At 36.5% G+C, this 251,764-nt stretch overlaps 1 protein-coding gene and 1 pseudogene across 19 annotated transcripts; both read left to right on the plus strand.

Moving 5' to 3' along the window:
* The first annotated feature begins 62,137 nt into the window (after positions 1–62,137).
* PAM (peptidylglycine alpha-amidating monooxygenase) lies at positions 62,138–220,072 on the plus strand. Of its 19 annotated transcripts, none has more exons than XM_047089786.1 (25): positions 62,141–62,560; positions 63,514–63,634; positions 94,268–94,325; positions 105,468–105,555; positions 116,417–116,502; positions 117,898–117,981; positions 142,886–142,934; positions 144,318–144,385; positions 145,736–145,816; positions 146,105–146,181; positions 146,499–146,602; positions 154,011–154,195; positions 155,262–155,327; positions 166,656–166,979; positions 176,374–176,503; positions 186,479–186,595; positions 188,612–188,684; positions 189,632–189,842; positions 190,343–190,543; positions 192,753–192,868; positions 197,880–197,979; positions 200,221–200,274; positions 205,514–205,717; positions 208,622–208,678; positions 209,335–210,164. In XM_047089786.1, the coding sequence occupies exons 1-25, from the start codon at positions 62,472–62,474 to the stop codon at positions 209,514–209,516; spliced, it is 2,925 nt and encodes a 974-aa protein (XP_046945742.1). In that variant the 5' UTR covers positions 62,141–62,471; the 3' UTR covers positions 209,517–210,164. The 19 variants fall into 19 exon arrangements, with proteins under 19 accessions (XP_046945868.1, XP_046945876.1, XP_046945853.1 ...); XM_047089793.1 differs by having other exon boundaries at positions 208,625–208,678; XM_047089800.1 differs by lacking the exon at positions 208,622–208,678.
* On the plus strand, positions 215,688–216,796 carry LOC124509941 (tubulin alpha-3 chain-like; annotated as a pseudogene).
* Positions 220,073–251,764: the final 31,692 nt, after the last annotated feature.

A 251,764-nucleotide genomic window follows, 5' to 3' on the forward strand; every position in this document is an offset into this window, starting at 1 on the left:
GTCATGATCTCGTGGTCCGTGAGTTCAAGCCTCGCATCGGGCTCTGGGCTGACAGCTCAGAGCATGGAACCTGTTTCGGATTCTGTGTTTCCCTCTCTCTCTGACCCTCCCCTGCTCATGCTCTGTCTCTCTCTGTCTCAAAAATAAATAAATGTTAAAAAAATAAAAATAAAATAATTTAAAATAAAAAAATAAAATAAATCAAGCAAGTCATATACATTTTCTTGTATGGAGGAGAAAAAAAAAACCTTTGATGTGGCAGTATAACAAAGAGTATAATGTATTTTGTGCTACTCCACATTTAGTAAGTTGGCCTAATAAATACTTTGTTATATGGAGAACATATTTCCTTACAAAATAATTATGATTTTTTGGAGCAGGGAAAAGGAGTTGGGTGATGTGGTTTCTAGTCTTCTAAGAATTTAAAGTTAAAAAAAAAGGAAATAAAACATCTAGTTATTAAAACATATCATTGTTTGGTGTTGGATTGGTAACCTAGTTACCTTTTATATGTAGATGAGGTAGCATTTGATTGAGGATCAAGGTTCTGATAATTATAAAATGGTGGTGATTTTAGGGTGATAATGGTGATCTTTGATATATTTCTAAAAGTTTTGTGTTTTTAGAACATTTTGAAAGTGTTTCTCTTAGTATACTCAGTTCTGAATTATCTGTGTCAAGGGGCTCTGATAGTGAATTGATATCTGAATTCCATAGCAAATATGAAAATTGGCTCAAGGCAAGACCATTTCTTTACCAATGCTGTGAAAAGATAGCATATATTAACTGTCTTGTCATTACTTGTTCTGGGGATAAAACTGGGAAAAAATATGAGAAGGTAGGTATCATTAAGGGTGGGTGATAATTTGGATAAGAAAAAATAAACTGGATTAGCAAAAGTTACATATGATTGTATAAACATTTTTGGTTACTTAATGTAAAAGGAAATAGTTCTTTACTTGATCAAGAATAATTCAATGAATAATTTTGAAGAAACATAATTCTTCAATTAGTTATAAAAATAAACCAAACTATACAGTCCCACTAAGAGCAGCCATTTCTGTCTGATTTCAGCCTGCTTAGTTCTGAAATCTTCTTTCCACCCTGTCTCCTCTTAAATACTCACCCCTCTTCCTCCCTCTCTCCACCTTTCCCCTACTCCTCTTCCTGCTAAACTGCTACCCACTTCATTTTTCATGTATTTTGAAACCTGCTTCAAACCTAAGACTATTTTGTAAAAAGTCACCAATAATTTTCAAATGGCTAATTGTAATGGGTCCCTTTTAGATCCTATGCCAAATAATCTCTTGGTTGCATTTGACCTGTAGATCACCATTCCCAAGAGATAAGTAGGCAGGAGGGAACATTATGAACTGTCAGGTGTCCCTGCCTTTCTGCATGCTGTCCCCCCATCTGATATGTCTTCCCCCACTTCTGCCTTATTTGTCTCAGTGAAAGCATTTATCCTTCTGAAAGTCCCCCTGAATCCCAACAAGATTACTCTTTCCCTCCTCTCTGCCACCATGCGTGTACTTTATTTATACGTCTCATTACATGTTTTTGTTTTGTCTTCAGGTACTTACGGTTTTGGCCACTTAGCTAGACTCTGAGATCCTTTAGGGCAGGGGCCATCTTTATTCATCTTTACTCCAACCCAGCATATAATAAGCACTTGATAAATGCTTATCGGATGAATGAAATTATTTTGTCATAATGCACATTAGAGTTCAGAAATCCTTTTACTGTCATTACTTGTGTATGTTCCTATAGTTTCTCAAACTTCAAAACGTAACTAAAGCTTTGAGGTCGCTGTGAATCCCTGAAGTTACTCTATAATCCTTGATGCTAAATATTTGGTGCTAGTGAGAGGTGGCAGGGAAGACTGAGTTGGGAGAATACAAAATGTTAAGGCAAAAGAGACCTCTTTCCCTTTAATCCCTCCCTATACTCGTCTTGCTTGCTTGCCCATCCCAGTCATGGGGAGCCCCTGAACACATCCAGGGTGGAAGTGCAAAGTCCACGTACTGTCTGTACTTCGACACTTCCTGTCCACATGGTGATGAAATAAGGTGAGTCCCAGAATGAACTCATTTACGAGAATAATAGCACGATAACCAAACAGCCTAATATCATTTGGGAGAAAATGAACAGGGTGTCTGTCACTTACCAGAAATGTTTTGAAAGCTCTGGTATTTCTCTTACTGACATGAATTTTTATAATAATCTAAAGATATATTAACAAGTATAATATATACTATGTAATTACAAAAACACAATAATATAAATTTGAATATTACAATAAATGAGATTTTCTCATTTTATTGAATTTTAGTAGGATTACTCTTTGGTGTCCAGAATATTTGGATCATATTTTACTTTTCAATGATTACCTCTTTTGTGTATATAATTCTCTCATGCACATTAGAATTGCCTTAGAAAAAGAGTATAACATAAAGCTGAGGTAAAATAGAAATATTTTTGAGAAGATATTCACACCATCACTAGATTTTGTTCTTAATTGACAGTGCTCTTTTTTTTTTTCTAGTACATGGCAATTTCTACTTTAGTTTTTGAAAGAAATTACGTGTTATGTCTCTTGTACTCTATGAAAATGTGCAGCTCTGGCAGTTACACTGGATGGTTTTGCTGTAGTAATTAAAACACAGATGGAGCTCATTTCTTTCCCAAGTGTTTGATTGGCAGATAGTCTGTGATCAACGCTTCCCTCAGCTGAACATGTCAGCACCATCTGCCTTCAGTCAGCTTGGAGAGGGGGGTCGCAGCAGAATTTCCTGATCATCACATGAGCCAGTTTAAATAGAGTATATTCCTCTTGCTGAAGCCACCAAATGACTTATGTAAAGTTACGTATAATATATAAGGGTTTTCAAGACAGTTGGTTTGCAACTTGATGAAATATTCATTAATTAATATATATGTTTTTTAATTCACCACTTCCTTCCTCTGCTTAAAATATTTAGAGCATAACATAAAGTCACCATACCTTACAAAGTTAAAATTTCTAAACAAATTGAGCTGATGGGGCATTTTGTTTTTAGCGAGGCTATTAGAGATGATTTTAAATCAGGGTCCTGTGTTTTGAACTATTAGTGCAAGCACTAGTTACAAATAAAAATTCTTCAGTATGCTGTCTCCTAAACCCAACACAAAAATCATTTAGAAGAATATGCTAATTTTAAAAAATTGTGTATTTATAACTGTTAGAAATAAATTATGATGAATGGTGCTTATTTAGATATCAGGGTAAGAAATGGGTAGAAATTTATGCTCATCCAATTTTGATGCAGCGGAATGAATGTGGGTTGATTGTTATGTAGAAAACATACATTTAAGGCATTGGAAGCACCGAAATAAGGACATTTTTTAAAAAGAAGAAAAATATAGTTATTTCATATTCCTGGAAATGTATTTTGGAATCTATGATACTTGTGCAAACAGATAGTCTAGATTTGTAAAGACTGCACATGCATTCATAATAACATGAATGCTATATATAATTAAATAATGGAAAACTGATTTGAGTTCCCCCTTCCCTGTCCAAATGGGTACATAGTTCTGACTGCCAAATGAAAAACATGGTCTACCGCACTTGTGGGGGCAAGTGAATGAAGGAGACTATTGCTCACAGAATGTTAGCACAAAGAATAAAGGAGTAGGATTGAAAATCATTCTGAAGAACGTGGAATACACTCATTGCTCATGGTTCCTGTGGAAACCCACTTACAGTAAAGGGCAAGTGACTTTGGGGACTTTGACAAGCATTTGAAGATTAAATTGGTAAAGGTAATCACTTCCCAGTTGGACGGAAAAATATGATGAGTTGTGGAAGGGAGAATACAGAAAAGAAAGAAAATAATTATGTATGTGTAGAAATCTATCATCTTCTATTACCAGAAACTTTTAAAGATAAAACTTTGGATTAGTTTCTCATTTTGTTTGAATATATAATATATAAGCTCTCTTCACGCTTGAAGTGTTTCCAGGCAAAGAGTAGGGGTAGGAAAGAAGAAAAGAGTTTTAATTTTAGTTACGTAAAATGCATTTTAGTTTATGTAGAAAACATTTATCCCAATGATCCTACATTCTCCAAAGGGGAAGGATGGGAATAATTTTGATTTAACAAAACAGATTAGGATAAGAACCATAAACAAAGTGCTGCAGAAATTCAGAGAAAGGAGTTTCCAAATTGAGAGGCACCCCAGAGCACCTGAACATACAGTCATTCACTTAAATTCTCCTTCTCTAACTTACCTTGTCTCCTTTCCCAACCTGTTTCTTCTTTCTGTGACAGTTTTATTCTGTGTCAATATTTTCTATATAGTTTACATTTGCCAATATCCATCTCATTATGATTATCTATGTAGTGTGGATCTCCAGAGAACTTTGGCAGATGTCACTTGGCTAATAACAACCAACATTTATTGAAGACTTCGTGTGTGCCTGACAGTTTTCTAAGTACGTTCTTAGTTCATTCCTACAGAAACCCTATTATTACTTATTTTGCAAATGAGGAATCCCATAATCCAGCTAATCCAGTAGGGGGATTGAGATTACTGTGGGAAGATGGGCTCCAGATTACTGTTCCCTAGTGCCATTTAGACCCACCTGGCTCCTTGAAGTGTCCTGCGTGTGAAGAGTACATGTCCCCTCCAACCTCATCCTCTCCAGATTAAACCCAAGAAAGGGCAGCAGAGGAGACTGAGAAGATGGTGTCACAATGAAGGGTTAAACTGAAAAGAGGGAAAAAAAGCTGAGAAGGGCATTTACATTTGGGAGAGACTGAGCAGAGGGCAGACTGCTCTAGACATGTACCCATGGCTGGTATGGACTCCCTGCCATGCTTGCCCACCTGGCTTCCTCCTCATCCCAGTGTCCAAGGTGTGCCCCCCACTCATGTCCAGTCCAAGTGCTGATGGACAACCGACAGACAAGGGGAGGAAAAGTGCTTCTTAGGGGAAAAGACGTTTCATCTCATTAATTATTTTTTTCCAGTTAAAAGAGATTTCTGAGCACCTGGACAAGGAGTTGAATGGGATGTGGAAAAGTGAATCTTTTACTTCAAACATGATAGAAAGTGTACTGGCCTGAGAGAACGTGAGTTCCTTTGTCTTAGTCCCAGGATTTATGCTAACTTTCTGTTCTTCGTTTTCTTGTGGGTAATGTGAGGGAGTTGGGTCACCAGTTCTAGAGTCCCTACTAGCTCTGAGAAAAGTTGGTGATGATAAGGAGCTTACAGTTTAGCTGAGCAGATATGAGGCCTGTCCACACAAAGTTAACTACATGGAAAACTTAAAAATGGGGAAAGAGATACAAAGAGAGGTTCCCCCTGGTGGTGTGGGGATTAGTTGGACTAGAAGTTCCCTACTGATGTGGTGATGGCACAGGTGTATAATTTATTAAAATTCATTGAATTGTATATTTAAGATGTGCATTTAATTCAAACACAGCAAAGAAAAAAAGACGTGATATATTTTTTTAAAGTATCTCAAATCAGTGTAGAAATTCCATATAACAAACTCTAGGTATGGTCTAAGGGTTTAAGAAAGGTGCTATATCAGGAAGGTGGAGGGTCAAATGTGATAAATATATAAAAGATAGCCCAGTAATAGACCCTGCTTTTTTGTGTGTGATAAAATACTATTTTGCTTCCCTTAACTATTTTCATTTCTTTTTCTAAAGATTTTTTTATTATTTTTAAGTAATCTGCATACCCAGCATGGAGCTTGAACTCACAACCCCGAGATCAAGACTTTCATGCTCCACTAACTGAGCCAGCCAGGCACCCCGACTGTTTTTATTTCTTAAGATAGTTTTTAGACTATTACATTTTTTTTCTTTATCATTGTCTTTTTTAAGTTGCGTCACATTTTTCTTTATCCTTTCTTTAAAAAATTAGCTCTGCTATTTCTTCAAATTTCCCTCCTTAGTTTTTTTTTTTTTTTAATATGGCAGTTATTGTGTGAGTCTGGCATGTCTAGACAGTTCCTGGCACATAGTTAACACCCCATAAATATTGGTTACACAAACCAAGTTTATATCACTATAATTGTTTCGCCAATTAAACAATCACCTACATTATCACCCCTTTCCTAAAGAGATGATGCATTCGGTATACTTTGGGCTGTTCCTTTAAAAAACTTTTTGTTCTTATTTAAAATTTTTATCCAAAAAGGTGTTTTCTTTTTCTTTTTTTTTAATCTTTGGTTAAAATCTTAAACCATTATTTCATTGTCACCTTTCACCTAACTTATCCATGCATGCCAACAGCAAATTGAGTGACGTTGATCGAAATTTTTGTTGTTTTTGTTATATCTAAGTGTATAAGTTAAATAAGTGGTTGGCAATACATGATCTGCTATTACATGACACCAGGATTCAAAGATAATATAATTAAAAATGCATTTTACTAAAATGTCTTGCATTTAAACAAGATGAGGAAGATTGGAAGAGAAGGAGTAGGTGAAAGAAGTCGGAATAATGCATAGCTTAAGAGATGAAGTATTAAGCATGGAAAGAAACAAAAGAGAAGGGAGGGCAGCAGTTCCTGCCCTGCTCCTGACACTCCTTATATTCTGCACTATCCTGATGCCATTATCCAAGTTATCCAACCTTGGTTTTTTGCTGGTTTGAATTCATTCTGGGCCATGCTGATTTACTGTTGGTTATTTTTGGTCTTTTTTTTCCTCCTCGGTCCCCTAAGTTCTTAAAGTCTGTGCCAATGTTACTTGTTTCCAAAATCCAAAAGGCAAAACTGGCCCTAGAAAGGGTCCTACCTCCCAGGTGAGTCTAATTCCAAAGTGCCCAAGAGGTTTGATTTGACTTTCAATATCTAAAGGTGTCCAATCTAAGAGTTTTGATAGAACAAAAATAGGTTATGGGCAGTGGCGATGTCTGAGATCATGAGGACGAAAGGGGTGGGATTTAAAACTTTAGGAAGAAAATAAATATGTTTGTAAGGTACTCTGTACAAATTTAAAATGCTCCATTCTTTGTAGTGTAGTTCAGTGGGAGGCCAGATTATATTCTAAACTCTAAGATGAATGCATCTCCAAATGGGCAGTGAAGAGAAGCCCATAATCCCAAGTTTTTAGGCTCCTCAGTTAAATCTGAATGTTGACACCAGGTCACAGAAACTGTGGTGTATTTTGAATGTTTTCATTTAATTTGTTAACTCCTCTTACCACAGTCCCAAAATACAATGACTGGGTGTATAATATAGTTTGAGGATAACAGTGTTAAGTTTGAATGAAGTTCAGCTAGCCAAGTTGCTGTTTTCCCACTGCCATCCTTGTGTAACGTCTGACTAATGCATATTTAAACTTTTCCAAATGGACATGATAAAGAATATTTCTACAGAATTCTACAATATTGAAAAAAAATTCTCAGAAGTTATCTTCTGAAATATAATTTTGATGGAGAAGAGGAGAATGAATGAAGAGTATGGAATTATAGAGAAGATAGAAAAACTATGAGGAAAAAGCATTAGCTCCTTTAGAACTAGATCTCTCACATTTGTGTTATCAAAGCTGAGAGTCTTAGGAATATGGGATGTTGGGATGGGATCAGAATAAAATCGCAATGTTTGTTTAGCCACATTGAGTTAAAACAGTCATAAACTGCTACAAGATCTTAACTCACTTTAAGGGAAGAGAGTTACATGAAAATTTAAAAAGATTTTTAAAAATATAAGTAGGAATTAATGGTATATAATTCCCCTAATTTTAAAATCAAAGGCTAAAATAAATTTTTTTTATTCTTAGAATGTTTCATTTTAAGTATGTGACCATCATGTAGAACTTTCATGTGGGAATTAATTAGACAGGAAAGACTGAACAACTGGATGATCTAATCTTTCTTCCATCTGTGACTTGATTCCTGGAAGGAGCCCTGGAACAGATGTCAAACTACAATCAGGGTGAACAGTTAAAACTAAGGAGTCGTAGAGCATACTTGACTAGGAATTAGAGTTATGGATCCTCTCTTTTTCTATGGGCATTTTTCTCCCCAAGAGTGGCCATGAAGAAAGAAACTGCAGTGATTGGTACCAGTGGTCTTGAGTTTAAATTTACCATAAATCTTTACATTCCTGTTCTCATTTCTACTTTGTAAGGCAGAGTCTGAACTTAGGATAATCAAGTCACAAAAGGAAACTATATATCAAATAGACTCTGACCCTGGAAAATATAGTTTTGCTCCCTTCTCTGTTTAGGAGAAAAATACTTCAACTTTCATTACTTAATCTTTTCTTTGTGTGTTCCTAGTTTATTAAGCACTAATTTAACCTAACACTTTTATTGTGGTTAGGAGCATTGGAAATGGAAACATTTAAGATGACATTTGGTTTATTAAAACCTCCCAAAACTAGCAGATGGTTTAGGAAAGCAGCATTAAAGATGTTACTTGATCCTTAATTCCAGACCATACTTGATGCTGCATCTGGAAGAAGAACTATGCCAAGAAAAACGCTATTGAGTTAAAGACTGTGTTATTCATAAATATTTAGGAAAATAAGAGACAATGTTCATGAGCATAGCTTGTGAAACCACATAGATATTCCATGGGAGAAGGGTTCTGCAAACATTTCCAAATATGTGGTATTTATTCTTAGAACATTTTAATAAACCTATTGAGAATAGAATTTTATAATGAATCCAGCCAAAACTTGATAGCTATGGTGCTTTATCTTATCCATTCTCTGTACAAATGGAAGTTGTCATTTGTTATAGTCACTAGGATGAATAGTCACTGTGTATTTAAACTCCTTCACACCAAATATAGAATCCTCCAAGTTTTGACTTTAAATATTTTCCCAGCACTTAAAATATTAAAAAGCTGAGTGTAATTAATTGGTACCATATATAACTGTGATAGGTGGCATCTGGTTACTTTTCTCTTATTAAGTTTACTCTTTTGCTGTAACCATTCTATTTGTGAAGTTGTGCTTCCTGCTTAATACATGCTAAATGTTTTGTTTCCTTTGGGTGAGGCAAAGGAAGCTTCAAAACTGTTAAATACAAGTGACAGTGTTTCCTAATTAGTTTTATGGGAGTAGAAATAAATTACTTAAAAATTATGAGAAATAAATTACTTAAAAATTTAATTCTTTTATTAAGAAATGTAAACTGTATACAATACGGGCTTTTGTAAACAAACACTTTTATGTTCTAATCCTTGTAGTTACCATATTGTTGCTGACCTATGTCTAGATGGCAAGTTAGACTTCAGAGACCCTGTCAGATGCTGAAATGGTCAGGAATAGGAAATTACCCATTAGTTAATGAAAGATCTCTTTGGACTTCCTAAGGTCCAAGAAACTCAACAGTGGAGGAGACACTGCCTTTTCTACTTGAGCAATGATGGTATTTGGGAGCCCTCAGGCTCTGAGTTGTAACATAGTCAGCCTCTTGTGTAAGTTAACAGAAAATAGAAAAATCTAAGTCATACTCAAACATACGAATTAAATGGCTAATAATTATATTTTAAACATCAAATATTTCCTTATCAGACTCCTGAGAAGAAACCTTGGATAATGGATCTCTTAGAGAGAAATGATTTTAGATTCTATAATACTATTATCTTTTGTTCAACATTGCAAAATTTAGATCTAAGTCTTGGGTAGGAAATTATATATTATGTAAATCGAATATATTCTTAATAGTTGAAGAGAACAGAATCAGAAGAGAATCAATGACATGTTTAATAGTAACCTGGCCATTTACTGTTTGCCTGTGTATGAGATCAAATATCTAATGTCAGATTTTAACAGCAGCATGATATGCTGGAAAGACCATCTTATGTGGCGCCAGGAGACCATTTAATGTAGCCTAAAATTCAAGCTCCAAGAGTACAGACTGTGTGGACTTGGCCAAGTCATGGAACCTCTTTGAGTCTCAATTTCACCACAGTTAATGAGTAAATAGGAGACTAATCCTACTTTCTAGAGTTAAAGTACTATGATATGTAAATAAGTACTATGATATGCATTGTAAAAGCTGGGCTTGAATTCTGACTTTACCACTTTCTGGCATTGTAATTTTGGATAAATTATTTAACCCAATGAAGTCATGTTTTTTCACAATTTAAAATAAAGATAAGAATCCAGTATTTGCAAACTGTTACAAAGTAAGAGCTTCAAAAATGTTAGTTGCTGTTATAACTTACTATTTTTACTAAATGTCTACACATCTCTTGTCATCTGGAGATCTAAAATAATGTAATAAAATTTTATTTTGTTTGAAGTTATTGAAAGCCTATTCTAATAGATTTTTTTTTTTTTTTTACTTGAAGACTTGTTACTCCCCACGCTTTCTTGTAAATTAGAATAACTTAAGCTAAGGCAGTATGTAGAATGAGGAGCTTTCTTCCTAAACCGATAATGCCCTCTGTATGTAATGTTTCAGCTTTCTGATACAAGGGACTTGAGGAGGAATGGATGTCCAGAATTCTTTCATTGTTTATACTGTGCCATAATTAATTACAATTTAAATCTTTTTGTTGATGTGTTTGGCATAAAATAAGAGAAGCTTGTATGACTCTATAGAGAGAGGGTAAAGTTAAAAAAAAAAAATTGATGGGGCGCCTGGGTGGCTCAGTCGGTTAAGCGGCTGACTTCAGCTCAGGTCACGATCTCGCGGTCCGCGAGTTCGAGCCCCGCGTCGGGCTCTGGGCTGATGGCTCAGAGCCTGGGGCCTGCTTCCGATTCTGTGTCTCCCTCTCTCTCTGCCCCTCCCCCGTTCATGCTGTGTCTCTCTCTGTGTCAAAAATAAATAAATGTTAAAAAAAAAATTGCAATGAGAAGACATTTGAAGCCACTCTAAGCTGCTGGTGCCCTCCTGTAGAGAACATATTTGAGACACACAAGCAACTGCCTACCTTTTACAATCCATTTAGAGAGTCAACCTCAAACCTTTCCTTAGGTAATGGGATTAACACTCTGCTGGGACTGCAATCTTTAAAGATACAAATTTGTTTCTAAATGTTCTAGCTAGTAATCCTATGCTCTTTAACAGGTTTTACAATGTAATTGACACTCTTGGAATGGAAAACGCAGACCTCAGACCTCTTTCTGTCTACTGGATTAGGAAATACGAAGGCTTTAACAGAAAGCACTCTGTCTTGAGAAAGTTATAATTCGTTGCGCCTCATCTTTGTTCTTCAGTGGTAGTATCATTGAAGGGATGTGAAGAGTAAGGTGAATTTAGAATACAGTGATACACAGTTGCTTTTATAAGCCACTCAACCATACATGAAAAAATTTCCTTTTAATGTCCTTAATTTGTACTACTTCAGAAGAAAAGTGTGTTAAGAAACATTTTCAGTTTAAGCATATTGCTTGATAATTAAAAACCTTCAGATCCAGTTAGTTTAAATATAAAAGGAATAAAAGTCAAGAACTGTTCAGTTCTTCTCTTTACTGTCTTCTTTGAACAAGCCATACCTTGTATATGTATACAATATAAGTATTTTGAGACATTATGATCCTTGGAAAATAAAACAAGATAAAATCTTGGTAAACTTCTTTTATAACACATTCCTGATCATATTCTAATATTTTTATTCCCTTTTATTTTTAATTATATCCTAACATGAATAATGACTGAACATTGTAAACAAATATTATTACTTTTAGAAAAATGCCTATAAATTGATCTATTCCAAGTCCGTTTTCATGAAGCATACTTTTTTTAGAGCTAGGATTCCAATGGTCTATAAAATATAAATTATAATATCTTTTGAGTGTTACTGTGAGTTTAATATAAACACCACTCTTGTTGCCACATTGAGTAATTTAGATAAAAAAGCAAATATTCTAGTAAAATTTTACCCGACATTTGTTGTAATTTTTCTTTTGAAACTACACTCAATTTCTTCTAAGATGTTCTATTTCCCTTTCTCTTTGATGTACTATATTGTCTATATCTTTACCTTGTCTTGATGGCTTCTGATCATAACTCTGAATATCAGTTGTGTCTGTGCTGTAGAAATGCTGGGGTACACCCTAGGGAATAATGACTTTGGCATCAGAGGCCTGATTTACCACTCTTTGACTACCTACTGTAAGTTATTCAGTTTTTTCATCTGTAAGATGGAGCTAGTCATATACATCTAGGACAGTGGTGAAGGTTACATGAGATTGAATTGTATATAACAGTGTGTGGCATATAGAAGGTGTCTCCTAGTTCAGTAAGTTAGTTTCCTAGTTCATGGTAGATAGAATGGAAATGCAGATGGTTGGGTGTGGTTTGGGGTTTGGGTTTGGACAGTTCCATGCTTATATGCTGAGTGCATCTGTGGCCTTGATATTTATCATATTATTATTTCTTTGCTTCCTTTTTATTAATTGAAAAGAGAAGGAGAGGAAGAATGAACCTATGTAATCTCCAAGGTAGTATCCTTTAGCTCTCAGCATAGGCTGAAAGTATATGTGACTTAATCAACTGCATTTGCAGATAAGAAGTTCCTACCTCATAGGGTTATTTTGAAGATTTAAAGATATAATAATTCAAAGAGCTTATTAGCACCTGCTAAGTGCTCAGGAATGTAAGCTATTACTAATATAAAGATGTGACTCTTGTGATAGAGTTTGCATACTGTGAATTTTGGCTGAAAGTTATATGTATAAACTTTGGGTACTCCAATTTAGGCTAATCTATATGTACTCCATTTTTTTTTTAAATACTAAGCTTTTAATGGTTATAATTATCAATAAAAGTTGCTAAATTGTAAGAATATTTGATATATATTCATGTAAACAAACAATTCCTTTTGGATTTTTAATATGTAGTCTTTAAATAAAAAAGCCAAAAATTAGCAAGTAAGAGGTTTTTGTCTTTAGAAAAGAGTACCTGTTAGGAATAATTCTGAATATATCTTATATTTTATCCAAATGTATACAGATTATCTGTGTGTATATTACCTTTGGAAATCTCAGAATCTAGAGAGAATTTACTTAGTCTCTTTTTTCTGGGCCTTGGTCGTGCATCATGTCAGTAGTCCACTGGTCAAACAACATATATAGAGCTCTTTCAATATACTAGGTAAATATTTGCCTGTAACCATGGCTGATGTCTAGCTGGGATACGCTCATCTCCTATTAATTAAAAATCCTATACACAGCAAATTAGGCATTTTTGCTTTGAAAAAAATGGAGGACCTAAAGGAGGCTCACAGATTTTATAGGAATAATGCTCATCGGTTGTTAAACTTCTGCTCATTGTGGTTATGAGTGTCAGGGTCGCAGGGTAAGTCAGAAGTCAAGTATGTCAATTTATAGATCAGAATATGAACTTCAGTGTGGTTAAGGTACTAGCCTAGGGACCATAAGTTTCAACTTCTGTGTCAGCTCTGCTCAGTTGGGATTTTGGCTGCTTGAAGGTCATAGACTTGCCGGTCAAGGTCACACAGCTAGTTTGTGGCAGACCTTGGACTAGAACCTAGTTCTTTCGGTTTCTAATCTCATTTTCATTTCTCCTGGCCATTTTATTATAAAACTCTTGGAAATCTTTATATTGAATACATTTTTATAACCTTGTAATCCATTATGTAGGCATAAAAAGTTAAGGTTCTGACATTTTTATTATATGCAAAGGAAGTGAAAATTATCTTGTTAAAAATATCATGCTTATTCAATTTTGAAAATGCAGACAAGATGTGTGAAAGAGGAATGTAGCTTCATATGCATATCTTTTAAGTGTGACCCTTTGTTACTGTGCTCTGTTGTACAAAGTATGCTATCAGCTTTTTTAAGGACCCATTTCAACATGGATTAAGTCTTTAGGGAATTAGCTTGAACTATTTTTTGGCAATTGCCAAAACATGCATATGTGTGGAGTAGAAATATATTATCAATAGCTGAAAGTAATTGTGATGCTATGTATAATATGAGTATATTTCATACGGTTTTTAAGCCCGGTGGGTGAAGTTTGTGTATTTCCTGGGTAGCATTGTTAGCACACAGTAAATATCTAACAATATGATAACTCTTTCCTCATATAGTATTTGCTTTAACTGGAAAAAATTTACTGCTATGCTAATATGGTACAATTCTTAAATCATGTTAAGATGCTAAGTGAAATTCATGGCATTTCGTTACAATATTGTCATTTTTTATAGGAACTAATTTGTCTTTCTTCCTCTCGCTCTTCTTCTGCACACACTACACCTTCCTCCAGTCATTGAACTTTCCTATGACATGCTCTATGTTTTCCTCTAACTGCCTTTGTAACCAGTAGTACTAAAGTTCTACATTCCCTTAAAACCCAGGCTTTAAAGATGGTCTCAGAGCTGTTCCCTTTACGTCTTTTGTCTAGTAGTTCTTTATAACCTGAAAAATTTATAAATGTCTGAATCTAACCATGATTGCAAATTTCCAAACTTTTCTCTGTTTTGATAATTGAGTCCTACTTTACCTAGTAGTGTATTGATTATTTGGGGACACACAGTAATTCCTCTTAACAAGAATACTAAAATATTATTGGAGCTAACACCGTTTTAAGTCAGGCCTGACATTGACCCATGAACATAGCTAGGGCAAGGCCAAGCTAGTCTGGTATAGCTTCAGGAGCTTCCATGTGTGTCCCCTTTCTCCCAAATATTGTCCTCCTTTTCTTTTATTCTTAAATATTGCTGTTTATTCTGTAATTAGATATACTAATTTTTCAATAAGTGGTTAGAAGGATAAGTCACGGAGAACTCATTCACATGAAAGTGTAATACCAGACAATTGGGTACATAACCACCTCTAGAGCAACAGGAGGCGAAACAGCTAAGTAACAAGGGGCACAAGCTTTGAGTCAGACACTCCTAGGGTTAAGTCTTTTTTATTTTTTTTTTTAGATATTTTGTCATTTTGAACAAGTTAAAGTTTGTAAGTTCATTCAGACCACTGTTTCCTCACTTGTAAAATGAAGATGATAATGTTTCATCAACTATATTATTAGAAAGTGAATAAATGAGAAGCTGAGGCCCCTCCAGGCATGTTTTGTGGGGATCATATCTTTGCCAGGACTCTTTCCTGTTTACTTCTATTGGTTGAGGAAATGTAGAGGCCATGTTAATGCTTACAGCTGTGCTTCCCGTTATTTATAAACATCTTTGCTTTTCTTTGATGATGTTATAAGTGGATTCATCCTCATCAAACTGAGTCTTTATTAATTGAGGATTTCTGCCCTCAAGCATCCGTCATGCAGAAACAGTACGGACATGCAAGAAAGAGTTAAAATACAAAGCTTTTTATATAAAGGTCATCAGTGCTACAGGATGTTGGGGAAGGGAAAGAACACATTGTGCAGATCAAACACCATATGAATGACAACTCCACTTTTCTCTTTGGTGTGGCCATTGAGATAAGTGGCATAAAAGGATGTTTGATACTGGGACTCAATAAGGGTAGTCCCGTAAAAATCTGTAAAAATCATAATTTTGTCAGATCTTGTTTGCAAGGTTTGGTTTCATAGAAGAAATTAGCATATCTTTTAAAAATATTTAATTGATTTACCATCTATACTTGAAAGGCAACTTGGTTTTTTCACATTCCAATGAGTGGAGCTTAGTATTATTCACAGGGTGAAGGATGCTGCGTCCCCCACACCTATCCCTAAGGGCTCACATTTTCTGAGAACACATCCTACATTGAATTTGTGATTGTCCATGAAGCTGTTATAGAGTAATGGCTGAAATACAAATTTTATCTTTATGTGTTTGTGGCAGCAAAATGCAGAGTTCTCCTACTTGTTTGAGTAGCAGTGTTTATTTCATATACAGAGGAGAAGCAAAGGCATATATAATTAATTATTGAATGTGTCTAACTCTAAATGGTTCCCTTTTTAAAAAATTTTAGTCAAAGATGGATTTGAAATGTGTTCTTTAATTCTATGTTGACTAATTAAGTAAAGGTTTTATGAATATGTTGGAGCTCTCCTGAGTTTAATGCCAATTAGTTTATTTTGTTTTGGATGATTTTTTTAAATTTCACTTTTGTTCCTCATCTTTGTATAATCTTTTCCCCTTCTTTTGCAGTGGCTCTTTCCCCCTCATGCAATGGCCATGGTAATTTCTATATCGTTTCAGTTTTCGTATATGTGCTGCCAAAGAGAGCACCCATTCTTTTTGGAACATTTACCTTGAACTGAGTACAAAAGAGTTTGTTATAATATTGTACTAGTTGAAAGTTGCATATCTGTTAACAAATATTTGCTGATGTCTTGCTATGTGTGAGGCACTATGCTAGGTATTGGGGGTATAATAGTGAAGAAAGCTTTCAAAAATCCCAACTCTCATGGGGCTTACAGTCAGAAATTAAACAAAGTAATAAGTAAAATAGGTAATATTGTAATTAAACTAAACACTTTGGAGCAGTACAGGGTGGTGGGTGATCCTAGGAGCATGGGAAATGTTGCAATTCTAAATGTCAAGGTCAATGAAGACCTCACTGTAAAGGTGATAATTTATCAAAGACCTGAAGTGAGCAAGAGAGGAAACCAAATGGATACCTACCTACGTGGGGTGAGAATATTCTTGGCAGATGAAACAGCAAGTGCAAAGACTCTGAAGTGGGAACATGCCTGTGTGAAGTACAGCAAGAAGGCCAGTGTGCCTGTAGGATAAGGAGCAGGGGAGAGGAAGGAGGGAGGAAAGACCCATGAAGAGGGGTGGGCGGTGGGAGAGGTTGGTTTTGTAGGGCCTCGCATGCCAGGATGATGACTCTTGCTTTTACTCTGACTCAAATGAGAGGGGTGTTAAGCAGCGAGATATGAGCTGCCTTACCAAAGGCTTACTCTGATTGCTGTGCATTGAGAACAGATTATAAGGTGGCAAGGGCAAAAGCGGGGAGATGAGTTAGGAGGCAATTACAATAACCTGGGTATGAGAAGATGGTATCTAACTACTTACTGTGCATTCATTGCTGCGTGTATTGTATACAGAGACCAGTGCAAAGGGACCATTTCTATTTAGTTTTTAGTCTCTGCATTGTTTCCCCTTGTGGCACAAATCTTACATGAAAGGGAAACAAATCAATGAAAGTGACATCCTTCACATTGTTTTAGTCATTACTGTGATAATATGAATCTTGTGTGTGTATGGCATTATATAGTTTTTCAGAGCATTCTTATATATATTGCCACATCTAGCCCACACTATAGCCTATTTAAAGGATGATAGTCCTGAGGTTTATAGGACATGGCTAGAGTCATGCAGCTGGTTCCTTCTTTTTTCAGGAGCGTGCACGTTGGCTTCTGTGAATATGTATAAGCTAAGCAATAACCAATAACCATCTATTCATGGAAGATGGGATTTGGGTACACTTAAAGAAATTTACTCAGCTGCTGACTCATTAAAGAGTATATTTATCATTGGTGGTGGCTGGGTTGTCAAGCTGAAAAAACAGCTTTGTTATTGGAATTGAGTCTGTAAATTCTTCAGAGGAGATTCTTTATAAACAAGAATATGCATTAATTTTCTCCTTTTAAGTTCATCATTTCTGTTTGCAGGATTCACATGTCTAAAGATGAAGTAGATAAAAGTGTTCTAAAACTGGAAGAAACTTCCCCCCAAATGGGGGGGGGGTTATAATACCAAAAGATATTTAATTTTTGCTGAACAGTATTACTAGGTACAGTGTCGCCTTGTGTATGTCAAAATATTTCAGACAGATGATTTTCATATATGGAATTTAAATAACAAGGCTCATGACATTTTACTTTTAACCTACAAGATACATTGAATACAATTAAAATAGTCAAGTTAATGTCAAAGGAAATAACAAAAATAACTTCTCTGATTTAATTTAAATTTAAAATATATTTTCAGTGTTTCAGAGAAAGAGTGAGGGTATTGCAGAAATTGCTCTATGTTATAGTAGTTGAGAAAGCAGAGTGTGTATTTTGTATGATGTAACACCTATTGCAACATTTGAATGAACAAAATCTGAATGGGAAAATACACCTTTGTAGTCAAAGGGAATAATATATCACTTGAATTGTGTTCCTGAATTGCCATTTGTCTGGGAGATTGAATTTTTGAACATAACAGCAGTAAAATGCAAAAAAGGCAGATTAATATAGTGATGACTGTGAAAAAATTTAAGTGCTCAGGATCAGAATTTGAGCTTATGGTCCACACAATAGTACTCCATTTCTTTCTTACAAATATGATTATTGAAAAGATTAATATTTTATGTTGAAAAGCCACTTATTTGAATAACCTCTCAATTATATTCCCCATTAAAGATGTTTTTCCCCCCACTTTTTAGTTGAAATAGCAATATGTATAAAATGCAGTTGATGTTCTGGCTTTCAATCTGACAAGCTTTTGCAATATGTAGAATACATGATAGGCAGAGCCCTTTCAAAATGTTCTTTTTGAGCTTTTTTCTGGGTAATGGTTTCTGGATTAGCCTAGGGATTGGTGCCGCGGGTAGCATCTGAAATAGTGGTTTCTTTTTCTCTAATCCTGTTCTTTCCTATGTGGCCCACTCTTTAAGTCCTTCTTCTTCCCTCCTTTTGCTTCTTTTCTTGTTGATTTAATTCTTCTGTTCAACAATATTATCGAGTGCCTCCTATATGCCAGGCATTATTCAATACAGCTCCTTGCTCTCTTGAAGCTTCCCATCTTGTGAGGCAGGTGAACCATCACGCAAACAAATGAAAGTATTCACTATGATTAGGCCCAGAGAGTAGTGAGAGAGAGCAGGGCACCTTTGTGCTGGGGAGGTGGGGGGAGGCAAAGTCTGCTCACTTCGTGTGGAAAGATGAAGCTGTTTCTTCCTTCTTGAGCCTTTTTCTGTTTATTCTCAGCCTGATTCCTAATAGCCTGACTGCACTCACAACTTTCATGTACCCGGAGTTGAAGCCAGTGCCACGGTGTGTCTCTTCCCCCACTTAGAGATCTGCCAGTGACAGAAAAACGTCATTCCCTAATGTGCTTTTGCTTTTCTTACTTCCTATTAAGCATAATGATCGAGTATTTTACAAGACATTCCTGATCCTTCCACCACCACCTAGCTTCATTCTCTTAGTACCACACATGTTGTATTTGCTTCTGTTATAGACCCTCTCACGTTGCCTTATAACGTTTCTCTTCCATCCCGTTATTAGGCCACCCCAGCTGCCCCTGTAAAAGCCAGGTAAGCATGGTTTGTGTTTATCTTTATTTTTTCCCCCAGAGGTTAAACAGTGACTGAAGCAAATAAGTTTCAATAACTTATGTTGTATTTTGTAACCATATTAATAAATGGGTTATTTTTATAGTACTTACTCTTACAATAATTCCAAGCCACAAATATACTTTTTTCCAAGATGTAAATTGTTAAGTGAAAGCACAAAATGTAATATATTATGGGATTAATTTCAGAAACTAAATGCACTCTTGTCAATTAAATAAAATGTAAAAGGTACATTAATAACTAGCTTCCTCTGTTTCAGTATTTATATTTTTCATAGCCAAAGACAGCAGGATTCTGAACCACATTTAGAATTAATCAGAAGAAACCTAAGAGGCATGTAGAAAAACAACATAATTATATATGTGGTTTTATATATGCACTGCAAAGTGAAATTAGATAAGTCATTTGAAGAGTTGTATGATTCATTATAATGCAATCCATTATGTGGCTCACCTTAAATTATAATGTAACACTGAAAAAAATGCCACGGCCCTAAAGAAATATTTTATGTGAGGGATGTCATCATGCATTTACTGGAATCAGTATCGATATTTTGTAAGTTTTCATAGAAAAACTTCTAAACATTTTAAAGCAACATTTAAAAAGAACGTTACATTGTGGATATTTAGTTACGTGTTTTTATTTGTTCACTACTAAGATAGAGAAAATTGATTATATTGAGATCATTCTTAAGGTTTTAAAACTGCCATTATTTCCATTAGCTAAAAAAAAAGTAAGTATTGATTTATAGGTCAGCAGTCATTGACTTTAAACATCAAGGCATTTTGGTATTTTGTACAGCCTTTTTTTTTTTTTTTTAATTTTTTTTTTTCAACGTTTATTTATTTGTGGGACAGAGAGAGACAGAGCATGAACGGGGGAGGGGCAGAGAGAGAGGGAGACACAGAATCGGAAACAGGCTCCAGGCTCTGAGCCGTCAGCCCAGAGCCTGACACGGGGCTCGAACCCACGGACCGCGAGATCGTGACTTGGCTGAAGTCGGACGCTTAACCGACTGCGCCACCCAGGCGCCCTGTACAGCCTTTTAAAAGTCTACATACGTTTTTACTATCTTTAGTCATACCAATTTTAAAGAGTGGTCATTAAGTTCTTTGGACACGAATTACTTGCCCCCAAAAGAAGAAGAATATTAATAATATAAATACTTATGTTTATTTTTTGTAAAAATATCTACATTTAAAGTTTTATATTGTTCCTTCCAAGATGTCAGGTAGTAGATAGTAAAATGACAAATTCAGCTAAATATAGTGGAGAGAAGGGAAGAAAAAATGTGAATACAATTTAATAATTTCTTAACTTTTGTTTTCTTCTACGTGTCAGAGAAACTTATTTAAACTCAAGTTTTAGTTGAATGGTAATTTTTATTATTTAAAAGAGAAATGTGGCCTCATTGTAATTATACTCTCAAGGTGTATGTTTGCTTTGTTTTGTTTTTAATTTATTGTGAGTTCAAAGGGAATAGCTGTCTCATAATGAGTTTCTGTCCGTGATCAGGAAATAAAAATAAGAAGAAAATAGTGAGGAGAGGGTCTCTGCTTCATATTCTAATCCATCAGGATAACACATATGTCATGCATGTTCTTAATTCTTGATTAAAAATCTCGATTAAGATGGAAGAGATTCTGGTTTTTCACCTTTAAATATTCTTTAATATAGAGAGTTGACAGTGATGGATTGACTAATAAGTAATAAATATAGAATCAGAGGTCTGGAATAATCTTTGAAATATCACCTCCAACTCCCTGAATCTCAGAAGTAGTACATTGAAGTATTTGAATTCCTAAAGATCTTTAAAGAAAATTTCATCACTTTTTTATTGTGATATATATCATACATACAGATGAATGCATAAAGCTTAGACAGTTTAAAGAATAGCCATATATTCCTATGAGATCAACACCCAGTTCAAGAAATAGAACATTACTCTTGCCCTAGAACATTACTCTTTCTCTCTACATGAAATTGCTTTTACTTTCTATCAAAACCAGTTCCAGTTGTCAAAGTTTATGTTCAAGGATTACATGTAGAATCACTGTGTTCCCCTTACCTCCCAAAGTTTCAGGGCTTTATTACTGGAAAGAGTTAAACTCAACAGAGACCCTGCCTAGACCAGAAGTATTTCTATTCCTGGTGATTCTGAAATGCATTTAGTGGCTGAAAATAAAAGTGTGTCATTTAGGTAATTGTGCCAGGTGATGTGTTTGTTGAAAGAGCTGTGGGGAGCATCCTTCTATCTGTCTTTAAAATGCAGAGGCTTAAGATGAAATGTTGTAGAGATTTGGGCAGATGGGACTGAGAAGAGATTCTTGGGTTGACATCGATTAAATCCATCTTTCAGGATGATAGAAAAGATGCAGTAGTACTACAATCAACTGAAATAGTAGGGTAGAAGGTGACTACTGGGAGGCAATTTTCAATTAAGACATCAGACAAATGTGGGCAGCCGGTGGCTTAGTCAGTTAAGCCTCCAACTTCAGCTCAGGTCATGATCTCACCGTTTGTGAGTTGGAGCCCTGCATCAGGCTCTCTGCTGACAGCTCAGAGCCTGGAGCCTCCTGCTTTGGATTCTGTGTTTCCCTCCCTCTCTGCCTCTCCCGTGCTTGCATTCTGTCTCTTTCTTTCTCAAAAATAAACAAACAATTTAAAAAAGACATCAGACAAATGACTTCAGTGAGTGTAATCAAGTTTTTCAGAAGGAAAAAAACGTGTACTGTCATTTTTTACTAGACACTAGATCTTTAAATATACACCTCAGTGTTCGGCCCACAAAACATGTTGCTTTCCTTCATTTTGATAGGTACAGCATTATGTCCAAACTTATTTCTTATGCCACTTCTTTTTTTTTTTCAAGTTTATTTATTTTGAGAGAGAAACAGAGGAAGAGCTTGAGCAGGGTAGAGAGAGAGGGGGAGAGAGAATCCCAAGCAGGCTGCATGCGGTCACTGCAGAGCCCCACACGGGGCTCACTGTGGGGCTCACTTTCAGGAACCGTGAGATCATGATCTGAGCGGAAATTCAAGAGTCAGACGCTTAACCGACTGAGCCACCCAGCCTCTCTTCTTATGCTGCTTTCTTACATTAGGGCCATTTGTTTGGTTTTGTTTTATTGTATTTTGGATTATTAATCACTGAGCAGATACTTTATTATTATAAAAGGAATTATAAATATCATTGAAATGGTGCTGGTGTTGAAGGAGCAGATGGGTGCTGATTTCTGCAGTTTTTTGTCTTTGTTTTTTAATATTTTCCCAAAGATAGCTGTTGGCAAAGTATAACAATCTGTGATCAGATTACTGGAACAGAGAAAAAAAAAAAGGAAAAGAAAATTAACCATACATAGGTCTACATATATTTTTTCTAAAAAGAGAAAAAACCCAACACCTCTAAACATGGATATTTGTTATAATTAAAGAACATAGAAACACTTCTATCAGACTTAATATTGCACCTCTCCCATTTCATGATTTTCATTTTCCCTTGCCCTCCTGTTTACCTCTATGCTCTGTAGTGGATCTGTGTAATAATCATTGCTGCCGGGGCAAAGCTCCCACCAGCCAGAGATGTGACAGTTCACAAAGAGAGATGTTTTGGCATTCCCAGACACAGAGAACATTAAATTTGGTGTGAGACAGAACAGGTCTTCTTTATTTTGACCTATAAAACATAGATGCTATTGTAAAAAATATCACTACACAAAATATCTTCAGCCAGTAGCTTTGGATGATATCAGTCTTCAAGGTTTGCACTGTATTTTATTACTGTATGTTTTGCCTCCTCCTCTTTATATTTTGAAAAGAAAACCAAGGGGATTCACTATACTATATATCAATTTTGAAGCAACTTGTCTGGATTCAGAGGCATCTCTGAAAGGAGTGTCCCTTTTCCTTGTTAGAGTATATTCTTTAACATGTTAAAGGATCATAGGTTTTAATATCACTAGCTGGGGTAAAGGGCAAGAACTAATCAATATTCTTTCCTGGATCTGTCCCAGGGTGTCTTGCAACCCTATCTGTTTCCTGTTTTTCCTTTACTTCTTCTGCTTGAGAGCTTTTCTAGTTAAAGTCTCCCACATCTCATACACAGTCCATTAGGATATCCCATTTTCTCTACCTATAAAGTATACTTGGAATCCAACCACTTGTTACCTCAACTGCTACCACTTTGGATTGAACTACCAGGATAAGACAGAAAAAGATAATAAGATATAAAAATACTACCTAATAATAATATAATTTATAATAATATAAATGTATAATGATTTCATAAATTAATGAAATAAATTTATAATTTAATTTATAGGGGCACCTGGGTAGCTCAGTCGGTTGAACATCCGACTTCTGCTCAGGTCATGATCTCAAGGTTGCTCAATTTGAGCCCCACATTAGGTTTGCTGCTGTCAGCGCAGAGCCTGCTTCAGATCCTCAGTCCCCCTCTCTCTCTGCCCCTCTCCCGCTCATGCTCTCTCTCTCAAAAATAAATAAAGCATTAAAAAATACTGTAAATTTATAATACTATAATATAAAAAGAATATACTTTCCTTGCTTTATCCCCTTGCTCCTCCATTCTTCCCCTCAGTCCACAATCTCCATAAAGAAGCCAAAATGATTAATTTGAAATATAAATCCAATCATGTCCTTCTTCTCGGCCTCTGTAGTGACTTTCCATTTGACGACAGGCCATAGTCCTTACAGTGACCCATAAAGCTCTACTGATCCAATCTCCATTACCTGCCTGAGCTGCTCCCCTGACTTGATTCCAGCACATTTGCCTTTTTGTGGCTGCTTTGCTCCAGCCCTTTCATCTCCCTGGAGACCTCTGTAGACAGCCAGTGTTCTCACTCCTGATCTCCTGGGAGTCTTGGTCACCTGTCACCTTTATAGTCTCATAGTTTACTTCTTATCTTATCCTAACATTCTCATTCTCTTTTCCTCTGCTCTCCTTTCCCCATGATGATCATCACCTTCTAACATACAATGTTATTAAACTATTATGTGTTTATGGTCCATTTTCTTGCTATGATGTAAGATGCATGAGGGCTGAAATCTTCCATTTGTCCATGGTGTATTTTAAGCACTTAGAAATTATTTATTCAGTAAATGAATCCGTATAAAATAAATGATTGGTATACACCTTACTGGCTCTTCACTTTTCTTCCTTCCAGATCTCACAGCCGTCCTTATTTGTAACTAGACAAATGGGTGGCATCAGCACTAAATCTCTTAGATGTAGCATCCTAAACCAAATATTAGAACTAAAATTTTAAAAGGAAAGTGAATCTCAAATATAAATATCTTTAAGTCGTTTTTTAAGCATGACCATAACACCCTTATTTCTGTCTCTCTCAAAAACATCTACAAACTTTCATTATTGCTTTTGGTTCCGAAAAGGAGTTACCAAAAAGAGATGTTTTCAATCTAGATTTAATATCCCTATTGATATCCATGTTACTCTAAGGGTAATTCAGTTCTCCACTAATTTATAGATGGGAGGAATGAGCATCTTGGAATAAATGCTGAATATGATCAGATAAGAAAATAGATCAAAATCTTCTTGTCATAGTCCTTTTAGGCTGCTATAACAAAATACCATAGACTGGATGGCTTATAAGCAAAAGAAAGCTATATCTCAAAGTTCTGGAGGCCAGGAAGTCCAACATCAAGATGTCAGCAGATTAATATCTGATGAGAACCTGCTCCCTGTTTCATAGGTGGCCATCTTTACATTGCATACTCATGTGGAAGGGACAAAGAAGCTCCTCAATGTCTCTTATAAGAACACCATGCCCTCATCATGTAGCACTGCTACCTAATCATCTGTCGAAGGCCCCACTTGCTAATATCATCACATTGGGTGTTAGGATTTCAACATGAATTTTGAGGAGGGACACAAACTTTCAGTCTATAGCACCTCTCTATTCACAGAGATAGAAACAAAATTACATCAAGATTAAAGGTGGAAAGTTTTTAGGAGAAAGTTTGGCATTAAATACCACAATATGGGATGCCTGGGTGGCGCTCAGTTGGTTAAATCTCCAACTCTTGGTTTTGGCTCAGGTCATGGTCTCATGATTGGTGACATAGAGCCCCACGTTGGGCTTTGCACTGGCAGCATGGAGCCTGCTTGGGATTGTTTCTCTCCCTTTCTCTCTGCCCTCCCTCCCCTCAAAATAAATAAATAAGCATTTCTTTAAAAAAAATGAAAATCCACAAAAATATGAAAAAATTCATTTCTGGCAATAGTGTTTAAAAAGCAGCCACTCTACATATCATGACCTTGTTGAAAAGGGTAATTATTTAGGTCAGTATATGAGTATTTTGTGTGAACTTACATGATAACATTTGAAGACAGTACAGGTTCTGAATGAAAGAGTAAAGATCTCATATAAATTAGTGGAAAAATATAGATCCACAGAAAGTGTAGTGGAAATATGGGTTGGGTGCTAGAACAGGAAGATAGATTAAAATTTTTACCAAAAAATTTTAACCAACTTTGGCTGAAAAATTTTACCAAATGCTAATGAATGAAGGGGGGAAACTTTTGTTTCAGTTTTACCCCTAAAGTAGGTCACAGTGTCATACGCTAAAAAGCTAGAAGGGACAGCAAGTGCATTTGATTAGAAAATCAAGGTCCCAAATATCATTTGAAATGGGTTTGAGCAAAACAAATATAATTTAATGCAGTAGTAAGGACTTCTATAGTTAGTCCAAAAAAAAAAAAACCTGCATAATGAAAAGATGGTAAAGCTGTATAGCATAGAAAGATCATTAGAATTCTAGTAGCTACCAGAAAAAAGAGTCTGATGTGAAGATGGACTATTGTAATGAGCACTCAGGGTACAAGGATACTTCCTAGGATTTTTTGCTTTCAGAAACCACAATTTAAGAGGGACTTGAAAAATGGAAACTCTTTCCAAGAATGTTCGTCAGAGTGGGAAATGAAGGAAGAGGAATGAACTGTCTGGAAAATACACTGCTTAGGCACTGACCATGAAGCTCATTTAATCCCCTTAACTCTGCAAGTGGATTAGTGTCTCCACAATATAGAAAATTTAGTATTGCTCTTTTTACTAAATCGAAATTATCAATGAAACTTTCAAATGGACACCATCTTGGGAAAATATCTCAACAGAACTAACTCAAGAAAAAATAAAAATTGGAAAAGGTCTGTAACCATTAAAGGGATTCAGTCACTAGTTAAAAACTCATTTACAAAAAAATCTCAAAAGGCCTAAAGATTTTTGCAGGAAACTTCTATAAACAATTTTGAGAATATACAAACTGAACAAAATACAGTCTAGAAGAATGTTTTATTTGCAAGTCATTTTATAAGGCTTGGATAATCTTGATGTCAAAACCAGAGAAGAGAATATGATAAGAGAAAATTAAAGGTAAATCTTATTTGTAAAATTAGATGAAAAAATCCTCAGTGAAATAATAAAAACTGAACCCAGCCACATATTTAAAACATGTATCATGACCGAAGGTGTTTTATCGGAAATGTTAAAGAGTGGTTTGACCTCAGAAAATTTATTAAGGTAATTTCCCACATGAGTAGATTAAAGGTTAAAAAAAGCACATTAGTAATGATTTCACAAAAATATTTGATAAAATTCAGTGTCCCATTGTAATAAAAACTCTTAGCAAACTGGAAATAGAAAGTAACTATTCCTAACTAGATAAAGGGAGTCTACTAAGACCCACAGCAGATGTCATGCTTGATGCTGAAACATGTGAAGTGTTCGCTTTATATTAGAAATGAGGCATGTCTACTCTCACTGCTCCTGTTTACTGTTGTAGTAGATGTCCTAACCAGAGCAGTAAAACAAGAAGAATGAAAATTCAAATATTATATATAAATGTAAATTAAAATTAATATATTTACATATGGTTAGATTAAGATACATTAAAAATAGTAAACAGTCTTTTCTTTGAAACAACATTGATCTAAACTGTTTAAATGATGCATAAAAGGGAGGAAAATTAGGTTGTCTTTGTTTGTTACTTACGGGTTTTATAAATATGTTCTTTGTTTCTATTCAGAAGTGCTGATATTAATGGGAAAAAAGCCATGGGCAAAACAAAGTCTAGAGGAAACGATTATTTTGTTTTGGAAACTCTTTGACATAAAAATTCTTTAATTAAACCGTATTGTCTTAGACATAGTAGATTCAATTTAGCTAACATACAGTATAGTATTGGTTTTAGAAGTAGAATTTAGTAATTCATCCCTTACATATAATACCCAGTGCTCATCTAAACAAGTGCCCTTCTTAATGCCCATCACCCATTTAGCCTATCTCCCCACCTACCTCCCCTCCATCAACCCTCAATTTGTTCTCTGTGTTTAGGAATCTCTTAGGGCTTGCCTCCCTCTCTGGACATAGTGTATGTTTATAACAATGATAAAAAAAATTTCTGTAGAAAACTGGTTTACTATATTGGGTCCCACAGACTTTAATCCTACTGGGCAGTAGTGGTATATAATTTGGGAGTGGATTTGACTACATACAGCAAAACAAATGGAAATATTTCAATAAGATAGCAGTTAATTTCTTTCACAAAGGAAAGAGATACATTGTGTTTTGGAGATAAGGTGGTCTGGCTTTTCCATATATTCATCAGGGACCCAGGCTCATTCTAGCCTACCACTCTAGCATCTTTAGGTATAGTCCTTGTCCTCATGGTTCAGCCCAGCTGTGAAACCTCCAGTCATAGCATGCCCTTTTTAGCCAGCAGGATAGATGAAGTGGCAAAGCAGGACGTACAAATAATACTTTGGCTTTACCTATCTGCTGTTGAGGGTGAGGCATGTCATCCTATAATTGAGCAGCAATGTGACTAGCTAAAAATTAGGGTTTTTGTGCTGAAGGTGGAAAGGGAAAGGGATATTGTAAGGCTAGTGGTCCTTGTTACAGGTCAGGTGGCTGTTTAAATTCATAATAATGCTGGTTTAATTGTTGGAAGATTAGAGGAGACATACTATTTTTTTAAGTTTATTTATTTATTCTGAGAGAGAGAGAAAGAGAGAAAGAATCTCAAGCAGGCTCCATGCTGTCAGTGCAAAGCCAGGTGTAGGGCTCAATCCCATGAACCATGAGATCATGAACTAAGCTAAAGCCAAGAGTCAGATGCTCAACTGACTGAGCCACCCAGGCACCCCACAGAGGAGACATACTCTTCAGTTGATTTTTTTTAATGTTATTTATTTTTGAGGGAAACAGAGTGTGAGCAGGGGAGGGGCAGAGAGAGAGGAAGACACAGAATCTGAAGCAGGCTGCAGGCTGTGAGTTGGCAGCACAGAGCTCGACATGGGGCTAGAACTTACGAACCCCAAGATCGTGACCGGAACCAAAGTTGGATGCTCAATGAACTGAGCCACTCAGGTGCCCCTTTACTTGTTTTTACCTTGTCCCTTTCAGTATAGGAATAAGTCTGTCATTGAGCACTTATTTTTTTTAAGATGACTTTGTCATTATGAATAGTAAACACACTAGCATAGAAACAAGAAATAACACATATAATAAGCTTCATTAAAATTCAGTTATTTAGAGTGAAATTGCCTAATTCTTCCAGGCAACTCATACTAACAAATTGTACTTAGCATAATTGCTGGGTTAATATTATCTCTTTTTCCAAATTACATATTTTTGATTCACATTTATTATGGCAGTTGTCCTCTGCACTAGGAGTGATAACACACTGTTTATTTATACATTCTAGGACCCAGAATCAAGCTTTGATTTTTCTACCATCTCTACCTGCTCACTCCTGAACTGTTACAAACACACAGACTTACACACACAGACACACACACACACACCCCACATCTTCATTATCATTTCACCTATTGATTGACCCTTATGTTACCTCCATATCTTGGCTATTGTAAATAGTGCTGCAATAAACATAGGGGTACATATATCCTTTCAAAACAGAGTTTTTGTTTTCTTTGGATAAATGCCTAGTAGTGAAATTATTGGATCATATGGTATTTCTATTTTTAAATTTTTGAGAAGCCCCCATACTTTTTCCACAGTGACTATACCAATTTACATTTCCACCAACACTGTACATGGGTTCCTTTTTTCCACATCTTCACCAACACTTGTAATTTCTTGTGTTTTTGAGTTTAGCCATTCTGACAGGTATAAGGTGATATCCCATTGTGGTTTTGATTTTCATTTTCCCGATGATGAGTGATGTTGAGCATCTTTCCATGTGTCTGTTGACCATCTGTATGTCTTCTTTTGAAAAATGTCTGTTCAGGGCCTCTGCCCATTTTTTAATTGGGTTGTTTGTTTTTTTGGTGTTGAGTTTTGTAAGATCTTTACATATTTTTGATATTAACCCCTTATCATTTGCAAATATTGTCTCCCATTCAGTAGGTTGCCTTTTTGTTTTATTGATGGTTTCCTTTGATGTGCAAAAGTTTTTATTTTGATGTAGACCCAATAGTTTATTTTTGCTTTTCTTTCCTTTGTTCTTAGGAGACATATCTAGAAAAATGCTGTTATGTTTGATGTCTGAGAAATTACAGTTTGTGTTATCTTCTAGAATTTTTATGGTTTCAGGCCTGACACTTCGATCTTAAATCCATCTTGAGTTTGTTTTTGTACGTGGTGTACATGTAGCTGTCGAGTTTTCCCGGCACCATTTATTGAAGAGATTATCTTCTCCTTAGTGTATATTCTTGCCTCTTTTGTCATAGATTAATTAACCATATAATTGTCGGCTTATTTCTGGGCTTTCTATCCATTGATCTATGTGTCTGTTTCTGTGCTAGTACCATACTGGTTTGATTACTACAGCTTTGTAGTATACCTTGAGACCTGGAACTGTGATACCTCCAGCTCTGTTTTTCTTTCTCAAGATTGGAGAAAAAGAGAGCAATTAACGGATAGGCTGTTTTGAATAACTTTATGAGCCAGACTTTGAGTAAGACATAATTTCTCCACTGGATATGCACAATGATACTAGGATTTGAGTAGTTCTGGAATCTAGAAACATTCTTATTCCACTATCAGGGGCTGTTCTAAGAGAGGAGGAAGAGGGGGGCATTAACATTGTTCTAAGAAGCAAGTCAGCACAATGCCAAATGATAAGTCTTAACAGCTTGGTCAGTGATATGTTGTACAGTGTTCTATCCTCAGTCCTGATGCTTTAAAGAAATCAGTACAGCCTAAGGGCTTGCTGATCCATGAGCAGAGGCACCGCCACATGTGATCCAGCACATGATAAAACATTTTAATATTTCTAGAACTGTGCTTTCTTACCTTGGATATGTACATTTAATGTAATCACTCTTGGTTTTTTTTTCCTCCTTGCAAAGTTTCTATTAAGTTGAGGGTATACTTCAAAAGTGATGGTTGGTCCAAACAAATAGAAATTCAAAGGAAAAAAAAAATAAAAATAACTTCAACCTAAACCTCACAGCTTATATAAAAACTAACTTAAATTTTTTTTTTCTTTTTCAACGTTTTTATTTATTTTTGGGACAGAGAGAGACAAAGCATGAACGGGGGAGGGGCAGAGAGAGAGGGAGACACAGAATCGGAAACAGGCTCCAGGCTGCGAGCCATCAGCCCAGAGCCTGACGCGGGGCTCGAACTCACGGACCGCAAGATCGTGACCTGGCTGAAGTCGGACGCTTAACCGACTGCGCCACCCAGGCGCCCCTAAAAACTAACTTAAAATGTATCACAGTTAAATATGAAACATAAAACTACAAAACTTTTACGAAAAAAAAAACAGAAAATCATCAGGACCTAGGGCTAGGCGAAAAGTTCTTAGACCTGACACTAAATGCACAATCCATAAAAGGGAAAATTGACAAATTGAAGTCATCAAAACTAAAAACTTTTGCTTCAAAAAAGATGCTGTGAAGAAGATGTGAAGACAAGGTACAGAGGCAGAGATGTATTTGCAAACCACATATCTGACAAAGGCCTTTTATCTAGAATATAATATAAGCTTTCAAAATTCAACAGTAAAAGAAAAAAAAAAGCAATCCAGTTAGAAAATGGACAAAAGACATGAGTAGACATTTCATTGAAGAAGATATATAGTTGGCAGATAGGCATATGAAAAGATGGCCAACATCATTACTTACTAGGGAAATGCAGATTAAAAGCAAAGTAAAATATTACTACACACCCACCTATCACACTGGCTAAAATGTAAAAATAGCGATAACACCAAATAAAGCCCAGGGTGTGGAGAACTGGATCACTCATACATTACTAGTAGAAATCATTTTGCACATAGCCACTCTAGAAAAGAGAATGACAGTTTCTCACAAAATGGCCATATGACCCAGCAATTGCATTTTTGAGCATTTATTCTCAGAGAAACAAATTTATGTTCACAGAAAAACCTGCACATGCCTGTTCATTGCAGCATAATTTAGAGAAGCCTCAAGCTGGAAACAATCCAAATGTCCTGCAAAAGATGATTAGTTAAACTATGGTACATCTGTACCATGAAATAAGACTCAGCAGTAAATAGGAATGAATTATTGATATGTATAACAGCTTGGATGTGTCTCAATGGAATTGTGCTGAGAAGCCAATCTCAGACGATGACCCAGTGTATGATTCTGTTTATAAAACATTCTTGAAATGACAAACTTATAAAAGATAGAGACCAGATTTCCTCATGTGCCGTGGACGATAGTTGAACAGGATGTTACCATAGGGAGAAATTGGATGAAGGTTATCTGGGATCTCTCTGTATTATTTCTTCCGACTTCATGTGAATCTACCATGATCTTAAAAGCAAACAAACAAAAAACTAAATGGTCCCTTCAACTCAAGGGAAAAGGGACAAAAGACTCAACCTTGTAGTTAAATAACTTGCCCATGATCCCACAGCGTGTGAATATAGCAGTGCTTAGACTTGAACTCAGAGAGCTGACTTTAAATCTAGTCTCTGTTTCCACAGCACATGCTATCCTCCTGGTCCCACTCAAGGTAAGTAGCAGTAATTTTTACATGCAGGCCTTTGCAGCCATTTCTCCAAAGGAAAAAAAAAATGAGAAAGAAAGAAACATTAAAATTAAAGAAATTCAAAGAAAATTGGGATCGGATGTTAGGTTGTAGTCAAACTCTCCTCAACTGTGCCTCTCAAACATCTCAAGGTCACCTGGGGTTCTTGATAAAATGTAGATTCGAACTGAGTCAGTCTTGGGTGGGGCCTGAGACTAGTTCTGATAAGCTCCCAGGTGATGCTAAAATTGTAATCCATGGACCAGTCACTGAGCAGCAGGGATAAAAGGATAAAAGAAACAGGGATAGCTGTTTGTAACTAAGGTAACGAAGAATGCCTTACAACAAACAGCGTTTCAGATGCGGTTAGGATACTGCACTCGAGTGGCACATGGAATGAGAGAGGAAGAAAAACATTGTCGGGCTGTAGTTTAAGCCTGGGGAATCCATCCATAAGTGAAGACAGCTGAGTGGAAAGAGACACACAAGAGTCAAAGCGTTGTGTTAAGATGATGCTTTGCAGTCAGTTGCAGCAAACAGCTGTTGTAAATGTGAGGTTGTCTACTTTTTACATTTGTGTGTAAAAGAAATTATTGATAATGTAGGAAGTTTATTGTGTCCACAGCCTAGACTGTCATCAGACCTGACAACTCCAGTTCCATTCAGTTAAGTGTTTTGGGATTTGATTTGTCCTGTTATCTAAACTAATTAAGGTCAGAATATCCAAAGTTCCATTTATTCAGGGGTACGTATGTTTAATTTTTGTATTACTGAATAGCACAAATAAATTGTGCCAAAGAGTTTTAGATGCCCTTCTTTCAAAGTCACTCTTTAATTATTAATGCTTTTATCAGGCTTTCTGAAAGGTGCCATGTTTCCGAGAGTAACTAAAGCTTGATGGGGCTTTATGTTATGATAGGAAATTAATAAATGAGTATGAGAACTGAGGAAATGAAGTGTGAAATTGTGTGGTATTTCAAAGTGTGAGCTTCTTTTGTGATCTATATTTTATCACACACTAGGTCATATTTGGTGGAGTATTTGCTCATGGGTCAGCAAGCCCGTAGGCTGTCGTAGTTTCTTTAAAACAACAAGCTTGAAGGGTGGAAGGAACACTGATCAACCGCACCCCTGGCCGAGCTGTAAGACCTTTTAATTTCATGGGGTGTTGTACTGACTTGCTTCTTAGGAACAGGCTAATGCCTTTTTCTTTTCCTTCCTCCCTTAGAACAGTCCCTGATGGTGGAAATAATGACACACAAAACTACCCTTGAGAAGCTTACTTTCTCATTAGTCTCTCATCTCCACTCTTGCTCCTGATTCCTCCACTTCAGCCTCCACTCCACAGCCAGAGTTTACAACACACCTGTGATTCCATCACCTACAGGATGAAGTCTCAATGTATCTCGGCATGGATCACAGGGGCTCTTGTGTGTTGGCTCCTGCCTTTCTCACCAGCCTCGTTTTCTAGCCCTCCCCACTTCCAGTGTTCCTTGAGCTCTGGCCATACTAAACTACTTGTAGTTCTTAGGACTCACCTTGCTCACCTGTCTCTAGGTTGACCTATAAGCTGTTTTCTCTATTTGGCATGTTTTGTTTGTTTGTTTTTGTTTTGTTTTTTTTTCCGCTTGGCCACCTGCTGGACACTTGATCCCTAGCTTAGTCACCTCCTCCATGAGGCTGCCTTAGTCAAGGCTGTTTGGTTTCAAGGTATAGAAATCCACTGAAATTATCACCAAAAAAGTGTTTATGTAAATGAAAATCAGGCCACTTCATGCTTTTCTGAACAGGACAGGAAATATGCTAGGGCTTTGGAGAGAACCCAGTTAGGAACCAAGTTTGCTCCCTTGGTGTTGTGTAGTTTCTATCACTCCTCTCTGTGACTGATCCATTCTTCTCTTTTGATTTGTGAAGGGATGTTCTGGCTTCTCTACCCTTTTGTCACTTGAGCTTGCTAATGGCTTTGCTTTGGATTCCCCTGATATCATTTGGCCCTGATATTACATAAATTTCTGACTCAGCTAACATCTCATTTTCACAATATCAGATTTTTAGGCAGAGATGTTTACACTGTCCCAGTTAGGTCAAGTGGCTGATTAGCTGTATACAGAGCTATATACAGGATTGTATACAGAGTGAGGTCCTACTGTAACTTCCATGGAGCCCACCATTCAAGGCTGGGAGGTGTGTTTGGTGCTGCTTCTCTGATTCTACCGCTCAGAGGGAGATGGTCCTTCCCCTTTCTCCGAAGTCTCACTTTACAGAGTTCCTACACACAGTTCTACTTACCCTTCACTCAAAGGGTATACTGATCTCAGATTTTAGGGCATGACATCTCAGTTCATATGAATAAGCCCTTCTCCAAATTCTGGGGTGGTTTTCTCATGGTTTTCTTGCCAAGTAAGAAGAGGAAGTTCACTTTTTGGAATGGCCGTGTTCTCACTGGGATTATTACAAAAACTTTGTTGTTGGTGGTGGTGGTGCAGGGGACTCAATTCTGTTTATTTGGGGAAAATTATAATTAAATTTAAGAGAAAATTATGTTTTTTAAATCTCTTGTGCTGTGAAAATGTATGTACTTGAGTGAGCTAAAGATAGTAAAATTACATCTAGGTTAATATCATTCAGCTCTCTAAACTCCTTCCTGACTATTCCAGTGAGAGTGCTTTAGATGATAAGGGGCAACATTTTTCTAAGAAAACTTATTTAAGTGGAAATATCCTAAAGAAACTCAATTAAAGCTGAAATCAGAGAATTATGGAGTTTTCTCTTTAAATACATACCACATCCTACAAATTGTTCCATGATGCTCTATTTTGAGAATTTATCTCACAGAATACCAGTTCTATAATAGAATAGGAACATGGTGAAGATTTTATTGATTAGGGCAAAGAAAAGTACTGTTTTTGAGAGGCCTATTCCATATAGCCTGTGTGATCCTCTTGACACACCTCTTACTTCATGCTGAGATTTGCTGAATATATAGAATGATTTCCCACTGTGACTGTCAGGAGAAGGGTATACCTGAGGAGAAGAAAAATTGGGTAAAAATTTTTGAATTATAAAATGTGATCTCTTTCTTTCTCTCCATTACCTTCCTCCCCCCCCCTTTTTTTTCTTCTTTATCCAGGAAGCATAGAACTTGATTGTGCTTTATTTTTCCCACCCGTAAGAAGATAATGAACCTATTGCCCTTATGTACTATGATTATTTTGGGGAATCTTGTGTGTGTACCTTATAAACCATAATGTTTTAGAAAGGTGAGACACTGTTAAGGGTCTAGTATGTGCAGTGAAGGGAACAAAGATGCCTCACATGTGACCCCTACCCTAAAGGGTTAGCACTTATTTGGGGAGTCAGGATAATCTAGTCTCGTTGTCTGAACAAGAGAAAAATCATTTGGAGTAGAATCTGCTCCTATTTTAAAAGCCCTTTCCCTCCTATCCCAGATTATTCTTATTATTGGATCAGTTTGGGAAATACTGACAAAAGATTTCATTTTCATTTTCTTCATTCATTAAATGGAGGATAAAATGCCTACCCAGGAGATTGTGACAAAGTATGAATAAGGTAACATTCCTGAAAGTACCCGCATGGTGCTTGGAACATGATAGGTGCTTAGGAAATGGTAGCTCTCCTTCCTTTTAATAGAACGAAGAAAGAATTGACAGAACCTGAATGGAAGTACGAATTAAAGTGTCCTGGTAATTCAGAGCAGAGGAAGAAGAGTTTGTTTCCATTTGGGAAGGAGAGATGAATTCCCTGTACTGGCCCATCACTATGAAAGGTGGTGTGTGCAGCAGGTTTAGCGGGCAGACACTGGCATATCTTAGTTCTACAAGACTGGGTTTCAAATCCTGGGTTTTCACTGAACAGCTGAGGAACCTGAAACATGTCACTTAACCTCATGTTATCAGTTTTCTTTTTTTTATTTTTTTTTTAATTTTTTTTTCAACGTTTATTTATTTTTGGGACAGAGAGAGACAGAGCATGAACGGGGGAGGGGCAGAGAGAGAGGGAAACACAGAATCGGAAACAGGCTCCAGGCTCTGAGCCATCAGCCCAGAGCCCGACGCGGGGCTCGAACTCCCGGACCGCGAGATCGTGACCTGGCTGAAGTCGGACGCTTAACCGACTGCGCCACCCAGGCGCCCCAGCAGTTTTCTTATTTATATAATAAGAGTAATTAAAAAAAAAACTAACTCATAGGATTGTTGTCAGACAATAAAGCCCTCATTCATTCATTCATTCATTCGGCGAGTAGTTTTGAGCACTTGCTTTCTGTCAGGCATGGTTCTGCATGCTAGGGCTATAGCAGTGACCAAAGAAAAAACAGAACCCCACCATATAGTCAGTGCTCAACAAATGAGAGCCATTATTATGCCGTAATAAAAAGTATTCCAGCCCTGTTAGTCTGATTTATATTTTGTTGCCATGACAGATATATAAATTACTGGAGCTTTAACCATTTGGCTGGAACCACAGAATCAAAATAATAAGCCTTAGCTGGAAAGAGCGCCAGAGCTCCTATGGGATATTGCTGATGTTGCCCATTGTATACACATCTGTTAGCTGTTGATGCACAGTGAGTGTGCCCCATTATTTATTTTTTTAGAAGTAGTGATTGATTGATTGATAACTGTGTGATCTAGGTACATACTCCTATTAAATCCTTCTTGTGAGTCAGGGCTCATATTTTGAAGCACTTGATGGTGGTTATACTTGTAATCATTGACCAAAAGCATAATAAATTTAACAAGTCCACATCATGTGCACATATGCATATTTTGAAGGCAGGGCATTGACAAGGAAGATGAAAGAGAGGACCAGAGTAAGGATATACCACCTTAACTTCGTTATCATTAGCTACAGTTGGTCAACAACCAGTTCATTATGGTCAGGATTACCATATTAATAGTTTGTGCTGAATTGTTCCTAGTCTAGTTTGGTGCTTATTTGTTTTGCTGAGGATCCTCTTTGTATACATGCATTGGTAGTGCATCAAAACCTTGAATTAGAATTTTGCAATGTATTGAAAAGCCAGATACTCCTTGTTAAAGTGTTATAACAGAAATAGTCAAGAAAACCAGGCGGGAACTTAAAAGATGGTAGGAAGAGAAATGTCATTATTACATTTTAGAGGCATTGTTCTTGAGTGCAAATGCATGGATGTCTTCATGAATTACGCAAGCTGAGAATTAGCACTATGAGCTTTTGTGAAAATTAGTGTTTGTGCAGTTTATTGATGGTGTAGATGCTACACGAAAGACATTTACCACCTTCATGAATAAGAATTCTCTTTGTTAGTTCTATTTTTAGTCATTTAGTTAAGGAAACAGTTGTCTTCACCTTAAGATAATTTCAGTTTTGGATAGAAATTTGAACACAATTTTGTTAAATAAAACTCATTCATGTACATACTATTTTCCAGAAAAAAAGTGTTGCCTTCAGAGTAGACGTATGTACATTATCTTTTAATGAACAAGTCCTTTGTCAATTGTCCATCCCTCTATTTATCAGCTGTCATAAGATGTATGTGGATTTATACTGACCTGTTTTTAACATTTTAGATGGTTAGACAAATATCCAAGTTCACCTTATTCTCATTCAACTAACAGAATAATTTCCTGCTTTCTGGGAATAAAAACATTGGATGGAAAATGAATAAAGGTGTGCAAAACAAATGCTGGATTTTTCGTAATTCTGCAAGGTGGTATACTCCCTGACATCTCATGTTTCTTTTGGTTCACGTGAAGCTTCTGCTTTTGCCAAGGGCCAGGAGATAGCTACAGAGGCTCCAGTCATCCTTGAAGATACGGTGGTCTGAGGCAAGTAGGGGTCAGGGAGAACTAAAATGCACATGAAGCCTTCTCTTGTCATCTTGCTCTGTTTCAGTCATAGCCATTGACATCAAGAGATTTCAGTGTATCATTACTGGAAGGGAAAGGAGTGGGGATAGTCTACCATGACTAGAAGACTATTTAGCTGTGTATGGTTTCCCTCGTACATCAAAACCCACCTATTCCCTCATGGTAGCCTCTGAGCTTTTTATTCTTATCCAGATACCATATTTAGAAACAAGGTATATTATCCTAGATTAGTGCAAGTGGAATGGTTTTCCAGTACATCCTGTGTTGTAGGTCAGTCAGTTGTGGTTGACCCAAGAAAGTGAAGACCCAAGGAAGAAAAGTCAAGGGGGATAAGTTTTGTGGAAATAATAGACTTTGATCCTAAGGGGCCCTGATGGGATCCTGTTTGTTTAGGGCACTTACCAGTAGGGTGGATCATTATGCATCAGATTTACAGAAGTCTGACCATCATCTTAGGACCCTGGAACACCATGCCTGTTGCAAAGTGATCAAAACTCCTAGGCCATGGTTTCAAAATTGATCCTCACCCCACCTGCATCAGAATATGCATTCCAGGTCCTTACCAAAAGCTACTAGATGTGGGTTGGTAGGTGTGTGCTCTGGAATCTGCATTTTTAAAATAATCTTATTAAGAATAAAGAATTTAATTACAAAGAAATAATTAGTGGCAGCTTATTTTGTTTTTGAAATTTTTAAAAATTTCAATTTAAAATTTGATACCAAATTCTCAAAACTAATTTACCCTCGGTTTACTTAATTTAAAAAGTATTTGTATACATTACTTGAAGTCAAACAGACAATATTGTGATGCATTTTTAAAATTTAATTTTTTTCATAAAAATTTCCAAAAAAAATATTTTCATTGAAGAGTGGTAAGTGCACTCTTTAACCCTCATTCCCTATTTCCCTTATCCCCCCATCCACCTCCCTTCTGGTAGCCATTAGCTCTCTATAGTTAAGAGTCTGTATCTTGATATTTCTTTCTCTTTTTTTTTTTTTTCTCCTTTTGCTCATTCGTTTACGATAAAAAGTTTCTGCACAGGGAGGGAAACAATCAACAAAACTAAAAGGCAAACCTACTTACTGGGAGAAGATATTTGTAAATGACATATATGATAAAGGGTTATTATCCAAAATATATAAAGAACTGATACAACTCAATACCCAAAAAAGAAATAATCTGATTAAAAATGGGCAGAAGACATGAACAGACATCTCTCCAAAGAAGACATCCAGGTGGCCAACAGACACATGAAAAGCTACTCAACATCACACATCATCAGGGAATTGCAAGTCAAAACCACAATGAGATACTACCTCACACCTGTCAGAATGGCTAAAATCAAAAACATAAGGAACAGCCAGTGTTGGAGAGGATATGGAGAGAAAGAAACCCTCTTGCTTTTTGGTGGAAATACAAACCGGTATAGCCACTGTGGAACACAGTGTGGAGGTTCCTCAAAAAATTAAAAAGAGAAATAGTCTACAATCCAGTCATCACACTACTGTGTATTTACCCCCCAAATACAAAAACCCTAATTCAAAGGGATACATGCATCCCTAGGTTTATTGCAGCATTATTTACGACAGCCAAACTATGGAAGCCGCCCAAGTTTCCATCAATAGATGAATGGATAAAGGAGATGTGGTATATATTTACAATGGAACATTGGTCAGCCATAAAAAAAGAATGAAATCTCGTCATTTGCAATAATATGGGTGAAGCTAGAGAGTATAATGCTAAGCAAAATAAGTCAAAGAGAGACAAATACTGTATGATCTCACTTATGTAGAATTTAAGAAACAAAAGGAGCAGTGGAATCTGTATTTTAAGCTCCCTGGGAAATAATAAAGTTTGAACAACATTGTGTTATGGGATTGTAGGAATCAAACTCAGATTTAGGAAGACCCAATAGTGACCTGAATCCAGAAGATTTTGCTGGAAACATTGATCTGGTTTTGCCTCTCACCTGACCCATTTGGACATGAGTAGATTGGCTTTGGTGAGAATGGCATTGATTTGCAGAACAGAGATTCACAACCTGGAGAACTTTTAAAAATCACACATTGCTTACCCTACCCCTCAAAAGGTCAAACTGAGTAGGTCTGAACTTAAGCATTTATATATGTATGTAAGATTCAAAGATCCTAGAATCGGAGGACTCTTGTACCAAGCAAGTGTATGACTTTATTTATCTAGTCTAATTTTTTTCAAAAATAGGCTCCCATCTCCCACTTTGCTTTTTGACATTTCGTAAATACTTTGGAATAGTTCAGCAACTGGACATAGATCAGTTTTGATACTGTAAGACTGATGCTAGAGTATATTGGACTTTTTGGAGCAGTTTCTGTCTTCATGATTGATTCTCATGGAAGAAAGTCTTTTAAAGTAAAATATGCAGAGCCTCTCATGGCTATTGTGTTTCTTTGTCTTCCAAGAATCCCTATGAGGTAAAGGGGACAAGAATAGGTTTTATTGTTCTCTTTTAAATGCTTGTAATTAGAGCAAGTCCTGGAAGATTCCTTGTGAGAGCAAGCTTGGATATGGTACATAGACATGCATTCATGAGCAAATGAAGACATTTGCTTCAAGAGCAAATTCAGGAATGTGTCTTGACCTAATGGTCAAGAATCCCCAGTTACAGAATACTTGGGTCTATTTCTATTACTAAATTTAAAGGGATTTGAATATTCTAAGTCTAAACCTCTCCTCAATTAAGTTATAGTTTATTCAAAATATGATTTAATTGTATTCTAGGTAGTGGGGACTCCCACTGCATTCCTGAATAAATAGCTAAAGCACACATATTTTAAGTCTCTAGTCCTAGAATTTCAACAGAATTAGATAAGGCAAAAAAAAAAAATAGGAGGAAGTGTATGGAAATGTTTTTGCCACTGATTACATGGTTTTTGTTTGTTTATGCCTCATTAATTAAAAGCATTTGTTTTATTTTGAAATATCCAGTTGCATCTTTATAACTAGGTTGACAAAATTAAATAGAAACTATCTTTTTTCCATTGAAAGAGGTAGTGTATATGTTAAGGTCATAGGCGAGTAGATATTTGGTGATATTTTAGCTACGAAAGCTGCCTTGAAGTATGAACGATAACAAATATAATTGCTGTTGTGTTTTACCTATCTTATTTAGAATTAAGCATTTTATTGTTTTTCTAAGAAAGGTAAGTATTGAATACTTTATTTTAAGCTTTTTTTTATTATCAAGAGTTATTTATTAATGCTTTCTGATTTCTTTTGATATATGACATAGAAAAAAAGTGCCCAAATTTTAGATGTTTTTGGTGGCATTCAGTTGAATTTTTAAAATTCTACCTCATCCAGCCATATTTTGTCCTATAACCACTGTTTTAGTCCTTAAACACCGTTTAAGGACTTAAAGATCTATAAGTAAGATCTATCTTACTTATAGATATTGAAGCTGCTTCATAAAATCCGGGGTGTATCGCTTTTTAAAAAATGGCTATCAGATAATGAAACTGTAATAAAAAATGAAGAACGACCCAGTGATTCCACAATATAGAATACAGAGAGTAAGAGTCAACATAATATAATTGGCTTGTGCAGACGGACAGAGTCCAGAGAATCAAGCAGTAATGTTGGTGGTTTATGCGTTCTGGGCACGTGTCAAAATGCAGGACATTGCAGGAGTGGATTTGATGTTTCATGAAAACAGCCTTGGTGAAAATCTGTGAAGCATGGATCCCTCATCGCTCCTGACATAGAACCTCTGCCAACACACTGCCTTTTTTCTCCCCTTAACTGGAGCTCCCGTGGCAATATCTAATGCAAATCTCAGCTGCTTCGTGGAGCTTTTTGGAATTGCCCTGTCCCTCAGGGATCTCTCCTTCTCTCAGCTCCTTGCTGCTCATTATTTTTGACACACAGAATTCAGTGTATGCTCCCCTGAGTTATTAGTTTCCTCTTTAATTATGTAATTAGTGGATGGTTCAGTGGTATATTTCTTGTCCCTTATCCAGAAGGCCAGAAAAATGCTTTTCTTAGAAAGACGTTCTACTGGGAGTCACAGAAACCCTGGACTAATAGACAGGAGACATTTTACCCTGGTTCTCCTCTGATTGTGGGAAAGGAACTTCGAGCAGAGCACTTAACCTACCTTTGTTTCTTTCCTCTGCTATTAAATGAGGGAATTGAACTAGATAATCTCCAGATAATCTACTTTAAAATTGTGTTTCTGAGACTTCAGGTTCAATGTGGCAGATTAAGTACATGATTTTTTATCTTTTTTATCTCCCCAAATCTCTCTAAAAAGGGTAGAAAAGGAGTTTTAAAAAATTATAAACCTGAAAAGATAAAGAGACTAAGAGAGATTCTACAGCAAGTAACAGATTAATACATATTTGGAAAGTGGAAAGTAGAGAACTGGTAATAAGCTTCGTATAACAGGAGGTGTTACAACTAAGTGTCCTTGAGAGGTAAGCCCCACGAGAAGCAAGCTGATTGGTCTAAAAGACCACATGAAGTTTCAAGCCTTGGTGATGGGCTATGTGGAAATCAGGAGTGCTATCTGGGGCTGCAACCAGGGAATTAATATGCAGTCTGTTCCAGCCTCCTCTCTCTTCCTGCAGAACGTTGGCAACATATTTGACCCTTTCAGGAGATGGGCAAGTTCTTCTCTAGAGAATTGAAAACCCCCCTGATGAAGAGGAACTTAGGTGTCTGAACTGAAAACGAGAATTTAAAAAAAAAAAAAAAAAGAGAGAGAAAGGAAAAGAAACTCATTTGGAACAAGCAATGTAGAGAGGAGTAGAAATTAGAAATAGCTGAACACAGAAAATAGAAAAAGTTGAGGAAATCGCTAAGAAAGGATGTAAACAAAACACACAGTAGAAAGGAAATGGTTTTACAATTTGAGGAGCATTCCAGCAGATCCCACATGGAAATATGGAATTCTGAAAAAGAGAACAGAGATAGAGAAAAGAAATTATCAAAGACATATATAAGAATATTTATCAATAGAATGATTTAAATCTTCAGATTAAAATGACTTCATAAGATGAATAAGAAATGCCTGAGAAAATTATTGAGAAAAGACTTCTATTAGGGCACATCAGTAAAAGTTCAGAACAGGAGGCTAAAGAGAAGATTTTTAAAGCTTCTGGGGATGAGAGAGGGGAGATTGAGAGAGATCATAGATAAATTGTGAAAAATCAGAATTAGGTTGGTGTCTGACGTTTCAACAACAGGATTATAAGAGAGAATATAGAGAAGTAATATCCTTAAATCTCTTAGAGGAAATGATTGTCATCTTGTAAATCTATATCCAAACACAATGAAGGATGAAGCTAAAATAAAGATATTTTATTTTTAGATAGATATTTTAAAGATAGGTGAAGGTGATTAAGAGGTACAAATTTCCAGATATAAAATAAATAAGTCATGGGGATAGTATAGCATAGGGAATATAGTCAATAAAAAAAATCCAAACGTGGTTCAGAAACCATGCCATAGTTCTTGAACTCTAGTAAAAATAAAAAGGTGTTCAAGAAAGTTAACAATCATAGGACAATTACTTGGCTCAGTGAAGAACAACATTTATATATCTTTAAATTATGGTTTTACTAAACCAGTGCTAGTATTTAATACAATTTAAATACTGATTTTACTAAAAATTGTGATATGTCCAGTACTGAATATAATAAAGGCCTTATATGAAAAACCCACAGCAAACATCATACTCAGTGGTGAAAAACTGAGACCTTTTTCCCTTAAGGTCAGGAACAAGACAAAGATGTCTGCTTTCACCGCTCTTATTCAACATAGTATTGGAAGTCGTAGCCACAGTAGACAACATAAAGAAATAAAAGGCGTCCAAATTGATAGGGAAGAAGTAAAACTCTGTTTGCAGCTGGCAGGATACTATATATAGAAAACTCTAACGACTCTACCAAAATACTACCAGAACTGATAAATGAATTCAGTAAACTCATAGGATATAGATTCAATGCACAGAAATCTGTTAACATTCTTATACACAAATACTGAAGGAGCAGAAATTAAGGAAACAATCTCATTTACAATTGTACCAGAAACAATAAAATATCTGGGAATAAACTTAAACTAAAGAGGTGAAAGACCTGGACTCTGAAAACTATAAAACACTGATGAAAGAAATTCAAGAGGATGCAAAGAAATGGAAGGACATTCCATGCTCACACATTGGAAGAACAAATGTTATTAAAATGTTTACCACGTAAAGTAATCTACCATTTAATGGAATCCCTATCAAAATACCGACATCATTTTCCACACAACCAGAAGAAACAATCCTCACATTTGTATGGAACCACAAAAGACCTCGAATAGCCAAAGCAATGTTGAATATGGAGAAAAACAAAACTGAAGGCATCACAATTCCAGATATCAAGTTACATTACAAAGTGGTAGTAATTAAAGCAGTATGGTACTAGTTAGTATAAAAATAGACACATAGATCAATAGAATAGAACAGAAAACCCAGCAATACACCCAGTTATATGGTCAATTAATCTTTGACAAAGGAAGAATGAATATCCATGGGTAAAGACAGTCTCTGCAACACATTGTCTTGTTGGACAATGGACAGCAACACTGGACAGCAACATGCAAAAGAATGAATCTGGACCATTTTCTTTCACCATACATGAAAATAAACTCAAAGTGGATTAAAGACCTAAATGTGAGACTTGAAACCATAACAGTCCTTGAAGAGAGTACAGGCAGTAATCTCTCTGACAGCAGCCATAGCAACATTTTTCTAGGTAGGTCTCTTAAGGGAAATAAAAGTAAAAATAACTATTGGGACTGTATCAAAATAAAAGTTTCTGCGCTGAGACAGGAAACAACAAAATTAAAAGGCAACCTACTGAAAGGGAGAAGATACTTGCAAATAACATATCTGATAAAGGGTTAGTATCCAAATATATAAATAAGTGGTACAACTCAACACCCAAAAATCAAATAATCCAATTAAAAATAGGCAGAAGACATGAACAGACACTTCTCCAAAGAAGACATCCAGGTGGCCAACAGACACATGAAAAGCTACTCAACATCACACATCATCAGGGAATTGCAAGTCAAAACCACAGTGAGATACTACCTCACGCCTGTCAGAATGGCTAAAATCAAAAACATAAGGAATAGCCAGTGTTGGAGAGGATGTGGAGAGAAAGAAACCCTCTTGCTTTCTTGATGGAAATACAAACCGGTGTAGCCACTGTGGAACACAGTGTGGAGGTTCCTCAAAAAATTAAAAAGAGAAATAGTCTACAATCCAGTCATCACACTACTGTGTATTTACCCCCCAAATACAAAAACCCTAATTCAAAGGGATACATGCATCCCTAGGTTTATTGCAGCATTATTTACGACAGCCAAACTATGGAAGCCACCCAAGTTTCCATCAATAGATGAATGGATAAAGGAGATGTGGTATATATTTACAATGGAACATTGGAACAATGGAACATCAGCCATAAAAAAGAATGAAATCTTGCCATTTGCAACAACATGGATGGACCTAGAAGAGTATAATGCTAAGCAAAATAATTCAGTCAGGGAAAGACAGATGCCATATGATCTTACTCATGTGGAATTGAAGAAAGAAAACAGGTGCGCAAAGGAAAAAAGAGAGGGAGAGAGGCAAACCAACAAACAGACTCTTAACTATAGAGAAAAAACCAGAGGGAAGGTGGGCAGGAAGATGAGTGAAATAGGGAATGGGGATTACACTGTACACTCACCTTGAGGAAATAAAATAAAATGATAAAAATTTGTGATATGTTTATTAGAAAGCAGGTGGTATGAGAAGGGTGGTATAAGAGACTTCAATCCTCATCTTCCAAAGTAATAAGTCAAAAGATAATGAATGGAACTGTGAATCAGTAAACCAGAACATTAGCACATTTGGAAAAATGAAGTAAAATACCTGAATAGTCTGCTAACAGTTTGCAAAAAGTTGCATCTGAGGAGTGGGACTCGAGGTAGTTGGGCAGAGGATGGCTGTTTTCACTGTAGGATTTTAGCATTATTTGACTTTTAACTATGTGTATATACTACTTTGATTAAAAAATATTTTAAAGTTTACGTCCAGTTTTATACAATGTAATATATATGCAAATTTTGGTGTATATAATTTTCTCAAACTTTACTGTGAGACCCTCGAGAACTGTGTGATGTATTTCTTTGTATCCCTTGTTGGCATTCATTTGCTTAACATTTATTGAGTATGTCAACGTTGGAACAGGTAGGATGAAGTCCCAGTCTCCCTGGATTTAAAAACAACAACAACGAACAAACTTTTTCTACATGGAGATGAGTATGAGGCCTTAGCAAACATAGTGCATTGGGTAGGAGTAGGCATCCAAGTGTATATTGAAAATCACACCCTTTATTCTGTGTAACTCATATAAACTTCTTCATAATGCGTACCCTACTAGGTAGTTGGGAAGTAATGAAATTTGCCCATTGGAATTACCTGGTTCTTCTGCTTTAACATTCTTTTTTCATGTAAATATTTGCATAATTTCTAAATCCAAGTCCCTGTAAGGATGGCTGTTCCTTTTATTTGCCCTCTCCCTTCCCCAGGGAGGGTCTTGGTTCAGGCTCCTGGAGCAGCCTCCCTCTCACATCACCCATCACTGAGCAGGAAGAGTGGGGGTATTTCTGTAGGTAACACAGAAGGAAAAGAGGGAAAGAGAGTGGTGAATTACATAAGGGCTTTTAAAACTTGAGTTTGGATTAACACAGTTCACTGCTATTCCCCTTTCATTGGTTAAAGGAAGTCATATACCCATTTGATGCCAGTCCTGGTGATTCCCCTTCTCAGCTGGGCCATAAGCTACCCAGCTGTGGGGAAGTGAGGTGTGTTTCTATAGCAGATAAGGTGCCTACAAAACTCAGACTCCGAAAATTGGGACATGAATAATAGAGAAAAAAGACAGAAGAGCAGCAGTAGCCATTGACTACTGCTAGCCATTAGGCCTCAGATTGAAATACCTGAATTTGTGGGCGAAATATGAGGGCACAGGAACTTAAATTAGCAGATTCCATTTCGAGGAAGCTAAAGACAGGATAATGTGCTGACTGGATCAGTGCTGAGCAGTAGGGATGTAGGATCAAGAGAACCTGAACATGAGCACGTGTGGAGAATTCTGCTCCAGAGTCAGATGCATTCTCCAACTTAGAAAATAGTTTTACATGCATAAAGAGTAGGATTGCTTCTCCAGATTTTTCTATAATTCTATTAATTTTGACTTTCTCCTTAGAAGACAACTTCAGAAGGTTTCAGTAGTGAATGAAATACTTGTGTGCATATGTATGTATTTTGATTATGTATTGGAACATACTGCATAATTAAACTTAAATATTTTAATGATATCTCATTTGCTATATCCTTGGAGGATAATTGTAACTCCATAATTTCCCCTCCAGTGTGTTTTGTTTTTACATAACAAAGGCTGCCTTAATGAACCTTTATCTCATTACAATGTAATACCAATAGTGATTTAAATATCAAAATGAAAGGGGAATTTTAGCACAGCTTTATTCTATTTTAGGCAAATTAATACTGCTTAATCCATTTATTTTTCTGGTTTTGATATTAGCATTTGGTTAAGATAAAACCTACTGGTAAAAAAAATGCTGACCTCTTTGATAACAAGCAAATTTTTGGTATTTTATGAGAAGATAACAAGGCAATTACCCAGTTTTAGGAACAAAAATAAAGTAGGCCATCTTAAAATTTTACTTTGGCTAAATCAGAACGAAACAGTTAGCAGTATTTTTTTAATATCTTAAAACAGCTCTGTGGCTTTGAGTTCAAGACCAAGAGAGCTGTATTATTATTTATAGAGGGAGAAGTTCCACCTTTTTTCCCCTTAATCTTGACCTAATCAAATACTTTAAAGTATATTTTCCCATTGTTTGAATTAACTCTACTCATATTTAATAATATTTTTTTTGTTTCTGTCATTCAGCTTTTGTTTAGTCATGAATGAAGATATCATGCAGTAAAATACAAATTCCGCCATGCCCAAAGAGCAGGATCTGGTATGGTACTTTCCTAGCTGTATACCAGCATCACCAGCCTGGCACTGCCTTCCCATTTGGTATCCATCCCTGAATCATTGAAGCACTTATCTGCCAGCCATTATGATAGTGGGAATGACCAGCTGATCAAGCATGGGCCATTAATTTTGAATCCGTTGATAGAGACATAAATTTCCCAGAAATGATATTGAAAGATAAAATGGCCAGCTTCTTTTAAGTACATGCTAATATACCTCAGGGATGATTGGAACCACTGATTATTTTATAGTTTTATTTTGTCATTGGAATTTTAAAAGGTTTGACGACATTAGTGTGTTTTAAAGTAACAATAAATATGATCACTCTAAATCTGTAATTACTATACCTTTATGAATAGTATGTTTAAAGGCCTAAGGTCCTATTTGTTTTTACTTCTGTTTTTACTAAATATTTAGGGATGTGCTGTTTCAAAAGAGAGAAGTCTTCTGGTGGAATTACTGGACTGGCAGTACATTGTTTGCTTTATCAGTAGAGTTTTACATATTGTCGTGAGTTATATTATGACCACATTTTTTTATCTGCAATGATTTCTTTGCTATTTGAAAGAGTCTTAACTTTATGATAATGGAAATTCATTTTAACGGGAAGCAAATTTTTAAGAAAATAAAATTTGTGCATACACGCCAACTATTAAAATTTCATTTCAAAGGCTCGAAAAAAATTCTATTTCAAAAGAACCAACTTCCAGCAAAGTAATTCACATAATCCCTCTATTTAGGAGTAAATATTAAATTCAGTAGGATCAAGTAAATAGTAGTAAACTTGATACCTCATATAGCATTTAGTATTTGTGTAGCAGTAGTTACACAGCACATTTCATCTTCAAAATGCTTCAGCAACAATAAGTTATGTTTCTTGTCAGTATTCCTATAAAGGAATAGGCAAGTGTTACTAATAAGAATCTATTTGTCTCACTTAAATCCCAAGCACCTAGTTGGGTCTACCATTTTATATTTATTTGTTCCCAGAAAATAACTGCTTGTAGAATATAAATTCATGTTATTTACCTCTACAACAGATGTCTTTGGGCAGCTCGTTCTGCAAGCCTGAGTCTGTATAGTTTCCTTAAGTCATGTGACACAAACTCAAAGGCCATGACATACTGTACCTGTCAGTGCCCGTACCCAGTAAATGTTTCCTAATAATCTTGACATACCATTGGTAATTCCCTTGAAATATAAATGTTATTCCTGATTACTGGAGCACATTTCAAATGATTTAGGTTGACTTTAGTTCTCTTTTTGCTGAATGACAGAGTTCCTGCTTTTGCTCTTATTTTTCTTGTTAGGAAGAGTTTAAATTTGGATCTTTTAGCCCTATTTTTTTCCTGACTTTTCAAGGATAGTTTTTTGTTTGTTTGTTTGTTTGTTTGTTTTTGTATTCTCAAGTTAGTTAACAAACAACATAGTCTTGGCTTCAGGAGTAGAACTCAGTGATTCATCTCTTACATATGACACCCAGTGCTCATCCCAAAGAGGGCCCTCCTTAATGCCTGTCACCCATTTACCCACCCTCCCACCATCAACCTGCAGTTTGTTGTCTGTATTTAAGAGTCTCTTATGGTTTGCCTCCCTCTCTGTTTTTATCTTATTTTTCCTTCCCTTTCCCTATGTTCATCTGTTAAGTTTCTCAAATTCCACATATGAGTAAAATCAGATGATATCTGTCTTTTTGTGACCAGTTTACTTCACTTAGTATAATACCCTCTAGTTCTATCCATGTTGTTGCAAATGGCAAGACTTGCTTCTTTGTCATCTCTGAGTAATATTCTGTTGTATAGCTGTATATCACATCTTCTTAATCCATTCATCAGTTGATGGACATTGTGTTCTTTCTATAATATGGCTATTGTTGATAGTGCTGCTGTAAACATTGGGGTGCATGTGCCCCTTCGAATCAGCATTTCTGTATCCTTTGGATAAATTCCTAGTAGTGCAATTGCTGGGTCGAAGGGTAATTCTGTTTTTAATTTTTTGAGGAACCTCCACACTATTTTCCAGAGCAGCTGCACCTGTTCCCATCAGCAGTGTAAAAGTGTTTCTCCACATCCTCGCCGACATCTGCTGTTCCCTGAGTTGTTCATTTTAGCCATTCTGACCAGTGTGAGGTGGTATCTCATCATGGTTTTGATTTGTATTTCCCTGATGATGAGTGATGTTAAGCATCTTTTCATGTGTCAGTTGGCCATCTGGATGTGTTCTTTGGAAAAGTATCTATTCATGTCTTCTGCCCATTTCTTCACTGGATTATTTGTTTGCAGGTGCTAAGTTTAGTAAGTTCTTTATAGATTTTGGATACTAATCCTTTATCCTGTATGTCATTTGCAAATATCTTCTCCATCCCGCCAGTTGCCTTTTAGTTTTGTCAATTGTTTCCTTTGCAGAAGATTTGTATCTTGATGAAATCCCAATAGTTCGTTCTCGCTTTTACAAAAATGGATAATTTTACAGTATCTGTCATCTGAAGATGTTCTAGTACTCTGAAACTTTACTCAAAGATGAGGTATAAGTAGATTCAGAATGTACAGTGCAAAATTAGAAAGAGAAAAGATTTAAAAATTTATCCATTGATAAAGCTGAACCTATAACACCAGTAAGAACTTCTGTCTCTGTGACTCTTTACTCTTTTCAGAATTTGCTCATGGTAGCCCTTTGGTAGTACGTTTATCAATTATCCCTCTTTGGTACAGGAAGAAACCAAAGTGCAGAAATGTGAAATGAATCCCTAAAATGGGACTTGAAACCACAACTTCTGATTTCAAGTGCAAGTCTTCACGCTCCATTTTACACCAGTAGTTTGCATCTTTGGGTTCAGAGTCTGCTGGAGGAGAGAGATTTTGAGATTTAGCCTGGAGTCACCGATAGAAAGCAGGCGTTGTGAGATGGGAAATATCATGTCTCATGCTTATGTGTATTACTGGTTTTAGTTATATTGGGAATAAAATAGAAATTCGTTGAAAATCATTAGTCAGTAATAGTTTTTTTAGCCTTGACATATTTTCTTAATAAGCAAATACCAGCCTTACAGCCTTTATCAAGTGTAGCCTGGCATTTAATAGCTCCTACCTCTGGAATCAGCCATTGTCAATGTCAAGCAAGTTCCTTAACTTCTTTGTGCCTCTATTTCCTCATCTGTAAAATGAAGATAATACTCTAGTTCATAGGATGTTGTGATAATTCAATGAAATAATACATGAGAAGTACTTAGAACACTGTCTAGCATTTGGCAAGTACTAACTGTTAAATAATTTAATTATTAAAAGTATCATTTATTATTATGGATAGGTCCATGAAATGTTGTGATTTTAGAAAGAGGTTTTCTTACTTCAAATATGGGAACCAATTTTCCGTATGGTACTGTTGTGGGCCTCTTTATTTTGGTTAAAATTGGCAAACACAATTGGTCTATTTCACATTTTTCTGTGACTTAAAAGCTCAACTTTTAGTTACAATATAAGTCAAGGTTAGGGCCTATAACTTCCATAATGGAAAGAGGAGGCAAATAAAATCAACAGGGTGTGCTCAGGCCACCCCTCCTGGGGGGAGTACCACCAGGACTGTACCCGGTGTGTGCTCGCAAGCCCAGAGGGTCACGGGCCTCATCGTTTTTCAGCGTTCATTTTCAGTGTCCGGGTGTAGTGCACATCACTATGGGAAACCTTGTAAAGAAGACTAAAAATGGGGGAAGAGTGAGCTGGTCTGTAAGCATCTTGTTAAAATAAACCACTTCTTCCTAAGCTCAAGGCAGCAAGAAACGGTTTAGTAGCAATGAAATAAATTCACCACCTGTTTGTGCAGCGGTATCAAAGAGTTCTAGCAAACATAAGAATGCTTTGATCCTTTCAGCCAGAAGAAAATTATGAAGCTCCTCATTGGTAGTTCATGGGGGAGTTTGGGGACACTGATCAAAGAAAACTATTGCTGTAGATGAGAAATTAAAATGTCTGAAAATCAGCTACTTTAATACATTATATTTGTTTCAATGGTGGATTGCATATTTAAAGTTTCAAATGCTGTTCTTATTAAGTTAAATTTTATTGTAGCTTCTATGCCATAAAATAAACTTTAAAGTGGTTTTAAGCAACCATGTTCCTATTGTTAGTGGCTTTCAAATTATGTAGCTGAGACGGATTGAGGGGGCACTGTGTGCCGTAGATTTTATAGAATCCCTCTAGGTTGCTATAAACTCACTTGAGCAAAATTATATAAATGAGAGAATGTTTTGACATTCTTTTATGATCCTTAAGAAAAATTCCCATGTTTTTCAATTATATAATAACATTATCTAATTATAGATACCACTGTTAAGTGCTGTAATTATCGAACTGAGAGGCTTGAAGAAAAGGATAGCCAGACAAACTTATGTCATAAAAATGGGTATGTTTATAGGCATTTTATTGTAAGGATTGAAACATTTGAAATGAAAAACATGAGAATCATTTGAAAATTTAATTCTGCTATGGGAGAAAATGCTTCTATGTGAGTATCACAAGAAGCAAAAGATAAAGTTAAGTCTTATTTTTGAATGGGAATCTAGACATTTTCCTGTAGATTTTTTACTTATCAAGAAAAAGAATTCTTATTTTTAAACTTATTTTTAGCATGTTCTGGATCTGAGGTTTTATGTGTAGTTAATAGCTCCTGCCTCTGAAGTCATCAGGAGGCATTTAACAAAATATGGAGTAAAATGCTTTGGAAATAACCATGCCTAAGGATGTAGAATCAAACAGGAAAAAGAACCCTCAAAAGAGGACATCTCATTTAAAAAAAATGTGTTGATAATTGCAAGACAGAAGGAGAGGCAGATCCCAACTATAGACCACATCCGTCTAAGCCCAGTGGCTGGCATTAAATATTTGAGCTTAAATATGGTACCTCCCACCCCATTCTGTACCAACTTCCTCTTCAAAATGGGAGAAAATAATAATGCAAAGACCCACAAAGGAAGCATTACAAAGGTAATGCAAAAGACCTTTCAATAGCAAAATCAGTGGGCCTTTCAGTGATCCACACTTTATTGAAAACCACAAGACATTTGAAATTTATTCAGGTCTTGGGCATTAGTTTCAAACTAGTTTCTTAAAAACTTCACTGAAGAGGAAGAAGAGAGTTTATTAATTTTCGAAGAGAGTTTATTAATACAGGCTAAAGTGGAGATAGCCTGTAAGTTTAGGTCCTCACATCTAACTCTGTGAGTTAGCACAGAAATCACTGAGGGCTCTCCACTTTGCTAAGCAACTCTGCAGGAGAAGGCTGACACCCTGTGATCCAGCACTTGATGGGAATATTTAAAGGAAAAGAATGGTGAAAACTGTAGATGTGCTTTGTGTTCTTTTTCTGAAACTAAATTCTATGTGATACTCTGAGCTTGTAAATAAATAAGATACCTGCTAGGCAAATGAGTAGCATACAGAGGAGCTGGTCCACTTCTCTGACATCATCAGTAACAGTTAGTGCTTTCCTGGGCAAGAAACTAGTTTCCTGAGGACTGCCCAATGTAGTCCTTAGAACTAAAAGATGTGTGCTGGTTGGAACTCAGGGATCTGTTTTATCTTACAGTAAGATATGCCAGCAGTGACTTTAGATACATGTGTTATGAAGTAACATTTATATTAGTCAAAGCTGAAAAATTTAATTAAGAATAATGTCTCTTTTTTTTCCCCCATGGAAGTATTTACAGGACTGAGCAATTTGATGACTAATGAACATATTTAAAGGGCATCTGGTACTGATCATGGAAACCAAAAAATAAAAGAAAATTTGTTACTGTTGGCAAGTTGTTATTCCAGTAGAATCATATGCTGAATGGTACCCCTGAGATTTTTTTTAACATAAATATTCTATAGTTACCCAGCCAGTTTTGACTTTCAAGTGAAAAATACTTCAAATTGGCTACATATTGAAATAACGAATTCCAAACAAATCCACGTGCAGAAAATGCCACTCAATTTGGTGTGCCTTAGTAATGAAGAGCGAGAGAAAGGAAGGAAGGAAGGAAGGAAGGAAGGAAGGAAGGAAGGAAGGAAGGGAAAGAAAGAAAAAGAAAGAAAGAAAAGAAAGAAAGAAGGAAAGGAGAAAGGAAGGAAAGGAAAGGATGGAAGAGAAAAGAAAAGAACAAAGAAAAGAAGAAAAAAAGAAAAGAAAAGAAAAAAGAGCAGCAACTTAGTATATCAGAGTGGGCAAACTCTACCCTACGTACAGGGTCAAGTTTACCTTTTCACATAGAGAAATGCTGTGTCTCTGGGGTTACAACACAAATGATTTTAGGGTCCAGCTAGTAATGTTAACAAACAAAACAAAACAAAGACCTCCAATGAATAGACAGACAACAACTATACCTTCATGCTGAGTGGCAGTTGCAACAACTACTCTTGTCTTCAGGATCTGGGAGTAATAGGGGGGGAGTGGGGACCGCGGCAATCTGCAGAGCACTGGCCTCGTCTAAAAAGAAGACACAACTTGGCTCAGTTAATTGTTGCCATATGGAAATGTGGGTCCAAGGATGCCAGATTTTACAATTCTTCAAAAGACACTTTTTATGTGAAATCTTTTCATTTTGAAATGTTTTCTCAGAATTCAGATTCAGTTGGGAAAAATTCATGCAAGCCAAAAGAAACCTAATTTTGGACCAGACTTGGACTTTAGTTATAAATCTTCAATTTGTTCTTTCTGAATTAGCTAAATGAGTAATGTTAGTAGATTCACAGAGGAAATGTGAATGCTTCCTAATATGTGAATGAAAAAAAATAAGACTAGGTAACATTGATAGCTGAGTAGTTAAGGTCTTCAACTATGGTATCCGATTGCCTGGGTTAAATCTCAGCTATGTACCCTGGGTAAATTGCCAGTTCTCTTTGTGTCCAGTTTCCACTCTGTAAAATGTGAATGATAATGGTATGAATTTTGTAGAGTTGCTGTGAGGATTCAGTTGAACTTATTGTCCACACAGTGCCTAGCACACAGTAGTTGCTCAATAAACATTGGCTATTAGTTTATAAAATAACGATCTTCAGAGGACTTGGCCTTTTTGTTCTTGAAGAAAACATTCCCTGTGAATGTAGAGTCTTTTTTATGTTGAAAAATAGGAACTAAGAGAATATATTCTGGAGTCTAAAGCCAGGATTTGAATCCTTACCCTACTGCCATATAACCAGGGCAAGTTAATTATTTTTCTAAGGCTCAGATCTGTCATCTATAAAATGAAAATAATAGCCTGTACTTTAAAGTCATAAGAATTCAGTGAGATAATATGTATAAAATCAATACTTGGCATATAAGTCAATAAATGTTACCTGCTTTTTTGATTGTTATTTTCCCATTATTTAGAAGTTCCATATTTGCAAGCACTTTTGTTTTTGGCAATTTATGTCTCATTATATGTATTTGAAGGAAACTGCATCACATTCGATTTACAGATTAAATTTCATGTTAATGAACCATATTACAACATTGCTTCTCAACCAAGGTGATTTACCTTCCAGAAGACATTTGGCAATGTTTGAGACATTTTGTTGTCACAACTGAAGAAAGTACAACTGAAATCTAGTAGGCAGAGTCCAGAGATGCTGCTGAACATGCTGTAATGCACAGGCCAGTCCCCTACAACAAAGAAGTATTTTCCTAAAGTGTTTCTAGTACTGAGCTGGAGAAATCCTGCATTGTGGACATATAACCACCATAAATATTAGCTTATAAAGTTCTTTTTTTTTTTTTTAATTTTTTTTTCCAACGTTTTTTATTTATTTTTGGGACAGAGAGAGACAGAGCATGAACGGGGGAGGGGCAGAGAGAGAGGGAAACACAGAATCGGAAACAGGCTCCAGGCTCTGAGCCATCAGCCCAGAGCCTGACGCGGGGCTCGAACTCACGGACCGCGAGATCGTGACCTGGCTGAAGTCGGACGCGTAACCGACTGCGCCACCCAGGCGCCCCTTAGCTTATAAAGTTCTTGCCAAGAAAGGAGAGTTATTCATTTTTCAAAATATAACCTAACTCAGATAGAAATTAACATGTAAATTGAAATATATAGATTCATATCCAATAAAATATTTTAAAATGCATATCTATATCTGTATATATTTTTTCTGGTTACAAAAGTAACATAAACTTATAAAAGTTGAAAGCCTACAAAAACATATAAATGGAAAGTGAAGGTGTGCCTTTTTCCCCACCTGTCCCCATTGAAAACCGCTGGAAATACAACTGAATTATGTTACTTCAGGTTTATAAATGCATGTGTATATTGTTGTATAATTTGATTTCTCTTTCTGAACAATTCAGTCCTACAGTTATTATGTGGGGCAGAGCAAGTTAGGCATTTAGAAAGGGCAGCCTGGCATAGGGTATGGAACCAACGTCAGGGAAGGAGAGTGTCCATGTGGTGGGTTGGTGGCCTTCCATGGGATGCCATAGCCCAAACAAGGTAAAGAGGGCATCCATGTGTGTGAGCAGCCCGCTATAGGATGTCAGCGAAGGCCAAGTGGGGTGAAGAACACAAACAGAAAGCCCTGGTGCTAAGAGGGTTTTGAGCCCAAATGAGAGAAGAGGCAAAAAAGCAAGAAAGTGCTCTAAGGATAATGGGACAAGTCAGAAGGACACAAAAGCAAGCTTATGGGGGCCACAACTGAGACTGTTTGAGCATCTGAGTAAATAATGTATTAAGTAAAGTTAGTAGCAGATTAAAACCCACTGAATAAAATGAGTCCGTTATGATGTAATAAATAGTAAATAAAATGAAAGTTTACTTAGAATTATAATGTTTACAAAGTTAAAAAATTTTCCACCAAAAAAATTAATAACAAAGGGAAAAACACCTTTACAGTGGAAAAGCCTGGAAGACACGCCTTAATCAAATGATTTAACATCATCAGTAATGAGACAAATTAAAATTGCATGACATCTCATGAGAGGCTGTTGTAGCCAGCTTCCAAGAAGATGATCCTTGCCTTCTGGTATTCATGCCCTTGGGTAGTTTTTGTACACCCTGAGTGGGACTGGCCTGTGTAACCATAGGATATTATAGAAATGACGGCATGTGACTTCTGATGCTAGATGCTAAAAGACCTTGCTCACTCTGGCGGAGGGCAGCTGCCATGTTGTAAAGGCCCTTAGGCAGCCCTGGAGAGAGGGCCACATAGTGAGGACAGGTTGTTTCTGCTAACAGCCAGCACTAATTTACTCATCCAAGGTGAGTAAGCCACCTTGCAAGCAGATCCTTCAAGCCTTCAGTTGACTGTAGCCCTTGCCAACATCTTGATTGTAACTTCGTGAGAAAATCACCCCACTAACCTTCTTCTTTTCCTTATGCACAGAAACTATTTGAGATAATATTTGTTGTTTTCAACTACTAAGTTTGGGGATAATTTGATATGCTTCAATGGACAACTAATACAGATACATTGAAAAAATACGGATACATAACCTTCTGTGATATTCCTACCAGAGATGCACAACCAGAATCTAGTCCTTATGGAAAAGATAACAAATACTAATTGAGAGGCATTCTGCGAAATAACTGGCTTGAAATCTTCAGTAGAGTAAAGGTCACAAAAAGTAAAGACAGACTGAGAAACTATCTTGGCATGAAGGAGACTAGATACATGATAACTGTACACATAAGGCTTGATTCTAAACTGGACTTTTGCTCTTAGAGATATTATTGAGATAGTTGGCAACATCTGGAGACTGAGGATTAGATGGTAGTAATGTGTAAGTGTGAATATGTTTATTTTGATGACTGCATTGTGATAATGTAGTGGAACGTACTTTAGGAAATACATACAGAAGTTTTCAGGGATGATGAGGCACCATGTCAGCAATTTACTCTCAAATGGTTAAAGGAAAAAAATTCTTTGTAACTGTACTTGCAACATTTCTAAGGTGCTCCAGTGGCGCAGCAGTCAGTGGTTAGCTCCACAGCAACATTTTGTAAGTTTGATATTGTTTAAACATTTTTTTAATTATGCAAGAAGAAAAACAATATGTCATAGAATATGACCTTGCCTATAAAAATAGACCCACCTTGTCCTATTTGTTTGTTTGTTTGTTTATTTATTTATTTATTTATCATTCATTTATTTAGAGAGAGAGAGAGAAAGAGTGTGTGAGCTGGGAAGGGGCAGAGAGAGAGAGAGAGAGAGAGAGAGAGAGAAATCCCAAGCAGGCTCCACACTGACACATTGCGGGGTTTGAACTCAGGAATCTTGTCATCATGACTTGAGCTGAAACTAAGACTCCAACACTCAACTGACTGAGCCACTTAGGCTCCCCTCTTGTCCTTTTTAAAAGGGATTCATAGTATTCAAGTTTTAATATTAAAAAAAAAAAAAGCTTTTTGCCATTCTCTCATTGATGAGCATTTGAACTGATTCCAATTCTTTGCTTATTATAAATATCCAGTTCTTTGTTATTATAAATCATGTCAGTAAATATCACTTTAAACATGTTTGTGCTCTTGTTCAATTTTTGCTTAAGAATAAATGCGGAGAGTTGAATTGCTATGTGAGTAGATATGCATCCTTTAATCAGTTTAATCATAAGTCATTGTAGGAAACCACATAAAATCTTCGTAAAAGAAAATGAAATTTATAATTTGGTAGTTATTTTCATTTGTTTTTTCCCCCCACTGGAAATTAATCTCTATAAAAGTGAGAACTTTATCTGTCTTGATTATCACCATCCCCAGCATTAAGCAGTCTTAGGCACTCAATAAATATTTGTTGCAAGAACAGTAATAGTGAACATTTATTATATGTCTAGCACTGTTCTAAGGATATAAATTCATGTACTTCTTGTAACAGCCCAAGAATAGGTAGTAGGATTATCCATTTTACTTTTGAGGAAACTGAGGCAAAGAGAGGCTAGGTACTTGCCCAGTTTCACAAGGCTATGAAAGGATGGAGCCAGGGATCCAGGCAGTTTTCCTTTGGTTTACTTGTTCTTTGCCACTGTGCTATCTTGGTTCTCTTGCTGAATAAAGGAATTAATGGCCAATGTATTTATTTGATTCTTTGGTCAATTACAGATTTCAACTACTTTTTTTTTTTCAAATGAAAATTGAAAGGAATGGAATTCTGACTTTGTAAAAGCCAAATTCATTTTATGGTCCTTTCTACTAGGCTGTACTTAACTTCATAATGTTACTGTTCTTGAAATTAATATTCTGTACTGTATAAAGTTTACATCATTCTTGCTACAAATTTATGGACATGGAAACAGAATATTAGCTTTGTATTACAAATAAAATAGTAACTCTGGGTCTGCAGCTTTAGTCTAGGAGGCAGAATCTTTGTCACTTATTTTTCAAACATATCGTCCACTCCCCACTTGGGCGCCTCTGCCCCTTCCCGTCCCTCAACTTGGACTGTGTGTGTCCATCTCCCCACAGTGGAAACCTGACCCTCCAAACTCCCACTTCCATTGGCAACTCCTATACCTTTCTCTTTTTCTTATTCTCCTCTTGAAGGTTAAAATTATCTTTTCTTCCTCAAAATTCCCTGAGTCCTTTTTGTAGTACTATGGTATAGTATAGGAATACTACATTCTAAACATATATTAACTGTGTTAAGTTCTCATCCCCCTTAATAGACTATATTGTCTTTTCATTTTATTCATGTTACAAAACCCAAATATATATTCCAACATTTTGAACAGGATATGAAATTCAGTATTGTGGTTTTTTTGGATGAGGGAATGGATTATCTCAAGGAAATATATTTTCAATTTTTCAACTATTGAGTAAAGACTACTAAGATTTGGATATTATATATTCCACAACTTTCGGGAATTAGAAAATAACAAATGAAATGGTTACACTTTTTTTTTTTCATATGGTGATTTGTATTTTGTCTTTAGTTTACAAGGCATCAAGAACCAAAGAGTAATTAGCTTTCATTTCGATGGGACCTTCTGTTCAGTTCATGGCTGTAAATACCAGCTTTGCTTCTACCTACAACTTTAGTTCCCTTTTCTTTTAATGGGTGTTTTAGGGACATCAAAGGTAATAAAATCAATCAAAGAGATAAGTGGAATATTTTTTCAAAGGCTAGTACTTAAGGATGTGTTCCTGTTAAAGAATTTGAATACTGAATTTGTTTCAAGTGTTTGTGTAATACCATATCTCCCTGCCAACTGGAAGAAGGACTGTCCTTGAATCCTGTTCTGCATGAAATAATAAAATATAATCCCTTCTTCACATACGTTTACAAAAAAAAGAAAAAAAGAACACCAGGGAATGGGAAGTATTGTCATTAGACAGGATTATATTTTCTTGCTGGCAGAGGCAATATTATAGCCTTCGGGCCTGTTTTTTCTCTTCCCCCATAAGGACTTCTTTCCTTTACCCACAGGATTCAGACAAAGTTGAAGGTTTTTGTTGCTGAAATCTCAAACAGCAAACCAAAGAGAAAGTTCAAGCAAATATCATCAGACTTTTAAAAATGTCATTGCTTGTGTAAGTTAATTGTGGTCTTTTGGGTGCTGGTGAGCCCCAAGCACCCCTTGGATTGGTCAGATATTCAATCATTTTATTTGTATTTGGTGTAAGGTATTCTTCTGGAAAGCACTGATCATGAGGTTTTCTGATTTAATTTAACGTTAGTGCATGCTTTTTTGTTTTAACTTTGTTTTTTGTTTGATTGTTAGGTGTGGTTTTTTTTTTTCAATTAGCTCAATATCTTGTGCATTCCAAAAGATAATTTAGAGGCTAATGTATTATTGTGATGTACTTCTATATGATCTTACTGATTTTTTGTTTTTACTTTTATTCATCTAGCTAATAGATTTATTTGAGTTTCCCCAAACCATGTTTATAATTGGTGATTAAAATAAAACTTTAAGGAACACTGCATGTTAGCTACTTGACCTCAAATTATATGTAAAAAGTTAAAAATAATAATAATAAATATTTTTCTTTGGAACTATTTTTATATTGCGAATGATACATATGAAAATAATGTCTTCTATCTAAAGTTAAAAACGATGCATAGTCTGAGTTAAGTTCAGAAAAACAGTAAAGTCAACATACCTCTTTTTCAGAATTTAGCTTATTTGACTTTTCCTCCTAAAATCCTGAGTTCTGCAGGGCTTCTCATTTCTATTAAGTTCTTGGTTATACCCTGTGTAGGTGAAATTCATTTGGGGGCCAGCTGAGATTTTCCCTACTGTTTCTAATTGCATTGCATTGTAAATCTCCAAACTTTATTCAGGAAAGTATATCTTTTGTGAGGCATGCCTTATAAGTAAGAAATTATTACTTTGTGTATCCAATGCAGAATTTTAAAATCGGCATTTACATTTCATATATCATGTTAGCTGTAGATCTTTTATTTGTTTTAACATTATCCTGAGAACTTCAGAGATTGCTTCTTTGGTGATCATTCTTGAGGGGGGAACCGTTCTCCTGGAATCTGTAACTCTGGTGCATGTATATAAACATGCCTTTGTTCTCAAAGTCTTTCTATTTGATTACTGTTGTATCCGAGTGCTTTGTCTCTGCCTCTCTTAGTTGTTTTTTTTTTTCCTTCCCTTTTCTTGTACCTTAGTTTGTCGTTTGTGTGAATAACTTTGTTTACATTCAGCAGAGGTACTAAGTGCATTTTTGATAATAGAAGGGAGTGATACAGGCAGTAAGGAGAAGACATCTGGAGAATGGGGTGGAAGAAAGGGAAAAGGGGGAACAGTTAGGAAATGAAAAGGAGAGAGTGGGTGTGATGGAGGAAGAAAGAGCAAAAGCCAGAATGGGGGGGGGGTATGCAGGTTTGTGAGATCTTGGGGGCTGGTCGTGGGGGGAGGGAGATCAACAGACCAGCATTTTCCCCAGGCTTGGGCTCAAGCTTGTGAAAACTCCTAATGTGTTAAAGAACCTCAGCTGGGATTTGCTGAGGACAAATGCTGTAATGTGTTAGTCATCCATTATCTGCTTCTATTTTTGCAGGTTCTGAATGATGACTGACGCGCGTTCGTGCGATAGCCCTCACAGTCCCTGTCATTCCCGAGTGATAAGGCGCCCGCACCACTAGCCCCAGCACCGGGGCAGAAGGGAGCTCTGGAGGCTGGAAAGCTTCCGCTCGCGGACCGGACAAAAGTACCGCCTACCCAGGGGCTTGTGCGTGCGGCTGGTGATCCAGGCACCTCACCTCGCCCGGCTCGCCGCTCCCGCGGGCAGATGGTGTGCGGCCGCCGCAGGACGCCCGCCGCGCCCGGGCCATGAAGTAGCGGCTGCTGGCGGCGCCGCTGCCCGACCGCCGGCCCCAGGCGAGCGCTGCGCTGCCGCCGGGTCCTCTCCCGGCGGGGCCGGAGCGGCGAGGACATGGCTGGCGTGCTGAGCCTGCTTGCTCTCCTTCTTGTTTTCCCAAGCAGCTGTTTGGGTTTCAGAAGCCCGCTTTCAGTCTTTAAGAGGTGGGTGTGTGTTTTTTCAGACGGGCGGGATGTTGTTTGGATGGTTCCTGTGCATGCTGTTGAAAATGTAATCACTTTTATGAACCAGAGTGTTGTGGAAATATGCGAGGTTGATTTACTTGGCTGAAACGACTTGGGATTTTAGCACAGTAACTTGTTGTAAAGTCCCTCGTACAGAAAAAAGCCCACTGTATTGTCGCCAGGCTGCACTGGCTTTCAAAACTCCAATTAGAAGTTGTGATTTCCAATACTAATCACTCCCTCTCCGGGAGATATTTCAGAAACTACAGTAGAGTCGTTTAGACTTGAATGCTTTCTTGTTTAAAACAGCCTGAAGAATAAAATATCAAGATAGATAAGTGGTGGGGAGAAGCAGATCATGGACTGTAATAGCTCAGGAGAAAACATTGAGCTGTATATACACTCCTCATAATTACCATATTAAATATTCATGCACTTGTACATTTGTAATTCACATCGCAGTCTTTTTCCCTCCCTCATACAGCTATGCCTACTAGCAATATTATTGTTGGTGTTTTGTTTCTGGCTAGTGATCCTGGATACTCACAAAATAGTTACAAAATTTTTACTTGGTTATAGTTAATGTTTATGCCATTAGAAAATTGATATGCCTGTGTTGATTTCTAATTTATGAATACTGTATTGAGTAGAAACAAATATATGTTTTGACAGGCTTTTATTGAATGGAGTTTTAAATGTAGCCAGCCTGCTCGCTCGCTTTGATGATATTTTGTTTCCAAGTTGGGCATATGTTGCTCCTAGACTATAAAATGCAATTCTGATGTTTTAGAACATTATATAGTCATTACATCTTTTAGACTTATCTTTGGAACTAAATGAATAATCTTTTAAGATCTTAGAATTCTTTTTTTCCCCACTTCTCATGTTAAAATTCCATTATGTTCAAGGATATTGAAATGTTCTTTTTCAAGGTTTAAAGAAAGTACCAGATCCTTTTCCAATGAATGTCTTGGTACCACCAGACCAGTAATTCCTATTGATTCATCAGATTTCGCGTTGGATGTTCACATGCCTGGAGTCACGCCTAAACAGGTGAGAGGCATTCTGCATTTCATGATTCCTTGTTCTGTATACTATCTGTAACTGAAGCAGGGAAAGTGCATTTACAGCAGTAGTAACTTCTTTGAAAGTAGGCATTTGATTTCAGGACTCCTCAGGTAGGCCCAGAATAATTGAATATTATAAAGAGGAGTAAATCTTTCAGGGTAAATCTTTCGGTTAAATTTCTTTTTTAAAAATTTTACTCATATTGTTATTTGTGTTTTGAAATGGAACCTTGGAAATTTATGTTTTGAAATTCTCAGTGGACTAATAGCCTCTGTAATGCAGCATGTAAGGATGTATTAAAATATGAAAAATTATTCTAATAAAGGGAAATGATATTGAGCAGCTGCATCTAAGAAATTATTTAAATACCCTTCTATCACAGCCACAAATTGAGAAATAAAAGCATGTGTTTTCCTGCCAAGAATTTGAAAAACAAAACATCACACACTTTTAAGAAAACTGTTCAAACAGGTGGTTGATTGTGAGTTTTCTTTGGTGTGATTTGCTTGTTATAAAAAAAATATATTTTGAAGAAATAATGGCAGAGCTCATACAAGTACGCCCTATAGATTATTTTGAGTAAAACTAGGTTGTTGCCAAGGTTTTCCCTGTTTTAGAAGAAGCTCAAACTCAGTGCTGTGGTGTGTGCAAGGTGTCTCATTAGGCATAAAAAGGCCAGAATTAATTATGCTTTGTAGTCAGGCACTGCGGGGATTTATGTGTGTCATTAAAAGATAGTCTTCTTCTTTTGAAGGGCTGTGGAGACGGGGAGAGACCTGGGTGTTGTAGAGCTGCAGTGACTGATGACTCATTGTTGCAGATAACATTCTAGTTTCCTTTCCTCTTTTTTTTTTTTTTTTTTAAGTATTGAAAAAACAAAAGTCGGAGAGAATGTCTTTGAAATTGACATCCAGATGCTCTAAGAAAATACACATGGTCCTTTTTTGGGCGCCTAAGGATTGACATTCATTTGTTTGAAAACCTGTGTATAATCTAGCTATCTATAAATAACTACTTTACTATTGTAAAAGGACCCTCACCCCCACCCCTGCCCATTCTCACATGACCAGGCAGATGACTTTTCTGTACATTCAGTTGTTAGTGTCCTGGCCTTTAATTCCATAAGCTGTTTATTTAGTACATAGTCAGAAGAGGTGTAATGAGATTGGGAATAGGAGAGAGCAGTGACAGTTGCTCACTTGTGGAGAGTGCTCCTTCTTATCTCTTTTCACTTTTTTTTAAATTTTTTTAATGTTTATTTGTTTTTGAGAGAGAGACAGACAGACAGAATGTGACCAGGGGAGGGGCAGAGAGAGGGAGACACAGAATCCAAAGCAGGCTCCAGGCTCTGAGCTGTCAGCACAGAGCCTGATAAGGGGCTCAAACCCACAAACCGCGAGATCATGACCTGAGCCGAAGTTGGACGCTTAACTGACTGAGCCACCCAAGCATCCCACTCTCTTTTGACTTTTAAAAGTTTTTTTTTCACCTATATTTGCTTTATGTTAAAACTGATTTTTTTTTAAATCCACTAATTGGCCTTTAAGCCCTCTTTTCCCCCAGGAAAAAGTTATTTTCTCAAGTAGTCATTTGTCATGGTTCGTTATTATTCTGTTTTTTCTTCCTGTTATTTTACAGAAATAACATTTAAGTTATTTAACAATAGTAATAATAGGTAACTATGTTGGAGTCAATATTGTCAGAAAGATTCCTAGAGGAATTGATTATTTTAAAAAAATGTAGAGAAGATCAATTTTCATAAAATAAAATGTGTTTACTCATTTTTATAATTTTATAATTATAAAAATAAGTCCTTGGCAAAAGAACTTACATGAAGTTATAGCTTGCTATTCTCCACCATCTGCATCCAGTTTTTGCCTTATTCAGTGAGCATTTTCTGGTCACCTTCCCAGCAGACGTCTCCTCGTTGCTCCTTCTCTTTAAACCATGTGGTTTCCAGGAGCTTTCTACCCAAGATCTAGAGGGTGAGGATTAGCCAATCACTGCATCCCATCTCCCCTCCCACACTAATTGGTTCAGAAGAAGGTGTGTGACCTAGAACAGTACTATTAAATCTCAAGACTTTTGCTGAGAATGCATTTGTCTGTTGCATGTGAGCAGGAGGCATGCACTGTTAGGGTCTGCTGCATCCGTGAGGGCAACCGTGCCTAGAGTAAAACTAATACCATAGAAGGTAATGCAGAGACAGGGAAAGAACAGATGTTCTAGGTGACCTTGCTACTTAGGAAGTTTTCAGTTACATTAGGCTTTTTGTTTCAACCAGGTTGAGTTGGGTTTACAAGTTCTGACTTGTAACTGAAACTACCTAACAGAGTAAGTGATTCAGTTGTGCTGCCTCATCAGCTCGGAACTGGTTGTTGAAGGTTTCTTCCACTTCCCCCATCATGTAAATACCAAGAGTATTTACTCACGTGATCCAGCCAACCTAGCTATACCTTGGAAACCTTCCTGAGAAATGAATTATACTCCCTACTGAGTGTAGCCGGGAGGAGATGGACACAGAAACCCATTTCCTTCCTGAACTTGGTGTTGTTGGTGAGGAAGACCAGGAGTTGTGATAGTATGAGTACTTTTGGTAGAGAAAGTATTCTTTTCCCAAAAAGCAGATGAAACCAAATTTCACACAGATACTTAGAGGAATGGAGATTACAAGGCAAGAAAAGGAAAGTGAAACATAATAGAGGAAAGAAATAAAAGAAAGGAATAAAAAGAGTTGGTCCCCCCCCCCAAAAAAAATTAAAGAGAATAGAATGATCAAGAACAAAAATAAAGGACAAAAAAAATAACTATAATCTGAAGAACAGAACATTTTAAAAATCTTATGAGAAAATGAGGAGTAAGGAAACATAAAAGCAGGGAGAGGCATGGAGGAGTTAAAATCTTTTTTTTTTTTTTTTTTAAAGAGCAGATCATGAAGAGCAACACAATTTAAAGAAAGAAGTAACTGAGGGCCCCAAACTTAAGAGTTAGTAATTGAAGCAGACCAAGTTGGTTAAAGAGATATATTCACTCAACAGATTTTTTTTTTATAACACATATCTTAAGTTTTGGCAATAACAAAATAACAATGTACATCAGTGAATCTGCTCTAAGACTTTTCCTTGGGAAACTTGAGATTGTTAGGTAGGCTTGAATAGAGAAACAAACAGATGCGGAACAGAGGTGGAGAGAATTTAGCTATAATACTGACACAGTATAAGTAACTAATTTTGCTGGTGGAATACAGGACAAATTAGTGCGTTACCAAAAAATCTCCAGTCATGTCAGGTCTCTGAGTTGCAATCCATTCAGCCATATCATAGACTCCAGAGCAACCTTTATTTTTTTTATTTTTTTTTTTTTTAAATTTTTTTTTCAACGTTTTTATTTATTTTTGGGACAGAGAGAGACAGAGCATGAACAGGGGAGGGGCAGAGAGAGAGGGAGACACAGAATCAGAAACAGGCTCCAGGCTCCGAGCCATCGGCCCAGAGCCCGACGCGGGGCTCGAACTCACGGACCGCGAGATCGTGACCTGGCTGAAGTCGGACGCTTAACCGACTGCGCCACCCAGGCGCCCCCAGAGCAACCTTTAAAGAGTACTCTCATTGAACCAGCTCTGGAGAGTCTGGGGAAGGTAGTTTAATTACCTATTGCAATGTCAATTTTATATTCAAGATAAGCTCACTGTCTTCTGTGACTGGAAATTTTAAAAAATAATTTCTGTCTTCGTTAATAAATTTCTTACTAATCTGTATGTTCTCAGACTTTGGGAAGAGAAGGAGAAGAGAAAGCAGCTAAGTAGCCTAGAGTAGAGGCAAAGTAAGCACATCTGGTTTCTGATGGCACAGGCTTCAGACGCAACAAAGGTGCAGAGTGTAGTGTCTTGAGGCTCTTCTCTTAGCACTTTTTCTTCCTCATTTGCTTCCTTTTCTCACCAAAGACCTTGCGGGCTTTTGCTGTCGCCAATTCATATCAACAAACAAAGCAATTTGATAAACTGCCAGTTGATGGTCACAGTAAGGTGCTATCATCAATTTGATGTGCATGGACAAATGTCCATTTTAAAAACAAAATAAATGAGGCATAATCATGACGATTTTATATAAAGTCTGTTGTCTAAGTCTAAGCCAAATCTGGTGTGTTATGTAGACTTCAGGGCCAGGTTGAGAGCATGCTTATCCCAGCTCTTGTGGTGTCACTATGGTGTGGTTTTTAACCAGCGGGTCTTGCTCCTTCATCTATAGATGGAATAATAATTGTCCTTACCCAGGACTATTTTGTGGACTGAGCAAGATAATCCCAGCGGCATGTTCAGGTGCCATGCATGTGATAAGTTCTCATGAACTCTGAACTTGTATCATTATTGTTATTCTGTATGTTGAGGGAAATGTGAATGAGTTTTTTTTTTGTATTTTTTTTAAAGTTTTTATTTATTTATTCTTGAGAGAGAGAGAGAGAGCAGGGGAGGGGCAAAGAGAGAGGGACAGAGAGAGAATCCCAAGCAGGCTCCACGCGGTCATTGCAGAGCCCGATGAGGGTCTTGAACCCACAAACCATGAGATCATGACCTGAGCTGAAACCAAGAGTCAGACGCTTAAATGACTGAGCCACCCAGGCACCAGAGTCTTAAGATAAGAAAGAAATTTCCAGCCTTTATGCTTTCGGAAATAACTTCGTGGGGAAGGTAAAACATTGTAATAATTTTGAAAGAGAGGAAAGTTAGCCAAATGAAGAAAAATAGAAAGCATGAACCTGGACAAGAGAAACCTGGGCAGGAAGAAGTAAGTGCGGAAGTCACTCTTGCAGTGTGCCCATTCCCCAGAAGTTATTTCTATTAAAAATGGCTCTCATGATCAGAGAATGAAGGAACACTGAGGATGAATATGTTTTTCTCAAAGTTCTTATATATTTTTCATACTGCTTAGAAAAGCAATTACCAAAAGCCATTTCATCAGTATAAAGTCTTATTTTTTTTAACATCAATTCGAAATTATCCTGGATTTCTTCATTTTGCTGGAGACTTTATACATTGACCTTGTTTAAAAAAATCACTCTTACCTAACATAAGTCTTTTCAAATCCTAGGTTTAAATAACATTTTATTTATTTGTTATCTCTGCTCTTAGGCCCTCTGTAGTCTTGGTAAGGACTTACAAATGTAAATTAATTTGTAAAAATATAATTTTATAGAATTAAATATTTTCTTTGAACCTAATAACTTGAAATCATGTAACAATTGAATTTCTTTACATTAGGATATGTTAGGCTGTCACTAATGTGGTCATTTTCCTCCCTTATTTTGGGAGCAGTTTGAGAATTAAAAAGGAGTACGCTTTTCCTTTCTGAACCTCTTGCAGATTCTTGTCGCATTCTGTATTTGTCTTTTGAAGAGTCACAGATTATGCTTTGAAATCAGAAGGCAGCCTTCCCCTGTGTTCGTGAGCACAAATGTCTATCACCAAGAAGAGCAGGAAATGGAAAAATTCTGAGTTTAAAGATTATATCTGATATCCCTGAACATCAAGCTGAAAAACCTTAGAGTCTAAAGTTATCACTTATTTTAAAATAACACTGAAAGAATGTAGTCATTGAAATAAAACCATGATGAACAAATTACTCCTGTGAGATTTTCTCAAAAGCTTCCCACAGTGTTTCTCTTTGCTTTTTTCTCAAAATTGGACAACTATTAGAAAATGTTTACTAATATATTTTAACTTTTCATTCTCTGACATAAAAAGAGATTACCTTTGCTTTCCCTATGCATAGAAACGTGTAATAAGAACCTAGCTTTTGTAGACTTTTCTTACTGCACCTGTTTAAAAAATCAGTTTCAGAGGCACCTGGGTCGCTCAGTCAGTTAAACATCGGACTCTTATTTTGGCTCAGGTCATGATCTCAAGGTCTGTGAGATCGAGCCCTGCCTTGGGCTCTGTGCTGGGCTTGGATCCTGCTTAAGATCCTCTCTCCCCCAACCGCTCTGGAAAACAGTATAGAGGTTTCTCAAAAAATCAAAAATAGACCTACCTACAACCCAGCAATTGGCCAACTAGCCATTTATTCAGAGGATAACAAAAATGCTGTTTCAAAGGGGCACATGCACCCCAATGTCTATAGCACTATCAATAATAGCCAAATTATGGAAAGAGCCTAAATGTCCATCGACTCATAAACAGATAAAGAAGATGTGGTGTGTGTGTGTATACATATACGTAAATATACATACACACACACACACACACACACACACACACACACTAGAATATTACTTGGCAATCAAAAGGTATGAAATCTTATCATTTGCAGCAACGTGGATGGAACTAGAGTGTATTAGGCTAAGTAGAATAAGTGAAAGAAAGAAAAATACCGTATGATTTCACTCATATGTGGAATTTAAGAAACAAAACAGATGAACATAGGGGAAGAGAAGGAAAAATAAGAGGGAGGCAAACTATAAGAGACTCTTAAATGCAGAGAACAAACTGAGGGTTGCTTGTGAGGTATTGGGTGGTGGGGTGGGCTAAATGGGCAATGGGCATTAAGGAGGGCACTTGTTGGGATGAGCACTGCGTGTAATACCTAAGTGATGATTCACTAAATTCTATTTCTGAAATCATTATTACACTCTTTGTTAACTAACTTGGATTTATATTTTAAAAAAAGAAAATAGGTTAAAAAATTCTTTCTCTCTCTGTCCCTCCCCCACTCACGTGTGCATACTTTCCCTCAAAACAAACAAACAAACAAACAAAAATCAGTTTTAAAAGATCAAGCCAGTATCATAACTTCCCTTATAAACAGCATTTGCTTAGGATATATGTTTATCAAAAGTAGTATACAAAAGTAAATGAAGAAATCGCTATAATGTCTTAATTTTCTTAAGTTCAAAATTGCTGATAAAATTAGATGTTTTCTTGTAGTCACTTAGTTGTACAAAGTTTGGCTTATGACTGACTTGGGAAATATTCTAATGTATTAAATCTATATGTTTTTATATTCATCATTATGGGGGATAAAAAGGAATCCCAATCAGTGCTTAAAATTCAGGACAGAATTATCAAGGACACCTGCCCTGCAAATGAGGCTTTACTGGAATAGTTTTTAGTTCTTTGGGGGTTGTGATTCACTTGTCTCCTTCTCTCTAGTTATTAATATGTAATAATATTTGCATTTTTTTAAACAAAAATTCTGAGGTATTTTTTGAGCATAAGAATAAAAAAGAGGGATGTACTCCATATCCCATTTCAAGGCTAGTTTGACTTTCAGATTAAGCCTCTTGTACAAGTGGAGAAAATTAATCTGTGGGCACCAACAGCCTTCTGGGCACCAGCAGTAGGTTATCTGTTGCACTCATTGGAGAAAGTGGATTCAAGGTCTTCCCAAAATAGCACGATGATTGCTGGGAAATGCCCAGAGAAGATCCCTATCTGACTCTAGAGCTTATGTATCTGGAACCCCCATAGATTCACTGTCCACCCATATGTGGCCAGTGGCCGTGTCCCATCCTGCCTTCCCTAGTCCTGTGACCTGTTCTTCCACTGCACCCTCATCCTCTTCTCATTCAATCTATGCATTAGGACAAACATGGCAAATAGGTTTGCTTTTTGAGGCAAGTCCATTTGAATGAGAGGAGCTGCCTAGAAAATGTTAAGAACTGTGAGACCATGAGTGTGAAAGACAGAGGTAGTGGCTCCAGTATCCATTTCTATGCCAGTGCATTTCTGTTGCCAGAAAAAATATATCATGGGTAAAGGTTGATTGCATTAAGTCATTGTCTTAAAATGAACATGAATCACAGCTTTTAGTGTTTCTTAGTTCTTAGTGTTTTAGTTTTTTTCCCTTTACAAAAACATTAAAGGAGCATGGTTGTCTTGCTACTGAAGGAGGAAAATCAAGGAATATTCTAATTCTGGACAAGTATTTGCTTTTTATTCACAAAGACTTAGGCAATGTGTATAAATTTCCAAGAGTTAGAAAACTAATAACAACAGAGATTAACATGCTATACCCTCCACCTTTCCTAAACCAAGGAAGTAATATTATCCATTTTACCAATGGAGAAGCTAATAGCAAAGACAATTCAGTGATTATTAGAAAGGAAAGTCACCAGACCTTTGTTTTGTTTACTTAGCTGCCTCACATTGTTTTTTCCAGTTTATTTTTTGAAAGTTCAGGATTGGTGTCATGTAAGATGCTGCACGTCACGTTCTCTGGTTGGATTTGTATAATTCACCTCCTGCTTCATCAGCAAGGCTCAGTTATGTGAATTAGGTAGAATACAAAGACAATGAATGGATCTTGTAAACTGCAAATTAAAGTCATACATTGTTCACTGCTAATTGTTTAAGTTTAAATCATGATGCTTCCTCTTTATTTTTACTAAAACCTATATAATGTCCACTTGGGAAAGATATGATTGAACTATTAACAGTGTTTTCTTCTGTGAGAATAATCTAAACATCTCCCAAATCTGGGTTCAGAGCTGCAAATACACATCAAGCTTTTTTTTTTCTTTCTTTATTAAAAATGAGAAACAGGACTTTTTGTTTTCAGTTATTTTTTTGTTATCTTTATATCAATATGATATTTAAAGAAAATATTTTACAATATTTTCTAAGAGACTCCCTTATGATCATCTATTTTCTCAATAAGATTTTGAGTTCTTGTTGTTTTTTATTCTAGTAAATTTTTTAAAGAAGAAAATATATTTATTGAGTGCTCATTATGTAATACCATTCTACTAGGCACTATATAAGCATTGTCTTATTAATTTTCATAAAAACATTGCATTTACGGTACTAGTAGTCCTGTTTTTATATGAGGTATTGAAACTCGGGGAGATTAAATAACCTAGCAATCACCAAATAGCCAGTAAATAGGAGAACAAGGATTTAAATACAGATTTATTTGAATCTGAGACCATGTTTGTTTCATAAACCTGTTAATGGTTTATATGTATTTTCCAGGGAATGTTTCTATATATATATTTTATGTGTGCATATGTGTGTACACAGACACATATACTTTTTCTTACACATATATTATACAATAAAAGCTTTCTTTTGTCACGTGAACTAAATAGAGATCACTGGTTCCATCCTAAATCCTTGAGTAACTTTTTTCTTCTATTTTCGCATGTCCATCCAGAAAGAAGTGTTACTAATCTGAATTCTGATAAGGTATTTCTGATCACCTCGCTGTTAAAAGAGCCTAGTTCTGTTTTGTACAATTTTGATGTATCCCTCTCTGAATCTAAGTCAGAGATTAGCAAATTATTTCTTAAAGTGTCACATAGTAAATATTTTCAGCTTGCCAGCCGTATGGTCCCAGTTGTAACTGCTGTAGTGAGAAAGCAGCCCTAGACAATATGTAAATGAATGGCTTGGCTGTGTTCCAGTAAAAAAATTTATTTACTAAAACAAGCAGCCACCCATGCCCTGTAGTTTCCTGATCCCTGATTGAAAACCATTGCATATGCCATTTAGGCTAATAAATGGATTTAACCTTTAACATCTTATGAACTGTGTCTTCTGACTTCTAGAACATAAAGAATAAAAATACCAATGCAAGGTTAACAGCTCTTTGATCTTTGTTCCTTAGTTACCTATTTGGTTTTCATGAGTTAAATGGTCAAAAACAAGACTTTTCTTATTTGGGATATTGTGTTTCAGTCTCCTCCATCTCAGTGAACAGCAGTGCCTGTGTTACATAGTTCCTGTAGGAACTAGAAAGACACTGGAGTCTTTCTTGGTTCCTCTTTCTCACACCCCATGGACAATATGCCAGCAACTCCTGCTGGTTCTACTTTCCAGATATATCCAGAATCCAGTCCTTTCTTACCACACTTATCTCTCCCACTCTGGCCCGTGTAACATTCTCTCTTCCTGTATTATTATAGTAGCTCTCCTCACTGGTCTCCTTGCACCCTTTATTCCTATAGTCTGTGCTCCATCTAGCAACAAATTGCGCGATATCATTCTATAGAATATTATGCAGTAAGTGGAAGACTGAGAGAGATCTACATGTGTTGCCCTAGAAGTATTTTCACTGTGTGTTGAGTGAGAGAAGCAAACTGTAGTCATATGCAGAGTGTGATCCCATCTTAATAAAAATAAATAATAACAAAACTCCTGAATGTGTGTGTGTGGTTAGATATTTTTGTACAGGCATGGAGGAAGCTGGAAGGAAATACATTAAACTGTAAACACAGGTTCCCTTGGAGAAGTTAGCAGGTGAAGGAGGATAACAGCAGATTTTTTAGTATATATCAAAGTTGTTTCATCATTAAAAAGATCATCTTTTATTTTGTAATTGTTAAAAATTAATAAATAAATAAGCACTATCACCAATGAAAAGAATACACAACAACAACAAAAGATCTTCGTTTCTGATATAAACCCTAATGTTCTAGAAATCTCTAGAGGGGTTTTCCACACAATGCTTCTAATTGATAAATTTTTAATTCCTATTCCTCTGCTTTGCAACAATGCTATTAAGAGAGCCTGATTAATTAAAGAATTTAGGAAATTGGTACACGTTTAGAAACAAATAGAGCCTTTTTTGTAGGGGGTCATTCTTCTATTTTAGTTGGTCTGAAGATATTTGTCGAAGGCAACCATGCATATCTTTCCACATTAGCAAGAGAAGTGATTCTCTTTGCACTTATTAGCCACCAGAAAAATCCTCTTTGTTTCACTTGTTTTCAGATTTATGTAGTCTGAATTAATATTTCAATAACCCTATTCAAGAGGAGCATTCGGAACCATTCCACATGAATGTTGCCTTCTTTAAGCAAAAGTGCAGAACACACTCTTTCAAGGCACAGATTGCTTTTCACAGATAATGTATTCTACTTAATCATATATAAAGGGACAAATCTGAGGTACACATTAAAGGAATAGCTTTGTCTCAGCATGCAAAAGTTACCTCATCCAACAAACCTCAGTGCAGTTTTAAGGAGGAAGATATATAAAAATAGCCAGTACATTTCTGCTGTACATTGTCATACTCCCACCCTCCGTGAATCCAGTGTTAAATGAAAACATTTGCCATGGCAACATCGATTTACAAAGGGCAAATGATGTTTCTGAGATATTGGAGTACTTCCTTTCATAGATCTCAGATGTACACACAGTTAACACTTTAGCACTCTTATTTAATAATTTTATGTATAACTGAACTTGATTATTCTTAAATGTTTTAATTTGGAAGTAGAATACAAAACAAAACACTACACTCTCAACAAAAACTGACACCAAGTTAAATATACGCTGGAAAATATCACTAAAATATTTCAGCTTTCACTGTTTGTGGAAATCAAAATTATTTCATGTGGTAAGCTACACTGAACTATGGTTAAATCTTTTGCTTTCAACTGAATGAACATTTTGCTTTGAAAATGCAAAGTATCTGTTTACCTCACTATTTCTATAATTGATGTTACTAGTTATAATATTTAGCTTCCCCATTTTGGACACATTAAAATATTAATTTTATCTCCTTAATGTATTTTTCATAAATGCTACAGCAGTATTCACAGATATTTTACTGTTGTGGTTTTCATCCACTTGCCTCAGACTTCGAAAGCAGACGTAGGAGCTGTAAGAAGGAAGATAGATTGGTAGCCTGGGTAAATGTGAGTATTAAAGAGGTGACTGTAGTGGGGTCAAACAAGTTTAGAAGTTAACAAATAGTCTCTGTATTGTTTTTGTGCTCTCATAACCACTCAGTAATACAAAATGGAAAAAACCATGCTCAGGGGTAAGGAAATTAAGTTCCCGCCCTAAATAGCTCAGAGCTAAGGGTAAAAAATTTATCTTACTCAACATGAATTCTTTGACTCTGCCAGAGGTATATACTGTTCTATCTTACACCTATCATTTATTTAATCAGCACCGTAAGCTTGGGTCTAAGAAGCCCGTGGCTGTTAGGTGTAAGGGGACTTTTAGTCCCTCAATCAATTATGGCAGGAGTCAGTTGAGATAAACAAGGTATTTCATACAGTTACAACCCACAATATTCCCTTTTCACTTTGGTTTGTGATGACCTGAAAACCTTCTACAATAGCCAAAGAGATTTGAAGCACCACTGAAGCAAATAAAAGCCAAATCTAGCGCTCTTTTAATGCTTTCAAGTCTGCTGCTGGTGAGGGACTCCAAATTTATTGGAAGACTGTGTGTCATTTATTTATTTCCGCTTCCCTTCCTTTCTCAACATGTATTCCCCAAGATTCAAAAATGTCAGTTGTCCAAAAAAGGTTTACAAATATATGAATCCAAGGCAGTTTCTTTGCTTTTAAAAGAGATAAATCTTCCAGAACCTATTTATTGTAGTTATGAACTTTAGAGAGAACAGGAATATGCAAACCCATGAAACACTCTGTTATGAAGGAGAACATTAATTAAAGAATGATCTTGTCACTTTATTGTGGTAGTCAGTTCAAGACATCATGGGCTGACAATGCTTTCTTTTCTTTGAGGTGTGTTCAAATCTGGTAATTCAGGCATATATGAAGATGTTCTAAGTAACTTCGAAATGTAAACAAGATTGAAATGGTTTTTCCAATTCTTTCCTTTCTAAATATCAGTCTTCCAGACCGTTTCTCCCCCAGGTTTTTAAAAATAATCTTATGTAACCATCGTGACATCATTATATAGCAGTCATTATACTACACCTAGCCTATCACGTATTACAGTGAATAGAATAGTCTCGATAGCTAGCCCTTCCTTATAAAATTACTTGTATGAGTCAGGGGAAGAAGTCTGAATTCAGTCTGAGTAGTCATCACTCAAGGAACAAATCCCTGTTTCGTGTCCACTCGTTGAAGTATTATCCCCACTTCTGTCTTTTTCGAGGTACACGGTCAAGAATGTAAGTTCCTTAAGAGAAAAGGCTTGTACAAGTTTCGTTCACTCTTGTATCCCCTGGGCCTAAAACAATGCCAAGTGTCCAATAAAAATTAGTTGAAAAATTTTTTTTCAAAAGGGAAGGAAGTTACCTTCATACTGAGGATATTCCCTGCCCCTCCCCGATACCTCCAAACACACACACATACATGCACTTCCCAGTGACTGTGGTATTTTTTATGCCTCCACACTGATGACAAATCTCCTGCTTGTGAATCCCCTGCTGCCATGCTCCTAATATGTAAGAAATCTTCATCAGATCAATTATTTTTATTTCAACTGTAATCTTTTTACTTTTGCGTGATTTTTTTCACTTATATCAGCTTGAGATGAAATTTACTTAAAAATAAAAAATCACCGATTTCAAGAGTAGAATTCGATGAATGTTGATAAATATATATGCAGTTGTATAATTGCCCCTTAGTCATGGTAAATAACATTTTCATCACCCCTGAATGTTACTTGTGTTCCTCTGTGCTCTTTCCCATTCCTTCCCCAAACCCAGCCTCTGGCAAGGACTGATCTCTGTCACTACAGTTTGGCCTTCTCTAGATTCACATGTAAATGTAATCACAACAGTATGTCTTTGGTGTCTGGCTTCTTTAACTTAGCATGAGACATTTGAGATTCATCTGTGACATTGTGTTTATCACTAGTTTGTTCCTTTTTATTGCAAGTCATAGCCGTGAGGGAGTCTGGACTTTTTGCCTTAGGCAGACTGGCTCCAAATCTTGTGATTTTGACCATTATGTTAGGATGTTTTTCAGTTCATATAATTTTCTTATCATCCCCATTAATGCTGTTCTCTTACTGGGCATCTTCAGTGACTCCTCGATCTGACCTCGTATGTTTCCTAGTCCACATTCTTGAATTCTGTGTCCAATGGTCCCCATCTGTGCCACTTTAACTTTTGTTCCCTACATTGCTACCTCCTGACTTTCCCATTTTCTACCATGCTTAGCCTGTTTGTTATTCCTACAAGTAGATGCCCTGGAACTGATGTCATTCTTTTGTGCCTGTTATAATGTCTTTGCCCTGCATCTTCACTTATTGAAATCATACACCATTAAGTTAAAGAATCCATGTACCTTTCGTCATGAAGCTACCCGATTCCCTCAAACTGATCTCTTCTCAGTGCCGTGATACTTTATACCACCATTCTAGACCTGTTGTATTGTCACTTACACTGATTCATTCTCGTGTTTTAAATCTCTCCCACTAAAAAGTCTCTCAAACCAATGACTGCATCTTATTCATCATTGTGCATATTTTTGTCAGTTTACACTTAGGCTGAGCAAACAGACATCACAATCTTTATTTAAAAGAAGTCAGCTCATACCTGTCCTGCAGATTAGATATTTTTTGCACAGTGTTTTGTATCATGCCTTGCACATAGAAGGTACTCAGTGAACATTTGTTGATTAATAGATCTATCTGCCTTAAATCTGTGCCCAGCTATTTCTTCTGCTTTTGGGTACGTGTAGGAAAGCAGGTTGGCTGATGACTCATATGATGTAATAAAGATTGTCTGTCTAGTTAAGGCTATATGTTTACAGATGGATGAGGCTGTTGCGACATCTCATCTCCTTGGTTAAAATGATTGGAATAGCATTAGACTGTGTTCCCTTTCTAGTGTCTAAAATCGAGGTGTCTACAGTTTTCATTTCTTCCTTTGAAATGCCTTTCTGGTCTGTCCCTTTTCGTCTCCATCCCAGTGACGCTGGTTTCTTCATTCCCGGGTCTTCCTGCACTCCCTGTCCAGTTTGGCTCTTGCTGTGTTCCTGCTGTGCTTGCTCTTCCCTCCCTGCTTGCCTTGGGTGATGCCTTCCCAGCTTTCCAGCTTCCATGTCTCAGTCTGATCACCATTCTTTCAGAGGAGCTTGTCCCGACCACCTCCTCTTCCCTCCTTCGCTGTGATGCCCCTACTCCACCTTTAGGGAACTGTCATAGCCCCCCCAGCTCCTAGGATGTGCTTCACAACTGCAGTTTTTACACTTGTTCGTGTCATTACTCTCCTCATGCCTCTATTTCGTCATCAGACTGGGGACCGTGTGAGGGCAGGAAACATACCTGTTTTGCTCACCATTGTCTGGCAACGCTAGACTTAGTATATATTTGTGGGATCAATAGATATATGGACCGTATGGCCAGATATATGGACATATTTCACTGCTATTCTCCTGTTACAGACTTAACCCAGACTGAAAGCAACATCTCCTGGTTAGTTTCCAGACTCCACTGCCTTCTCCCTCCCATTGTGTCCTTATTGCTAATTCTCAGTTCCATCAATGTGTTCTTCCTAAAGGACTGCACTCATGACTTAATGCCCCACACCTCACTCACTTGCTATAACCAGCCTCACATCTAAATAGATCAAATCGAAATTCACTTTATCTCCCAGGCCCTTTCTATTACCTAGCTTCATTCAATTTTTTCAACTTCCTTTCTCAGAACTCCCTAAAATGTCACCTCCACGCCTGTTCATCACACTTGCTCCCATCTGGGTTTTGGTTTTGGTTTTGGTTTTGGTTTTGGTTTTTTCAGACTAATTTTGTAGCTTAGAGGGTCTTTCTCTTACCTCTGTTTATCTGAATTCTTCCCCTCCTACACAGTGACTCAGCTTCTCTGCTCAAGGTCTGTCAGATGCTAAGAGAACTCTAGGCCACTTCCTCTGTTTTTGTGGCTTCCATTTGATCATGGAACATTAAGAAATGCCAAACCAAGAGTGTAAAAGGAGGGATGTATTCCACTTGCTGGGAATTCTTCATTGGCCTCTCCAGATGTACTTTCCACTCATCTCTAGCCTTCTCTGCTCTGCAGGAGAGTTACCTTTATGGATCCCATCCATAGGCTCCCTTACTCTCTGGCTTCCTGTTGGCTCTAGTCATTGGGAGGCACAGACAGAAAACTGAAAAGCAGGAAGATGTGCTGACGGAATTTATTTCCTTGGCTCTTTCTCTGTTGGGCAGCTGGTTGACACTGACAATTTCTCTTGCTTTGCCATAGCTCCTATTCTCTCTTATGGCTAAAGCAGCTTCTGGTTTTGACAATTCTTCCTCTTCTTGCCTCATATGTCTTTAAGTAGTAACAGCTTGCTACTTTGTGAATCCCTGGGGTGTTTCAACATCACCCACATGCTTCTTTTAACCTAGCCCCTTCCTTTATTCTTGGTTCCTTGGTTACATTTTCCTTAATTGTCCCCTTTATTTTGCCTTCTGTTTCCTAAAGAAACTTGACTGATAAATTTTAATATTAAGAATAGCAAATTAATACTTTTATTACAAAGACGGTACAGTGCCATTCACAAAATTGCAAGATTTGTAAAATATGTTAAGTCTGTGAATTACAAGTGGTGAACAAGTTGGAACTTGTAAGATAAATGTCATCTTTTTTCAGTCTTGTCTGTGTGGCTCCCTCTGCGTAATCTTGTTAGGAGAAAAGGCCCTCTGAATGTTAGGCCCTGCGAGATGGCCCTCCTCCCTGTCCCCTGACTGGTCCTATCTAGGACCAAGTCATGACTCTCCCTTCTCTGAACTCCTCTATCACTCTTCTAGCCCTTAACACTAAGCTTTACACCTCACTCTTCCCTAAGCCCAATAGGCTTTGTCTCCATTAGATTTTAAAGTTTCTGAAGGGAGAGAATTATTTGTATGTATTTTTGTGTACCAGGATTAAAATATATACGGACTCAAGATATGATGGTTGTTCAGTTTGTTTGTTATTGTATTAGTTGGTTGATAAGTTGGTAGCAATGATTCTTTGGGACAAACTGTACCTTTTTTATATTTTAAACACTTTTAATGGAAACTTGTAATGTACACAAAATTAAAAGTCTTATATAATGAACTCCCACATACCCATTCATGATGATAAACCCATGCTCAGGCTTATTATCATTCCTTCCCCAACACACACACTGAATTATTTTGAGGCATCTACTAGACATCATTTCATTTCATAGTATTTCAGTATGTATTTTTAAAAATAAGTACTTTATTTTGAAACATAACCACAATTACCATTATATCATCATATATCTAGTCAGTATCAAATTTCTCTGATATGTATTTTTTTTTTAATGTTGGTTTGTTTGCATCATGATCCAAACATAGTCCCCATGGTAAATCTTGTTGATAGGTCTCGTTTATAGGGATTCTTGAAATTCCTTTTGTCTCTTTTTTCTCCTGTAATTTATTTGTGAAGAAAATGGTATTTGTCCTAAAAAGTTTTCTGTGTTCTAGGTTTTGCTGATTGCATCACTAGAGTATCATTTAACATGTATCTCTGTCCTTTGTATTTCCTGTACTGCTACATCTAAAGGCTTGATCAAATTTAGAGTTTTTAGCAAGAATTTTTCATAGGTGATGTTATATTAAACCAATAGGAAGCATATAATGTCTGGTTGTCTCTCTTCTTATAATGTAAATCCTAATAAACAAATTGGGAATTGTGAAATTGATTGACCCATTATAAAGTTTCCTATAAGTTTTTCACCTATTGGTTTTAGCAGCCATGAATATTTATCATTGCCTCGATTTGTTAGAAGTTGCATATGATGAGTATTCTAATTATGTCATTTCTCCCAGATTTGTCAATGAAAATACTTTTATAAAAAGAAACTTTCCTCCAGGGGAACTCTTGTGCATTGTTGGTGGAAATATAAATTGATATAACTACTGTGAAAAACAGTATGGAGATTCCTCGAAATTTAAAAATAGAAATACTGTAGGATTCAGTAATTCCACTACTGGGTATTTACCCAAAGAAAATGCAACCACTAATTTGAAAAGATACATGCACCCATAAGTTTATTGTAACATTATTTTACAATAGCTACATTATGCAAACAACCCAAGTGTTGATTGATAGATAAATGGATTATATATATTTGTACACACACACACACACACACACACACACACACACACACAGTGGAATATTACTCAGCCATAAAAAACAATGAGAGCTTGATAGATGGACCTGGAGGAATTATGCTAATTGAAAGAAGTCAGACAGATAGAGATGAATACCATATTATTTGCCTTGTATGTGTAATCTAAAATACAAAGCAAACAGACTCTTAAATATAGAAAACAAACTGGTGGTTGTCAGAGGGGAGGTTGGTGAGGAGGATGAAATAGATAAAGGAAACTGAAAGGTACAAACTTCTAGTTTAAAATAAATAAGTCATGGATGTGAAAAGTACAGCATGGAGAATAAAGTCAATAATATTATGATAGGGTGCCTGGGTGGCTTAGTCAGTTAAGCGTCCAACTTTTGATTTCAGCTCAGGTCGTGATCTCACGGTTTGTGAGATGGAGCCCCACATTGGGCTCTGTACCGATAGCACAAAATCTACTTGGTATTCTCTCTCTCCCTCTCTGCCCCTCCCCTGCTCAGTCTCTCTCTTTCACTCTCTTTCTCAAAATAAATAAATACACATTAAAAAAAGAATACTGTGATAATATTCTATGGTGACAGATGGTGACTATACTTATAGTGGTGAGCACGGAGTAATTCATAGAATTGTTGAACCAATGTGTTGTACGCTTGAAACTAATATATTGTATGTTAATTATACTTAGACAATAATAATTACAAAAACCATTTGATCACTCTTAAATTCAGTTTATTATGTTTACACAGTTTATATCTTGTAACTGCTGGATATAAAAGGTCATATTTTCTTATAGCACCTACTAAGGGCTACTGATTGTTTAGTTTATTGTTCTTATTATGCTGTGTATGTATAAGTCTATGAAAAGTTCAAGAAATGAAGCTGATTTTAAAATGTTGAATCTACTTTTTCTTTTAGTGTCAGGGATTTCCCAAGCTGGTTTAACAAAGGACACTAATACTAAAGTGCAGTATTTATGTTTATAATGTAAAATTAACTGATGACAAGTAAAAACATATCTGGGAAATGGACATTTTCAGTTTCTAAGCTCTTTGGTTCATTGTAATAATAACTCCATTAACTATATGACAAGTTTCCACCCCTGGGAGTTGAGATACAAAGAGAAGACAACCTTTGTAGAGTCATTCATTTTCTTGAATTATTAATTTGTCTTTCAATGGAAGTTGGAAAGTTGCAGTGGGATAAATTTAGTTTGATAGTCTTTTTTTTTAAAGCATAAATAAAATCCTTAAAGGAAAAAATGACTCACTGCTCTGGAGCTATTTTTGTAGGAATAGGCCCTTTGTGAAATGTTACTAGTCATGCAGTTTAAAAAAAATTCAACAAACAAATTCAACCAACATTCACTACATACCCAATTCTTATGCCAAGTGGTCTTTGGCAATACAAACAAGAATAAATCAAGGCTTCAGCCTTTAAAACACAATGTAATAACAAGGGGACACACTAGCAAACAAGGAGCTTTGTTCTAACCTGCCTGATGTTGAAACAGAGATGTTTATGATGTGCGAAGGAAAAGCAAAGAGCATTCCAAAGAATATTTTTATATTTTATTTTATAGTTCCTCTTAGAAATTCGAGGCAAAGGATGCAAATCTGTAGTAATGTTTTTTTATGAGTTGGAAATCTAAGGAAAATGAACAGTTTGCAAAATCACTGTGAGGGAGGTTCAGAGAGACAGAAGTGTAAGCATATCATGCCTGTGGTACCTCTTGTTTGGAAGAAAAAAACATTTTTCAGAAGGTACAATTGTCTTTTTTTCACTTACGGTTAAACTGGTTTTCCATCTCTTATTTCCCTCAAGATCATCAGGTTTGCCAAACTGGGAATTTGGCATTTTATCCGCTCCTGGCCTCTGAATCTTAGTGTATTTTGGCACCTACTCAAGAGATGCAACAGAAAATGTCTAATGTAGTATATATTTGGTTGACATAATTATTTTACTAGGCAAGAAGAAAAGATTTCAAAAATTCTGAATATTGCAGATCAATACATTGAAATGGACCCAGCTACCCAAGGATAATCTACCACTGGTTAAATTCAGAATTTTGAGGATTTTTGTTTTTGTTCTCAGTAATATTCTGTCAGGACATTTTGGTTGTCTACTCTACCAGCATTTTTTTTCTCCCTTTCTTTCTTTGACCTTCCCTAGCCCAGAAAGTGAATCTTGATTAGACTAAGCCAATCATAGTAATCGTTTTACCTTGTAATGATTAGTTTAGAAAATGGCGTGTGATACAGTTCTGGCCATTTAGATGTAAAGGGAATTCTGCTGGAAGCAAATGCTTCTGGGAAAGCTTCACTCTTGAAAGGGAACTGAAGGAAGGACTTTCCCTCTGTTGGCCTTTGGGAATTAACCTGAGAATATGAGATTGAAAGCTGCTGCAACTGTCTCGTAATCACGAAGAAAGAATCCTACAGATGAAAGGCGATATACTGAATATGATAAAGTTGATAGATGGAAAGAACCTAGGTCTTTGATGACATTGTTGAGTTGCTGGATGAAATAACCATTCCTGCCCCTGTCTTATTTCTGGAATTCACACACATACATTATGTGAGAGACTGCATCTCTGTTTAAGCCATTTTGAATTCTTCTGCAATTTGCAACAAAATGTACTCTTAGTGATCGCAAACATTTTCTTAGGCGTTTTACATATGACTGAGATGGTATGTATTTGATTTAGTACAGTCTTTGTGATATGTCCTGGTGAGTGTATGCTCAATCCATTTTAGGAGAAAAGGGCTGTTTCTGATAAACACTTTCCTTGATAATAATGCCTCCTTCCCTTCCATTCAAATCCACTCCTAAGTCATGTCTGTTTTACCATTTAAATGTCTCTAAAATCTGTTCTCTTTTCTCCTTCTTTAGTGCAAACACCCAGTTTCAAGCTAATATCATCTTTTTTTCTGAATAACTATGTGGCCTTTTTGCTTAACTCATCTAATCAATTCTAGCCTCCATGTCACTTTCCTACAAAAAGTTTCATTGGCTCTCTGTTGCTCTCAAGAAAAACAAAACGGGGGTACCTGGCTGGCTCAGTCGCAAAAACATGCGACTCTTGATCTTGAGGTTGTGAGTTTGAGCCTCACATTGGGTGTAGAGATTACTAAAAAAATAAACTTAAAAAAAAAGATAATAAAAGACAAACAATATAAAACAAAACAACTGGAGTCCTCAACATGGACCACAAGGTCTAGCTGTATGTACTGCATCTCCTTTTCCAGTCCAGCTTAACACATGTGCCCTTATCTCTATGCACTGACTTTTGTTTCCTCGATCACATCAAATTCTCTCCAATTACAGGACCTTTGAAAATGCTGTTTCCTATGCCTAAAACTTTGCTAACCCCCCTTCACCTGGTCATTTCCCCTGAATTACTGGCTCTTATAGCAACTTGTACTGTTCCCATGTATTATTTACAATGGGAAAAATTTAACATTCATTTGTGTGATTATTTGTCTGCTCTGTTAGTAGACTGCAAGCTCAATGAGAAGAGAAACGATATATACCTTTGCTCACAGTTTCATGAGTGTAGCCTAGTGCCTGGTTCCTAGGAGTCTCCCAACAAATATGTTTGTTGAAGGAACAAATGAATGGGTAGATGAATGGATTTCTACACAGACATTAAAACAGATCTAAAGGTAGGCAAGTATAACAATAGCAGAGTGGCGCAGCAGAATCGTGCTGGGCCCATAAAGGTAGGCAAGTATTAATGAGATGCCTATGACAAGACATGTGGGAACAGGCCCAGAAATTGTATTGACCACTTTGTTTGCTGATGGTTCCTTTTAAATTTCAAGAGAATAGGAGGCAACTCAAGTGGGAAGGTAATTGACAGACCTGTTGAATTCTGGAGCTTCTCTTCCACGATACTGTACTGCCCCAGAATCAAATGGAAGCCACTTATCACAGAAGCCTGGTGTTTGGGGGTAGTGACTATGGGGCTTTTTTGTTCTGAAGTGTCTCCAAACAGATCTGAGGTAGTTATTTTCCAATTTGCTGTGCTAAAAGATAGAAACATAGGCATGGCTAGTTAATGTTGGTCAAAGTTTCCGAAAGTTGACTCTTTTCATTCTGGGGAAACGATGAAAAGCATAAACCACTGGCTTAAGCTTGGAGAAGGTAAGTAGTAGAGGCCATCAGCAACCTCTGTTCAGAACCCTAGTTTCCTCTCACATAAATTCCCCATAATCATGAATCCAAAGAGAAACCCACCACTGTCACCACCTGTTGTTTCATAGGTGATTAATTATAGACTGTTATTAGTAAGCTCCTTTCTGTTTTCTCTTAAATGAAAGCGTGTGAAAGCTCTGAGACAGATGTTCACTCACCAAAATATTTTTTCCGTCATCATTTGCTCACACAGATTTGTAATTCCCAAAGAAGAGCCCTTGCCAGGAAGTAGCTTCCACTTGAGCTAGTTGGCATTAAGAATCTTGTCATCATCAGCCACAGTGTGATTATAGTTTAAAAATGCAAATGGGATTCTGGGATGAATCAACTGAAGGATGAAATTCATATGAAAAAGTGATGCTGTATAAAACCCTAATTAGGCAGCATCTATAATACAGGTTTCAGTTCAGCCTTTCTTAAATTGTCAGTTTATTGCCACCAAAGGAGGAAGGTACATGCAAAATTCAGCAAATATTTATAGAGCTCCCAGTATGTGCCAGATATTATTCTAAATAGGATGCAAAACAGACACTGTTACAAGAAGATTACATTCTAGATTGGGCTAAACATCCAAAAAGAACGTGGGGCTGGGGCTTATAGCTTGATATTAGGGCAAATGTGGAACAATTTGGAGAATACTTTCTTTTAGTCAATTTGGGAATGTTTTAACATAAAATCTTCACGATGACTATTTCTTCCAGAGCCTAATGAATACAAATATAAATAGACACATATTTTTTATTTATATGGTAAGGGAAAGACAACAGCAAGGGAAAAATGAAGATAGGCTATATACAAAGTGACAGTTTAAGGGATTTTATCTGTCAGTATCTTAAGTTCTGGTTTTAGAGAAGTACACTTTTTTTTTAATTAAAGAGTTTTTTATTCTTCATCTTCCTCCAACTTCGCAACATAAGTATATATTGGTGAAGAAGTTTAATAGCTTATTATTCTTTTAATATAGAATACAGCATCTAAAATAGAAAGTCTTGTTTGTCTTCTTTCTTGACATTTTTTTCTCCAAATTTGCATTTAAGTTCCAGTTACTTTGCAATGTAATACTGGTTTCTGGTGTAGAATTTAGCGATTCATCACTTACATACAACACCCAGTGCTCGTTACAAGTGCCTTGCTTAATGCCCATCACCCATTTAACCCATCCCCCACCCACCTCCCCTCCAGCAACTCTCAGTTTGTCCCCTAGAGTTAAGGGTCTGTTTCTTGGTTTGCCTAGAGAGGTGGACTTCGTAAACCTGAGTTTTTCACTTCAGAAAATCCTCTGTGCTTTGCTATAATTTTCCTTTGCTTTAGCTTTCTTTTATACTAGGATGATGTTGAAAATACAGACTACTTTGTTTTATACTAGGATAATATTAAAAGATACAGTATAAGCTTAATAAGCATGCATTAAAGTCACTTTGGGAAATAGCAGTTTGATTCCATTTTCCATCTGGATCAATTAAAAGAAAACTTTGAAAGATAATTTTCCAGTTGCTTCCTTCCTCTCCTAACTGAAATCCTTGTCAAAGAGGCCTGATCACTTCCTGGGCCTTTCCCTTGTTGGACTGGCATCACCACCATCAGTCCCTGAGATTTCCACTAGTTCTTTGCAAAATGAAACTTATTTAAACCCAAAGTGAGTACTGTATGAAAATGAAGGGCTTTGTGGATCCTTCACACTTTGTCTAGATCAGATTTAAACTGTGCATGATCGGGGTTGGTAAAGAGGTTACTACTTGCTTTAGTAAGCAATACTCTAAGGCACAAAGTCACAGTTGCCACCATGAAATGGTTTCACCACTCTGGTTATTTAGCAAGGGATGGCTGAGAAAGGTTGCCAGAGACCGTACCATACACAATATATTTCTACAGGTTGTGGCCTATTAACAGAAAACAACCAATTTGCAAAGGGCCACAGAAATAAACATGTCCAGGTAAAACTGGGTCATGTTGTCTATTTGTAAACCTGTTTGTGTTATTACACTGAGTAGTCTCCTTAAGAGAGGTTGTCTGCAGGGATTTTTCAAGCTCAAACAATATAAAGACAGAGAGGGGGGTGCCTGGGTGGTTCAATTGGTTAAGTGTCCAACTTTGGCTCAGGTCATGAATCGCGGTTCATAAGTTTGAGGCCCACGTTGGGCTCTGTGCTGACAGCTCAGAGCCTGGAACCTGCTTCAGAGTCTGTCTCTGTCTCTCTCTTCTCTCCGCCCTTCCCCTTCTCTCTCTCTCTCTCTCTCTCTCTCTCTCTCTCTCACACACACACACACACACACACTGTCTCTCTCTCTCAAATATAAATTATATATATATATATATATATATATATATATATATATGAGGCTATATCAGTGAGGATATTATCTAATCAAGATCAAATGATAGTGTTCAACACTAGAATCTGAATAGTACCTCTGGTTTCCCAAAACAAAAATTACTGGTTTTATGTGAACAGATGGTTTTGTTTGTCCCATATTAATTTAAATAAGCAGTTGATTTTGTTAACTACTCATTCCTTAGAAACCACTGCATCTCTATCTCACAAATGACTAAATTAAAATAAAGAACACTTTTTAAATAATGGAAGGAAGGTGTTACTAAACCCTATTGTCTATGGGAGAACTCTCGTTTTAAAATGGCTTGATTTAATAGAATATAATAGGAGTTCTTTAATAATAAGTACTTTTTTTTAATTTCTAGTGCATTTCTTTTGTTGGAAAAATGTGCTTTTCTTGGATAGTTCCCAGTAGCAGCAGTAAAGAAGCATCAGCAATATCATATCCCTCTTGGTTCAGATTTGGCTGATGTGCCATAACAGAGAGCACTGGGAAACACAGCTATGTAGATTCACATTATTTCTCCCTTTTTGTACATCTGAGCCTTATGTTAGCAGTTTGAATCCACAGTATTTTACAGACAGTCCCCTGGCACCAAGCTCAGATCCAATGTTTTTCCCACAGAGAGAAAAAGAGGATTCATGATGATGATATATGGAAAATGGTGAAAGGTTGTATTGGTAGTTTGGGTTGAATTATGGAAGCATCCTTTCTGGGACAGTGTGTTCAAATGAAGAAGCTATTATAATGGGCAGTAAGGTGCTATTTGTGTGTCTACAGAACGTGTTGGAGAGAAGCATTGATCTGAGTTATGTATATGCTTTCAAATAGCTTTACTTTACAGAAACAAAATAATGGCAAAATTAAATTGCTGTGGCTGTAGACTAGTTCCTTACGGTTTGTCAACAGGCTTTCATGAAATACTCTCAGGTGCTATTGAAAATTTAGGAGACTTGGACTAAAACTTCCTGTTAAATGTCATGTGTCTTTGATTTCTTTATTTCTCCCCTTAATCAAAGAAACAACTAAAGTTGTGTCTAAGAATTGAAATTTTCTTTTCAAATATTAGAGAGGTTTGAAAAACAACCTTTTAATAGCTGTCTTCCTATATTGGAAAGAGAAGTGCTTTAATGAGCTGGGTTCAAATTCCATTTCATCAGTTTCAAGAATTTTGTTTTATCACAAACATGTTACTTATCTGTTTGAGCTTCAGTTTTCCACCTTTAAAACAGTGTCTGCTTAAACACCACCTGGCAGTGTTATTGGCAGTGTTATCATGGCAAATAACTGATGGAAAGCTCCTAGAATAAAGTAGAAGGCTCAGTAAATGTTTTCCCTTTTACAAGGTATCATACACCAAGTGCTGATTGAATGTTTAAGTCATTTGAATTTTTTTTTTGTATTGTTGGTTGACAGAGAGTATGAGATTACATTGATCTGATGAACATATTATTAAATCGTGTTCTTGATGGTCATCCTGCAAAAAAGAAAAACATAACTGGTTACTTGTTCATATCAGTGATATAATGATTTTATTACTTTGAGAAATGTGTTGTCCCAGTTTTCTTAATACTGTTGTCTTCAGAGGCTTTGATTTTTTAAAAAAGTTTCTCTATCACAAGGTTGGTAGCAATTAACTATGTAATTACATGTTATTATAGCCTTAAATTTTTATATTGACTGTTGCTTACAGCATGGAATTTAAATTTAAGTAACTATCCCTTCTTGGTGACCTGCTATAGATATTAACCTGTATTGAGGAAACAGTATTTTGTAATCACCAAAATAATTTTTCTTTCCCTGTGCTATAATGAGTTCATAATAGTTTGGCAAAGGCCGCTGTCCAATCCATTATTCAGCAAATTACCTGTCTTGCCAAAAAAAAAAAAAAAAAAAAAAAAGCTACTCATTTACTTATGAAGAGTCTTACATTTAATTTTAAATACAGGATTTAGTCTCATAGTTCGAGAAAAAGAGGTATGAAGATTCAAAGACTCTCCAGAATCACAATTTAACTAGATTAAAATGGCAAGAAACTAGATTAATGACAAGAAAGTAGCAGGAAAGATAGATAGTTATCTCTAATCGTCTTAAAGGCATAAACTTGAGGACTTTTAATCCTTATTCTGACACTAACTACCTGAGTAGCCTTAGGTAGATCAATAACCTTTCTGTGAATCAGTTTCCATTTCTGTAAAAATGATGCAGTGCCTGTTAGACCTACTCACAGCATAATTGTGAGAAGAAAACAAAGTAGCACAAAAAGAGTGCTTACTCAGACTCAGCCAGCCTAAGGGGGACAGAACTTGGCCCTGAGTCATCTTTAAGATATGGCTTCTCCAATTAGACCCTGTAAATGATCGTTAGATCATATGATCCCATATGATCATACCCTTACATAGATCTTGAGCTCTCAAACTAAATTCTAGGAACCAAACTATGTTACCAGAATGTTACAGAACAAATCACTGACACCTTTTACACTTGCAGAGAAAAGAATAAGTTACTTTTTGTTATTCTCTGTTCCATCGAACTGTGGTCTTCAGAGCTTTTAGCTGAAGGCTAATTATTGATTTGATACATACTATTTTTTCATGTGCTCATTTTTAGAAAAAAAAAAGTTTTACCTTCTTTTCTTCTAACAGAATTATTTTTATCTTGAAAAATGGGATATAAGTAAAAGACTAAATCAGAGTATGATGGGGCATGGTACACCATTGATCAAAGTATAAAACAGACTTTGCTCTCCCAAAACAATTTTGCCAAATTGTGCAGAGGCTCTCCCTCATCTCGTCCTCATTTTTTTTTTAAACTGGTTTCCACAGAAAAGGAAAGAAACCATTGAAATTTGAATACATTCTCACTATCGGAGAAGGTATAAGCCAAGAAATAAAAATTGGTAAGAGGAAGACATTCCCAAGTTATTCTGTCCTTTTAAATTGTGCAGCTGCTGATGAGAATAAGAATTACAACATGGATCCAATCAATTCTGAGTATGATAGTAATTTCCTTTGTTCCGTCTATGGAACCATTATTGTGCTTCGTTTATTTTTAATCAAAAGAACCAACTTTTTACACTTGATATATGTATTTATTCCTATAACTTACTATTCCAAAAACAACTTGCGATGGTTTATAATAAAATGAAAGGTAAAATAAAACCGAAAACTGTTAAATCCAAATATAAAAGAAGTTTTGTTTGGTTTACATTTAATTGCAACCTTTGATCCTTTATTATTACAAATATATGCTTAGCTACTCTAAATTGACTTTTGTTTTTATGTTTGCTTGTAAGTCATTAATTGTTCATATTGCTTTGAATGATCTGTAATGCATTAGTCGGACTGCCTGTGTTCAGATGCCAGCTCCTGCACTTGTTAGGGTCAAAGGTATATCAGGTGGACACTAGTTGAAGTGGTAAGGACAGATTTTCTTCAAAATTAACCATTGTAATAGTGAAGGAGGTCCAGTGTGGACTGAACTCAATTTTGCCAAAACAAAGAACAGAAGACCTTTGAAGCCTTGAAGGGTACTAAGGGAAAAGCCCTGAGGGGTGTTAGAGAGGTTGGTCCATGTGACTAGTGCTTCTGGGTTTGTTCATTGGCACCTATCCAGAAGAAAAACAAGCTTCTTCTATCTTCATGACAGGAAGCAGTGATATAACTTAGAGCAAGGCATCCACTGGCTGACAACCAGAGCAGAATTGTCTCATTGAATGTCAGAAGACAGGTCTGGGTTATAGAAGATTTATATCTCAAAGAGGCAGAGCAAAGATTTATAATTGCCAACTTTCTAAAGCAAAGGGGGGGTACTACTCAAGAGCCTATCAGCCTACTGTCAGGTTTTGGCTAGAGCAAACAGTAAAGTTACTTAACCTCAGTTTGCCTCAGTTTCCTCATCTGTAAAATGGAGAATAATAGTATCATATCATAGAGATGTGTTTTGAGGATTAAAGAAGTTAATACATGTAAAGTGCTTAGAGCAGTGCTGTGAATAAATGTTAGTGATTATTCTCACTGTCTTTAAATGGAGTTCATAATAGTATCTATCTACCATATTTGATTGTTAGTTATTAAATTATATAATACAAGTAAAACATGAAGAGCTGCTATGCCTGACACATAAAAAGCATTCTATAACTGTTGGCTTAGAAATAGTAATAGTTGCCGCAGCTCTGTAGTAGCCACTAAATATCTTCTAGTCCTGAATTATTTCTAGATCAGGACGACCAAATCCTGAATTGCTTCTAGATCAGGACGACCAAATAGCAAAGAATCTTAAACTTCCTGTGTTTTATGTTAGAATGGAGTAGGTACGTTTTGTAATGGTAATAATTCAGAGATTGGAAAAATATTTATGAGCAGTATTGTGTGTGATTCTAAGATCTTTAAGCATCATTTTGCCATTGTATTTCTCGAGTTTTAGATATGCAGGCCACATGTCCATCATTTATGTCACTTAACCTCCTTACTGTTCAACCTTCAATATTTCCCAGCATATTTTCTTCTTAGGAAAGTAAAGGTGAATCTAAATAATTGTAAATCCATTAAAGAAACAAAAGAGTTCGGGGTGCCTGGGTGGGTCAGTTGGTTAAGCGGCTGACTTCGGCTCAGGTCTTGATCTCACAGTTCGTGGGTTCGAGCCCCGTGTCAGGCTCTGTGCTGACAGCTTGGAGCCTAGAGCCTGCTTTGGATTCTGTGTTTCCCTCTGTCTCTGCTCCTCCTCTGCTCTCACTCTATCTCTCTCTCTCTCAAAAAATGAATAAATATTAAAAAGAATTTTTTTAAACAGAAGAGTTTGCTTAATTGAGAAAAAAAATGGCATTTATAGGAGTAGTAATGGGGGTGCCTGGGTGGCTCAGTCGGTTGGACATCTGACAACTTCGGCTGAGGTCATGATCTCACAGCTGGTGAGTTCGAGCCCTGTGTCGGGCTTTGTGCTGACAGCTCAGATCCTGGAGCCTGCTTTGGATTCTGTGTCTCCCTCTCTCTCTCTGCCCCTCCCTGACTTGTGCTCTTTCTCTCTCTCAAAAATAGACATTAAAAGTTTTTTAAAATAGTAATAAAGACTGAACCATATTTATCAAATTTTTCAAAAGTTGAGATGTTGATTTGCTGTATATTTGAACTTCTTTGTTTCCCATCCAATACAGAATTTTAAGAAGAGGTACAGATTTCACAGTTTTTCAACGCTAACTAGTAGGTTCAGAGATACCCAAATGATCTCTATCCATGTTTATGGAATCTCTTGATCCCAGCACTCTATAGTAATAATCCATGAAGTATGAATTACTAAATGCAGTATTTGTGTTGGGTATATTACCAACTATGGTGCATAGGTCTTCCACTAATGAAGTGGAATGCATAGATGAAAAGAGAATCCCATTCTCCTTAAATTACAGTTTTCATCACTAAAAATTCTTGGTGTTAATACATTTGATAGTGGAAAAATGGCCATTTAGGTAAGAGACTGGTTGCTGGAAAAGAAAGAATAACTTGAGTTAATGTTGATTTCTTCAATGTACTACATAAAAATATTAAAGTAAGGGAGAACCAAATATAATATTACCTTTTAAGACCAACTTTTTTTCATTGTACTTCTCTAATTAATATTTGGGGCAGTTGTAAAGTGATTCAAGAAATTGAATAATTATGCATATAGTGAAGATGGTCAACACCAACTAACCTACCATTTTATTTTTTTTTTTTTTTTTTTTTTTTTTATTTTTTTTTAAAATTTTTTTTTCAACGTTTATTTATTTTTGGGACAGAGAGAGACAGAGCATGAACGGGTGAGGGGCAGAGAGAGAGGGAGACACAGAACCGGAAACAGGCTCCAGGCTCCGAGCCATCAGCCCAGAGCCTGACGCGGGGCTCGAACTCACGGACCGTGAGATCGTGACCTGGCTGAAGTCGGACGCTTAACCGACTGCGCCACCCAGGCGCCCCTAACCTACCATTTTAAAGTCAAGTGCATAAAGTATTTCACTCTTTTTATAGAAGTATCTAAAATGTTGCCTTTTAACTGTGACAGAACTAGAAATATCAGTCATAATAATTGGTGTTATAAATAGGATTTGAGGTCAATTAGGAAAGAGTCTTAGAAAAATGTTTGGAGTACCTAAGTTCTAGACTTGGCCCTTCTATTAACTTGGTCACACCCATTCAGCAGGCAGCTTCACCTCACTAGTTCTTTTTCAGTCATAGAGCCCATGCTTTTACTTGTTATTTTTCCTTCTTTACTAGCTGCAGATTAATTCAGATTTTGTATCTTTCTTTCTCTACCAGTCTGATACGTACTTCTGCATGTCAATGCGCTTGCCGGTGGATGAGGAAGCCTTCGTGAGTAAGTATTAATTGGATGGTGTGCCAGGGTGGGCGGTCGAAGGGAGGGCAGCTATTTGAAATCAGTGAAAGGTTCTCTTTGATGGTTATGAGCATATTAATCTTTTACTGTCAGTTTCTAAAATGCACTTATCATGCCTAATGCAGAAACAAACTAGAGAGAGCCACTCAGAGACAAGGTTGCAAACTGTATCTGGAGAGATTCATGAGTAATAGTAGTTAAGGAGTTGCATGCAGATGTCAATGGTCGCCAATACCGTGTGGTCCCATTTGTATAGTATTGGCTTTCTGTCTGTGGCTGGATGCTTAATTCCGCTCCACTCAACAGACTGTTTATTTACCTGCTGGTTCATGCTATAAATCGACTGTACTTAGAATCAACATTGGGGAATTTAAGATTTTACCTGTCAAATAGTAGATGGATAGAAAGGAAGGAAGGAGAAATTGAGAGAAGGAAAGAAGCGAAGGAGGTAGAGATAGGGAAAGGCAGGAACATTGGTCCTGTTATTTCTATTGTAGAATAAGAGGACTCATAAATGGCAGGTCCTTCCCCAGCTGAGCTTTTAAGTCAGATAAGAAAAGTGACAAAATACGATCTGTTTCCATCTAGGTTGTTTTCATTGAAATATCCTCATGACAGACTTTTAACTGTTTGGGAGGAGGTGTGATTGACAAATTATTCATGGATTTGTTTCTGTCTCCCACTGCTTCACTTTTCTGGTTTGAGATGTTAATTTTGGAGAGAAAGTAATGGTAATGAGAGTTGTGCTTTGGTCCCATGAAACTAATCTTCAAGTAGGCTGTCTGAAACGGCCATTATGTGAATTATAAAATGTGTACTGTTGCCTCGGGGCCATCTGAGGATAAATTTTCATGAGATGTTCCCACAGGAATATACATTACAGACCTGAAAAGCCAGAGCAATGTGCATTTTTTTCCACACACTTTGGTGGCAATTCCAACAGAAAATACAACTTAGAATAGCACTCTACAAATTTGTTCCCAGAGTTAATTCTTAAGAATGAAAGGCCTTAAGGGGCGCCTGGGTGGCGCAGTCGGTTAAGCGTCCGACTTCAGCCAGGTCACGATCTCGCGGTCCGTGAGTTCGAGCCCCGCGTCGGGCTCTGGGCTGATGGCTCAGAGCCTGGAGCCTGTTTCCGATTCTGTGTCTCCCTCTCTCTCTGCCCCTCCCCCGTTCATGCTCTGTCTCTCTCTGTCCCAAAAATAAATAAACGTTGAAAAAAAATTTTTTTAAATAATAAAAAAAAAAAAAGAATGAAAGGCCTTAGGAAGTTGAGCATTGCCTGTGTGTCCTCACTTTGTATAATAATCGAATATTACCAAGAAAAAAGGTAGAAACGACAATGCTCCCAGATCCTCAACTTTAACTTTCAAGACAGAGAAAATAATTGTAGTGCCTTGTGTAATAGTAAATGTGATTTAGGTTACAAATTCATCATTGAAATATCAACAGTAAAGGTTTTTTCAATATCATATCCACATTTTTGGCAGCCTAGGAGAAAATAATATTTACTCACTAAAAGGCATTTTTACATGATCTTTTCTTCTTTATGATTTTATATTTTCTTTCCAAGCTCCAAGAAAGCTTGATTCCTCTTGTTTCACATTTGCATAGAAGAGAAGGCCATCTCCATGCCTGTATGCATATGAAAGTCATGTTTCACAGCAACATTACAGAATGTCTCACATTAAGAGGTTATTGACTTGTTTCTGGAGGTTGGTGGTAGTATATGATTTCAGAGCTGGTGACTCTAAGGACTATAAATATATATCCTGGAATGCGTTATTGCTCTCCTAATAGAAATGTGTTTACTTTCACATAAATTAAAATCGAGAAGTACAAGTGAATATATTCAGTCAAGGAAAATATTCATGGGAAACTCATAAAGGACTATATTAGAACTAGGGTACCAAATGGTTTTGCATTTTCTTAGGCACCTCCCTTCTAAGATTAAACTGTTCCCAGTTTGAAGGTCCTTAAAGGATCTTGTAAGATTAATAATTATTTTCAATATATTTTTTTCTTTGTGGCTGGGAGGATTGCATGAATACTAAAGATTTTGTCACTTGTTCAAAACAGGGTTGTTTCATCTTCAGTGTGAGTCCTTTAATGTACTAGCTCCAGGCGATTTGTGGTTACTACTATTTGCATAATCCAGCAACCACAGATGTTTAGGTGTAAGCAAATTAGAACTGGAAAGTTGAAAACCAAACAGTCATTCATATAAGGGAATAAGTAAGGGGAAGGTTGCATGTATTGTCTCATTAATTCTTAGGGCAAACCTGAAGGTAGCCCCACTTTATAATTAGAGAAACAAAGGAACATCTCTGTCTTTGATTTAATCAAACAGGAGGGCAATAGTTTGTATAGGATCCTTGTTCATAGAATCAGCTCATTACCACCCATCATTTACCAGGGGCCTACGAGACACTAATATACTTACAGCTAAGCATATTTAAGCCATTTTATAGAGAGGAAATGGAGGGTCAGAGAGGTCAAGGAACGTGAGCAAGATTTTTACTAGCTGTGTGTTCCCCTGTCATAAGAGATTTGGATGTGAGGATAGTGAATCGGGGAAGAAATGAAAGAAGTTATCAAATGGATAGATAGAGCTGAAATACAGCAATCGCACATCTCTGTCTTACATCAAATACAATTCTTTCATTTCCTTACCTTTCAGTCTCTACTAGGAACACTCTGGTCGGTTTTGTCAAAAACAAAAATAAACCTCAAACCATCCCACAAAGCGAAACCCAGGATACACAAAGGTGAAAGATTTGCAGTAGGAAAAGTGGATATATAGGTTGTATGTTGGGAGGGTGATCATGCATAGCTTTTCCCTATTCCCAGAGTGAAAGTTCTGCTAGTGGTAAACAAGGTTTTGCCATGATTGAAATATGTGGGTTCTCCCAAATTCTAGGTCTCAGGATGCCTTATCATAAGATTAGATATGGTTGAAAATGAAGACTTGTAAAGCATTTACTACTTTATTTTTTTCTTAAGACATTTATCAATTTTATATTTTCTGCTTTCATTATCTGTGCCTTTTCAATTTTTGAAGGCCAGCAGGATATGTGCTACTGGATATGGTGGGGACTCAATATTGCTTGCTCAATACATGGTTGAATACTAAAAAAAGTGTTGTGCTTGGCTATTTTTGAGACAATGTATCATCTAGTAGACACTTTATCTTTTTGCCTTAAATTTTACTCTTATTTGAATATAAGGGAATAATTCTTTTTTTAAGAAAAGCCACTTGTTCATACATTCAGCAGACTTTAAAAATTCTGTTGTGTGCTAGTTATTGGGCAAGGCAATGGGGATGTGAGGTATGACACCAATTCAAAGAAATTATAGCCTGGCAGAATTCTAAAGACAAGAATATAAATATTATAACATCTGAAAAGAACTTTCTCCTTTGGCTTTTCAAATTTCTAAAGAAGATCACAAAAGGCAGAGTACAATTGAGATTGCTTATTAGGACTAAAACAAACTGTCTTCATGGTGTTAAAAGCCAGAATTGCATTTGAATAATTCATAATTTTGGCTTTCTGCTTGTGTGACTAGTTATGTAACTCATTTTAGACAAACATATTTCTTAATTCTGAGAAGATACCATCACAATTGTCATAGAATTTATATGTGCATATGCCCAGCATTTTTATGTATAAGCATGCACAACATCTTTGATGTATTTATATGTCTCCATTGAATTAGTAAATGTGAATTAAAGTAGTTGTTTGGGGAAATACTCTAATGAAGATAAATATAATTTTTATACTTTGAACAGAATCATAGCTTTCCCTAGAGCACTGCTTTTGTTTATTGTTTTAATAAGAAATCACAGATTGGAATGGGTGAAGGTATGATAAAATCTGCATTTGACCACTGAACTGTGATGCTGTCTAAAAGGTGTTTTACAGACACTCTGAGGAATTGACTCTGACAGCAGCCCACTCAGCCAAGAAATTTGACTGTCATCTTCATCCACTTGCTTTCCCTCACATGGATGGCCAGTAAATAAATGTGTCTTTTCCTTAGTGAATGATGGCGGGTCCCTATCTATCAAATTGCACTATACAAATGAGGTAGAAGCCATTGAATTTAGAAATAGATGAAATTAATCTAATGATTCATTGCTTTTCCTTTCCTTGGGCTTCTCTCTTGAATGTAGAACAATGTCTTCTGCAGAATAGCACCATGAGACTTAAATATTTCTGAATGTGACCTTTCTTAAACAAAGCACATGTTCAAGTGATGTTGAGTTACCTCAAAAAATAGAGGAGCAGTCTAATTTTGATCATGTTTATGGGTCATTACATAAGGTCATTACAAGACTATAAAGACCAAGGTCGGGTAGGATACAGTGCTCAGATAATCACATTTTATGGCATGGCAGCAGTAAATAGAAGGTGTGTGTGTGTACATACATGTGAGTCTCCATCCCCATGAAGTCACTCTGTCACCTTTCTGCTTCTGATTAGTTGCCTGGATAACTTTTCTTTTCCCTCTTCTAGGATTTTCTCCAACATGAAAACTGTAGTCTGTGTCTTCACGTGACCATTGGGTATCTTCCCGCAATCACCCTCAGAAGCTTTTCTAGCATCATAGTGAAAGTTACTTGGAGAGCTAGCGCAAATAAGATATGCTACACCTATAGGTCTCTGATGCGCAGATAAAACCTGATTTGCTTGGTCATAAACAAAAAAGAAAAGATGTTGCTGCCTGCCTCGTCTCAGAGTATTTCTAGGATGTCTTCTATTGTTTGGTCACCCAAATACCACATTTCCAACATGACAACCCCTGATAATGCCCAGGGTTCTTTCAAATAATAAAACAAAGGGAGATGGAGGAGTAGGAACCATCTCATCATATTTTGTAAAGCTGAGAGTTAGGATGTCTTCTGTTACATACATCTAGAGATCACCAGAAACTAACTGACACGTTGACTGTGCTGCTTTATTGCATTAATGTCAAAATGCCACCCCCTCCCCCCCGCCGCCTCTGCCGACACTCCCAGGAAAATGGCCAATCCAGAAAGCCCAGGTCTGAATCGTATTCGATGTGTGAATGCCCTTCATTACTGAAGGGTACATGACATTTTGACAGTCATTCTGAAGTAGCCATTTCTGCTATTTCAGTAGGGACAACTGTAGGCGCCAACTCTAAAAAGATGAACGTGAACTATTCTAGTCAGAGAAAACATCATGTGAGAGACAGACAGGATTTTATCTGCATCTGGGAAGATGGTCTATTTGGATCTGTAGAGGGGAGGAGAATATTCCAGTGGCCAACAGTATGATCAGTGAAGGAGCACACTGGGCACAATGTGAGCCTCACCACCTGCTGGCTGCAGGGTTGTACACAAGCTACTCAGCCTGTCTCTCCTCAAGGCTCATCTGTTTGAGGGGGAAAGACCAGACATAGGGTCATTGTGAGCAATAAGCGAGCCTGGCAGGGGGTGGCCCTCAGTAAATGCTAGTGGTTGTGGGTGGTTATTAGGTGCAGAGGGCTGTCCGAGGGGAGTGCAGGGTGAGTGTAGGGAGCTGTCATGTTGGAAACGTCGCGGACCAGGAGACTGGTCAGAAGGGGCTATGGAGTTTGTTCCATAGGAAGTTAATAGGGGACTACTAGAGGGATGGCGTTACAAATATAGGAATTAATGAAGTTTATACTATTTTAGCTTGCACAGCCTGGCTGATAAAGTCTATTTACTGATTATTCAGTTGGTTCTGACATATACCAAAAAAGTTCCATTTTAAAAGGTATATCATCCAGAAATCTAAATCTTTTTTGTGCTTAAATTATTTTATTCAGAGGCAAGGATTATTTCATTTTAAATTCATGTTCAATTTAAAGGCTTGCTCAGGTGTCTTATTTCTTGCTTAATTTGGCAGCAGCAGCTTAACGTCCTCATAAACCACATTAGGGATTCTTTCTGAAGTGCACATCATTGTCCATGCTAGTGAGGGTTAACAACAATTTATCTATTAAACATTCTGATTAAAAACGTTGAAGCAAAAGGTCTTTATTTTGGTATAGAATTGCTTTACAGTTTTGGAGGAAGCTGGTGGAAGATAATATGTGATTGCTGTGGGTTTTTAACATGCTGCTAAATGGTTTGTACTGTTATGAGCTCTACATTTATCTGAACCTTTCTGACCTAGCTGCAAGATTATGAACATTAAGGGTGATCATATCCTACACTTTCATGATAGTTTACAGCCTTATCTTCAGTTGCAATGGATTTTGATATATAATCTTTATTTTTTGGGAAACAAAGAAATGTTTATGGAAGGGATATTAAGATTTGGGGCCTGTCATTTTTTAAAAATTTTAACAGCTCTTTGACATTATTATGTCTTAAACCTTACATGTCTCTAGTCTCCATACTGAATATGACTGGAAACACTAACAGTAGTAGAAGACTGACACTACACAGACATGACTGTAATCACCAGAGGCTCCATTTGTGTGCCTGCTTCAGACCTCAGCCTTAAAATGACTTCAGGTGATATAGCTGAAGCTGTACGATGTACTGCAGAGTTCCAGTGATCTCTTTTAACACACTGATTTTGAGAGATCAGCTAATTATTTCCAGAAAAATTTTCTTTATAAATTTATTTTAAAAGAAACTTTGTTCTTACTGTTTGCTCTGTGCCTTTAAGAGAGTAACACAGGCCACGTTAACTAAGATGAGTTAACCAAACTCTAAGCATGCTTATATAATACATATATTCAGGCACTAAAAATGTCAACTGGGGTCAGAATCACCTGTGAATCACCTGTGAAACTTTTCAAATGTACACATGCCTGGAATGACCTCTGAGATTAAAATGAGATATTGATGGGGGAAGGGGTAGGACTGACCCAGGATTAACTCTGAGCATCTCTACTTTTAATGAACTGCATAGCATAATTCTAATGCACACTATTAGATAAAAAGTATCATTGACAAAAATTGTTTAATAACACGTAAAAATATCCACAGCATAGGAAAGAAACCATTTACTATGTATAATATGATTCCACTGGGAGGAAAAAGGAAACAAAGAGAACAATAATGATCTCTAATGATATATATGGGCAATAATTCCAGAATGCCTGAATTCTGAAGATCCAAACTTGCATTTAAAAGTCAGTTCTTTTTTATTTGATAGGTTAATTATTGGTGGTCTATAGTATTCCTCTATGGCATATCTTTAGCTGAGAGGGGTGTACCTCTTATATTCAGTGGTAATTTAGGGTTGATTGTGCATGGATATCTCCTAAGTCTCTAGTTCCTATACTTGGCTATGTGGGTTCTTCAAAATCTTTCCATGTCCCACGTCTGGCAGATACATCAACATTTGATATGCAGACCTGGATATCCACTTGGAAAGGAAAAACGGAGAGAAAGCCAAGTGCTAAATGAAATTCCATCCTAGGTCACATTCTTAGAGAATTTTATGGTCCTGATTTGTGTCTGATGTGCGCTAAAAGAAGCCATAAATTTCAAACAACCTCATGCAGTTAGAACAAATTTTGCTTAGAACGCCAGAAAATAGACCTCACTGTCTCTGCTAAGTATGTCGCCCACACGCATCCTTTCAAGTCTTTCATTGCAGATGACATTAACCTTTGAGAAGTCCTCCACCCTGTGCACTTTCAGAGCCATTGCATTTCCTTTAATTAATGTGCGTGAGTTACTATTTCTGGAGTCTTAGTCCTTCAGAAATATTTGATTCCCAGGACTTGCTCACACTTGCTTGCCTGTAAACTGCTCTCTGATCTTATACATCAGGCAGTCTGAACTAACACCCATTGAGACTGAAGTCCCATTTCCACTTAAGTAACTGTCATCTTATTATTGAGTTAGAAGAGTCGGTGGCACTTTTTAATCTTATGGAATATTCCCTTGCATTCTCACAAGGCTGTGCTTCTGCCTGTTTGTGGCCATCCCAAGGCTGCTTTTGTTTATTCTGCCTGTTAGTTGTCGTAATTATCCTCTGGCTCCCTTCCCCTTGGATCCTGGACTTCTTTGGCGTATGATGGGAGAGAGAGAAAGAAGGGAGAACTTCTTTTAAGATGTGATTTGAAAATATTTTCCCATATTCTTTTTGTGTAGTGTTGAAATCTCCAGCATGGTCATATGTGTATCTTGTGCCCAACAGACCTCATTCTTATTCACTAGGGGTGGGATCTTGTTTTGCAAAGCTAGGAATAATAAGTAGGAATGGAGCAAACCCACGTAATGAACCTGTCAGCATAATCTTTTCCCAGTTGACCCCCCACCATTGGCAGCAGGCCCTTCAAAGAAATTGTCCAAGGCCTGCTTTATTTTATGGCACCTACTGTTTGTTTTAGATTTACATTTTGATATGACATTCCTTTTGCTGGCAGTACTTTTCATTTCAACTTGCAATGAATTGTACTTTGAACTATAATCATATAAATACTTTGATATTATACTCTTTCTTTAGGATGTGAAAAAGATGGTTATATACAACTCTATACCAGTAATTTACTTAGCATTCAAATGAGATCTTGAGTTTCTGGAAGAATGCATGAGTCACGAGAGTAAGTTTCTATGAGAGGGAACTCTGAGGAATGTTCTGTTAACTACCTCTTAAAGATATTGATTTGTTTCTAATTATAGAAACTAAAATTAAACACTAATCTGGTAAGCTTTCAATGTGGAGCAAATAAGTGGTTCTTAAAGCAGTATGTCAGAAGGAGAAGAAAATCAGAAAAGGGACAGAGAAGTTATACTTTGAATAATTTTTGCCCTTTACAAAGGACAATTAGTCCTCTGCATAAGCAGAGGCTCAGGCGAAACATTTGACTTTCCTTCCTAATGAAAAGCCAAAGAGATGGTATATCTTCATGATCTGTTTTTGTCTCAACAGGTCTCCTCTCCATCCTTCCCTAAATGTTTTTGCTTAATAATTCATTTTATAAATTTAATGATGGCCCACTTTTTTTTTCAAACATAATATTTGCCTCGTTTCCCAGCAGTACACACAGTGATTTAATATTTAAAACAAAAAACAAAAACTGTTGGGGTCTCCTACACAGATCCTGACAGCTCAGAGCTTTCCCGAAAATTCTGTCCTGAGCCTTTTGTTCACCCTCATGGCTTGAGGGTTCAATTTTTGAGTGGTTCCCAAGTATGTAATTCTCTGACTTCTTTCTTGAGCAAGAGTCCAATCTTCTACTGGGTATTTCCACCTGGATTTTTAGATGACACTTCAAATTCGTGTTGCTTTGCACCCAACAGCTTAATTCTTCATAAAATGCATTTGGCCATGTTGGTTTATTATCAAAATTCCTAGAATGATTCAAACTTTGGAAATCTAATATAATCCACCCATAGTAAAAGAAGTTAAGGGGGATGAGAACCATATGATCATCTACATAGGTTCTGAAAAAACAGAGGAGTTATCTTCTTGTTTGTCAAACCCCTTGTGTATTGACAGAGGGATATTGAAAAAGAGAGAGAGAGTAGAAGGTGGATACAGTCAGATCAAAAAGTTAGATGTCCATAGAGTGAGATAAGCCATTTCATAAAAATGAATATAAGATAACAATTACATCACATACCAAAATAAATTTTAAGTGAATAAAAAACAAAGGCCAGGTACTCCCACCTCAGAGCTTTTTTCAAATTCTCTTCTGCCAGGGATAATACCCTGGGAGGATTCTGAAAGAAAGGAAGGATATCCTGTACTTGAGAGTGAGTCTATGGAGATAGAATCCCTCTTATTCCTTCTCTTTCTCTTGGTAACAAATGTAGACTTGTTAACAGTAGGATTTTCTATGATTTATGAACTGTTGTAACTTCCAATTGATTCTTTCCTTCTAAAGTATCTTCTTCAACCTCCTAGGCTTATTGTATTCTTTGGTGGTAGAAAACAAAGCCTTAAGTTCTGGCAAGTCCATTTTCCAGCCATTTGTTAGGTTCTTAAATGGTGGTATTAATATCTCATGATGGGATTTTTGGACTTCAAATTCTTCTTTTCAATGCAGTAAGTGAAAGACTTTTTATTTCCCCTGAAAGTTGTGAGTCAAATGGCTCATAGTAGGTGTTAACTTTTCTGACCAACCACGCTTTCCAAGTCATGACACTATACTTTGATGTAGAACATATTTTATTTTGTAAATACATCTGTACTCACATATTTTAACAATAAATGATGTTTTATTTTATCAGACAAGAAAAGACAAAATATGCAGTTTTGCATACACCCGCGATTCAAGATCATTTTAGATTGTTTAGCATGTTTCTATGTAAAGGTGACTGGTAAACTGTGTTGGTAGAGCAGCAGTTTGAATGCAGACAAAAGTAGCTGAGCCAAACCCAAACCAGAAAAGGCAGCTCATGCTGAATATTGACCATGCACAATAGTATAATTTATCTTCAATTTTTTCTTTGTTTTATCTCCAAACTCATTTTTGTTTACTTTAATGTCTTTCAACCACTATTATTCGGAGAAAAATAAAGAAGTGACATTTAATAAGTTTCAGTATCCTTTTAACAAGCACACAGTGCTCCTCTAGGACAGTGATTTTTCTCTCTTCTGTACTTTCATAAAGACACATTTTCCAATTTTATTTTATTTTCTAGTAAACTGTTTCTTCATATCACATCCCAGTGACTACTGTTGGTTTAAGATGGTGATAAATTTGCTTTAAGAATCCTTCCGCTCATGTTGTGACCACTCATTGTGGTTTCTGTTTCACTGCGGTGTTGTGCAGTATTTTATAGTACTCAGCACTCTACTGAAATCTGGAAGGGAATCTGTTGTGAACACGTAGCCTGGAGCTTTCATTTTGTACCCGCATACTGTTCTCAGCACTTTAAAAAGGGTCTTCCTTTAAAAAGTATGTGGGTGTATGTATAGCTGCAGCCTATACATTATTGCTTTTCTCTTTTCGTTCTATAATAGTTGACCACTGTCCTGCAAAATTAAATTGTCAAATCATGCTCATCTTAAGGAATAAGATAGTTTATACAATCAGGAGCAACATAATATCATTGTTATACAGCTATTGGAATGGTTGAGTGATGGGGTCTCTTGGAACATTTGTGCACAGACGTGTAACTTGTATTCACATTCATGTGTCATTTTCTTTTAACAGTTGACTTTAAACCTCGTGCCAGCATGGATACTGTCCATCATATGTTACTTTTTGGATGCAATATGCCTTCTTCCACCGGAAGTTACTGGTAAGGGATAATGGGCTCATAGTCAAAAGGGGTGTAGAAAATGTGTATGTTTTATAAATACAAATTGCATCTATATATGTATTTTACAACTGATTAATAAATAGGTAGAATGCTTACTTTTCAGAAAAGAACATTGTTCTTTTGCATCACGTGGTTATCATGGTCTGATTATCAGTTATTTAGTCTGCTGTGGAGCACATCCATCAGTCTTAGACACTGACTTAATAAATGTATGTCTGTTGTCGTAGATAGTGTATCAAGGTACAGACAGCTTATTTAAAAAAGACAGACAATTTAGATAATGGATGTTCTGATGTTTACTTTTTTTAAGATCTTGCTTTAATCCAAGGAGCACCATGGCTCTGTTCTTTGAGCACTCTTTTATCCTAGACACTGTGCTAGGTAATCTGTATACACCATTTCATTTTCTCCTAAAGTTTTTGTAGAGCAGTTACTATTGTCCCCACTTTACAAACAAGGAGCCTGAAGAGAATCAGTATCATGTTTAAGGTAACACAGCTGGTTGGTGTCAGACCAGGATAGAACCCTAGGTTGTCTGGTTCCAAATCCAGCATTTCACCACGTTGCCTCCCATTTATTCGAGCAACTGTTGCAGTTTTAGAATTTATTTTAATCACTATATAGAGTCTTAATATCATGTTATGAATGATCAGTAAACATCTATTAAATGCCTCTTGTATCCTAGAACTATAGCAGATGCTGTGGAATAGAATACATAGATATATTTTTAACCCCCAGAAGCTTACAGCTTAATTTATGGCTTGAGATCTGTCCTTCCCTTTTGTTCTTTGGAGTTCATGAAGATTGGTGAGCTTTGAAAATAGCCATGCATTTAAGCCTCATATTTTGCACCGATAGCCAGAATCACTGTTATGTATTTCACAGTCCAGAATGACTAGTGTGTCTTTCTTTGCATTGAAAAAGTATCTGTTTTGTGTTCCTGTCCGTGCATAATCATGTAGACTGATAGACCCTTCTCTGTGCATCCTAATATTCATCAGGCTGATGCAAGGCACACAGCAACTGTATTCTAGTCGTTCTTATAACAAACGACTGTAATATGTATTTGGAACTGTTAAAAGCACAGGGCAATTAGTGGAAATCTCCAGGGACCAAGTACCATCAAAGCATTTGATAATAGGCTTAAGTTATTTGATGAAAGGAGCATATCACATAGGAATCCTGCTCACATGACTGGGTTTACATAAAAATGGAGCCAGCAAATCACAGTTAACACTCTTTGATAGCAGCAATCCAGTTTTTGCTCTTCGATAAATTTTTGTAAATAAAATTCTGGGATTAAAAGATTATTCTGGGGGCGACTGGGTGGCTCAGTCGGTTAAGGATCCGACTTCGGCTCAGGTCATGATCTCGCGGTCCTGTGAGTTGGAGTCCCGCATCGGGCTCTGTGCTGACAGCTCAGAGCCTGGAGCCTGCTTCCGATTCTGTGTCTCCCTCTCTCTCTGACCCTCCCCCATTCATGCTCTGTCCCTCTCTGTCTCAAAAATAAGTAAACGTTAAAAAAAAAAATTTTTAAGATTATTCTGTGACAGCTTTTTCTGAATCTTATACAATAAATCACATCCTTTGATTTTACGTTTTAAAAATATTTCTTGTGAAATTGGAAAAATTTAGTTTGAATTGGAATTAGTGAAAATGGCAGGAAGGAATATAAGCTTTTAAAACCTGCTGTAACTTTACCTTGGTAGAAGAGAATGAGGGAAAAAACAAAACGTCACTAAATGTTGTTATGCTTTTAATTGAGAAAGATTATATACAATGAACTAAGCCTGGTTTACTGTTCTCGTATCAAGGGAATATCAGAACAAACATTATTTAGGCCCTGTAGAAGTATTTATTAATATTCTTAAATATACTGATTTGAAATTAAGTCTAGTAAAATATGTATTTTTTTTTTCCAAAAGACTTCCAAGTTGGGGAAAGACCGAATTCGAAGAAAAATGTAAATGAGGGGCGCCTGGGTGGCTCAGTCGGTTGGGCGTCCGACTTCGGCTCAGGTCATGATCTCACGGCCTGTGAGTTCGAGCCCCGCGTCGGGCTCTGGGCTGACGGCTCAGAGCCTGGAGCCTGCTTCCGATTCTGTGTCTCCCTCTCTCTGCCCCTCCCCCGTTCATGCTCTGTCTATGTCTCAAAAATAAATAAAAACATTTAAAAAAAAAAAATGTAAATGAAAGTGAAAATGGCAATTTTGAGTAAAGTAATCGCTAGATGTATTATTTTGCTAAAATTACTACTTAAAAGGCAACATAGTACAGCGAAAGAGTAGTGAACTAACTAGCTGGATTCCCTGGGTAAATTACTTATTTCATGTGGACTGGTCTAAGTTTCTTCATTTCAGCAAGGGACTACCACTGGATCATTTCTAGAACTCCTCTATGCTCTGTAATTCCATAATTCTATGAATATAAATTGCATGCAGATGCTGAGTCAGATTGGAAAGTCATCATTATAAGGCGTTGGAGATATGTGCACTGGTTGACTCACCTCAAGCAGGCCTCCCACTGCATTACTGCTGAGTAATTAGAACTCTGAATGGCATTATACCTATATCATTTTAAGGGGATTTTAGTAATCTACCCTGCAGCCCACATTCCCGCTTAGTCTATAGGTTTGTTACGATTGACTTTATAACCATACAAGAAGGACAGTAATTGATGGTGGTATTTATCTTCTTTGAGCCAAGCGCAAGTGTTCATCTAACATTTAAAGTAGGATCTTTTTAATCTATATATCTAGGATCTGTTCGATAATGTAAACCAAGAGGTATGCATTAAGGAAAACTCTTCCAGTGACTCTGGCTTCCACAATCCAGTCTTATTCTCCATATAAAGATGGTATAGACTTTTTATCCCCCAATATTTGGCAAGATCCTTGCTTCTTTAAACCATTGGCACTCACAGAATATTTCACAGACTAAACTCTTCAGTTGCTTCACAGAAACATCTCATACCCTGTCTCCTCACAGCCACACAAGCACAGCCATGGAAACGGCGGATGTTTTCCAACTGCTTGGCCCCTTATCCTCCCACCTGAATTACAATACTAATAACAAAAATCTATCAGTGTCAAAGCCTCGCATTATTTTTCTTGAATGTTTGAGTCATAGAATTTATCACACTCATTTTACAGTTGCAAATCTATTCTTCAACAGCTCCAAGATACAGACAGTAGTTAAATTAAGATTCCCCAACGTTCACATATATTTTTGGTTATGCTACCTGTAATGTTTTTTGAGGCTTAAGAAAATCAAGAACTCCTTCACACTCTGGGAAAACCTTTATGGAAATACAAAGCTGTTTTAGTAAAAGAAGAAAAAGCTAATGGGATATTTTAGCACCAAAATGTCAAGCTTTCCTCTTTTTTTCTTTTTTTTTCTGTTTGTTAGCTAGGATTAGCCCCCTGTTTTCACTTCACTGTTCTATTTTCATTGCCAGCAGGTTGGCAAATAGGTATGTGTCTCTAATAAAGTAAACATTTTCCCCCTGAAATTATGAAGTTATAATTCATCCCCTGTCTTCAGGCAGCACTTTTAATATGAAAGCAAAGAGCTATTCTGATGATATTTCACTGTTGTGCTGCCCTCCTTTGCTCTTTGTAATTGCCTCTTTCTTCTGTTCATTAAAATATATTTACAGTTATATTAAGTTTACATGAAAATACTAGACACAGCATGAAGCAGTTTTCATTATGTAGTCATTTTAATTTTAAAGTTTTTTTTCCCCACACATATTCCAGTCTTTTGTGTCTCATTCCAAATTAGCAGCCCACACCGCTAATGTGTCTAGTTAATTATATGCATGTGCATTTAAATTGCATACATTGATGTGAACCTTTTAATATACTGTGGGGTGGTCCCTTTATAGTTAGAGTGGGCCTGGTGCTCAATTCCAAATTAACATACCTCTCGAGGATGCAAACAAGGACCAGCTGATGGAAAAGCTGCTGGCCCTTGTGAAGAAGGCAGCAGTACCTGTCAGATGTAACCCTCAAACCTTCTTTCCCAGGCCCTTAGAGGAGGAGACAATTAACTGTATCTAGGGCCCAACAGAAAGTAATAGCACCAAGACTGGAGCAAAGCGTAGCAATAGCATGATTTGTTGGACTCCACTGGTGTTTGCAGACTTCACTCAAAGCGTAGCAGTTCTAAGTTCTCCAGATTTGTTGGCTACACGTGAGGCATAGGTGAGTAGATGTGCCTTTTATGGTCAGTAAGGAAATGAGGTGCAGTAAACTGGGTAATTTGGACATAAAACATCTATTACAGCTCCTTGCTAAAAAATGGTAAATTTCTAAAGATCTTAGAAATATTGCATTTGTCTACTGTATGAATACCTTTCTTTATTCTGTTTTTATTCTCAGTTTTTTAAAATAATGCATGGCTGGCTATGGAGAGTATTTCAGGCTTTGAAAATCATGATGTTTTGTTCATACAAGTTGTTTGACATTTGGGGTAATTCAGGAGCACCACTTTTTGTAATGCAAGTTTGTACAGGCTTGTGCACTTTTATCTGCTGAGCACAGGACTTAGGGTTTAAAGCAATTTATGGTTGCAAACTGCAAGATTACGTGCTCACAATATTGGGTGATTAAAGCGAATGGGCTTCTCATGTATCCTGCCTTGTACTTAGGCGTCATCTTCTATACATAACTAAAGTCATTATGTTTAGTCTTAGCAATTAATATTTGATTTAAAAACTATTTCTAATGATGCTTATCACCAAGTACTTTTTACAAATCAAAGATGGCTTCTACAGGGTTGTTTGATCTTTTTTGAAAAGAAGAATCCCAGCTGGTTAAATGAGGCTGTTTCCAGCTGTTCTAACTTGGAATCCTTCTCAAGCTAAAGCAGTAGTGCTTTACCATCCTATGAGGCTTCAGCTTCAGTCCCTTTCAACTGCTTCTATTTATTAACCACCTGCTGTGTCTTTTTAAATGCCACTGTCTCCACAGGGTTACAGATGCTGATGTGGTGAAAGAGAAAAGTAGCTAAAACATACAAATATATATATCTAGAGAAAGAGAGAGAGAGAGAGAGAGAGAGAGAGGAGCCAGTATGTGAGACACCCTGCTTGGTTACTCATTTAAATGACTGGTTTTTTTTAGGGTGCTAGTACTTTCCAGATACGTCTACAGTTTTGTTGCCTCCCTCATGATGCTAATGATTCTTTGGTTGGGAGTGGCATTCGCATACACTGCCTTTATGCACCCTCTCCATATCCTAGCTATCTGTCATCCGTGCACAGTGTATGTTCTGCAGTCTCTTCTTTGTTTCTTCTGCTGTAAAGAAATTTGTAAAGCTAAACGTACATAACATCCTCGTCAGTATAAATAAAAATAACACAATCTCCAAAAACTGCGCTGTTCCTCATTCTAAGCCATGAGGACACAAAGTGTGTCTTTGAGTGTAGTAGCAAATTTTAGACATAAATTTCTACTAGGCTAAAATTAATTGTATCCATTTTCTTTTTCTATTGTAATGTAATAGATTCATATGATAGCGCATATCAGGGTAGCATAAGGGATCTTTGCTTATGTAAAATACACTTGGTACTTATTCTTACTTCTAGTTACCAGTGAACCTATTCCTTGGCTAATTTGTAGGTGCCTGGATTAGAGGTGTTGATAGGAGTTCCTTAGCAACTGACCAGTTCTTAGTAGACTAGTGTAAACTTTCATAATATACAATGGCATGATTATAACCATTTGGACAGTTTCAACAGAAACAAAAATTACATAACTCTGAATATGGTTCTTTCTTGGCAAGATGAAGCATAGTGCTGTAACACCTAGTTTAGTGCCAGTAGTAATAAACATTGGTCAAATTATTTAACCTGTGTTCGTCTGTTTCCTTATCTGTAAAACGAGACTACTAATCCCACCTGATTGGGTCATCATGAAGTATAAGTAAAGGAATGTAAATAATGTGTTTGGCGCGGTGCCTGGCTCATAGAGGTCCTTAATAAATGGTAGTTGTTATCCTCATTCGTTTATTAATATTTATTAACCGTTCACTATGTGCCAAGTACTTTGTTAGGCACTGAAAGTTTGGTGTGAACAAAACAAACCCACCCTCTTTTTTTATGGAATTTATGGCTTCTTTAATCTTGCTGGGAAGGTGGGAGTGTGGGTATTGTGGGGCTATTTATCAGGCCACTTTAAATCACCACTTTTATTTAGCTTTCTCATTAAGTATCTTTCTAATTACTGTGTTATTAGCAATACCTATTGCCTACCCATTGCACTGATATTCACATAGGATTTGTCTGAATTGGGAAATAATTGTCTATGGGTTTATAGAGCAGTTAATGAAATTTGAATATCTGATTATTCAGGATGCAGTTTTGAATGATAAAGACATTCCACATGTGCTGTTGATTATATATTGTGTTTCTTAAAGAAACATTCTAACTTTGGATTAGTTTTTCAGTGGCCCTGATATTTAATTTATTAAAATTGGAATTTAAGGCTATGTAGACTTAACTTGAAGGCATGACAATTTTATTTAAAAAAAATTTTTTTTAGACAAAGAAGAAATGACTTGTCAGATCTGATCTTCCCTGAGTAACCTTGGATTTTAAATAGCCTTTAACTGATACAACCAGAGAGTACTTTAACAGTCAATCATGCTTTATTTGGATAATTCGAAATGACAGGTTAGCATTTTTCAGTGCTTGGCATAGTCTGAAAATATTCATGCCATCTGAATGGTTTCCCCATGGATTAGAGGTGAAAAGGTTCTAAAGCAACGGTCCAGGAATCCAGAATAGTTTTCTTTTCAAAAGTTAATTCTCATCATTTTTACTATGACTACTAAGAAACCACAAGGGAACTGTGTGAATCTTTTCACAATTAACAAGCTTAATCTGGAGGAGACTTTAGGAGAAGCTGCTAGATTTATAAGAATAAGAAACCCAATTGATGAAGCCTGAAATTACAACAGCCATTGATCAAGGGTTACATTGCCTCCTAGCCTGAAGACTTTTCTTATTAATAAGAATAGTAAAAATCCTCTCTATTTTTACAGTACTCTTTGAAAAGCCTAAATACACAACACCGTCTTTATCCTGGTGGTCACCTTATGTGGAGAAAATATGATGTTATTTTTCACTTAAAAGGGAAAATGGAAATCTGAAAATGAAAAGATTGCAGGGATTTTAATTAAATGTTTTTTGCCACCCGTTTGCCATTGTATCATCTGTGCTAGAACCCATTTCTCTTGGCTTTCTTATTTTTCCTCTTTACCTAGTGCTCTCACATATTAAGTTTTAGGATTAGTTTGAATATCCCAGTGCCTTCCAGTGAGTCATTCTTTACTCAGTCTTGAGTTTAATAAATTTCTTAAAAATTATAAAACAGGACTTAAAAAAATCAAGGTTTGCTTTTGGAGCTCTACTTTTACCAGAGCTCAGAAGAAAATGAAACGTCTGGAGCACTTGGGTGGCTCAGTCATTTGAGGGTCCGACTTCAGCTCAGGTGGTTTGTGAGTTCTAGCCCTGCATCTGGCTGTCTGCTGTCAGCAGGGAGCCTGTTTTGCATCCTCTGATCCTGTCTCTGCCCCTCCCCCACTCATGCTCTGTCTCTCAAAAGTAAATATTAAAAAAAGAAAGAAAGAAAATGTAAAATCATTGTCTTCTTGTGAATAAGTGAGGACAACTTATTTTATCTAGAATTTTGTTTTAGAATTGTGTACATACATTGCAGCTTAGTTCAGATATGAGAGTAGTGTAGTCATCGAAGCTTATCTTCATAGAATATAATTTTCTGCCCATACATCAGTCTCATGAATTGAGACAGAAGGGAGTGTGACAGGCAGAGCTTTGAATCAGGGCTTGAATACGTGACCTTTGGAAGTTAAACTCTCTGAGCTTAATCAGCTGTAAAGCTGTTGTATTCTTCTTGTGAAAGCTGATTTCTATAAAACACCAGGCAAGTAATAATTCAGATTTATCATTATTTAATGTTTTAATTAAAACTTTTTAAGTAAATTAAAAAAAATTTTATATTTGAAAGTACAATAAAATTAAGGTCAGTTCAGATTTTTTAAGTGTTCATATACGAAAAGTTAAAAACATACTTGGAAGGCAACTTCACCAAACACTTCTTGGATATTGACTCAGTGACAGGCAGGTATGCAGATGCTGGGAGTTTATGACCTTAAATCACAAAGTATGCACAGGATTAGTAAGCTGATACTTAAGATGAACACTATGGTTAACAAGTACAAGTTGGCCTGGATAGGGACCAGAGAAACTTCCCCGAGGAGAAAGCCTAGAGGGAATCTTGAAGGAGAAAGTCAGTACAGGTTTGTCAGACAGAGATTTGGGGAAGGGGTTTTCCAAGCAAAGGGAATAGTACAGAAGAGAGACTTTACAAACTGGCAGGAACTTGGAGTGCCTGGGTGGCTCACTTGGTTAAGCAGCTGACTTCAGCTCAGGTCATGATCTCACAGCTTGTGGGTTCAAGCCCCGTGTCTGGCTCTGTGTTGACAGCTCGGAGCCTGGAGTCTGTTTCAGATTCTGTCTCTCCCTCTCTCTCTTCCCCTCCCCACTTGTGTCCTGTCTCACTCTCTCTCTCAAAAATAAATACATTAAAAAAAAAAAGAAACTGGCAGAAACTTGGCATGAGTATAAGGGGAATTTTTTTCTGAGATATAAAAGATCCCAGATAATGAAAAGTCTTAATATGTTGTGCTACAATGTTTGGATTTTATTTTCATGTTATTTGGGAGGAAGCATTTGAAAGACTTGGTGCCAGTGAATGACATAATCAAATATGTATGTTAGAAAAATGTACTAAAGCTGTTTTCTCTGTTATATTTCATTCCGGTTCTCTCTACTCATACACTGAATTGACTTCCATATCAGAAGAAACAATTATCTTGTTTAACCTAAGACTGTCATCACGTTGATGTTAGGCACTTTTGTATATTTATGATCTTCGTTGAAAGCTCTGTAAACTGCCACCCGAGTCTGTAAATTTTAGTAGCTCACAATAGTGAGATATAAAGTTCATCCCATCTGACAGTCTCATTTCTTAAAACTATAATAGCATGAGTCCAAGGAGGAAAATTTTGCTTTTGGGCACTGTCCCATTCCCTATGCCTTTGGTACGGTTGGCACAAGGATGTCACAGACATGTTCCAGTGCACAAGTCTCACAGGATAATAATCCTTCATCATAAATATATTGTTCTTGACAGTGAACACTAAGAAACCACAGGTTGATGTGTTTTACACTGCACACTAACCAGTTTCTTTCTACAGCCTGATTGAGAGAAGCAAAACATTTGTTAAATATAATCTTATGGGGACCTCCTGGTTCCCAGTCCCTCAATCATTTATCCAGATGGATAACAACTGTCTGCACTTACTGCCTTTTCTCCCACCCATTTCTGTCTATAAGCAGGGACATGTCCGTGCCTCTGAGTGTGAAGGTACATTTTACCAGTGATTTTCTTATCTGTGACCTGGGTGTTGTCCCAGTGTCTAGCCTCAGTTCCTAACCTGTTGAGAAAGCTACCACGGTCTGCCTTCATTTCTCTCCCAGCCCATGGGCACTGCCCATTTTCTACCATGTGAGCCAGTGTCCTGCCCAAGAAGCTGTCTCTGTCCTTCTCATTGCTAGTCCTGAAACCTTTCAAGTCTGCCCAAACTCCTGACCCTGACCTTGCTTGGTGCCAGTTTCCCAAAACACAAATATGGAAAGGCACTTAAAAATATCACCAAATGGTGTTTTGAACAAATCCAATTCTTAGAACGGAACAAACTAAGAGATACAGTGTAATGGGAAAAAAATGTGTGGCTTGTAATCAGACAGCTTTTCGCTTATGAAATTGAATCTACCGATGTAGATTCCAATGTGCCAGTTACCATAGTGAGTGTCTTACCCACATCGCCGCCACAGCCTGATCAGAGAAGTTTCCATACAGGAACCAGGCCTGGGAGGGTTTACAGACATGCCCAGTCTGTATGAGGGGGGAGGTTCAACTCCAGATACGTCTTTCTGCCTGGACTCCTGTCACCACACAACACTGCCTCTCAATAATGAGTCTGTAGATAAAGTGAATGTTTTATTAAATAATGCATTGCCCTTGTATAGTGCTTTGAGGTTTATAAAGTGCTTTTATTTATATCTCATTTGATTTATGGAATAACTGTGAGGTAAGTATAACTAACCCTGTTTTTCCAGAGAGAAAACTGAGGCTCACTAGATCAAGTGACTTGCTCAACATGAAACAACTTATAAATGGCACAACCAGTATTCATAAACTTAAGAAAAAAGTCACATATGTATAACACCAGGAACATCTTAATGGGATATACTTGTACTGCTCCCTCTGCTGAGAGTAGGCAGTGGGTACTACTGTTTCTTGCCGTGGCCAAAGACATATTGACGATGCTGATCCCCAAAGGGGACATGTGTATGACATTTGGTTTAGTCAACTTCCAAAGTAACAGTGTTAGCTTTGGTTTATATGCATTCCCTGTGTGATGCTTACGTTCCTACCCAGTTTACACAGAGTACATTCCACACAGGAACATATCACATTATAAATTGTATATCATCTTCACAGGATCGTTTCATATCGGGCAACACACAGACAAATCTCCCTTTGTGTTTACTTTTTTTACATGTAAAATTATTGTTTAGTCTTTGTTAAGATCTTAGAGCTGGTATGACTACAATCATGATACAATGACGTATTTTACTGTGTTTTCAAATGCCTTCCCCTTAACCTCTCTGCCCTCCTTGGTGGAGATTTTTTATGCATTTTGCTGCTTGAATCTTCATTTATGGCTACTTTTTTTTTTTTTCTTCAGGTTTTGTGATGAAGGAACCTGTACAGATAAAGCCAATATTCTATATGCCTGGGCAAGAAATGCTCCCCCTACCAGACTCCCCAAAGGTATATCTGAGGCCTCTTGCATAGTCTTCTATAAAGCTGCTTCATTTCTGACTCCAAAGTACTTTTTATTATATGTTCTTTCCACAGTTGTTGACAGTGTTCCATTTTGCAATTTCACACTAAAAAAATATCTGTATTACCTGCTTTGTATTGAAAAGGTTTCATTTAAGTAGTTGCTCTTTCTCTGCCTCTCTTTGGTATAACTTGCCCAGCACAACAGCTTGGATAGAATTAGAAAATACCCTAGAATACCTCAAGCCACCTTTGGCCTACAGCACATTGGTTCCTGACAGCAGGAGCATTTCAGAAGCCAAGAGAGCTAGGAATTAAATAAATTGCTGTTTCAGCAAACAGATTAAAAAAAAAAATAGTCTTGGAACCTGGGTATTTAATGTAATACCAAACCTCAGCTGGCTTTCTATCTTCACTCTAAATTGCTCATCACTACCAATGTGTGAATGAATTATCAGGCTCTCTTCTATTACCTTGATGTTTCTTAATGTCAAAGGGAATGTGCAGTTCTGTAACAGAATATGTCTGCCATGGTTCAGGGATGGTGTCTTATACACCTGTTTCTCTCTTGCCTCCCTAACTTTGCCAGCTCTAACTGATACCTCTTTTGCTTTGCTTCAAATGAGCTTCTGAATCCTCTCCATAGTTTACCAGGCAGCTGCTACCAAACACGTTTGCAAACTAATGGGGGCTGGGGGAAGGCTGTTATAGATTTGTTGACATTTTAAAGATCCATTGGTTGAGCAGATAAAAAAATTTTTTTTCTCCACCTGTAAATATTTTCTCTGTAGATTTTTAAAAAGCTTCCAAGGAAACTCTATTAATAGTAAGACCATTAGGAACCCTTCAGATTCCAAGCACTTATTGACACACTGGACTTTGTAATCTAATTGATAACTGATTTCCTCAATGACCTTTCCACAGATACCTGTTTTCATATGGGAATAAAAGCATTTCCCCTGAGATATTTTTAAGAAGTCTGTTTTCTATATTCAGTCAGAAAATAAAAATGAATGTGAATATATTCAAAACAAAATGAAAGTGGGTTTATGTATGTCTGTTATGTACTCAATAATGGCAGAATTTTGTTTCATTCTATTTCTTTCAAAATGAGTAAATTCTTCTCTTAAAGTGTATGTGTTTACTCTGGTTCTGAAATGGGAAGTATGGATAGAAACCCATCAGAGCCCGTAGAAGGAATGATAGATTATATTAGAAATTTTCAGTGAATGCCTGGTTCATTTCCTTTTTCATATAACATAATTTCATATGTTATATGCTATTTTATTTCCTTTTGGATTTCATAGATAAGCAACCTGAGATTAGTTCCATTTTAGACTTTCATTTCTAAAATATTAATTTATCATCTTTATAAATCTTTAGGAGTTGGATTCAGAGTCGGAGGAGAGACTGGAAGTAAATACTTTGTACTACAAGTACACTATGGGGATATTAGTGCTTTTAGAGGTAAGTTTTTAAATTTTGGAACTAAGCACAACTTTCAATACTATAAATATATAAAATACATACAAAAACTTAAAATGTGTGTACAAACTATTGACCACACTCTCTGCTCGCTGGGAAAAAACTGCTTTTGTTTCCTTTAATTTGAGACGATTGAAGCAATGACTTTTATTTTGGAAATGATGCCATCTTATACATTCTACTATTCTGCTATGCTTCTTTCTCTTATGCTGACTTCATGGTTCCTTTGCTTTCCAATGTATTGTCTTATCTGTCCTCTCCTTGCAAGCAGTATCGTCAGAAGAATAGGGACTAGCAATTTATTTCCATTGCTAGAGGCAAGCCATTGAGTGAGTCACCATACTTTGCAGTGTCAGGGAGGTTCTCAGACTCTAGGGCTCATGTCAGTGCTTTCTCTGCAATCTACACTTGCCACTTCGTGAACTCATCCATCATCCACTGCAGTAATGCACAGACCCCACCCACTCTTCTGACACTGCTGAACACCCCCCTAGACACTCATTGGTCTGCCCATGATTACAATGCACTTCATTTTTTTAATTGAAGTATAATTGACCTACAATATCCGATTAGTTTCAGGTGTTCATCACAGTGTTTCAATATTTTTATACATTATGAAACGATCCCCATGATAAGTCTAGTTACCATCTGTCACCATACAAAGCCATTACAATATTATTGACTATATTCCCTGTGCTGTACATTAATCCCCATGACTTTATAACTGGAAGTTTGTACTATGTACTTCATTTAAACCCTCCTTTTCTTATTATAGAATCATTAACATGAGGAAGGGGCCCTGTTCCCAAGGCAACAGAGACTGGTACTTGTTATTCCTTCTGCTACATTTAGTCAAACTCCAACTGCCTTCCAGGTTCACACTTCAGTGTTCACGGGAGTGTAAATATTAAGCAATCTTCTCCTTGGCTTATCAGCTTTTCCACTATGTCTTGCTGACTTACACATATTGCCCCAAGTTTTCTAATTTAACATTATATTTCTGCTAACTAACCTGATACATTTTCCTCTCCAGACACATTACCTTTCTATCCAGTAACTAAGTCTTGAAGTACATGTCCATCTCTGCCTATGAATTATCCTCTGGGGCCTTTGCTGAGAGTGCCTCGTGTGGTGATAGTTTCCATAGATTCCCAGTATTCAGGATGGGGACAGTAAATGCAGTCTTTCTCTGGGAACAAATGTTAGAAAAATTGTATATAATTTTTCAATTAGAACTAACATTGCAGTCAGACATATTATCAATTAAACAACCTCCTGTGGACCAGCCCATGAACCTGCCTTCCAAATGAAACTTGTTTTTCTATTAAAAATATACTTTGAGGTGTAGTATGCAAATAGCTTTCCGTTTTTGGAGCAGAACCTAAAACCTTAAGTTGTTAACTGTAGTGTTGATAGAGGATTCTGTTGAAAACAATGAAATAAATGTGTTTGAGCAACAACGACAGAACTTATCTCTTCTAAAAATTGACTGTGTGGGTGTCAGTGGAACAGGCAGATGCCACCACTGCTGACTTCCAAAGCACTGACCTGACAATAATTTTCCCAAGAAGGCAAGGAAGGCTTTCCCTGTTTCCACAACTAAGGTATCTGGTCATACCTACACACGCTCCCCCACTCCGACTCTCGGTCCCTCTATAGAGCCCTGGACTTCACTTTTCAATCTAATTCCTCTTAGCTTTCTAGTGTATGCTAACAGATACCACAATGATACCCTAGGCAAGATGGATGATATAGACTAGTTTTTAAGCTATATTACTGTCATAATATATATTAAGTTCTTACTGGTGAGGAGTTAATTTTGTTTTATAATTTATGTTTAATCTAGGGATAATTTAAGTTTTGATATTTAGGGGTGCCTGGGCGTCCTAGTTGGTTAAGCATCTGACTTTGGCTCAGGTCTTGATCTCACGGTTCGGTTTGCGGGTTTGAGCCCCACATCACTCTCTGTGCTGACAGCTCAGAGCCTGGAGCCTGCTTTAGATTCCGTGTCTCCCCCTCTCTCCACCTCTCCCCTGCTTTAACTTTGCCTCTCTCTCAAAAATAAATAAACATTAAACAAATAATAAAAGTTCCAATATTTAATATGTAAATATATAGTTATTCTTTACTATAAGAGACTGATCAGAAATTTTTATACTAATTTTTCATTTTCCACCTTTTTGAGAATAATTTTCCTAAAAGAAGGTACAGATGAGGTATGAGTTAGAAGCATTACTGGTGCTATAATTCATAGGCCTTATTGTAATATAATAAAAATATAAACAAAAAATTTCACCATGTAATTTTTTCAGTAGCCTTAAATACAGTTTTGTGCTTTAAGCTATACACAGGTACATGGCTCAGAATAGTAAATAAACACATGGGAAAATATCAAATCTCACTAAAACTAGAGAGCATTTTATATTTATTAAATTGGGGGTGTGTGGAGATTGAATTATAAAACCCAGGACTGCCAGGGTTTGGACTAATCTGGTGGTACAGTTTGGGGAGCTTTTTGAATTAGTGCACTGTTTTGGAAAGCAACATTATCATATTATATACATTTTATATAGAACAGTAAAATCTTGCTCAAGGCTCTTATCCTAAAAAGAGTTGTTGTTTTTAAATGAGCTACCTACCCATGGTTGTTTCTGCTCTATTAACTATTAATATGAAAAACTGGAAAGTTAACAAATGTCCCTAATAATAGGGGACTAGTTAAATAAATGGTATAATAACAAAAATAATAAATCATAAAAATGTATAGAGACCACATAAAACCATAAGTAGGCTTGCATGTTTCCAAGTATTATAAGGAACAAGGAAAAAAAAAAAAGAAAATAGTCAATAAGCATGAAAGACAGGATTGTGTGATTATTTTTTTTCCTTGAAAGTGTTATAACATTATCTTGGAAGTTTTTAAAATTCCACACGTAGAAGTAATATGTTAAGTCTGTCAATACCTACCAGTTAGCGTGCTGTATTCTCCATCATACCCTTCTGACAAAAAGCATCAGTATAAATCTCCTTTATATGCCTGATTTCCTATAAGGAGTGATTTATACTATATAAAAATTCTATGTTCTGATGACACACTTATATCTAGATACACCTAGAAGTAGAAAATAATTATATCATCTTATCTTCTAGTGATGAAAAATCACATATGTGCACATACACATACACACATATATCGTCATATTGGTGTTGGTCAGGACTTGAACCTAATGATGTTGAAACTGTTGATGATATTTTTGAGTATAGAAATTATACATCAAAAGCAGACTAACACCACAAGGAAGTTACTGCACCCCTGAAAAATAGGAAAATGTGCAGCTTAAGGGTGTGAGTATTTATCCTTACAGGGAATGTTTTAGACGTCTGAGAAGCCTAGGACTTTTTTTTTCTTTTTTCTTTTTTTTTTTTTGTTTTTTTAAATTTAAATTCAAGTTAGTTAACGTACTGTGTAGCCTTGGCTTCAGGAGTAGAAAGAACCCAGTGATGCATCTCTTACATACGACACCCAGTGCTCATTCCAAAAAGTGCCCTCCTTAATGTCCGCCCATTTAACCCATACCCCCGCCCAGCGTTCCTCCAATAGCCCTCAGTTTGTTCTCTGTATTTAAGGGTCTCTAGAACTTTTCTTTAATAGAAACACCAATAGTGAAGGTAAAATATTTTAAAATTTATTGGAATGTTTTAAAGTATCAGAAGCCAGATGGGTGTGTCTTACACTGTGGTCTCTATTAGTGGGAAAAATTGAGTGTGATTTTAGAGTGAGTTCTGTGGAATTACATGAAATATTTGTTTGGGTTTGGGTCTTTGTTTGTTTTGGAAATTGCACAGAATGTGAAGCTGTTAAAAGCATCATTTAAAAACAGCTATCTTTATTAAATGCCATGTCAATCACAGTGTCAGACCCATGCTGGTGCTGGTATCCTAACCTTCCTGCCCAGAGGAGTTTAGTATATGCCAGCAGGAGGGACAAGCACAAAACTGCATTTATAGACAAATCTAGAAATGTATATCAAGTACTGAGGCTGTGGAGGGGCAGAGCACGCAGGTTTGCTGGGAAAGCAGGGGACAGCGAGAGGAAAAGGCTTCTTAGAAGGTGGAAACAGAGCAAGGATTTGCGTGGTGGTCAGGAGCCCCCAGGTAGGCAGGGGCAGGGTGAAGACATGTTCCAAACAAAGGTGAAAGCATGTGTATAGACACAGGGAAATGAAAAGCCCATCCATGAGGAAATTTCTGTAATTTGGTGCTCCTGGAGTGTGAAATGTAAAGACAGAAGTGGCAAGAAATGAGAACATTGGTGAAAGGTGAGGGCCAGACCATATAGAGCCTTGTCAGGACTTTATTCTCACAAACAGAGTGCTTGTCAGCCAGACAGTAACCTAGGCTTCAGTCCTAGGCTTGACTGTGTGGAAAAGCCACTAGCCTTATGAAGAAAGCATTGAGGCTTTAGGAGGCCCAGGTAACCCAGAACTGAGGCTCCGGAAAGCCAGAATGAGTTCTTTTTAAAATATAGACTCACTAATTTTTGTAAATTAATATTCCATGGCAAATATAATGTAATATAATTAGAGATGAATGTCCCAGGGAGCCTGGCTGATTCAGTCGGGAGAGCATGAAATTCTCGATGTTGGGGTTGTGAGTTCGAGCCCCATGATGAATGTGGAGATTGCTTAAAAATTAAAAAACAACAACAACAAAAAGAAACGAATATCCTGCATAAGCAATAGCATTCAGGGGATAGGTGTTTAGACTCTAAGACCAGATGGCCTGGCAATGGCACTTGCTTGTTTTGTTACCCTCACAAACTTTCTAAGCCTCTCTGCCCCCTCATCTATAAAATGGGATCATAATGGTTTATAGAAAGGTACCTGGTAAGTGCTCAATAAATATTAGCTAGTATCATTATAGTCCCTATAAAAGGCTTCAAAGTGACAATAAATTGCCCTAAATGCAACCTTTTGTCGTAGTTGCCTATAATATAAAGGGTGTGTTGGTTACTTTTCAGGGGTGTTATAATGTCTTGTTGTATTTAGACACAGAACTAAGCTACTAGAAGTTTCCTGGTTATGTTGTTTCCTGTTCTCCACAGCATTTGTTGTTATTCATAGTTCATTTATAAGAAGATAAACTACAAGACAGTCCCTGCCCTCAAGGGAATTAGAATAATAGGAAATAGAGATTCCTCCTCTTTTTTCTTTCTTGACAAGTTTTTTTCAGTAATGTCTTGTTCCAAGAAGAAAATTATCCTGAGGTTGCTGTAGAAATTTGGCACATCTTCTGGATGCTTTGGCCTAGGGGAATCTTAAGAAACTGGCCTCTCCTTTCCAGAGTTATCGGCATTAGCTTGCTAGTTTCCAGCAGTAACTCATTTCTCAAATTGGAAAACTTGCTCACTCACTAACTGAAGTTGGAACGGATATCCTTAAAATGGAGATAAGAACCTCTGCCCAAGTGCAGAAGTTCTATCTTTGTGTGGCAGAATTTCCAAACTGTCTTACTTTCCAACTACTTACTGTCCCTTCAGCTCTTGTTGCTGATAGGAAAACTATCAAGGATACAGAGCCCTTCCCACACCCTCGCCCCAAACACACATACATATCTAGGGTTTGCTTTTACCCCTTCATCACAGCTCTCAAAATCCACATACATTTTAGCATGTTCCTTGGAATATAGCTAAAAGATTCATTTTCCTTTAGAGGGGTGTTTAATACTTGTACTCTAAATGAGATGATCGAAACCTGAGGTACCTGTTTTCAACTCTCTTTTCTGTGAGCTCTCAGAAATTTAGTCTCCAAATTTCTGGGGTTATAAGTAAAATCAGATCATAAAATTCAGTTAGAACCCTTAAAGAAGAAATCATTTTTAATAGCCAAGTTTTTTAGAAAGCCAAGGTTTTAGCTCTGTAAGTATTATAATTATAAAATATTTTGGACAGAAATCGTTCCCAAATATATTACATGTCTTTTCAAATTAAAATAGGTGGTAGATGTTAAATGTCTATAGTTGTGTCCAACACAGCTGTTAGTTTCCCTCCCTATCCCCATCCCTCTTTTCTTTGTAATTTTGAGATATCATTCTAAACGTCAACGACTGCACAATGATTTCCCTCAAAATTGAATATATGGAGTTTTTCTGTGTTATTGGGCTTGTTGCCTCCTTCTACCTGCTTTTCTATATTTTCTGTGTGTTCCTCTTTGTCAAGCTACCACTTCAACTCACTTTAATTCCCACAGAGCACTGCGTGGAAGTAAAGATGAGTAAGCTCAAAAATCTGCCTTCATGTAGGTCACCATCCAATGGTGAAAAATAAAAATAAAACAATAGCTATAATCACATGAGTCAGTACACAGTCCTCGCAGGTGGTGAGAGAGGGGATTGATAAGCAGGTAAGACCATACCCAGTTTAGAAAGAGATTGATATTTTTAAAGAGTTTTTTAAATGTTCATTTATTTTGAGGGGAGGGGGGAGGGGCAGAGAGAGAGGGAGACACAGAATCCAAAGCAGGCTCCAGGCTCTGAGCTGTCAGCACAGAGCCCGACGCGGGGCTCGAACTCACAAACCGTGAGATCATGACCTGAGCCAAAGTCAGATGCTTAACCGACTGAGCCACCCAGGTGCCCCAGAGATTGATTTCTTATAGATATTGTGCTCCCTTGTTCTAAATTGATGCATTAGATATGAAATCCAGGTGACTAAGTTTCATATAATTGTTTCCAAATTTAGAATAAACGGACTCAGATTTAAAGCCTTTAAAAGGAACTTTCTGAACAAAATCATGAGAACACTAGTGCCTGAACTTGGTGACCTTCAGATTTGATTTCTACTTGGCTTCTTTGTCTAATTCCATCCTATGATCCGTTAGGTGTGGCTTCTGAGCAGCTTAGTTCAGGGGAGGTGGGTATTCTTGGACATAGGATGTGAGTTCACGCATTCACACATCACACTCATCCACATGCACACCCTGGGGGTCCCCGTCTCACCACCACTGCAGGAACAGTAGAACGAGCATGAAGGAATCAATGGCAGGCAGAAGGGAAAAGAGAGGGCTCTCGAGGAATTCTAATTCCACTGTGACTTCTGCTGCATCTCTGCCTCTTACAAGACTACTGCCAGGAAGCTATCAGAAAAAGCTTTGAAATTGTGAGCAGAGGAAAAATCCCTTGCTAATGCATTTTTGAACAAGATGGAGTATAGATCAGTGGCAGGGCAGCGACACTTAAAATTATTTCATTCCAGTATAAAGCAGACTACTCTGACTTCAGTGGAAGCGTGAGAGTGCTCTTGACTCCCTGGTACCTGGGTCCTGGATAACAGCGGGGAAGGTCACAACCCACTGCTTCCTCTGTTGTCTTCTCTAAATCTCTCTCAGAGGCTTCCTCCTGCGCTCTCTCCAGGAAGATACACCCATGCTTGACTTTACTTCTCTACAAAGTGAGGGATACTATAGGTGGGGTGTTTAAAGCCAAGTATTTTCCATTGGTTTGGATTACTTTCTATAGTTAATTAACCTCCTTTGAAATTGCAAATGTGGAGACTGTTGTTCATGCTTCTCCTCACCCCCAGCCCCTCCCCACCCCCCAGATGCCTGAAAGCCATGGGCCTTTACACTGACAGAGAGACCTAGATGGCACCTTTCTAGTCCTCAGCCTGGCCTTCCCTGAATAGGACCGTTAGTGCACGTAGTCCAGAAAGCCTCATCCCCTTTCAGAATATAGAGGTTCGTTCTCACCATGGTCTTTTATTCCAGAGTACACATAATGTGCCCAAGTTCTCAATACCAGCAACAGCACCCCTGCTTAAGCAAGTGTACCTTCAGCAGATACAGAAATGTGGCTCCGGAAGGCTGCACTTTGCCCTTTTCTCTTTCAAGGCTGTGATACCCATGCCATTCAGCAAGTCTCCTTTCTTCCCTCCCCAGCTCCTACTTTTTTTAAAGTTTATTTATTTGTTTATGGAGAGTAAGAGAGCCCATGCACACGCACATATGTGCACCCTCGCAAGGAGAGGGCAGAAAGCAAGGGAGAGACAGAATCCAAGCAGGTTCCGTGCTGTCAGTGCAGAGCCTGATTCCGGGCTCGATTTTACAAACTGTGAGATCATGAACTAAGCTGAGATCAAGAGTGAGATGCTTAACTGACTGAGCTACCCAGGCACCCCCCAACTTCCACTTTTTATTTCTCTTTTATTACTTGATAAAAGTACAAACTTTTACTCAGGTGCTTTGGGCCACATGTGGTTTGGAAGTAAGGACTGTAAACCTGATAGAAAGGTGCTTAAGCTCATAATCCATGTATTACATTATGTCACCTTTGGGAGGCTGAGGCACCATCTCTCATCAAATATGCTGACATTCCTATAGCAAAATATTCAAATAGTCACATTACAAGGGATAAATAAAGATATAAATAGCATCGCATCCATTCAGCCCAGATTTTGCTGCCAAACATTATTAAAAAACTCTTTAGGCTTCCAGAGCTTTTCAGATTTCAGAATTGCAAAAAGTTCTCTTAGAACAAAGAAACCTATTCCCTAATATTTGAGTTATCAGTTGAAATACTAACAAGATTGGAGGACTCTGGATATATTTGAATATTTTCCCATTAAAATAATCTCTCCCAAACTTTATTTTTAATCTTTTGGAAAATACAGAAAAATATTAAAAAGAAAAGTAAAAACTCCCTCACAATGCCTTACTATTCAAAAAACCTGTGATATGAGGTGAGCGTTGTACATCTCTATGAATATACTAAAAACTGTTGAATTATACACTTTAAAGGGGTGAATTGTGTGGCATATGAATTATATCTCAATAAAGCTATCAAAGAAAAGGTATATAGATGGCAAAGAAAAAAATCTATAATACCCTCTTCACTTGTACCTCCCTTTCTCGCTGGACACCCAGCTTCAGGTAAGTATCATTTAGATCTGCCTACTTTTCATATGCTTATCCTAACTAACATTTGTATACACACAAAAACCACAGATATGTATATATGCACTTTTTCTCTTTTGGACAAAAATCAGACCACTTTTCACAGTTCTGCATCTGCTGTTGTTTTTAATTTAACAATGTACCCTGGGCATATTTCTGAAGCAGCCCATGTAAAACTCTTCCATTATTTATAATGGCTGCCTAGTATTCTGTTGTGCAGATATACTATAATTTATACATCCTTCTCTCTATTAAAGACATTTAAGTTCTGAGTTTTTTGCTATCACAAGCAATGCTGCAGTGAACTTTAATGTAAGCAGTGTTTTAGGTAATGATGTATTGTTTCTGCAGGGTAGATTTCTAGAAATGGGATTTTTGGGTCGTGGAGTGTTTAAACCTTAACAGATTCCACCAAATTGCCTGACAAAACAGTTTTTCCAATTTACAATCCAAGTGAATGAGTGAGCCCCATATCCCTCCCTCCCCTAGATGTTTTCACACTTGAAAAATTTTGCCCATTGTTTACTTAAACAAAGGAACTCCTCTTACTGTTTCATTAAAAGGATTGGAATTAGCTGGAAGGTCTTAATAGCATTACCTCTAAAGTACATAGTCTAGTTCAGGATTTCTCAAAATCTGATCTGAGGACCACCTGCACCAGAATCTCCTTGGGGTGCTTTTTAAAATGAAAATTCTTGTTCCATCCGGACCTACTGAATCAGATGCATAAAAGGTAGAGGTGAGGCACAGGTGTATTGGAGCTGCCTCATAATGACTCCAAGACCCAATTGTTAATTTTCACATGTTTTTTGAGCTGTTTGCTAATTATAACCATCATTAAAAATGAAGGCAATAGATACTCAAAAATCATCATCTCCTAATTATTTCACTGCATTTTACTATTACTGCTCTTGGGGATATTTAAGTTATTATTTCTATTGTATCTGTATGGTGGAAATAAAATAAAGTGGCGTGTTAACTGCTCATCTCTTCCCAACCTAGTGTTCACTGACGTCACATTGATAACTTGAAATTAACCATTACATTATGGTAATTGACAAATGCTGTAGATCTGTGCTTGAGAAATTATTTTGTTGGATCATATTTTTTTTAAATTTTTTTTAACGTTTATTTATTTTTGAGACAGAGAGAGACAGAGCGTGAACGGGGGAGGGTCAGAGAGAGAGGGAGACACAGAATCTGAAACAGGCTCCAGGCTCTGAGCTGTCAGCACAGAGCCCGATGCGGGGCTCGAACTCACATACTGCAAGATCGTGACCTGAGCCGAAGTCGGACGCTTAACTGACTGAGCCACCCAGGCGCCCCAAGTTGGATCATATTTTTAAAAAATGATGGAAAAGATGTCAGTAATGCAGATTATTGTGAATAGTCAAAAAATTTGAGGAAATATTCCTCCAGTATTCAAAAACTATTAGCCAGTACAGGAAAGATTTTGCTCACATCATTGACAAACAAATGCAGTTCTTACATATATCTTTGTTGTTTCAATAACCAAGAATATCAACAAACATTCTTTTCTGAATAACTCCTCAGTTGCAACTATATATCGGCTATGGAAAAGTTCAGCAAAAATTAAGGAAATAATTCTGTGAAATTCAACTGGTGATATGGAATTTACAATAAAGAATATTATATATTTTATTATTATTTATGAATTATGTGCTGCATATCTTTTATATTAACAAAAACTATAATATATTTATATGTACACACAAGCATATTTTTCCTGAGAGACAACAATATGTTACCGGCACACCAGGGAGCCCAGAATTTTGAAATTTTAATGAGCTGCCCAGTTGATTTTGAGGCAAAGTAAAATTTAAAAACTGAGGCTCAGATTTTTCTAGTAAGAATCGAGTTCCTTCTACATTTTTCCCCCCATGCTACAGGTGTGTCAGGGCATTCTCTGGGGACTTGGGACATGAGCAGAATAATTTGCATTTACCAAAATAAGTATAATTAAATCTCAATTCTCTTAAGAAAGGGGAAGCTTTGAAAGAGGAAAATGCATTTAATTACTGCCTGGTTATTCTAGCACTTTCTTGATTTCACTTAGAAATTTAAAAGAGAGTTTGTTTTTATTCTTAACATTTTCACAAAATTTGGTGTAAGTCAAAAAAAGTGGTGTAAGTAGAAGCCACTTAGAGTGAATAGATGACTGCCTTGGACATGTCCCTCCCTATATATAGGTGTGCAAATATTCCTTCTTTACATTTAATCTAGATGAACCTTTTTGAAGGGCAGCAAAAATAAGTTATATCCTCCCCCCAGTTTTTACACTTTTACTTTTTTTAATGTTTATTTTTATTTATTTTGAGAGAGAGAACAGGCAGGGGAGGAGCAGAGAGAGAGAGAGACAGAGAGAGGGAGAGAGAGAGTCTCAAGCAGGCTCCATGCTGTCAGTGCAGAGCCCAATGCAGGGCTCAATCCCACGAATCATGGGACCATGACCTGAGCTGAATCAAGAGTCAGACGCTTAACTGACTGAGCCACCTGGGATCCCTTACATTTTTATTTTTAAGTGGAGCTTATGGAGTGACAAGGACTAGAAAGTAAGAGAAAAGCAGAGACCATGATACCAATTCTGAAAGAGAAATGACTGGCAAGCACTTGGTAACATTCCACCTGCACAAAATTTCCATAGCTTCTTAGGCCTTTTCAGATAAGAGATGGAAATGTGGTTAAGAATTGTTAAAAAGAAAACCATAACTTTTCTTTTCTTCTGTCATAAAAAAGGAGTGAAAACCATAGACCTTTATGAGTTGTGTACTAACTTGTTTTTAAAGCACTGGTTTTTAACACCAGAGACTGAGTGTTCAGGGTGACACAGCATGAACAATGTCCCTCAAGGGATCATCTAGCCCAACCCCTCCATTTGACAGAAAGGGGATCGATGCTGAAAAAGGTTAAGTGATTTGCCTAAGGTGATATAGCTACTAGTCCAATGCTATTAAAAACCAAAACAATTTAATTTGTGTTGGATTTCTAGTTTGTATATGAGCCAAAGTTCATGTCTTGACTGTATAAAACAAATAATGGAGTCAGTGTTTCTAAGAGTCCTTTGAACTGCTAGGAACCAGGAGGAATGAACTCTTTGAATGAATATGGAGTCATTTACCTCATCTCATTTCTGCCTTTCATCCTGATATATGAAGTAATCCACTTCCCTTATCCAGCAGGGATATTTCTAAATCAGGTTGCTTGATAGTACCACTGATTTCAGAAGAACTGTAATCGGATGTTCTTCATGTTCTTGTCTACCCTTCATTATACACAAACAGCTTGATATGAGTCATGGGAATGATTTTAGGACTATTCAGTACCTCTCAAACGATCCAAAAGAAGCCTATTCTCCTGCAATATATATATATATTTTTTTTGCTCTTGCCAATCTCTTCACATAAATGTGAGCTTTCTGATTCCCTAGCTTTTTCACTTTGTTAATCATCCTCAGTATGGAAGACTAATGATCCTTATTCATCTCATTCATTCCATGGGACACCTGTTTATTTTAATACCTAAATATGGTCATTAAGAATCAGAAATTGCATTTTCATTCATTTGGTTGTAAGAAGACATATTAAACACTGCAGTATTATTTCTTTGTTAAAGAATATATTCAGAACATTTTTATCCCTTAAAATGTGTTTTTTAAAGCAATTTAACATTGAACAATGTAATATTTAGCTTAAGTGTGTCTTTTTTTAGGAAGAAAACTTCCCCTAATACCATTTACTTTTTCATATTTTGAATTTATTTTCTAGTTGTTTTTGAAGAAAAGCTTATATTTTACCTTCATTTACCTCTTTGCAACCCGTGCCTTTATAATCACTCATACTTATTAACTCCTCTCTTGAAGTTGGTCAGGGCTACATAGTCCCAACTAATTAATTCTATTTAAATTAATAGCAGATAACATTTCATTTCTTAACCAAAAGAAATTAAGAGGAGAAATAAAGTTACTTGCCCATTGGCTCACATAAAAATAGGGAGATGCAATTATGTTTCAGTGAAATCTAGTTCAGGGCACTGACACTCTCCAGGGCATCATCCTTGGATGTTACCCATTTTGCACATACTCCAGCTAGTTTCCTACCCTTCACTCTGTCTCTCATTGCTCCCCATCATTGCCTTAGCATGTTTATGTTTGTTTCCTATGTTCTAGGAATTCTGGCAAAAGACAGGAATTTTTAGAGAGATATGCTAGGATTTGCACATTCCATTTCCCATTTACTATTAATACCCTTTTATGGTAGTTGACTGTCTTACTTGTAAAATGGAAAAGATACCCTCAGTAAATATTTGACAAAAAAAGCATTTGATGAAAATGATCCAATTATAATATTTAGTGATATTTACAAAATATTGTTAGAAAAATAGAATCTACCCTTCCCTAGACCTGGAGGAAACCCCACTAACCTCCCTGTTTCTGCCAATGGAAACATTTCTCTCTTCTTCATTCAATTTGAAAACCCTTCATCCTGCTCTGCATTTCTTCCCATTACAAATTAATTCTTATTTTCTCTATCTTTGAAAACTTTCAAGAATTTTTCTTCTTGCAGCAATATTTCTCCTCTTCACACTTGTCTATCCCCATCTTTTTTTTGCAAGTGTTTCTTATTCTTGTTTCCCCAACTTAAGTGTAATAAATAACTGAAAGAAGGATAAAATCTGATCAGTAACCATAGTCCTTTTTGCACTAACCCTTTATGTTATGGTATAAAGACTTGCTTAAGGACTAAGGGAATTTTGAGAGATAATTCGGGTCACCAAGGGGTTTCAGTATTTTTTCGTTAATGTAGAAGTGATACTTAGCACTTATATACCTTATGTAAGTATAGTTATAGTATAAGTATACTATATATAAGTATACTTATAGTATATACTACAAGTATACTATATATAAGTATAGTATAAGTATACTTAGCACTTATACCTCTCATCTCTGAAGTGTTTTATAAATGTTACTTTATTCACATTACAACATAAACATATTTATTGAATTACTGAAAACTAATGCTAAATCAAATATAGGAGCTATAATGTTCAACGTGTATTCCCTAATTAATACCAAGGACTACATGCATGCATAATTATATGTAAATTAGATTTTTTAGATTATTTTTTTTTCACTGAAGAACCAAGCACAATACACAATAGTATTTTAAGTTGAGGAAGATAATTGGGTGGAAAATGTAGCCACTGATTTTAGATTGAGCTTCAGAAGGCATATATTGCAGTTAAATTACTGCATTTGCAGAATATGAAGTTCCTGTTGTCAAAACAAAGTAGGATAGTGTTGCCATAGCATACCCTCTTTTTGTTTATCATTCGTGAGCATTTAGAGGTTTAAATTAAATAAAAGGTGGAGAGCATCTTGCACAAAGGGGTTAAGAATTCCAAAGGAGGTGAAAGGTTAACCTTTTATATACATAAAAAAAAAACTTCCAAAATGATTTTAAAAATCATGATAGAGCATTTTATATGAGAAACATTTTTAGCTTTGTATTTCAAATTGAATTTAAAACAGTATCTTTGACTAAAACTTTGAAAGTCCTGGAGTATCTGGGTGCCATATTCAGTTAAGTGTCAGACTCTTAATCTTGGCTCAGGTCATGATTTCACTGTTCATGAGCTGGGGCCCCACATCAGGCTCTGCACTGATGGTGCAGAGCCTCCTTGGGAATCTGTCTCTCCTTCTGTCTGTCCCTCCCTGTTTGTGTGTTCTCTTTCAAAATAAATAAGTAAACTGAAAAAAATAATTTAAAAACTTTTCAAGTCCCTTTTCATTCCATTATTTATTTAATACTTTTTCTGTGGTTCCTAGACTTTTGCATGGACATTCAGCCCTCTGGGGAGAACAAACAAAAATTGGGAAGAATGCAGAAGAAAATTTAGATTATCATTTTTAAAATGAATATATACTAAAAACAGAGATACAGAAGTAAGAAAGTTGATAGGGCTTTCACTGACAGAAAGGGAAAAAATATTTCATAGTAACCAGGTATGATATTTAAAATAGTACAATTTAACTAGAAGCTAGTTAAGTGTGCTGGGTTTTACCTAAAAGACAACTCCAGAAAGACTAATAAATGTTTACATATGGCATATCCATGACATAAAGATTTAAAACTTAATGCCTTAGGAATGGGACACAAATGGAGGGTTTTCCCTCTTGATATGCATGCTGATTACAAGGGTATGTTAGCATTTTTAAATTCCTGAAGCTTAAGTACCTTTTGATTTGTGTACTTTTCTGTATATTATGTAGTTCAACAAAAAGTTCAAAAATCAATCAACAATTAAAAACTCAGTGCCATTTTAAAAAAATATTTACCTAGGATTGGTGGATTTTGTCTTTTACTTCCTTAGAATTATGATTCTGGGGCAGTTTGATAATTCTGAGAGAAGAAATCACATAAATCCTAAGCTTTGCTGTAGATACTTTTTTTTTCTTGCATTCATAAAAGATGGAAACAGGAAGGTGCTTTGACATTAGTCATGCCTTAACATCCTCCACCAACAGAGTGATTATAAAAGCACGTTGGTGAGCCTGCCTGCCTGCCTTCCATTTGATCTCTTTTGGGAACAGCACAGGCCATCATTTGTGCAAGTCGTCTTCTTGCAAGATGGATAAATGCATTTTCTCTTCCTTGCCACAGGACAGATGGAAGCTAGTAATTTCTAGTCCCATAGCAGAGAATACAAAATCAAAAGAGGCTAACTCGCTGCAGTGACAGCTTCAAAAGGAATCCCTTTTTGAAGATTTTTTTTTTTTTGTAGTGCTGGTTTATTTAGCACCGAAGCTTGTCTGTTAAGCCAGCTTTCAACGGCCTCCAGGTTGTGTCTGTGTTAGCAGTGCCCCTATTGCAGTTATATTTGCTAAACAGATACACATTTGCCATGACAGCTCAAGGTATTCATGCTTTTTGAGTGAAGATTATTTTATATCAATGGATCTATAACTGGAGAGTACTGATATTCTGAGATTATGATTTCAGGGATCCATGGATTCTCTAGGAGCAACTTGGTGCTTCAAATTTTGTCTTGAAGAAACTCTTAAGAAAAAATACTTCCAGGTATACATTTTTTGGTAAATTTGGAGGATCATTTTTTACTGAGTACTGTCCAGTGACTTTGAGACCTGTACTTATGATACAGGTGGTACCACAAAAACAATAAAGGAACTGTGTATTAGCTTCATTAAAGCCAGAGTGAACACAGGAAAAGACCCCAATTTGCTGTTCCCTCTGCCTCCTGTGCTGTGTCCATCTCATCAGCTACAGCTTTTCCAACTTACAGAAAGAACCTTTTTTTATATAACCACACAGTCCAACTGTATAGAAATATCTTTATTTTTTTAACAATATAGTCCAGCTGATAAAACTGACAGCAAGCTGTTCCAATGCAAAGACGACTGGCTGTGTTTAATCTATTAAGAGACCACACCATCTACACTCCTAAGGGATTTTCCAAGTAATTTTGTCTACATGAAAATTTCCCTGACTTTAGAAATGAATCCCCAAGTAGTCTCCCATTCTTGGTCACCTTGGGAGCCATGATGTAATCTCAGAAAAACATCATCTGTCTCATTAAGTTAATATTGTTCATTTAGAACAAAGAACCATAAGGTGAAGATCAAGCCAGTTTAATAAGCAAATAGTTATCACGCTATCTGTACAAACATTATTGCAGAATTATTGTTGTATACTAGTGATATCCTTCATTCATTTTTGTTTGTTCAAGACAGGGAAAAAGTTGGGAAGGTAGCCTTTAACTTTTGTTCAGAGCACTCTGAGAGAGTAGAAAGGTATGATACAGTTTACTGTTTGCTTACAAATTTTGTGAAACATGTTTTTTATCATTAAAGATGTTACTTCTTTGTTTTTCATAAGACTTGGCAACGGTTTCAGGCATGCTTTGTCAGTACTTCCATAAGGAAAGGATCCATTATCCAAAACTGTGGTTGGAATGGTAGATAATGGGTATGCTTTATCCTTTACCACCTTAGGAGAGTGCAGTGAATTGAAATCCACTCTACAACTGTCTTTCTGAGGATTTTTCCAATTAGTGGGATGTAGTTTATAACAATATTCCCCCAGGATTGATGGTTAACCTATTTTTTTTTTTTATGAAAGCAGGAAACAACCAGGACAAGATGAGCTCATGAAATGTAGAAGGCTATCTCTAGAGGGAAAGATTAGGAGAAACCAAGAGTCTTCTAAGGACTTACAATATAATAGGTTATTATCATGCATTATTCCACAGTTACTTTGCTACTTAACTATGTATCCAAGCAGGAACTACAAGCTATTATTAGAAAGCCAAGCTAAATAGTTTGGAATGGATAACCTCATATCCCATGCATTCACCTGCCATTAAGAGAAATGAACTTCCTGCTTAAGTGGATGGCCTTAAGTACCACTGGTTACTTATCCATTCTTGCTTAATTCCTTTATCTTAGTTTCAGGATATTTCATAAATAAAATGCCTTGGAAGTGTTTAAGAAATAGAACTTTTTTTTAAGTAAGTAATGTTTACTAACTAGTAACATTGGAGAATTAGTTTTGATACCCAGGTATGACCCAGTTAGCGAAATTACTTTGGCCAAAGCTCCTAATCCCTGCAGCCTCTTTTTCTCTATAAAGTGCCAGAGTTGAACTCCATCATCTCCAGAGTCCCTTCCAATTCTGAAATTCTGAGTCTATATATTTGATAAACTATCTTGCTGTGATTATAGGTCTCTGCCTCAACAGAGGAGAGCAATTTCTCAAGAGACAAGCTTGAGACCCTTGTGGAGTGGTCGTCCAGTTTTCATTTTGCTCAAGATTAGATTCTGATTGAATGCTGTTTTCAAGTTTCATCCAGTGTCTGGAAATACTTGTTTCTTCCATTATCAGACTACTCTCCAGAAGTCTTACCATTCAACTACTAGTACTCTTTACTGTCCTATGCTGTGATGTGCTTCTAAGACATTATTAGACTTTCTTATTTTACATCTCTTTTAAAAAATAATTCTTTTAACTTTTCGACTGTTAACATCTTCACCATTACTAAAGCTTCAAGTACATACATATGACATTATAATGGAATATAATGACATATAATGAAATATATCCCATTGTCTTCTGATACCTATCTAGTGAGTGAAGTTTCATCTCTGTATCTTTAAATCCATTAGGCTATAATTATGTCTTAGTAAAAGAGAACAGCGATCATGAAAGATCTCTTTAACAGGGACATCTTGGGTTCAATCCTCGATAAGTACACAACATTAATAGCTAGGAGTCAAGTATTCACCAGTGTACCTTGAAGAAAGAACGAACCTATAGCCCAATCCAATGAGGAAGACAGTAGTTTACTTTGGGATAAGAAAATTTTAAAAAGTAAATGAAGCTGGCTGGAAGGAAGACCTGTCAGGATTTTTGCATGAAGACAGTTGTGCGGGATTAGTGAATAAATGTAGATTAAAGCAACAGTTTCGGTATCAGGGTAAAAATGGCCTTGCTGTCTTTTCTGCAAACATAGAATCCTATTGAACTGACCTGTAGTCCAGACCTCAGAAAGAAGCAGATTGTCTTCAGTCTGATCAGGGGATGCTTTATTACTAACAGTTGTGGAAGGATCTTGAAACAATGCATTATCAACTTTTTCATGGTCCTGTGGTACCCAGTCCAAGAATTTCATCTTAGCCAGACCATGGTACTTATGTCTTACTAATATTTCTTTATTTAGTGATTACTCTGTTCTGTATCTACCTAGTACAGACTCTTCTTAATCAGCATTTCTGTTCCCACTTTGAGAATATTCCTATTTTGTGCAATATCTTTAAAATACCATTTCAATTCTAATTCCCTTTTTTAACCACGTCTTTACTTATTTCACATTCTCATGTTTGGGGTTGGTGGGTGGCCCAGTGGGTTAAGCGTCTGACTTTGGCTCAGGTCATGATTTCATGGTTTGTGAGTTCAAGCCCCACGTTGGGCTCTGTTCTGACAGCTCAGAGCCTGGAGCCTGCTTCAAATTCTATGTCTCCCTTTCTCTCTGCCCCTCCCCCATTCTCTCTCTCTCTCTCTCTCTCTCTCTCTCAAATAAATAACATTAAAAAATATTCTCATCTCCTTTCCCCTTTTCTATAACTTTGTTAATAGTTGAAGAAATTTTATGTGGTCTAGTTTCTACAGTTAAAGAAATTCCATACCTATGACTATGAAATTATATTTGTTAAAATAAAATATTCATGTGTTGAAGATTTTTGGGATCTACCAATGAAAAGAATAATAATAATAATAACTAACATGTATTGGATATTTACTCTGATCCGCAAAGACTGTATGTTCTTTACATAGATTATCTTATTTATAGACTGTGGTTTTTTAGTGGTATCAGTATTGATTATGAATACTGAATCTACCAAGTATTAAAATTGATAACCTTCCAGATCCTACTTATTGTAGACAAAGGAACTCAAAGAGCACCTGGCTGCAACTTACGATCTTATAAGGCACTATGGTCAAGTAACTGTGTGTGATTAAAATACACAGATTAATTTCAAACTTTCCACCCAACATGTCCACTGTACAAACATGTACAATATTTATATGGAAATATAAATTGGGGAAGTTGTTCACTTCCTAGTCTAGCTTTCTTTCAAATTCACTCCTATAATTTCAGGCTATTTTAGTTGCTTGACTCATTACTGTTCCTATCTATTTTTAAGCTATGGAATTCCATTTCTCTGGTCTTCTGCCCTACATTAAATTTCCCATCTATTTCCTCTTCTCTCTTCTCTCCTGTTTACTTTCATTCTAGTCACAGAATCAGCCTTTCCGAGGAGCTTTTTCAGCTAGCTTATGATGTTGACATTCTGAGTTCATTTTCTATACATTTCTTAATGATCTCAGTCCTTATTTTGCTTTTTTTGTTTTATGTGGTAAAATATTAGCAGAGGCACTGATGTGTTTTTTTAATGATAACCTTTTAAGTTGTCATCCTTTTTTATGATGATGCATGTCAGAGACAGATTCATATATAGCCTAGTGAATTGAAATGAATTAATTCTTATGAAGCTTCGTATCCTGTCGCTGAAGTACTGTGTCACAATAGAAGGGCAAAGTCAGAGGACACTGGAAACCATCAGTGAAATATACAAAACTAGGAGAAGTTTCTGAGTTCACCAGAAGTAAGATCAGAGTAGAGGTTATGGAAATAAGAATGCATCACTATGGCAAGGATCACAGTGGGAGTTAGAAGGTCATAATCTCCGCACCAAACACTAGGCTGAAATATGCTTCTCTCCAGAGCTACCACTTGCTGTAGGAATATCAGTGGATCCAGGAGCCCTCCAGGCCCCCAGACCACCTTGTTTGAAGGAGTTTAAGTTGCTCCCTCGGGGACCTCTCACTGTGTGTGTACGCAAGCACATGGGCTCTTCAGATTAAACTGTAAAAAGTAGCATGAGAAGAGATTACAACCATTTACAATAATAAAATTTGACTTTGAAATGATATATATGTAGCAGTTGACTGTAATAATGTGTAAAATGTATATAAGTAATGCTTTATAAGTATTTTCCTCACTTGGAGATAACTTCTACAATTTTATTCAACTTAAAATATCATTGTTAATGGGTGCCTGGGTGGCTCACTCAATTGAGCATCCACTCTTGGTTTCAGCTCAGGTCATGATCTCACAGTTTCATGAGTTCAGGCCCCATGTCAAGCTCTGTGCTGGCAGCACAGAGCCTGCTAGGGATTCTTTCCCCCTCTTTCCCTCTCTCTCTCTGCTCCTACCCCACTCACGCTGTCTCTGTCTCACTCAAAAAGAAACCTTAAAATATCATTGTTAAAATGTGTATCCATTATTAAGTAACAGGATTTCTTTTTTTTATTTTATGCTTATTTGTTTATTTAGAGAGAGAGAAAGTATGAGGGGAAGGGCAGAGAGAGAGGGAGACAGAATCCCAAGCAGGCTCCACAATGTCAGAGCCCAACGTGGGGCCTGATCTTACCAACCGTAAGATCATGACCTGAGCTGAAATCAAGAGTTGTCACTTAACTCACTGAGCCACCCAAGTGCCCCTAAGTAACAGAATTTCTTAAAGTAACACAGAATTATAACTCTGTTACCCCATGATTAAATAATGATGATAATCCAGAGTGTTCTGTTTAATTTAAAACATACTGTCTACATGCTTACACACATACCCGTGCACACACACAGCATAGTTTTTAGAAATGCCCTGTTTCTTGCTGATTCAGTGGATCACATTGACCAGATAAATTTGATGTAAATAAATTCCTTCAGCAGTGACTCAGAAATTCTATCTAGTGTGGTTTTTAAGTGTATCTTGTAACTAACTTTAATTCTATATATTGTTATTTCTTGAGCTTTTTGTAAAATAGGCAAGATTTTTACTTTGGATTTTTATATGTATATTCACCAATCCTCTACCCATATAAGATTCACATTATATAGGAAAAAAAAAAAAAACGTAGAGCCTTAAAATTCAATCTTTCCTAAAGTCATTATGATATGTGAGTCAGAAGTTCAGATGTTTTTCTTAAGAATGTGTTGATCATCTCATATTACTACTTGAGTTTTTAGCTGATTTGCTATGATTGTGTGGTATCCTTGACCTTTTTATAGGATATGGCATGTGGTTGATAAACATGAGTTCAAAAGAAAACCTGTACTGTGTCTTTATAGTGGAGTGAGTGGTGAGACTGTGACTCACTCTTAAAACTCTAGAGTGAAGTAAATATACAACAATTACATAGCAATGGCTCTTATTTAATTTGGAGAAAACTTTTATAAGTCTGGGTATTAAAAAAAAAGTCCTCAAATTAAAATTTGACATGTATAGACTAACATAAGTTTTTGACTTATTTTTGAGCTTTTCTCTGAGTAAAAATCCTCTCCATTTAGACAATTCTAGTAAAGAACATTATCTAAAGGAAGACACACTGTCCCTGGCATTAGCTGGCATGTTATTATTATTAGTAACATTCCTGCTACTCTGAATTTGATGACATTTCAGCCTTAATGATGAATTTCCTTAATAGTTCCTGAAATGTGTTAATTTATTTATTAGTTGTTCCTGATATTCTTTAAGTCATGGTAAAGAATATTAGCCAAGTTGGATATCAAAATGTGACTCACTTGGTTTTTTAATGCAAAAATGTAATGTAAAACCAAGAAGCAATTCTCATTGCACACTGGCCCTTTTGTTTGGATGGACATCATATGAGGAAAAACTCTCTCCTGATATGTTGTTAATTAAAAAAATTTACAAAGCCTAACATTCAGTAATTAGTCATCTATAAGTGCCAGGTACTGTGCTAGGTGAACACCTATATGATCCTATCACTTCATTCCTTAAAATCTTCCAGTAGCATCTCTCAGACAGAGAATAATAAAACTTTTAACACACTCTGCATGGCCTACACAATCTCTAGCCCCATGACCACACCATCCTTCCTGGACCACAGTGGATAAAATTGCTATGCACTCTCACATTATCCTGTTGAGTTTACTGTGACATTATTTTGTTTATATATTCGGTGTTTTGTTCTTCTGTATCTCTCCTACCTACCTCATTTCCTTATCCCTCCATTTGCTTTAGAGCGTAAGTACCACGAGAGCGGGAAACTTGAATATATTATTTTTCACTACATCCCCCATGTATAGAATAGTGTCTTAATATAGCAAGTACTCAATAAATATTAGCTGAATGAAAGGATGATTATTGTCTCTCAAAATAACCTTATAAGATGGGTATGATGTTTTTTATACATACGAGAAATGTTTCCTAAAATTGACTAAGCTAAATTAGTGAGTCTCTGGAGTTTGGAAGTCATTTGGCATGAATGCATGGTATACTTTCAGCCATTCTCTTTTGATCATGTAGATGTTTACATAATTCTGGGTGAAGTCCTTGGCTAATCATATTGAAAGTAGTACAAACTAGGCATATTTACTATAGCTCATGTAGTTCATTTAGGAAACCTTAGTCTCAAAAATAGTCTTTTGTAATGTTTAATTTAATTTTAATTTTGAGAGAGAGAAAGAGAGAGCATGAGGGGAGGGGCAGAGAGAGAGAGGGAGACAGAGGATCCAAAGTGGGCTCTTCACTGACAGCAGAGAGCCTGATGCGGGTGCCAATTCACAAACCGTGAGATCATGAGCTGAGCCAAAGTCGGACGCTTAACTGACTGAGCCACCCAGGTTCCCCCAAAATAATTTTTTTAGGACCTTAAAAAACAATACTTAATTATCCTTTCTATATTTAAAAGCATGGACAAAAATTAAGATAAACCTGTGTTGTTATTTGTTATTATTTTCTCATCTCTGTAAATGTTTATTTATTTGTTTTGAGAGGAGGGAAGGGGAAAAGAGAGAGGGAGCAAGAGAGAATCCCAAGCAGACTCTGTACTGTCATCACAGAATCTGATGCTGGGCTCAATCTCACAAACTGTGGGATCATGACCTGAGCCAAAATCAAAGAGTTGGACACTCTACTGACTTAGCCACCCAGGTGCCTCATCTCCCCATCTCTTTAAAACTCACTTGAAATTAAAAAAACAACAACAACAACAAAAAACCTCACTAATATTATTATGAAAATATCACCACATTGGAATTTGATTTAGGAGATTAGATAAAGATCCCTTTGTAAAGTGACAAAAAAAAAGAACCTGATTAAATATAAAATGTTTATCTTTGAATTTATTCCTGCACTATCTTTGTTAAAATCAATCTTAATACTATATCGAGAAATTTCCTTTGTGTTTTATGGCCAAAGTATTAAATAATGATTTGTTATACTTTCTGAATTTTATATCTGGTAAATCAAAATGCATATCTTGTTAGTTAGGTTACCTATTTTTATATATTGCTGTATGAAGCTACCTTTGTTTTTCTCATAAGAATTACAGCTGAAAGAAGGAAATTCCCATAAACTATTCTAGCTGCTGTTATTTGTTAGCATACTTCACTTCTTAATTTCAAGTATAAATCTGTCAATCTTGCACACACACAGTAGTTATTTATATTAAATCAACTCAAAATTGAGATATAATGTGTTATAAATACTTAGAATAAAATGTGAAGTAAAAAGAATTTAGCATATACAGAAATAGAAGGAATGAGTAAGTATGAGTTACTACTCATGGTCTCTGTGGTGACAGATCAGCAAGTTCAACAGAGATAAAAATTAGGATAGGTCATTTAAATTTTTACCTTCTTTCTACTTCAGGAAGGCAAAGGCATAAGGAAAAGGATTTGTCAGAGGTCTCTAAAGGGTCCTTGACAAAAATAAAGAGATGGTTAGAGGCTTGCCACTGCAGTTGGGGTGCAAATTAGCATCAGGTCTCTATTTAGGAGGGAAGAATGGGCAAGGCATAGAAGTTAAACAAAGTGATTCCTATTCATATATCAAAAACATTGCAGACTCTAAACATGGTTGTATCTTGAAAGCTCAAAGTATGGACTGCTACTATTTTTTAAAAGTAGAGAGACTAGTTGTCTGGAGCCACCGTGGAGCAAACCATCCAGTTAATCAACTTTTCTGGATGTTTCAACGAGGTCGCTCATTCATAAAGAGCAGCAACAACTTTCTTCTCTAAGCTTTGACTAGTATCTTGAACGTCTGCAGGAAAGCAGTTGACTTAGCAGTTTGCGGTGTCAAGAAAAAACCACAGACTTTTATTGTCATGATGCATTGGAGATTAAATATATTCATGAATATGAAAGTACTCTGCAAACTATAAAGCACCATTGAGATAAAACATAGTTGGGTGTTTTTAGTGTTGAGTTATAATCGTTTAAAATTTATTAGTTTGAAATTCGATTTTCACATTTTCATATTTAAGATGTGTATTGTGTGTGTGTGTGTGTGTGTGTGTGTGTATTTTCAGATAATCACAAAGACTGTTCTGGTGTGTCCTTGCACCTCACCCGCCTGCCGTAAGTACTTCCAGTTACCCCAGCTCAGTGACATCTTTAAGATCTTTGAGAACTTAAAAGTGGGAAGTCCACTGGATTCATTGTCTATTGCTGTATAACAAATTACTCTAAATTTAGTGGCTAAAACAACAAATATTCTGGGCACAAGCTTAGCTGGGGGCTGTGGCTAGTGGTCTCATACAAAGGCTGTGATCAAAGGCTCAGCCAGGGTTTCAGTCATTGGGAGCGAGGAGTGGGGAGGGGTCCCCTGAGGTGGAGCCATGTCCGGGATTACTCACATGGCTGTTGACAGGATTCAATTCCTTGCTGGCTCTGGGCTGGAGGACTCCCTCATTTCTTGCCTCGTGGGCTCTAAACAAGACAGCTCACAATATGGCACCTGGTTACCATCACACCCAGCAACAGAAAGCAAGAAAGGGCATGTAAGATAGAAACCACAGCCTTTTTGCAGCCTAATATCGGAAGTTACTGAATAATACAGAAGTCTGATAGGTGAAGAAAAGAGTTGCCACAAATCTTTATACTCTGACTCCTATGGAAAAAAAAGTGAAATTGCATTTGCCTTATTCTGCTTGTTAGAAATAACAAATGCTTAAGTCTAGTTACTATGCTCAATCCATGCTTAAGGGAAGAGGATTCGACAAGGGCATGAGTGTCAGAGCTAAGATATTGAGAGCTAGCTATTGGGAGCTTTATTATAAGCCAGGATTCTCCAGAGAAATCAAACCAGTAGAAGGCACACGCACATGCATGCGTGCACGCACGCACACACACACACACACATATATGTATAGAGAAAGCCAGATTTACTTCAAGGAATTGGCTTACATGATTGTGGGGGCTGGCAAGTCTGTGATCTGCAAGGCAGGCTGGAAATTCTGGCAGGAGTCAGCATGCAGACTCGAGGCAGACTCCAGTGCAATCTGGAAGCAGAATTCCTTCCTCTTCCTGGGACCTCAGTCTTTTCTCTTAAGAGACCTACCCACAGGGTGAATGGTAATCTGATTTACTCAAAGTCGATAATTAACATGTTAGTTACATGTAAAAAATACCTTCAGAGCTACATCTAGACCAACGTTTGACCAAGCAACTGGGCTATCACTTGCTTCACCAAGTTAACACATAGGATTAACCATCACAGGAGCCATTTAGAGACTGCTTTCCAAGTGCACCATGCCATAAAAATGTGTTTTTAATTCCTTGCCCAGGAAATTAAGTTATTTTAAGAAAAACATCTATTCTACCTCTTTTTCCGTATTGTTTTGTTTTAGTTTTCACGTGAATCTTATATTATAGACTGGTGTACTGAACTATATCTTGTTTTTCTAAGGCCATAGTTTTGATGTTTCAAATAGTTAAGATAAATCTTATTGTTTCCCGCAGACAGCCATTAATTGCTGGCATGTACCTTATGATGTCTGTTGACACTGTTATTCCACCAGGAGAGAAAGGTAATTATTTTTTCAGATTTACGATGATCTCATTACTTAATATATAGAAATGCATTTACAGAATATTTTTATTTTATTTTTTTTTTCAACGTTTATTTATTTTTGGGACAGAGAGAGAGACAGAGCATGAATGGGGGAGGGCCAGAGAGAGAGGGAGACACAGAATGGGAAACAGGCTTCAGGCTCTGAGCCATCAGCCCAGAGCCCGACGCGGGGCTCGAACTCACGGACCGCGAGATCGTGACCTGGCTGAAGTCGGACGCTTAACCGACTGCGCCACCCAGGCGCCCCTTACAGAATATTTTTAATAAAATTTTGAAATGACCAATATCTCTGAAAACTAAACCAATTCTTATTATTATCCTTAGATTTAAAATAGATTTTTGTATTATTCTAAGCCAGTAGTTTATTATCATCCATTCTTTTATTGAGATGCTAAGAATTAAGGTCCATGAGTAGGTAGTAAGTTATGTAAATGAAAGAATAAATCCTGAGTATTTTACAAATCAATCTTCCATTCTTTAGATGCCAAAAACAAACCTCATAGCATACTGCGACATAAACTTGCTACAGAGAATATCAGGTTCAAAATCAAGAAGTTAGCAAATCTTGATTTGACTCAATCTTCAAATTCAGATATACTGAGCTTAATTCTCTGTTTGTAAAATGGGGATAATAATAGCTGATTCTCCTAAACTTACTAAAAGCTTTTGGAATAAGTGTAATATTATTTATCAGTGTATCTGATCTTCTGATGAAAATGCCCTATTAAATATTATTCATTTGTTTTTACTGGGAATCTTTTAAAGCTAATGACAAGTATGGTATCATTGTTACTGCTTACTTATTATCAAAGACATATTTATTGAATAACTACAGTGTTTTAAACTGAAGGGAAAGAGATGTATATGAAGTGGTTCCTTCTCAACAGGAGCTGTCAATCTAATTACCTTAGGTGTTTGCAATTTTTCAAAAATCCTTATTTTCTAAGAAATAAAAACAATTTTTAAGCTTTTTCAACTGCATAAATTTCATGGTAAAAGTAACAGATTAAGCCTATGTTTTTCCTGACGGTATGTCTTGATTTGGTCCTAGACATTTTGTTTGTGAAGGAAATTAAATGTGAGGGCAAGAGGTTATTGCAAGAGGGTAAGAAGTCATCTTAGAAAATTGGCTGGCACATAATAAGCATGTAATATCCACTGAGTACATGAATGCATGTCCACTTTATAGGAAAATCCCTATACCTAGCATCTTGTACATACTGCTACCTATACATACTTTTAGACAAGAATAATGTTGTTTTCCAGCTGGATAGTGACCTGTTTTCTGTGTTTTCATTTCTAACAGTGGTGAATTCGGATATTTCATGCCATTACAAGAAGTATCCAATGCATGTCTTTGCCTATAGAGTTCACACTCACCATTTAGGTAAGAACTTTAAACTATAGGTTAAATTATAAATATTTACCATTGTGCTTGCTAATGCTATAAATGTACGATGTAAATTATATTTGACCTTAAGTCTGTTTCTATGAAAGATGTTGTTGCATAATACCTTGAAATTCTATATGTTTTTTCATATCTTTTCATTACAATACCTAGCGTTTGGGGTTCTGACAATATTCAGATTTTATTTTGAAAAAGGAAAGCAAATAATGCCTTTTATTTTTCTAATACTTTATGATATTATATGATTCTAATTTATGTTCATTACAGGCAAGGTTGTGAGTGGGTATAGAGTAAGAAATGGACAGTGGACATTGATTGGACGCCAGAGCCCCCAGCTGCCACAGGTGTGTAGAAACTAGTTTAATTTTGAGAGAAAAAATGTTAATCAGCAGATAATAATTTTAGAAACCCTCATAGAATCCTTGTGAATGTCGCTAGAATCCTAGCGTCTCTAAATCTACCATTGTTCTGTATCTAAGCTGTGTGTAACTGCCTTTTTTACAACTTCCAACTTGATGGTTTCTCTTAACATTTCTAAACAGACCTGCACGTGTGTGTCTTCATCCTTTCTACCCAGGGCATGCCAAGCCTCACATTATTAAAGCATGCAGTTCTGGGGTTTATTGGCAATATTAATGAATTGTGTTTATCTTCTTGGCAGGCTTTCTATCCTGTGGAACACCCAGTGGATGTTAGTTTTGGTGACATATTGGCAGCAAGATGTGTATTCACTGGCGAAGGAAGGACAGAAGCCACGCACATTGGGTATGGTTTTGCAAATTTCGCTATTTAAAAGTATTTTATTGGGGCAAGGCATGATTATAAGTGACATTTATCTTTGTGACTGAATCACAGGCTTTCTCCTATCATGAGCAATTATAATAAAGTATATATAGCCTTTTCTCATTTTAGAACTGAGTGATGAGGATAAACTCCAGAACATGTGCTTATTTTTTTACGCTTGCCTTCCTCCTTTTTATTCAAAGCCTTCCATATCACACCTCCATATATTATACTTGTCGCAAGAGTGTATATTACTTCCTCAGGCTCATTTAATAAAGAAAAACATAATGGAAAATGAAATTTCTTTCTCAAGTGTCCTTTTGCCCTATGTTCAAATTTAGGTAAATATATAGCTTCCACATTTGGTGGTGTCCATTAATTACTCAGAACTGTGATTTTTTCTGCCTGTTAAAACTTCTATGTATTCATTGTTTTCCAGTTGTTTAGTCAACCAAATGAGAATAATAATATGTAGCACTTTTCTCAAAGAGAACATTGGACTTTAAACGGTTCTTAAATATTGAGCCTCTTTGAAAGAAGCATATTTTTTATAACATTAAGTAAAATTTTCAAAGCACTATGAACTCTTTCAAAAAAAGTTTGCCTAAATTAAAAATGAAAGATAAAGGCCCTTATCATAGTTTTTTGTTGTTTTGTTTTGGCCAGAAAAGAACCAAGGAGCCTTCTTTCCATGTTAAAGTAGGTTATAAAATATTTACTGATGCCACCTGGAAGCTGGAATTTTAAACTACTTGTCTTTGATCAAAGAGAAGTTATAGAAAGTAGGCACCTGAAAATATGCACGAGATGTACTAACGATGATTCTTACAATGACAACACCAGCTATTGGTTGTCAGGGGAAAGGGAAAAGATGCTGAAGCAAGTAAAAGGAAAAAAAGGCGTTTGAGACAGTGGAATAGGATTTTTTATTTCTCTCTAAGATGATTTTTATATTAATAAACATCAATTTTAAGGCTAAAGATAGAACAAACAGAAAAAAATTATCGTTATATTAAACAAGAAGTTTCTAAGAGTTTTGCTTTTGAATAAATTTTTTAAGTTTGGGAGTCTTGAGGAAAACAGCAAAATTACTGAGTTGCATGATTGGTAAGTAAGAAAAGGCTTGACAAAGTAGACAAAATTAGATTTGAAGGAAAGAATTAGACATTTACTTCTCACGTGAAGTAATAGGAGTCACAGGGTATTGATCAGCTATTTTCCACTCTATGTTAGCGTAGACCTCCACAGCTTTACTTAAGTACCATTGGTGATTTTATTAACCTTTGAAATAGGTAAACAAAGTAAGAAAAAAATCCCTTTCAACACGTTCTGTGTATTAGTGTACAAGTTCAAGTGTGGTATAGGTAGAAATTTTTGCTGAAAGCCCCCTTAGCAGTTTGGAAGGACTTATAACTTTGACCAAATTATATCCTTTGAGTGTCCTCTGTGAGGCAGTATGCAACATAAAAATTAGTAACTTGTTAATAGTGCCAAAATGAGAGGCCAAAGTAATCTCAGGAAGGCTCTTTCATTTTTCGGAGTTCAGAACTAATTCCAAATAATTCTAGTCTTTTTAAAAATATGCATTTTGCTTGGGGCACCTGGGTTGCTCAGTCGGTTGAGTGTCCAATTCTTGATTTCAGCTCAGGTCATGATCTCACGGTCATAGGATTGAGCACTGCATCAGGCTCCATGCTGGGCGTTGAGCCTGCTTGAGATCTCTCTCTCTTGCACGTGCACACACACTTTCTCTCTGTCTAAATAAATAAGTAAATAAATAATAAAATAATATCCTACAATGACTGTAAATCCCATGTGGGCTAAAGGGAATGCCATTTTGAAATATAAATGATAATAGAAGGAAATTACAGGAAATTAAGTTATGGGATGAGCCCATATTCGGAATATTTAATTTATATTAAGAAAGCAATTTTTCCCAGTGAAATGATAACCTAATAAGACAGGCTTGAATAAAATTTGAATATGAATAATAATTCTCATAACAACACATGGTATTCCTATAGCACTAATATGCATTTTAGTTTTAGAAAGGTTATAGCATCAATGCATTCATTTTGTAAAATAATGGATACTACTTCCATAGGGTAGTATAGAATTACAGTTGAGAATGTAAACAGTAAAAAAAGAAAACCAGTATTTTATGAGTCTGTTAAATGATACTCTGTAAAGTTCCTCTCTCTTTTCTCCCTTCCTGCCTAACTCCCAACCCACATACATGAACATGCACTCCCTCTGGGCACAGGTGTGAGCCATGAGCAGGAAGCCTACTCAGATGCAAGCCCACTTATCCACAGGTCATATGGGGCTAGGAGATGTCCCTCCATGTCCTGGAAGAACCACCTGCATCAAATGTTTAACTTTCTTCTTCTGCAGCCACCTGGAAATTAGGTTTTACAGGGAAATTCTATCAGTGACCTACCAGGATTTTCACTGAGTATTCTTCCACCCAATCTGAGCTTAAGTTTGTAGTAAGCTAAAAATCTTAGGACTGGAGGAAATTTTGCCTGAGTGGAACAATGATAGTTAACTAATAAAAAGCACTTTTTAAAAATAGGGACTGATATTTTCATAGCAGGGACTCAACAGAAAATACAACCATTAAAAAATGGTGGATTTGGGGGGGGGGTGCCTGGGTGACTCAGTCAGTTAAGCGTCTGACTCGATTTCAGCTCAGGTCATGACCTCACGGTTCCTAGGATCAAGCCCCGTGTCAGGCTTTTTGCTTATGGCATGGAGCCTGCTTGGGATTCTCTCTCTCCCTCTCTCTGCCCCTCCGTGCTTTCTCTTTCTCTCTCTTAAAATAAATAAACATTTTCAAAAAAACAAGGGGATTTGGGGGCATCTGGGTGGCTTAGTTGGCTGAGCATCTGACTCTTGGTTTTGGCTCAGGTCATGATCTTGCATTTTGTGGGTTCACACCCCGCATCGGGCTCTGCGCTGACAGTGCACAGCCTGTTTGGGATTCTCTCTCTGCCCCTCCCTGGCTTGCTTTCTCTGTGTCTCTCAAAATGAATAAATAAGCTTAAAAAAATAGATGGATTTAAAATAAGACGTATTAATTTACTTAATGGTGATATTTTTTTAACCTAGATATATTAAATTTCTTTTTAAATAGTAAATATGAATATGTCTTAGACAAAGTTGCACCTATGTATATACTGGCAACATAGTACTACCTAATTTATGTAAAAGCAGTATTTTGTGGCTGACTGCAGTACCTATTTTATATTCAATATGAGACTTCTCTAAATTCATTTCTAATATTTAGTCAAGTTTAAACAAACCAAAAAAGAATTTTATTAAGTCAGTTAATTAAGCTAATTAAGTCAGTTAATTTCCCAGAAAGTTTATATGCTAAATTTTGAAATTAACTCTTGAGAATTGGTAGATAATATTTACCTATTTGGTCATTTTTCTTGGTCGTATTTTTCATTTGGAACCAGTTATTTCATGTACATATGAGAATGTCTGATGGATATTCATAGATATCAAATACAGTACTTTAATCAACATTTTAAAGTATATTATATGCAAAGATAAAGGTATATGATCAATAACTCCTTAATGTATAAGTTTAAAAGCACCATGAAACCCCTTATGAAACAATTCAAAGTTTTGAAAGTTTTTTTTAACATTTATTTATTAAAAAAAATTTTTTTTAACGTTTTATTTATTTTTGAGACAGAGAGAGACAGAGCATGAAGGGGGGAGGGACAGAGAGAGAGGGAGACACAGAATCAGAAGCAGGCTCCAGGCTCTGAGCCATCAGCCCAGAGCCCGACGCGGGGCTCGAACCCACGGACCGCGAGATCGTGACCTGAGCTGAAGTCGGACACTTAACCGACTGAACCACCCAGGCGCCCCCGTTTATTTATTTTTGAGACAGAGAGAGACAGAGCATGAACGGGGGAGGGTCAGAGAGAGAGGGAGACACAGAATCTGAAACAGGCTCCAGGCTCTGAGCTGTCAGCACAGAGCCCGACACGGGGCTCGAACTCACAGACTGTGAGATGGGGACCTGAGCCGAAGTCGGACGCTTAACCGACTGAGCCACCCAGGCGCCCCATGAAAATTAAGTTCTGTAAAGTGTTCATATTTCTTTCCAAAATTAGTATTTCCCATCATTCTTTTTTTTTTAATGGGATTAGGGCTGAGGGCATGATCAATGGAAGGAGTATCAGAGTCACAGTGTACAACAAGATTTGGGTTTCTTTAAAATGGGACATTTGAGAATATTTTGTACTTTCTTAAACCTCTATTACATATGTTTATATGAAATAATATATTTTACTAAAACCTTCATAGAACATAGATGATAAATAGGTAGATAGATAAATAGATAGCTATAAATATTCTTCTGGAATGCCTTAGACCAAGTTCATAAAATTAACCTGACTCAGCAGTATGATATATTAGGCGTAACTGGTTATGCCATAACAAGTTGTAAACATTTATTAAAATAGAATATTCATTCTTCTTTCCTTCAACAAATATTTATTGAGGGCTTAACTATTTTCAGGTTCATCACACTTTGTCAGATTGAGAGCTAGCTGATATAAAAAGTAGTAATCACATAAGCACTTTATTTTGCTTGATGAAAGACCTGCACCACTGTAATTTTGGAATACAGCTGGTACTAGGAGGCATTGTTCAGGGAATCACATTGGCATTAGGAAATGCATAAAGGGCTATTCAACAGAGCCAGGGCCTACGTGTGAACACAGCCTCCCAACATACTTTCTCATGTTAATAGTCATTAGGTTGACAGAGTTGAATTGCCCGTGTTGTTCTTTATGGAAAATAAGGGTAGATGTGTCAGAATTCTCCCTTAGGAATACAGAAAGCAGTTTGATTTTTTTTTAAGTTTATTTATTTATTTTTTTGGGGGGGAGCATGCACACTCATTTGCATGTGAGCAGGGGAGGGGCAGAAAGAGGGAGAGAGAGAATCCCAAGCAGGCTCCGTGCTGTAGCACAGAGCCGATACGGGGCTCGATTTTACAAACCTGGAGATCATGACCTGAGCCAGAATCAAGAGTTGATGTTTAACCAAAAGCAGTTTGATTTAACGTCATATTTTTTTGTTACTGTTGAGTGGAAGAAAGAAGGATGTGGAATAAAATAGGCAAATTAGTTTGCTGATATTAAGGGTGTCTTGAGTCCTAACCCATTTAAGAAGTGATAGTTTCCCTGTCAGATAGGAACTCAGAGTTACCTCAACTACAAGTTCAGTTATGGATGGAAAGGAATAAAGTATGACTCTTTTCTTTCTCTTCAGCTCTTTAATGAAATTTTCTGTATGACAGCAAAGATTCTTAAGTTATTTGACCAGCTCAATATTGTATCATAAAATCGGTGTCTTAAAAAAACTATATTGGTGAGCGGATTATGCTATCTCACAGGCATGTGTTTAGAGATGAACATGGGCATGATGTTCCCGTACAGGTAAAATATGGGAGGATCTGTCCATGGATTGGTTGCAAGTTTCATTTATTACTATATAAATTTATTAATATTTTACTTTCACTAATTGGAGAAGCATACATGATTATTTTGCTTTCCCTCTCTGCATGATGATTCAAGGTCTCCTAAACTAGAGCCACATCCTGAATTTCTTCTCCCTCATCTCTGTCCCTTGATCTATATATTTTACTTCCTTTTAAACAGGGGAAGGGTAGATAATATGGTGAGAGGTTCTGGTTTTATTACGTTGACACCAGCCATTTCTTTTATAGCGCATAGTTTTCTGACCAACTCCAGCAATGTTAAAATGGAATTCTTAGGAATGGTGTTTTGACACATGAAGATCTGTGTAGTGAACAGGTGTTTGTTTGGGATTGCACCTCCCCATTTGCTTATATTTCACGGGAGAAGCAATTACACTGACAGGTATCAGATTCAGAGAATGAGAAGCCAAATGACTTTTAAAGCATGAAAAGTGCTTCCCATGGCAGGGATTCATTCCTCTGGTCTCTCAGGGGCTCTACATTTTCAGACCTTACAGAAACTACATCCCTGTTTTGAAAAAAAAAAAAAATTTCCTTCCCTTGCTGATGTCATTCTGTTGCTATGGAGAGGAAGAGAGTGCCACATGACATTGCTGGAAAAATCACCACTGACGTATTTTTGTAGAGCAAATAGTCCACTTCATAGCTTGTTTTTTATTAGCAGAGGCTTGCTAAAAATTGTCAGAACACCAAAAAGGAAACATTCATCTGCGCAAACTACCTTGGAAATGAAAGTCTCATGATGGTGTACCAAAATTATTCCCTCCTAATAGTAATACAGAGAATGAAATACATGATAACCCACATGAATTGAGAAAGAAGAAAACATGTTTTAAACTAGTAGGCATAACTTATATTATTTGGAACTTTTATCTTGGAAATGTCTATCCCACTGTTTTATTTTATTTACTTAAGTTTATTTATTTATTTTGAGAGAGAGAGAGAGAGCGTGCACGAGCATGTGTAAGCAGGGAAGGGTCAGAGAGACAAGCAGAGAGAGAGAATCCCAAGCACGCTCCATACTGTCAGCAAAGAGCCCAACATGAGGCTCAACCTCACAAACTGTGAAATCATGACCTGAGCCAAAACCAAGAATCGGACACTTAACTGACTGAGCCACCCACACTCCCATCATCGCACTGTTTTAAAATCTATTTTTAATATTGAGTCTTTCACTTGTTCAGTGCTGCCCCATGGAGGTCTGAGTCTTTAGAAGAGCTTAGGATTGCTTTCATTTTGTATCACTCCTGAGGCTCTCTTTTCTTCCCTGATGTAGAAGCCAAGGTGCCAGTTCAGGTTTCAGGGATACATTTATGATGTCTTAGGGTCAGTACATGACTCTCCATTCATGTGACCATGAGGAAGAAGGCAGTTACCCAAAGCGAGATCCTAGACTCTCAGGGTTAAATGGAAGAAGGCATTTTTGAAGACTTGTAAATAATATATGACATTCCTGTTAAAGTGTCCTGAATTTTACCGTTATTAAATGAATAATTAAGATTTTTCTGTCAGAAAAGTACTTTGCCCAATCTCTGAGTTTTAGCAAATGGAAGAAGGGCTAAAGAATAAAAGGACTTAAAAGAGGAAAGAATGGCTGCTTAAATGCCATTTCCATCTGCCGTACTTGGTACTGCATGGAGTGAGTGCGAATGGATACTCCATTATGAAGTGGAAATAGGCCTTTGACACTGTGCTTTAGATACTGAAAACTGTGATGGGCTTTAATGAAAGCTATAAAATAAGTGCACAGTATTTCCACCTCTGAACCTATTGCTGGCAGATTTACTGGTTGTGTTTTTCTTGCATTAAGAATGTGTTTTATGTGAATGGCTGATTTGTTATGTCTTTTTTTTTTGCTTGCAGTGGCACATCTAGTGATGAAATGTGCAACTTATACATTATGTATTACATGGAAGCTAGGCATGCAGTCTCTTTCATGACCTGCACGCAGAATGTAGCTCCAGATGTGTTCAGAACCATACCACCGGAGGCCAGTATTCCAATTCCTGTGCAGTCTGATATGGTTATGATGCATGGACATCACAAAGGTAAAATGGGTATTAATTTACAGTACAATATGATTTCGTATTTTATATTTTCTTGCATATCACACTTGACTGTATGATTAATATTTAAAATCACCCTCCTCCTGTCACAATCACCTGTACACACAATCCAATTCCCACTTTCCCTTCTTTTGTAACCTGTTTTTCCTCCTGACATGTCCCCATCAAAACAGTTAAAGTGAAAAATCTCAACTGGTGATAACACAGATTAATTTGGGGGCCAAATCCAGAAATGTACCTCTTTTTTCATTCAATTCATGTTTTCTAGTTTCCCCATTTGATTCCTTCCATAGCAAGTAATGATTTATGTAATTTATGAATTTATACACCATGTTCTCAAGAGTGCTTCAGTTTGCCAATGAAAATGGTGATTGTCTCCAACCATACCCTAAATTATCTATTTTAATGGGCCTCCTCAAGCAAAGAAGAGTTTGTGATTTATGAGGCATTTCTAATCTTGGCCTTTTTGGTCTCATTCTCAGAATTGTTGATGAACTTGCTCTTCCTCTGCAAAATGATCATACTGATTGTCATTTTGTAAGTTGAAAATTGCAAAACCCACACCCTGTTTTATTGGATGAAGTATGCTGAGACTTCATTGAGTTTTACAAGTTCAATCTTAAAGTGCCAGAGCACCTTCTTATGTCTTCCTATTAGAAATTTTATGAATGAAGTTTACATAGCAATTAGGTCACTTATTAAGATCTTAATATATTTATAGAATGTGCCTTAAAATGTTCTTAAAAGACCCTTAAAATTTCAGTAAGTTCAGTTTTTAAAATTACAAGCAGTTTTATTAATGCATTTTTAGTTTGGTATCATGTATGTATTACTGAAAGGGTAGTTGATTTAATTATTAAGTCAGAAATCTTCTTCTTAATTGGTGGTTACACTGGAGATTTTTGCGAATTAAATTCTTAATGCTATTGTTTTTATGAAACATAAGACCCTGAAAATACTTTTATGTTGACGGCATATTTCCAATAAGCTATTTAAAGTATATGATATATCCCACAAATTTATGCTCAGTTTTTTTGATCCTTTACAGAACCAGAGAACAAAGATAAGACTTCCTTACAACAGCAGCCAAAAGGAGAAGAAGTGTTAGAACAGGGTATGTATGCATAGTTTTATAACTTGGCCTATAAAAGTGTTCATATTCCAGTTGGGCAACCAAATCTTAAAGTTACTAAGATATTTTAGGTCTTACCAGCCTCGATCCCTGTGTATTGCTGTGTTTATATAATATATAATTCATGAGAAAATGGTCAATTGTTGTACTTTAGCTTTGAAAGTAAAATTCCTTGATGTAATAATTTGGACCTATCAGATATTTCTTTGTTTTGGTTTACTTAATATTGTATCTTTTATATATAGCGCAAATATAATTGTTAGAAACATTCATTGGGCAGCATTTTAAACTTGAAAGGACTTTACCACTTAAAATCTTGTGTATTTTGTATGGTATGTTCATTGACTGTATTTGAAATAAATTAGGACTTAAACTTGCATCTGGCCTCTCTTAAGTCTTCTCTGCCTTCAGTAAGGTAGGTGTGATTACCAACTTAGGCATTTATAGTTTTATATTAAATTGCCATCTGATGAATCAGGAGAGCATCCTTCTTCCTCTGATCCATTTATTTGAAGCTGTAATACCTGGTCCTTGCATGTCATACACTGCATATCTTGGCACTGAAAAATATTTTCCTCAATTTTTTCTTACTAGTTGTTTCAAAGATGATACTTTGTGTTATGTGTTGGAGTATGTTATCTTATCAAGTCTTTTTGGCCTAGATAGGATATATTTTAAAACATTAATGTTAATGCAAACATACTTCTTAGGACAACATAAAGTGTACAGGAAATAGATATTTTCTATTGGCAACAGACAGAAATTTCTCACTCTTTGGATATTGTAAACCACTATTGGAATTCTTCACAATGTATCCTAGGAGGTCTAGGACAAAGATAACACTCTTGCATTAAGAGTATTTGCAAAATTAAAGAATACAGACTTTTTAAAGGGAAACATGCACTCTGAAAGGGAAATAAGGTAAACCGTAATAGAAATGTTTTTCAGTTATATAGAGTATGTTCCATAGCATCTCATTCCAACAAAATGGCCTTTGGGAAAAATAAAATAGAACTTTAGCTCAAAGTTGTTGGTACTTTTCTGTTGAGTCAAAAAAAGGGAGATGATGTTATACTAAATGGCTCATACTAAACTATTGAGTATGATTTAAATTAGCTAAATTTATCAATCCTTTGTGTATAATTGTAAGGAAGTTAGTAATTATAACCTAAATATGGTAGTATTAGTAATAGTGTTTGCTATAATTGTACTGAAATTTGATCAGACTTAAAATGAATCATTTCAATTTTGATATTGGACATACTGTTTGAAATATATGTCTTTGAAATAACTTGAGTCATCTTAGCATACTCTTCCAAATAGTAACATACGTGATACAGTATGGAATGAGACCATCATTTAGTAGATGTGTCTAATAAAAAGGTAAGTTTCTATGGAAACTTAGGCTGGGCTGTGTTTTCCTTTTCAAGTTTGTTGAGTTAATCAAGGGAGACACTGAAACTTCTGAAAGGTTAGAAACCCAAAAGTTTCACTAGGTGAAGAACCTTAAATGTCAAGTTTAACCTCTTCTTTTCAAATAAGATTTAGGACGGGTCTATCACTTATGCCGAAAAACCAAATTCTTTAAAACACTTTCATGTTTTGCCAGTCATTTACCCTTTCATATCTGATAGCATACATATAATATTAAGAAGTTTAAATATATCCAAAGACTTACTGATTCCAGAGAAGAATTCCATGGACACAGAAGACATTATTTTCTTATAGTTAGTGCTTTATTCTACTTACGAATAAAAGTGCTGTAAAGTTATTTCACTTGAGAAGAAAAAATATTCTTCTGACTGAATTTTCATACTACCGAAAATGGGCTATGGCATTCACATGTTGACATTAGTGGGTCCATAAAAATGTCACCTCCCAGGTTATTTGAAGACAGATACCTAACCAAAAACCATTCAATGTCCATTGTAGCCTATATATTATTCTACGGGCCTTTGGGGACCACCAGCCTGTAACTTAGAGAATATAAATGTATGCCAAATGCATATTTATACACATAGTCCAGTTGATTCACTAATGAGGTCAATCTGTCTCCTTGCACTACACATGGCAAATCTACTCATTACTAAGAGAGTAAGTACCCCATTCTTCTGAAAGATGTTGATTTGCACAAAATGTGTATTTGTATTCATTCCCTGAGTTGATAGATTGATCAGGGCTCTAATTATTCAGATAAATTATGCCATATCTGCTGATTTTAAAGTAAACCCTCCAACTCAACCTCCTGCCTTATTTTGGTGCTCTGGACAAAACAATTTATGTTCAGGTACTCCTCCAGGTTGTACTGATTCTTTTAATATTTTAAATCCCTAATAAATAAAAGCCATGAAGCATTTCAGTTGTGCCAGCCACAAGTTAACAGACAGCATCTATGTTGGTCACACAGAGGATGTCAGATCCCCAGTGGAAATAGAACACTTGTGGAGCAGGAAAGAAAAGACCCCAAATGTCAGAAAGACAAGTTCTCTACCCATCAGTAGCTAAATAATAGAGATAGTTCTTCCTGGAGAATACAAACAATATTATTTTTACTTCCTATCTTAATACATTGGAAAGCATACAGGAAGATAAAGGTCAAGATATATAATAAATGCTCCATTGGAAAGAAGGGATGACTTTTATTAAGGTAGTAAAAAAAGAGAGAGAGAAAAGTATTTATATGCTATAGGCTGAAAAAAAATGTAGCTCTGTCACATTATTTATCTGATACTCTGTTTCTCCAGAAGGAATAGAAGTGGGGTGTTTTTGAAATTCGAATCACTGAAATTGCTAGCTATTAATTTTTGTCAGGATATTAACCTTGATTGGAAATTTTACTAGAGTTTGAAAGAGACGGCTCAGATCTATGAATCTATGTAGTACTGCCCAGCCTATGCTTACAAACACGCTTACCTTCTGCAGTATCCTTGTATATATTTGCTTCCTGTAGAACAAAATTTGGTGTAAGGCAAATGTATCTCAGACCTTATCTCAAAAGATGTAATTATGAAGACATCAGAAGAGCCTCATTGTATGACAGCTTTACCTATCAGGTTGTCCTGGATCGTACAACAATGAGACACATTTTAGTGAAGCTTTAATTAAGTCTGTGGGAGGGCGGTGGGGGAGGTTAAAACATAATGTTTATTTGACTGAGTTGTTAAATAATATTCATTTAAAAAGATATGGAATTTAAGGAAAAGTATAAAGAATCAAATAAAAATCATCCATTATCCCCAGAAATATGGATGTATATGAACATCTTTGTGTGAAACATATATTATATATACATTATTTTAATAATGTTTAGATCATATATGCACAGTTTTGTATCCTTTTTTTAAAATATTATATCTTGAATATTTCTTCCAACTACAGAAATTACTGGCAAGCATGATTTTAATGCCTGCATAATATGTATATATTCCTACCTATACTGCTTTAAAAATAGCCTGTTTGCCTATAGGTGAGCTAATCTGTTAATGAGTTGATTATGTCTGCCTCCAAGCAGAAAAAACACTAATAGGTATTCAAAATGAACTGAAATGTTACTATCCTTTGAAAACACTATAAGTGAGGAATCACCTATATCTGTAATAAGTACAGTCAGCTAAACAGTACGACTCAATTAGACATTGATTCTGAGCAGAGAAAATGAATCCCAGGAGACTTCAGAATGAAAGGGTGGTGTTGAGGTTTCCCAGAGCAGACACATGAACATATCCTTTACTTATATCTTATGGTCGGCACTTTTAGGAAAGTAAAGTGTGTTTTGTAATTTCTCTATATTTCTTATGCATATGACTTCTCATATACGTTCGCTATGCCTGTGGTACAACCTGAGCTTTCTTTCAGCATTGTTTGGGTGAGGAGCTTGGGCTGAAACAAGGAAGCTTACCAGCTTCAAGCAAGCATCAGTACAACTACTATTAGGAGTGCTGATTTTGAGTGTTTCTCTCCTTTATAATTCAAAGTATAAGGTGCAGTATTGAAATTCTACATTGAATTCTGCATTCTGCAATGAAATTCTGAACATTGAAATTCAGTGTTAGTTGTATTGTGAAGATTTGATGTCTTAAAAAAAATCATGGCAGAATTGAAAGTCAAAATCTACAACGCCAGTTGTCCTTGTTATTATACATTATGCTCTAGACAGCATTGCTTTTGCTGCAGAAAGGGCCTTTTAACATGTTTTACTCGGTTTTCTCCAAACTCTTCTCATTGTAGTCTTTGTGCCCTCATATAATCAATCTTTCTACTCAAAGGTCAGCATGAGTGACTATATTCCCAAGGCAGGGAGAATATGACAAAAATACAATCTGTAGAGGGAAAACACTCCATGACCCCAGATAGTTAAAGGTCTTCAGACACCTTCTGTGAAACAGAATAATTTCACCCTGGTTTTATGCTAACAAAAATGAATTACCATTGGCATGTTTTATCAAATAAGCAGAATCAAGGGAACAAGGTTTCAACTTTAAAAGACAATAGTCTACTGCAAAAGCTTGTTAAAGTGACAGTTGGTAAACCATTTATAGAGGAGTGGAGCAAAGTCCGGGCTTAATCACACAATTTGTATTTCTTTGCTTTATTCAAAATAGAATACTTCATTCATCCCCTAATAAAGTCCAAATGGTTTTAGTAGCATCTTCTTGGCTAATTCTAAGCGCCCTCAGTGCCACTTTGCTGTTTGAAAGAAGTTACAATTCTTGTTTGTATTCCCATTTGCTAAAAATTTATCGGTTTGTTATGATTTATGAGCAGCTCACAAGTCTTTACATATTGAACTCATCTATCAAACGCAATTCTAAATACCCCCCAAGGCTCTGGGAAGCTGAGTGGATGCTGTTTGAATTGGTTTCCTAATAGCAGAATAGGCAGATGAGAATGATCATTTATCACACAGTTGTGCTTTCTGATATAGATCTGTGTGCATGGTAGTTGCAAAAGCCATCATCTGCTAACTTCTCCTTTTTTATATTTGTCTCATTTTCTTAGGAAAAGGTGCAGGGAGAAGCTCATTTCTGATTGTTCAATTCAGTAGGAGGAAAAAATAATAAAGTTCACTTCTTTTGAGATCCTTGAGCTGGTCATCATGATCATGCTTTATTTCTCTAAGGGTAGTAGGATAAATGTTAGTGTTAAGTAAGTGCTTAATAAACCAAATCAACTAACCAGAAAGGAAAATCAACTATGACTGAGTTACAAACCAAAAATATTAAAATCTGAAAAGAAATGCTTTTATTTCTCCATTCCTCATATCTCTGTCGTTAATCAGTTACGTTGCACATTGCAATCTCACTAGCTTAGTTACTTGGCATATTTTGTCAGGGGTTAAACGCTGATGAACATCCTATTTACTTTCCATGTACCATAGAAATGACAGAGCAATAATGAGAGTTGTTTGGTTTGGGTAATAAAGGACTAGTGGTGTGTATGGGAAATAGGACTTCATAGTCTGAAGATTACCACAATGTTTCTGATTATTTTTTTAAATGCTTCCACAATTAAGATTTTTTGCTGTCTAGGAGCGCCTGGGTGGCTCACTTGGTTAAGTGGCTGACTCTCGGTTTCCACTCACGTCATGATCTCACGTCAAGAGATCAAGTCCCATGTTGGGCTTTGTGCCAACAGCAATTTGGAGCCTGCTTGGGATTCTTTCTCAAAAATAAATAAATAAACTTTAAAAAAATATATTCTTAAAGATTTTTTACACTGTCTAAAAGTAGAGATACTTATTTTTTTTCCAATAATTTTAAAGCATTTTATTTAAAAAAAAAAAACTGATGGGGCAATTTTTCAATGTATGTTTCTATTTCATTTTGATATCACTATATTCCTGAAGGTAAGCCAGAAAAGTTTTCATGTTGATGGCAGGGAATGTGAATGGTCCCTACTAAAGAAAAAAGGCCCACTGAGTCATGAAGTAGTTAATGCAAGCATACAACTTAACACATTGGGAGTTTAATTGGTAGTGTTTTAGATTTTCTTCTACTATGCTGTGTACTTTTTCCTGGCACATTAGCTGCTAGCACAGTTATGTTTTCCAAATCCAGACCCGCTCAGCCAAATTACATAAAAGAACTAGAACATTTGTGCATTCTATAAGAATCAAAGTTTGAGTGAGAAAAAAATAAATGGACTCACTGCAGCCTAAAATCATCAAAGAAATATTTTTATTTCTACTGATGCAGAGGCAAAGGGTGACATTTTTAACAATTATTATTCATCCCATAATAATTTACTGGGTAGCTGCTGTGATAGGAATAGTACTAATCACTGGAAAATGTAAGTGTAAGAAATGAGAGATTTTTAATGTTTCCATAAAAAATCACATTTATCCCTTGCCACTTGTCCCTTCTCAGATAGTTTAAATGTACCATTTTTTTTAAGAAAATCTTATAGAGTTTGATCATACTACACATAAGGTATATTAGAAGTGGGAAGTGAAAACTATTGAAGAGAACAGCAAACCCTCCTACTTTTTCAAACCAAAGGTAGCCGGTCATTATTCTTTAGGCCAGCTTTGTCAAATCACTATGGTATGGAGGTATTAACTAGTTTACAAGCATCTTATGTTATGATATGGAGAAGGCAGGCCAGCAAAGGACAAAAAGAAACTTGTTCAGTTAAAGAGCACACCCGGCACAAAGCTCAGAAGACAGTTCATTTAAATAGGAAAACAAATATAGTAAGATTGACAGGTCTGAGGTAAATTCACAGGAGTTTATTAGCCACTATAGGGAAAAAAAAAAAAAAGTGGAGCCTGGATCCAGTATAGTCATCAGTTAGAAGGTGTGCCCTTAATACAGGTTGCTCCTTCAAATCCCAGTTCAACTTCCTACCAGATGTGCAGGTTTGTACTGTACCGTTGATTTCCTCATCTCAACTGAAGACAGTAAGTATTTTGTAGAGATGAAATGTGTTAAATCATATACAGCAACTCAGCAAAGCAACTAGGTAATGCAAAGCTCACAAAAAAATTTAGCTATTACTGTTGTCATGTGCAGTTTATAAAGTACTTGTTTATCCTCTTATCTCTGTCAACAATAGGTAGGGTAACTGTACATCCCCGTTTTTCCAGAGTTGTCCCATTTTATACCTAGTATAAATTTTACCATTACCCTTTTTCTTCTCAAATATGTCCCAGTTTGGGAAAGAAATTATATGGTCATCTTAGCAGTGGGAGCCAGAATAAAATTAGAGAATACCCCTGAGAAGTATATAGATTGACAGAGCCGAGAAAAAGGTGGGGCATAAGCAAGGAGTGTCCAGGGAAGCAGGCTACCAAGAATCAGAAGTCAGTTCCACAGAGGTAGAACAGCTTTAATACCATTACAGACAGATTTTGACGTTGAAGGCAGGGATGAAAATCCATTCTGAGGAAGGAGGGGAAGAGTCTTTAAGCACGCCAATCAGATGATAAGAATCCCAAATGAGTTCTGGTGGTAGGGAGGGAAAAAAATGATGTTGACACATCAGCATTGATGAATCAGTTGATTCACTGGTGAGAGAGGGACGAATCCAGTTTTCTGGATTGATGGACCCAAAACATGCTTCATCATCAAGACAGATACTATAAAAAGATAAAGTATGGGGAGGAGATTAAGAGCTCAGTTTAGGACAGGTTGAGTTCAAAATTCCTATGAAACAGACATCTAGGTGGAAATTTCCACAGGGTGGTTTTATAAATCAATTTGGTATTAGGAGAGCTCCAGATATGAGGGTCATTTGTCTGGAGGCAGCAACTTAAGCCTTGTGAATGGCTGATATTTCTCAGCAGGAAGAGGCCTTAGCCAGCGGAGAGAAAGGATGCCAGGGACAGACCTCAGAAAACATTTTCATATGTTGGGCAGAGGAATATGAGAAAGCAAAGGTGACAGGTAGAGGAGATCTAGAAAGAACAATGTTATAAGCAGAGAGTTTCTGAAGGGACTTTCAGCAGTGCTACATGCCGCTGATAGGTTAAGATGGCTGTGGCAACTCAGAGCTCTTGAGCAACTCATGTGGAAGTCATACAGGGATGAATGAAGAAGTGGAATCAGATGCCTTTGGCTTGGGAAGGAGAGAGGATGTTGTGAGCAAGGATGAAGTAGCCTTGCACGGTCCAATATGGTAGACGCTAGCCACATGTGGTTATTTAAATTGGGGTATAAATTAATTAAAAGTAAAATTAAAAACTAAACTCCTCAGTCACATTAGCCACATTACAAGTTCTCAGTAGCCCCACGTGTCTAGTGGCGTCATGTTGGGCAGCACAGGAACAGGGTATTTCCATTATCACAGAAAACACTGTTAGGCCATGTTGGAGCTTGTAAAAGGAAAAGGGAAGGCAGAAAAGTCTGAAAGATAGACTGTGTCAGAGGAGGGTCTCCCTTGCTTCCATGACCCACTCAAGGTAAATGCAGACTGAGTGTGCTTTTATCCTGAGTCAAGCCTTTGGCAAAGAAGCTGAATTAGGAAAAGAAAAGAAAGCAAATAGGAGAGGCTCCAGAGGGTAGTGAGAGGGCTGGCATCCAGAACATTGGAGTAGGGATAGTTCTTTCTCCAAAAACAGACTTAAGAAAAAAGAGAGAAAGCGCAAATACAATTTACTTTGGCAAAGCGAGGAGGCAAATCACTACAACAGCCATAGTGACTTGAGAAAATATAGGGCTGTAAAGTTAAAGAGACCTTTTTTTTTTCTGTTAGGAAAATCCCAATACCTGTATATGAGATAAGAACTGATTTTTTTTTTTAAGTTTAGGTAAACAATAGATGGAAACAGATGCATGTGCATGTTACAACTGGAATTTATGTCTTTTTTGCTAGTAATTAGCTACAATTTAGTGATACCTCCTTTATGATATACACCGAACTGGGCCTTGTACATTAACTTCTTTAAATCCACCAAAGAATTCTTAAAGGTAGTGGTCATTGTCTATATAATGTTAAGGCACAAAATAGCTACTAAGCGTCAGGGTTGGATTCAAATAAGAGTGTGCAGTATACCCCAGACACCGGGCAGTAACAATACAGTGAAAGACCTGTGGGCCATATGTGCACATAGCTAAGACCCCTAATTTGATAGTCAAGGAAGGCTTCTTGGATATAAGTAACACCTCAGTAGGATCTGAAGGCTTAGGAGCTAGTTGGTTACTGGGGAGCAATTGTCCCAGGAAGAAGAAACAACATTGTAGAGTGACATTGAAGGAAGGGGAAGTCCAATATGTGTGTAACATAAACTGAGGAGAAAGAAAGGAATATTGAGAAATGAGATTGGGGTAGAGACCCCACAACTTGCTCCATTAATTTTCTACTCCATCCACTGCACTCAAGGTTAGATATACCTGGCACAGAAAAATATTTAACATCTGAGGATTCCATATTTCCACTACCCCAGAAGCAAAAGAAAAACTCTCTAGTTTGTGCGTAAGAGTGTAAGAGATAGCCATCTAGTGGTCTCTCTCTCTCTCTCTCTCTCTCTCTCTCTCTCTCACATGTCATCTCTATAAATGAGATGCAGCCCTAAATTTCATTTTCATAAGGCCAGTGCAATCTGTTTGCAGCGAAGCCTAATACATTGCTAAAGGTTTACTTTCCTCACCCAATGATAACTGTAAATGATAATTTCAAAGGAACTGGAGTGCTGTGCATTTGATATTTTATCACTGCTTTTAGATTTTTACTGACAAACCTGAAGAACCATGCGTAGTTGCAAGTCTGTGTTCCTCCATCAATATTAGACTAATGACATGGATTCAAGTTTTAAAATTCTGGTTTTTACTCATTCCTGAAATAATCTTGTGTTTTATTTTCCATGTAAATGTTTCATTGGACAACAGCACATTAAACTATTTGTATTTAGTGTGAGGGCAGGTGAATTTAACAGTAATGAATTAATTTCTTCCCTGTGAGGCAAAATGCCACTGTGGCTTAACAGATTTGGTTGAGTTGTAATTTGCTTTGTTCATTTTACTGAGATTGGCCCTATTACTTGGTAATTATTTTTTGATTGAAGATTTCACCTGGGATAAGCCGCTTTCATGGGAAAGAATTGAAAGCTTTGAGTCATTAAGCCAAGACTATTTGTAAACATGACAGGATCTCTTAGCGTCATTTTGGAAAGACTTCTTGTCCCCTTGCACCAATTTTTTAATAATATATTCTTTAGTGGAATGCATCATAGCAAAACCGGTTATCATTTTCATTTCCTACTGGTCATAAAAAAGATTTTGTAAATGTTAACTGATCATGCTGTAAATGTAATTAAAACTTAAGCAATAAGACTCCACGGTCATAACTAATTTCATTAGCAGCCCTTAGAATAGGGTGAGGGAAAAGAACTGAGTGTTTGTTCAACCTTGGGGTTTGGCTTAGAAGAGCAGATTTGTTTCTATCAAGAACATAGACATGTTTCCGATTCACATAGTTGATGTAAATGGATTTAAAGCCATAGATGTAAATGATAAGGATTAAAATGCTTTGTGAACTTTCCATAGTCATATTTTATATCTCTCATAATGTTTTATAAATAATATTGTCTTCGTGATATCAGATGATCACATCCAAGTTTACTTTTTAGTACAGAAAGGCATGAAATACATCGTGATGAACCATTCCAATGATATTAGTTTGTTAAAATCTTTTTTGTTTGAAACTGATTTGAGGTATTCTTTTTTCACAAAATTATTTTTCTGGAACTTGTTCATTTCTTGTCTAAAATGAACAACTGGAGCTACACACAGTAGCACTGCTAACAAAATAATAATAACAAAACATGGGTGTTTTGCTTGCCAAAGAAATGCATATCTGTTACGTTTCTTGTGTTTTATAGCATATGCTGAAAAAATATACCTTTAATTTCTTGTGCATTATACTTTAATAGGCTTTTAAAGACAACTTCAAAGGGTTTTCCTTGAAGGTAGCTCTTTTCTGATGTAGCTGTTGATCATATTTTTAGAAATCTGATGAACTGTAACTTCCAAATCAACCCGACTCTACTGTGAAAACCATTTACTGAAACATGCCATGCAATCACATGCACATCGTTTTGTTTCCACTGATATGCAAATAGAGGTTATCTGGTGTTATTGGCTCCTGAGATAATAGAACGACATAGGTGGTATATAAAATGAAATGTGAAGCCTATTATTTTTTTCATTGTTCTGGAAAATCATCCTTTTTCCCCTGATGCTTAAACATCTTAGAACAACCTTCTCTCTCACTTATTATGATGAATCAGGCGATGGTATTTTTAAGGCACAAAATTTTGTAAATTTTGCAATCTTATCAACCCTCCACCCCTTCTCTCTTCTCTTTTTTCCACAGGTGATTTCTATTCACTACTTTCCAAGCTGCTAGGAGAAAGGGAAGATGTTGTTCATGTGCATAAATATAATCCTACAGAAAAGGCAGAATCAGAGTCAGACCTGGTAGCTGAGATTGCAAATGTAGTCCAAAAGAAGGATGTTGGTCGATCTGATGCCAGAGAGAGTGCAGAGCACGAGGAGAGGGGCAATGCTATTCTTGTCAGAGACAGAATTCACAAATTCCACAGACTAGAGTCTACTTTGAGGCCAGCAGAAAGCAGAGTTTTGTCATTACAGCAGCCCCTACCTGGTGAAGGCACCTGGGAACCCGAACACACAGGAGGTGCGTTTAGGGCTTCTTTTAAAGAACAAACTATGAAATGCTACAATCCACATTAGCAAAATCTGAAGGGAATAAAAATGAATGGGTGAAAATACTTATCGATAAAAAAAAAACTCATCAGAAAAAAACATTACTATGATTTGGGTTATCAGATACCACCTTTGTTTGAGGTTTTATTTTTGTTTTGGTCCAATACTTCATAAATTCAGCTTCCGTTCAGTTGATGAGCCAGAATTACCGGCACCAAAAATATCTAGATCGTGTTTCGGAGAGTGGCACATGAAATTCAGCATAACAAATTCTTACCAAATCAGTATTCTCTATTTTTCTCAATGGAAAGAAACTGAAAATTCAACACCTGATCTGTAAAGTCTCAGTGTATGAAATGCTTAAATGCTACCGTCTTTTAAGGTAATTAAGGTCCTCTCAAAGGAATCTTCTATTTCCCAGCATTCTTTTCCAATTGACTTGTAAAATATAACCATTTTTATGATTTTGATTTCTTAAGTTCCATGATCAATTACTATCTTAATTGAAAATTTAGTTTAGTTTTTTTTTTCTTTCCTGAGGGGACCTCCAGCAACTCAGAAACTATCAGATTTATCTTTATTTCTAACCAGGATTCCTCTGGTTATGGCTTCCATAATTAGAGGACAATACCTTATTCCCTTCAGGTTTCTGTACCAGCAAGCTATGGATGCCTCATCTTTGTCTTTAATTGTATTGTGGCCTCTTTCATATTGATTGTGTTTCATGTTACTTGCTAATGTGGAAAGCCAGATAATACACCATGTGGAGATAATCTCCAAAAAAGTAACAGATATGGGTGCATGGCAGCTGTCCATGCGTGGGCTGGAATGGCTCAGGCTGCCAGCTTGGTGTTTTCAAATACAGCTTTGCAGTAAGCCATAAATTATTCAACACCCAGCTGATTTTTATTTATAATTGAAAAAAAGTTAGCCTGTGGTGCCTTTTGCTCACACAGAAGTTTCAAGCACTGTCCATTGGGTCTGGTCTAATACTTTCTATGGGGTGTACTGGGACCCAGTTTTTTACATCTTCATACTTAAACAGAGTCAGCCCTGCTCTAACTCCTAAATTTATCTAATAAAACTATTTCTCAAGACGGTTTCCTAGACTCCACTGCATTAGAATCACCTCACCTAAGGTGCTTATGAAAAATCTAGACTCCTGAATACTACCTAAGAACAACTGAATTGACATTTCCAAGGGTGGTGCCTAGAAAATCTGCAGTTTATCACATCACTATCCATTTCATAGACAGACTTGAGTGTCTTTCTGAACCTCTATATTAAGGACAGCAAATGGTAACCCATACGACATGAAAATATAAAAGGCTGAAGGGCTTCTTTGGCAAGAGTACAATTCTATTCAAGTGCGAAATGTTAGAGTTGCAATATATTTTATCCCATGACTTCTCTTTGTTACCTTGGATTTGAAATAATATTGTGGTTCTTATAATTTACCTATAGGTATCATAAGTATGCATGTAAAAATCGTAGTTTGACTTAAGGCATTGTATTCCTAAAACCTAGTTAGCTTTTCTAAGAAAGAAATATTTAAAATACCCCAAATACATTTACTTGCCAGATCTCATACCTTATAGGGTGGTCAAAATGGCAGTATCCAGGAGTAAAATGTTGCTGCAGGATCTGGGTCAGGAAATTTCCTTTCATTTAAAATATGTGGGTAAACGTCACTGAATTAAATAAAATGATGAGTCATAGAAACATACAGCACAAATCCTCATTATAGAAAGAAAATGTGCCTGTGTTTCCTTTCTGCAATGATTTATTTTAGTGTTATTTCACTACTCTGATTCAAAAACCTTTTAAACGTTAAATGTAAAATAGCAAAATTCATATTTAGGTAAGCTATTTCTGAAAGTCTTTTTCTTTTCACCCTTCTGTCACTGTTTACAGCACAATATAAAACCTAACCTTAATTGAAAATGTTTCATTCCTTTGTATAAGCCAGAGAATGCCCTATCCTCAGGAAACTTCCATTTGCAAAAAAAGAAAGTAGGCATTATTAGCATGTAACACCCTGATAAAATACATTAGTAGTCTAATTCATGTATATTTCCCAGGGTATGAGCAAGGGGGATAAATTTGATGGATAATCTCCCATTGTTGTTCTCATAGCCTTTTCTTTACTTCAGACAAAGCTGAGAAGGGGACCCTATAATAGTCTGGAGGAACTAACTGTCTCCCTAAATGCCTAATTTGCTGTAAGGAATTATATTACCTTCAAAGAAGAAGGTAGTTTTTCATATGAGATTATTACTCAAACAAAAATGCGAGGCTATGGTGTTGCTTAATGTTATAGCTCCTACTCATTTCAGATGGCTTTGAGACCTATTTTAATTTTTAAATGAAGAAACTGAAGCCTAGAGAAGTTAACCCATTTCAGTGAGGTCACACAGTCTGAATTTAAAACTTGGACTATATAACTGAATTTAAAACTAGAATGTACACTTCCTAGTTCTTTACACTTCATTACAGTCTTGCTCAAAACACTGAGCTAACTTGTTCGCCCAGTTCAGATATGCCTCCCTGGAGCTCTGGGCCATCACTGCTGACAAGCTGGAGGCTTCCACTCAGGACTCTGTTCTAATGTCCACAGTTCATGGCACTAGCACAATCCAATAGAGGAGCATTTTATGACACAGCACTTTGGATTTCATTGACTGGACCATACTTTGGAACTACAATACAGTAATGTATCCCATCCAGCTGATTTGAGAGGTCACAGGTGAAATTATTGGATCGGCTCAAAAATCTGGATGTGACTATGTGTGGTAGGCCCAGAACTACCTCATGGTTTCAAAAACACCATTTTGTGGACTTTTAGATTTGTCTGAATTCCGCTTAGTTCCATACCTTGGCAGCTGCCTTTAAACTTGAATCCCCACCTCATAATGGGATGAGCATCATTGGACACAGCTGCATGAAGAGCACAACCAGAATGACATTTTCCATCTTTGCTATGAAGCCTTTAGCATTCCCGAGAACAAGATGGTTAAGTGTTGTGTCTTCAGCGTGTCTCTAAGAGCACAAATATCCACAAATAGCACCTCTTTCTAAGTCTTGTCTTCATGACCTGTGGTGAGTCTGTTCTGAAAACTCTTGTCCCAACAGTTGTGAGAATAACATTAGAAACAGGGAAATTTCCCGGACAGGTGCAGCTAGACTAGCACAGAGGTTTTGCAACTATTGTTGGAAAGGACGTGCCTCACATAGGAAGCTATAGCTGCAGTCTCCACACAACGTACACACATGCATGCAGACAACACACACATGCGTGCACTGCGCGCACACGATTCAGCTCACCCCAGAACAGTTCTGCATTTGGCCAAAATGAAATCTGAAAACCATTCCACGGAGGTTGTATGCTGTGGATCACTTCAGACTCTGGAGCCTGACTTCCTGGCTTTGAATCCTAACTACACCACTTATTATGTGGTCCGTAGGAAAAATTAGAAAAGAAATTCTCTGGGCTTTAGTTTTCTCATCTGTAAAAATGAGGATGATAACAGTACAGTCCTCATAGGGTTTTAGTGAGGGTCAAATAATACTTCCATGTATGCCAGGTAATGCATGGAAAGGGCTTTGAACAGTTTCTGGCACACACAAAGTATTAAATAAATGTTGTAATACATTAACAATACATATGATTATAATTGCCACCGTTAACATCATGTCGGATTAGGATTTCAAAATTTTAAACACCAAAGCAATAGGAGTAAATGTTAATTACTATAACTTAAGCAGCACCCATGAGAGAATTTTCTTGGAAAGTGTAGGAAAGCTGTAAAATTTGGCACTCTAATTTGATAAATTCAGAAAATGACTTGGCAGTGTTCTGTCGTAATGGCAGTGTGTGGCTCTCAAATCTCTGATCACTTACATTGACCTGCCTTGACGTTTTCCTGTGATACATGATGTACAGTGTGGAAATACTCGACTAGGTAAACTGAGAAGCAAATACACTCTTTTTTACACCTAACGTCATTTGTTTTTTTACCGTTAATTTGATATTTATATTGAGACAATATTCGTAGGATAGGAACAAAATCCTAGTCTTTATTCTAGTGGCCTTCTGGAAACCACACTCACTGAAAAATAAATCTAAAACTATATTCTCAGTGGCAGATTTGATTGGAATGCTATTTGCTAGCATATGGAAGCCTGGTTCAGCATATATTGTATACCTGTGAACAGAAAATAATATCTGCATGTGTGTGATGCTTATCAAAGTATTCACAGACTCTTAATCAACTCAGAGTCTATATTTCAGTCATATGCTTACCTCTAGGTTCACATCTTATAGAATTACCAGGTAAAATAAGGCATTCAGTTGGCTTAAATTTCATCCCTGGAGGGAAGGAGACTAATAAAGACAAACATATACATAGCCCTCACTGTGAGCCAGGCTAAGTGTTTTAGGTGCATTAACTTATTTAATCCCCATAACAACCCTATTTATAAACCCTTTTAGAGAGGAAGAAACAGGCACAGAAAGGTTAAGTCATGTGCCTAAAGTGCCATAGCTGAAGGAACCAAGATTTGCTCAAGTCTTGGTTTTAATCACTTTGTTATTCTGCCTCACAATAATATAAAATGATAGATAGATAGATAGATAGATAGATAGATAAGAGAGAGAGAGAGAGAGAGAGAGAGAGAGAGATAGGAAGGCAGGCATGCAGGAGGGAAGCATGATGACAGGTTTTTTTTCCAATCATCCCGTCATCTCATCTACACTTGTAGTAACTCTTGGTGTAGATTACTTTTGATCATACTTTCTCAGTCAGCATCCAAACGTTTTGACCAAGTCGAAGATCTCATTTGCAATTAAATTTTAAAAAGAAAAGAAATTCTGCTAATGCTTTTGGCCCCTATGTCTAAATTCTCTTCCTCACTTCATCCTCATTAAATGAAACACTGTAAGTTAATCCTTGTTTTCTTTCTGACTTGGTTATAAATATTTCTCATCTGTTTTCAGTTAATTATCGCTATGGCCGGCACTTCTGATGAGTAACAGTCTCTGCCCAAAATAAGTCACCTTTCTTCACTAGATGAGAATTCCCAAATGTAGAAAAAGCAGCCATTACATTTTGTTCTTGTTGAAGTCATCTAGTGATTTCACTAAAACTAATCTTTTAATTACGTAACACTGAAGTCACAGCTCTGGGTTTAAAATTAGATTTTTTTCTTAACTTTACTTAATTCTGTCATTTCTTCTGTAACACAGATAAATGAATGCCCTTTTAAATGCATATTAATAATTTCATATGAAAGTAGCATTGATCACTACATTAATCTCTTTCTTGGAAAGGTATAATTCATTAATTCTTAGTGATTTATTGATATAATTTTAATAGTAATGTTTATTTTTTTCTGAAGGTCGTTAACTTTTTTTCTAAATATATAGAATATGAGGCTGCACATTGACCTTTATAATGAGTGCAAGAATTCCTCTGAAATAATCCTATTATTTGACATCTGAATTTAGAGCAGCTGACAGAGTTGGGAATGGCTTGCCAAATGTCATGCGTAAGAAATTTGTATTAATTTTCAAATTAAAACTGAAAGGCTACAACATTAGTCATATACTGAATCGCCTCTTAAATGAAAGCTAAGAAAAATCTGAATTCTTAATTTTTAACTTCTCCATGATTGAAAAAGTTAGGTTTAAGTTAGAACCCAAATATATTTTATCATATAATTTCTTTAATAAGGATTTGAAATAGTTCTTAATTGGGGTTTAGAAAATAATCAATCTTGACATTGACAACTAAAGTCTGGCCCAAGCCCACAGTTCCTTTCCTGTGAAGTGAGAAAACGACCTGGGATGACCCAGTACTGTTCTGACATGCTATGACTCTCATGTAGGGATTGGAGAAACATGTTATTGACTCCATCCATATACCTAGACCACTAGTCCCAAAAGACTGCTTTGAATCTGATCATCTAATCTTAAAGGGAACAGCTTTTAACCACCTAATAATGAAAAAGATGGTGACACTGGAAGCAAAAACATCAATTAACTGAGCTAATGTTCACAGAGGAGACATGAACTCAGTTTTTCTGTAACTATTTTACAATTTCTAGTTAACCTGGAGACCTAGATCCTAAAAATGTTGAGGTCTTGGGTTGGTAATCTTAAAAGTGTGTGATGGTATTTTTAAATGAAATTTTAAATAATATAACCTCTCTAAAAATTTTGCCATGCACAAAGTAGTTCTCCTTTGCATTGACTCAGTACTCACAGTGTATATATTTCTTCTTATATATTTCCTTACATATTACCTTTACTGTTTTGAAAATTCACCAAACCTATACATTTTAATAATATGTTCTATTTACACTATTTTTCCTTCTTGAAAATTTCCAACCAAACGGACTCTCATATGTGACAAAATAAGCTGTTAACAACCTATCAGTCAATGCTTTTAGCAGACTTTTGAGTGCTTACCAATCTAAGGTCATTGGTAATTGGGGTCATTCATAGCCAGTTTAAAGTTGATTGTGCAGTATTTCCAATAGTTAATGAAACTCACATGTGTCCCGGTTTGTTTATTTTGGACGCTGCATTTTTTTTAATCAGAATTAGTATCTCTGGACCTTCATGAGCACCTAGCTTCCAGTACCTGCTGGATGAACCACTGAATAGAAATGTTCTAGGAAACATATGTTTATTTTCTTTAATAAAAATGATTAGCCAATTAGCATTTTTATTGAGTCTCTTAACGTCTTCAGCAGTGTGGGGAGTAAAAAGAGGTAGTACAAGTGAAATATAAGATTATAAGGGTGCTTAAGTGCTGGTTGACAACATAAATAAGTAGACTGGACCACAGCATTCTGTTTAGTGTATTTATTAGGCCATAACAGGCAGCCAGGTGCTGTGTTAAGACTTTACAACAAATAGTGAATACGACACGATCCCTGCCCTCAAGAAGTTCCATCTGGGTGCAGTAGTTCTGGGCACTGAGAATCTGATGAAAAGCAGCTAAATATCTGTGTTAGCATGAGATTCAAGGTTGCCTTGAAGACCATCCGGACTCTTCAGGAGCTGATGAATGAGCATAGAACAATGACCACCAAATGGACAAGCTGTAACGGAGATGGGAGTGAATGACATACAACCTGAGAACTTTAAAATAATTGAAAACATTTTCTTTGGGGGATGATTTATCCATCTGTTGATCTATCTAGACATCTCTAATTGTCATGCTTATACCACTGCTTCCAGATTTCACTTTCAAAAACACAGTTTTAATCATGCCACCCCATGCTTAGAAACCTTCAGTGGCTACCAGTCGCCTGTAGCAGCAATTTGCATCCTTTTTTCCTATTATGACAAACGTGATAGATGATGAATGTTATTCATCTGAGCAGCCCCATTCACATCCACTGCTGTGCCCAGAATTGTTTGCAAATGTAAGCGTGCCAGCTGTAACTCTGTCCCCCTTCTCTTCAACTCAAGAAGGCGTATCAAAACACGTGAGTGAGAATGACATTCTCATGGGCCCTAATATATTTCAAAAGTAAATTATTCCAAACTCTGTGCTTTACTGATACTAATAATATACTTGCAGCATGCCTCAAAATTAATCTTCGTATTAGATCAAGACACCACAGCTCAGACTGACATTCATTCGTTGTTAAATCCATACTCTGTCATGTGGTATACAATATATTTTCCAGTCTAAACTAGATCTCCAGGTCTGTTAATCCCGCCTTTCGCTCCCCTAGCCCCACCTGGACACAAGAGGTATCCTTTCCAGATTATTTAAAGATCTTGAAAAACATTCTGCAATTGTAAACATCCTCGCTTTTGATCTTTCTGACCAAAATATTCTCTGCTCGCTTCTGCACTCACTGAACTCCTCACTTACCTTTAAGTGCATACACAAGTGTTTATTTCTCTGGGAAATCTCCCAGGTCTAACCTTAACCCTACCCTCTCCCAGCCAAGCCCCAGGAAGGATTATGGACCCTCTCCTGTGTTCCATCACTACAGTGTGTCATAAGTATTTGGTTTCTGTTTTTCTCATTTTATTCTACGAGGTCTTCAAGGCCAAAAGCCATGTTTTATTCCCAGAATCTAGCAATGCCTTACATAGACAATACACTTAGCGAATACTTGAAGATGCTTCTGCAGAAGTTGTAGGCAGAACTGACCTAGGCATTCAGTTGCGCTGTTTTCTTAATTTTTATTAAAGAAAAAAATTAAATGTGCAGAGGTAAAAAGACTTTGAATGAAGCAGTACTATTTCCTTAAGTACAGTTGAGAAAATTACTTTAAAAGTGTTTATTCTCACACCAGCATGCTCTCAAGCTTTCATAAGCTGATCCTACAAGCCCTGTGCTTTCCTTTCTTCCTCCAGTCTTTAATGCCTGTCTCTAGGGATTTCACTGCATGTTGCCACATCCTCCAGAGGATGGGAAGGAGAAATGAGACTCGAATTGCTGCATTTCTACCTCTCGGCATCTCTGTTGAAGTATTCGAGAGGGAAAGAAATATGGAACTGATACAGTTGATTTCACAGTATCTTCCTAACTTTATGTCCTCAGTCAGTACAGCTACTTCATACATCATACCTCTTTATTCATAAGCATGTTTATAAAAGGGCCTAACACAAATAAATGCAGGTATTCTCTAAGTATAAAGGTACTCTGATTAGAAATCAGAATAACTTGAGAGTCACAGAGTTTGTTATGTTTCCCTTCTCTTGTGTCAGGAAACAGTGAAATACAAGCCATGAAAGAGAGTGTCCCTCCATTCCCATTGCTATAGGAACCCTCACATTCAGAGAAATGAGATTGGTATCTTATATAGATTCCTTGTATGATATAATTAGTGATGGTTTATTACAGGGTCTTGTGTCTATTGAACATCTAGAATTTACACAGGAGTCAGATCACACACACACACACACACACACACACACACACACACAGGCTTACTGCCCATGCTTGCTATTGATTCACACGTAAGCTCTGTATTAAAATGATGCCATCCATGTGGTCTTATTTCCCAAACATACTATTTTTAAATAAGAATCATGTCAAGAAGAAAGTAGTCTCAGATTTGCTCTATAAGGACTTCCAGGTAAGCTGTTTTCATAGGCATGTTATCAAGAGGAAAAGAGGGCATACAGTCCCCAAACAAATTCACAGTCACTTCATTTCATAGCCCAGGAAGCTCCTCGGCATGTGCATGTGGTTTATTTATTTAGAGCACGGCTTGACTTTTTTTTTTCTTTGCGTCTAGTGACATTACTGCATGAGTTTCTTATAACCATTGTGCATCTTCATGAGGTTATACGGCTTTCCTTTTTACACCAAATGTCTGTATTTATCTTATAGATTTCCATGTCGAAGAATCACTGGATTGGCCTGGAGTATACCTGTTACCAGGCCAGGTCTCTGGGGTGGCTCTGGACCCTAAGAATAACCTGGTGATTTTCCACAGAGGTGACCATGTCTGGGATGGAAAGTAAGTAATATTTTTCCTTCAGGGTGTAAATGAAAATAAATATAGCATGCATCACCTTTTGTTAAACTAGGGTAATAGTAAGGGAACTACCAAGGTTCTTTGTGAACTTGATTTTTGTGAGGAAACCATATTTATCCTTTTAATGCATGACTCTGATAAGTAATGGAGAGGAAGTCTTGGGCATTTTAAAACAATTAACGTAGTTTCACAAACTAGTTGATGGAAAGAAGACAATGACAATCTGATTCTGCCTACTTACCATTTTCTTCCCTTGTCCTTGAAGCCACCTTCACATTCTTTTTTTTTTTTTTTTTTTTACCTTCACATTCTTAAGGAGGATAATATTAAAAGGCAGTTAAGAGAGTACATTTGCTGAGGCGTTTCAAGACTTCAAAGAAAGTGCATCCTGAGAAATGATCAACTAAGAAAAGTTACTAGTTGACTACAAGAAAACACTTTATTTCCGTGTGCATGCTGCATAAAGAACCACTTTAAGACCATTGGACTCTCCTTTTCCATCAGACTGCTGCACAGCAGTGAAAACAATTAACCTTCTGGAGATTATGGTTGAACCAGTTTAGCCACCACATGTTTAGAAATAGTAGCTTGACCTTCATATTTTCATACAGATTAACTTTATCACTCAAATTTTCTCTTTTTATGAGCACCAAAGACTTAAGAATAACACGAGGACTAATTCCCCTGCTTTTCCTTTGGGTTTCTCTTTCCAACCTTTTATCTACCTTCCACTATCTACTTAGAAGGATGTTGACTAAAAATGTCTAACATTTATTGTTTACTGTGGGTCTGTCACTGTTCTAAATGTTTACCTAAATCACCTTACAACAGCTGGGCACTGTTATCACCATCATTCACATTTTCCAGATGAAACCAAGAGGAGGTAAGTGTTTTGCCCCACGTCTCTGAGTTAGAAAACGGCAAAACCAAGCTTCACTTCCTTTTCATCTGACTCCAGGGTCGGCCCAGTTGCCCACTTTGCAATATTGCGTTTTATAGGATTGTGAGCACATTCACATGATGACATTTTTAAAAGGTTGGTCTCAAATCTAGCAGGTTATCTTAACTCTCCTGAGTAATGAATATCCATTTATTCATTTATTTTATCACAAATGTGCATACGAAGGTGAATCTTAAACTAACAATTAACTGTAATGAATCTTCTCCTTTCAAGTGTATAGCTGTAGGGTCTCATTTGGAAAACGGAGAGCCTACATATATAGTTCAGTTATTTTTTTCCCTCTAATTTCAGAGATATTGATTATACTTATGCTGGTGCTAACTCCGCTCTGTCACACAAACGTGTATGTATTTTTCTTTGTGCAGGTAAAGATGGCACTCATTCAGCATTTCACAATACATTGGTAGTTTGGTTATTGTTTAATTGTCCTCTCCAGTTGTCACACTTGAAAATGCAATCTGAGAAAGGAATCACTTCAGAGTTCAAAGCAATCGAACTCAATATTCGTATTCATACATCTCTGTTACATCGTCTCAGTCATTATTGAACATCTAATGGTATTTTAACAAGTGCTTTTAAAAGCAAACTATTACTATTCATTGTAGCATATTCTTCGTTTTAATGAATATTGCTACATTTTCTGCATGGATTTCTAGCCACATTTTACCAGAGGAGAAAATTACAGCATCATTTTCTCCCATTGATACTGTTTCAGCTGGCTAAAGCTAAATTGGATAAAGTCCAAGTCTCCATTTGAATGTGATACTCATTCCAAGTAAACAGCAGAGGCTGGAACAGTTTCACAGGAGAAGGGATCAGTAAAGGCCAGCTTGGGGTGGGAGACGATGACACAACACTGAAATAAGAGCCACATAAGAACAGTTTCTGTGACTTATATGTTAGTCCTCACTCAAGAACTGCTTTTTCCTGGCATCTAGCTTTCATCTAGATAACCAGTATCATGTGCAAATAGATTCCAGCTTCAGTGCCAAAGCCCTGGTGTGTTTATCCCGATAAATGGCACCAACAAAAGGGTGTTGTTAAAAATGCAAGACTTCTTCAGAGCAGATGTGCTGGTTTAACTTATTAAATCTCTATTTCTTCTTTCTTATTCATCTTTATCTTTCAGGTGTAAGAATTTTGTTAGCTGTCTTTCCTTGTGTCTCTCTTGTAGTGTCCATTGGCCTCTAGCAGCCTTTTCAGTCATGGTTGCAAGGAAATTCTCTTCTGGAACGTACTTCTTTGCTTTTAACCACTGTCTGCTTTATTATTCATGAAGAGAATTAGAAGTGGATTACTCTTTATTTTTTTAGAAAAATAGATTTGGATTTGTAGGCTCCGTTCTTTGAACAGTCATGCATAGCGATCCTTCATATATAAGCTGCATTATATAAAATAGGCAAAGTACATAGTTTTTGTTCTCCCTTATTAAATATCCAAGGATTGTAAAAAGAAAAAGACAGCACCTTCCTGAAAAATTTATGATGTACTGGTGAGAGACAATGGACATTAAACATTGGGAGGAAATTGCATTCTTATTGCTACCACTGTTTGAATAGAGGAGTGAGAAATCCTGTATTAATCTTCCTTGGAATTTTTCTCATCCTGATAGTTCTCATGTTCACAAAATTGTAGTTTCCTTAAGGTCAGGACTTGCTCTAAAACTAAGCACTCTGTGTCCCCTAATTTTTAGGATGTGATCATTCTTTAACTATTAGGCATGCTTCATATTAATAATCCGTACTTAATACTTAGTACCCAAAGCTCTTTGATATCATCATATCAACTTTTTTAGAAGTAGTATTACTCTTCATTTCTACCTGATTTCCCTGATCACCCCTTACTCTTCTATTTAACCATGCTAAATAAGCATGGCAACCAAACTGAAATAATAATAATAATAATAATAATAATAATTAATAATAAACCACTTGACCTCCTTCCTGAAAGGTGGTCATCACTCCCTTTCAGTATTTGATTTCCATTTTCTTTCCTGTCCATCTCTTACTACAATATGGCTACTTTAAGAAGCTTCTTCTAGCTGCAATAAGAAATGCCTATTATCAGAAGTATGTAATGAAATGTTTAAGAGCCTGCGGTCTGTCCTGGTGTTAGGGAGGCATCACAGCTAGAGCTCTTTCAAGTTTAAATGCGTCCCAGCAGGAGGTGGGTAGCTCCTGCCTCAGTAACAGCTGTTCCTGGGTCTCAGTCTTAAAATCCAGACTCCTGTCAAATCTTGCTTCCTGACCTTTCTTTTATTTATCTCAGCTATGGTTCTGGTTCCACTGTGCAAGACTCACATCACGTACCCACTTAACTAAACCATGGGTTTTACCCCTTATTTTTAGGTGTTAAAAAGTTGTTTCCTTTGTACAATTAATAAGTTTTCCACATGGAGTGGAAAGGAAAGTTGGAAGTTGTATCACTTGGAATTCTTTCAGTTAAGAGAGAAAAACAACTCAAACTACCTTAGGAAAAGAAGAAATAGATTAGATTGTATAAGTGAAAACTTCAAGGGTATGGTAATCCAGATGACATCACTAGGATCCATTTTTTTTTTTTAATTTTTTTTTTCAACGTTTATTTATTTTTGGGACAGAGAGAGACAGAGCATGAACGGGGGAGGGGCAGAGAGAGAGGGAGACACAGAATTGGAAACAGGCTCCAGGCTCTGAGCCATCAGCCCAGAGCCTGACGCGGGGCTCGAACTCACGGACCGCGAGATCGTGACCTGGCTGATGTCGGACGCTTAACCGACTGTGCCACCCAGGCGCCCCACTAGGATCCATTTTTTAACAAATTTTCTCCTGGTTAGCTCCATTCCTGCACCCTGATTTATCTCTGTCCCTGCTTTCAGCTTCAGAATCACATTATCACACTAGTCTCACAGAAGACGTAGTCTGTGTCCTGGACAAGTCAACAGAAAATCCTTAAATTGAGTCTGTTAGCATATTTTTTGGTCTGACTTAGGTCATGTCTCCTCTATCTCCAAACCAGTCGTTGTGGCAAAAAAATAAAATCCACTCTTTGGCTTAGCTTGAGTTTTTTCTTCTGTCTCTGGAATGTAGGAATAGAGTGGACATCAGAAGCAAATACACCGACAGCGGGCTTAGAATGTTGGGTCACCTAAAGAAACATTGAAGTTTCATTAGCTCAATGGGGCAGCAGACATTGGGCACCCAGAAGAGCAACTGTGCACCAGAGAGCTCACCTCCAATCTCCCGCCTAATGTACACACACCTCTTAGAAGATCTTCCACAGTCATCCAGTGCTTGAACTCTCAGTACCAAGAAATTCCCTATGATATGAGACACACTTTCCAATTATGGGACTCATCTAGCTGTTATAAAGTTCTTCACTATGTTAAACTCAAATCCGAGTCTCCTAACTCCACCTGCATGACAACCTAACGCAGGGTGAACTTACTCCCATTTATCCATGGCAATTACTTACACATTTGAAGAAAGTCCTCTCTTCTCTGGAATAAGTATCCCCAGGCCATCAACCAATCTGTATGCTGACATGATACTGTCATCTGAAGGTAGTTTGATTTCTCATCCTTTTAAAGTGTTTTGTGGAGAAGTGGCCACAATACCTCATGTATTAACTGCTCAGCAATGCAATTACTATCCTTAATGTGTATTCTAGATATCTCTCAGCGTAAAAAGTTTGTATTCACTCTTATTCAGCATTCATATCATCTTGTTGTGTGTTGAATCTGCTAAAATCTTTAAATACATTTCCTAAAACTTTTACTGGAAATTTATACTTACGTGGTGTTTTTATTTTTTAGCATATATTTATTTTTGAGAGACAGAGAGAGACACAGCATGAGCAGGGGAGGGGCAAAGAGAGAGGGAGACACAGAATCCGAAGCAGGCTCCAGGCTCTGAACTGTCAGCACAGAGCCTGACACGGGGCTTGAACTCACGGACTGTGAGATCATGACCTGATCTGAAGTCGGACGCTCAACTGACTGAGCCACCCAGGCACCCCACTTATGTGGTGTTTTAAAAATACTGAATTCAGGACTTTATTCCAATTATATTTCCCTTCATTAGATTTAACAATTTATAGATATTATTTAACCAGAGAATGAGCTGTCCCTCCAGCTTTGTATCAAGTCTATTGATGTACATGCCTTTCATATCTTCATAAATGTTGTTTATAAAATTTGAATAGTTCAGTGGTTGGCTTAGCAAAGTTTTGTTCTTAGATATGTGGTCTTCTGGGATTCTTCTCCCATTTGCCCCCCAAATAGCTCACAAAACATGTCTTCATCAGTGCTTTATGGAATGTTGCCAAGATCTATTGTTTCAGAAATCTCTCTGCATCCTTTCAGAAAAATCGGTTCAAGATTTGTCTCAAGGGTTTTCTGGAGTCTCAGTTAAGATATCTGCTTCATTTAAAAATTAAGTAAACCTGTAAAACAGAACTCAAAGTGACTGAATGGTACCTTAGTACCTTCATATCTGAGAGAAAATCATGAGGGGTTCCTACAGAAAGAATGTTTCCATATTCTAGCATTCTCTCTCACATTGTCATTTGCCACTCAAACCATTTTCTTCCAGATTCATGTTACTTTCTCTAGTTCTTCGTTATGTGACTATTCTTCTATCGCTTTTGCATACACACATTGAATTTGATAACTTGCAGGGATATTCTCCAGTCCAGTGAGTTCAGTCCTACTAAGAGAAGACTATATATATAAATATGCAAATATGTAAAAAAAATATATATATATAAGACAGCTAACCTAAGTTTGAACCTTGGTTACCATTTTCTAGCTCTGAGACCTGCATGAAGATGTTTGCACTCCTTTTACCTGCAGTTCCCTAGTCCAAAAAAATAAGGACTTTAATACGTGCCTCGTTCTATTGAGTAACAAAAAGCACTTTGTTCAGTGACTTCTACTCAGTGGCTTTAGTGACCCAGCAGAGCTGGTGCTATAATACCTAGCTCTTTGTTCTTTTCATCCCTGTTTGTGATGTCTCCAATGCTAGGTCCATCGGGGCACTAAAGAGTCATACTGGTTTCTTTGTCTACCTAATTTCCTCCTCACAGAGATTTTTTGCAATGTGTATATATTCAGAAGTGAGTGTTTTTAACATATTATTTAAGTATATTCCACTTAAAGACTCTGGCCTTTATATGGTATATCTTTGCTTTCCTAATATTGAGGGTATCTTTCCACTTATTTTCTCACTTGAAAACTTACAGTTCTAACAGATGGTTAGAGGAGGTGGTGGCGGGGGGGGGGGGGATAGGTGAACTAGGTGTAAGGAATTAAGAGTACACTTATAATGAGCACTGAGTAATATATGGAAGTGCTGAATCACTGTATTGTACACCTGAAATGAATATAACACTATGTATTAACTCCACTGGAATTAAAATTAAAACATAAAAGGAAAGAAAGAGAAAACCTATGGTTCTCTCTCCAGCTTCTTTATGCAATTGCAACATTATATTATACTTCTCTCTTCAGTTGCTATTATTTATTTTGCATTCCCTTAATTTTGATTGATGGCACAGAAGCTTATTTTCTTCTTACTGGAGTTTATTTTTTGTGTGAATATAGCAGAGCATTTCTTCTCAGCCTTATATAAACTATTTGATTGGCTGCTAATGTGCAAAACCATTAATGGGGGATTCAAACTGCTAAAATAAAGAAGTGATGAATTCCCACCCATGAACCACAGTTCAGTCTTTTTGACTGAGTGCGTTTTCAGAGAAGCAAACAAAAGTCAGCAGTGCTCCAGGCACTGTGTGAAATTTGCAGGGTATTATTATATCCTGTAAAAAGTTAAATGTGGTTGAAATAAAGACTTCTCTGCAGCATATAATGTGGGGTAGCTGCTTTAGAACACTAAATAAGCAGTTTGCTATAGCAACAGTATATCCAGTTCTGTAATCTGACATCCATTTGTGAACTGTTCAAGGGTTACCGTTCTTTGAATTACAGGCATTTATAAACTACTTTATTTGGCAGATTTGGTGTGCATGTGTATGTTTGTGACTTTCCCATTTAAGAAAAAATTTCAACTTCTTCTGTCCCTTGCCCTGTGTGACTACCATGCACGAACTGTTAGTGGCACAAAGCTCCACTATCCCAAATGAAAGGATCGCGACTGGCCAGCCAATCAGCTGAGTGACTGTCTCTTGATGTGCAGCTATAGGTATGCTGAGGTCTGTTACGCTCCAGCTTTATCGGGATATACAGTAGGCATTGTTGCCACTATACAGTGCCACTGTTATTAAGTATCAGTAGTGGGTCAGAACACTACGTATCAAGTGTATAGCACTTGGTAAGAACTATGAAGACTTGGTAACTTTCCATGTTACTAACTCACAAGTGGGGGCAAAGTAGATAAATAATACACTAGTATGTTCCATGCCCAATCCAATAAACTGCAAGAATACGTGAAAAATTTAGAAAATACAAAAGGGAAAAGGAAATCTAAATACAATCAGTAGATTTTTAGCAATATCCATAAATATCCTAGTTATGATGCTGTATTATAGTTGTGCAAAATGCTACTTTTGAAGAGAGAAGTACATATGAATCCACAGTTCAATTCAAAATTTCTTTTCAAAAAAGAGGAAACAGATTTTAACTCCTTACAGTCAGGGAAAGCATAATTCTCACATTATTTAGACTGCTATGGTGCTGTCATAAAGCACTGGAATGTTCCTAGATAATGAAGAATATGCCTTAAAACAGATCATAAATGAAGAGACTATTCTATTGTACATGAATGTGAACCTTAGAGCATACTCTGAGTCTCAGACATGCTGACCTTATGCTATCCAATATCATAGACATGTTGGAAGAAAAAGAAAACAACACTGATGGTTGAATCCAATGCCATTGTTTTCTAGAAGAATAGTTATAATGTTTTTAGTATAGAAATTCATATTGAAAATAGAGTTTCAGATACACAATAACTCTTTGGTGTTTCATTAAAGAATTACATCACGTTTGCCCTTTACTGGTCTCTTAATAACACCTTGTACATTCTTACATTGGTTCTAATAAAATTTCACATTTCAATTTAATGAAGATCCCATGAATATCTTATAAAACTACTTTGTTAGTGATGTTACTTCTATTTCATAAACTCAGGTATTTTTTTTTTCTAGGTACTGCTGTGTGGTTTTAACTACACGTAATAGCATATGTAAACAGTATTACTTAAGTTTTAGGTTGACAAAGTTGAATCAATATTTTGTTTTTAATTGAATGCATCATTAATAAGAACTACTTCAGGGACTTAGTGTTATCTTTCATGGAAAATATCCCCAAAGACTCTAACAGTCAAGAAGCTCAAATAATCATGTAATGAATTTTTTAATGGCAAGAGAATGTAACTTTGAAATTTTTATTCTTCTACTGGGACTCTACATAAGTTCCACAAAAAATGTCAACCAATCAAATATCAACCTAATCAATAGGTCTGTGACAGATCTGAGCACTCTTTTGCCTTTCCAAACTGCAAATGTATCTCCATTAATAGTTAATATTATTCAGGTTCTTCTTTTGCTTATACAGTTGAACTACAACATATTAGTTTTTTTCACAGCTTTGTCTGATTCTATAAAGGAAATTCTGTTACAGCTTTGACTGTATCAAATAGTTTCTGTTACAGAAATATTTGTTGATCATCCACTGACTCGTCTGGAAAAATATGTATATATTGTGTATATTTTTATGTAGATACACATATGTATGGCTCAACTATGTGCTAATTCAGTTCTTCGTTCTTTAACATATAAATTGGTCCCTTTGTGATTTGTAGATTTATCTTTCTGTTATATAAGCTTATATTACAAGATTTTATCTTTGTCATTTGTCTCAAATAATTACCCAAACAGGAATTGAAATAAATATAGTATCTATGCTAATTGTCAATTTAGGTAAAGATACTACCAGCAATTTATATAGAAATATAAATGGAAAAAATGTATATAAACATATATGTTCATAATATTTTATAACCTGGGAGATAGAATTAAAAAGCAGAAACTGTCATGTTTGTTTTAGCTTTATATTATTATGTCATTTTGTACTTAAAGAAAAGTTGTTTTATGGAAGAAGTTTTATGAGTCCAGAATCAATTTATGTTTTATATTTTTTAAATACTTTGAACATTATATACTATATCCTTATATTATGTATTTGCATGTTGGGGCACCTGGGTGGCTGAGTCAGTTAAGTGTCCGACTTCAGCTTAGGTTATGATCTCGCAGTTTGTGAGTTTGAGCCCCACGTCAGGCTCTGTGCTGACAGCTTAGAGCCAGGCGCCTGCTTTGGATTCTGTGTCTCCCTCTCTCTCTCTCTGCCTCCCCTGCTCACACTGTGTCTCTCAAAAATGAATAAATGTTAAAAAAAATAATTTTAAAAATATATGTATTTGCATGCGGTTCTTATGGCAAATACCATAGCAAACATATTTTATATTCCTTCCTGCTATCATTTACACTTTCCTTATTACAGTGTGAGTTAAAATAAGTTATGCTTCCTTTTGTAGTTTCAAAGAAAATAGCTATTGAACTAAAATATTTTGAGGAGCTTTGAAAAAATAAGAGATCTTGGTAGTATTTCTTAAATTCTCATGTGAATACGAATCACCTGGGGTTCTTGTGAAAAGTATGGACTTCAGATTCAGTGGGTCTGAGACCTTGCATTTCCAGGCAGTCCCCATGTCGTTGTTCCCCTGGCCCCTCTGAGCAGCATAGTTCTACAGTCAAACGGTACAGATGTAATTATATTTGTAATTACGTATGTAGTTACCCCTATATATATTGGTATATATATATATATGTAATCAAAGGTACAGAAATGTGAAGGACAAAGAATGAAATCAAAGTCTAAGCTCTTCGGTTGACTATGTATTTAGAATCTCAAGCGAATGGTCTGCATTTCTCAAGTTCATTGACCTTTCTCATTGGTTTATTTTCCATTCTAATGCTTTTGTTTGTTTCTTTGTCTTAAGCTCTTTTGACAGCATGTTTGTTTACCAGCAAAGAGGACTGGGGCCAATTGAAGAAGACACTATTCTTGTCATAGATCCAAATAATGCTGCAGTACTACAGTCCAGTGGAAAAAATTTGTGAGTTAAATTACTTATTTTTTTTTAATGTTTTATTTTTGAGAGAGAGCGAGAGCGTGCACGTGTGCGAGCGCATGGGGGAGGGGCAGAGAGAGAGGGAGTCAGAGGATCCCAAGTGGGCTCCTTGCTGAGAGAAGACAGCCTAATGCGGGACTCAATCCCACATGTGAGATCATGACCTGAGCAGAAATCAAGAATCAGACACTTAACCAACTGAGCCACTCAGGCTCCCCTACTTATGTTGTTATTAAGGCTCTTGCTGCATATATTTTATCAAAGTGTGTCACTGGCTCTGGTCCTGTAAAGGGTGTATTGTACAGCAGTGGCAAAAAAGCAGAGCTTAAGAAAGCAGGCGACTAATTGGGCCATCCCATCTTTCATTTTCTAAATAGGTGGCTCTAAACTGAAATTAGAATCACCTGGGAAGCTACAGAAAAATTAGATTGGATTTAGTCTGGAATGAGGCCCAGGCATCAAAACAGTACTTTTAAAGCTCCCCAGGTGATTCTAATAGGTACTCAAACTTCATAGAACCTTGATACACATAGCTAATGAAGTGAGCTGCTAGTCAGCTTAGACTTGAAGATTAAAAAAAATTTTTTAGCGTAAAAGTTACATAACCAAACTCATCAAGTAATCAACATTAAGGAAAAAGGCTTCTTTCTTCCCATCTCAAAGGGAAGACTAAACAAATGGCATTTTTAGCTTTTCTTAGCATGCATAGGTAATTTGGCCTTGAAAGCCGCTTATTATTTGCTCTTATTCCTAGATGACATTTGGCAACCAAAAAAAAAGTTGGCTGATATTCGTGGTCATTGAAAGGAAGGGCACCTGCTTACAGAGTGTCCTCAACCATTTTAACCTGGCAGCTTGAGGAACTATACCCTGCTCCGTCTGCTTAGGCACAGGAAAAGCCAGGGAGCCATCCATCCACCTGAGTGCAGCTGCTTATGGAGATGGTGATACTTTTTTATAGGATTCTAAGATGGTGGAGTCAGGGGCCAAATCCTAATACCAGCTTTATCACTTCCTGTATTTGAACCTGTCTCTTCTATGCTTTACTAATGAATCAGAAACATTCTTTTTCCAGAAGGGAATCAGAGAAAGGCAGAGCAACTGTTGCCAAATGAACCTGGCCAGCCATGGGGAGTCTATTGAAAGCAAATCATAACTCTCACATTCAGTCACCAAAACACAGATTTAGTTCAGTCAATTAGTCAAGGTCAGGGTGTTCCAATCTTGGCACATGAAAAAAGAATCTGTGGTGTCAACACCTTGGTTAAGGCTAGAAGCTGCCAAACAGCCTGTGGATTGTTGGATGTCACGTGACCAAACCACATTAAGATATTGTCCAGGTGTTTGTTCATTCTAAGTTCCTTAAGCCTGTGAGCCTCTGTCTACATTACAGTTCTCCCACCCACATCATTCCAACTGGTTTTGTTAAATAGATTAACCTTCTCTAATGATTACCCAGAATACCACTTCACTTTGCTTAGATGAACACAGCCCCTGTCTGCTGGAAGATGTTCTGTTGGGTTTTATTGTGTTTAGGAGACGCTCTTAAAGCTTTTGAGTCATATAATTAATATTTTATATTAATGTGGCATTCATTACATTACCTTGAAGTATACTGAAGCTATTCAAACTATATAAATCCATTTATATTTTTCTACACAATTTGCTTTATGCACATTTCTAAAATGGTAATATTACCTTTGAACTCATTTTTAAATTGATGTGATTTGTGTTGTTTAATATACCATACTTTGTAATAAATATTTGTAATTGGTTGTAGGCTTCACTTATGGATTTTTGAAAGATTAAATGCCATTTAAGATTTGTCACAAGGAGGTTTCTATGATAACAGGCATTTTCATTTAACTTATGTTGGTCTTTAGGAATGCAGGTACCCATTTATCAATTTATATTACCTGTACAGATTAATTAGCAAGAAATTCTTCTCATGTGGGCTTTGGGAGTAATTGTACAATTAAGACAATTATTTTTATTTTGCAGGTTTTATTTGCCCCATGGCTTGAGCATAGATAAAGACGGAAATTATTGGGTCACAGACGTTGCTCTGCATCAGGTAATCTTCCATTTGGCAGTTATTCAAATAGAAGTTCATGGAGTTATGCTTTTCATATGCTCTAGAGCTGTGTGGGTATTTTTCTGTCACCCAGGAAGTTGATAACAAGAAAATACAACTGCCAAAACTGAAATTTTTCTTTTTGAACTCAGTGCCAGGAAGAGCTAATATGTACGTAACTGAGTCACCCTTCTCTGCAGGGCTGGTGGGACACCTGAGGGACTGATGTGAGGCTTCACCCTGACCACTGTATAGGCCATCCCACCCTCCTTCTTGGCTTTTCCACATTTGCTTTTCTTTCCTGCATCCCCAAGTCTTAGTTCTGTTTTGTCACTTGTTGTTTTAAACTACCTTAATCTATAAATCCTTCAAGGTCTTTAGTACATCCATGTTTATGTGTAAAACATTTTTGTTGTTTTTAAAGGAAATTATATTTCTATCACAGAATAGCCTAAAGTCTTCCTCTCAGAAGATAAGCTCTACTATCCATTTTATGAATAAGTGGCAAAGAGGTATGAAAACTAGAAAAAAAAAAACACAACTAGAACTCAGAAGACATAACTGTAAGAGTCTTCAAACATCATCTCAGTAAACATTTATTGCTCATGTATTATCGGGAGAGCATTGTACTATTATTACATTAGCCAAGGAGAGACCCAAAAGGAAGTGTGAGGTGGGTGGAACAAGACATCCAAGTACTAGTCTCCCCTCACCACTAATTACCTGGATGACCTTGAGCAGATTACTTAATGTCTAAGGGCCTCCCTTATCAAATGAAGGAATCAGACCAAATGATCTTTAGAGTCCCATCCCGTTCTACAAAGTATCTTCCTCTAAATAAATCTCTGGGAGCTTACACTATAATTGCCTGTGAAAGTCTTCTAAGGCAGGAGTGTGCCACTGGTAACCATGCGAAGTGGGTAAGGCTTTTGTTCCTTGTTAAAAAGGTGTTCAAACTGGATCCAAACAGTAAAGGTGGCCCTCTGTTAATCCTGGGAAGGAGCATGCAACCAGGCAGTGACCAGAATCACTTTTGTCAACCCACTGATGTGGCTGTGGATCCAGACACTGGAACCATCTATGTCTCAGACGGTTACTGCAACAGTCGGATTGTGCAATTTTCACCAACTGGAACGTTCATCACACAGTGGGGAGAAGGTACTCAATAAGACTTGATCTCTAATTGTTATTCTTAGCCAGTAACACTAGGAACTAGAGATTGGCCACCCCTCACATTCTCTAGGATTTAATTGTCCCGTCCAGTGGGAAAAGCATGGCCTTTGTATGCACCCAGTTGCCGGCTTTCTCACACACACACACACACACACACACACACACACACACGCATGCGCGCGCGCGCACACACACACACACACACACACACACACACACATACACACACACACACACGCACACACACAGTCTTGTGAGAGGGAAAAAGAATGCCTCAACCTGAAAACTTTGTCCAAAAAGGGAGAAAATCTGTAATGTGTTTGTGGGTAAGAGATATTATAGAACAAACTTAGTACCTCATTTTTCCCCTGGTTCCAAATATTTAATTGTTTACTATCATGAGTTTGGAAAACTAGAAAACTTTAACATTAGAGGTTTGGGTGATTTTACAAATTGTATAGCTGAGATTTTTCTTTCTTCTATAGAATCTTCTGGGAGCAACCCTAAACCAGGCCAGTTCAGGGTTCCTCACAGCTTGGCTCTTGTGCCTCATTTGGGCCAATTATGTGTGGCAGACAGGGAAAATGGTCGAATCCAGTGTTTTAAAACTGACACCAAAGAATTTGTGCGAGAGATTAAGCATGCGTCATTTGGAAGAAATGTATTTGCAATTTCATATATACCAGGTATTTCATCTTTATTTGTTATATTTTGTCATGCTGTCCTCTATCCTTACAAGTTACTTCTCTTATCTTAATATACTCTTATTATAATTTTTTTCTTATTAAGGGATTGAAGATGCTTTATCAGATCTTACACTCTTTTAGTGTAAAGATGCCTTGTAAATCATTTTCAACTCAGGTGACCCTGTTCTTTATTCAGCAATAAGAAAGAACTCAAACTTAACTGTGTGTAATGGATTCAAAAATTGTTTCCAAACATTGATTTTCATTTTTCCTTAATGATGATCATTTGCTCTAGTTATTAAATGATTCATATTATGTCTTCACACATCATCAACAGATGGTGTGTGTCTGAAAAACCAGTATCCAAAATGCTTCTGCTCCACATTTTTTAAAAAAAGCAGTGGCCAAGTTTTTTCCCAAAGATAAATATGTAAATTAAGTGAGGCTTGTATTTAAATGTCAGGAGGAGTGACCAATAAAATCCAGAATTTTGTTTCCTATTTTCAGAATAGATTTTCTTGATGTGAAGAAAATCAGAAAAATAATATAAACTTATGACATAAGATCCAGTTAATTCATATTACAAAATAACTTGCATAAGATTTCTTTAAATCATTAATACTGAACAACTGAAAATGTATTTCTAAACTATATATATTTTTTATAATATATTTCATAAATATAGGTGTACCTATATTAAAGTAGTATTGACTATTTGTAGCCACCACTGTTATATTTACATTTCTTGTTTTATTAAAGTTGCATATGCCTGCTGTCTTCCCAAGCTGCCCCCAATTTATTTAGGACATGGAATAAACGGATTCAAGTATGCAGATAAGGAGCAAATTTGGCTTCCACAAGGAATAAGTAATGAAGTGATAAAAGACTCATAAATTAATGTCAGTGAAAAAGAAATTCTCATGTTGGTTTTTATTTTATATCTAAGGAATAAATTTGGCAAGTCCATTCACTTAAAAAGAGGGTGATCAAGTTCATAGTGAATAAAAATAAATCAAATATGAAGAGAAAAACATTAAGAGAGAAGATGAGAGAAAATCTGGTTAAAAACAATCTAAGCAAAGACAAAGTGTATTATAATTGGAATTCTCTCTACAATATTGCACAACAGTAATTGATTCTCATAGTATTGATTTTTTTCTTAGTACGATACACTGAAGAACCTTTTCCTGAAATCCTTAAAAAAAAGATGAAAGGATCTTCAACAGTCATTTAGTTTGATGTGTATTTTATTGTGTTTTACTTCTTTAAAACATAATATTCAATCATCTGAAGTGTTTAAGCCAAACATCACAGTTTCCATTATTTTTTATAAGTACTACTATATTAAGAAATATAATTTTGCTACAAAAAGTATTCATGAAATTAATATTAAAAGGGTGGTTTAGGGGCACTTGGGAGGCTCATTTGGTTAAGTGTCTGACTCTTGATTTCGGCTCAGGTCATGATCTCATGGTTTGTGAGATTCAGCCACGCAATAGGCTCTATGTTGAAAGCGTGAAGCTTGCTTGATTGAGATTCTCTCACTCTCCCTCTCTCTTTGCTCCTCCCCTGTTCACACTCTCTTTCCCTCTCTCCCTCTCTCAAAATAAACATTTAAAAATAAATAAATAATGAAAAGATGGTCTAATTTTTTTTAATTAGGAAAAAGTAGGTCTTTGATAATCTGAAGTATGCATCTCACATTTTCAAACTTCATTTGTTTAAAATCATATTATTCTGTTTCTGCTATAACATCACGTATTGCCTTTGTGTATTTTTCTCTGATTCTTCTGGTAAGGATAGCAGATATTACTTATTTTTTAAAAGATCTAACATCCCACAATAATTTATGTAAAGGGTATCACTAGGATGTCTGTGATATGTCTCTCCATCTAGATCTATTCCTAAGCCTATGTATCTATATCTATATCACTATGTGTGTATTCCTGATTTTTACTGGCTTCCTAAATGGAGAGGCCTTATAATTCCTGGTTTTCCTATTGCAAGGAGATTAGTCCCTTAACCTGTTTGCCCCTGTTGTTATTAGTTAAGAAGATAAATTTGCTTAGTGTATTATTTTCTACTTTTGTTTTCAATTATAAGGACGAGGCTGACCCTATATTAATAGTCTGTGTAATGTACATGTATATATTTGAAGGCCAGTTTTCTCCATATTTTAAAGAGTGTTTAACTGGATGTGTTGTCACAGGTTTGCTCTTTGCGGTGAATGGGAAGCCTTACTTTGGGGACCAAGAACCTGTACAGGGATTTGTGTTGAACTTTTCCAGTGGGGAAATTATGGATGTCTTCAAGCCAGTGCGCAAGGTATTCACATATATTGCCTAGGTATCCCTTTTCATGGGAATAAACTAAAATAGGAATCTTGGCATTGGATTTGTACTTGAATAATTTTTAAAATCTTGAAGGAGATGTGATAACCAACCGTCTTAGCTAGGTTGATAGGGGTTTCCTGTTACTATGTTTTATTTAGAATAAATATCCTTGTCTGTTCTTAGATCAATTTCTTCAGATACAAAGCAACACTGTATGCTTTCTAAGGTTCTTAGTAGACTTCACACAGGATAGCAGGTTGAAATTCACTGTAGTTAGAATACCAAAAAATAATAATAATAATGTCTTTTCCTGGTTTCATCCAAGTAGAGAAGATACCACAGTATATCAAATTGTACTTTTGTAGTTCTCTTAGATCCAACAGAAATCTCGTTTGCTTTTTGTATGCTGTTACTACATTGAGCAACAAGACTTCAAAATAGCACTTCCTGGAATTTATTTAAGTCCTAAAGGCTTGGTTTAGATAAGAGACTAAAGGCTAGTTTTGACTTCACAAATGGCTTACCACTGTTTATTCTAATAGTGCTTGTTTACAAACACACTGTCTGGTTCATCATGCCCATAGCTCTTTTGTCTCTTCAATGTACTTTCTCTTCAGTATGACTGCCTGAATGATTAGATTGTTCATATAAACTTCCTAGATGTACTTGTGGCAGCACATCAATTTTAGAAAATTCAGCCTGCTCACTATCGACAGTAGCCAAATTAAAGAAAGAGCCTAAATGCCCATCGACTGACAAATGGATAAAGAAGATGTAGTATATATATATACACAATGGAATATTACTTGTCAATCAAAAAGAATGAAATCTTGCCATTTGCAACAACATGGATGGAACTAGAGTGTATTATGCTAAGAGAAATTAGAGAAAGAGAAATATTATATGATTTTACTCATATGTGGAATTTAAGAAACAAAACAGATGAATATAGGGGAAGGGAAGGAAAAATAAGATGAAAACAGAGAGGGAGACAAACCGTAAGAGACTCTTAAATACAGAGAACAAACTAAGAGTTGCTGGAGGGGTGTGGGGTAGGGGGATGGGCTAAATGGGTGATGGGCATTAGACGGGGCACTTGTTGGGATGAGCAGTGGGTGTTAGATGTAAGTGATGGAACATTATTACACCATATGTTAACTAACCTGGATTTAAATTTTAAGTAAAAGAAAAAAAAATTCAGCCTGCCAAAATGCTGCTAATAAGAGTTATTTTTCAAAACATGTAAATGTTTACTGGCTTTACTTGGATCAAAATGCAGTTGCCATAAAGCACTGGACAGACTATCTCCATACTCATAATTCTTACAGTATTCTTTAAAATACCAAATTTGCTAGATTAAAAAAACAAACAAACTTTAAAGTGTCTCAATATTTGAGAAATATGTCTGTGAGAGTACTGACAGCTAGTCTGGGATTTATTTATCCTAGAGATATTTATTAACTTCCTACTCTGTCATACACCATGTTAGATAACTAAGGATATGGTGGTGAACAGAACAGGACATAGCCTACATAGCCTCTCCCTCAAATGGAGTTTTAGCTAATGTTACAGGATCTGAGTTGAACCAAACTGAATCTGAACTAAAGATTGTAGTACAAATTCCTTAACTTTTCCTAAGTTTCTATTGATATGCAACAAGAAGGACTTTTCACCGTATTTTACCTGAAAAGCTATACGGAATCAAATATCCAATCATAGTACCCTTCAGAAAGAAATTCATTACATTGATAATACCTATTTTACTTCAGTAGTGTTGCAGATCCTTACTGATTATCTGATATTCATTGTTTTGCCCCTTTGAGTTAACTTCCTCATATCTATTGATAAAGTAAGAGACTTAACTTTCTTTCACGTCTTCACTTTGTATTAGTACAGTGTTTGCCTTGATTGTTCTTTTAATGCTAATATAATATACTGTGTCAACCAGGACATTAACTTTTAATTCATATATACATCTAGAAAGCAAAACTATGGGCTAAGCAAGAAGCTAAATTCTACATGAGCCTTATTCTCATAAAAATATGAACAGCCATGAATGAAAATCTTAGAAAGCATTATGCCTAAACATTAGCGTTCATCAGACATTCAAAAATGAATAAGTCACAAGATGTAAGTCGTAAGTCAGTATAGCAAATTTAAAAAGAGAGTCTAACTCCAAGGTGAAATTTGCTTTTCCTTTCAATAAACAGGACTTACAACAAAATGTAGAAATTTGTTCTGTGTTGACTCTGGAAACTAACATCAGTTGATGAATCTCTCAGAATTCCCATTTAATCACATTATCATCACAAAGATTAAATTTGGGTGAAGGAAACCATATGGTACTCTGATTCCTAAGTATGAAGAGATTCTTCTTTCAAATCAAAAGTCAGGTTTTGCATAATGTGTACCTGTTTGTGCCTGTCCACCACATATTTCCCCATGTACTTCAGTTCTCTCTTCTGTTACATTCTTTAGAAAAGTTTATGCCCGAATGTATGAGCTTCATTTCATGTCTATGCAGGGAGGCTCAGACCGTAGGACAATAAAGATCAGGGCAAAAGATACACAGTTACCTTCCACTTTCTTACCCCCATTATCACAAGAAAGCCTACGGTCCCTAACATCTGGTTGCACACACACTCTTCAGGCTGGAATGGAACGGATCCCTGCCACTCCAAGCCAAAAGAAAAGAAAAGGAAAAAAAAAAAAAAAACAAAAACAGAAAACAAAAACCAGCCTATATTTATGTTGTTTCTCTAACCTTAACAATGGAGATTAAAATTACAGTATTTGATAGGATTTGAACTCAAAATTTCACACAAGTGAAATTACTTATCCAAAGCTACAGAGTAAGTAGCACATCTGGATCATAAACATATTTTTAGACCCTAAAATGTGTTTTAATCTTTTAATTCCCGGAGGTACACATCCATATACCAATGGATTATATTAAACTACAACATAACTCGGCGCAACTTCTTAGAGAGCTATTTTACTTCATATTAAGTAAGTTTAAACATTATTTCATGTTAAAGAAAACATAACTATACAGAGAACACAAATCCCTTATGCAGTTTTAAGACAGAATATAAGATTTTGAGAGCAGGTTGATTGCCCTGGGCTCTGTCATCAGATGTCCCAGGAGGATGCTGTCATTCTTTCTTGTCAGTGTTACTTTGCTAGGGAGGGGTACCTCAAGAGAAGAGAGGAGAAACCTCAGAAAAGTTTACAACGCCTAGACTGGAAGTTCTTTAAATCCATTCAACTCTGAAATCCTAAAGCTTACAACATGATTTTCTGTTTCAGATAACACAAAACAGAATAGTTCATTAAAGAAATTACAGTTGAGTGCTTCTGATTGCAGTAGGAATAGAGGTCCCGAAGTCCTATCCACTATTTCTACCCTCTCAGCCCCTCCAATGGTCGCAGAGTATCTCCAACAGAACCCCTGGCTCCCTGGATCAGCTTGAGAACCAGAGATAGAAGTTTATTGTTATTGTAGCATGGAATTGATGACATATTGTGATTTATTTAAAGCAAAGTCCTTAGCTAATGACGAGTTCACACATTTCCCCCTCACCTATTTATATTATTTTTCCTATCAGAAAATATGCAGCACTTTCAACCATATGCTCTGCAAAGCAGTTTCTAAGAACATATTTTGGTACAGAAGAGGAACTGCCTAGAATTTACAAGTCTGTTGCCACGTATTAGCTGAACCCAAAATAAAGATGAACATTTAATGACTGGCTTGTGAGATTTCAACAAGGCAACATTTTGATTTCTGGCTTTCTGTTCTTCTCATGTGCATTTGTCACAGCTCATTTGATAGTATGAAGGAATGAGCCTCCTTGGCATGGCTGTCTCATGTTTCTTTTCAGCATGACAAATTGTTGATGATTCGCAAAGTACAATAGTATCTCCACAGTATGTATTCTGCCTGCCTAAAGTGAGCTGGGAACAGCAGTTTGCCTCATTGGTGCCCTTTGTACTCAGCAAACTGAAGTGGGCAGATCCTGTCTGATAAGACCACAGTCAGGATAATGCTCCTGTTCACACGCACCGGTCATATTTCTGAGAACTGTATACTCAGGCCTACTGACCTCAAAGGTGAAAAAAATCATCCATGTCCTACCAGTTGGTGGACACGTGGCACCTCCGAAAGCTTCAGTAGCCAGACAGAAATGGCAGCAGCACAACATTTTAAGGCTGCTTTTCCAGGAACTAGTTTAGTGGCCTTAGGAAAGTCACAGAAAGTGCTCCCCTGTCTCATGTCCTCATGACTGAGATGGCAATGATTTGAAATGGAACTATGTCATGAAGAAAAACATTAAACCACTGAATATTGAAATAGGTAAAAAAAACAAAAAACAAAAAACAGTACTTGCAGGAAACACTCTATTTGTTTCCTTTTGCTGACTGAAAATACTACAAATAGTGGGCTTCAGAGTAAGCAAACCCCACATTTGCTGCGTATCACCTTGGATGCATTCAGACTGAATGCCCTGAAACTTTGAAATGACTCCTCTTATCAGTAACGTATAAACAGCTTGTCAGGTAGCATATGGTAGGTAGCTTGATGGGAGCAATAACAAAAATTAATACTCAGTCTTTTTTTACTTGTGTAAATTAAAACAGGCAAATGTGATAGTGATTAAAAGAAGAAAGAAACATGGAGGCAGAAATAAATATAACTAAATAGGTGGCTAATATAACAGCAAGTAAACAAAACTGTAAAAAATTAATCTTCCTATAAATGCTCACTTTTAAAAGGTTTGAAAGTCAGTGGTGAGGGTCCCTTGGCATTTCCCGAGGTGGCAGAGTCGGTGCCTGGTGAATGAGTGAATGCTTCTTCTTGGCCTAGAGTTGCTTTGACAGAATTATAGGTTGTTTGGTTTGATTCATAGGCTTCTTGCTTTGTTGTGTGCTTTGCTTTGTTTTTCTGCCTTTTCATGAAGAATTCAAGTGTAGGCTCACCACCCTCATTTTTATTCTGGCAGCACTTTGACATGCCTCACGATATTGCTGCGTCAGAAGATGGGACTGTGTATGTTGGAGACGCTCACACCAACACTGTGTGGAAGTTCACCCTGACTGAAAGTATGATTTTTAGAGTATTATTGTCCACATTTCCCCTCAGTTGCATCGCTTAAGAGCATGTGAAAAAAATATTTGCATTCCCTTCTCTTTTTATTGATAGGAGAAGGAAATCAAAGCATAATTGGCAGTTGTTAAACGACCTGTTTGGTTTCATTCCAGGGATTAAGCTGATTTTTAAAAAGTAGAGAGAAACACTTTTTTTTTTTTTTTTTCCTGGCAGTTATCCCCTTGTTTCCACAGATACTCCACAGGAAATTCTTGATGCCTGGAGTAATGTCTGTTACATTGAAAGCCAATGTTAATTCCAAGTTAGTTCCAGAGGGAGATGATGGCTTTGGCAAAGCAGAGGAGCTACTGGCTTCCACCCTGGTGTCACTTCCCATGTGGCTCTTCAGCTCTCGGTAGCTGCTGAGCACCTAGGAGCACCAGCACATCTGTGTCAGACACATAGTATCCCAAGCAGGAAGCACTGCATTTTCTCCTTTAGACTTCAGCTTGTTCAGAATACTGAACTGTTGTTTCACATAACTCAAAATTATGTCTGGGGACAGAAGAGTTTCCCCATTAGGATCAAGCCAGCTACTTTTGGGGATTTTCTAATGGCAATTTGGACATTATTTCTAATTCTTGAAAAGTATACTAACCTAGCCTCTGACATCATACTAAAAACAAGTTTCTCAATTAAACAGGGTCCAGGGCACCTGGGTGGCTCAGTCGATTGAGTGTCTGACTTTTGATTTCAGGTCAGTCATAATCCCTGGGTCATAGGATCGAGCACCACGTCAGGCTCCATGCTGAGCGTGGAGCCTGCTTAAGATTCTCTCTCTCTCCCTCTGTCCCTCTCCCCGACTCGCACTCTCTCTCTCTCTCTCTCTCTCTCACAAAAAAAAAAAAAAAAAAAAAAGGCAGGGTAGAAACAATAGGAGAAGATAGGGTTAAAGAAAAGAATTAAAGAATGGAAGACAGTAAAGCTGAGGTATCAGGAACTGCAACAAGCAATTTTAGATAGATAATAAGGTCATTTGGAATTAATGAAGATAAATACTAATTATAACAAGGAAAAGTGAAAATTACAACAAAGAAAAGAAGTAAGTTATAAGAAAGAGAAGTAATATCAAGAGTCCAAAAACTTTAATTGTTGAGCATACATATCTTGGAACCCAAGTAAATTTGATAACTGCTATCTTCAGAATTGTTCTTTGAGTAGCTTTTGCTGTTTTGTAATAAGGACCCAGTTAGAGTTGAGGGCACAGAGATGTCTGTGGACTGTTTTACTCCAGCAGTAGCCTTACATTCCCCTTGTAAGTGTAGCTCTCCCACCACCTGCCTCCTCAAAGAGGAACCAGAACGTGTGGGCAGACAGGAAAGTAAATAGATGGATAATTCCCAATTCCAAGACTAACTCCAGGCTTTTCCAAATTAAAAAAAAAAAAAAAATGAATAGCTTTCAAGATAGAAAAGACCTCAGAAATCTAGACAGTATCTTCATTTTGCAGACAGGAATATGATACTTGAACTCATCAAGATTCTGGTCTGAGGGTCTTTATACCATCCTAGTGGTCAGTACTCAACAGAGATGCATATCCAAGTCACGGTGGGGAGGGCTTTCAAAACACATGGCCAGATCCTACTCAAGATCTATAGAAAGAAGAGGGTGACAATATGTGTATTTTGGAAAGGCTTCCAAGTGGTTTTGACAATCCCTTGGTTGAGAAGCGCTGCAATAAGCATTCAGCTTTGAAAGAGAAAAACGCTCTCTGGAGTCCAGAATGCAACTGAATAATAAATCTCGAAAACAGTACTTTTGGAACAGTAAGACTGCCATCGGAGGCTAAACAAATGTCCCCTGTCTTTGCATTCTACTATTTAACTAGTGAAATCTACGTATGTAGCTAGAATACTGGTAATCAAACATGGCAGAGTTAGTCATCAGTCCATGTCCATATAAAAACAGAACCACTTGATATTTCAAAAATACATTCATTATGAACTCCACAAGGAAAATCTTATTTTGAATATGAAGAGCTTAGAAATATTTCAGCTTTCCCTAGGAGACTGTATCCAGGATTCATGGGCCTGGCACCAAATTAGTGGTTTGTCTTAAAACTCTTCTGTAATATGATCTTGCATTTGATGAAGTGAGAAAATATTTGCTACTAAGTAAAATTAATGTCAAAATTAAGTTTTCAAATCTTTTTTGGAGATTTTGATTTTCTTTTTCCTTTGCTGTGCTATTTACAGAAATGGAACATCGATCAGTAAAAAAGGCTGGCATTGAGGTCCAGGAAATCAAAGGTTGGTCAGATTCCTCTTATGACTGTGAAACCCAAGACTATTTGTGCTGAATTATTTTATGGCTCTTGATTGCACATTAAAAAATATCAGACTAAAAATATAATCCGGTAAATCATCCATAACTTCTACTATGTACTGAGCCTTTAAACCTGCATGTTGCTACTGTTTTCTCTGTTAAATGGACTGGTAATAATGAGCTCAAATTCACTGATTTCAAGTGATAGAAAGTGATTCTGAACAAGTGGGCCAAAGACATTCAAAGAGGAAAAAAAAGTAAGTCAGCCACTTTTAGAAGAACATTAACCTCAGACAAGCAGAAAAATACCATCCAGTATACTGGAAAAGGCCTTCCATAATGGGCTGTAGTCTAAATGAGTGAAAAACATATCTTTGGTGAGTTTCTGTTATAGGGGCCTGACAAGATGAGCTGTTCCCTAAGCTCCAATCTTAGCACCAATCGCCCCAAAATTTACTGAGGGCCATCTATGTATAAGGGGCTATAATTGGCTTAAGGGAAATGTAACTGTGCCTGACTTCAAAAGACTTACAACCTATAAGGGGAGAAAGGGAGAGAGGGAGAGAGAGAGAGAGAGAGAGTGTGTGTGTGTGTGTGTGTGTGTGTGTGTGTGTGTGTGTGTGCACGCACACGCATATGCATATACACAAGTAAGTATAGCTTTGGTACATACTATCAGGAATGGGAAATGGAATTTAGCTACTGTTAAGCAACCACTGGTTTAATTCGAAATCCTAGTCAAATTATTCTCTCCCTTTCCTAGGATCAGTTTATATTTGTACATGTTATACTATCTGCAGGGTTTTGACATGGTCATGTAAAATTAAGAACTCAATATAGGGTGCTCCCAATGTTTAAAAAGCAAAGTGATTTCATTATTAGTTGCTTTATAAATGATTCACCTAGATATTCAGACTTAACCCTAGGCTTACTTGTTTTCCTTTCTCATGAAAGCAGATGGAAAAAGATACAAAGAAGCAAGAACCAAGAGGGAGCTTAGGGATTTTATATAGGCAGATAAGAGAATATAGCCAACTCAAGGTTGAAAGGGGTAAGATAATATTATAAAATAAATAGCAAATGTTTGGCATTTATAGAGATTCAACACAGGTGACTCTACTGGGTGGCATTGATACCACACTCATATTGAAGAGTTCCTGATCCTTTATTTTTCTATGATTGTTACATACAGAATTATTGGTGAGTTGTTTTCCCTGGAATAAGTTTATTATTATTAATAATAGCTATCATTCATGGAGCACAAACAATGAACTATACAAAAATTACTAAATTAATTCCTTACACCAGCCATGTGATAATTTGGTATTATCCCCATTTTACACATGAGGAAATCAAAGATCAGAATTACTACTAAGTGATAGAGCCGGGGTTAAACCACAGTTTATTTGCCACTGAAGTCTGTGCTGTTAACCACTATTCCTGTACTACTGAGGAGAAATGAATACCACCAATTCATTTACCATAAATTCTTCCAAGAGCTATAGGTTGGGGATGGTTGTATTTACTCTGAAATCTCTGGGATTTCACAGTGGCCTCAAGTCACTTCTGTTTAAATAAGTTCCACCAAAAATAAAATAAAATAAAAATCCTAGATTACAGTATTTGGATTGTTGAGAACAGCCCATCCACACTGATCTCTTCTTGCCTGGCCAATGAAGGATGAACAGTGAGCGCTCTCCCCACACCATTTCCTCTTTCCTCTGTGCACACCACTGACTGAATTCAGAAAACCTCCCAGCCTTGTGGCGGAACACAGGAGTTCAAATAGTAAATGTCATTGAACTATCTTGTCATGACATTCACATTTTAATAGGAATACCTAAACTCAAATACCCAAACTCAAATGAAGTTCTTCTAGTCCTCTGTTGGATTCATATGAGTCTCATTAAACCTTTCTTTTTTTAAGATTATTTCCTTATTACACAAAGGAGTAAAAAGCATGCTGAATCTCCAAAAGTTTGTCTTTTATCAAAATCTGAAAACTTAATTTAAACCATCCCTTACAAAAGAGAGGGAGAAACATCATCCCAGATTTAGCTGCTGTATAAATTTCCAAATTTGAGTAACCTCTGATGACCTTCATCCCCACTGTGAATGGTCATATAACTGATGAGTAATAACAGGGTTTCAGAACCAGTGTTGTGTTCACAGGGAGTTGCACAGGTAAGAGAATGTGTGATGACAAGAAACTTAGGAAAACCATTTTCAAATAAAGTTGCTAGGGATTAAAGATGTCAAAATCATAGCCTTTACTCCTAGCTCCCCAAATAAAAGATGATGATAGTGAATCAGTCTCAATAACATAAAAAGAAACTCTCTAGGGCAGCTAGCATCTTAGGCCTTATGGAGAACAACATATTATAGGGGAAACACACTGCATTAAAAAAAAAAGTAATAAAAAGAAAGAGTAATCTCATTGGTGCTATCTGCACTTTTCCTGTTACTTGCTAGTATGCCATCTAAAACCTTCAGTCGTCAGTTCTGTCTGTAATAAACTGGGTAATAATTGCTGTATTGCTGTATTAAGAATGTCTCTCCTTTACTGTCCGAGTTATTCCAATTCCAAGAGGTCTCTGGGCTTCTCCCCTCTCTCAAGGGGAAAGAAACATGTTCATGCTTGAGTGTGTGAGCTCACACAAGAATGCACCTAGACTCCCTTTCTAAACTGAGGGCTTTAAAGAAGAAAAAACTTCCTGTATGTCAGCTTTTCAAAATTATATTTATTTCCAAGTATGTATAGGGATGCCAGAAGAGCTTGTTTGAAGACATTTTTGTTTAAAATGCAATACATCTGGCATCGTACATGATAGAAAAATGTCACATGAGGCAGCCCCTCTCTTCCAGAAGCCCCAGGTTCTGGATAATATTGGAGCTTCTTCACTGCTCCTTCATCAGGGATGCTCCAAATTAAAGAATTTAATTTTCAGTTAAAGAATTTAGGATAAAGAATAAAAGTGGCAGAATTTGAATTGTTACTGTTTTGAAATTCCTTAAATCCTTAAATAACTATTTTTTAGACTTTTTATTCCACTTATAAAAGTTCCTGAGAAAGAACAATATATATATATTTTTTTTACTGGGAAATTTAAATTTATCCTCTTTCTTTAAGATATAGAGTATTTTTAAAAATCTAAACATACTTCAGCAGGTTCAAAAGTTAGAATGTTTGTGTATTTTTAGTAGATGCACTCAGATTACCAAAGGGAATGTGGACATCAAGAATTTCTCAAGTGTAGTGTGTATACCTTAGTGAGGTTATTACCTCATTCTCAGCATACTCTCTGTGAATGCTAAACTGATTCTGTTAGTCTGTCACCTACTTCACAGTTCTTGTTTCCTTTTACTGGAGCTCACTCCTAGCTCTGCCTTTATAAAAAGGGAACTGAAAATGAGCTGGTACAGCCATTGTCTCTGGTGCCACTAAACCCACTAAATGACAGAAAATGCTATGTAATTATTCTGGTTATAGTCACCTTCAAATAGAAACAAATCCTTCTTTCAAGGCAACAAATTTTTGACTACCAATCTGTATCTTTGGTCTGTTTTTTAATCTTGTCTTCTATTTATTGTTATTTTCCTGCTTAAATATAGAAGGAATTTAAGTAAAACAGAACAATTTGCCTATCTCTCCTATAGTAATGAAGAAAAAGATGTAACAATTAGTGATCAGGAAGAGTAAGAATCACACTTATATTCCTCTTGGAAACTGAGATCCAGACAGGTTAAATTGGAGCCATCTAGATCTACGAACCAATCCCTTTCCTTCTCTCCTGCTGAAGTTTCAAAGAGCCACTCCAGTGGACAAAAAATTGAAATAATGGTTTCCCCTTAACCATAGTACAGAGAAGGAAATGAAAACTATGGGGCCATCTGTAAAATGGTGATACTAACAATGCCTACTCATAGGCTTGGTGTAATGATTAAATGAGAACATTGCCTGAAACAGTACAAGTGCTCAGTAGGTTTCATTGAGATCATGAAGGAGGCTGGCTCAGAACATTGAAGGAAAAAGCTGCAAAAAGCTTATAAGCAAAAAGCTTATAGTGTCTTAAGTAATTTGAGAAATCCTTCCTTGGAGAATTGTCCAGCAAGCTACTAAGCATGTGAACACATATTAAACATTAACCAAAGATTTTCCTGGTTGTGTTGAACCAGCTATTCCTGCCATTTTGTCAAAATTTCCATGAGGTCATATGATACACTCTACATCGCACCAAGAAACTGAAGTTCCAGAAATCTTGTGAGCATTTTGGCAAAGATGATAGTAACTTCTAGACTTTGCACACTAGGGTTTTTGTACAAGCACACATATGTGCTTCTGGAGGTCAAGAATGTTGGAAGGCTCAACCTTCGAGTCAGTAGTTGTTAAGATACCTGAAGCAGTTTATATGGTTCAGTTGAATCATTTCCCAAACAGTACTTTAGGCCTGTTATCTACCCAGTACCAGTCAATACCAGAGAATTGTTCTATTTTCATCATACACAGAATCATATATACAGTGCTTCTGTGTATACTTACGGCTTACTAGGAACTGTATAAAAGAACCTGAAAAGGACACAGTTCTTTTTCCAGTTTGAAATCCTAGAATAAATGTGTGTCACTGTGCATGCGATGTGCCAATAACTCATTGAACATTAACAAGATTCATAAACTAAAGATACAAGGAAACATGCTTATTAAACACCATCTCTATGATAAACATTCACACTCAACAATTTTATGAAGGAGGTGTTTTGTTTGTTTGTTTATCATCATAGTTCTACAGATGAGGTTACTAAGGCCCAGATTATTTAAGTAACTTGCCCAAAGTTACACAGCTAATTTATATAGGAGAACTAGGATTTCAGCCTAGATTCATTTGACTGTAGTATGCACACCAATTCTTTGCCTGCACCATACTGCCTATTAATTTTAACTTTGAAAAAAATGCAAAAGGAGGATATTTGTTTTGTGGAATTATGGGGAATAAAGGGTAGGATCGAAGAAAACCAACTTAAAGGTACAAAACCATTGGGTGGATATTACTAATCACAATACCTGCTGCTAGCTTGGTAGATTCAGATACTGAAATGTGAACCCCACATGCACGGAACTCAACAAGTTCTTTATGAGCAGTTGTTGATTTGACTGGGTAGGGGTGGGTGGTTGGGTTTTGGAATCTTTGAGTCAGTTGAATATTGTGAACTCTTCTTTCCCTGAAGAATCCGAGGCAGTTGTTGAAAACAAAATGGAGAACAAACCGGCCTCCACAGAGTTGCAGAAGATGCAAGAGAAACAGAAACTGATCAAAGAGCCGGGCTTTGGAGTGCCCATTGTTCTCATTACAACCCTTCTGGTTATTCCGGTGGTTGTCCTGCTGGCCATTGCCTTATTTATTCGGTGGAAAAAAACAAAGGCCTTTGGAGGCAAGTAAAATGAGCCCCTTGAACTTGGAACCTACCTTTGAAAGAGTGTTTGGCCTAAGTATCCCCAAAGTTTGGTTGTGATTTTTTTCAGTGTTTTTTCTAAATGCTCTCTGCCTTTTTGGATATTATTGTTTATGTTCCAAATATTGTTTATAGTTAGTATCACCATAGAAAAAGTATCTGAAGCCTCAGAAATTTAGATAGTTAGATTAAAATATAACTTTTAATACTGCCTTTTAGCAATTGGCATAAGCCCAGTTAATGTCTCCACATGAAATTGTGTAGATATGTAGTCACTACAAATTAGGGTCAGGAAGGAGGAGATCCTTGCTGTTAGAAACAGGCCCAGGCCTCAAAATACCTAGGTCCATTCTTTGGGAGTTATATATTTCCCCTGCTAGTCCTGGCTTTAGCTCCTAGCTACATGACCTTGGGCAAGTTACTTAGTCTCTCCAAGCCACAGTTTCCTCATCTATAAAGTAGGGATAAAATACTCACAAGGTTGTGTGAAGATTAAGGGAAATAATAAACATAAAGCACTTATCAACAGTATCTGCCACCAGGTAAGTGCTCAAGTAACACCACCAGTGATTGTGAAAAACAGTCATTGGTAATACAGTAATAGAAGTCATAAGTCATAAAAGATACTTATCTTAAACCTCAACTTTCTCAGGAAATCAACTATTTATTCCTACAATACATCATTCAGTAGCTTTTAAATAGTCACAATTTGGGCCATCAGCCTTCCTTCACCAAACAAGGCAGGGTCCAGTGTTGGAATCAGTATTTTATCAGATCATTATCATAGTGTAGGAAGAGGAGCTGTGTTCCTTTCAGGACATTCAAATAAACAAACAAATAATCCAGCCCATGATTCTTACCTCCCAGGAGCAGTCCCTTGGCTGGCTTCCCAGGTCCTAAGGCAAGAGTCTACAACTGTGTCGGGGAAGGAATCTGTGGGCCAGGGTGGGAGGCAGCATTCGATCAAGAAGTAGCATCTGATTCTATTTCAGGCCAAGGTGACCATGGCAGGGATTCAGTGCCCACGGCAAAGCCCTGACACAGAAAAGCACACAGAAACAAAGAACAGAGGATTCCATTTAATTAGTTGTGAAAGGGAATTTTTCTAGGACTTTGGTTTGCTGTTCATCTGCAATTGATAAAGCTCTCAAAAATACAATTAACTCTTCAAAAAGAACTTCTTTTGAGCCCCTGTTAAGGGTATGGAACTGTGGTAAGCAGGAGCAAAGATAAACATAGTCGTTGTCTTCATGGAGTTAGATGGAAGCTTCAAAAGAGCAAAAATCTTCCATGTTGACTTGTTTACTTATGTATCCTCAGCACAGTCACAGTTCCTGGCACTAGGGGTTTGATAAATAGTTGTTGGGGAAATGACTGAATAAATAAGTGGAGCTCACAGAATAGATGAAACATAAAAAAAGAGAGGACTGTATATAAAGGTAACAACAGAGGGTGGTAAGTGCAGTGATAAATACGCAGAGCATCAGGAACACGAGGGGCTGGGACCAGGCAGCAGGAATGGTGGTATTCAACCACACTGGAAGGAGTAGTAGCTAGGGAGTGAAGAAGGTTTGGTCTCTCCTGTTCACCGGTAAGCACGTGTGACCCAGCACTGTTACAGAATACTGAATTTACAGGAGTGTGTTGGGAAGGCAGAGACCTAAGTCAGACCATATGAAATTATCTTTATTCATATTGAAATATTCAACAGAAATATTGCAGTTTTATATGGTTCCATATAATACATTTAATTCTAAAAGTAGATCAGCCTGTCACCTTTGTTCAGCATTTGTTCTGGATAGATCTTGTCCAATTAATGAGTTTTTAGTAACCCTCATAAAAGACCTTCCATTTATTCAACACATACTTATTGCATGTCACTTCCACATCAGACACTGTGGTAGGCACAGGGAATACAAAGTCAGCTAAATAAAGGCTGTCCTGCATCCTTATAGAATTTATAATCTAATCTGTTGGCTCTCTAACAGTCTTAATCAGATTCTTCCCTTCTTGCCTATTTTTCTCCACACCCACTCTTCTACCTTTCCTCTGCCATCTGCTTGCTAGCTTTTTCCTCGAGGCTGCCTCTACTCCTGGTTAGAGGCTTCATAGGAGAACCCCAAGCCTCACTTCCCTGTCTACAGCCCTTAGGGGAGTAGCCCTTAGGGGAAGTCAGGACAAAAAGTACAGACAGATACAGAGCAAAGGGAAAAATAAGTCCATTGGGAGTTCTGCCTCCCCATAAAGAAAGAAAGTCCATCCATCAGGAAGATGGGGAGCTCCAAGGGAGAGTTTGGGTCACTTTTATGACTGAAATTATTCAGTGTTTCAGGTCCTTGCCTTCACTTAAGTCCTACACAAAGAAGAAATGATGTACGTGAATCCAAGGCTGTCTCAAGCACATGTACTGTGCTTAATAGAAAGATTAAAGCCTGAGACAAAACTCCTAATTTATAATAACCAAAGCTTCCCAAGTTGTTACAAACTCCTGGTAATTTAATTTTGTCCTAATAAAAATAACTAATATTTATTGAGCATTTACTGTGTAGCTACCAGGCACTGTTCTAAGCACATCACATGCAGTATCCCATCTAAACCTTGCAGATGGGTAGGAATTATCATTGATCCCTCTTTTCTCCAATGAGAAAACTGAGGCTCAAAGAAGTAATTTATTGAGACTGCACAGCACTGAAATCGAACCCAGCTCTGGCCCTCAGATACATCACAATAATATATCGCCTTTTTTCCCCCTTAGAATTGCTTACAGACAAACCCAGGCCTTGTTTTTAATCATTTATGAACCTCTGATTCGGTATTGAAAGTTGAGCCCATGGTTGAGGAGGGTGACTGGGACTCATTTTGAAATGTGCCATCTTTTTCTAGCAGATTCTGAACACAAACTTGAGGCAAGTTCAGGAAGAGTGCTCGGAAGACTTAGAGGTATGCCTGTGACCTTTCAGAATCCTTCACATGTGGCTCAGAGTCAACACGCTCATGTCCTTTACAGAGCAGGGATCTAATTCCCATACTCTCTCTAAAAGTAAACTCCTCATGTGCAGCACAGCAATGTTAAATGCAGAATGCAAACCGTAAACTAAACTGAAGTATGTGGCGCTGGCAGCACATTTCCCAGTTTGGTTTTTTTCTACCTTGCCTTTCTATATTTAATTCTCTTCCCCTGCCTTTTATCTATCTGGCTTCATTTGTCTTCAGTAAATTTTCTTTCACTCCTGTCAGCATGTCAGTGCTTGTCATAGTGAAGATGACCTTTTCATATAGTCATTGAATGAAGAGCTCCTCAAGGGATCCCAGTTCCAGAGAGCCTGGAAAAAGCAGGAGCTGGGAAATGAATCTTAAAGAATCCTACAGAAACACATAATCCTGGGGAGCTTTTTTCTTATATATTTTAATAAATCAGTACAAGTAATATCTTTCTGACTCTGTAGGTTATCTCTTTCACTTCTGTTGTTATTGTTAATATCTACCCTTTCCCATCCCAATATCTAATGTGTTTACCATTTAAGAATTTACAAGTACACCGAGAATCATTTGTGCAAACTTTCCATCAGTTCTATGTCACTGTGTGCTTTCTCCAGGAAAGGGAAGTGGAGGCTTAAACCTCGGAAATTTCTTTGCAAGCCGGAAAGGCTACAGCCGGAAAGGGTTTGACCGTCTTAGCACCGAGGGAAGTGACCTAGAGAAAGAGGAGGATGATGGAAGTGAATCGGAAGAGGAGTATTCAGCACCTCTGCCTGCGCCCTCACCTTCTTCCTCCTGAAGACGGGCTTTGATTTAGGTTGATGAGATTTTCCAAGAATGCCCGATTCCTTTCCCTTTAGCACGTTTAGAGTTTTGCGTATTTAATTGTAAACTGTACTAGTCTATGTGGGACTGTACATGTTTTATTTCATTTGTTTTTAGTTGGCTTCTGTTTCTAGTTGAGGAGTTTCCTAAAAGTTCATAACAGTGCCATTGTCTTTATATGAACATAGCCTAGAGGAATGGTCCTCTTCTTCCATCACACTACTAATTTAATGATGGAAGCTTTGCTCATTTACATTTTTGAGACTTTTCTGTAGATGTAAATAACCCCATTCTCTGCTTGAACACAGTATTTTCCCAATAGCACTTCCATTGCCTATGTCTGTCTTTGGTGCCTTTCCTGTTCAGCATTCTCAGCCTGTGGCAGTAAAGAGAAACTTTGTGCTACATGAGGACAAAGCTGCTAAATCTCCTATTTTTTTAAAATCACTAACATTATATTGCAATGAGGGAAAGAAAAAAAAAGTCTCTATTTAAATTCGTTTTTTAATTTTCTTCAGTTGGTGTGTTTTTGGGATGTCTTATTTTTAGATGGTTACACTGTTAGAACACTATTTTCAGAATCTGAATGTAATTTGTGTAATAAAGTGTTTTCAGAGCATTAGCTGTCAGAGTGTATTTTGCAATTTTTGCATATTTGCAGGGTTTTGTATACAACTTTTGTAATAATTACACAAACCACGGATATAGTGAAAACTACCCAATGTCTTCAGCAGAAAGAAATGTGTTGTATTGTATTAAAATGAAGATGATATTTTGTTATGTAGCTGATATAAATTAAAAACCAGCATCAGAGTTTACATACATGTGTAAATCCAGGCTCTCTTTTAAATTTAAAGAGGGGTTTTGCCTGTGTATCAATCAGGAGGTAAATAATTTAATAAAAGGTGATCTAGCTAAGAGGAAACCTGTGTCTCAAGTTACATATGCAAATAGACCCATCAATATAGGTTACTACTAGTTTTCTTTTTAAAGAATAATTTCACTCCAATTCCATGTATTCATGGGAATATTCATCTCTTACAGGAACTATGAATTACTTTTATAACATCTTTTTCATAATTCATCAATGCAGTTTAGTAAGAACGTGATCACTTTTCTTTGTGTAATAATCAGACTCTAGAATCCTTTCTTCAAAATGCCTGTATTTGCAATCCAGGCATCTTAGTAGTGGCACATTAGAGATTTAATTGACTCATCATGAAAACAATACAGAGTGCTTTGCAAAAAAAAGTATATTAATTAGAATGTCTTCCAGCTATATTGTTTTTAAAAATCTAACATAACCTAGATTTTTTTTCTTCTCATACACCAAAGAAGATCTGATTGAAAGATTTATTACTTCCCATATATTCACCTTCCTGGTATAGCTTAATTTGGGCATCCTACCCAAATAGAAGCTTCATCTTTTTTTTTTTTTTTATTCTTATCTTCCTTCTCAAATAAGGATATATTTACCTCCCTTTGCCCACTCCTTTATGCCCCTTTCAGTGCATACTGGTAAACATGTAAATATAGAATGATAACACTATTCTGAGGTATATGTGCCTGTTCACAGTATGTAAGATATTTTTATTTCAACATCAGAATTAGTCCAGTACCCACCCCCCCCGCCCCCGCCAAGACACATGTTTTATAGGTTGACTTTGATGCTGTTCAAGTTTGCTTACATTGAGGAAATTAGTTGACTTGCACTCAGGTCATCTTTTGTGGTGCAATATTTGATCATCAGCTCCATTAGCTGCTTTTTTAAATGTTACCTACATCAAATCTTATTCCTAAACAGTTTACAATGACTCAATGGATGCAAAAAATAAAAATGATAAATGATAAGAAGGTGAAAAAGATAAATGGAGAACAAAGATAAAAATGGAGAACAAAGATAAAAATTAATACAAGAGTAGTTCCTATTACACCTGCTCAGGCCAAGACGTTGGCTCTAAGCTTTCTAGCAGCTCATTAAATAAAACTTGATTAGTTATATAATTCATAAATCCATTAAACATTTAGAATTCCTAATTATAAGGACAGAAAAACTTGTTCCCAAGTATCTTCTGAAAGACTGCAGCAAGATGTGTGAGTAAAGTCTTCAACAATATCCACAGAGTAGACAAATACATTTTGCAAGTCTGTTCTTACATATATCCAATATAGCATGTGACATCTTATATCTCATATAAGCAAATGGCATTATAAAAAAGAAGATACAGAAAAAGAAAATCTGCTGGGGCATAATAAACCTGTCCTAGTACACTACCCTTATTCTACTAACCTGGCTTAAAGATGGTAGACTAGAAATGAATGAACTGCATTGCCTTCAAGCAATCTCTCCATTGATTATCGTTCTTAGCTGAATTTCATTCAGAGACACTCAGAGAATGCACTGCCTGTGAAGCGTCTCAAGAAGTGGATCCCATCCCTGGCTTCACAGTAGAATCCCCTGGGGAATTTAAGAAAAAAAAAAAAAAAAAAAAAAAAAAAAAAAAAAAAAAAAAAAATAGGCACTCCTTCCAGAGAGCCTGATTTAGTTGACTTACAGTAGGACATTGGTATAGATCACATTTTTTAATTTCTCTAGGTAATTCTAATGTGCATCCAGAGTTGAAAACCATTGTTTTTGAGAATTGGCTATTCAACTTTGCCAGTTACTACAAGTAGATAGCTATATTTGCACATAAATTATAGTTTACAGATGTTTGGACAGAGGAGACAGGGTCTGAGGTATTTTGTTTTGACCATTAGTACCACGATCGGAATACCTCAATTGTTCATTGTTTTAAACTAGATAATTAAAATAGGTATAACTGACTTATTAAAAAGGCGAAGAGAAACAGCTGGGCTTTGATTTTTGTTTTACATTAAATTATCCAGAGACTATTGTTTGGGGGATGTAAAAGAACAGTCATTCACTGATTTGGCTCTGAATTATCATATGCATAAAATCTTTTGTTCTAAGCTTTCTTCTTAGTTTATTATAATTTTTAATATATTAATTTTTTTAAGTTTTATTTATTTTGAGAGAGCATGTATGAGCAAGGGAGAAGCAGAGAGTAGGAGAGAGAATCCCAAGCAGGCTCTGCACTGTCAGCATGGAGTCCTACAAGGGGCTCAAACTTATGAACCGTGAGATCATGACCTGGACTGAAAACCAAGAGCTGGACGCTTAACCAACTGAGTCACACAGGTACCCCATCTTCTTAGTTTATTAAATCAGCATATTATTTTTCAAAATTCCCATGTATCTTTAAACTCTCACTCAAATGTTATATAAATTGAGTATTTAAGTAGCTGAATGATAAGGGAAGCCACAGACTTGGTTTTAGGGCTTATTCCCCAGACTGTCACCTACTTAGTAGCCCAAAGTCGATGTCAAAGTTAATGTAGCCTATAGCAATACTTCTCAGACTTCAGCAACTGTAAGTATCAACTGGGGCTACTTATTGTAAGAGGACTAACTCTTGGTCCCATTCCCAGAGTTTCTGATTCACTACATTGAGCGGGGCCTAGATCTCTGCATTTTTAAAAAAAGTTTATTTATTTTGAGAGAGAAAGCGCATGTGAGTGGGGGAGAGGCAGATAGAGAGAGGGGGGAGAGAGAGAATCCCAAGCAGGGTACACTCTATTAGCACGGACCAGGAAGCAGGGCTTGATCTCATGAACCATGAGATCATGATCTGAGCCAAAATCAAAGCTTAACTGACTGAGCCACCCAGAAGCCCCAGATCTATGCATCTTTAAGAAGTACCCCTGGTGATTTGGATCCAGGTGTTTCATGGACCATCTACAGGAAATACGGTCCTACAAGGATTAGCTAAGCCTTAAAACAAATTATTAGGCACACAAAGCTGTTTGCTCAAATATGTGGTCTCTATAGAGCAAAAGGTCCAGAAGCCAACTCTCCTTATCATCCTCACTCCAAGGAGAAGCCACATTCAACTTCTCTCTCAAACGGCCATGCCCTTACTGTCCTTCCAGCTTCTAGACATTTTTCCAGATGCCTAAATAGACTTCCCCTATCAAACTCTTACCTCACTGGGTTATAATTAAATAAATAAGAACAAAATTTTTTGGCTCATTATTTCATAACAGGATCTAGGGACACAAAAACTATCATCAGATCTGTCTCTCTCTGTCTCTCCCTCATTCTCTCATTCTCTCTCTCTTAACACACTCTCTCTCTCTCCCCTGCAGCTGTTTTCCTCTGTGTTGGTTTCATACTCTAGAATTTTCTTTCTATGTGATATAAAAGATATCTCTGGTAGATGTCTGAAAATTTGAGAGAGCCTCCCCTACATCCCCCATATCTATATCACTCCCCCAAAAGGATTTAGAAACACAGTAACACTAGTATTTTCTTCTTCAGAAATGACAATAGATTCACAAAGATATATCCATCAGCCCTTATAGTTCACTCTTTCAGGAATGAGGAAAGTGAAGAAAAGTTTTCCTTGGACCTTCTATGGCCATGGTCATTTCTGAGCTAATCCTTAGCAAAGGGAATGGGATTATTTTTATACCACTCAGGCCACTCAGCATGAAGCTTGATGGGATGAAATTTCCCTAAGTCTCATGACTCCAAAAGAGAAGTGCTAGACACTGAAACAAAATTCAGACAGGAAAGAGAGGTAGAAGAAAATGGCTGTTAAGGAGGCAACCAACAGTCCACTACAGGCTAGCTGTACTCTAAGTTTAGAGAATAAAATTCATTTATCATTAGATACCGGCTAAACTCCCAAAACCTCAAAAAGCTCACAATGTTGAAGGGCAAAAAGCATAAAATCATTGGATTAAACTCAGTGATTGAAGTAGAGCAACACACCTGACAAAGTTTGTAGTCAGGGATCATAGAAGTTATATGTTAATACTCAAGAAGGCATTTAATAGAAAAAAATTAAATGGAAGTTGTTGGTGGGCAAAAATTCTGCATAGTTCAATAATTAATTAGCTTTTTAATCACCTTAGGGCTTCTCTAAAAATCAAATATTGCATAGTTTGTTCAATATGTAGTTGATACTCTTCCAATAAGAATATAATTTCAGAATACCAAGTATCTAATAAAAATTCCAAAAAAGCAAAAGTTCTGGGTGACAGTTGAAAGTATGTTCTGAAACAAAGGCTGCAAAATATTGCATTGGTCCCAAAGTTCCTGGACTGAAAAGAGCCTGAATTCCAGATCAAAGTTTAAAAAACATTTTAGTGTCATTTTCACATTTGTATATAATATTTAAACTCTAAATCATGTTATTTTCTTAAAATATCTAATATATCCCTTTCATTATTTATTTTTATTATTTTTTGTTTTTTAAATTTTTTAAATGTTTTTATTTATTTTTGAGACAGAGAGAGACAGAGCATGAGCAGGGGAGGGGCAGAGAGAAAGGGAGACACAGAATCCGAAGCGGGCTCCAGGCTCCGAGCTGTCAGCACAGAGCCCGAGCTGTCAGCACAGAGCCCGACGCGGGGCTTGAACTCACGGACTGTGAGATCATGACCTGAGCCGAAGTCGGATGCTTAACCAACTGAGCCACCCAGGCCCCCCTCCCTTTCATTATTTAGATAGATTAGAAGAGATATGTGCATTATAATTAAAATATAATAAGTCAATTGATTATTTACTGACAGTCATAGCGGGAAGGAGGAAAAGAAGGACAGAGGGAGAGATGAAGGTGACATCCACATACATAGATTTCTCATCAAGAGTTCTTCAGGATAGTTATTACCAGTGCAGTGAATGGCTGACATCTGGTGGTAAAACAAAAAATTTGCATGGATTTGTGCACTCATAAAAGGGGCTATTCAGTGAATGATGCCTGTGTCTTCAAGAACAACTTAAAATGTTACTAGTCATCCAGTTTTTATGTTTACATCATGCCATACATCCAGGTATTCGAAAAGATCTGGAACATCAGGTGTCACATAGATACTGACAGTACCCATGTCCTCTTTGCCAATGCAGTCACCAGAGAACAGAAAATCATGAAATTGTCTGGCTATTTTTTTTTTTTAATGTGAGCACTTGAGGCAAAAATAAACATATATAATGTCTTTCAAAATCATTTTCTTACTTTTAAGAAATAAGAGAAAATAAAAATTTGGTCCATAAAAGTAAAAAAGTTGGGGGCTTAATATTGATCCCTGGGAAAGAAGATGCAGCCAGTAATTATGCCAAAGGCCATGACATCATTGGCAAGATTACTGACCTAGCCTTGATCTGAAAACTGGTGGATCTATGTACAGGGCTATGGGACTTGCCTATCTTCCACAGCTTCAGGGGCAGCACCAGCTCTGGGTTTGTGCCTCTGCTTATGGAACAGCTCTTGGTAGTCTATGGCAGGAAGTCCAAACTCAAAGTTGCCAATCCCCCAGGTTTCCACAGTCATGGTGGAGCCCCACAATTCCTTCCTGATCACCCACCCGACCCTGGATCATTCTCACTGTGCCTTCACGGTCAGTGAGGAAGCCATCTATGACATATGTCGACACAACCTAGATACCAAACGGCCCATATATACCAATCTCATTCATGTGATTGGGCAGATTGTGTCCACCATCACTACCTCTCAGCAACTTGACACTACCCTGAATGTGAATTTGACAGAATTCCCAAACAACCTGGTCCCATATCCACTTTCCACTGGCTACCAATCCCCAGGCATCTCAGCTAAGAAGGCCTATGATGAGTAGCTGCTTGTGGCCAAGATCACCAATGCCTGCAAGCCAGGCAATCAGATTGCCAAGTATGACCCTTGCTGAAGCAATATGTCGTCTGTAGCATGTAACTGGGACATGGTCCCAAAGATGTCAACACAGCCATTACCAGCATCAGGATGAAGTGCACCATCCAGCTTGTGGATGTTGCCCAACTAGATTTAAAGTGGGGTCAACTACCAGCCCCCCAATTGTCATCCCCAGGGGAGACCTGGTCAAAGTGCAGCAGACTATGTGCATACTGTGCAACACCACTGCCATGGCTGAGGTCTGGGCCTCCCTGAACCAAAAGTATGATCTCATGTAAGCAAAGTGAATATGCGAGAAGGCATCTATGAAGGGGATTTCTCTGAGGCCCAGAAGAACCTGGCAGCTCTGGAGAAAGATGAAGAAGAGGTGGGCATGGATTCTGTGGAGGAACAGGCCAAAAAGGGGGAAGATACTAGAGTGCAGCTGGCAGGTATTTCTCTCAGGTGGCTTTCTCCTGCTACCCCTCAGAATGGCTGGTTTCAAGTTGTTTACAATTAAAGTTTCTGCATTAAATGAGTAAAATCGTAACTCTATGAATACTAAAAACGATTGAATTTTCACTTTAAATGAGTGAATTTTATGGTATGTTAATTTTACACACACACACGCGCGCGTGCGTGCGTGCAATCATATTCAAACCCAGTAAACCACGTCCATCCTCAAAGCCTGAAAACTCCTGATCACAGGTGGGCCATGGAGAAATGCCTCCATGTCTTCCAAAATTGAGTCATAGCTCCTTCAAATACTGAATCATTCCTACCCCTACCAACCGCCTCACTAAGTAATTCCCTAGCTTTACACTTGTGAAAATACCCTATAGATGTCCTGCTTAGGCCAGTGCTATACACTTCTCCAAGGACATTCCTGCGACACGGCCTTCCTTGCTTAGGGAGAGACCCACAGATACCGGAATGTTTCTGTTGCATGTGGAAGTCTGTGTCCCACAGCAGAATTTCTCTGCCTGGTGTTGTCCTCTTGCTGTATGTCCCCATCCCACCATCAGGTAGATCTATTGCCTACTTTAGATTTCTCAACTCAGGGAGCCTCTGTCCGTGAGATTCAAAACCTAAAAGACAGAGGGCCTTCCAGTAGGGAGAGATGTGAAGCTAGCTATGGAAAGAGCTGCGTATGTGTGGGAGGAGAACAGAAAGCATTCAGCTTTCTGCTCCTTCACTACCTTCACTGCCCATTCCATCTTCCCTACTCACATATGACCAGTCCTTCATCACAGTTGGAATAAAACTCTTTACCAATGGAGCCAAACACAGCTTTCTCCTCCGAGTTAACTGAAATGTCATATTGCTTCAGTAAAGCCCTGTATCCCAATGACCTTGGCAATATAGATATCTTAGTAAAATTATACACTATGCTAAGACTTTTAGGTTATGACAAGAATTCAAAGGAAGATTTAGAATTAAAGGCTAATAACTCAAGTTTGTGAGGTAGGATAGGAGATATTCCTAAGAATTTCTGATTCTTTTTCTGGAAAAAAAAAGTTCTCTCCCCAGTTTTCCAACCGAAAATTGAGGTAAAAATAGGAAAAGTGATATTCTGTATAAATTACACTGGATTGTAAATTCCTCAGCAAAGACAAAGTACTATGTGATTGCAAAGTAATATGTTATTGCTGAGACCAACGCTCTGTCTCATTCAGTATGTACTGGCAGATGAGGATGAGATTTTTGAGAACTTGCAAGCTTTATTTGCAGTCCCTTAAATGTGGTGTTAGCATCAGCTATATCCATCAAAAGGGGGAAGGGGGCCAAACGCTCTGCTGCCATCATTCATAAAGCTAGAAAACTTGCTTAAGCATCTGTTTGATCTGCCAGGTAATATAAATAATGCCATAGAGTATGTACAATCAGTCACCAGATGCTTTGGATCGCTGCCTCAGCAGTGATTAACAAGAAATGTGGCAGGTCAACTATAAGTGCAGCAAAGAGAATGTCTTGGCCTCTCCAAAGGGAAACATATTAATTAAAGTTTTATTCTGGAGAGTTCTGAACTGTGCATAAATGAATGCTGAATTTTTATCCCCTGGATTCCAGACTCTTATCCAAATATCTACCCAACAGTTCTACTTCAATGTATAATAAGCATCTCAAACTCAACACGTTGAAACTGAACTTCTCTTTTCTTTCCCAAGTCTTCCTCATCTTAGTGGCAACTCCATCTTTCCAGTTATGCAAGCCTAAAAAGTTTAGAGTCATCATAGATTTCTCTCTTCTTCTAAACATCCACCTCCAGTGTCAGCAAATCCTGTTTACCTTCAAAATACAACAGATATTAGCCATTTCTCACCACCTCCATTACTACCAGTGCCATCATCATCTCTCACCTCAATTACTGCAACAGCCTCATAACCAGTCTTCCATTGCCCTTTCTCTGTCCATTCTTAATCCAGCTTCCAGAGTAATTATCTAAAAAAATAAGAATTGATATCATGTCACTTTTCTCAAATACTTTCAGTGAGTTCCCATATTACTCAGACTAAAAACAAAGTCGATATGAGGCCTGAAACAATTTATTCTACCACTTTGCCTCTATGATCTTGTGTTATACTCCCTACTACTCTGTTCTAGGTCTCCTGGGCCCCTTACTATTCCTCAAAACCACAGACACAGAAACACTGAAGCATCTTTGCGCTTGCTATTCCTTCTCTCTGGAATGCTCTTCCCCCAGGTATACACATGGCTCCTTTTCTCACTTTATTCAAAACTTTGCTCATGTGTCACCTCCTTCTGTTAGTTGATTTCTCTGCTCCCTATTGTGTTCCTGACTTCATTCATGCCTTTTTTATGTAGCTGTAATTTATTCATTTTCACTGCCACTTAGTATTCTATTGTATGAATATGCCACAATTTATTTATCCATTCTATTGATGGATAGCTATGGTGTTTCTAATGTTTGCTATTGCAAAAAAAAAAAAAAATCCTCCTATAAACATTCATGAACATAGCACCTGGTGCAAAATGCTGCATTATAGACTTGTGCATCTTCAGCTTTGCTATAGAATGCTAAATTGTTTTTCAGAAATAGTTGTATCAATTTATACACTCACCAACTATATATAACTGTATTGTCTGCTCTACAGCCTTGCTGAGATTTTTAATTATTCCCAATATGGCAGTTTTTAAATCATCTTTAATAATGGTTTTGATCTGCATTTTTTTTTCTGGCTATCAATGAGATTGAGCATCTTTTAATACACTGATCAACTGTATCAGGATTTGAAGAGGGAACAAATGACATGTTAGGATAATCAAAGGAACTAAGTACAAAGATGTTCATGGAGTGTAGGTGAATCCAGACTGTCAGCAATAGAGCTGCTTCTACTCCTAGATCCAAAAGGATAAGAGGAGGGAAAGGTTACTGGAAACCTAGAGGAATAGAGTCTTATGAAGCAGGAAACTTTGGTTGGAAGAAACAGCTAGAGTGAGGAAGGGATCAAGGAGAATATCTCAACCTCACTCTCCTCTCCTGATCTTCTGCCAGGTATCCCCATTGGCTGAATCCAAATGGATGTCAAAGAGGATGAGAACGCTGCTGAGGCCAGGATCCTAAACGAAGCATGGGGTGAAGAATGTAAAGTTGGTATATAGGGGCAAACAAAAGATATTTGCAGGAGCTATTCATTTTTACTTTTCTCTCCTATGAGTAGGAGACTTTCGCCCATTTTTATATTAGGTTATTTTTTTCATATTGATGTATATTAGTTCTTTATGTGGACAATTATTTCTATTGCAAATAAAATTAGTTTCTTTCTGATCGTTATGACTTTTCTTTCTTTTTTCTTGCCTTAATATACTGGCTAGAGCCCCCAATAATTAAAACCAGTGATATTTGTCTGGTTCATGATCTTACACAGAATATTTGCAAATTTGTCTTCATTAAGTATAAAGCCTATTATAGGCTTTTTTTTTTCTTAACAGCATATACTGGGGGCGCCTGGGTGGCGCAGTCGGTTAAGCGTCCGACTTCAGCCAGGTCACGATCTCGCGGTCCGTGAGTTCGAGCCCCGCGTCAGGCTCTGGGCTGATGGCTCGGAGCCTGGAGCCTGCTTCCGATTCTGTGTCTCCCTCTCTCTCTGCCCCTCCCCCGTTCATGCTCTGTCTCTCTCTGTCCCAAAAATAAATAAAAAAAACGTTGAAAAAAAAAAATTTAACAGCATATACTGAATCAGGATAAGGAAATGCTTTTCTGAGTTTGCCAAGAGGTTTTTGTTATTGTTGTTGTTTTAAATTTCAAATGGATGTTAACATTCAGCAAATATTTTTTCTCCATCTACTAAATACAGGGTCTACAAACTACTGTCCTCAAAGGCCAAATTCAGCCAACAATTTTTTTTTTTTTTTTTGTAAATACAGTTTTATTGGAAAAGAGCCACACTCACTTGTTTAAGTACAATATGGCTGCTTTCATACTAGAATGGCAAAATGTGTAGTTCTGTGGCCTGCAAATCTAAAAATACTTACTATCTAGTTAGCCCTTTGCAGAACTTTGTCAACTAGATGGTTATACAACTTTGCTTTTTACCTCTGATCATATGGCTTAGCTGGCTGTTCTCAAAGCGAACACCCCAAATCCATTCTCTGCCCTTTACTGCTCTATTCCCTCTGAGGCTTATTTTCACTAATTGCATCCCCAAGCTCCCTTGCCACTGGCTTTTCATGAGGGCTGACAAATGAGAGGCAGTAACAGGAGATGGGAGGCTGGTAGCCCTCACTGGTCATAGTTCTGACTTGTTATGGTTCTGGCAGAGGATACAGTCCTCTACGGCTACAAAGACTTATGGTTAAACCCTTTTCCATAATTCCATTTCTCGCTAAGCATTTCCTCTCTTTGCCTTTGCCCTTTCAATCTTAGAGGTTTCTGGCTATTGTTAGTCACCAAAAGGATGTCCAAGTATCTGTTATGGGTTCCATTAATCCTTCTGTAAACTGTTCCTTAAATTTCTTTCAGTTATAACTATCTTTTGTGTTTCATCTCTTTCTTGCTATGTCTCTTAGAAATGCAGCTGTTAATTATACAAACTGCTTTTCTAACATTAAACCAACCTTGAATTTTGGGGATCTACTCAATTGGTCATATTGCATATTGTTATAGGTCACTGCATTCAGTTTGCTTTTTTTTTTTTTTTTTCCTTTTAGGTCTTTGTATTTCTATTTATGAGAGAATAACCTGCTATTTTCCTTTCTTATTCTGTCCTTTTTAGATTTTGACATCATGATTCTGCTACCCTCATGACAAGATTTAAGGAGTGTTCTGTTTTTCTAGATTGAATAATTTATATAAGATAGTATGTATTCTTTATGTTTTGTTACAAACTTTTGGAAAAATCATCTGGCTTATTATTTTAAAATCACTTTTGCAAGTTAAATTTTTTTAGAATTTATCCATTTTATTAAGTCTTCAAATTTATTGAAACAAAGTTGTGACACCCTCTTTTAAATATATGCCTCATATCTGGTTCTCACCCTTTTGACCTCACATTATTATTTACAAATTCCCTAGATTTATTGTTTTAGTAGGATTGCTAACTCTTCCCTCAGTGCATGTCATTACATGTTTATTTTCTATTCCATTAATATCTATTATCTTCATGATTTCAATTATTGTATTTTCTTTAGGATTATTCACTTGTTATTTTTACATCACATTAAATTAAATGCTAAGCTCATTACTTTTTAACTCTTATTTTTTTCCAAGATAGGCATGTAAGTCATAAATTATCCTCTAAGGACAATTTGGGCTGTATCCCACAATTTTTTTAAGCAGCTTTAATGAGACATAATTCACATACCATATGATTTACCCAGTTAAAGTGAATAATTCAATAGTTTTAGGTATGTTACATGATTAACTTTATGGTAAAATATATACAATATAGAAGTTGCCATTTTAATCATTTAAAGTACACCATTCAGTGGTATACTTACATTCACAATGCTGCGCAACCACTATCTATTTCCAACATGTTTTCGTTACTTCAAACAGGAATGCTAAAATCAATAACCATTAGCTCTCCTTTCCCCCTCCCCTATATCCTGGTATCTACTAGTATCTACTTTCTGTCTCTATAAATTTGCCTGTTCTTCTATTTCATTAACTGAAATCATACAATACTTCTCCTTTTTTGTCTGACTTATTTCACTTAGCATAATGTCTTCAAGGGTCAATGATGTTGTAGCATTATTCAGAACTTCATTCCTTTTGATGGCTAAATAATATTCCATTCTATGTACATACAACATTTTGTTTATCCATTCATCTGTTGATGGACACTTGGGTTGTTTCTGCCTTTTGGCTATTGTGAATAATGCTGCAATAAACACTGGTGTAGAAGTATCTCTTCCAGTCCCAGCTTTCAAATACTTTGGGTATATACCTAGGAATTAAATTACTGGGTCATATGGTAATTCTGTCTAGCTTTTTGAAAAACAACCAGACTTTTTCTCTCAGGGGCTGCACTATTTTACGTTCCTATTAGCAATGTACAAGGGTTCCAATTTGTCTATATTCCTATCAACATTTGTAACTTTCAATTAAAAAATTATTACAGCCATTCTTGGAGATGTGAAGTGATATCTCATTGTGGTTTAGACTTGCTTTTTCCTAATGACTAAAGATGTTAAGTGAGCATCTTTTCCTGTGCTTTTTGGCCATTTGTATATCTTCTTTGGGAAGTGCATAATCAAGTACTTTGCACATTTTTTAATTGGGTTGTTGTCTTTTTGGGTGTTGAATTTTAAGAGTTTTTATTTATTTATTTATTTTTTTAAATTTTTTTTTCAACGTTTATTTTTTTTTGGGACAGAGAGAGACAGAGCATGAACGGGGGAGGGGCAGAGAGAGAGGGAGACACAGAATTGGAAACAGGCTCCAGGCTCCGAGCCATCAGCCCAGAGCCCGACGCGGGGCTCGAACTCACGGACCGCGAGATCGTGACCTGGCTGAAGTCGGACGCTTAACCGACTGCGCCACCCAGGCGCCCCGAATTTTAAGAGTTTTTAATATATTTGTATTTTTTCTGGATTTTATGTTTTTTCTACATTACATAAAAAAGAAGCTATTACCTCTTCAACCCATAACATATTAACTTCCTCAGGTAAAATTAGTGATTATTCAACATAATTTGTGATCAGTATGGCTTAACAGAAGTCTGACTCTAAGTCTTATTCTGAAAGCATAGGCAGATTTGCCAGTAATTTACTTCTAGCTATGACCAAGTCACATAAACCACCACTATGATCATTTTATCATTGTTTATGTACCACATAAAATTGAAAAATGAATATATATGTAATATGTGTATATATGTGTGTGTTTCTCATATATATATATATATATATATATATATATATATGGATGAAATTCTAAATAAAAAGAGCAAAACCCAGTATAAAATACTGCTCAGAAGCCCAGAGACTATAGATTTTGTACTATGATGCAATAGAAACATGTAATATTGGAGGAAGAGAACCATTCCATTTAGTATTTTTCTCTCTACCACTATATGAAAATAGTACAAGGCAAGGATTACAGTCAGACTACCTTTCCTTTAGTTTCTCCTCCATTCTCCACTTCAATTCTTGAGACCTTTCAGAACTAACAGAGGCTTCATTGCGAGGTAGGGGAGAGGAATGAAGTTGTCATTGGCTTTCTGGTCTCCTCCAGCTACTCAGCAGACTAAGGAATTCCTTCTGTGTGCTCCTCACAAGGACCTTCAAAGGTTGGACAATTGGGTGGTCAGATAAGGGAAGTCCCCCAGGCCCAGTGCTACTTAACTTCTAAACAAGGTGTGAGTGGGTACACAAGGGATGTAGCATTAATGGGCATGAGGAAGTAAGAAAGGGGGTGAGGAGAACATTGAGGGATTAGAAGAAGCAAAAGAAACATTTGCCTGGGCCTCACGCGCAGGGCAAGCTACCAATTTAGATACTTTTTAATTTGATGACACTGAATTGATCTTTGCCTGCTTAACATTAATTGGTAACACTGCACGAAGCTAGCATTTCCCATTTAGTAACAGATGCACTTGTAGAAAACAGAAGTTCGAAATAAGTTTGCTTTTTAAATGCTTATTTTTGCTTTTAATTATTAGAGTTAGAAACTCCCAATGGAAGTGGCACAGTCCTTTGTAGAGCTCTGAACAAAACAGTTAAAACTTTCTATGCAGTCACAACCCTGAAATCAAGACCTGAGCTGAGATCAAGAGTCAGATGCTTAACCAACTGGGCCACACAGGTACGCCTTCCCCCACTGTTTTTAAATACATACCTTTTTTTATTGTATGAATGAATCCGATAACTAACCAGGTGGTAAGTTTTCTTTTATAAATCTTAGTGAGTTGCTTTTTTTAAGATGGTCATATAAGAAAATTTTACACTTCACAGGTTAATCATGATATTTAAAAATAACTTTTCAAGGGGTGTCTGGGTGGCTCAGTCGGTTAAGTGTCCGACTTCATGATCTCACAATTCGTGAGCTCGAGTCGAGCCTGTGTCAGGCTCTGTGCTGACAGCTCAGAGACTGAAGCCTGCTTTGGATTCTCTGTCTCCCTCTTTCTCTGCCCCTCCCCAGCTTGCACTCTGTTTCTGTCTCTCTCTCAAAAATAAATAACCATTAAGCAAAATTTAAAAATAACTTTTCAAAGATACTATTCTCATTTAAAATATATTTTTCTTTTATTATAGTCCAGCATCTCCATTTCCTACTATAACATGTTTTTAAGTGTACACCACAAGGTGGCATACAAAACCTCATAAAGACATTTCTGGACATCTGTCAAAACTTTACTATATACTTATAGAAAACCTCCCTTAAATCCAGGCAAGAGGGACTCCAACCCTGGACCCTTTGCTTCAGAGCTAGGCTCTGTCCCATTCTATCATATGTCTCTCCCCACACGGTAAGAAGATGACAGCAACTGGGGACGTGTCCCTCCTCACCTGGAGAACCTCTTCCAAGGCCTTCCTGGTCCATCCCAGGACAGTGGATGAAGCTGGGAAGCACATTCCAAATGTCTGGACCGCTGAAGCAGCACACCTGCAGGAGCTGGGGGTGGGTTGTCCTTGGGACAGGACGGCGTTGGGACAAAGAGAGCTGAGTCCAGCTCGCCCTGCTTTGCTGCTCATCAGTGCCGGGCTCGAGGAGTCCGAGAATTCTGGCAACCTTAAGAAGGCATGTTTGCCAAGGTAGGAACAGTTTGTTAGTGTGATTTATAACTTCTCATTATTTAGGCATATGGTATGTGGACCTCCATTTTCATGGAGAGTCCTGCAAACATTAGAGATGAGACCGTGCACGTACAAAATTTGTTATTTTTGGTGTATATTTGCTTACTTATAATCTGTACTTGAAATTAGACTACATTAGAATCCTGAGATTTCAGCAATAAAATCAGCAGCTGATATGACTAGCTTGTATTGGCTATTTATCAGGAAGTAAAAATAACTGTCATCAAAATGGCCTATAATAGAATTTGTAAACAAAGGTAAACAAGGCAGCTATTATAGCTAGCCACCACTATTTCAGTTTTCCTCCTTCCAGGAATATAAGGACTGTACTTAACTATCCTTAGGTATTACAGGTGTGGCCATGTGGCTAGCTTTTTTTTTTTTTTTTTTTAAGTTTTGGTTTAGACTCTTTTTATAATAATCTTACTGAGATGTAACTCTCACACCATAAAATCACCCTTTTAAAGTGTATAATTCAGTGGATTTTAATATTTTCAGTTAGGCAACTAACACCACTAACTTTAGGACTTTTGTACCATTGCCAAAAAAGAAACTTGTACCTGTTAGCAGTGTATGACTAGGTTTGACCACCGTAATTGGAGATGGAAGGTTGTGCATGACATGACAGCAAGTCTCTTCATGGTGCTGGGTTCACTATGTTCTCCCCTTGCCGTGGTGGCGGTATTCCACAGGTGAGGCTACACCAGCTTGTCTCTTGGGAGTGAGGATAAAAATGGAGCCAAGGCCTTAATGAACCAAGAATGTAGCTAAGAAACACTTTCATTGTGTTAAGTCACTAAGATTTTTGGGGTCGTTCATACACACAGCATAGTGTAGCCCACCATGATCAATGCACACAGGATAAAGATCAGTTTGATCATAAATTAGTTAGGGAAGGCAGAATTTTTTTTAGAGTGTCTAGAAATTGTAATTATGACTTTTGGGGTGCCTGGGTGGCAGTCAGTGAGCGTGTGACTTGATCTCAGCTCAGATCATGATCTCACAGTTTGTGGGACTGAGCACCACATAGGGCTCTACGCTGACAGCATGGAGCCTACTTGGGATTCTCTCTCTCTCTCTCTCTCTCTCTCTCTCTCTCTGTCCATCCTCCATTCTTGCACTCACACTCTCTCTCAAAATAAATAAATTAAAAAAATAAATGACTCATTACTAATTACCTTGTTACAACGAAAAAGAGGCTGATTTTAAATGAGATGATCATTGGAGGAAAGTCATTTCATTTGAGCGAGGGACACTTGACAACTATATTAACCATCAAAGGCCCAATATGACATCATCACAAACCCTGTTCTGCTGATGGGAGGAGCATGATAGCTATCACTATTTTGGACAACTATGCTTTCTTAAGATTTCTTTATGGACTCCTACCTGGAATTTAATTGGTCTATGGTATAGGGCCCCAGATTCTTTTTTTTTCTTCCTTCAATCATGTATCCTTTAGCCCATATTAAACATAATTTAATCTTTCCTTTTTTTAAAAATTTTTAATGTTTATGTTTAAGAGAGAGAAAGACAGCATAGTATGAGTGGGGGAGAGGTGGAGAGAGGGAGACACAGAATCTGACGCAGACTCCCGACTCTGAACTGTCAGCACAGAGCCCAAGATGGGTCTCGAACCCATGAACAGCAAGATCATGACCTGAGCTGAAGTCTGACTCTTAACCAACTTGAGCCACCCAAGTGCCCCTAATCTTTCTTCTTAAATGAGTAATTACAGTATCTCAGGTCTCTATTTCCAGTATCATATCACCTTTCAGTAAGGTTCATACATCATGTGTGGGATATTCTGTTGATCTTAAAATATGCTCTATTCATTAACAGTTTAGGTTCCCATTACGCATCACTGCCAAACTGTATCAAATAATCCCCATTCTTTTCTTCTCTCTTCCTCTAACCTTTATTAGCTATCAGATTAAACTTCCTAAAATGTATTTTTTATCATTAATTTTAATGTTGATTTTTGAAAGAGAGAAACAGAGTGCAAGCAGGGGAGGGGCAGAGACAGAGAGGGAGACACAGAATCTGAAGCAGGCTCCAGACTTTGAGCTGTCAGCACAGAGCCCGACGCGGGGCTCAAACTCACAAACTGAGAGGTCATGACCTGAGCTGAAGTTGGATGCTTAACCAACTGAGCCACCCAGGCAGGAGCCTCCCTAAAATGTATTTCTGATCATGACACCTCCCTATACAAAAACCTTCAGTGGGGGTGCCTGACTGGCTCAGTCAGTGGAGCATGCAACTCTTCATCTAGGGGCCATGGGTTCCAGTCCCATGCTAGGTGTAGAACTTATATTAAGAAAGAAGAAAAGTAAAAAGCAAAAACAAAACCTTCAATAGCCCTCAGAAAATAAAAAATAACTTAGCTAGGTATTTGTATTACTTTGGTAGGGCTGCGATAAAAAAGTGCCATAAACTGGGTTGTGTATAAAAAAGGTTATTTATTGCCTCACAGTTCTGGAGGCTACAAATCGACAATGAAGGTGTTAACAGGGATGATTCTTTTTGAGGCCTGTGAGGAAGAATCTGTTCCATGCCTCCTCCTTAGTTCCTGGAGGTTTGCTGGTAATCTGGCATTCTTTGGCTTGTAGAAGATATATGCCCAGTCCCTGCCTTCCTCTTCATTCCCCTTGAGTCTGTGTTCAAATTACTCCCTTTTATAAAGACATCAGTCATATTGTATTAGGACCCCATTCTACTCCAATATGACCTCATCTACACTGATGTTTACATCTGCAATAACCCTATTTCCAAATAAGGTCACATTCTGAGGTACCAGAGTTTAGTACTTCACAATTCAAACCATAACTGTATTCAACACCCTCCACAAAGTTTCATTCATACTTCCCTTTTCAGCTTTATTTTCCCATACATTACACCTGAATGTAAGTATCTGAGGTACTATAGACAACCAAAAGCCCTGCCTTTCTGTGAATCACTATAATATTTTTCTGACTCTGTTCATTTTTCTTCCTCTCTTTTGTACCATCTCATCACATCCTGTGCATTCTTCAAAGTCACGTTCAAATGATCCTTCTTTTGTAAGCATAATCCTAAATTTTCTATCTAGAAGTTAACATCTCTCCTTTATGACACTCTCTGTATATCACCTGTACTTCTCTAATGGACTTCAGCATGTAATTTGTAACTTGTGTTATACATGGCTTATATGGTCTATAATCTTTACCACGCTGTAAATCCCTTATGAAGATGAGACACACATCTAACTCATTCTTTAATCTTCCCACAAAATTCTTCAAAGTGTTTTACAACAAATATTTGTTGAATAAAGTTACAAATATCAGAATATCAGAGCTTATAGTTTAAAATCTTTTATACTAGTTAGCATTATTTACTTCTCTAAGATTGAAAAAAATGTTATTAAAGGTGTTTTTGGCTTAATATATACTATGGAAATGCACAACTGTTTTCAAACCAATACATCGTTTCAGATACAAATTCTGAGCCTACAAGGTGAAATTATCAATACCCTTTAAGAGCTTATTAAACAACTCTAAAATTTTTTCCCTACAATATTGTTTTTAAAAAGTTCCTATGACACAGAAAGAAGTTTCACTTAATTCATCGTTATGGTTGAATAAATATTTATTAATCCCATTCTAGGTAGTTCAAACTTACTTTTCAAAGGGGGAAAATATTCCAAAAAAAAATTAAACTGAAAACATGGCACCAATAGCAGAGAAAGATCTGAGAGTTCTGAGCTGGAATTCAGTTTCCTTCCTAAGAAGTAATCATGCTTTGCCTATTCTCTTTTCAGAAGAAAAAGGGAATTCTATATATTATATGTTTTCTTTGCCTTTATATATATGTATTGACATTCAAACATAAGTTTATATAAATTAATAGTTATAAAATAAAACTTCAGGATTTAGTCATCAAGAGTGTGTCAAGACACTTCTATACAACTTTTTTGAATGGAAAAGATATCAAGATTCAAGGAGTTATACATTCTAAACAAACACTTTAAATAGATTTTAGTATTTACTAACTTAAGTACTCAAGGACTTGGTTTGAAGAGTCCAACAGACTGAAAGTCTGCTTTTCAAGAGTACTATGATCTTCCAGCAATGGAGAGATTTTGGCACTTCTATATTCTAATAGTTCACCATCTTTGCTTGATGTCAGTAATTCATTATCGACTACACCAATAGTTGCATCTTCTACCAGAATATTTGCTTGGTATGCTCCAACTGGAATTTCAGGCAATCCGATGTAGTCATGATCTGCCACTACCGAACCTTGCAAGAGATAAAGACTGTCTGAAAGAAGAAACATCATAAGGTCACCTTTTAGTATTATAATTAAACATCATTTTAAAATTAAACAATGTTAAATAAGGATGAAACCCCAAGTAATAAAAATTAACAATCAGATTAATTGGTTAATTCTGATTAATTCTGGTGGGTTCTCCTATCTACTAAATAAATATACATGTCAAAGGATGAATCAAATGATATATACAGGGGCGCCTGGGTGGCTTAGTCGGTTAAGCACCAGACTCTTGATTTCAGCTCAGGTCATGATCTCATGGTTCATGGGATCGAGCCCCACATCAGGCTCCACGCTAACAGCACAGAGCCTGCTTGGGATTCTCTCTCTCCTTCTCACTCTGTCCCTCTCCTACTCAGACATGCATGCTCTCTCAAAATAAATAAATAAACATTAAAAAAATGACAAATACAGTTCATATGCATAGAGTTCAGGAAAGACCAAAAATTTTAAAAGAGTCAAGTTTTCCTGTTCCCTTGACCTGTCTTTGGCAGGTATGGGTGAAGGGATAGAAGGGGCTGAAGATGATGGTAAAGATTAAAAGTTATAGAACTCTATTTCTGATGTTGGTGTTATCCTTAAAAGCACCTCTGAGTGAATTAATGGGATCTTGAATGATATTTAACAAATTAAATCCTCACATTTGTAACTTCAGATAACCTAATCTTCATAGAATATGTAGTAGAGCAATAATATCAAATTGTTTATAATATGAAATTATAAACGAATAATAATATGAAGTTACTAGAATGAGGCTTCTGTGAAAGTTACTAAAGTCAGGCTTATATGATACAGGTAAGTAGGCAAACTTATGTGTAAGTGGGCTTAAAATACTTAGCTTACCTAAGTCTAATTTAATACCAAAATGTTCATGAAATTTTAAGGTATAGCTAAATTCATACTGAAATACTGACAAGGAACTTTCCTTGCCAGCATTTTATTCTATTTTGAGCAAAGTTATCATCACTATCAAGAAAAAAAAATGCTTAATATGAATGTTAAACTGATGGAAAAGCAGTAGCATCTTTATAAAAGAAAAAAAAAGATTAATGTATATAAAAGGATTCCTCCCAACCTGGCATTTTTTAATTCGTTACAACAAAGAACTCTTCCACCATAGATGATTAACTTCCTGGACCCCTGCTTTCTCTTTCTGGATTTTTCTCCCAAAACATTCATAATTCTACGATTTTAATGGCTTAAAGAATCCTCAAATTTTAAGTTCAAGAAATATCAAAAGGAAGATTAATTGCCCATTTAGATAAGAGATTAACAAAAACTTCTCAGAGCATATAAATTTCCTAATAAACCCTGGAATATGATCCTCTTCTACCCATTCTCATGCTAACTTGTGGAAAGCTTACTGAGCCTACTCCAATCCCATTAAGTTTACAACATTTAAGCACTTTTGATTTAAAAACTTCAAAAGATCAAAGCCATGGTCTCTACCCACAGATGGTATAAATGGACTTGGCTTGTGTGGGCATTTAGTTTTGCCCATTTTATTCTTCATTAAGCAAAGTATACTTGGTATTTTAGTTTTGAGAGGTTTTTCCAAGTTTTACCCCACCAATTCTTATTTATGAATAGTTGGAACTAAAACTGAGAAGGATGCTAAGAAGATACACATATTTATGATGAAAATAAAAGTATGGATAATTGAAGGTGGTTAAGAATGAGTTTTGTATGTTAGCATGATGAACTGTTGGACAAGAGGTACTCTGAAAGATAAAAACCAAACCATACAAACCATGAGAAGTGCTACTGCCCAAGAGCAGGAAGAAAGAGCAAAATTGTGATCAATGCATTTGAAACACTTTAGCATATGTTGATAAGATTCAAAACCTAAGTTCACTCTTAAGCTCTTAATATTGGAGAAGGCTAGATACTAGTATACAAGAGAACTTTAAAAGGTTAGGTATGATAAAAGCATTGCTGATGAAATTTTTCAAATAAGCCATGGGAATTCCTGCACAAAGCTGCAAAAATATCAGTGAAAGCAGATACCACAGCATTTAAGGTATTTCCAAAGATCCTTGCCAAGATCTTTGATGAAGGACGTTTTCGGTCTCAAACACTGTTTTCAATGCAGATAAATCAGGTCTCTTTTAAAAAATATGTCCAGTAAACATGTATCAACAGGAAAAACATGCACAGATATAAAGTTCTTAGAAGTTACCACTTTGGTATCTTGGAAATGTACTCACAGACCTTCAGCTTAAACACCCCCCTTGTTACACTGAACTTCGAAATAAATGGATTTTACCAACTTCACTTGTTTATAAGAGGAGAGCTTCTATATATATGTCTTTATATAATATACATACCTTTTCTTTTAAGTAAGTGATACATTTTAAAGTACCTATTGCAATAACACTGTAAACAACAAGAACTATACCTGGCAAATTCTATACAAATCACTTTATATGCAATGGAAAATTACTCTGGAGATTTCAAGCCTTGTTTGTGTAAGAAAAAAAACAAAATTCTCATTCATTCAGAAAGGTCAAATATGTTTCAACTCCTACCATGGTCTAAACCTACTGGAGCTAACAGAAATGCTCTTTAACTTCAAAACAAATTACCAAAAATTACCTGAAAGAGACTTTCGATCAGGCCCTACTCACATGATTAAATAATAATAATTAGATACACTGGGTTATATCAAATATATTATTAAAATTATTTTCACCTATTTCTTTCTACTTTAATGTGACTACTAGAAAATTTAAAATTACACTATTACATAATTTTTGCATTTTATATATATCTACTGGACAGTACTGATGTAGAATAATCCTGAGTTAGGGATATTAAAAAAGAAATTAAGTTTTTACCCCCAAGATAGAGAGGTAAACATACAATACTAAAACATTTTCAATTCAGTCACATTACATGATAAACTTTAATTTTTTTTTTCTCATTCTGTTTAGTTATCATTATGACATCTGTTTGATGAAAAGCATTATTTCAGTTTTGACCAGACTGAATAATTAGGTCTTTAGTTTCTCACAAAAAGAGGTAAGGTGTTACCAGCAGTTTGACATACTTTTCCTTACTCAGTTTTTGTTTTTTTTTTTTTAAGTTTATTTTTATTTTAAGAGACAGCAAGCAAGCAGGGTGGGGGGGGAGGGGGCGGGCAGAGAGGGGTGGGGGAGGGAGGGAGGGAGGGAGAGAGAATGAGAGAGAATGAGAATGAGAATCAGCATGGAGCCTGACATGGGGCTTGAACTAAGAAACCATGAGATCATGACCTCAGCTGAAACCAAGTGGGAAGCTTAACCAACTGAGCCACCCAGGCACCCCACCTTACATAGTTTTAAGTGGTAAAAAAATAAAAGAAACAAATTTTTAAATTTCCCTAAGAAGAAAAATAAGTTAAAATTAAAGTCTCAAAAAAGTCTGCGTAATTCGGTTTAATTTGTTTCTTCAAACAGAAAAGTACATGGTTTTAAAATAATTTTCTTATTCTGAAAAGAGGTGACCAGACTAATTCTATATATGGCCTGATAATCCTAAAAGTATTAGAATGTGTTGCCACACTAGTATATCCTTCCTTATGATAAAATAACAACAAATAATTATAATTTGATACTACATAATTGTCACTATAATAGATAAGCAATACTAACAACAGAGAACTGAAGGACTCTTGATTTAGAGATTATACAACTAGCAGCCCAAACAAAGGGAGGTTCTTTGGATGAATTACGTTAACAATAAAAATCATGGGCTTGACAATAAAGAACTAAGGTTAGTTTTGTTTCCTGACTGTAGACCGTAATTGTGGTTGGGAGAATAATGGGCCCCTAAAGATGTCCATGTACCAAAAACTCCCTGAACCTGAACTTATATTACCTTACATGACAAAGGAAAATTAGAGAAGTGATAGAATTAAGGTTGTTAACCAGCTGACCCTAAAATAGGGAGATTATCCTGTACTATCCAGGTGGCCTCAAGAACATGGTCCTTAAATGTGGACGGGGGAGGAAGAGAGAAGGTTGCAGTGCCTGTGACCTGAGAAGGACTCTACCAGCCATTGCTGGCTCTGGAGAGGCAGGAGACCACAACCCACACGAGGTGGGCAGCCCCTCAAAGGTGGGAAAGGCAAAGAAATAGGTTCTCTTCTAGAGTTTCCAGAAAGGAACACAGCCCTGCCAACATTTGGCTTTAGCCCAAGAAAACTTATCTTGGAATTCTAAGATAATGAATTGTAAGACGTGCATTTTAAACCACTGAATTTATGGTAATTTGTCATGGCAGGAAAAGGAAACTTACAAAATAATGAAGACCATTTCATAAATTGTGAAGGGCAATCAGCAGATATCTATCACAACTTCCAACCAAAACAAAATAAAACTACTCAAAATGTATGTTGGATATGATAAGGAGTCAGTAACATTTTTCCTTTCAAAGGGGACATTATGATCACAAAAAGATAGTATGGAATGTCATAAAACTTCTTGTTAAAATAATTAGTCTTGAAAAGGTACCTGACATTGAACTACTAAACAAAATGACATAGGGTTGCCTAAAATAGCAATGAGAAATATTGTAGACCTAGTACTGAATGTGTTGCCTCATGTTCTAGATAAGAATGGATAAGAAGTTGGCAACAGAAGCTTATCTGCTTTGGACAGTGAGTCTTTAAAACAGCTACGAGATCTCATGGCTGGTAAGAGTAGCAATGATAAGTGCAGACAGACAGTGCACAGCAATGATAAGTGCAGAGGCTATACCTCTTTCAAATTTATGTCAAATGAAAGAACAGGATTTAAGTCATTCAAAGACATTTAGTTTGCTTCACATTCAGTTCAAGGACTCTTTAAAATCAGCTTTTGAATTAAAGATTTTCAAGAAAATGTGTGATATTGAAGAAAAAGATGGCAGAAATCACATTTATTTTGAATCTAAGAAAAAAATGAAAAGAAAAGAAAAAAGAAAAGAAAAGAAAAAGAAACACAAAATAAGAAACAAAGAGTAATCAAGAACCAGATTCCAGGATGGCCAGACCACACGTCCTTTGATTAACAAGAAAAAACAATTTTACCCATTTATTATTTCAGGTTTCTTATATGTACACTAGTACTAAAATTGTAATTTCTTTTATATTACTGGAAGAAATATCAGCAGAGAATTCGAGCATGAGGCAAAAATTAGACTGCCTCTGTTTAGAAGCTGTTCTCCTCAATTGGATTCTGAAATATGCAGGAGTAGCAAAATGTTTGGCCTCCTTTCTGAGAAAGTCTTTGGTAACAGCAAACTGTAAAATGTTGAAACAGATCCTGATATAGCAACATTTTCAATGTAAATTTTGTATTAATTAAGGAAGGTTTACACATTAGAAGGGAGCAAGTCCTGAATGCTGAGACTAGGGAGAAAATCATGCTAGAGAAAAAAGGACAACATGTACCTGTATAATCAGTTTTTTTCCTACTTAATTTGCATAAGACAAATCATGAAGGGAACTCAGTACTGAGAAGAGGTACAAGGAATGAAAGTGCCGACCTTCCAAGAAAGAGAATGAGTACTGTGAGATTTCAGAATTAGAACAGTCCAAGGTAAGTTTACTAACAGAGCAATTAGGCTGTCATAAGCAGAAGGAAAGGTGCTAAGAATTTTAAACATGAGAGTTGTAACCCAGATCGGAAGCAAAGCTGAACTATTCTTGAGCAGCCTCCAAGGGCATTTTTATCCTAAAAAACTAGGGTAAACATAAATAGTCTATTATTGCTCTTATAATATTCACTTAAGCCTGGTACTGTATTATCTTCCTTTGTTATTCATATTCAAATAATACTGCTTTATAGGAAAAGCAAAATTAACTGGATGAGGTACCAATTCACTCCCTGTCAGTTATCCACCCGAGAGAATCTCTAGGGAGCAGTTAAAATAGGCTGGAGAAAGTGGGATTTAATCTGAAAGCCATGGCAAAATGTCACTTATCTCTTAATCTCTGAACGGAAGAGTTAAAGAAATCAGGATATCATCCTGACTGTTCAAAACCACATTTGGGGGCAAGTATAACCTTGCTGTCAAAAGGCTATCACCTCTTCTGACAGTACCTTAAAGCATTCTGACTACACCCTACTCTGCACCCTCCTTGCATCCATCATGACCTGACTATGGTGCAACATTACAAATTAATCCCTTTTTTTTTTTTTTTTTTTTTTTCAACGTTTATTTATTTTTGGGACAGAGAGAGACAGAGCATGAACGGGGGAGGGGCAGAGAGAGAGGGAGACACAGAATCGGAAACAGGCTCCAGGCTCCGAGCCATCAGCCCAGAGCCTGACGCGGGGCTCGAACTCACGGACCGCGAGATCGTGACCTGGCTGAAGTCGGACGCTTAACCGACTGCGCCACCCAGGCGCCCCTAATCCCTTTTTTTTTTAAAGTCCCCTAGTGTATTTATCTCACAGAATTCTGGTTAGTATGGTTGGTTCTGGCATTATTTATCTTAGTTGATATTTTCTGATGCTAAACGAGGCACAAAGTGACAAGTAAAATATTGTGAAAGTAAAAACAGAAAAGGTATTAATTCTTCCTTCTGTGAAATAGGTCCAGCATCTCCTATGTGAACTGTGGGGCAAATGTGTGAAAAGTAAACTAGAAATCAAAATAAAATTTCTTCCAAGCCTGACAGTTTCAGAAGAGACATTCTAATAAAACAGAATACCTGGTATCTAAAACTATACCGCATTTTATAAAAATGAGAAGGGAAAAGAAAACCTAACTAAGAGAAGGAGTTTAGGCCAGGGTCGGGGGATTCTTATATTATTTTTAACTTCTCTCCTCATTCAAAGAGTAAAAATTCAGATAAATGACAGATGTTTACCTTGTTCACTGGACTCTCTTACATAGGGCTTAAGGTGGGACATTTTGATAGGTCTTTTAAGTCTAGTCCCAGTGTTGTCTCTCAGAACAGCACATCCACTTTCGGTAATATAGTCTATGACACAAGGACCAACCCATTCAGACTGGAAACGACCGTCCTTCCACCAGTTCTTCCTTTGTCGTAAAACTTCATGACCTACTTTTAGATGAAATGGATTTAACTGCTTTGGTTTCTTTTTAACAATGACTTTGCTTTTATTCAGTTCCTCAAAATTGTTGTTCTCCACCTACAATAGCAAAATAAAAAAGAGAACAAAGGAATGAAAGAGCTATAGTATCTTGAAGGTAAATGCAGATAATAACAAAATGGTTATTCTACTGAGATACTACTACAAAGTGGGTATGAATCCCATTTGAATCTTAAAATATTTCAAAACCAGTATCATTATTACCCCAACTTCACAAAGAAGTTAAAGTGAGATTGGTTAAGCAATTGGCCCAAATCAAACAACTGGAAAGCAACAAGACCAGAAATCTGAGTTCAGCTCTACTTGATACCAAAATACAAGGTTCTCCCATTATTGTCTCTCAGGATTTAAAAAAAAATTTTTTTTTACATTTATTCATTTTTGAAAGACAGAGAGAGACAGAGCACAAGCAGGGGTGGAGCGGAGAGAGGGGGACACAGAATCTGAAGTAGGCTCCAGGCTCTGAGCTGTCAGTACAGAGCCCGACGCGGGGCTCAAACTCACAAATGGTGAGATCATGACCTGAGCCAAAGCTGGACACTCAGCCGACTGAGATACCCAGGCGCCTCGGTCTCTCAAGATTTTATAGCTAATAAGCATACTGTTTTATCAAGACAAACAGAATTTAACAGAAAAAAATTTGGCTTAGTATATTATATATATGTTTATGGATGTGTGCGTACCTCCGTGTGTATGTATGTGTATGCCAAAATTTTTTAAATTGCCTTATGGATTTTTAGATTATAGGGTTTGCTATTAAATAGAATCACCTGTCGTCCTGATGCTGTCTTATTCTCCATTTTTGATAATTTATCAGCTTCTTTAACTGCACCTAGAATTTTGGCAAACATACTTGTATCATCACCATCCACTTCATGAAGAATATCTGAAGTCTCAGGCATATAAGGATTTCGATTAAACATTTGAAAATATGGTGTATTTTTAGTAGGTTCCTATTTTAACAAAAATAAACAACAATTTGTAATAAATTACATAGCAAGAAATAGTCATCACTCAAAAGTAAGGAATTATAGAAAGTACAAAAAGACACACACCAAGTGAGTTACATTGAAGGCAAATGAAATGGCTGATAGGTGATCATCCCAGTTGTTTGGGTGGTCAGCACAGTGTTTACAAAGAAATGCTTTGATTGTGCTAGATGTACTTTCAGTTCGATTAACAGCTTGGGAGGCATGAGAAATTACAATTTGCTTTGTGCCAAACAGTCCACATAGTTCAACATTGATCTGAAAAATATATAAACAAAGTTGACTTTAAAATTTGTATTTTATGCTGATTCAAAGGGCCACATGTACCCCAATGTTTATAGCAGCACTATCAACAATAGCCAAAATATGCAGAGCCCAAATGTCCATCAACTAATGAATGGATAAAGAAGATGTGGTATATATACATACAATGGAATACTACTTGGCAATGAGAAAGAATGAAATCTTGCCATTTGCAACAACATGGATGGAACTGGAGAGTATCATGCTAAGCGAAGTCAGTCAGTCGAGGAAGGCAGATATCATAGGATTTCACTCGTGGAATTTGAGAAACTTAACAGATGAACATAGGGGAAGAAAAGGAAAAATAAGATAAAAACAGAGAGGGAAGCAAACCATAAGAGACTTTTAAATACAGAGACCAAACTGAGGGCTGATAGGGGTGGGAGGGTGAGGGAGTGGGTTAACTGGGTGACGAGCATCAAGGAGGGCCCTCTTCGGGATGAGCATTGGATGTCATATGTAAGAGATGAATTGCTGGGTCCTAGTCCTGAAACCTAGACTACATTGTATGTTACCTAACTTGAGAATATAAAAATTAAAAAATTAAAAAAATAATAAAGTTTGTATTTTACTCTTCCACTGACTGAAAGGTTTCAAAAGAATTTGAATCTTGCCTTTTTCATTGATCGTAGCCGTTCTATATAAAAGCATACATATTGTATTAAAAACAGCAATGACTATTTATTGAGTCATTATGTGGCCAGTACACTAAATGCTTTACATTAGCTTAGAACAATCATAAGTTATCATTAACTCCATTTTACAGATAAGAAGTTGAAGCTTTGGGAGGCTAAGTGCCTTGCTAAACATACACATACAGCAAGGAAATCAAAGAAAAGAATTTAACACTAACCCTGAGTTCATGTAACATTTTAATTCAGCAAACAATTTCTCAAAAAAACACTAAGGCACATAATCTGGTTAATAGCTATGTGACTTTGACAAGTAACCAAACTTCTGTGTACTCACTTTCCTCATCTGTAGAATGAGGAAAATCCTACCCAGGACTCTTGAGAATTATAGGAGTAGATGTTTGTAAAGCACCTAAAACAGTTCTTGGCAACTAGTAAGTACTTTATAACTTGTAATGTTACTATTATTGTTGTGGTTATTTTATTATCTGCAGGACCTAACAAAAGCCAAAATGAGTTTAGAAAACTTCTAACAGTAAGTCTATAAAATGTGAAACAACTTACTTTTGCTACCTTATGTCTCGGACTATATTTTATTATTCTTAACTGGGTAAACGTTTGATTAATAAACCTGTCTTTTGAAAAACTATATCCTTGTTGCTTAATTGTAAGAAGACAAGTATAGTAACTAAAAAGGTAAAGCTAATAAATTAGGGAAAAAAAACCAACAAAAACAAAATCACATTTCCCAAGCTGCTGTGCAGGTAGGGGTACTCATGTGATATAGTTCTGGCCCAAAGAGCTGTAAATGGAAGTTGCTGGGCAGACTCAGATGGTACTAGCTTTTTTTGTCTGTTGTCCTACCCATTTCTTCTGTCTGAAATACAGACTTTGTGGCAAGGGCTCTGGCAGCCATGTCATGAACATAAGATTGAGAGTCACATCTCAAAGATGATGGAACATAATACTAGAAGCATGGGTCCCCAAAGACATTCAGAGTTACCCTTCCAACCTTGGACAGCCGAGAGAAGAGAGGGGTACTCTCTTGTACCTTACTTGGGGTAAGGATATCAGGATAGCACCTTATTCTCTTACTTGTAGCTAATAGAGTTCCTAGCTAATATATGTACTAATTTAGGCTGCCTCCTTTTAATTCAAAAGTAATTTAGAAGAAATCCTAGAGGGGCACCTATGTGGCTCAGTGGGTACAGCATGCGACTCTTGATCTCAGGGTTTTAAGTCTGAGCCCCACATTGGGTGGGGAGGAAGGAGAGAGGGAGAAAGAGACAGAGAAAGAGAGAAATCCCAGAGAATTGGTATCATTTGGGTTAGCCTCAATCTGAGGTTATAATCAATGGTTTTAAATGACTGACCTCTGGAAAAGGGTCAGACAACTTTGTTTCAATAAGTTGTCTAGGAATGATCCAGTGAATTCATTTGTGGGATGCTATCCTGATATCCTTACCCCAAGAGCCTTTTTTCTTCCATCAACAAGACATTCTATTAATGGTTATAATTTTGGTTTTCCTTAAGACCTATCTTTAAAATCAAAGAAGCAGATTTTCCTTTGACAATGTTTATTGTCTTTCCTTCAGAGACTTACAAAAAGTTCGTGCATTTTATTAAAACATCTGTATTTTCATCCAACTGTGTAATACACACACACACACATTGTATTCATCCACACTGTAATATTCTAATATTATTTCAACACTTTAGCAGTGTTTTCTATGTATTTTCTGGAAAAGAAAACATTATATTTTGTCACCATTATGTTCTCTCAGTAATATTTAAACCACTGAAATCACAGCAAAAAGAACAAATTTTCTCAATCTTCTGTGAGTTTTAGTTTTTTGCTATTAAACCTCACAAAAGAGGCTTATAAACATTTATTGATACCTTTGGTAAAATTTCTAAACTCCTGGATTATCACATGACTTTAAACATAACTGGAAAAACTGGTGATTCATAATAGCTTCATAGTGTTATTATTATTATCTCTAAGCACTATATGCACTTAGGGTGAGGCTTTTCATTAGTTACTTTTCATTACTTACTAAAAGGTAAGTAAAATATGCTCTTAGATATAAGTTATTTATCTTACCTCATGAATGAACTCCTCTCTTTGGTCCATTATTATTTTCTGTGGTGGTCCATATAAGAAAAATATATTGATAATAGCTTTAGAAACTTCTGATGGTGAAACATCACAGAGAGGCAAAATCACAACCCATTTTGTGAACAAATCTGCCATGATTATAGCATACACGTGACTTCTGATGCTTGTATGAAATGGGCCCATCAGATCAACAGTAACTATACTCCATGGATTCTCCACCTTGAGAAAGTGCTGTTTAGGTGCTAGAATAACTGTATTTTTTGCCACTTGGCAATGCTGACAAGCATATACCTATAAAATAGGCACACAGTAAAAAAAAAAAAAAAAAAAAAAAAAAAAAGAAATGCAATACAGATGTTAATATAGTCAACATAATACCAGTCTTATAAATCTGAACTTTAAAATGGCTAACTGGTACTTTGTGTTTTGAAAGAGAAACTTTTAGACTATTCTCAGAATAGAATAAAACCTTCTATTTAGAATAATAAGCAAAATATTACTTGTTATTACAATCCAAGGACTACCTTAACAGGTCTTATTCACATGGAACAATAGTTTATATTCAATAAATATTTATTAAATGAATAAATCTTCAAACAAATTTCTTATATCAAATTTGTTAAAATTTGAAGTCAGTAGCTGAATATACAATAATTTCTATAAGCAAAAGATTTTTTTTAAAGTTATCATTCTAATAAATGTAGTCATTAATCTATTCCAACAATATTTATTAAAACATAATTTTATTCAAACAATACTTACAGATGCCAGAAATCCCTCCAGGTCTCAAGAAAATAGAAAGACCAAAAGCAAAGCCCATGCTGTCATGGAGGTTTTTATGTAAGTGGGATGAGAACTGATTAACATATGGATGCTGCCACTGCTCAACGTATTTCTAGAATTCCTCTTAGGAAACTTCTTTTAAACCAACTTGTGAACAAAATTTTATAAGCTGTCTTTGCATTACAGTTACTTTTAATCAAAAGTCTTATCTTCCAACTTATATACTAGTTTTCATAATAACCTCTGATTATTTCCAAAAATCATATCCATTCTCAAATGATAAAGATTTGGCAAATATTTCACTGAATAAAGTAATGTGTGGCAGGTTATAAAGGCAAATACAATTACCGAGGTCTTAGAATATATGCATAGACTACAAACTGATAACTCATAAATGATTTTTAGTTAGATGTTGGTTTAATTTTTTATACCTGAAATGACAATCTTTTCGATGTACTATTATAATTATTAAAGGGATCTCATATACATACCAAGGAATTCCTACCATTCATCATATAAAGTACACTAGAAACAGTAGGAATCAGATGACCTACCAGTAAGAATACCACAATTCCTAGATGAATTTCCTATAAGAAGAAGTTGAAGGTTTAATAGGTCATAAAATTACAAAACTCAGACGAATTTCATTATTTTGCAACTTGATTTTACCTTTAGTTGATTTGGGGTATCTACCATATTTGATATTTTCTATATCAAGATGAAATATGCACAAAAGATGAGAGCATACAATGGATCTGACTTATGAACATAGTCTCCTCTCAAGAAAAGATCACATGATTGCCATCAGAGAGGTAATCATTTAGTCAAAAGAATTTCAGCCCCATTTGAATTCTGCCTATACAAGAGCTGAATGATGAAAACCTGGTTCTAAATAATCTATTTAAATATGCTATTTTTCAAATGTTTAAATAATGTTTTAGTTCAAATTATACTTTAGTGATTTTAAAGGAGAATTTTTATGGGAAGTAAAACTCCTTTTAAATGTTTTTGTACAAAAACTACCATACAAAAAGTGCTTAATAAGAGGTAATATCTAGAATAAATCTGGAGGAATAGAGAATTTTGGATATCTACTACAAAGACATTATTTAAAATATTCTCGTGCATGCACAAGTGGGAAAGGGACAGAGAGAGAAGGAGAGAATCTTAGGCAGGCTCCACGCCAGTGAGGAGCCTACTGTGGGGCTCGATCTCACAACTGTGATATCATGACCTGACCCAAAATCAAGAATCAGACACTTACCGACTGAGCCACCCAGGTACCCCTAAGAAATTCTTAATACATAAGCCATACCCACTGTTTGACATCATTGGTCACAGAAGTCCAATAATAACTGGATTCCACTAGAGTAAGGGTCCTGGATATGCCATGATGAGCTCCAGTGTCATTTTCATGGCATTCTCTTAGGACTTTCTTTTTTTCTTCTTCTGAAACAATCACCAAACGATTTTGTTTTCTGTCTTTTCCAACATAAAACAGCTTTTTTTCTAGAATAAATAATGCCAAAAAGATATAATTGCAATTTTTAGAGACCAATATAGTTTTAAAATAATCACAGCCTTATCTTCAAGCCGTTATGTTTTTTTTTTTACTCTTTTTTTCCCTCTAAGATAGCATATTTATTTGTAATGAATACATGCAGTCTGAAAGGTTTTCAGCTGCTAAACTTACTAGATACACAGGAGGAGCACCAGTTGCTGTTATTTTGTAACTATACCAGTGCAGCTAGCTTGCTCACCAAAACATGTAATAACCACAGAAGTATAAAATTATCTTTCCATGGGAGTACTCAAACTGGAAAATATTTGTAGGCACCTCCTAAACATGGCATGAATTAGCAGATAAATTATGTACAGATAAGCAACTTCTAGAGTGGTATTTCACCATAACTACATTTTTTTAAGCAACTATCTATGTTACATTTTTCTAGATTTGGACAGGAAGTGTGGTTTGTAAAGCAGGAGAGTGGGAGAACCTTTATCTTTAAGATAGTTCTCTGTTTTCCTTTGTAGGGCACCTGAGAAGAATCTACAGCTGGAAAACAATCAACATAGGGTGAGAATCAGTACCTCTCCAGTGTGGACTCAAACTCCAAAATACAGCATCAAGTTACTAATGTGCTTAATTAACTATATGCTGAGTGGAACATTCCTTACTTGAATTAGAAGGTAAGCAACTTAAGAGCAGGAACCTCATCTAATTTATTCATCAATGTATTATCCTCAACCTAACATGTGATTGGCACACAGTAGGAACTTGGTAAACATTTGTTGCATAAATGATTAAATAAATAAATGAATGAATCCTAACTTTACCAAAAAGCAAAACATGTCCTTACTAAGTGTAGAGGAATTATAGGAAGGGTTATACACAGAGAGATAAGAGGAGGTGTTTATTTATTATTTTATAGTCTTCATGACCCGCTTTTAAGGAAGCCTGATTTTCTACCTATAGACAAAACTCCCATTAATAGCACCAACATTCATTCATTTATCTGGTGACTACCAGCTTATTTCAACTCAAAACTTCTCTTCCCTGTGAAGAGGAGAAAGAGAAAAATTACCATAATCTTTCAACATAAAGATACTACTGCCTTTCAAATATTCATTCCATTCAGGGGGATTAGGTGTCCAAAAATGAATGTGATCCTGAGAATATCTGATGGCAGGGGGAGACCACAGGAATAAATACAGCAAGACAAGTTAACGTCAACACTTTCATATTAGCATCAATTAAGCTCTTCATTGATAGTGACATAAGTGGTAGAAAGTGTCATTAAAGTTGGAACCACCTGAGAACAAAAGCAGGCAAGGTTAATTTAGGTGAGTGTTTAATTTTTCATGGTATCATTTTCGGTCTATGATTTAAAATGGCCTTTTCATGCTTACTAGCATTCAGTTAGCTTCAGTGTCATTTTTATTTTGCTTTTGAGTGAGTGGCATCATCAATTACACTGGTAACTGTTAAGTAACAACCAGTTACTGCAGAAATTCTCAGGACTCCACAGAGAACACACATGGAAAAGCATGTATATTAACTTTTTACTTAAGATGTGGGGCATTAATGTTACCTCTGAAGATAAATTTTTTTGCTGCTCTTCTTATGCCACTCCTCTCACTTGGTAGCGTAGTTGGATGATATTCACCAGTTCGTTTATAATACGCAATCTGCTTAAGATGAAGGTCACCATTTTTTCCACTACGGACCATCATGAACCTAGGTAAAAGATATTTAAAGATATAACTTAAATGATAAGCTTGTGCAGTTGCTATTTCAGTGCAGGCTTCTGTCATATTTCTGCTTACATATGAATTGAACATTCCCGGGATATTATCTGTGACGGAGATAATTATAGTACAGAAAAGGAACTGTGTGACGTATATGAACTAAAATATTCAAAAGCTATTTTTGAGATACATCATGACACATTATCTTGTCTCTTTCCATGTGAGAAGAAACGCTGAAAATTTTCCACATAATGGGAAAAAGAAAATAAACAAGTACACTTCTAAAAGTTTTGCTTCAAGTCTCTCACTACCATCAATTGAAATGTTACTTATTTAAGATGGTTGTTATGTGACATTTAAATACATGATAGGTTATAAAAGGCAGAAATAGTTTTATATTACTCCTAAATATATTTATGGTCATTGGGAAATGCAAAAACAAAGCCTATCCAAATAATTTATGAGATTTTGGAAATGTTCAAATGATAAATGAAAAAGAAGATATTTAGCTATGCTAGATCTCATATGCTCTTCTGAACTGCATCTAAGCTGCTTTTTCTTGAAGAGAAATGATTTTTGGTCCTGTACATACTTCATGTTATAAAGAAAACTCTGGGTGCACTGGCAAAATTAAAACAAAATAAAATGTGTCTATTTTAGATCATAAATTATATGGGAAATCACTAAATTTAAAAGAAAAAAAAAGACCTTATCTTTCATATTTTCAGCTAAAAGGAATTATTCTGTGCAGAGTATTGGGTGTGCCACCACTCTCATCAATCCAGATCAATTTTTGGCCTTTCTTTCCCTGCTACTGTGCCCTAAGAGACTGACCCTTACAGACTACATTTATAGTTTTCTGATGAGACTTGTCCAATGGGAGGTACCAGCAGGCAAATCAGAATGGAGAAGAAGTCAGGATATTCGTTTCACAGGTCCTTCCTTGGTTTAGGCTGCAACCTTCTATAACTATACCTCCTGTTGAGTAGCCCATCCTCCATGTCTCTAGTTCTCATTAGAAGTCTATAACATCATTTCTTCTTGCTAATTCAGGGGTACTATGCCATCCTTATTTCCTGCTGTTACTAATCTCCAGGTTCCATGTTGATTTCCCACACCCTGTTCTTATGTCTTTATAGAGGAGCTTTATTAAATTTTCTTCAAATTCCCAGCAAAATGTATCTTCTATTTCCTACCAGGGCTCTGATACAAATACATAAAGTTTTGATTTCTAAAAATAATACGGATGTTTACTGACCACTAGAAGATCTAGGGAGGAGGCTACAAGAGAATGCTACTGCAGAGAGAATGTTAGAACAAAAAAGAATAGAGTGTGCCTAGGAACCCATGGCTTAAATAGCCTATTAAGTGTCTTCCCCTATGATATATCACTTTCCACATTCAATAACTATGTTTCTGATCTTTTCATAACTTCCAGTGAAAATATCAGTACATTTATAACATCTTTTAATCTTGGGTTAGCATGAACTATAAGCCATTTTTAAAGGCAAAGTTTCTGCAAAGCTAATTCTGTCCTCTCATAACCTAAAAAACAAGTTAATTATCTCTGTAATGTATTATAAGACAGTTTGTTCTAAGTTTATTCACTTTCAACTAAATATTAAGTATATGCATTTTTCATTTTATAACAGATAGCTATATCCCAAAATCAAACAAATGTAACTTATTACAGTTTCTAAAAAATACCAAAAATGAATGGATCAGGTTTTAAGACTTACTGTGAAACTACAGTTAATACAACAGTGAAGTATTGGCATAAGGATGGACAAATACATCACTGCACCAGAACAAGGAGTCCAGAATTAGATCCACATGTATACAATCAATGTACAACAAAGGCATAAATAAATACAAAGCGGGGAAGAGAAAGTCTTTTCAATAAATGATGCTGGAAATATCTGCTATATGTACGGGGGGGGGGGGATGAATCTTAACTACTTACATCTTCCACAAACTTAATTCCAGATAAGTCACAAACCTAAATATGAAAGGTAAGTTATAAAGTTTCTGGAAGAAAATATAGGAAGATCTTCAAAACCTTGGGATATGTAAAGACTGCTTAAACAGGATACAAAAATCACTATTCTTAAAAGAAAAAAATTATAACAAATTGCACTTCATCAAAATCAAAGCCTGTTCAAGAGGAAAGGAAAGTTAATCCACAGACTGGGGGAAGATATTTTTAATATATATATCTAACAAAGGACTCATACTCAGCATATATAAAGAACTTTAAGACCTAAAAACTGAGAAACCACTTGAAAAATACATATAAGCAGAATAAAATAATCTTTTTATTTTATTCTTACACAATTACAATTACTTATAATGGCATGCATGTACTTGCTAGTCAGTGTACAAATTCTCAAAGCTTGCAATCAGATTAGGCACTGCTGGCCTCATTTCCTCTTCCACATTGATTTTCATGCAGTATTTGCTTTATTACCACAGCAACCATCTAAAAAACCAGTTTTGCAAAGATATCAAGAAAGCAATGTAGTGTGACCATATGTTGAAACTGTGAACTACCTCAGACTAGTAGTCCACAAGAGATCTGATAGACGTTGAGTACAGCTGTGCTTCTTTGAAAGCTTAAAATATTCCACGGCATCCTGTCAACTAACTATGATGTCCAGGAAAGCTTTGGCACACAATTTGAGAACCATGAGTTAAAGCATTTAACAAGTAAATACAAACTAGATTTATTGAGTTAAATATCTAGATGTTAAGTAAGGAAAGGCTGTAGACTGAGAACACTGATTATATATATATTTATTTCGGTTGTTGTGTGAGTTCTTTTTTTTTCTTTTTTTAACGTTTACTTATTTGAGAGAGAGAGAGAGAGAGAGAGAGAGAGAGAGAGCAAGTGCATGAGTAGGGGAGGCGCTCAGAGAGTGGGAGACACAGAATCCAAAGCAGGCTCCAGGCTCTGAGCTGTCAGCACAGAGCCCGACACGGGGCTTGAACTCACAAACCGTAATATCATGACCTGAGCTGAAATCAGACGCTTAACTGACTGAGTCACCCAGGTACCCCAGAACACTGATATTTATTAATTATAGGTTCATGGGGCACCTGGGTGGCTCAGTCGGTTAGGTGACTGACTTCAGCTCAGGTCACGATCTCAAGGTTCTTGAGTTCGAGCTCTGCATTGGGCTCTGTGCTGACAGCTCAGAGCCTGGAGCCTGCCTCGGATTCTGTGTCTCCCTCTCTCTCTGCTCCTAACCCACTTGCATTCTGTCTCTGTCTCTCTCAAAAATAGATATTAAAAAAAATTTTTTTTAATTATAGGTTCATCAGAGGTACAGACTGAAAGTTTTTGTCAAATGTTTAACTGTAACCAAAGAAACCTGGCAGATATCAATGTTAATACTAAGTTCTATAAGTATATGACAGAAAGCACCTATTAGGTCAATCTCTTATTTCTGTTCTCTAAGCACTTTCCAAATAAAGAAAAAAAAAAAGCAAGAGCTAATTTCATAGAAGAATAAGATTTCTTATTTCATTTTCTCTTTCAAAGTTAATTTTTACACTTTTAAAACATACACCTTTCTTGGTGATACGTGTTTCTAGCTTCCAGAAAAAAAAGTTCATTGAAATAAGGCTTTCTAATGTGAAAGACCAATTTTATTAACAGAAGGCTTACTATATTTCATATTTCTATTCTCTGGTATCACACTAATATAGAAAAGGATACTAAAAGTATATTTAATTTTCAAGAAGTAAGGAAATATGAATAAATTTTTGAAAAATTAAATATACCACATGACAAATGTAAAAATTAGATCTTTGACTGTAGAACACAGTAGGTTACCACTAAAACGAAGGCCAGAGATTATGATTCAATCTCACACTTTCCAGATAAGGAAAATAACTTCAGGTGGTTAATTTAGATAGAAATTGGTAAATTATAATATTCAACAATGGAAATACATTATTCCTTTCTGAAATAGCATTAAAAAATCCCCATAGAAGCTTCTGTCTTAGAATCTAGAATGCTGGAACAAGAGCCCTTCCCATCCTAATAATGAGAAAAAGATGGGTAAACTTCCTAAGATGTCAGTTCTCCTCAAAGTGATCTACAAAATCAATGCAACACAATCAGAAACCCAGCCAGCTCTTTTGTAGAAACTGACAGGCTGATTCTAAAGTTAAATAGAAAACCAAAAAGACTTAGAATAGTTAAAACAAGTTCAAAAACCAAAAGACTTAGAATAGTTAAAACAAGTTCAAAAAACAAGGATATAGTTGAAGAATTTCACATTACCTGGTTTCAAGACTTCCTTTAATCTATAGTAAACAAGACTGTGGTATCGGAAAACGATAGCCAAAGATCTATGGAACAGAATAGTGTCCAGAAACAACCACAAAGAAATGGTAAATTAATTTCTGACAAAGATGCCAAGAAATTCAATAAAGGATAATATTTACAACAAATGATGCTAGAACAACTAAGCACCCATATGAAAAAAGATGAACTTCAATTCATAACTTGCACCATGTGTAAAAAGCAATCCCAATGGGTCATAGACCTAAATGTAAAACCTAAAACTACAGAACTGCTAGAAGTCAACAAAAAAGAAAATCTTGGTGAGCTTACATTAGCAATGATTTCCAGAGAGCAAATAAAAAGAACCATCCATAAAAGAAATAATTTAAATTTTACGAAAACAGCAATCTCAGCTGAGAGAAAATATTTGTAGTACACACATATAATAAAGAACTTATGTCCAGAATTTGAAAAGAACTCTCAAATCTCAATAAGGTAATGATCAATCCAACTAAAAAATGGGCAGAAGATTGAACAGACATTTCATTAAAGATGACTTGCAAATAAACAGGTGAAAACATGTTCAACACAATTAGACAATTAAAAAAATACAAATAAGAACTAAGATGCTACTACACATCCATCAAAATGGCAAAAAACAACAAAAAAGAAACAAAACCTGACAATACTAAGCACTACAAAGGGTACAGAGCATTGCTGGTGAGAATAAAAAATGGTGTAAACATGTTTGAAAACAGTTTTAACTAAAGAGAAATTATATGTTCATACAAAAATGTGTATGTGACTGTTTCCAGAAGCTTTTTTCCTAACAGCTAAAATCTGAAAATGAACCAAATGTTCATCAGTGGGTGAATGGGTAAACAAATTATGGTAGATCCATATGATGGAATTGACAAGGAACATCGATAAGGAACAAACTAAAAATCTACTTAATAATAAGGATGAATCTCAAAAATCATTATGCTAAGTAAAAAAAGTGAGACACAAAAGGCTACACACTATATGCTACTGTTTATACAATATCCAGAAAAGCCAAAACTATAGGAACTACAGGAACAGGGAACAATTTTTTTTTTTTTTAAAGGAGAATTCTCTAAATAACTGCAAAAGCAATTTTTAAAAATTGCAAACATTTATACAGTGCTTTACTGTGATGATCCTCTCAACATCCTGTCAAGTAGGTACTAGTTGTATATCTACTTCATAGATAAGAAAATAGAGGTTCACAGACATTATCCAATTTGTACAAAGCAACATAGTAAGTGCAAGCACTAGACGTTTGCAGCTTGTTCTATGTTGCTTCAAATTTCCCGTTGGCTTTTTTTCCCCTGCTACACTAATAACTGAATTAGTGTAGGCCTCTGCTAGAAAACTTATAAAATACTTTTTAATTAATAATTCAGGTTATATATGAGAAAGCCATATTAATTTTTAATCATTTCACATGGTTTGGGACACAATGGACATTCAACTATTTGTAAATGAATAAAGAATTATTTGCTCTTCCTCATAGGAAAGATAGCACTGAATTAAAAAAAAAAAAAGAAAAGGACACATGTTCCAAAGATAATTGTTATTTCACTTAGGAAAACAATACTTCACTTGCATATCTATCACACTCCAAGAAGGGTGTGTCTAATAAGTCATGACTTTTAGGGGTCAGAATTTCTGGTGTAAGAGCTACCTAAGTACCTAAGTCTCAGTATCCACATATGAAAAAAGAAAATAATACTTATCCCTCCTTCTTCATAAATATCAGGATCAATGAGATTGAAAAGACTTGGAAAGTCCTTTACAAATAGTCAAGCAATATACAATTACTGTTAAAACATTTCACTATTATCAGCCACATCAAGCTGTTCAAAGTAGTAAAGAACACTTTCTTTTCTCAAAAGCTTTCCTTACAAGTAAAAAGATTGAAATTCTTGTCTCTTCACTTATGGTGATTAATGTTTTATGGCAATGTTTGTTTGTTGTAATGCTAACATCAAAACCCAGAAGACTCAAGAGTTATTTAATACATTATAATGAGTTTATAGTCTAATGGGGTTCACAAGCTTAAATACTTAAGAAAAAATCAGTTCACAAAAAGGAAAATCGTGTAAGTTAGGTTAAAGTTTGCTGTTAATATTTGGCATTTATAGGGGCACCTGGGTGGCTCAGTCGGTTGAGCGTCCGACTTCGGCTCAGGTCATGATCTCGCGGTCTGTGGGTTCCAGCCCCGCGTCAGGCTCTGTGCTGGCAGCTCAGAGCCTGGAGCCTGCTTCAGATTCTGTGTCCCTCTCTCACTCTGCCCCTCCCCTGCTCAGGCTCTGTCTCTCTCTCTCTGTCAAAAATAAATAAACATTAAAAAAAATTTTTTTTTAAAATTGGCATTTATACACAAGAGTAACTCAAAGAACCAGTAGTTTTTTCTTGTCAAAGTACACTCACCATGTGATCCCTAA

The sequence above is a fragment of the Lynx rufus genome, unplaced genomic scaffold (assembly GCF_022079265.1).
Source record: "Lynx rufus isolate CCGP_SWC_20201006 ecotype Redwood Valley unplaced genomic scaffold, mLynRuf1.p SCAF_1, whole genome shotgun sequence".
Lineage (NCBI taxonomy): Eukaryota > Metazoa > Chordata > Mammalia > Carnivora > Felidae > Lynx > Lynx rufus.

Coding starts and splice junctions, on each gene's coding strand:
- PAM (XM_047089786.1), top strand. CDS start 62,472: ATGGCTGGCGTGCTGAGCCTGCTTGCTCTCCTTCTTGTTTTCCCAAGC. Junction 94,326..105,467: donor GGATGAGGAAGCCTTCGTGA/GTAAGTATTAAT, acceptor TTCTTTTAACAG/TTGACTTTAAACCTCGTGCC. Junction 146,182..146,498: donor AGAGCCCCCAGCTGCCACAG/GTGTGTAGAAAC, acceptor TCTTCTTGGCAG/GCTTTCTATCCTGTGGAACA.